General features: G+C 42.6%; 12 protein-coding genes across 13 annotated transcripts; 10 read left to right on the top strand and 2 right to left on the bottom strand.

Annotated features, from left to right (window-relative positions):
* Window positions 1–6,532: 6,532 nt before the first annotated feature.
* Window positions 6,533–85,423, top strand: LOC139298094 (latent-transforming growth factor beta-binding protein 2-like). Its single transcript, XM_070920959.1, has 41 exons — window positions 6,533–6,996; window positions 9,845–9,918; window positions 20,510–20,780; window positions 37,910–38,178; window positions 39,164–39,352; window positions 42,244–42,450; window positions 43,452–43,735; window positions 44,903–45,005; window positions 52,898–52,972; window positions 56,737–56,859; window positions 56,968–57,132; window positions 58,631–59,032; window positions 59,846–59,865; window positions 60,111–60,147; window positions 60,620–60,691; window positions 61,544–61,669; window positions 62,118–62,246; window positions 62,462–62,581; window positions 62,875–62,994; window positions 65,288–65,407; window positions 65,589–65,711; window positions 65,825–65,950; window positions 66,066–66,191; window positions 66,393–66,518; window positions 66,653–66,778; window positions 67,299–67,424; window positions 68,385–68,510; window positions 68,785–68,904; window positions 69,064–69,189; window positions 70,963–71,085; window positions 71,754–71,882; window positions 77,409–77,537; window positions 78,466–78,600; window positions 79,624–79,830; window positions 79,978–80,070; window positions 80,447–80,575; window positions 80,940–81,077; window positions 81,941–82,114; window positions 82,231–82,509; window positions 83,097–83,246; window positions 85,248–85,423. Exons 1-41 carry the CDS (start codon window positions 6,536–6,538, stop codon window positions 85,421–85,423), a joined length of 6,354 nt encoding a protein of 2,117 aa, XP_070777060.1. The 5' UTR covers window positions 6,533–6,535.
* Window positions 85,424–89,422: 3,999 nt separating this feature from the next.
* pomt2 (protein-O-mannosyltransferase 2) lies at window positions 89,423–95,928 on the top strand. Its single transcript, XM_070920627.1, has 21 exons — window positions 89,423–89,733; window positions 89,817–89,901; window positions 89,995–90,099; window positions 90,248–90,356; window positions 90,667–90,775; window positions 91,259–91,418; window positions 91,506–91,612; window positions 91,722–91,804; window positions 91,998–92,107; window positions 92,213–92,279; window positions 92,369–92,429; window positions 92,534–92,612; window positions 92,779–92,930; window positions 93,009–93,100; window positions 93,196–93,272; window positions 93,358–93,429; window positions 93,521–93,580; window positions 93,658–93,763; window positions 93,870–94,010; window positions 94,756–94,867; window positions 95,240–95,928. The coding sequence occupies exons 1-21, from the start codon at window positions 89,423–89,425 to the stop codon at window positions 95,343–95,345; spliced, it is 2,304 nt and encodes a 767-aa protein (XP_070776728.1). The 3' UTR covers window positions 95,346–95,928.
* An 874-nt stretch (window positions 95,929–96,802) lies between these two features.
* Window positions 96,803–108,322, top strand: lin52 (lin-52 DREAM MuvB core complex component). Its single transcript, XM_070920601.1, has 6 exons — window positions 96,803–96,821; window positions 98,824–98,898; window positions 98,996–99,033; window positions 99,167–99,233; window positions 99,409–99,492; window positions 107,952–108,322. Exons 1-6 carry the CDS (start codon window positions 96,803–96,805, stop codon window positions 108,005–108,007), a joined length of 339 nt encoding a protein of 112 aa, XP_070776702.1. The 3' UTR covers window positions 108,008–108,322.
* Window positions 108,323–113,078: 4,756 nt separating this feature from the next.
* On the top strand, window positions 113,079–118,238 carry vsx2 (visual system homeobox 2). The gene is made up of 5 exons (XM_070920805.1): window positions 113,079–113,502; window positions 113,912–113,996; window positions 114,401–114,524; window positions 117,309–117,489; window positions 117,859–118,238. Exons 1-5 carry the CDS (start codon window positions 113,079–113,081, stop codon window positions 118,236–118,238), a joined length of 1,194 nt encoding a protein of 397 aa, XP_070776906.1.
* A 9,662-nt stretch (window positions 118,239–127,900) lies between these two features.
* On the bottom strand, window positions 127,901–134,620 carry LOC139297845 (synapse differentiation-inducing gene protein 1-like). The gene is made up of 4 exons (XM_070920655.1): window positions 134,585–134,620; window positions 132,325–132,816; window positions 129,469–129,606; window positions 127,901–128,770 (listed from the first exon to the last, which is right to left on the bottom strand). Exons 2-4 carry the CDS (start codon window positions 132,748–132,750, stop codon window positions 128,612–128,614), a joined length of 723 nt encoding a protein of 240 aa, XP_070776756.1. The 5' UTR covers window positions 132,751–132,816; window positions 134,585–134,620; the 3' UTR covers window positions 127,901–128,611.
* A 16,512-nt stretch (window positions 134,621–151,132) lies between these two features.
* Window positions 151,133–167,327, bottom strand: LOC139297320 (RAS guanyl-releasing protein 1-like). Its single transcript, XM_070919940.1, has 17 exons — window positions 167,142–167,327; window positions 166,345–166,520; window positions 161,487–161,592; window positions 159,958–160,020; window positions 159,739–159,870; window positions 158,761–158,914; window positions 158,456–158,629; window positions 157,509–157,625; window positions 157,144–157,422; window positions 155,940–156,020; window positions 155,194–155,298; window positions 154,943–155,052; window positions 154,345–154,489; window positions 154,150–154,186; window positions 153,625–153,756; window positions 152,577–152,896; window positions 151,133–152,480 (listed from the first exon to the last, which is right to left on the bottom strand). Exons 1-17 carry the CDS (start codon window positions 167,276–167,278, stop codon window positions 152,346–152,348), a joined length of 2,403 nt encoding a protein of 800 aa, XP_070776041.1. The 5' UTR covers window positions 167,279–167,327; the 3' UTR covers window positions 151,133–152,345.
* A 3,323-nt stretch (window positions 167,328–170,650) lies between these two features.
* On the top strand, window positions 170,651–173,912 carry exd1 (exonuclease 3'-5' domain containing 1). The gene is made up of 11 exons (XM_070919941.1): window positions 170,651–170,780; window positions 170,866–170,934; window positions 171,023–171,056; window positions 171,143–171,219; window positions 171,340–171,413; window positions 171,554–171,640; window positions 171,754–171,858; window positions 171,947–172,027; window positions 172,150–172,293; window positions 172,392–172,583; window positions 172,904–173,912. Exons 1-11 carry the CDS (start codon window positions 170,651–170,653, stop codon window positions 173,612–173,614), a joined length of 1,704 nt encoding a protein of 567 aa, XP_070776042.1. The 3' UTR covers window positions 173,615–173,912.
* Window positions 173,913–195,509: 21,597 nt separating this feature from the next.
* Window positions 195,510–202,019, top strand: LOC139297377 (delta-like protein 4). Its single transcript, XM_070920015.1, has 11 exons — window positions 195,510–195,563; window positions 195,662–195,913; window positions 196,440–196,497; window positions 196,991–197,254; window positions 198,077–198,137; window positions 198,518–198,648; window positions 198,737–198,906; window positions 199,168–199,387; window positions 199,489–200,230; window positions 200,401–200,509; window positions 200,627–202,019. The coding sequence occupies exons 1-11, from the start codon at window positions 195,510–195,512 to the stop codon at window positions 200,630–200,632; spliced, it is 2,067 nt and encodes a 688-aa protein (XP_070776116.1). The 3' UTR covers window positions 200,633–202,019.
* A 1,166-nt stretch (window positions 202,020–203,185) lies between these two features.
* On the top strand, window positions 203,186–204,997 carry LOC139297885 (glutathione-specific gamma-glutamylcyclotransferase 1-like). The gene is made up of 3 exons (XM_070920695.1): window positions 203,186–203,434; window positions 203,670–203,705; window positions 204,186–204,997. The coding sequence occupies exons 1-3, from the start codon at window positions 203,264–203,266 to the stop codon at window positions 204,603–204,605; spliced, it is 627 nt and encodes a 208-aa protein (XP_070776796.1). The 5' UTR covers window positions 203,186–203,263; the 3' UTR covers window positions 204,606–204,997.
* Window positions 204,998–216,801: 11,804 nt separating this feature from the next.
* Window positions 216,802–217,690, top strand: LOC139297691 (rho-related GTP-binding protein RhoV-like). Its single transcript, XM_070920465.1, has 3 exons — window positions 216,802–216,967; window positions 217,045–217,103; window positions 217,189–217,690. Exons 1-3 carry the CDS (start codon window positions 216,802–216,804, stop codon window positions 217,636–217,638), a joined length of 675 nt encoding a protein of 224 aa, XP_070776566.1. The 3' UTR covers window positions 217,639–217,690.
* Window positions 217,691–219,758: 2,068 nt separating this feature from the next.
* LOC139297593 (zinc finger FYVE domain-containing protein 1-like) lies at window positions 219,759–226,509 on the top strand. Of its 2 annotated transcripts, none has more exons than XM_070920339.1 (11): window positions 219,759–220,322; window positions 220,449–220,953; window positions 221,937–222,151; window positions 222,302–222,408; window positions 222,499–222,607; window positions 222,732–222,829; window positions 223,089–223,164; window positions 223,309–223,479; window positions 223,701–223,881; window positions 223,984–224,097; window positions 226,174–226,509. In XM_070920339.1, the coding sequence occupies exons 1-11, from the start codon at window positions 219,819–219,821 to the stop codon at window positions 226,404–226,406; spliced, it is 2,313 nt and encodes a 770-aa protein (XP_070776440.1). In that variant the 5' UTR covers window positions 219,759–219,818; the 3' UTR covers window positions 226,407–226,509. The 2 variants fall into 2 exon arrangements, with proteins under 2 accessions (XP_070776440.1, XP_070776439.1); XM_070920338.1 differs by having other exon boundaries at window positions 223,047–223,164.
* A 2,479-nt stretch (window positions 226,510–228,988) lies between these two features.
* LOC139297985 (zinc finger protein DPF3-like) lies at window positions 228,989–243,917 on the top strand. The gene is made up of 10 exons (XM_070920803.1): window positions 228,989–229,020; window positions 235,706–235,866; window positions 236,692–236,799; window positions 239,176–239,303; window positions 240,211–240,306; window positions 240,570–240,630; window positions 241,456–241,497; window positions 242,110–242,250; window positions 243,485–243,598; window positions 243,710–243,917. The coding sequence occupies exons 1-10, from the start codon at window positions 228,989–228,991 to the stop codon at window positions 243,868–243,870; spliced, it is 1,044 nt and encodes a 347-aa protein (XP_070776904.1). The 3' UTR covers window positions 243,871–243,917.
* Window positions 243,918–245,735: the final 1,818 nt, after the last annotated feature.

Below are 245,735 nucleotides of genomic sequence, written 5' to 3'. Positions count from 1 at the left end.
TCCTTTATCCTGTGTGCGGTCTGTTGAGTGGGCGCCTTTGGGGTAAAACACTTTTTTTTTTCAGTGTCAGACAATCACAGTTTCTGTGCCACTACTGTTTGTTCTACAAACCCTTATGTAATTTTGTGGGTCGAGTAGACAAACAAGAAGATTCAAAACTTCCACTCCCACAAAACTTCCAAGAGTGAATCATGCCAGACAGTGTTGCAAATACACTAAGATTTTAAGGCAAATGTTTGGGGCACTTGAAAAATATGTTTTATTGTGAGTAGAATATAACACTTTCTGTGCAAGTGTAAACAGTAATTGTACAGGTCATTTTTTAAAGATCTGCATGACACTCATTAAATTTAGATTTAAAAAGGAGAAATACATCCAATGTAGCCTGTCAACCTGGTGACAAATTGAATTTGTTTTACAATATGACCAGAGAGGCTTCAGTAAATCCCTTCGCTCTTTACATTTCTGAAAATTACACACACCGGACTTAGATGGTTAACTACCGGAAAGTCATTGGCAGTTTGGTGCCAGACAGTTGGCATGAACTCCGAGTCGCCTGTCTCACCTTTGCCCCAATTTCCAAAATATCCCCTCTAATATTGCCTCTGCATCATTCATGTTGTCTGTTATGAAACTGTGTTGAATAGAGCCATCAGTTAGTACTTCTGGGAGATAAGTGTGTGGAGCAGTTTTTTTCTTCTGTGGTGGTGGTGGTGGTGGGGGGGTAATTGAAGCAGATATCCATTTCTATCCTCCTGGTAAAGCTGCTAATGTGGAAAATGCTTGACCTTGATTTTCCATGGTCGGTTCATGGAGACACCGTGAAACAACGTGAATGGGGACTGAAGCTGCAAGGCACGCGGCCATCTATCACCCCTTCAGTACAAATAGCAGCTGAGGCGGTCCAGCGGGCCTAGTGGCCAGGTCACAGCCAGGAGGACCAGGAGGAGGCGAGCCTATGGGGCGCGGGCCAACAGCTAGAGAGGCACGCTAAACCGAGAGTGAGGGGCCAGGAAAATTGAAAGGGGAGGGGGGGAGAGGGGAGAGAAAAATGGGGAGAAGGAGGAAGAAAGCTCCGAGTGAAAAGCCAGGATGATCTATCACACACATTAACCCCTCCCTCTGCTTTTTCTTTTGTCAATTGTTCTAAGAGCCAAAGAAAACATGACGACTAAATACTCAGAATCTACAAGAATGCATGTCACAGAGGGCACAGTCTCATTCCCCCACTCATTTAGACATTACTGCCAGTGCTGATTTATGCTGTGATTGATTTCATGTGATTTTGAATGTTTTAAGCTACATCTGGCTAATGACTAGACGGCCCCCACATCTTTGGAAAATGTATGTTTTCTGGAAAGTTATGGCAAGTTCTTGTTTGACCTAATTGGCTGCCAGCATGATCCACCCTTTGAATGGGCTCCAGTGGCATTTATCATGCAGTAGTGTGACATCATTCTGTGTATTGTTCGTAGGAGACACTTCTAAATCAAACTTCAAGAGACAGAAGGACTACACCACAAAATTCAAGGCTGAAGTTGAGGATTTAGAAAACATTTACAGAATTTAGCAGTAGATTTTCTATCTGACAACTGAAAACATTAGCTGGTGCGTATTTCAACAGCCCACCAAGGCTGCCATCGATGAAACAGTTTGAATGTGATAAAACTAGAACCATAAATTGTAACAAATCCACAGGAATCTTCCTCTTTCTGTGTTTCTGTCTGAACCAACTGCTTTGGTCCAACAAATTTCACTTTCAGTTAGATGAGGCAGAGAAATGTACCATCGTGATCAGATTTCTTGATTATAATGTAATGCAGCTTTCTGGATCACATTTCAAATAGCAGAGATGGTTCTGTCAGCAAACGGACCCTGATACCACGTAACCAAAGAGAACTGTTTTACTTTTTACATATTTAGCCCCTAGATGGAAGCAGGAGGGCAGCATCTGCCTCTCTGTCTATCTTTTGTAAAATTCCTGTCTCAGGAACCAGCGTCCACTCAAATATTCAGGGAGCAGAGCTATTCAGGGCATCAGCTCTGTGGGGGTTCATGTGCCAGTGGATAACTGGAGTGGTTGCCCTGCCCTTGTACACTACATAGTTTATTACACACACAAATCTGTCCTCCGAGCCCCTGCTGACTAACCCTAAACATTAGAAACAAGACAAGGAAGCATCTGAGCTCTACCCATAAAACATTCAGCCCCCATCAAGTCAGGCAGAAAAGTATCGTTTCGACCTTGTTTTAAACCTCCCAGAACCATGCTGATAATATCACTGACTCACACGGTAAATCAACAAAACCTAAAATATAAGAAGATGAATCTAGTCTTTTTTGTTTCTCCAGAATGACCTCTGACATGAGGCTTAACTTCATTTGATGCAGTTGGCACCCAGTTGGTTATTTTACTGCTAGCAGGCCAACCATATCACAGACTTTGCTGTAATATATGATGTATAATGATTGCTGTACCAAAACCAAAACCGTTGTCCTCTGGTGAAACTTTTCAGAGGGTGCAAAAGGGTAATTGAAAATAAAAAAAGGGAAGCACTTAATCTAATCTTTGTCACAGTTCTCTTGCAGATTTCTTTTAGCGCTGACATCCCAGGCAGCTTAAAGCCTTTGTTAACTTAACAACTCACACCCATAAATGAATGAGCCGATCATTCAGCCGTGAAGTAATGCAGGGTGGATGTATTGCCAGTGCTATGACATGCATCAGAAACATAGCCAATGGCGCTAAAGTCTGTCTGACTTTAACATGTTTCTGGATCACTCCACTGTTTGAAGGCATACATGGAGTGGATAATTCTTCCCTTTGTCCTCACTAATAACAATGCTGTGCAAGGCTTGAATGTACAGTATGGCTCTGAAGTACACACACATACAATTCTCAGTTTTTTCAAGCCAGCACCCGTATAAAAAAGAAAACAAGTATGAATGTCATGAAAGGCGAAGTGGAAGTGCCTGTCTTAAATAACGCCCATGTGACCTACTTCTATTACCCAGCTGACAGCACCTCATTCATACAAGCTGGGAAAGACCCTGTAGTCCTTGGCCTAAGCACATTACATTTATCCTGCTCTATCTTCGACTGTTTCCTCTTGTTGCGTGAATGCCTGTTTTATGTACACTGCTCAATCTGTTTCAAAGCACGATGGAGGTCTTCTGTAGTCTTGCTTCCAAGGAAAAGCTGTCATGTTCAATGAAAAAAAACTACATTAATAAAGCACATAATTTCAGCTTTTACGAAGCATTTCTCTGCCAAACGAACCTCCCTGTTCCACGTTTTCCCCCAGGTCCTCACTGCTGCCCACTCTGAACAATGTCGGTATTATGTTAGCTCCTGGGCAAAGAGGAAGGAGAGCTGAGGGCTTTGATACAAATGGCAAAAGGTAGCTGACGAAGAGATTGACGTTCCTTGTTGGTGCTCTCCATTGAAAGCCATCACAGAGACCGATTCACATGGATCACTTAAAATTCTGGAGACCAGGCTAAGAATACACTGTTGATACTTGCTTATAATGAGAGTCCTACATTCTGGGTGTAATGATACTGTTTGGCTTTCTAATGGGTACACTTGAACTGTGACCCTCCTCTCGCTCAACAGTGACGAGGCTGTCACTTTCAACTAAATGGATGCAAATGTGTGTCTCTTGGGATGTTCATGCTGACAGGTAGGCCTATACATGTAGAGCTCCCATTGATAGAATTCATTAGAAGGCATCAAAACCATCTAGGAAATGGAGCAATTAAAAGCCTAAGTAGCCTGGAGACAAATCAAAATCCACTTTGAGCTTCCTTCGTCAAACACGCACATGGATACAACTTGTTTGCATCTGTGCAATTACAAGACTTGGATATTGTTATTGTTACTATGACCCTGTGCTTTGTAAGAAACTGCACAGTGTAATGCAGTTATATTTCTGCTCTGCATTTGAAAGATGATAGGAGTGGCTTGGTTGTCATGCCAGAGTTTTCAAAGGACCCTTTGTGTAGAACCGTCGGTCATAGCCAGAGACATCCTCCTGGTATTTATTCTCGAGTTCCTCCAGATGCTGCAAATTGTATCAAATTGGGCCACATTAAGGCCCACATGGATGGCTGCTCCACAGATCTTCAGTGATTCCCAACCAGGGGTATTGGACCCCAGGGGGTAGTCTTCTGCAGTTGCCAAGCGGTACATGAAAGATTGTTGAGTACCTCAACTAATTGATTTAAAAATACATCCACATATTAAATCAGCTGTAACACCTGAACACTATGTGTTGAGTTTGAGAGTGTGAAAACTAATTAGTAAGTGAGCAGATAGTTCTAAACAGTTAGTAAAACTAATGAAAAACAGTTAAAATAGTTAGCTACAAGTATTAAACAGTAGAAGTAATGGGTCAATGGTAACAATAGATAGCTAAATGGATTAACAGTTGAAATAGTTAACTAAAACTAAAGTTGAAATAGCTAAAAGTAATGGTTAAACACTTGAAATAGTCAGCTCGCTAACAATTATGGATAAACACTTGAAATATCTAAAGTGAATAAGCAGTGAAGTCGTTAGCTAAAAGTAATGGATAAACACTTAAAATAGTCAGCTAGCTATTATAATGGATGAACACTTGGCTAATTATCGGCCTCAGTGAACTGTTGAAATAATTAGCTAAAAGTAGTGGGTATATAGTTAAAATAGCTAAATGTATGGATAAATGGTTGAAATAGATTTTTTAATGTAATTAATAGTTAAAAGGTTGCTGCCACTGCTCTACACACAACATGAGTCTTATTACATGATCCAGAAAAAGATTGACAATCTTGTGCAGCAATAGTTGACTGCAGCCAGGTCACTGAGTAGATAGCACCTCATGGATTTGTCTGTGCATGCACCTCGTCACCTTCAAGGATGTTGGGGTCAGCTGGCCATGATCTACGACATCGACACCAGCCAGGCAACACGCCTGGGGGTGGAGTGAGACTGTTGACAGTCATAAGACAAATGCAGCCTCCTTCTCTAATTAGATTTTGTCATGGGTTGCAAGATGAGCTGTAATCAGCTGTGGCGCTCAGCCTAAGTCTCCACACAGACATGACGTTTCCTTGGAGATCCGAGAAGAGAGAGGACACCTCTGTCTCTTCAAAGTGGTCATTCAGTAACCGTTTTAAAAAAGGTTTTCCTTGTAAAAATTCCCTATTGAGAGGTTTGTATATCTTAGCTATGGTGGGAAGGAGAATGAACGGGTAGACTACTGGTCTTCCTCTCCGCTGCTGTGTGTTTTGGATGGCAGTCCTGTGAGTGGTAATGGTGCTCGGGGACCACTCATGAGAGAGACAGGCGTGCATCTTTGTGGGTTGAATGAGAGGAGGGGAGCCAGCTCTCTTTGGGTTGTTTAAGATCTCATGGGAGAAGAGAAATGTGTTGTTTCCAGACACTCAGAGGGAAAGTGATGATGCAGCATGGATGAGAGGGGGAGATGAATGGGATCTGTTACATAACCTGACCAGTTTTCCAAGATTTCAGAGTTTGAACTGTGAGCTTCCCATACCTTTTTACTGCTAAATCAAAGCATGTCTGCACGCCCAGAAATTGCCGGGATGCACGTTTTACATGGTGTAATCTATAAAAGTTGAACTTCAGCATTGTAAACTGAATTCAAAGTGCTTTACACTTTGCCATGGCACTGTAATAAGATGAAATAATTAGCTTACACTTCATTAATTAAAACCATCATAAAATATACTGCATTCACTTCACTAACCCAGCAATCTGTGCTGTTGCGTCTTAAAGAAAAACATCTGGTTTCTAAGTTATGATATTGTTGTAGCCTCTGTCAATTCAAGTCAATTCAAATCTAAGTGGAAGGTAACGATTAACGCAGCTGCATTCATGATCATTCCCATAGTCCTGTTCAAAGGAATCACAGTAAAAGACACACAGTAACATGATGTAACTTGGCAGAGAAAGTGCGTGTGGGCACATGGACCGAGCGGTGCCGTGAGTGAAGCAACAATACACCCGACAAGGGGGAGTTTCTTCTTGCAAAGCGCATGCAATCCCTGCAAAAAAAAATCCCAGTGACTTCAGATCCAAGGAGGTGGTGATATTCATGGGAGCACGATTCAAACTCTCTCACTTGGAGTAGGAGTATACAGCTTCAGCAGCCCTGGAGCCAGCGTGCTGCTCTCTTTGCGCCTCTTTTCTTGTCTGACATAAACTAAAACAGATGGATTAATGGTTGCTTAAAATAACTTTTTTTGTTTTCAGCATTGGAAGAGAGAAAAGCTTTAGAGTTTCTCACTTTGGACTCCAGTTAGGTGCTGATTTGACAACCTGAAGACATTCTGTGCAAAGTCTTACCTGGGCATTATGAAGAGGTATCCAGGCTTTTTTCATTCTTGGGAGAGGATGCAGTCTTGCTGAACTCGTGTAGTCTACTCGCGGATTTTTTTTTTTTATTTGCTCATATTTTAGTGGCTCTCGACAAAACTGTAACGCGATCTGTCCTTTTACGCGGTAGTTTCAAAACTTTGCATTTCCAAAATGGACCGTGCAGGATTTGCTCTTTTAATGGTTTTGACTGTTGCACTGGTGCGAACTGGTGACAGTCAAAAGGACACAACAGGTGGGAGGAAAGAGGGTGCAGGGGCAGGCCGGGCGGTCTGGGACCAGCAGCAGTCCCGGGTGAGGAGTCAAGGTCACTCGCCAAGGGGACCAGAGGACGGTGCATCCTCCGGACCACCCGGTGAACCTTCTCCTGGGACGAGCCACTCAAGTACTCTGGTCCGCCTGCCCAGGGGCTCATCGCCCCAAGGGGATGGCAGGCACATATCCACAGCAGGACCGGTTCCTGCCGCAGTCGCCTCCCGGGAAGACCTCGTCTCGGCGCCGCGGGATGGTGCGCTGCGAACAGCCAGACACCCGGCCAGCCAGCAGCACAGAACCAAAGTGAACCGCAGGCAGAGCAGCAAGCCCAGCTCTGCCAGCACAAGGAGACTTGTTGGGTAAGAATGACAGCCAAGTGCTCTACAGTTCACTATAACAATGTTTTACTTTGCTTTGTCAAGCTGTTCAAGCCACTCAAGTTCACTATATGAGCAGTACTTTTTAAGGAATGTGTGTGACCTATTTTACTGTACATGAGTCCATGTGGTTTACTGTAAAGTGGTGGTGGCCCACTTCAGCAGAATCTCTGTTCCTGTAAGGCAAACCAAGTGATGATGTAACATAAACCCACAGAAAATGGTTACAAAGTGTTGCTCCATATCAAGACAAAGCTGCTTGGATGTAGTGCATGAAGCATCCAGTCATCCAGTAGGTGAAAGAGCTCTACTCCACCTAAATATGAATTACTGTAATATATGTATTTTGTCATCAGGGTCATGGCAGGACATGGAATAATAGCTGAGGTTAAACACTGTGCTGATTACTGGGCTGATAGTGGACGCTCATAATGAACAGCAAATGTATATGAATGTGTGAACTGCATTTGAACTGTTTTGAGACTAATGCAACACTGCATTATCACCATTTCCTCCCATTACTTCACATTACAGTATGTTTAAATCGTAGTAGGAGAGTGGCTGCAGACTACTTCAATGTGCGTGCCCCAGTTTTGTGCTATCGCCTGTGGCCATGTATTGTAGTGCCTCAACCCGAGTCTTGGCTGGTGAACATTCGCAAATTCACTTGGTGATCAGAAACACCTGTTTCTCCGATGGCCCTCTCTCAATGCTGCAAATCCCAATTTTTTTCTCTCTGTTAAACTCCAAACAGGACGATGGGTTGTTTCCATATTAAAGCCCTTTTCTTTTTGTTAAATGAACCCATCCAGTCCTGTTTGTTCCATAGGGACAAAGCATGATACACACTGGAGGGGAGAGTGTTTACATAATAATCAGAGGGGGATTTGAATGGCTCACCTTGGGTCACAGACAGTGAGATATAAATGAAATATCTCTTTTTGTGTGTCATAACAGGACCTCTTGTCTTTAGGAAATTGATTATTTATATGGCCAGTTTATGGGGAACGCTTTACAAGCAATAGGAGGATTCAGCCAATTGGTTTGCCATCTGTAGGCATACATATACTGTGTACTCACCTGCCTTAAGAATAAACCATGGTAAAACCCAAGAGGAAAAGGATTAATTGGCTATACATTTCAGTTCATGCCATGGTTCGCCCCCTCGCCCACCTGCTAGCTATTGATACTTCTTCTGTTAAGATGGCTTTGTGGTGCAGGACCCTGAAAACTAACACTCACCATTTAACACCCAAAATAAATGACGTTTTCCTGTACTTCTATCTGCATCTGTCCACAGAATAAACGTGTTAATATCCCCTAATCCATCACACCTTAAACACGGCATTTCTCATTGTATCTGTCAGCCAGACACTTGCACTGATGCATGGTTGAATTGAGGTGCTGTCTATCTAAAGCAGTGCATAAAGAAAATAGCTGCCTGTAGTATTAGATCCAACATGCTTTATTGCAGCGCGGGGCGAACGCCTTGCTTGACATTGCCAAGAAAACATATTCCAGTGTCGAATGAATGGGGTTCTTTGAGTTTTAAAGGAGCATAAAGGCATGTGTTACATAACTCTGCGGGAACATTACCTTATAGTAGTCTGCGCAGTGATTTTAACGCTTTTGATTCATTACCTTCAGATGAATCATCCCCTGCTTGTTAGAGAAAGTGTTTTCATGACACATTTCCTCTTGGAATTCCCACTCAGTGTACTCATTTACCGTCCCCCGCGGCACTGGCAGCGCTGGGTTCACTTAACTCTACATTCATGTTGACTCAGTATGACTCCCCTTCTGTTTTCAATGCACCTGTCAAGACGTTTGACTGATCCAGATAGCTCAGTGGTGAAATAATACTCCACCGCCTCATGTTGGGGTTTAAATAAAAATATAACTAGGTGTGAACATGGTGTTATCCATATTTTAACCTGGGGCATGATCCTAATTGTGTTGTATAAAGTTCTCCATTACATACATACTGTATATCCCTTGATGGAATTTGAGCGTGATGACTGATGTCTTTGGCACAGGCCTGGCCTGATGTGTTTGATTTATGACAAAGCTAAGCCTGCCAGAGGGCCCAAACAACTGCATGTTATCCCTGTGACGCCTCAGTAACACTCGCAGTATCTAATGAGTGCAATCCGACTGAGGTCAGTGAGTCAATTCCCGTTATCTTCTCAAATCACCATGAGTCAGACATCCACTTACTGTAATATCTTGTGAAAAGATGATGGGGCACAGATCCCTGCCAGAGCGTTGACTGTTGCCCTGAAGTTGCTCTTGCGGTCTGGTGCCTTTTCATCTATCTCGCTGCAGAAATTGGCCTGCGCTGCAAGTGCGGATTAAAGAGTGCAAAAAATCCAGTTATAACTGTTTAAAACTTGTCATCTCTCATTTGCTCAGTGATTTATAGAAGATGCAGGGTGCTTTTCATGTCCCGTGTGTCTCGCATAATCCTTTCAAGGCTCAGATAACTCTGTATTTGTTTTCACTTTGGACTCTCCTATAACAGAGAGAGGGACTTGTGGGTCCACATTCAGATAGAGTTGCGTGACTTGCCCTGAAATTTTTATCGAATAAAATGCAATTATAGCGTAGTCTCTGAGGTGTTCATATCAATGGTCCAGCCACATCAGAATGATCTGAAACTATGACAGTCTTCGCAGTCAGATCAGTTTGTCATGCAAAGGTTTGAGGCCTTCCACGCTCACTGTTATTGCTCTATGGATTTGAAGGGGCCCTCTATATGAATGTATGCTTGAAACAGCACCGTCAGTGTCTAATTTCACCCTGGTTTCTCTATATGTCTTCCTTTGTTCAGGCCTAATGTCTGTGGAGGTCAACAGTGCTGCTCAGGTTGGGCTTTGGCACCAGGAACCAATCGCTGCATAAAACGTAAGTAAAAAACTTGATTGTCCTATGTACATTTTAAATATGTGTAGTTTGCCTGAAGACTCTTTCATTCAGCTACTAAAGACAACAATTTTATTCTTTGCATATATGTTTATGAAGTCTTGAAGCGGCATACAAGTACGCTGACATGCTTTATGTATATTAGAGCTTTCTGAACTAGTAAACTTCGCAGACAGAGAGGCTTTACAATCTTACGCACACAGACTGAAAAATAACACAGTAAATGGCTACTAATGACTATCCTGTCAAGTGGAATTGCCCTATTAAAGTTTTCCTAGGGTGTTATGGCCCCCATGGTCATGTTCATCATGTGGTGTGTGCTTTTTCTTTTCATGTAAGATCCTTGCATGGAAATTACCACCACTTAGCACTTGGCCCTCTCTTTGACACAGGGCCTTAATTATGGGTGGAACTGCTTCTTCTTTTATTTGACCACAGCAGTATTGGATATCCCAAACTGCCAGATAATTAAAAGTGGAATAGAAGACACTGTTGTGTGAATGAATAATACGCCACTTCTTTAAATGTAATATTGACAAAACCATTGTGTTACACATTGTTAAGAGAAACTAGGTTGGTATGTCAGAGTCTTATCCTTGACCTATACTTGACAAGGGGCCCAGTTCAATACAGAAGTGGCTGCAGCTTACACCAGGATTACTCTTTGCATGTTTAGATTTCACGTTTATGACCACCATTGTTTGCTGCAGACTGAAATAGCAGGTTGGAATTGGAGCTTTTTTAAGGAGAGTTATCTTTAAATTTTAAGTGTGAAGTAAAACCCATATGGCAGCTGGCATTTTTTCACTAACATGGTAACTTGTCTTTTGCTTTCTCTGCTTCTATCTATCTATACTTCCTTTTGACTTGTTTACTCTTTTCTCAGTTTCTTCTCGGCTAATTATATCCCTCACACACACACACAGGCACACACACTTAACACACATTTCAGCCAGTCGATTACACAACAAGCTGATTGGCCCCAGCAGCCTCCTAATTAGATCTCCTTCCCTCCTGCCCATGCAGTGCAAAGCCTCCTTCCATTTTTTCTCAAGTCCCAGCTAAAGGCACACTTACCAAGGTGTAAATTACATCTAACATGGAGCTGCAGTTACCCAAATTAAATAGGTAAATACTTTGAATCTGCCAAAAAGTAACAGGTCCAGTCTAACGCGCCTGTGTTAAACAAGGCGGTGCATCTGAGCAGGCCAGGGGTCTGTCCAACCATCTGGACCCTCTTACAGCTTGGCCCTCACCCAGGTCTGACTGGAGGCTATGCTATCATCAGCTGAGTGAAGCCCCACGGCCGGCAAGGTGCCAACACAAAGGCCCCAGACTGGAGCTGGGACTGGAAGCCCCCACGTAGAAGACCTCCGTGGAGGAAAACAGGCTCAGGCTATCTTTATTCCGTCCCCGCCTGAGACCCAGGCTGCTTTATTAGGAGATGGCAGCATGAGAAAACATGTTCACAGTAGGGGAAAGAAAAGGAACAAACCTGTTGGCTGGAAGCATAAGTAAAAACATATCGTGGCTGGGAGGTGTAATTCTCGCTGAAGGGATTGAAGTAATGTCTAATATTAAAAGTGTCAGCTGCAGGCTTCACCCGCGAGGCTGGATTGGGTGTCTAAAGTTATGGCTTCCTAACAATACCTCCTTGTTCAATTGGGTTGAGCTCAGAGCAAATATATGACAGGAATTGGATCACTAGTTGTCCAGGGAGTGCGCCTACATGTCTTTAGAAAAGTGTTTATAAAACGGTCTACGTCTGGGTCTCCGTGGGTCTGGTTGGAGATTGTTGTCTGGCTCCCTGAACACTCGGTCCTGGCAGGTTTGGTGCTGACTGTCACTGTTTTCGGCTTCAGGATGGATGGTTAGCAGACTTGTTTGTGTATTAAAGCGAATTCCATGTGCTGAAAATAGCCGGTGTTTTGTGAAGCAAAGCTTTGATCCATTAAGAAGAACAGAACATTGCATTTCCACTGCTGCATCATGTTTATTTCTCCTCTAGTTAAGTTTACCGCTGTAATTAGAGATCAAACTTCATAGGTTTTTATGACTGAGCTTTTACCTAACCAATATTGATTTTATTAATGGTGGCTAAGAACCAAAGGTGTGTGTGTGTGTTGTGTTTGGCTGGTAAAGTGTGGCCAGGTGTAAGCTTGGCTATGCTTCCATCTGTTTACTTGCAAGCTGGATCGAAGCTCCCGTCGAGATGAATGCAGCATCTTGTTTTTTTAGGTCAGCACTTAAGCTTATTCCCCACTGTGTTGAGATTCACATCTGTTCATCAAAAAGTATTGTTGCAAAGATGAAGAGCAGAGGGAGGCCATATTGTAGCCTCGCCCAGTCACAGCCCAGCAGTAGTTCCCACTGAGTTATAATACGAGACTGTCTGTCAGCTGCATTACTTTAACTGTTAACACTGTCTTGACACAAAAACTGATTAAATGTTTTTGCAGAACACTGCATGTTGGTCCAAACAATGTCTAAAGTGTCTTCAGCCTCAATGCAAATCCCTATAAAAATCTTCTACTGGTTTTCATGGAATCTAATAGCACTTTAAAATGCTTCACCAACAGATCAGCAACATCATTCATAAAATACGCCAGTAATAGTAAGCCGTGGGAATGTTGTACACCTGACAGTAATTACCAAAAAGGGAAAACAGCAAGCTGGTTCAGTAAAAATTTGTACCATTAGTTTGTGTTGGGAATTGCCACAGAAATCTGTTTACAAAATAGTAAGCTACTTAGCTGCGGAATTAGGATGAAAGTTTGAATTGCAGGCAAGTTTTAGGATAAATACAGCAACTGTCAATGAGATCTTGTAATCAGTGTAGAATTACTGTTTTGAAGTTTTGGTTTACATTTACATTTCTTGGAAAAAAAAACAATCAAAGCAAGAACTCAGTATTAGCAGAGAACAGATTTTATCTGTTCTCCTTCACTCTTAACTTTGCACCTTTAAGTTGGCTTTCACTCCCAGTGGTTAAATTGGGCCGGGGCTGTCCATGTCATCAGTAGACGCTTAGCTTTGCCCATCTTCAACAATGTATGTGTTTTTACACTTTTCTCTAATTCAAACAATGACTTAAACACGTTTCCGTCGCAGCTGGAGAGGGCATAGGCCTAAATGAGGGAACATCAGAACTTTCATGGCGTTTCCCTTTTTTCTGTCAGTGGTTTTCCTTAAAAGCTACGTAGCACATCGGCGACCTCAGTCACTTGTCAGTCAGTCAGACAGCACAGAAACAGGTCAGAAACTGACCTTTATATTAAACTAGCTGGCAAGCTTTAGTTTGAGTTAAACTGAAATCATGGCGAGGTAATGCAGGTAGCTAGTTTGACCATTTCCTAGCAATAACATTAATGAATGAAAAGGAACCCCTGCTCATACCTGGCTTGGATAGGCTACTAGGACGCACACAGTCTGAGTCCTACTAGTTTTGCTTTGAGCTAAATGCTAACATCGGCATGCTCACAATGACAATGTTAACATGCTGATGTTTAGCAGGTGTAGTGTTTACCATGTTCATGATGTAAGTGTAGCATGTGAGTATGCTAACATTTGCTAATTAGCACTAAAATTACAGCTGAGACTGCAGGAGTGTTGTTAGTTTTGCAGGTATTTGGTCATAAACAGAGTATTGGACAAATTGAACATTTGACCTGATGGTGGTGCTAGATGAAAAGTTAAGGGATCACAAAAGTGATTATAATTCATCCTGATGGGGACATGAAGGTCTGTACCAAATTTCAGTCCATCCAATAGTTATGTCACACAAGGAATGCTAGATATTGGCATAGCTCATACTGGCAGGGTCACTATGCATCAGAGTTATGTTGTGTTGCTCTGGCTTCTCTAGTTGACATGGCTGTTTTAGTAATTGGATTAATGGCATGGTTTACCACACACAGAGTAAATGTATGGGACAGTACAGAGTACTTCAGACCGGGCAACGCTGGAGAAAGACTCCCTGCAGCACAGACAGGAACTGGCTTTACATTTAACTTGAGCTCATAGTGCTCCCTAAAGTGCAGGCTTTCAGATTCTGCCGCGGAATTCATTTCACCACACTATACATCACAATATTTTGGCGAAAGCATGCGCTACATATGGCAACATGCTGCAAGTATAGCCAACAGTGAGAGCACGACCCTCCGAAAAAAGCACACAGATGGCCCTTGATTTAAACCTGTTGCTGTCTTAGAGACTGGAGATAAACGGTGCATCATTCACGTGCAGGAATAAAGTTGTTTTCAGTCTCTTAAGCAGTTGGTGATTGACAGAGTGAAAGGCGGTAGAGAGGAGTTTCTTTTTGATTGCCTTCCAGCTTTCTTTGGCCTGCTGTGCCGCTCAGGGCCCCATCCCAACCCTGAAATAACTCCTCATGCAGAAAGTCTCTCTCTCTCTCTCTCTTGCTTACCTCTCCCATCACAAGGTAACTTTCCCTCTCTTTCCACACAAAAATATATAGCATGTAGCATGTTTCCCTAATTCCATCATGTCTGCAGTGTAGTCTGAGTAGGATTAAAGCCCTCCAGTGTTGAGAGAGCAATCTAAGTCATGTTAAGAGCTCGCCTCAGCTGTTCACCATGAGATATTCACTTATGTCAAAGCTGTCACAATGTGGGTTTTATGTGAACTGAATCAATGAAATGATGTATTAAATCCACCCTTTTTATGTTATTTCTTGAATCATTTATCACAATTGCTCTTTAGATTTAAATCTGATCTTGTGTGTGAAACTCATTTAATGCTCTACTTTTGCTACAACATGTGTTAAGCAGCTGGTGAAGTATGACGGACATACACGTGTGAGCGTTTTCTGACCTCCAAAACAAGTACCCAAAAATGCAGGTTCACCATCTTTACCTAATAGATACAAGCCGTCTCAGTTTGCTTTTTGTTAACCTCCCTGACACACAACAGAATATCCACATACACTGAAGCCAAGTAAGATTTGTCCTCTGTATTCAGATAAAAACTCAGGCTTCAAGAAGTTGGCTCAAAGGAGGCAGTGATATTTGCTCTTATCTACACTGGTCACATGTATCTGTTTTTAATGGTAGAAAAGAGATTTATTGTGCATAACAAGCTGCACTGTTCAGGGTTTATGGCATGTACACTTCATAGGATAGTATATGACATGCAGCTAGAGGTCATGAGTGAAGCACATGATGCAGTGTGCATCATGACCCACTGAGTGACCAGGACACCAATAGCACAGCTAAATGCATTAGTTTAGTTACTGTAGATATGAGTTAGTATCCTGTGGAAAATGTGCAGTTTTTAATATACAGCATAGAGTTTACTTCTCAGTTTATTAGGATTGAATAGATACATTTTATGACGAACAAGAGTAATATCTCACTAACTAAATCATACTTTAGCCATTATTCTGCAGCATTGAGCATTTGTTTTCCCAAAGATTGAAAAAAAAGAGACCTAACAGTAATGGGAACCAAGCCTCATGAGCAGCATCCTGTTTTACAAGGACAGGAGAAGGTTTTTAAAATGCTGGTGTTTCTGGTGACGTCATTGAAGTGACACAGACAGCCACAGAGCCCTCCACAGCTTTATGCGTCGTGTGTAGATTTGTGGGGGTTGCACAGTTCACAGTTCAGAGGCTCAACACTCCCTTGGCAGCCCTGTAGAGAGTTATGGCCCATTAGACAGATCCTGTACTCAATACACACCCCATCATCCAAAAACCCATCATTAACATAGACACTGGACAGCTCGTTCTCAGCTTGTCTCCCCAAACCAGGAGTGCTGCTTTCTCCACTCCAGCTGGTGTGTCTGTTTGTAGGTTGCAATTGGGTCCTGTTTTGGCCTCCTGCGCCACATGTTTTTCTAATTGCTACCACAGACAAAAAATGTGGTGAAAATGAGGTACTACTCAGCGTCTGGACCTAGACGTCTTCCTTCTTTTTTTGTTTATTTGCACGTCTTTGATCAGGATCATACGGAAATAATGAAATGAGAGAAGTAGAGCAGACTTGGCTGCGTGAAGCTGAAAACTATTCTTCCCTAACCCTATGTTTGCTTCTCTTTTTTAAGTACACGTGCTCGCGCAGATCTCTCAGCAGTAAGCCTAAGCTTGATTGACACTCACAAAGCAACATTAACAACAAGCGCCCCTCTCCTTAAGTCACACACACGCTCGCTGAGGCCGCAGTGTTGTTAGGGCAGCCTGTGGCCGACCATATATCAGAGCACCCTCCTGCTTAAAGACCATATGGAAGTTGTTGGGATGTGATCCCTCAGGAGGAATGGGGTTTTGTGGCTTTTTGGTGAACACCACGTCTCACAGAGTCAGCTTTACAAGTTGCGGGCACACGCCCCCAGATCCAGATATCCTCCACAGAGCGCCCTAGCATGTGGCTCATTAGAAGCTGAATGTGGGAGTTTGAGGGGTGCGGTGGGGGCACGATATAGCGTGGCTAAAAGTAATGTACACAGTGTCATGGGTCAACTATAGGTTAACAAAATCCTCTCACAGAGCTGAGGTGGGTTAGGAGAATAAAAGCTCCAACTACTGTATTGGTAAAAACCCTCACTGTGATTGAAAAATGTGCATCTACTGCATGACAGAGGCACCTTAATCTGGTGAAATATTACCCTCGTAAGATTTACCACGAAGAGACAGTGAAGGATCAGTCAAACTGTGTCAGGCTCCCTCCCTTCTGGTCCTGATTAGAACAATAGAGAAGTTTGATTCTGAACTTTAGACGGTACGGTAACAGCAGTTTGGTTGTAGACAGCAAAGTTAGCGTTTGGCAAGCCTGAAATGATAGCACTTGCACTGGCAACCATGTGGAAATCACATGTTGTAAAGAGCTTAACACTCACTTGAAATGATTAGCATTGAGAGGCAATTGTATTAACTGCTCAATAGACCAATTCTTACTTCGTCAGTGGATAGTGAGTCCGGATGAGAGGCGAATTTTTAAGCTTGTCTCTCCCGGCTGCCTCCCACAATCTTACACTTGACCTATTTCATGAGGTCTGTCAGGATCTGTGGTGACTCCTAAAGAGAGGCTCCTACTGTCATCACAGGAGGTTTACCAGACTACGTATTCAGTCACAAGATTTTTACACTTGTCAATGATGTCCTATACAGTCAGAAGTCTAGTCAAAGTTGCAGCAATTTGTAGAACCTGTTTTCAAACCTTTACCCTCTTCACAAACATTGCATCCACGTGTATGTGTATATACACACACGTTGACACTGTTATTATGACTAGAATAGATTCAGAAATGCCCACACTGCAACAGCCAACCAGAGGTAAGTTGCTGCAACCATAATTTCTAATGCCATTTTGTCTTTCATTCTTATTTCCCAACTTCCTGTCTCTCGGTTACAGGGTTTGAAAGGGTCTTTAGTCAAGCCTTTTGACATATTCTACTAAATTCTAATCTCTGGAGCAGCTCCCAGCCTCTAAATCTCATAATGGCGCATAATGCGCTCAGCCTGTAGAGAGTCCTTCAGTCCATGAAAGATTATTGTGATTATGCTTTCATTACCAATATTATTTTCAAAAATGTCAAGTTACCTCTGGTATCACTGGTGACCTGTGCCAAGCGAGGAGATTTCTCTACATGTTTAAGTTATGTCAGATATTGGTTTCAGATTGCCCCTTGCTGAATAAGAGGACTGCAAAGATTTGATGGGTTGTGTTACTCCGAGTCAGAGAGAGGGGAAGGTGAATCTCTGGTGGATTGTAATGGACTGGAAACGAGCTCTGAGTTGGAAATGAGAGTCATGAGGGCAATTTTCCCTAGATATACAGGCACATGCAAACCTAAGCTTCTAACAGTTAAATGTAACCCACTAGAGAAATGATGAACAACACTTACCTCAATAAAGATCCCGGGGTACAGAATTACTGTGTGATTTTTTCAAATCCAACAAAGAGCTTTGACAGTAGAAATAAATTATATAGGTTTATAGTGTATATTATTATAAAAGTGGTTGTTTAACCTGCAAGAGAATACTATTTGTAGAATGATGGATACTTGCATTAACCATAGCCATCAGGCACTTTTTAGAGGTGTGACTCAGGCAGTAAAGACCTTAAAGAGAGAGAGACACACACACAAAGAGACACAAAGACCTCAGACTCACTTAAATATGACGCTGAAGACATTTTAGCTAAGCCTAAAGAAAAGGCTGTTTCTATATTGATAATGTGTTTTATTACTAATTCGTCTGAAGCAGCACGTTTGTTTGGAAGGTTCAAAGCTGCCAACAGCAGTCTAATGGTCTCCTCTTTTCAGATGACTGGGTCTGGACACAATCTCCCAAAACTTGGCCAGTCCGTCTTGGTCATAATTAAGGTTGAAGTGGCAATGCCAGGAATGTTTGCCATTTCTCCTCTTTTATTTCCGATGGATTCTCATTTTATTATTACTCTCGCAAAGTAATAATTGCTGCACATATTTGTGAAATGGATGGAATGTGAGGCAATTAGTTTTAATGATGTGCAAGACAAATCTGCATGACAGCAATTACTGCGACAATGTGTTCAACAGCCCAGAGGCAGGGCCCAGAGACAACACAGACAGCCAGCGACAAGAGTATGCCGCGGCCACGCAACAGGCTTCATGTGGGGCACATGTCAGCAGGCCCGGAGTCCCTGACCTGTCACTCTATTGTCAGCACAGGTGACATGTTTGTCTGGTGTCAATTCAGCGCCTCACAGCTGAAAACGGCTCACACATCACACGGTTGAACACATATGCGGTCGTAAGCCAGCCGTGAACCTCCATTTATTGGGTTATTTTTCTGCCCGGTGGAGTTTCTTGTTTCAATTCAAACGGTTTATTTGTAGAATGCAGTTTCACACATTACCGAGTTCTCCCCCTGCAGCATAATGTCACTGGAATCTGTGGCCCATTTGATCCACCGCTTCATCCCCAAACTTGAGGTTAAACAGACTCCGGACAAGGCGGTGGCACCCAGCCAGCCCGTACTTTACTTAGATGATGTATTTAACTCCTTGCCAAACAGAGCTCCGGCAATTCCTATTTTATCCCATGATGGAAAATTCGGATCACATACCAAGTTCTACAAATCCACAACCACATTTCTCTAAATGTGTATGCTTCATCAAAAAAAGGGGCTACATTTTCCTCAGAGTAGTTAAAACGAAATGCTTGGGTGAATTAGTTGGTCTAAATAAAATTTGCTTCATCATAAAGCAGAAGAGAGTGGTGATTGTCTGATATTTAATCCTCAATTTGTTCGATTTTCTCATCATACCACAGGCTGATGATGTGTAAAGAAGTGGTCTTTCAATTAGCTTGCATCATGATCTGAGAAAACTAAAATACAGAACTTGACTTGGCTTTCTTTGTGGGGATACAGTTGTTACACAGCACTGTCACGTTTCCTTCTGTCACTTCGGCTTTGAGCTCATGTCATCGGGAAAGGCATTTTCGGGGTCCAGTGTGCTTTCACTCAAGACTAAAAGAAATATAAAGTGGCCCCAGAGTCTGAGCAGTATCGCAATAACAGGAAGCGTGCAGCAGGTAGAGCGCTGTTCGCACCCAGTGGGGCCCTTTTTCGACTGCCAGCACTCCTCACTGCCAAGAGCTGTGGCAGCGTTCCTGCCTGCGATCTGTCAGTGTCCACAGCATCTGTGTCAATAGCATTCCATAGCCCTGTTGACAGAGCGCCGCTGTTTGCTTTAGCCACCACAGACCAGTGGCCTGATTTACTGTTTGAGGACAATGTCATAAATCCTCAAGTGCCGTCTACTACATACATTTGTGTCACAAGATCGAGAGCTCGTTTACTTTAAATTGCGTGCCACAGGTCTTTCAGTGCTTCAAATATTTGGGGTGTGATAGGAGGATGTGGGGGTGGACTGGTTGAGTGACACAGATTATTTTTCCATGACCATGAAATGACCTCCGTGCTGTGTATTTGCAGACTGTTGATAAATATTTTGCACACATTCATCTTTCGAGTACAGTAAGCCCCTTCAGATTTCATTTGTTTTTCAAATAAAAGACACAGCTCTACAGGCCATTTCTTTGATGAAGTGTCAGCTATTTGCAGTTGGCCTTCAGTAACCAGTTTTTCCCATTCGCTCATTTTTTTATGACCCCTTACTTTTATTACCTTTTTAAGCTGCCTGTGTTACAGTGGAAGCACACACTGGATTGTAGATCACTGACCAGAGATATATTTATGAAATCACTCCTCCGTATAGAAATGCCGGCGGCACTAAACTGAGCCATGAACCGGCAGTATAGGCTTCACCTCAGCTAGAAATTGGATAAGGATTTAATGTAAGTGATCATATACATTTAGACTAAACAGGGCAGTTAAAGACTCAAGAGAAATTGAACATGACAGCCCCTCCAGGCTGTCTGGTGAACAAAAAGGACAGAAAGGGTTGAGAAGTGAAACTAATGGCCTCTTGATTGAATCAATTTAAAGTGAGCCCCGGTGTTGAGATCAGGGAAAGCCATTTCTGCTACTGCTCCTTCATACAAGGGGGGGCACATGCTCTAACATGACCTGCTGAAAACTTGATCTCCATCTGTGCTCTCTCTTCAGCTGACTGCCAGCCCCCCTGCCAGAACCGTGGCTCCTGCAGCCGGCCACATACCTGTGTGTGTCGCTCAGGCTTCCAGGGGCCCCGCTGTGAGGAGGTGGCTCCGGAGCAGGTGTACATCCGCGACAGAGGCACCCTGAGGCGCGTTCAACCCGGGACCAACCCTTTCCAGAAAGACCAACCACGGAGAAGGCCCTCAGAAAGGCAGGCCATCGATACCACCAAGGTCCAGACCCCACGACCTGCGATCACCAGACAGCCTGTCCACGCTGTGTAAGTGATACAGCTGTGCTTCCCTACCTCTTCTTATTATAGCCTGAAAGAGCCTCACCGCTTTGCTAGATAAGGACGGGTCAAAAAATGACATTTTAAGAGAAGTCTTCCATCAACTCTAAATCATGGTCAGGTCACAAAAGTGTTGACATACTGCAGGTACTACTTGTGCTATCACACTAGCAAGTAAGGAACATAGTAGCTAGTGTCAGTCACAATAGCTTCTTTCTATTTTCTCAATATTGTGCCATTTACTCCCCTCTGGCATTTGCTCTCATGATTGTACAGTATTTCATTTAAAAAAGACATATTGTAGGGTGAGGGTAAGAAAAGCTCTCAGAGCTAGCTAGCTTGTCTGTAAATTACAGCTAGTGTTAAAAGGTCACACAGTTTATTTAAAAGATGCATTGGTACCATCAGCTCTTGTTTCATAACATTTCCTGTTTTGCAGGTCAGTTATACTGCGAGAAAGGGGGGTTAAATATAAGTGAATGGAGCAAAACATCTAAGCTACAATAGCTTCCTTTATTTTAGACTCTCTGACGCACTTTGCTCAAACGTCAGTACTGCTATTTGCCAATGTCACAAATTTGCATGTCTAAGTTGAACTTGATGTGAAAAATTAACTTAAGAATTAACTGCTGTGAATGAATCCACAGGTGGCAGTCATGCCATTGACATGAATTGATTTTGCCATGCTGAATTGACCGGGCCTTTATACTTTTGGAGCAGCATAAACGATTCTTTAATCAACTTTTAAATTTTGGTTTTGAGCACGTCATAACTCCTGAAAATGATGTGATACTAGAACTTCTAACATGAACAGGGCTTATATCTCCTGATTCACAATGTTACTCCTGTTTACAGAGAGAGATTTTAGTCTGTGTTTTGTCACTGAGAGATATTTGTTTTAGCTACCATTACTGTCATACAAGAAAACAAGTTGATACACTACACTATTAGAAATCATTTAAACGCTCTTGAACAAACAGTAGTTCATTACACTCGTGTTCAATGCTGGTTGTGTTTATCGTTGCAATAAATCAAACCAGATGAATGGGTTCATATGTTAAATCTTTAATACACACAAAGTAAAACAAATGCTAAGCAAAGCAAGTTAGCATTTGCTGCCATGCTTGAAAAAGTATTAAAGTAAATCTGCAAAATGTAGGAAAATATAACCTGATTTAGCAGACAGAAGTATTAACCCATGCTATTTGCTATGAAAATAGAGCAGGAAGATTATATTTTCTTTAGGCTCTGACCATTTCAGTTTGTACTTTGATTTATTGGAATAACTGTGACTATAATGTGTCCAACTAATAATTGCTCAGATGAAGGCCTCTTTCAGTGCATTCAGCAAAGTCTCCAAAGACTGCTAATCAGACAGGCCTAATAGTTTCTTGGCTTAAACGTCTGACTGTTTTAGTTCCAATCTTGTTGGAAATCGCTTTTTTTCTTGAATCTTGATTAATCACTTCACCATGGCTAGAACCATATTCTTGATCAAGGATGTTGAAAGGGAGTAATTGTCTCCGGGAATATTTTGATGGATTGTTATTGCTTACAGGTTCAGACTTATCTTGTCAAATTGTGCTCCATTTTGGACTCAGGCCCGGTGCTTTTCTAATCCGCTCACAGTCGGATTAAGTGCCATAATTTGTTTGGGCACTGAGGTCATCATTCACTTTTTAGCCAGTTTGTCATCTGGGTAATTTCTCTCCACCAAACCGCTTAAACATTCTCAATTACATCTGACATTTATGGTGCTCCTCATGCTAATTGTGAGGGTCTTTTGTCATTTTGTACTTTTGCTGGTGTTATGGAATTACGCTGGCTGAGCCATCCACATGTTTGTGGTAGCTCAATGAAACTTTACTAAATGTTTTGGCAGAAGGTTCATAAAAGAGTTTTAATACATCCTCCTTCCCAAAACGATTATCCCAGAGTCACATCGTAAATCTTCTCATCAATACAAGAGCTCTGAAGACTGCACAGTTGCTATGCATATGTTGTCTTTGTTCCTCACTCACAGGACATTTTTGCGTCCTGAGTCACAGATCCGAGACAAATAGAAAGAGACGAGGCTGCAGGATCAACATTGTAAGAAGCAGACGTTGTTCCTGAGTCACAAGTGCCCGTACTATGACTGTGTCCACCGTTTATATTTCTGCTGAAGCTGACTAACTGTTCCTAAGAGGTGCTTTTCAGTTCAAGATGAGCCATTTCCTTCTGCTGGAGTACACATTTTCCAAGCATGCAGCTCAGACTAGTCCAGATATTAGTTGTTCTAACCAACTGATTTTTCAGAAATTTGCAGAACAGAATAAAAAGCTTCTGCCAAAATTGTTGAATGTCTTCATTTCAACATCAGTCGAAGAATGATTTGAATATTTGACTTGGTAGTTCCAGGAAGCTATTTGAGCGCTTGTGTAATTCGCATTTAAAGCTCAGCCCTCGTGAACTGCAAATGTTCTGCATTCTCTCGGCCCAGAATGATCTTTTAGGGGTGGAACAGTGTTCCCCCTGGAGAAGTGGTGGATGCAAGTCTTGGTTTCATATATCAGGCTGAGGTTCCACTGTTTGCAAAGCCAGGAAAGCACGAGCAATGTGAGGTCACATAGAGTGAGAGTCAGATAGAGAGACGACACCAGTGCCAAAGCTCAATTAAGTAGTAAGAAGAGGAGCGGGGAGGACAGGCGCTCGGCCTCAGATAGATCATGTTGGTCTTGCCCCCACTTATAAACTGAGGGAGAAAAGGCCGTCCTGTACATGCAGTCTCCTTTCATTTTTCTCTACTAGAGAAGGTGTGAGGTACTATATATGTCTTTCTTGGAGCAGACTTGGCTTGTTATGTCAGCAGCACCCTGTTACTGACCTGGCCTGTCAAGTGGCGCCAAGAACAAGAAATAGTGCAGAGAAGGAACGAGACAGACAAGGAGGGAGAGAACAAAAACAATGATAATAAGACAAAACATCAATTTGAGAGAGATAAAATGATTCATTCATCTGAACAAGGTAAAGTGACTGCTTAGTTTTAATTCCAGGATAGTCTAAAGTCAGTTGGATTTCTGCTTTCCAGACCTGCTGCTTGGCCTTCCTCTTCACTGTCCAGTCAGCTCTGGTTCACAGTTGTGAAACCTCACTGTGTGCACATGTCAGCAGGCGGCAGACGGGGAAAGTGTAGTGTCTGCGGTCGATTTCTAAGAGGTTTGTCAACATCTCAGTGAAGATGATGCTTAATTCAATTTTTCCGCAGGCCAGCACCTCAAACTTGTGTGGCTTGACGCACAGCTTTTTTGATTGAGCAACCAGAAGAGGTTTTGTGGTCTGGTTACTCAGTTGGAAGTGTTTTTACCAAGCTATTCACTCAATAACCAAATAAAGAGGATTTCAACTTTTTCCTGCTGTCTCCATGGTTACCAGCAAATTAATTGCTGTGTTAACATTTGATTGAAGTAGCTGACTTCTCTTTGGCATGGCGGTGGTTTTAAACATGGTGAGCAACAATGTTGTGCATTATATCACCTGGTCTTGTAGTAGCCATATTTCTTGGCACTTACCCAAAGACGTACCAAAATAATTCAGGACTCTTTAGGATTTAAAGTGCCTTACCAAAATGTGGATGAGCACATCAGAGTCTAAGATTAAGATGCGCTGATGGTATATGTTCTGTCCTAACAAATCTTTTGAAGGATTTCTCATCCCTATCGGCCAGTTGAACTGGAATTTCTCTCAGTCAAAATCTATTGACGACTGACGTGTCGTCAGTCCTTTGTGGGCACAGCTGCCTTCTGAAATGTTATTTTAGAGAATAAATTGTTTCTCGAGAAGTCCTACTGAATGAATCCAGCACATCTATGAGTGACAGCCTAGAATAAAAGTCTTGTTGGGATGGACAAAACATATGAGGAGCCTTCTGTTTAGTGGGAGTCTGGGACATGGGGATACAACTCCATACCCCACTCCCTCTTCTTGTATTCATGTCTCCAGTCTTCCTCCTCTCCTCTGACCATTTCAACTGTGTCCCAAATGCCCCAGCTGCCTGTTCTGAGGGATTAAAACGGTAAAAGTTAATAGAGGTACATCCTATATGCAGCTGGCAAACAAATAACTGTTTCGTCCTCTAACCTGTCCTGTCTTTGCTGTGGAGCAAATGAGTTTCACTGTGAACCAGCGTTTCCTGTGAGCGCTGTGCTCAGAAGCAGTGAAAGGCTTGTCCCTGTCAGCAGGAGATCCTGTAGATCACAGCTAGTCTGTCGGCTCCCAGTATGAAGGTCAGGGCCAGTGGTGAACACTCCTGGCTAAGCTGGGACTGTGATAACGCACAGAGGACATATTCAGCACCTCCTATGAGTCCTTCAAACCAACTCCCAACCCCCCCACCATTCTCTGACATCAGTCCTCTGCAGGAAACAGAGCAGGGCAGAGCAGGATGTGTGTGCAGCATGCAGGTCATCCCTCCAAAGGTCATCTCTCTCTCTGGTCTCTGTTACATAATCAGGACAGCTGGCAGCAGCTACCTGGATCACAGAGCTGTACAGTGATACTACAGTTCAAGTTGTCATGGTTTTTGTACTAGAATTTAAACAGACTGTAGATTTGAGAACTAGATCATATACTGCATTCGTCTACACTACCACGATGATGAACCATGTGTTCATCACTGCTTCACTAAGTTTTTGATGCATCAAAAACTGCAACTGCATCATTCGAACAAACCAATCTAAACTGCCCCACAGTGTGATGATACAACTGGAAACTGGTAATGATATTCAGTGTTCTACCTTTTCTTACAACAGCTCTGTGTCAAAAAACACAGCCTCATTCATTTCAATGAGGTCACTGTGTTGCCAGAGCAGAGGTGCCAAACCAGGGGGCTGTGACCAAAAAACACTCATCTCACTGGTACTTGAAACAACAACCCCGCCAACACATCCCCTTGTGTCTAACTCTAACGCAGTGCTGTTTTCGGACTGAACGGCCAGTAACCCAGCATCTGAATTAGGAGAGGGGTGACAATACTACACTGTGGTGGATCTTAGATAATGCTACAGTCATGTCCATGAACCTCAAACCATCTGTTTCATTAGAGGTTGTTGTGGAGCTCTGGAACCGAATGACTAATTATATATTTAATGTGATTTTGACAACACAATGCAATTTGATGTACAATACAATATAATATACAAAACAATATACAATACGATCTGATAATGTACGATATGATACAAGAAGATACAATACGCTACAAAACTTGTTGATACATTAAATCAATCAATTCAATCACAGCGGGCCGCAGACTCAATTAAGTGCCACAGTAATCCCTTGCCTCATGTTGACTTCAATAAAAATAAGCAGTGAATTTACACAGAATTTAAATTTGGAGAAAAGAGAGCTCTCGAATAGGTTGTCTGGTCAGTATCAGCAGATTGAGTTGAGGTATTGACACACAAGAGAGAGTGTTGGATCAGTGTATCCCTATTTATCACCACTGGTTCGTCATTTCAAATGTTTCAAATTTAAATTTCAACGCATCAATGTCTTGGCCTATTACGTAAAGTAATTGCTCTGTACAATTTTGCAAAGTGCAATTTGCTTCAGGGATGATTACAAATTTGGTCACACCCAGTAACATATTGAGATGTTGAAGAAAAACAAAAACACCCAGTAACATGGAGCAGAGCAGAATGCATATAGCTTTCTCTGCATTAACTGTTATGCTTATATCAGCCCCACCGTTTGCCTGGTGACTAATAGGGCTGGCGGTTATGTGGCTTGTTGACTCAAGGCTTTGCACATAGCCACACAGCCGTTTCTCAGAGGAAACTGTGGTCATAGTGGGAGTTCTCCATGTTAATCATGGATCACTGGTTGCTTTCACTCCCACTCCAGACAAACCACACCACCAGCGCTGACGGGAGCCACTGTCAAAATCCCCGGGGTGACCTCAGCACCTGTATAGAAATATTGCTTTACTATCGTCACCAATGTTCTTGCTAGTAATGATCACTGAAGAATCTGAGGTATCAAGTGTAACACAATCGCAGAGCTTGAATAAAATATGATCATAAACGTTGAAAGGCGGGAGTGGAAATTCGCTCAACAAGTTTCTCATTACTCAGTTGAGAGGATAATAAATTAAAAGAGTAGCCCAAATCCCACAGTAGCTTTCCATCTCATAATACTCTTGATGCCTTCGACTTTGATCAGATATGTGTGTTCTTAAGACTGAAATATCTAAACATTCAGCCTGGGAAAGTTTTCCTACTGTACCACCTGGCAGTCTGCTTTGCTACTCAAAAGCGGACGTGTCCAGAATCATCCTCTTGTCTCCCTTCTCGGACGCTGCCAAAACAGAGGAGGCCTGCAGACGGGGAGTCGGGCTGAAGCAGAGTAGAGGGGTAAAGTGCAGGGTAATTCCTGAATAGGGCTCTATCTCGCTTCTAAACCAGGCATATGACAGTGTGTCTAGAGCTGTGATTTGTGTCTGTACGTGGGCAGACTGGGAATGAACTTGAACGGGGTCAGGTTGACTGGATTTCTGCCTGTGGATTGCAGGCATGTTTCTGCCGGTTCTACAAACTTTACCTTTGCCCTCACACTGGTCCCTGGTGAGCTTTTTCACTTGTGATATAAATGGGACAGGGCTTTCCGGAGCATGGCTGGACATCCTTTGCCATGGTTTTGTGTTGTTTGGGGGGACATTGTGTACCTCTGCTACTGTGGGTTTAACTTCAACAAAGTGCAGACTCAGCTGTGAAGGCTACCCTGTCCTCAGGTGAACTCTGTAGATGCTACAAAAGGCAAGGAGATGTGGAATTTTGCATAACATATGATGGTAGAAAATGAACCGAGATGGATTCAGCATATGTTGTTAGACTTTTTAACAAGTGTGTCTAAATGTACTGTAGATTTTTGAATTTGAGGAAGCTTAACACGCAGCGATGTTGACCGAGCCAGGCCAGGAAGAGTTGGTGTGTTTCTTTCTACAAACAGAGCCAAACGAGTCCCATGAGTGTTTGGCTTCCTGCTAGGCCAGAGGGAACAAAGGACCATAGAGAACTCAGCACTCAGCGTGGGACAGATATGTCTTTCTCTCTCTCCATCCCAACTCTCCAAAGCCCCATCCGAAAACACACTCTCTGAGCCGCAGTGCCAGCGAGCTCGGCGTCCGCAGCCAAATCCTTCTCATCAAGCAGGCCTGTGCAGATGCAGCTGTCGGAGGGACAAATACTGCGGCAGTTATAGGAAGAGGGGCGCCTATCCCAGAATGCACTCCAGCCTCCAGCTCTGGAGCTGAGGCAGATGGAGACAGCATCAATCAGGCTCATCTCCCAGATATGGGGCATGGTGTTGAAAGCATGAATTAGCAGTATGGCTGTGCATGGAACCACTTAATCCAGGATGTAGGGTTCCTGTGGGGCCGAACGGTGGAGAAGACCTCCACACATACACATCCAACATGCTCAAGTCCCACACAACATGAATTTCTTCTTCCACATCCAGACGTCAAAACTCAACTGTGTTGGCTTTCCTCATGTCTGCATCTTTCCCTCGTGTTCTCTGAGAACCTCTGGTAAAGTTTTCATTGCTATTTAAAACCAATGTTACAGGCCGCTTCAAAGATTCCCTCAATCACGTCTCTTTTTGGAAACCCTCTTTGGCTTATTGTCAGAGCAGCCTGACATATGACACTGACCAGTGTAGGCACAGGCTCAGTCAGCACTTTGTAATGGCTCTTCCTGCTGACCTGTCTTGTGGCATTTTACTAAGTGAATGATCAGAGCAACTACAATAAACTGTAGAGTATTGAATAGCCTCTCAGCTCACCATGTCTCCAGGCATTTTGATTCTGGCCCCTGAACCACAGCAACCACACTGCTTTGCTTCCATCCAGAATCAGGCCTTTCTGAGATTTCTCAGAGCTTGAAAAACCCCACTTTAAGAATGCTGAGGTGAAAACAGACAGATTGGCACTGCTACTGGCCCCCTGGAGATAAAAAGAGAACTGTTTATTTCACAGCTTTTGGCCTGTGATTGAGTAGATGGTGGTAGTCATATGTTTTGATCATGTTGTATCTGAAAACCTCAATGAGGTCGAATTTACAGAAAATCTATTTTCATGCAGGCAGTGGGGGAAGTTATACCTATAAAATTAAGTGGAACTTCATCTCTTCATTTGTCTGTGTAGCACTTTGATGGGTCCAAGTAATAGTCTTTGCTAAATAAATTTTGCTGCTTTCAATTCTGTGCTAGGCCCAGTTGTTGCTCTAATATAAGCCTCATCCCCTGGGGCAGGAAAAAAAGCTTTCTGAATCAATCCAACCCCACTGTAATTCATTTCACCCAGGGTCTGGCTGCTACTAGCGGGATTCCTGGAAGGCCGTCCAGACAGAGCGAACATGATTTAATCCAGCCTCTGTGGCTGGTGCGATAAGCCCTCAGACACACCCAGATTTTCACAAGGGGAAATATTCTGCCAGGACCCACAATTATCCAAGTCATAATGACTAGAGATGTTATCAAAGAGAGACTGGGCCTTAATTGCTCACTGATGTTTGGCCTTACAGTGCATCCGGAAAGTATTCACAGCGCTTCACTTTTTCCACATTTTGTTATGTTGCAGCCTTATACCAAAATGGATTAAATTCATTTTTTTCCTCAAAATTCTACACACAACACCCCATAATGACAACGTGAAAAAAGTTTTTTGGAGATTTTTGCAAATTTATTAAAAATAAAAAACCTGAGAAATCACATGTACATAAGTATTCACAGCCTTTGCTCAATACTTTGTTGATGCACCTTTGGCAGCAATTACAGCCTCAAGTCTTTTTGAATATGATGCCACAAGCTTGGCACACCTATCTTTGGGCAGTTTCACCCATTCCTCTTTGCAGCACCTCTCAAGCTCCATCAGGTTGGATGGGAAGCGTCGGTGCACAGCCATTTTCAGATCTCTCCAGAGATGTTCAATCGGATTCAAGTCTGGGCTCTGGCTGGGCCACTCAAGGACATTCACAGAGTTGTCCTGAAGCCACTCCTTTGATATCTTGGCTGTGTGCTTAGGGTCGTTGTCCTGCTGAAAGATAAACCGTCGCCCCAGTCTGAGGTCAAGAGCGCTCTGGAGCAGGTTTTCATCCAGGATGTCTCTGTACTTTGCTGCATTCATCTTTCCCTCTATCCCGACTAGTCTCCCAGTTCCTGCCGCTGAAAAACATCCCCACAGCATGATGCTGCCACCACCATGCTTCACTGTAGGGATGGTATTGGCCTGGTGATGAGCGGTGCCTGGTTTCCTCCAAACGTGACGCCTGGCATTCACACTAAAGAGTTCAATCTTTGTCTCATCAGACCAGAGAATTTTGTTTCTCATGGTCTGAGAGTCCTTCAGGTGCCTTTTGGCAAACTCCAGGCGGGCTGCTATGTGCCTTTTACTAAGGAGTGGCTTCCGTCTGGCCACTCTACCATACAGGCCTGATTGGTGGATTGCTGCAGAGATGGTTGTCCTTCTGGAAGGTTCTCCTCTCTCCACAGAGGAACTCTGGAGCTCTGACAGAGTGACCATCGGGTTCTTGGTCACCTCCCTGACTAAGGCCCTTCTCCCCCGATTACTCAGTTTAGATGGCCGGCCAGCTCTAGGAAGAGTCCTGGTGGTTCCGAACTTCTTCCACTTACGGATGATGGAGGCCACTGTGCTCATTGGGACCTTCAAAGCAGCAGAAATTTTTCTGTAACCTTCCCCAGATTTGTGCCTCGAGACAATCCTGTCTCGGAGGTCTACAGACAATTCCTTTGACTTCATGCTTGGTTTGTGCTCTGACATGCACTGTCAACTGTGGGACCTTATATAGACAGGTGTGTGCCTTTCCAAATCATGTCCAATCAACTGAATTTACCACAGGTGGACTCCAATTAAGCTGCAGAAACATCTCAAGGATGATCAGTGGAAACAGGATGCACCTGAGCTCAATTTTGAGCTTCATGGCAAAGGCTGTGAATACTTATGTACATGTGATTTCTTAGTTTTTTATTTTTAATAAATTTGCAAAAATTTCAAAAAAACTTTTTTCGCATTGTCATTATGGGGTGTTGTGTGTAGAATTTTGAGGAAAAAAATTTATTTAATCCATTTTGGAATAAGGGTGTAACATAACAAAATGTGGAAAAAGTGAAGCGCCGTGAATACTTTCCGGATGCACTGTATGCGGCCACGTATATGAGAAGAACTTGTCCTTGTTTCAGGAGAAAGGAGCTTATCGTTAAAGAGCTGCACATGTTTCTGTGACTAGGTGTTTTCCTGTTATTCCTAGTTTATAGTATGGGACACATTGGACTACTGGCACTACTGGCAATGTTAAATTGCATTTCCATTGAGCCTTCAGTCAAAATTTCATCACTTTGTACTTTTTTTTGTAGTCTGACTATTCACCGAGCACCAAGAAATGACATTATTCACTCATTATCCATATCCAAGAATAAAATCTGTTGTTTGTTGTCTGTTTGCCCAGACATATTCTTTTGATTTCACACATTCATTGCTGATTTTTTGGTGCAGATTGGTAGCTAACCTTATAGTGACTTTTTAAAAATCATTTTTTATCTTATCACCACTGATGTGTACATAGTTTGATTTGAGCAAGTAAATTAGATATTTTACTATAAGGCACATTTCTCCTCATGACTAATCCGTGGCAGGAAGCAAATATATATAATGCAATCTCTTTAAAGGAATACTGCAACGTTTTGGGAAATTCCCTTATTTGCTTTCTTTCCGAGAGTTAGATGAGAAGATTGATACAGCTCTCATGTTTGTATGGTAAATATGAAGCTGGAGCCACCAGCCAGTTATCTTAGCTTAGCATAAAGACTGGAAAAAGGGGGAAAACAGCCAGCCTAGCAGCTCTAAAGCTCACTTATTAGCATGTTATATCTTGTTTGTTTAATCTGTACATAGAAACAAAGTGTCAAAACTTCAGTTGACTGTATTATAAGGAGTTGTGTGCTGGACTATTTCTTGGCTGCAACCAGTTTCCAGGAAGTCCCAGCTCCTGGCCCATAATCTCTTGTAAAATCACAACATGTCATTTTCACACATTTTCACAGTTTTTTTATTGATTAACTAAACAAGGTGTAAGATGTGAATTAGTAAGCTTTAGAGATCCTAGTAGGCAGATTTTGTTACCTTTGGAAAGGGCTAGCTCTTTTCCCCTGCTTCCAGTCTTTATGCTAAGCTAAGCTATCTGGCTATAGCGTCACATTTACCGTACAGACATGAGAGTGGTATCAATCTTCTCATCTAACTATCAGAAATAGAATAAGTGTATTTTCTGAAATGTCTATTCATTTAAAACAACATCAACATCAAGAGGTTTTCAGTTCAGAGTTTTAACGCTGTAATGTGAACTTGACGTGCAAGTTTCAGGATAATCTTGCACAACAAGCTGTGAGAATAGCCAGTGGAGGTTAAAACATTTACTACCAGAGATTAAACATTCACAAACAGCTGTAATTTAGGGTAAGACTTTAATATGACAGAGGCTGGTGTTGAGCTATTTTTGAATTTCCAATGAACACAAACTTTACCACCATGCCATTGCATGAACTTGTTGCTATGAGGGACACACAACAACAGTGTAATGAAAATGCCCTTGGAGAAGGATATTATATTTATTGGTGCATGCTAAGGTTCAAACCTCAGGGTTTTATTGAAAGAAACACACAGGGGCCTCAGCGGTGAATGATGAATGGATGAGGGTGTTCTGCATAAAGCCAGAGGAATGAGATGTGTGACCACAGTGGGGTTTGACCACTGGTGGTACAGATGGTTTGGTGCACTGACTTGGTGGGTAAGAGAGGATTCATTATTTCTCAGCCTGCAGAGACTTCTTTCACCTCCTTAAATACGCCAAGGCTGTTAAGACAGACCAAATTCTGAATTAAACTCCCCCCCTCTTTGCCTGTGGGCCCTGAAAGCTAGATCAAACAGGTTAAAACAACCCCATCCTCTTAAAGTACCAACAAAATATCCAATTAGTAACTAATTTCTTATCAAATATCAGATAAAAAGGCTGACTTTTTGCTAAATCAAATTCTGAAGCAAACAAGTCATCCTTGGAACGAGAATCCAAGCCAACCTATGATAGTATCTTTACTGCTAATCTGGAATGTTTTCTCTCTTCGTAGCTACATCGTAGTTAATGTCTTGGACGTCACAGAGATTCATGACACTGTTGGGCTTTGAATAGCAAAACATGAACAAGAGTCAAGTGTGTATGTCTTTGCTAATGTTCTTGAATAACACCTCCTGGGACTAGTTTCAACAGTCTGCGCTCTCCTTTCTCGTCTGCATGCTTTAGTCTGTGAAATGTGGAGCACCATCTGTTGTTGAGCTTTTTGCTGAAAAACATCTCTCTCCTGACATTCTCCAATTTAAAATCTAGAGCAGAAAGATTCATTATCTCTGTCCATTCGGAGGTGTCTCCCAGTTTAATAGTGAATCCTCTGAAAAATATTGTGTTTTTGAGAAAGCCATTGGGCTGCATGGCTGCAAACCATATCTTGTAACAATTGCTTTGCCACCTGGTAGGGAACACTTTACTTTGGAATAGGACCAATATGCTTTGTTGCAAAAACTGTCTGTTCATACACCTCACACAGTGCTCCTCCCTCTTTGACTGCAAAAGCGCATGTCCCAAATACACTCATAAATCTTCTCTTCCTTTGTTGCCAACAGTGTTTGCAGCGGTGGAGCAGTACAAGGTTTTCATTGTTTCAGCTGCTGTTTGTACAGTTTTTTAGATTTCTGCTGCCCCCCCCCCCCAGTTAGACTGATGATCTGCATGTCCGAGTGCAAGCTTTGAAATGAACAATAGTCTTTAACACTTTGTCTGAATGAGATGAATGTGTGTAAACTTTGATTTACACTTGGTCTTTGATGACCGTCATTTACTTTCCCATTCACCAAGTAGCCTTCAAATTGCCCTAATTATGTGCTGTTCTTATGTAATAAGGGTTTTTGGCTGACGCTCCGTGTTGGAAAGAGGTAAATGGAACCATTAAACATTTTGTTTAAATAAAAAGAATAATGACTCGATTTTCCTCAGCAGGATAGAGCGACTCTTGTGTTGATTGGTCGTAAACCTACTGATGGTTCCAGAGGTTTGCTACTCGTCACTCTGGAGGTCATGTCCAGTCCAACACAAAGAGAACTGAGACGGGACAAAGGGACAAAGCTGGGAGCTATCGGGTTGTGCGGTGTGACCCAGACTGGGATGCTCATGCCAGACACTTCTGCCTGCTGTCAGACTGTCTTGTTTAGACAGTCTGCTCAAAGCCAAATGGCTCCATCCAACTACCAGACGAGCTCTTCATATCAGTCTATTTTCAGCATTAGCTGCCATAAGCCAACAATCCAAGCCATTAGATGTGGGCTTGGACTTTGGTATTCTCAAACAAATCAAAATGAAAAATGAGCTATGCCACGGTAGACTTGTGCTGAGCTTCAAGTGCTGAGAGGCCCGGTGAAAAACCATTTATTGTCACAATCCTTTACCTCTTGCCACCCTAAGCCCAGAAGAACGAGGTTCTCTGTCTGAAATATCATAGTTGTAACTGACAAATAGGCTTTATTTCATATGGAGGTTTATAGAGAGAGAAGATAATGAACGCACCTCAGAGACTGAACTGTTATTGAATGAATCAGCTGTGGCCCATACGTTACTATGCAGCGCTTCACATAAACACTGTTCTGGCCTCGTCATACAGAGCAGGCTACGGAGATGGTTTAAGATGTAAACAATTCCTGAGGATCTGGGTCAATGCATGTATGTGTGTGTGAATGTTTGGAGTGAAGCGGAAGATCAGATATGTCCAGATTATCCCTGTCTATCTAAGAGGTTCCTGTTTCCCAGTGGGCAACTTTCAGAAACAACACAATCACCACTGGGATGATGGGAAGTGGTGTTTTCCAAGCCCCCACTAAAGGGCTTTCCTGGCACTTAAACAAAGCCACCTAACTGAATTTCTCCACGTAATCCTCCCCTCCCCCTAACACGCTCTCATCAAAACTTCAAAGTACACCTAGCATTGTACTTGGCGGTGTAATTCACCAACGTGGTTTATGTACAGCCTCAGCAGAAGCTCGGAGATCAGAGGGTTTGTAGCCTCTTTGACTATCCTCCAGTTCTTGGTCCTGGCTTGTGTTTTCACAGTGTTTGACTGTGTGCTGTTTGCGCTCCAGAACTGCCTCCTCTCCAACTCATCTGGGTCAAGAGGCGCGGCTGGAACTGCCATTCATGCTGCCTGTCATGCCTTCAAGAGAGCTAATATTCACATGCCGTAATGCCGCGATGAGTTCAAAGATATGTAGCAACTGAGTGCCAAAATAATACTTTTGCAATGCATTGGAAGCTTTACAGTTGTTTCATGCACAGTGTGGATTCTTGGCCATCACTGTGATTTGTAATTTCCTCATGAGGTCTAGGTCCAATTGCTTTCCGTACATGTGAGATGAATGATGGTGAGTGAAAATGGACAGCACCAATGGCTTTATGTCTTGGTTGGAGGCCTCCTTTGTTATCAGTTACAAACTTTGATCAAGTGTTTGGACTGAGATATATCAGTGTATAAGAGTTGATTGTTTCTCTTTGAATGTAATTATCAAGCAAATGTTCTGAACATGAAATAATACATGTACTAAACCCAGTCAAGCCTCACTCTGTATGCAAGTGAGTCTCCCTAATGTAATCAAAGTGTCTAAATAATAAAACATGATTTGGCCTCATGATTTCAACATCACGTGTCTCCATAATGCTTTTTCTTTGGCCATTGTTAAATATGGAGCAAGAGCCAGGAGGTGATAGGCTTAGCATAAAGACTGGAGGCAGGGGAAAAGGCTAGCCTGGCTTCCTCCAAAGTAAAAAAATATGCCTGCAAACACATCCAAAGCTTACAACTTACAACTTTTAAATATATAAGCTTTCAGTTAGCAGTGAACAGCATCAGGACTCAGAACTTTTATGAAAGACACATTTTGTAAATTCATTATATTTTTACATTTTTATTTGACTCATTTCTCATTTCTTTATACCATATGCTCATTCAGCAGCTCTCTTATCAGCGCCATTGGTGATTTAATTAAAACTGTATGGCCATCATTTGATACGCTAAACATTTTTTCCATCTGTCTGTTCAAACCATGTTCCATGTAATCTTGGCAGAGGTCTTCAAAATTGCTTTCAAGTCACCCAGAACAAGGCGGGGGAATGGTTCCTCCTTGGATTGCTGGGGCCTTGAAGTTCCTAATGATGACATCAAACATTCAGAGTGAGTCGTGCTTGCTCTGGCTGCCCCCCCACCTCCACTGATCTGCAGGCAGAGAGGGCAGCAGTGAGCTCATGCTGGGAGGAAGTCACTTTGCCATTGAAAGTGAGAGAGACAGACAGAGCAACATCTGGCTAAGCCTACGAAGTGAGGCAGGATGCTTGCAGGCCAGGTGTCACTGTTAGTGATGGAAAAACCCAATCATGATTTGGAGTGGACGGTGTAGCTGGGTTAGCCACCTCCTGTAAGTTCTTACTACCTTGACACTATCACCTCTTGTTTCCTTGTGTTACATCCTATCCCCGGGACCCGCCCTGGAGATTCAGGATCTGGGTCAGCAGCTGTCGGCTATAGGTGCTGCCTGAAAAGGTGACGTGAGAGACCATTATCAAATGTTTGTCTCCCTTTTCCTCTTCTCATTTAGTGTCCTTTTCCCGTTGGCAGCAGGAATGTGGTTTTGTACTCTGAATAAAGGGACATGCATAGGCTTGTGCAACATCTAGCACAGCTGGGACAGGGTGTGTGTGTGTGTGTGTGTGTGTGTGTGTGTGTGTGTGTGTGTGTGTTTTGCAAGTGTGTGTACATGTATGCATTTTTGTGTAACATGCACATGTGTATTTATTTGCCCAATTATCGTTGTGTGTCTGTGGGTCGACAGAGCTGATTCAGTGTGTAAATATGTGGTGTCGACGACTAAAAACCCCATGTAATGAATGTTAATGTATGTATATCCTCATTTTTAGGGTGTGATTACAGCCAACAATTACCTTACAGGGCCACAGGTGTGCTTTGTAGAAATGTTCTTCTGATCTACCCGGTATGGTTCATCTTTGTCTTGCTCTGCTGACTGTCTGTCAGGGCAGATCAGTGGGATCCAGATGTTTTTTGCTGGGCTGACTCCCAGCACTCCCCAAGCTTTCCTAGACCCCCAGAGCCAAGGTAGGCCTGTCTGTCTGTCTGAGAGGCACGCGCCTCCCCCAGGTCGCTCACATGAGCTCAGCTTCCAGGTCGTGCAACACAGGCTCAGTAATTGACCCAAATCAAATGCTCACCGGTAAAAAACGTGCCCCTCGCAGCCCTGGTCGAGCTTTGTTCTTCGACCCTAGTTTTAATACTTCCTCCAGCCCGGTGCAACACTCAGGATGTTGCTCCCTGGTTGGCCACAGTCAGACAGAACAGGGAGTTCATAATCTAGTCAAGCAGACACAATGGGTGATGGAAAGGTTTTGTAGTCCTGATGGAAAGATCTAATGTGTCTAATCACACACTTTGCTCTGAGCAAAACAGACCAGCCACACACACACACACACACACACACACACACACACAGACACACACACAAACTGGGACTTTTCTGAGTTTTATTTCTTTTGGTTGCCTGATACTTTATTTTTTGTTAATCAGTGATGAAAAATGTTCTCTTGCGAAATCTCTTTAATGTCAAACAGAATCTTTCATTAATTAGCGAGGGTCATGGCTCTCTGACTTACAGCAGATGTTAGCTGAGAAACCCTATGTGCTTAAAAAATTATATGGTATTATTAATTTAATTAAAACAAAATTATTTCCAAATCATTGTGTCTCATCTATAAAATCAATTAAGCAATGCTATGACCTCAGACAGCATGTTTTTCTCTTAGGAATATTATTTTCTGTTGCACACACTGACCATGCTTAAATGGATTTCACGGTGATGCACATACGTTGCTGATGGGTGTATCTTTGTGAATGTGTGTATGTGTGGGACATTAGCTTTTGTCTGAGGTCATATGTTTATGGTCTTGTGATGATGTGATTGACAGGACCCAAGTGAGACGGGGACCCCCTGACTCCTCCCCTCAGCAGACCGGGACCTCCCGCACTGTGAAACGTTATCCATCATCTTCTGGGCCTATTACCTCCAACGCTCTACCCAGTGGCAACGGCTACGCTAATGGCCACGGAGCTAATGAGCACAGGAACTGGCATGGACACAGAAACGGGCACAGCAACGTGCACTCCTTTAACACTCACAGGCCTACTGGTGACAGCCAGCTACACGGCCAGTTCAACAATGCTTTATTACCAGCAGGTAAGAACAGAAAAGTAAGCATATCTATTGCTAACTGTGAAATGAATATCATAAAACTTGGATCTGTTGTCACTTGACCCGCATATTTAACATTTCCACTCTCCCGAGCCACGTCAAAACAAACACGGCTCAATTCACAGAGGCTAGGACACATACATACACATATGGGGTGTCGTCGTTAAATGGAACATTAGCCACAAGAAAAAGTTGGCAGCTTCCCAGGCTGCACTTTCCTTCTCCCACTGTCCACACATAACCCACCCCCTCTGTGGTCTGCATCACACCAGACAGACAGACGTTTGATATCAAAGCCGCATACAGTGTGTGAGCATGTGTGTGTGTGTGTGCTCTGCTGGTCCCCAATCTGCCGGAGAGGAGTACGAGCAGCGTGTGTGTCCTTGTGTGTTTGCATAGTTACATGCTTTGATATCTTTGGGAATCTTCACTGTCACCTCTCTGACATGACAGGCACTGAACCTTGGCGCCTCTACCCACAACAAAAAGAAATGTGATCTTGTCTTTCCTAATTTCTACTCACCCTTCACTACTTCATCCTCCTCTGATCCACCATCCAGCACACACAGCTGTCTGCTGTTCAAGCTTCTCTTGTTTTTAAGCCTGTACCAGAGCAACGGCTGTTGAACAGCTTCCCACCATTACACAACGTTCACTTGCACTCACGCTCTCTTTGTCTCCTTCACACATACACACATCCAAAACACCTTCTCCCAAAGATAAAGGGCTTGGAGGCTAGCCCGATACCTAATAGTATTCTCTCCCTCATTTGCTGGCCTGTGGCACATCGCTCATTCAGCTGCAGCGTGCCACTGGCTAGCCGTCAGCACACACCCTCGCGCACTTATAAAACTCCCTTTGCCCAGACGGGGAGTGTGTCACAGTGAGGCTGAAGGAGGAAGGATGCAGCTCGTCTCCAGCCTGTCTCTGCTGCTGCTCCTTCTCACCCAGGTGTGTGTGTGTTTTCCAGGGGCCAACCTCACCTCCAACCTGGACCGCATCAAGATCGTCTTCACACCCATGCTGTGCCGTAGGGTGTGCAGTGGCGGGCGCTGCTACAACAGCTGTGAGAAGGGAGACATCACCACAGTCTACAGCGAGAACTCGCACCAGCAGCAGCAGCAGCAGCAGCAGCCAAAGAACCAGGGCTTCCGACTCTGTGAGTGACATCTCTGGGCCAGCTGATTATCATTCACCCTTCTTGTCTGCTTCTCATCCTTTCTGCTGCTTCTTCTTTTCACTCCTCTTCTCCTCTCTCTCACTGTCTCTCTTGCTTACTTTCTGATTCTCACACACTTCCCATGTGTCTCCATCCTACTTTCTCATTCCTTTTTTATGTGGTGAGCTTGACAAAATGGGTTCCCAGTGGCATGCTGTCTGTTCTGAATACCAGGCTCAGAGAGGAGGCAGAGTGGTGGAGATGAAAGCTGAGGGTTACGCTAAAAACTCTCCCTGTCAAAGAGAAAGAGAGACAGGGAAAGCGGGAGAGACGGGGGTAGACCAGATTAAAAGCGGGCTCTGTAAAAGGGGGCTAATCTCCCCTTGCACACACACACACACACACACACACACACACACACACACACGTGGAGCTGGTGGTCCCACGCTCCCAGCACTTAGCCCCATCTTTCTGCGGTTTACACCTCGCGATTGGCCCTGGCGTTAACCATTTAACGTGCTCCCTGGGAGAGCAGGGACGAATGAAAGAGGAGAGGGAGAGGCAGAAAGAGAGAAAGAGTAGCAGCATGAACAGGATTTTATAGGGATTACATTAAACCTTCCATTTATCCGGGGGGCTTTGCTTCAAATTCACACAGGAGTGTCCATGGGAAGGGTGGGAGCGGTCAATGCCAAGGGAGGGTCGTACCCCCGCATGTTTCTTAGTTTTCTCATCAGTTTTAAGGGTCTAGCTGAGGCTCAGACTAATTACTACTTGTGGATTAGAGGGTGCACATACCACACACATACACATAGTCCTCTCCAGTCGCAACTCACATAAATACAAACTCAAACAGGCACACAAACATGCAACAAACCCTCACCTAAGTACTCTAGGCTCTTTGGGGAGGACCAAGCTGACTTATGAATATATAAACAGGTTGATGTTGCAGATTTATGTGCCCATTAATGGGGCTTTGGAACATGGCGTAGATACTCCAAACACTTCAGCGTCCTGGCAGAGGCCTTCCACAAGATTACATTCCTGGCACCTCCGCTTTTTCCTGAGCAGCAGTTTGTTTTTATGCCCCATTTTTTAATTCTCTATAAGTCTCCCTTCATTATGTAAAAGCATGTGTTAAAGAGTGTGTTAAAAAGAGATTGCTTTTCATTTAGGCTCTCGCATCCTGTTATTGCTTGGGTGTGCGTGTTCGTCGAGGAATGTCAAGTGGACAGCAAACAGTTATCTCATGCTGTTGTTATGTTCCTTGCACGGTGCAGTAAAATCTAGCTGGATAATTACAACAGGCTCCCTTGATACGCACCCTGTGTACAGCACTTACATTAAAGCCTGATATTAGATTGGGTAGAAGTCTGTTTATTGAGTGAGAAGTGTGTGCGTATGTGTGTTGTTAAATGGACAGACAGATAGGCAGACAGGGAGCGTGGGGTGCAGAGTCGACAGTAGGTTGTTGTCTAAGAATAGTTCCTGCCCCATGCTGGTGTGGGACTGGCCTGACACAGACCAGCGCAGACCTGCATCGCACATTGAGAGGATTTAATAGCCTCCTTGAGCTGATAATTTAGCCAGCATGTCTAATCACAGGGGGCCTTCCTGTGTGTGGGGACACCAACACTGGACCTGGTCTCTCTGTCTGTCTTTCCACATCTTTGTTTTGTCTTCATTCTCTCCATTACTGTCTCTTTTCTGTTTTCAATCTAGTCTATTCACATTCTCCTCTCCTAATCCCTTTCATTCCCTGTTACTCTTCTGTTCTTATTCCATCCCTCCCTCTCTTCCTCCTCCAGTCTCGCTGTTGTTAATGCTATGTGACAGGGGGCTCATTCCCTACATGCCATCGAGACTGTCCAGCGTCTCTCTGTTGCCTGTTTGCACCCTGTTAGTGTGTTACTGTCTGTCTCAATGAGACCGAGAGGATGCAGCTCACAGCATGTTTCCATCACTCGTGTCCTCTTTCATCTCGTAGTATGTGGGCCAACTGTATCTCAAACTGTCTTGTAAAGCAGTCCTAATATTTGAGGTGTGTGGTACTGCTGAGCCGGGAAAGTGCAGTGCTTCGCTTTTTCATCCTTTGTGCCCCAAAATGGTTCGTTTCTTATTCGTCACGGTTGGATGGAGTTTTTTCATTTGATAGTCTTTGATGTTTTGAGTTAGGTGAGGTCAGGTCAGAACGAATCTGTAGATGGGAGCAGGCTCAGGTATGTAGGGTGCTGGGCTGGCACCCATCCCTTAAGCCAAAAGATAAGGCCAATGAAAGGGCTGTGAAAGCAGTACTGTCAAACACCATCTGGCCAGTGCCGACCTTTCCTCTTTTTCTCTCTTCCATTAACTATAAATCAAACTGTAGGCTGAGCACGTTTTGGGATTCAATTTACTTACGTGGTTAAGAGCTAGTTGCCCTCCTTTGAAATGAAAAAAACAAGATTGGATGGCTTTGGAAAGCCAGCGAGGCAAGCGTTCCATACAGATATCCACGCACTTGTTATTTTTCCTGAATTATTACTGGATGAATCATCACTCATCGCCCCGAACAGGAGTATGTAATTACTGAACATGCCAATGAAGGAGGTGCAGCGTGAGGGGCTCTGCCTTCAGGACAATGTTGAAATGTGGAATTAGGTGTCTGGTAGTGCCAAAGCAGAGAACAGCATGACCATTGCTAACCGTTTGCAAACAAAGCCTGTCCACATGAAGCCTCAGCACATGCACTTCCTATTAGGACTACCCCTTCTGTTCCTTATTACCGGATCCTTGTGTATGAGGATGCATAAATCTGTTCAATTAAATGTGACGCTAATGAATCTCTCCCTTCTAATAACCTCTTCATCTTTTTCTCTTTAAATCTGTTTCTCTCTTCTTCCTCCCTGCAGTCTTCTGTCAGATACCCTGTCTTAATGGAGGCCGATGCATCGGCAGGGACCTGTGCTGGTGTCCATCAAACTCAACAGGGAAGTTTTGCCACCTGCCAGTCCCGCCCCCCGCCAGACCCACCCCTCACAGCCACAAGGACGCCAGCCACCATAGACCAAAATCTCCCTCCCACTCCATGTACACTCTCCCACTGTCCAATCAGCAAGGTAATCCCCCAACACTGTGGCAAAGGCTGCTCTTTGATTTTGAACCCTGTTTACCGTGTGGTACTCTGCCTTTGCTGGCCAGCAGCAACGGATGACTCAGTGGAAGTCCTCATATTGTTCAAACAACAATGCTGCTTTTATCAAACAGAAGTGGATATTAGAAACAGAGCAAGGCATCATAATGAAGTTATAAGAAAGGATCTAAAAGATGTGCTCACTTTCCATTTCTATATCTGATATAATTTTTTATTTCCTTCTCGCGTCTGGCTCAGCATCTCGCTCTGTTTAACAGTAAGTAGAAGCAGAAGCTTTGTCTTCTATAATTTAAATTCCACTCAGAAATCTTCCATCCTCCTCCATTTTGAAGTAAATTACACGAATAATCATAGTTAAATGACATGAGTCCAATGTCTGTATTGTCATGTCAAAACAAAGGAATTATCCTTCCTGTCCATATGCTTTATATACGCACAGAGGCAATTTCATGTCCTGGACTCTTGATAAGGTCTACTTCTTTTCCTTGGACTCTCCCTGCCGTCTGTCTGAGAGACTATGATTTATGAGAGCGGGTCAGGATTCTGGGAAAAAACCCTGGCACTCACTGAAGATAGATGCTTCCCCTCTGTCAGAAGGACAAAAGAGCTCATTCTCCACATTGCAACATCTTCTCAAATCCTCGACAAATCTGTTTTTGGTCTTTAAGATGACTTGATTTAAACCAGAGAATCCGAAACTCTTTGTGTTGTTGTTTTGTAGTATCTTAATAGTGTCTTCACAGCCGGGAATTCCCCAATGTAGGTCTCATAACTTGGTGATGAAGCAAGCTAAGTGTGTGTTGAACAAGTTTGTGCAGGATGTTAGCTGATAGCTCGCAAACTGCACTATGTATATACAGCTTTTATCCCTTGGCTGAGGATGCTTCCACTTAAATTATTCAAAAGATTTGAAACTATAAACTATCTGCTATATTGTATAAACTGTGTGAGTCTCTCCTTTTCCAGTGTCTCTCCACCCATCCTTGGTGAACGTCCACATTCAGCACCCTCCAGAGGCCGAAGTCCACATCCACCAAGTAGCTCGGGTCCAGCCGGGGCAGAGATCGGCCACCACAGAGGGGGCTCACTCTGTCCAGCAGCGCTCCCAGCCTGGGAATGGACATGAACCCACCCATGAGCATAACAGCAGGCACCCACACACCAGTGGGAATGGCCACGGCCACGCCAGACCGCACAACCGTCAGAACGGACATGTGGGAAGATGCTTTCAGGAAACAGTCGATGGACAGGTATTGTGTCAAGTCATTAAAACACACTATGTACGCTGTCATCACTAGCTGATGTAAGCCACCTGGCGTATCCTAGCCCATCAGAGGTGTTGAAACCAGTGGGAGAAAGTGTTCCCATCCCATCACCTTCTCTGATACCTGCTGCCTCAAACAGGAAGTGGGCCTGTGGCTATGATTTATGTCATGTCCAGGATTTATGAGCTCTGACCACACTCTTCATCCCATGTTCCACCAGTTCCCCCAGCATAGGCATGTTATGAGTTAGGATGCGTTCAGAGGACAAAGGTTAAGCTTGAAATTTAGCCCATATACTCCTCTTTGTGGTTCCAAGGGGAAGACTTTCATGGCCTGTATAGCACCATGGATACAGTATGGCACGTACCGCAAACTGACTGTACTTTGCATCGTCAGGATAATGTATGGATGTCACAACAGACATATATCGAAGGGAAAATAAGTCAGGAAAGGGAAGGACTTAAGTGGCAGTGCGTGATCTTGGCTAATCTGAGGGTACTGCAATACTGCATCTGTTTGCTTGGCTGTGACAAGGCGTTCTTAGCCTTTAGGCAACAAACCAATGATCAGTTGTGTTTGTCAGCATTATTCATAGAATAAGTTTGTTTGTGCTGAACTGCAGTTCCCAATTTCTCTACTCTGGTTTCATAGAGATCTTGAAATTAAACCTTCCAGTCACAGTGATTTTTCAGAACCCAAACAGCACTGTCTCAGAAAAGGAGCGTACAAAAGCTCTAGCCTGTAGTTTTCCTTCCTCTCCTGCCAGGATGCCAGTGTGGTGTTCTCCAGAAGAATGTCCTCTCTGTTGCCTCTTTAGTTTCATAAATCTCTATTGGCCAAAAATCCAATAAGTAAGGTCTGATAGGAATCTCTCTTCACAATTAGCCAAGTGCTTTAATGAGGCATGCCAGGAGGTTCATAGTTGATCTTGTGTTTATGTCCTCCTTCAACTAACTGGTCTCATATGTGTCTGATTTGCTCTCTGTCCTTGCAGATAGGTATGCACGCACACTCTGACACAAACACACTTACAAATTCTTGCCATTGCCAACGCACACACATTTGCACGCAAAGAAGCACGCATGCACAAACATGTAACACTCATTCTCAAAACTTGTTCCTTAGATTTAACACAGATGTGTGTTGTTGCAGTGTGGAAAGCCTCTGCCAGGCCTAACCAAACAGGATGATTGCTGTGGAAGTGTGGGCGCCTCCTGGGGTCTAAACAAGTGCCAAAAGTGTCCAACCAAACCAGGTAAGCCCTCCTGACTTAAGCCATCAGATCTGAGAATTTTTTTGTTCCGCTCTGTTCCATTACATACTTAAATCTAATCTATCTCTAATCTGGTCTAATTCTGTTGGTATTATTTTCTGTTGTGCTATTGGTATGTTGATCTCTTGGTATTGTTGAACTGTTATTCACGTTGGTTCAAAACAGCAAGACGCAGCTGGGCTCTACTTTCATAGTGCTGTATGTTAAGGTGTTTTGTCAGTGTTATATGTTCAAGAAGCAGTTGTTTATGCTCGGTGGATTTTTACAGCATTAATCACAGTATTTACAACAATACTGATGACTGATGATGATTAGCAGATAGCAATCTTCATTACACTCCTAAACTGTGCTGTGTGACTCGCCCATGCACCCAGTTGAAATAATTAAGCTGTTTTGGCTTCCATAAAACCAAAAAGCAAATGAAAACACATTTAGCGTGAAGATGAGAGCCTGGCAGGAGTGCCACCCACCCTGCGGGCAGAATGAGCCAACGTGGCCTTGAAAGAGTGAGGAAATGAACAGCCGCAGTTCAGCTGCTTCCTTACCAGAGCTGCGGTAGGTTTGAGAAACAGCAGCAGGGTGGTTGTCCGGTGGCAGGCAGGGTGGGTGGTGACACCCTTCACTGTAGGTGGAGACTTTCACTCAGCCTGACAGCTCTGTATGTTTTTTGCGGGGCATGGTTATGTCCCTGCGCTGGTGCAGGACTTGCCCTTAAGGCTTCATGGGAAGTAGCTTTCGTGGCACACAGGGACACTCAGTTAGGTCCCGGCACTCTTGCATACAATCATGTTACGGCCATGCCTGCAGAATTGGCTGTCAAAAGTCCTCGTACCCTGTTTAATGTCAGACCGGACCTTAATCAGAAGCAGACATCATCCCTCTCTGTCTCCTCCATCTATCATAGATGCCGATCCATTCCTTTCTCTCAAACTCTCTATCTCCCTCGGCATGCCAGATTCCCGCTCTTCCTAAATCCCCGGCACGATCTCTTTTGGCTCCCAGATGTTTTCCTCTGCTCCCTCCTTTGAAGTTTGGGGGAGAAGCGAAGTGAATACCCCATTCGTTCATATTTTTGGATGTTTTGGGGGGCAGCACACTGTAGGCCTGGGTCCCAGGTCACACGCAGGCAGGGGATAGAGAGAATGAAAGAGAGGAAAAATTAAGTCAAAATGAAGTCATGTACTATGTCCCAGAAGTCTTGGAGGGAACTTTAATAAGAGAAATGCTTTGAATTCTTCCAGAGTGTTATTGTTCTCAGTTTAGACACTTGGCTCGATCTTTCAGCTGCATTCTTCCCTTACTGGCTGAGACGTACGCTTTCTTACGTGTTGACAGGAATGATATACAACCTGGAGACAACAGCCCCTGAAAAATGATGCAGTTCTTTTTCATTTCATGGTGAATGGGTCAGTTGTCATCTTGCAGTGTGGGGGAAAAGTCATATAGCTTTATAAGAGTCTCCTGTGTCTCTTGTTGAGTATGTGATAATGATGTCATGAAAGCCCAGTTTGTATTTTTGGGGTGTAATGCTACCATTGGTCAGTTTATAGCTGGTTACAGAATGCACTGTTGACTGAGAGCAAGCATTGCTACTTCATTTGTTTTATGGCATTTATAGATGATGCCAACATGACCACACTTTGATGGCTACAGTTTGCAGACAGGGTTTTTAGTAAGTCTTTGCTTCCTTATAGGCCTTCACATCACTGCCAGTATATTTGCATCAGCCACACTCGATGCAGCAAATCGTTCAGTATCAACTGATAATAATAATAATGATACAGACTCATAATCTATTGCTGTTGTTGCAGCCAGAAGTCTGTGAATATATATGCATGTCAACACAACTGACGGCATTATATAGCTGGGTATTATTTATTAGTATACACCAAGGACTTTATGTCACTGTTGTGGCAATAAGGGAGGCGATTAAGTATGTGTATGTGAAGGAGGGCTGACGTTATGGAGGCATGAATGCCAGCGTGTCCCATCTCAGTGGGAGACGAAGCCTTTAAAAGTCACATGCTGAGGATTCCTGGGTGGTAATGAGATCCAGATCAACCAGAACAGGCTGCAGTCAGCTCCATCCCTCTGGTTCTGATGATGAGGTGGAGTGAAAAAAAACCCTGCACTACCACTGCACTCTGTTTGAATTTCAAACTGGCTCAGTCTAGGAGTGTAGTTTCGAACTAACAGAGACTGATCTAAAGGTGGGCCTCAAGTATCAGGGCTAACTGGTGACTTGTCGAGTCAAGTGTGAATTTGGGTGCACAAGTCCGATAAGAAGCACATGGCAGAATCTGAGAGGAGGTTTATCCTTGAAAAGCAAAGAGCTAGGATAGTGTTCTTCATGCAGCTCTGGGGATGACTTTAGGATACATTCAAGTGACAAGTAATCTGAGGTTCCCTAAACCAACTGAAGGCCATTTGCTGTGGCCTGGGTCTGACCCATATTGTGCTGTTGGCATGATTCTGTATAACTGTGCTGGCAGCCCCTCCCTCACTGCGAGTTTCACAGCTAATGGAATTCCACAAGCCGTTTGTCTCTCCATCTGTCATTGCTGGGCAGCTTCCTTCTCTGTGACGCTCCCTGTCTGCGATGCTGGGAGGCTTCCCAGGGAGCCAGATCAGACATCTCCAGAGCCTAAAGTAACCACCACACCCACAGGAGCCTTGGCTTCCTCCAACTATGCCTCCCTGGGTCATCGAGGTCATCATGATGTCACTGCCCTAGCGCTGTCTGCCTGTTTAGCCCCTCCCTCCTCCTCTCTGTGTCTCTCTGTAATGAGGACACTATTCTTCATGAGGTTTCGATCAATAAAGTCAGATGAGGCAAAGGAGGAGGGGGCCTACAGAGCGCCACGACTTCCAGATCTTCCCACATGAGCTCATCCCTCCCAAATCTCCCATCTATACCCCAGACATTTAATCTGACATCCATCGAGGGGCCAAAGCCTGCGCTTATTGGTTTTTATTAGCGCTGATCAAACATGAACACTTGTTAATGACCAACAAAAACCAGAGATACATTGACTTTGCCTCAGAAGGCAGTGAGAGAACAGATGCATTGGAACAGCTCCACGGCAGCTTCTCATGGTGATTAGATAGAGATGTCACATATCTTTGACAGCATTTGATTCATTGATGTTGACTTAGTGTTATCCCTTCACAACTAAAATGATGGAATCTATTAGCCGGGCAGCAGTGTGGCTAATCAGTGCTGAGCAGACCTAACCGCTACGAGAAACCAATCCCAGTTGGAGGCAGATGGATGTGAAGTTTGTGTTGCATTTCTTAATTGGATACAAGCTAAGCTAAGCTATTTTTTTTATTGGGAATGTACCGTGGCATGCCGTCTTTTGGAACTAGCCCAGGTGGTTAATATTCCACAGTGAATTGGAGATTATAGAGGAATGTGGGTCTGGTTTAACTGTGTGTTTGATGCGGGTTACATTGCCATCAACATCTTGGAGAAGGGCGTTAAGCTAAATTGTCAAACTACAAACAGAGATGTAAAATGCATACTTTCATGAAGAGAAACAATGAACAGTATGTCTTGAATAAAGATTTAATGTTGCAGAAAAATAAAATAATCTCTTCATCAAAGCCTTTGTTGCTGCCTCACATTTGCCCTGGGGTGGTAGTGTTGAAGACTGTTAATGATTGAGCAAATATCTCGTAGCTTTTACATGGATTTGTGTGTATGTCTGCATCAGCAGGAGGATGGTGATATTATTCCCATGTGTCCTAATTGATTAGCCTTTGCCTCACCAGCAGGGACACATCATTTACAGGGCATGTGATATGGACCGTGCCAGAATGGCAAATGTGGCTCGTGCCAAGGAGACATTCTGTTTTGAAAGCAAATGACTTCCCTTTAGGCTGTTTGCTCCAATCAAGCATTGGCTCAAAGGCCAAGAAGAGATGGCTTTGCCATCTTAGACTCAAAAGACCTGAAACCCTCCATGGTGATTAAAGAGCTCTGTTTGCTCCTGGTTTTCTCTCAGCGGCACCAGTTTGTCCCGTGGCGGCATGTCAGAAAGTAAATTGCTGGAAAGGGTCCTGAGGAGGGCTTGGCTTTGGTATTGGTTGTTTTCCTATAGAGTGGCCCCCAATGGAGTGGAAAGGAAGACTGTCTCCTGTTCCCGTCCAGTGGATGGCATCAATCCCTCCTCTGTCCTGTCTCCCACGCGTTCTCAGGTTTTCCAACCAGTTAAGTGGAGAAGCCCAACGCTGAGGTTACCTCCCAGGCAGGTCCCTGGGAAAGCTGGTGAAGGGCTCTGAGCCCTGTGATTGATGGACCAGACCTCTCAATCGTGTTAGAAGAACAGCCCCCGGGCCGGGTGGTCTGCGGAGTGATTGTACCAAATTAGCAATTAAAGATTTCTGTACAGCTGAGGAACCCGTCTGACTCTAAACTCTCTCCGTTCTCAGCCTCCTGCCTCCTTCTCTCTTTACTTTCTCTCTCATTTTGCATAAGCTGTCCTTTCATTTGAATACCCTCGGCAGGCCCCTGCATGGAGCAAATTTTACCCTTGTTGAAAAGAAACTTGAGGGATTCATTCAAATTTAATTTGGGACAACACCACCAATCAAGAAGCTCCAAGGAATTTGCATTACACTTTCAGGTCAGGGAATTCGAGCAAATATTATTGAACAGTTGCCAGTGGAATGCACAACACAACTGAATGGAGATGGACAATAAATTAGTAAGGGGTGACAAAGTCTTTTGTTGAACAGGGCTAAATGGATAGACAACAATTGGAAGTTTCTGTCTGTACCCTCAGTGGATACAGACTGGTCTGGGTCTACAGTCTTTGTAACCAAGGGTGACACTAATGATGCGCAGCTTGAACTCACTCTTGCAAGCCACTGCCTGTGTTACTCTGTTTTCTACACAAATGACTGTAGAAACAAGCATGAGAGCGGACACATCATTAAATCCTCCGAGGATACCGCAATTCTTATATATTGTTAAATAATGAAAATGAAACGTCCAAGTTGTCACTGACACTTAGTCCTGGAGCTTATCATCCTTTCTTGAGGTGAATGTTCAGAAGACTTGGTTCTGATTTGTTGGTACAGTAGCTTAGGATTCAGGCACAAGACGTAACTACAGTGATTTATCAAACCGTGCTCCAACATTACATGAATTAATCAAACAGCCAAGACTCTCTGTGTGTTATAATAAATGCATCCTACAGAAGGCAATCAGTATTTAGGAGGGCTGTTCAGCAGCTGGTTTTTAAACCTTACAGCAAACAAATTGCCCTTAGGGAACAATAAAGATCTGCTGGACTGAACTCTGATAACAAGCAGTTTTATGTCCAGGACGCACATGCGGAAATGTTGAGTACAGTCTACCAAATTAGATTCTATGTGCACATAAAGTTTTATGAACATCTACTGCAAATGTGTCAGGAATATGTGGAAACATGCCAACTTTACATCAATGTTTAATGTCTGTACGCTACTTCTTACATAATTAGATTTTACAGCCGCTCAAGACTTCTGCAGCATCTCAATCTTTTCTCTCAAGCCATTTTAAGAAATGAGCTGTCTCTCAGATTCATGTTGAAGTTGTTACTGACTGCAGAGGTCCTCACCTCCCTGCTAATAAGCTTTATTGAGACACCCGGACCTCCCCCACTGGGCTTCCCTTGGCATGTGCGCCCTGCTGTCACTCAGGCCAGACTTTCCCTGATCCCAGCGCTGCAGGAGGGCGTGCCCACCGCCCTACCACAACAGCTCATTACTCAGAAACTTTGAAAGGGGGATTAGGAGGGTGCGGAGGAAGATGAGGAGGTGGGCAGACAGGAACAGGGGCGTCGCTTTGACACAGTTCCCCCCTTTTCCCGTTGCCCCTTCATGCTGACCCACTTCTGCTTTGTCAACCCTCAGGTACATTGACCCTGCCTGGTCCACTGGGTCACAGCAGGACCAAAACATAACTCAGCTTCCAGGACCGCGTTCCCAGAAAGCCTCCATGTGGCACACATTCCAGTCACTCCTGGGAAAATGACACAAACTCGTGACTGATTGCTGGGTTTTGTATTGATGTTAGATGTTTACAGGATTGCTGTGTTGCTACCCTGTAGACAGCTGAGAAAGTCTTGTTTTCTGCCCACTGGGTTTGGAACTTCAACAGTACGAAATTCTTTGCACTTCTTTCCAACTTTGGAAATGAATGACTGAGCTTGTAAAACATTCTAATGTCTGGTGGCAGAGGTGGCTGAAGAGGACCAATGGGTTACAGAGATGTGATCTTGTCTGGTCCTGCTTGCCCACAGTCAGGCTCAGATAGCCCTGGTTTTCTGGAGCTTTGGTCACAAACACAGTGCAACTTTTCTCCCTTTTCCCAGAACAGTCTGCCAGGGGAAGAGATGGGTTTTCTTCACTGGCAAAGCTGTGACTGTAGTTTCTTGCATGCGTCACCTCTGCTTTCAACCCTTCGCCGCTGTGGCAGCAAGTTCAAAGCAATGCTGTACTTTGGTAAAATATTATGTTTTCTGGCCATGATGAAAGATCAAAGATTGTCATCACTGTCATTTGTTCCTATTTTCTGTGAGTGCGAAATCTTGGATACCTTGATTTCTCCTTTTTACTCTCACTGGATGATGATCCAAGTAAAAATGAATGCTGCATTCTGCCATTATATGTCCTGTTTCATATTTTGGGAAAGTAAAATGCCTGTTCATGAATTTGAAAAGCCCACTTGAGCTGAGGCATAAACTTTCTTTTAATCTTGGCAGAAAAAACATTGTTCCTGTGTGTTTATGTGCTAAAAGTGCAAAACAGAATCATGGCTGTCATGATGATGAAACAATATAAATCAAGGTTCGACCGTCATTGCTTTAAGCCGTCGGATTTATGACTGCAATATGTGTGGACTGTAATAGTGAGAAACAATTCCGTCATGCTAACAAGCATGTCATTATTCTTACAGCTTTCCTCGCCCAAACACCCATTTTTTCCCTCCAAAATCAGAAGTTGGATCATCTCCTTTCAACATACATATGAGGCAAAATTCTTCATCTCAGTTTATGTCATGGAAAGATCTGCTACTTATAATCACCCTGTCTCTGTTTAGAAACCTATAGAACCTTGTACGCACTAGCTCTTTCTCTCGCTGAAACACACAGAACAGACACTTTGCCATATGATAGTCACATTGACCTCTGTACATTTAATGGAGCATGCTGGGGCTTGACTGGGTGCCGAATGAGTAATGACATAATGTTTTCTGGTCTTTGTCATTATGGCTGCTCTGGGGCATCAACAGACACACCGTGTTATTTACTGCAGCACTTCTGTGAACCTCTAATGTACTCACCTGAAGCACTCACCATACGATTTTTTATTGCTCTAAGTTTTGGAACAATCACCTTCGTGTGAGCCGTACATTAATCGTCATTCCGAGTATGCACAGTTAAAGTATTAGTCTCTTGTTTAAGTGGATTTGCACTGTGGTTGATGATAAAGGTCAGGGCTGTCACATAGGCTTCCTCAACATATTTATGATGTAAGCACTTCCTTCGTCTGTCCCCAGGGTCTGAGGAGCGTTATAGGTAATATGATTAGAAATGACGTCGAGTGTTATCGTTACATTCTGCTGGATGGCAGTGATGTCTTATAAATGTGGTTGATGGGGATCCATTTCCATACACTCACTCTAGCGTCCCACGAGGCCCAGCTGTGGGTCCCCCCATTTTTCCTCCTGCCAAGATGCTCACATCTGTAAGTTATATGGTCCCCTCCTAAAGCTGCGATCCTCTTCTCCCTCTGCGATGAATGCAATGCTTTGTGGCAGAGAGGCACGGCACTGTAAGATCATTTTGCCCTTTTAAAGCTGTGCTTTCTCTTTTTGTTTGCAGCATATGCAGTGATTGCAAATGGACAAGTGGAGTGTTCCAAAGGTTTTAAAAGGATGAATCTCACACACTGTCAAGGTAAGCTATGAAATGTGTTGAAGAATGTGTATGTAGTCATGTTATCATATGATTTAAGCCACTGCATATTTTAATAGGTAGCTTGCCCATAACAAAAACATAGCTTATATTAAATAAAATGGCATGGATGTGGTAAAAACTTACTGCCCATATGTTTCCATGCTTACATGGACCCCTGGAGACCTCTATAAAAGTAGTCCCTGCTGAACGTCTGGCCCCTATGGGAACCAGGTCAAGACTACAATTAGCCTTGGTCCAGGGTCAGAGTTCAGCAGCCAATAAGCACCTGGAGCTGCTGTTTTAATTGGTCGTTGGGGTTCTGAGTGGAGACTGGTACGGCAGCCTGCGATTATGGTAAATGTGGCTCTCTGAGTATTTGGAAGGGAGCTTTAGTTGCAGACCTGTACAGCCATCTGCATGTAAAAAGAAACACAGCTTGTTCCTGAGCACACTCTGTATTTTGCAGCATCCCAGAGGTGTTTAGTGTCTTCATGTAACCACCCACAGTGTCAGCTCTGTCGACCGTCTTCCACTAGATAACTCAGACTATTTATATTTGTTGGTGGTGTTAGTATACGGCACCAGAATTAATCGACGTGAACAAATAAACCTCGGCTGAAAGACACAGGAAGAAAGCACGGCTTAATCTGTGAACAATGCAACTGATGCTGACACTTTCAATAACAAAATGTAGCTTTGGTGACAGCCTACTTGAGCTGTGTCAATGACTTGATTAATGGTGTCATAATCCAAAGAGCAACGCTTACTGAAGCCTATGGAGTGCAACAACATAACGGTCCAAATGGAAAGCTTTGACTACATCTAAAACAGGCCTCTGGTTCAGCAAGTTCAACATGTTTTCTGATCTGCACTGTTCTCTTGGCCTGTTGATATTTTCAGGTAATGATTGAGCTGGGAAACATATTTTGATAAAACAAAGACCTGTGGACAAGGACACACTTATTTTCCAACAGCGTGTCAACTAGCCAACAACTGTGGAAATGTATCTTTCTATTATTCATGCTTTTCGTTTGTGATTGTTTCAAGATGTTCCTCCCTTTTAGTTGCTCATTTCTGGAGTTCCAAAAAAGCAAAGCTGACAGTTACCCACAACATTTACTGGAGTGCTTTAAAGTCTCAGTCCCGTTCAGCTGCTGCTCCATTCCCAAAACATTATTTCTAATTTCAGGTCTCGCAGCAACCGCCAAGGAGGCAAAAACCTGCTTTTTCTGGGATTTTGTCATTACTATCAGGATGGTGTCCAACTTGCCAAACCAGGGCTCCTCGTCTGAGCTATTTGCAGTGTATTTTACTGGAACAGAGCAGAGCTTGTCTCATATTCAGTAACACGCATGATTTACCACTCTTCCTTTGTACAATGACCCTTGCGGTCAGTGACGTCCACGCTACGATAAGACCCCTCATCAGAGCCACACGCTGCCCTCTGACTTCAGAGACGATTCCTTGTCTTCAGAAGCTGCTTCTCAGAAACTAGGTCAGCTGGATTGGCAATTTGTTACTGTACTTGTTATATGAAAAGCACACATAGATGCATGTGCAGTCTCTCTTGTGTGTGGTAAAGTGGTGCCGAGAGAAGGTCATGTTACTTATACACCACTTCAAAGAAGAGATGATAGAGGTCTTACGTAACTCTTTTGACATTTTGGATAAAGTTACACACGATCAATTTTAAAACACTGACATTTGACATTTATCATGTTGAATACTGCCTGGGTCAACAGGTTGAGACCTCGATATATTAGGTTATACAGTAGGAATTTGTCTGTTTAAACTTACATTTCCCAGTACTGCCTGTTTTGGCTGTATTTTGAGAATGCTCATTCCCTCTATTCACAGTTTTCTAAATGGATGCCTTTTTGGCCCCATAAGTTATGTCTGGTTTGAGACTTCCAAAGTAGTCATAAGGTACTCCCTTTAGCCATAACAGCCAATGCATATTAAGAGAGTAATGCCTCCAATTTCCTTTACAGTGTCCATAAATAATTCCGCAGGTGTTTATGTGAATCTTGCTTTTTCCAGAAGGTAACAGCAGTCAAGGTCAAGTGAGGTCGCAGCAGACTGGATGACCCTTAATGCAGAGTTTGGACCATTTTTGGATGTATTGCAGTCGTCAATATGTATCATCAGACAATAAAAACAACTGTGATAAAAGATGGAAACTTCTTACCAAAAGGACTATTTGTCAATGAAAGCAACCAAGCATAGATTCAAAATAGATGTCGAGATTAGTGCTGGTCATGACAGGTTGTCATGGAAGTCAGTTTCAATCCCGATCAACCCACCAGCAGACTGTAACAATAGCACTAATCTGGGACTCAACCGAACCATGGATTAAAGACCCCATGTGATGAAGGCTGAGCCCAACGCTGACCTGAACTCTGACCAGATAGCATGCTGCTTAAACTAAACCCAAGTCCCCACAGCACTTGCGTACAGAATATTGTTGTTCCTAGCTCTTTAGAGCGTGAATATCAGCACAGGCAGGCATGACATCTGTGGTCTGCTTCATTGTCTCCACAGCATGTGCCTCGTCCTTACTCATCCAAACAGGTTGCTTTTGCTAACAGAGACACAGGCTTGTTTACATTGTCATGACATCAAGGCTGGAGGCTTTGTTCATTGTAAGGGCAGCTTTAGCTTTAGAACTAGTTCCTCCTGAGAGAGGTAGAAAAGTGCAAAGAAAAATGGGCAACAGAGATAGAAAAGAAGAAACAACAACAAACAAGAAAAAGAACATTGAGGCATTCCCTGGATTTGCTTCAGTCCACAGAATTTATCAGCCTCAATCCCATATACACTCACTTTTTCCAGCAGGAAGCAAAACAACAAAACAAGAGCAGATTAATTAGAATTGGGAAAATCGGTGGTGGCAGGCTGTCGGGTTCTAGTCGTCAAAGCAATGGGAAAAGACCTAATGATGTACTCTTTGTTTAACACGGTAGAACAACAAACTTTGCCTGGTCCCAATGTGATCGCATGACTAAGCGCCTGAAATATGTCCCCCTATGCTCCTGGCTGGCACATTAACTGGCTAGCTTGCCTCCATTTGGCTTAGTGGCTCAGGAACTGTTGGAGCTGTAAGCAAACTCCACTGGCCACTGCATCACTTCAGCACATGGTTCAGGCCAGACAGAGGGGGAAAAAAGACCACTTTATGACTTGCACTCATTGACGTAAGCTAAGGATGCTGTGATCTTATTGGATACCATAAAGGAAAGATGCTTAGGAGTATAATAATCTAAAACATTCTTCTATTTCCTCTGCGTCTGCTTGACGATCCAGATTCCAAAGTCAAGGTTACCACAGAATATCTTGCAGTCAGAAGGAAACATGATTGAGTGTATTCTGGTTTACAGTGGTCAAATTTATTGTGCATGTTTCCCTCATGTCATCACTCCTCTTTGCTTTCATACAATTGTGAAACCTGAAAGTTTCCATATTTCATCACCTTCTGGCAGCTGGTGATTCTGACTACATGATCCATTGCAATATTTTGTCACCTTTCAAGGTGTAAATGATTTCTAAAGCCTTACATCATCCCTGCTGGGCTGCAAGCATGGAAGCTCTGTATACTCAATGTGAAATGCAGTACACCGAATCTGATATTGCTTGTTGTACCAAGTTTGGTTGAGGGGTTCATTGGGAGTTCAAAACGAGGGAGATCTTGTCAGAGGAAAAACACCATATTTCCATAATCACAATGTACTAGATACTCCATGACTGACGTACCGCATATTTCACAGACATCAATGAGTGCCTGTTGCCTGGGATCTGTAAGAATGCCGAATGCCTCAACACCAAAGGAAGCTACAGGTGCATGTGTAAACCAGGCTTCATGTTAGACGCTGCCAGGAGCCACTGTGTCTGTAAGTATTGTTGCTTTTTCTTTGACTCATAACACATCATTTAAGGCCGTGGCCATTTTCTCGTGCATTGCATTGGAATATGATGGACATATTGACTTCTCTCCCCAGCGGACAAGGCTGTCTCTGACCAGAGGGCCTTCTGCTACCGATCGGTGTCAGCAGGCGCATGCTCCCTGCCGCTTGCTCAACACATCACCAAGCAGATCTGCTGCTGCAGCAGAGTGGGCAAGGCTTGGGGCCCTGGGTGTGATCGCTGCCCTTTGCCGGGTTCAGGTAGAGCCACCAAAAGTTACACTGCTGCTGCATGCGTCTCGAATTCTCCTCACCTCCTACACTGTTTAAATTCAAGACTTCTCTTCGTCCACCTTCCATTTCTGGTTTTACTGTACTTGCTGAAAAGGGATTTGCTTTGCTTAAACGCTTTTGCAGATATAAAATGTCATATGTAATCTTATGCAAGGGCTAGCAATGGTAGTGAAAGCACAGACAAAGATTATTTACCACTCAGTCACCATTCTGCTCTTCGCCAGGTTTGTAAAGCAGTTCAAAATAACCAAATGTGTTTGGAGTGGAAAAGGACCAAAAACATAACAGTTTTCATATTTTGGAGGCTACATAATAGTGGGAGTCAGTCCTGTGTTATCACTCCAATCCTCAGAGAGAAACCCCGCTAATAGACCGGCAAAGCTTCACAGCAGAAATAAATAGTTTGGCCAAGTGAAACATGGGAAGTAGTTGTCATCTTTTTTTTTTTTTCATACCGATCTAATCTTCAAAGTCTCTGAGAGAAACAGGCTGGTTTTATAGAGTGTCTGTACTGGCCAGTGATTCATGGGGATTGTCATAGATCAGATATCACAGACACAGACCTCCATGGTGCTGCGCAACCAGGACCGACACAGTACACAGACACACAACCTCTGATTATTTCGGATGCTGGCTTTTGTATGGCCTGACAAGCTGTTAGAGCCATGTTCTGAACAAAGCGGCCAGGACCATTACTTGTGATTTGGTAACAGGAGCCCGTTGACTTTCATTCCATATTTACTCCACTTCCTCTGATGTGGCTCCTGATCATATATAGCCCCACTTCCCTCCACTTTAAATTCATCATTCAGTAGCCTATCATATCCACGTTTCCTGCATTTACACAAGCATTTACAGCGACCACATATCTGTCATTACCCGTATCTCTATTCCAGACCCTTTTGGCGTAGAGTTGCTGGTTTCAGGTCAGGTAGGGGACACAGCGCTTCTCACTTGTAATGGATTCACCATCGCTGAGGTTTGTTGGGCTCCAGCACAAAGAGGTGCAGTCTCCCCTCCTATTATCTAGCCAGCCAATCCCCCATTAGCCTCTCACTCACACGCCTCTACACCAAAGAGTTCAAAGGTCAGTCAGTATTACATGATCCTCTACTTCCCCCACTGGCATGGCTGTGTCTGTTTGAGTGTGCAGATATCCCCCAATCTGTCCAAATCCCCTCGCTGGTCGCCCTCTGTGACAGCTGCCACTGGCCCGCCATTAGCTAGTTCCTGCAGCAATAGCCGAAACTCGACCTCTTCATTCTCAGCACATAGTAAAGCACAGCATGCTCAACGTAACAGTATTACACGGATGGCTTATGGTATTGCTAGTATCAGACAGAAATATCAGCCACAATCACACTCTGGCAGCGTTTTGTGTTAGCTTTAGGGGCCTGAGAGCAGGATGCAGAGGTGATGTTTTCTATGGCTCATTGTTTGCTGCTATGTGTTGCCTACCCTGCAGACCATTTCAAGGAGATCTGCCCAGCTGGTCACGGATATACCTACTCGCGCTCTGATGTGCAGATTTCTCTCAGACAGCTGGGTGAAGATGACCTGCAAAGCACAGGAGTGTCGTGGGAGGAGCAGAGCCCAACGTACCCTCAGCCTCCATCCTCCCAGCCCTCACTACCACTGCCTGGGAGGCCACAACACCCCAGCTACCCACAGACGCCACAAGTACCCCAATATCCTGAGTACCCTGAGACGCCACAAGCACCCCAATACCCTGAGTACCCTGAGACGCCACAAGCACCCCAATACCCTGAGTACCCTGAGACACCACAATCACCCCGGTACCCTCTGACGCCCCAGCAGCCTCTCCATCCCTCTCACCCAGCCAGAGAGACACCTGAACAGCCGGAAGGTGAGAATAAAATGTTTCATAAATTAAATTGACTTTGAGGTTGGTAAATGTTTAGCTTGAATGGTAAAGAGATGAATATGTTGTACATATTATGCACTTAGGCCTTGGAGTTATCCAAACGTGGTGTTCCCTTAACCACTTGCATATTTTTACCACAACCCATGGCACAAACAATGCAGGACAACTGAGTGATACAAAGTAGGATCTAATTTTCTATTGTTCTATATGCGTTTTTTTTGTGAGAATCCAAACATCAACAGGATGTTTTGATTTCCATAGATAAATGCTTGATCCAACATCGAGCATATTCTGTAGAAGTACTCATGTCTCCCATCCATCAAAGTGAAACCCCTTCACTGCAGCGCACACAAGTAATCCACATTGGCCATATATCTAAATCCTCAGGATTTTCTGTAAATGTATCTTCCTGATTTAATGCTTGTGAGATACTTTATTGGCAAAGCTATGATGTCTTGATTTATATGAGGAGACAATTCTGTAAATATTTGGGGATTTTTGTCTTCATTATCAGAGATATCTATTTCCTTGTCTCTCTTTGCATTGTTCCTTGTCCAGTAGTCCTCACTACTTTTCTGATACAACTCTCTCTGTCTGGCTTAGAGGATAAATGTGCCGTAAGCTTTGTTTTATTAGAAATAAAGACCTCCAAAGCTGCAAGTCAAGTGCCTGAGGAGATTGTTGTTGTTGTTGTTGTGTGTGCTGTGTATAGTCTGTAATGGTACTTGTTAATGCGAACAGAATGTCAACTTTTGCTACTGATAAACTTTTTCTCTTCTTTCTGTCTTGTGGCAGATGTGGAAATTCTGAGCCTGGTAAGTTCTCCCTCCCTGACAACCTCTTGGCACATACTTTTGAAATGTTTACCTCGATATGCTCCAGCTATCTCAGCTGGAGGGTTTGTTATGATTATATAACTTATTCAGACCACATTTTGGTGGATACACACACCTAATTAGCACTGACTATGACGACAAAAGCAGACATACAGTATGAACAGGAATATGGTGATGAAATGCAACCAAAATCTTTGACAAGTAATATTTTGCTTGTTTTCTAGCCAGCTGTTGTGACTGACTCACCACTGAAATATCCAGGTATTTGTTTCTTGGCTTTACTCACTCTTATACAACTCTACTTGTTCACCATCAACAAGTGCCTCAACGCTGTCATTGTGGTTTGGTTTAGCATCTCTAAGCTCGGGGGCCGATAGTAGTTTCAATCAGACACAGACACGTGATGCATTTTCTATGAATTGCTCTTTCCTGCGCAGCGGGTCTCAATCCTCTGCGCTGCCCTCATGCCAGTGAAAACATTGACATTAAAGTCTGAAGGTTGACTATGTTCAATGAGTCTACTTGATTTATTTTGGTCATTGCACTGTTTTTAGCCCAGAGAAAAGAGTAGATCATTTTTATATAGCTGGCCAGTGAGTGACAGCTGAGGCAGTAGTGGTTGGGAAAACAAGCAGTTCCTCGTTTAGGCTGTAGAGAATGAGGACTTACTATGTGTCACAGTGTTAGTGGTTCACTGTGTTTGCACTCACCCAGTCTTGATCCCTCTTCACAGAGACTTCTCCAGACTCCTCCATCATCAGCCAGAGGCCAGATTCAAAGCACACAACCCGCACAGACTCCACAGGTTAAACATACGTTAGAATGTCTTAAACACTGGATACATATCTAAAATCACTAATGCCTTATTGACAGGTGAGTATGGAGCTGTAGGATCAGCATGCACAAGGGCAGCATGGAGCTCAACTCTTCATTTTTTATGCTCTCAGTCAACTGCTGGCAGACAGCAGCCCATCTCATGAGACATTTTTTAAGGCTTACCCAGAGTTAAGCCGAGGAGAGCTTGTATGCTTTTATTTGACCCCTTTTCTCAGAGCCAATTTGGCTTGAAGATGCCGTGCTGCACAGAGGGCGAGGAACCAAGAAAGAGTGTGCCTCATGGAAGGGGAAGCTGAGCAAACAGAGGCCAGATTTGTGAAAAATGGAGGAAGAGTGGAAGACAGGGTTAAAGTGTGTTTGGGTGACAGAGAGAGCGAGAGGAAGAGCGGTAGGGGGAGATAAAGGAAGTGAGGAGAATTTACAGTAATCCTGTAGAGAAATTCATACTGTAGTGAGGTTTTCTCTCCTTAACCAGACACAGGGGCCCAGTACAGTGTCTCTGTTTTACCATAGTCCATTTGGACGGAAAAAGAGAGGAACAACACTAATGTCAGGCTCTACTGTGCATGACCTGTTTCTCGCCGACCCTCTTTGTAAGAGCTCCATACCACCTGTTAGAACACTACAGTGCTATAAAACCTGTCCTCTCATCCAAGACCCCACCTATAAAACAGCAAGATGGGTTCCCATGGAGAGCAACATGTGTTAGTGGAATGCAGTTGTTTTTTTTAGTGTCTGTAATGTTATGTAACCTTAGGTCAATAATACTTCTGTCTGTTTCCTTAGTAATGACTGTGCACATCTCTGTGGCTTTTCGTAGGTATTGACAAGTGTGCCACCACGCCCGCCATATGTGGCCGTGGGAAATGTATTCCCGTGCAGACTGGCTACACCTGCCAGTGCGAGCAAGGATTCAAGCTCAGTGCGCTGCAGACCAACTGCATTGGTAAGCATTGATGGGAGAGAGAGAGAGGGAGGCGGAGTATGAGACGGGGGGAGGGGCACACAAACACACACATGCCGACACCCGAGGCCCCCCGCGGCTCTGTCTATCATCATCCCTGTGCGAGCAAGTCCTCAACACCAAACATTACACGGCACAGAAGCCTTGAGAAATGAAGCGAGCCAAAATGAAAGGGATCCGTTTGTTTATGTTGACCTGTTCCGTGATGCCTGACAACAGCGTACAGGCCATCCAAAGATCTGCCAGGGTGCTGTGATCCCTTACCTCACGGTGAAGGCCTTGGCCGCAGCCTCCGCTCTGCCTCGGCTGGGCTGAGGACCATCACTGACGAATGCTTGGAAAGTGGACAGTCTCTTCTGGTGAAATGGAACTGCAATGTAATGTAATGCATTCGATCTCTTTGACTTTCTTGCTCTGTCGCCCGTTGCAGATGTGAATGAGTGTGACGAGGACCCATGTGAAGGGAAGGGTCGCTGTATAAACAACTATGGCTCCTATACCTGTCAGTGCCACAGCGGCTACAGCCAGGTGATCACCCAGAACAGGAAGTTCTGTCAAGGTGAGACACAACCCAAATGACAGCAGGAGACATAATGTTTCCAGTGGATGAAAGCCACCACAGACTGCTGTTAGCTTGCTGACTCTCTGTTAGAGCACCGCAAGTTCTTGTCTGTCAACACCGTTCATTTAAAAAGCATCCTGCCCTAATTAAAGCTGTGGAACACAATAGTCACTTTCTTTTCCGTTCTCCTTGGTTTTCATTCAAACTGGCAGACATTAATGAGTGCAGTATGCCCAACAAGTGCCAGAATGGCAACTGCGTCAACACAGAAGGATCTTACACCTGTGAATGCAACAGTGGCTACGCCAAGTCCTGGAGAGGCCTATGTGAAGGTGACACGCACGCACAAGCGCCTACGCACTCATAATCAAATTCACGTAACAGCACAATCCTAGCCAGACCTATTTGTTTGCTGCCATGAGTTAATGTGTAGCCGGTAACAAAACACGTGTATTTTCCTCTAGTCGAAGCCAGGAAGAAAACTAAGCTCACTTCGTGACAGAAGTGTGTTTGTATATATTAGCATTTGTGACCTAACACCCTCTTTCTTCCATGCATGTGCACATTGTTTTAGCAACAAATAATTCAAATGATTATTTTCATGTCCCACCTTCTCCCCGAGCAGATGTAGATGAGTGCAGAGATCCCGGCTCCTGTCCCAATGGTGTCTGCATCAACACTCTCGGCTCCTTCCAGTGCCAGGGTTGCGGCCCGGGGTTCAGGCCTGTCGATGAAAGATGTGTGGGTAAGGCAACCCCACACCCCGTCATAGGAGCAGCACCACCACCTCTGCCCGAACTCCAAAGGGTGTTTCTGACCGCTGCATGGAAATAAACTGGGTTTCCCCTCTGTAAAAGCTTCCTGTGTTAGGTAACATTTACGTAGACAAAGCTGCTGCTCCCGGTTGGCATCACCAAAAATAACCAAGGCAGCATGGCAACAAGTCGTGCCGTTAAGGACTTTCTGACAGCTTATGATGCAGTACAGTTCGCTAAATAGCACAAGCTGAATTAGTTTCACTGAATTGCGTTTTTTTTTGTTGACATGCTGACTGCTGAAGTGCACGGAAATTATATAAAATAAATTGCGTTTTATACTTCTAAAGACTTTATATTGGATGTTTTATGTCCACTACTGGGCCCCCACACGACAGCCCAAAACCACAGTGATGATGGCTGCGTTGCGTGGGCCGTGCACAACCCTCCGCCCCTCTCTCTCCATTCAGTGTTTCCACGTATGATATATCAACTCCTCCACCCAGCAGCCTCTGCATATCCCTAATATTGTTTAAACACAGTCACTGTGTTATTGCTGATCTTTCGATATCACTGGCCCCCGTAAAAAGATTGTTTATAATACTTCAATTTGGGAGAGTCCAAATATTTTCTCTTGGCCACAGCCTTGAACAAACAGCATATTATTGTTGGAGAACTCCGGCCACTGTATAGTCGGGCCCAGCGGAGGCCGGCGAGGCGTTATTGCCACTGCTGGGCTAGGTGAGAGGACCGAGTCACAGGAGATGCATGAGAAGGTCCAAGGGTCAATTCCCCACTGCGAAGAGACACCACAAGCAAACAAATTCTCTCACTCACCCATAGTGTTGTCTGTGGTCCACTGTAAAACTCTTCCTGCGGATTACCAGATTTGAACACACAAATGGCCAACAAACTACATTTGGTGTGTGTTGTTTTTAAGCTAGCAGCTCCCAACCTGAAAGTGGCCCTGTTACATAAGAGCCTGACTTGTGTTACTTACCACATCCCCTCTCTGTGACCTTGCACCCCTCTAATTTGTTTGGAAACCGAAGCTCCTGGAGTGAGTATTCCAGAAATGTGAAAAGCTGAAAGACCGAATGAGGATGGAAAATATGGAAATGTGTATAAATAGTAGCTGAGAGGAACCCTGCAAATGAGGTATAACACTGGAGGTAAATATTTTCGCTCTGAACATCCGCCCAGGCAGCGCTAACAGGCCTGCAGTATACGTCTGGCGCTGTGGGAGTCACATAAAACAGGCAACATGAGCGCAGGGTTTCCAGCATTTGCTTCAGTCAATTGACGGTAGCACAGTGGTTTGGGCCCAATTGGCCGAATCGTGGATAAGCCTAATTGCTGGTGTGATAGAGAAAACAGCTCCATTCCCTTGTCAGGGCTTATCGCGGAGGCCTGAGAGATGCCTGATGATTGCAGAAACAAAGCAACGGGCCACACTGACAGACGTCTGGCAGTGCCCACAGCCAGGCAAACAAAACCCAGTGTGTGACTCTCTCGCAGTGTTTTCACTGTGTGAGCTCTCTGTTTTGGCATCTCTATCACCTCTCAGTCGCGTCCTCTCTCCACCTCCTTTGCAGACAAATACTTTTCCTTCCTCTCCCCCCTTTCCCTTTCCTCTGTTAATGTCTCTTTCTCTGTCTCTTGCACTGGCACAATAAGACTTCACTTCAGACTTTCTCCTCCTACACCTTCGCCTAACCTGAAAAACTGCCATTGTTAACACTTGATAAATTCCACTATAAAACATTATTTCTGCGTGAGGTTTTCCACAAACATAATTCCTGGGTAAACTGTTCTGACTCATGAAATGGAAAAGACAGCTACTGCTGCAAATAGTAAAAGGCCTTCATGAATGAGATTTGGGTCTGTGCACTGATGTACTTTAATGGCTGCTGATTTTGCACTCTAATTGCACTGTAATCGTTTCCCCTTTACTTATTTTGTATACGTCTTTATTTTCTGTATCTTATTGTTATTTCCTGCTGCAGTGGCCCAATTTCACTTTGCATCTTATATTTTATCTTGTGTTAAAGGGTCGCTACAACCAAATTACAAAAATCGGCGGTATTGGCGTGGCAGCAGAAATCTCAGAGTTGGATGTTTTAAATAAAAATGAATTTGCATGTCTAGATAACACTAGAAGTAGAGTGAGTGAGACTTTTAATTTGGCTGAACTGACTCTTTACTCACACATTGTATTTGTGGATGAAAGCTGAAATCCTTCTCACATATGTCGTGTCCTGACCTGAACTCTTCCGTCCTCAGATGTAAACGAGTGCTTGAACCAAACTGTGTGCGGTCCTGGTAGGTGTGTCAACACAGAGGGCTCCTATAGGTGCAACTGTTTCCAAGGATACAAGCTCTCACCGGACAACGTTTGCCAAGGTAACTGTCAGTCAGGAAGCCAGTCAGACATATCAAAGTAACAGCTTTGTGAATAGTTCTCCGCAGTGCTACTACAGAAGCCTCGTGGCACCACTGAAGGTTTATGAAAAGGCTACAAAGGGTTAGTGGTTGTCTTTATTTTCTGAGGCCCCCTCTTTTCTCTTCTGTATCTCCCCTCCAGATGTGGACGAGTGTGTGCTCCCAGGAGTCTGTCTCCACGGCCGCTGTGTCAATCTGGACGGCACCCACAAATGCACCTGTAACCATGGTTACCAAGTCACCTCAGACAATAAAGCCTGTGAAGGTCTGCAAAGGATTATCCAGAGCTGTTGGGTGTAACTCATCACTGCATACTTCTCAGCTGGTGGAGCTCTCTCGACAGCAGAATAATGTCTGCAAATTATTTATTTTTGTTAGATGTCAACGAGTGTGCAACTGGTAATGTGTGCCCCGCGGGAATTTGCATCAACGCCGCGGGTTCCTACGATTGCCAGAACTGCAGGCCTGGGTTTGGACCATCTGCTGATGGACTGAGATGTGAAGGTGTGAAATCGGCTTTCTAATGATTTACAGTAAACTGCAGTTTTTCTGACAAACACTGGTAGATATTGATGATTTGTCTGCCCAGCTGTAGTGAATTTGGTATTTTTGTTTCCAGATGTGGATGAGTGTGCCCAGGGTGACTTGTGTCTTGGTGGGGTGTGTGCCAACACGGAGGGATCCTACACCTGTACCAGATGTAAGGCTGGCTACAGGGTGTCTCAAGACCGGCAGAGGTGTGAAGGTAAATTCAATCTCCAGCTGTGCTCCTCATTCAGTGAAAACCATTAGCACAGTTACTACTGTTGAAGACTTACTCAACACATCTGGGCAGTTTGTCAACTCACCATTAAAACTCCTTTGCTGTGCGACTGAATTCCCTCTGCATATTATTCAGTATTTATAGGGATGTCTATGCGTGTCTGTGCTGGTGTGTTTCTTCCAGATGTTGATGAGTGCCAGTCCCTGTCTACCTGTGCCAACGGGATCTGTCTAAACTCGGAAGGCTCTTACACCTGTGAGAACTGCCCTACAGGGTACAGAGTATCATATGACGGGGAGCTCTGTGAAGGTTGGTTTATTCAATACCACTCATCTAAATGAACTCCTGCATAACACCATATGTATATTGAATTTAGCCTGTAGTGGTTCTTGCCTTTTATCGTGAATTTGCAGTGAATATCTAACAGTCTGTGTTGTTTTCAGATATTGATGAGTGTGCGCTGTCCACTACGTGCCCCCAGGGAACATGTACAAACACAGAAGGTTCCTTCACATGTATCATCTGTCAACCTGGTTTCAGAGTCTCTGAGGATGGACAACAGTGCGATGGTGAGGCTTTTGGCTGTGTTTGTGAGTGCAGGAATGTGCTTTTGTTATGTTTGTATACTTGAGCACAGGTGTGCGTAGCTTCCTCTTCTATTCAAACATGCCGGGCCTTGCCTTAATACCCAACAAAGTCGCGGTTAAGGGTGAATGTGCCAGCTGGTTCGGGTTGTATGTAAACAGCATCAGGTGTGACAGCTTTGACCCCAAAGCCTCATCATCTGAGCTCAAAATCCCAGAATACTCCTTCTAGACATCACATCATGGCTGGATCGTAAACCCCTCCGCCTCTGGCACCGCTCATCTGATCCTTGCTCAACACAATGAGACACCAGCCCTCAAATAGAACAAAATGATGTCAGGTGAATGTCCTGCAGATAGCTCAGCTAAAAAGATAGAGGTGTCGACATTTGTAATTCCCGGTTCCAGTGATTATCGATCTAACTGATTACAACTGGCGGGCTTTATTTATTTGAAGCCAGAGATGGTAATCTGTGCTATGATGTGTCCATGTATTTGTGTCCAGATGTGGATGAGTGCTTGGTGGCTAACACGTGCCCGGGCCAGCTGTGCCTGAACACCCCAGGATCCTACACTTGCAGGAGCTGTGGAGCCGGCCTGCAACTGTCTGAGGATGGTTACGGCTGTGAGGGTAAAACTACTTCTGTGTTTACCTGCCTGCTTAGAACAGTTTGAACCGTCATCATGGTAAACATTAGGCCAATTTTACAGTGGACTGCAGCGAAAAAGGAATGTATTAGACCCAGAGCATGATTACAGAAAATCTTTACAGTGCTCAGTAATTTGTCATGACATGATTTATGAGATCAATGCAGTGAAACGGCTGCTTTGACGAATCCGGGGAGGTTAGATCTGTCATGACTTCATGGGAAGCAGAAAAGGAATGATTATTTAAATGGATTCAAACATGGCCTCAGTTAGTCATATATGCTGTGCTGTGTTTTTGAATGGAAGTGTGGGTCTAGCCCAAGAGGAAGATCCCCCACTGATATGTGTCTTTGCACTGGGAACGAGTTTTACAAAACAAGCCAAGGTCCAAGTCGGCCTCTGATAGGATTTTAATGGATGTCTCTGATGCCATGGAAAATATTAAGGGCTTAATTTGAAATGAAGTCAACCACTCCCCTGTCTTCCACGTACTGCAGCGAGCTCTCGCCCTGCTGAACTCGCTCTGTTCACCCAAAGGCAAAATTGAGCCGTCTCAATCACTTAACAATGGCCCACACTATTTTCTCCGTAAGAAATACAATCTGTACTGGCTCCAGGAATTTCCAATGATCACATAACAGCGAGCCAGGGACTGTTTGTAGATACAGTAATTATACGCCACCTGTAATAGCTTGCTGTTTTGGATTCGATGACCGTCCCGCATACTTATCTTTCCACCCTTTTTAATAAAACACTGTCAGTGCGGTCTAATAAAGAGGGCTTTGCTTACTGTATGTTCGGCAGTATGTTAGGCTGAGTCAGCCATTAAGCATTTTCTAACTGATAAGACAGTGAGCGATCAAAAAGTGGACTCTTTCGAGGTCCCTTTGCTTAAGATGATAACCTATAGCTAACCTTTTCTTCTTCTGCTGCTGCCTCTTAGATGTTGACGAGTGCCAGGCCCCAGGTGCGTGCCCCATGGGTGTTTGCACCAACACAGAGGGCTCCTTCTCCTGCATGGCCTGTGACCCAGGCTTCACGGTGGCACCCAGCGGGCTCTCATGTGAAGGTACCGTACAGTGGGTGGCTCACTGTGGTCACTAAAATTTATGATTCCTGCGCAATCGTTTTCATCTGTTCCAGCGCAGTATGACCTACTATAATAAGAGTAAGTCATTACTTGCTGATGTAGATGATGCATGTCTTTTCTGACATGCTCACTGCGGTCTGGAAGCTGTTAGTCCAAAATGACAAAACTTGGGAAAAAAAGTGAGACCCAGTGATTTACAGCTGGTGTCAATGTGTCATACTGATGACGTTTGTGTATGTGTGTGTCAATGCAGATGTGAATGAATGTGAGGACAACAGCCTGTGTCTGGGAGGCCAGTGCACCAACCTCATCGGCTCCTATAGCTGCTCCTGCCCCGTTGGTCTGGAGCTGGTGGATGAGTCGTCCTGCAGAGGTATACACACACACACACACACACACACACACACACACACACACACTCTGGGTCATCTGACACATAAAATATACCATTAGTGGTTAGCCGTTTCTCGTGGCTTACCTCATGTTGGCATCTTGACACAGCTGTGTGTGTGTGTATATTTCTGTGTGACAGATATCAATGAGTGTTTAACCATCGTGGGGATCTGCGGAGAAGGAGACTGTCTGAACACTGAGGGCTCCTACACGTGCATCTGTCCTGACGGATATACCACAATCGATGGAAGGACCGGCTGCCAAGGTACAGTAACACACTGCTGCAAGAGCACTAATAGCCATGGGAAATTATTTTTCAGAGGATTTTATGGGTTTTGTGTAATTGGGTGAGGCAGAGTCAAAACTTGAGAAAAAGTTGGTAATAATGTAATAATGGTTTTAGCCCATATTGCTCAAGTCATTTTACAGTAACCTTGTTGGCTTGCAGAAGTTTCTTCAGTCAGTGCAGGCAGGCTGACAGACAGCATCCACACCATACTGTCCTGGGTGCTGAGACCAGGCCTGGGCCTCCTGGCATGGGTGCTCAGGCCAGCCTGTCTGTGTAATGGGCCATGGCCTCATCAACTGTCTCAGCTCACTCGCTCTCCGCTCGGACATCAGTTTGATGTTATTCCAGTCGCACCCAGTGACCCACTGGTCATAGCGATGGGAAAAAAAAATTGCCTGATCGCCAGCTAAGGAAGGCTTTTGTTTTCAACAAACTGGAGCATTTGCTTTCAAAATACATGAAATAACTCTGGCTAGGATGTCAGAATTGGATCAGTGTTGTTTCTGGTGTGTCCTGCAAGTGCAGTAAGAGGTGAGGTTAAGTAAACGGCAGGTTGTCTGGCAGTGAAGTATCCTTTCGTGATGTGAAGCAGGTAGGTTTGGGTCTCTGGGTCCAGGCCCCTGCAAGATGCTGGCATGGGCAAGTTTAACTTACAGTAGAGGACCAGGGTCAGTCCCCGAAAAGGGGCATTCTTCCACTGAGGCTTTGGCCTTGGAGTACCTTAGATATCATCCACAGACTGCAGGTACTTTTGGCTGCCCGCCACAACAAATACTGGGCTCTAATTATCCTATAAATCAGCAGTTGTCGTATATTTTCATGCAGCCTGCCATTGTGTGTACAGTGCTGACACAATGAAAGCCAGACCCCTCTGACATGAGCCCATGAGCCTGCAGGGGGAAGTGAAGGGAGGATGAAGGTATGTGAGTTTATGGGAATGAAAGATGGATTTTGTCAGGTGAGGCCAAAATGATACTTGGCCTTGACCAGACCAGTCTTTCAGCAAAAACAGAACATACCAAATAAAAGACTGACATCAGACTGAAACATATCTAAATTTAATCCAAATCAACAGGTTGTGCCATGGCCTCGCTGTGCCTTTCAATACGGGCTTTGAAGTCCTTGAATGAACTCCAAAACTATCCAGTCACAGCATATTTATGTGTTTACTTATAGTCTGAAGCCTTCTGTCTATTGTTTTTTTTATTCTCCCTATCTTTGCAAATGGGTGTTTACGTTGTCGTCTCTGAAAGATTCATCTGATTATCAAAGGTTGGAAAAGGAAGACGGGCTTTTCCCCAGCAATGATTTTCCCCCTGCTTTCTTGCCCCCCCCCCTGTCACCCCAGGTCCAAGTACCTTACAAGTTATGTTGTAATGCTGCAATTATCCACCAATCTACAGCTAATCAAGCATGTCGCATTCATTATAACTTTTTACGAGGGAAATGTTCTCAGCCTGTAAAGCTGAGGTAGATGTTTTTTTTCTCCTTTGTTTCCTGTTTGCCAGTATACTGTTAAGCGCTCCAAATGGCCAATGCATCTTGTGCTCAGACAAGCGCCTGATTACACATTCTTTTGGTGATACTTATGAAAAGGAGTGGTGTTCCCTGTGGACTTAATGAAGACAGAGGATGTATGGGGATATTTAGTGATAATCAATATGTAACAAATCTTGACCCACCCTTTCTCCAATTATCTCTCTTAATTTGTCTGCCTTTGCTTTTCTTCTCATCTTCTCTCTGCCTCAGATGTGGATGAGTGCCGCAAAGACAATGTGTGCATCCGGGGCCAGTGTCTCAACACTGACGGCTCTTTCTTGTGCTTGTGTGAGGCTGGCTTCAAGTTCAATGCTGACACAGCTGACTGTGAAGGTAAGGCAGAAATAAAAGTCCCTTGTGATGTCCTATTGTGTATGTCTCAGTGATTATTGACCCCAAACTCAGCCCTGAGCTTTCTGCTCTCTGAGTAAACCAACATGTCAGCATTAGCTGTTTGATCGTCACGCTACATTTAGGCTTAAGCGTACCCGGTATAGCATAGTTGGCTATGATTGATTATCTATAGCCAGTGAGGACTGGGCTCCAGTGAAAGTGTCCAAGCCTGGCTTAGAGGCTTTCCTCCTTGGTCTCAGGACTGAGGGGTGCCTGGATTACATGGCTGGAGCCCTGAACTTGCTCTCCCCTAAGGGAAGTATGAATGACCCCATTGTGAGCAGGAGGTGTTTCTCCCTCTGGAACGTCTCCCTTTAGCTCCTTCACAAGTTCTTTGGTTGCTGTGATAATATTGTTCTTGGCCATTCCTGTTGCCTGCTGCGTTTACTGAGGACAGCTACACCACAGGCCTCCTGGCCGACTCCTGCTGCACAGCCATTACACTGGAAGCAGAGGAGCAGTGGCGGGAATATGAGTGTGTGTGCGGGAGTGCGTGTATCCGTGTTAGTGTCTGATTGCACATGTGGTTGCGTTTGTGCCTCTGTTTGTCAGTTACTAACCAACATCTGTCTCTCTCTCTCTCTCTCTCGCTCTCTTTCACTGTGCAGACCAGAATGAGTGCAAGGAGTTTGGAAGCTCAGTGTGTGGTACCTGGCGCTGCGAGAACACCATCGGCTCCTATCGGTGCTTCATGGGCTGCCAGCCTGGCCTCGAGGGAGAAGACGCCACAGACTGCGGTGAGTGGTCAAACCGCTTATAGTTAAAAAGACTAGCACACACAATTATGTTAAGAAAAAACAGGCGCATTTTAGGCTCACTGTAGGCTGAAGCAAAAGACGTGTGCATTGTATGGACCTATCTATTTTCGTACCGTAATTCAATCCATTTACCATTTTGGCTTTAGTTAAAGATAGGAGAGAGCGTAACCTCACATCAACTCACACACTCTTCAGGACTCTCCCTCCGTGCATCGATAATGATATCTGTTTGGCGTGCAGACACAAAGAGGCTGATGCGAATCAAAAGATATCAGGTACTCGAGGTCTTCCTGTGCAGGAGGCCATGGGGGAGATGAGGAGAAGTGGCCCCTGAAATTGGGGCACTTTAGAAAGAGGAGTGCACTGTCATTGGAGGCGGTGTGTGAGGCCAGCGGCTGATAGCGGTCTTCTCCTCCGGACAACGGAGCTAATGGAGTGCCTCTGGCAGAGACACAAGGTGGAACCTGATCACCGCTGTTCTTCTTTTGAGAGGGGATGGGATTGTCCGGCCCTTATCCCCACTCCCCACCCCCCTATGGAGGGGCCTGGTCACCTGGGTTGACTGGCTAGGTCTGTACTTATGCTACATCTGGGCCCACTGCTGGCCAACAACAACGGACACATGTCCATGACCTCCAGAATACATGAAGCCTTCTGTGTTTACTGGCAGGATTAGGCACCTGGGGCTCGAGATATTAATGTGGCTTGTTGCACAACGATTTGGGTTTATCACTCTTTATTTTGTAGCGCAGTATTGCTTGTCTTTGTTGCTTTTACAGCACCATAAAACAACAAGTCTGGTTTATGAGGACTGCGAGAGACAAAAACAAAAGGCCAAATATTTTCCTCGTATTAAGACAGAATCCAAACAGTCACCGGAGAGTGACAGGCGGAGAGGGGAAAGCAGTCTGAGAGCATCAGAATGGAATGATGTCTTGGACTGCAGATGGAAGCTGTGGGTGTTTGCGGGTGATTGAGTGTGTGTATGTGAGCACGAGTGTGTGTGTGCATGTGGTTAACTGTGGGTTTTTGCATCCTCGCTTGTGTGTTTGTGTTAGAGAAAGAGAACCAGAGACTGTAACCGTGGTGGTGATGCACTCGGATTGCGGTGCGGCTTCACATATTCTCATGACCCGGAGTTTTTATTGGACTATCAACAGATGGAGATCAGGGGAGAATATGCCGCTCGCAGTGCTGATCAGTGACAGATCAGACCTCCGCCCCCTCCATCACCCTGATCCCGGCTACGTGTGGCTGCCTCCTCGCTGCACTTTATGACGTTGTGTGTCTGGCACCAGCTGAAGAGTGCAGAGGGCCTGTAGTCTGATAAGGGCAGATTGAAACCAGCTGCTCACCTCCGCTCCTTCAAAACACTACTAAGCAGCTCATATAGGTTCAAATCAGTGTACTGCTCACTGGTGGGTGATTTAAATACACAAAGACTTCCACTGCCATGTTATATGCTAGAAGTTACACATTTTCTTACCTGACATGTCCTGTAGACTCTTTTGGTGGGACCTGATAAAAAACCTTCACATTGCCCCCCTATGGTGCCACAAAACTCCCACTTTAACTTCATCTGAACGGGTGCCCAGTTATGACCGCGTCTGACCATCTCTCCCCTGTTGCTATGTTGTGACGCCAGCTGTTCGTGTTTTCGCTAGACCCCACAACAAACACTCGCACAGCCCTACATTGACTCACAGCCCCAGTTTGAGAACCAAGCCCTGTCACCCTCAGAAGTCCAGCACTACACACAATAGTGGCTTGTTTCACCTCACGTTGGGAAGTTGTGGGAGATGCTGCCGTCACCCCAATAAAAGTCCAGGCAGGGAGCTCAATTACTCTGGGGCATTTTTGTCTGCTTGTAAAAATCATCAAATATTTAAGAAGAGGCCAGACGCTGTAATTTGCCGTTTCTGTTAGGGGCGTTGTTTTATTTTTACTCACTGGCCTTCGGAGGGGCAGCGGTTGTCTTTGGCTCTGCTCGCAGCACTCATTTAGATTCAGAGGCCATAATACAAAAGGGAAAAACAGGGTTTTTTCCGCAGCATCGCGTCAGCTGCAACTGTGCTGTGAGCGCTGCACTCTGCCATGATGCTGTACGCAGTGCTCCTTTGGGCATGTGAAAAAGGCAGTGTGTGTGTGTGTGTGTGTAGCTGCAGGTCATTGTTTTTTAGCTTTAATTCACCATCATGCTCATAAATTCCCTCAAGCTACGCCTTGTCTTTAATAAGGCTTGCCCAAGGGCGGAAATTGTCTGTGGTCACACTCTTGCCAACCTCCCACCCCTTTAAACGTATAGAAATCTAAAGACTTTACCATGTGTGTGTGTGTGTGTGTGAGTGTGGTTGCTCATACTGTTGTGCAGATGTGAGATGATGATTTTTCTTAGAAGTACACACATGATATGACCTCCATTGTAGTTAACCCCAAGACGCGTTGTAGATGTAATGTCAGATAAAGCGCACAAACATGCCTCCCTTAAAAACAAATACCTCACCTCATCCTTGCCCCGTCGCGTGTGAAATAACCTCTGCATATGGGTCCAATCAGACGAGGGGTTGCCCAGAGAATATGGGAGAAGTGTGGGCTGCGGGGGGGTGAGCCAACAGTCACTGATGCCTATATTCTTGTTGCCTGCCACCATGTGCTCCAGATTAACACATGGCAGAGAGACCCACGCTTAACACTCCCTCCTTAACCCCCCCAAATCACTGCATCACAGGATCCAGGAAGCAGGTCCTCCTGGGTGAGACCATCAGGATAGGTGCCTATTGGGCCGGGTCGCCCCTTAACCTCAACTCCCCCTCATCTCAACTGAACCCCTCGCCCTCCTCCCTGCCTCAGTTCTTCCCTGCGAGCAATTTACAGCTCTGCATGTGTCTTGACGTAACCGATTATTACATGGAAAGACAAAGAAAGGCAACACCGCGTCCTGCTGGTGTGAGACCAGCTCTTGGTGGAGTTATCTCATTTTGTATTGTTCATTTTTTCCCCCCACAAACCATTAGCAAGCCGACTCTCTGCGTGGATGACAGATGGCTAAATGGCCGGTCAAGTAATGCTGCCACTCAAACACAACACAGAAAAACAAAGGCCATTAAAATTGTTTAGGTCTGGATGTTCTCATTTCTCCCCGGGATGATACTTTGATTGCATCTCATCACAACATGTGGTTTGCAACAGATTTTGTTCCATGTTACACATGAATGAAAAGCTGCCTGCAGACGCTGATTATTTCATATATTAGCTGAGAGCTTTCATCGCCTCCTTCCCAGACCTCCCAGCTGGCGACCGCTGTCATTCCAGCATTCCAAACTCTACTTAAGCTCTTCACACTTGAGGAAATGTTCCTCAAACTCTGATACACAATACTTTTCACCTTACTCTGAGAATCCTCTTCATTGAGCTGTGGGAATATTTTTCCCGAAAATATATTATATAATGCGTGTAATATCTTACAGTATCCAAAAAACTTCACCACTTCTACACCAGTTTGGCATCTCAATCCACAGCTGCAAAATGCAAATCCAGTGGGTTGGCGGTTTTCAGTATGTGTCCATCCATTCTCCCTTTATCATCTTGCAGCCATTTGAGCCCACAAGTCTATTCTAGCAATTTAGGTCCTTTCCAGCATTTCCTGTGAAAGGTTTTACAAACAACAAAGACAATTTTTGTCTTTTGCAGTTTTTATTAGCTTGTGGGATTCCCTGTCTCTGACCCCAGAGGCATGTCAGGGAAGTGGCCAAGTCAGGACAGGAACACTGACAGAGGACTTGTCCCCCTGCAAGCCTGAGAAAGTAGTTGTCTGTGTCGGAGGGGAAGACGGGACCCTGGCCAAGCACTCTGTTCAATCAAATGGCTTGTGGCTTCTCTGGCCCACTTTCTTCCTTTCTTCAGTTGATACAGCCTTTATGAGCTCTCAGAGGCTAAATAAAAGTGCTTTAGACAATATGCAAATGACAGTGCTTTTCACTCCATAAATCAGTTTGTTTTAAACATCTGAAGTGCCACTGGACTTGACTTTGTGTCCTAAGTGATGTTATGAGCAGACTAATCCAAAATGATCTTTACAAGCAGGAGACTGTTTAGTGGAACTGATCAAAATGTAATTTAAATATTCAAGTAGTTGTGACTTTATGGTCTTACTGTATTTCTAAAAGGTATCATCACTCCAGTGGAGTTTCTGTTAGTCATGGAAACGTTGATAGGAACGGTCGAGGGTTGTTAAGCAACAGTCAAAAAAAAAATTGAATCATGCTTACAACAAAACAGACTTAGTGGAGTGTCCTCTGATTTCATCAGTGCACAGTTCATATCAAATTATCAAATAACAGGCCTGGCTGTCATCATGTTCCCAACTTAATGACTTGCAGAAAATATTAAAGCATTGACTTTTATCTCTGACTGAGGAATCTTTGCTGACTTTGTTTTTTTTAAAATTTATTTCTAAACTGAAAAGAACAAGATGTGGTTTCTAGCACGAGCTTTTGAACAAATTTCTCATAAACATATCTTCAAAAGATGCTTAACCAGACCAAGATTGACCTGAAAAACTGTCACAAGACTTGCTAACTTGTCAAAATACAGTTAGGTTGACACACCAGTAGGAAGCCAAACTGACCAGAGAACACATTCATGCGACTAAAGTGTGATCATTAAACTCTCTGATTTGTTTTTTGAACAATTATAATCAGACTTGCCCTCCAGCAGTATCAGTCATTGGCCTCTCTGCTATACTCGAGACGCCAAGGAATACTAAATCATGTATGCAAGAAATTGCTAACAAATGTTGCCTTTAAACAGCGAGTGGTAGGAATCAGCACTGCTGTTACAGTGTTAACAGCCTCAATGTCCACGTCTCTCTCACACACACTGACATATAGCACACAGTCACCCCACTGGTCTTATCAAACTTGTTTTATGATTTATTGCCATGCAAACAACCGAGAATCTTTTGATAGTACCATTTTAGCTTCAAAGGAGATTTACAGCTAAAAAGAAGGTTTTAACATTGATTAGGATTGAAGCAACTCCTGTAAAAAAAATCTCTTCATGCCAAACCTGAACTCTCTGTTGTCTTTCTCCAAATGCTGCATGCTGGCTGCATGCCGTAAACTCCTCCGTCTCTTACATTTTGCCAACATCCCAGTGACCTAACTGTCGCTTCTCACTCCACTAACACAACCAAAGAACATTCACTTGCTGTTTTGCAGACCCACTCTGCACTCAATTTCATTGCTGTGATGCAGAGAGAAAGCATCTTAATTTACAAACACCAGAGTTTGAAAACCCTCTTAATGAATTGTCTAATCTGTACACTGTCTCTGACATGTTATGATGGCAGTGATTTCTGTTGTTATTGTAAGGTCAAAATGGTAGCGACGTTTATTTTGGAAAAGCAGGGCTGTGTTTACTGAGGCAGTTTGAGAGTCTATTGTGCAGAGCGACACTGTAAATATTAATGTTGCGCTCACCTCTCTGTGTGCTCTTGCCTTGCAGATATTGATGAGTGTGTCAATGAAACCATCTGCGGGAACCACGGCTTCTGCGAGAACACAGACGGCTCCTTCCGCTGCCAGTGTGACCAGGGCTACACCAACCCGCCAGGAGATCTGAGCAAATGTGTTGGTTTGTACCTGCTCTTCTATAGATATTCATTTAATATTACTGCTTAAAGCATAAGTGTGTTGATGTGTTTTTCTGAAAATCCTATGAAAGACCAAAGCCATCAGTGAATCGATCCTATTAGAAAATATTGTTTCTTTAGCCAAAGCCTGATGTAAGTTATTCCTCTGTGCCATAGAGCTCCATTGCTGTTCAAAAATCATTAGAAACACATCAATGAGCCTTCATTAAGATGAACATGGGCACTGTAGTTTATTTTGAGTCAATCCCACACACAGCACACCATCCTGCTGCTGTATATACTCAAAAGAGCACCAAATGTGTATAAATATGCGTCTGAAAATAGTCCCCAATGACTGCTCTATTTACATCTGTTTGATTAATGTTTGCTAAAAACTACAGTGCCCAGCTGCTTGAGGAAATTATTGAACCCTTTTTGAAAATGAATGTATATGATTGTGACACATTTTTATTCTTATTAGATTTACATCTTCATTAGGATCCAATAGGCTTGGGCCTGAAAGCCATAGATAAAGTAGGAAGGTTGGAAAGTATTGAGAGATGCACTAATATGTTGTGAAAAACATAGAATACTGTTTGGTCACTTTTATTGAGCAAATTTGAACAACTTTCAGCGTTTTGTATATATAGAGATGAACTGACTGATGAAGTGTCTCCTCTTCATGGAGAATGATTCATCACACAAATTTAGTATACAAAGAAATACAGAATCAATTGGGAATCAATGAATCCAAAGAAATGTATGTATCTATAATGAACTTGTGGATGATTTCTTTCTGTCAACTAATATGTCTCTTCCTATAACGAGATGATATAGACGATTTTACGTGACCTTGCCATGACCTTGTTGAGCGCATGCCTGTGCGTACGTGCCCGATCCTCCACCGACCTCCTCTCCCGTCTTTCTCAGATGTGAACGAGTGCGAGATGAGCCTGGCGCTGTGCGGGGAGGCCCTGTGTGAGAACTTTGACGGAAGCTTCCTGTGCATCTGCCCCAACGACAATGAGGAATTTGATCCCATCACCAGCCAGTGCCGCTCCCTGGGTAATAGAGCAGGAATAGCACTCACAATGACACACAGGACTTAATTCTCCATCCCATCATTGGGAGACGGAGTTTTCCCTGATTTAATGAGCCGTCTCTCATTATCCAAACAGCAAGGGTGACGAGGTGGACATGACTTACTCCATGTCTCTTAGAGTATCTTTTGACCTGGCTGTTTCCATGTGTTTTATGGGCTAGGGTTATGGTTGGGTGGGTTGCCTACAAAAATGTGTATTAGCCTAATCCCTTGAATGAATGATGAAGTAACTCCTCCAGCAGAGCCAAATAAATACCCTGAGGGCCTAGTTACTACAAACCCATTTCCTCACCAAGACAAACAGGGATAAGGTGTAGCTATTGGCCATTAACGCTAAAGACACATTGCTCTCTTCCGTGCTAAAATTATCTTTAAGTGCAGAGGTTACAGATATGTAAGGGGTTGCAATTTCAGAATGACAGAAAAGGCCTTTTGAGTTATGGAAATACCATCACATCTCCAGCTTGATAGGCGTATGTGTACACGAATTGGGCGTATTTACATTATTAAGCGGCGCACCCTCAGCGGGGATGTTTTTTCTTCTGCCTGGGCACTAAACCCCAGCTATGCCTTTGTGTACCTTTTTGCCACATTCCGCTGTTTGCTTTTGACGTGTGTTAATCAATCATGTGAGAGTGAATGGTGTGTTGACTCACATGCCAGTGTTTCCATTTGGCTAAGCCGGCAGCTTAACGGTGAAATGCCTGAGCCCATGCCTTTGGACAAATGAGCAGGCTCAGCAGTGGCAGGCGAGGGTAATGCACTACCTGCTGGAGGATGAAGGGCCACTTGGCGCTGGTACAGTGTCGGACCTACAGTAACTTTATGTACTGGGAGATCCCTTCTGAATAAGGAGATTTGAGTTTAAGCAGTTCTATCAGTGAGCGTTTGCCTTCCTGTAGTACCAGATCCTTACCACCTCCACAGGTGCCTTTCTGTAACCAACCATGACCTCTGACCTCCCTGCTTTCTTTGTTCATCTACAGCTGACAGTGACCCAAAACCTGCTGCCCCAGTCCCACCGTCCGCTCCCTCAGCCCAGGAGAGGAAAGAGTGCTACTATAACCTGAATGACGCCAACTTCTGCGACAACGTCTTGTCTCGCAACACCACCAAGCAGGAGTGCTGCTGCACGGTGGGGGCAGGCTGGGGGGACAACTGCGAGATCCACGCCTGTCCTGTCCCAGGAAGAGGTACAAGAGGCTGAAAATCTGTAGTGACACTTCCATCAGAATAAAGTGGACTAAGATTATTCAGTGCATGTTATGATATGTGGTTGCCATTTTTTAGTCTTTTTTGCATCTTGTCTTTCACTAATGAAGCCAATTTTTATTTTCCAGATGATTATAACCAGTTGTGCCCTCATGGCAGCGGATTATTACCCCTGCCTGTTTCCTCTACTCAAAGTCTGGGAGAACAGCGCGCATACATAGGTACTCTCTCTCTCCTACATACTTATTTTATTGATATACCTGAGCTTTTATAGCTTCCCTTCATACAAAACTTTACATTGGCACAGAAAGGTGCAATGTCAGCCTGTTTTATTTCCACCTGCATAAACTTTTAAAGCCAGATAGACAGACATAATCCCTCGCCACATTTACGAGGCTGTCTCCACAGCTAGCCCAGGCTTAATGGGGTACCTGCCTGCATACCTGACTAATCACTTCAACCACAGTGTCTCCTGACAGCTTCTCACAAGAGAAGTGAATGACGGTTCAAGCAGGGAAACAGTGTTGGGATTTTGACTGTTGTTACTTTCCATCTCACTTATGTAATACCAAGGTGTGAATCTCTCTCTCCCCTCAGATGCAAACGAGTGTGAGATGTTTGGATCAGACATTTGTAAGAATGGACAGTGTTCTAATCTCTTTTCTACCTATACCTGCTACTGCCGCTCTGGCTTCTACTATGACAACATCCGGCTACAGTGTGTGGGTAAGAAATGATGTCTATTTTAGATGTATCTAACATTTGAAAACATCCATATAGCAATAACAGATAAAGACCACATTTTCCATAAACCTCATTGCTTTCAGTCTACATTTTGATTTTGCACTGCATCCATCCAGCATCCTCCACCAGAATGCAACTCCAGCAATCCACCATTTTATACAGAAAATCTGATTCAGTGGCAAACGATCAACAATATATTGTAAAGATCCTCAGAGGCTGCCGATCTTCTAATCTCATTTATCCTCCAGTTTGACTAATGATGATTAAAAGGCCGGATGCTGCTCCTTAATGATTTTAACCACATTTCTTCATATTGGAATGCCTGTCTTTGTAAATGTGTTTTCAGATTATGATGAGTGTGGATTTGGAAATGCCTGTGAGGATGGAGCCTGTGTGAACACGGCCGGGTCTTTCAACTGCTTCTGCAGTCCTCCCTTAGTCCTGGACAGCACGCGCCGCCGCTGCATTGGCCTCAACACCACAGGTTTTACATTTTAAATTGAAATGTCAAGTTTCACAGTACTAGTATTAATGCTTGTATTAATCAGGTAGTGCTTAACAAAGAGCAGACCTGAAAAAAGGGAGCTGAAACGATGAATCAATTATTAGATTAGTTGTTTGAATAGGCAACAGTTTTGATAACCGAGTAATTTGAATCAGTTTTTAAGAAAACGTATTAATATTCTTTTGTTCTAGCTTCTGAAATGTGAGGATTTGTTGCTTTTCTCAGAGCAACATTGTAAATGTAATATTGTTTGTGTACTGGACCAACTATTCATATACCTATAAATATAATTATATAAATGTCCTCTGGAAATTTGTAATGGGCATTATTTACTATTTTCAGGTGCTTTATAGATCAAACAATTAATTGATTAATCAAGAAAGTAATCTGCTGATTAATCAATAATGAAAATAATAAAAATCTGACTGGAAATTTGTTTTCATAATCTGCACATGTTCCTGTCTCACAAGAAAAGCATACAAACACATGAAACAAATATGGTGGACATATGGACATAACAACAGGAACAACAAGGAATGCTCTGAGTTTATGGATATCAGCGGTGTGTTGGTCAAAACTGAGTTTATTGTCTTTGATGAGATATTTGATGATGTCAGCCTGTTCAGCTGTTAATGTGGATGGAGGTGGGGGTTCAGTCCCGTCCTTAGAGCTGCACACATGCAGTTTTCAGTGCAGTGGACGATTGTAATGGACAGTTTTGATGCGTTCCCTTTCCTTTTCACTACCACAGGATGAGATTTAGGTCATGTAGACAGCTGTGTCTTAAGTTCATGCTATTTCTTTTTGTCTCTTAGTGAACCCCTCCTTATTCTCTCTCCCAGAAACTATAGAGCCTGATCACGACGTGCACATGGATATTTGCTGGCAGCGTCTGGAGAGGGACAACATGTGTTTAGAACCCCTCCAGGGACGCAGAACAACATACACTGAATGCTGCTGCCTGTACGGCATCGCCTGGAGTGAACAGTGTGCCTTCTGTCCCAGGAGAGACTCTGGTGAGAAGCAGGATGCACATCAGACACACTGTTTCATAATTCCTGTCTTCACATTAACACATAAACTGTCATTAATATCTGAAATGTAAGTCTGCCCTGTGTGCTGCTGTATTCAGAGGACTACGCAATAATGTGCAACCTGCCTCGGAGAGGAGGTTCAGACAGTCTGCGAGAGCGGCCAGGATATGAGTATGGTCTTGAGGGGCCAGAGGATCCTGTGGAGCCTTTTGCTCCTCCATACTTTGACAGTTATGGCAACCCTGCGGGACCCTATGACGTACCCGAGAGCGTTCCTCTCTTCAACGACAATGACTACAGCGTTCAACAGCCACCTGTCCGTGTTGCCGTTCCACGACCACGAGAGCACCAGCCACGACCAGTGGATTCCTATGCTGGTGGGTACATCCATCCTTCTTAGACCAGGACACTTTCATCCCAAATAAGTTGATAGGTTGGAGCATTTGTGTATAATAATAAACAGGCTACTATATGCTACAATGCGATACAAATTACAAAAAAACACCAATATTTGTTCCCAAAAGACTCCTCGTAGCTGACCAGTGATGGGCAAAGGCATCAAACTCGTCAATAACATGAGCATAATGGAAAATTGCGACATTAAAAGTACAATCTTACGTTTATTTAAGCAATACTATATAAGTATTACCTCTACCTTAATGTGGCTATAATCAATATTTGTATAATAACAATGTGTCAATGACAAGAGATATGCTAAAAAAAGAAAGGTGGGTGAACAAAAAAAGGTCCATTAACGGACAGATTTACCCTCCGCTGACTGAACTGGTTAAGTACTGCACGTGAAGTTCTTACATGAGGATTTAAGGCGGCATAGAGTTGAGGTTGTATATATACTGACCTCTGACCTCCTTGCAGAATGTTCCAAAGAGATCAACGTTCTTTTTTAATAATAACAGCAGCACAAGATGTGTTTTTTTTTTTACATATTTCTGTGTCCAATCAGAGCGCTACGATGGCTTTGAGGGTCTCCGAGCAGAGGAATGTGGAATCCTGAACGGGTGTGAAAACGGCCGCTGCGTTCGCGTGCGAGAAGGTTACACCTGCGACTGCTTCGACGGTTACGAATTTGACCTGAACAAGATGGCCTGCATAGGTGAGTTCTTTTCTCTGCATCTTTTTTGTCTTTCTCAACAGACCACCCACATTTAGACTCATGTGTTCCAAGTGAAAATGTTCAGGGACTTCCTAGAATCAATTGGAAATCAATCACAATTTAATCTGGTTTCAAAATGTGGTGTTGAATCTTGAAATCAAACCACAGTGAACTCTCCCTGCAGGTCTAAGCCTTCTGGAGCCAGGTCTTGGATTAATTTCAGTGAGGTAACTCTTAATGTAGTATATCATCAGGCTCAAGGAGAAGCTTTGAATTTAACAACCTTGCATTAAACTATATTTTATGGGAAACTAATGAAAGCAGTGCACTCCTCAAAACCACTGCGTGTTACCCTTTGGTCTGAAATCCCCTAGTCACACACTGCCAAGAGTAAGGAGGCCTTGAATCTTAGCCACTTGGTGTATTACATGAGATATTATATCTTTTAAGTGTACTTTGTTTGTTTTGTAAGGAAGTGAGACTGTTTTGTTGTAATGAAATGCTATGATTACAGTATTCTGTCTGCGTATGAGCTTATCAGCTCCAAGGTCAGACGTTTTCCCAAGGAAAGTGATTGTATTCCAGCAAACATGTGGAAACATGTGGGAGCTGTGCAACTCGTGCCATGCCTCCTTTTATAAATATCACCACTAGCGATTCCCCAGCAGAACATGACATAAACAGAAGGAGGGTCATTTGAGAGTGACTGCTATGAAATGATAATCAGACCTCCCGCACTGAAGAAGGGAAGAAAAATCAGTTGAAGGCCAAAAGGAAACATAATCCAATGCATTGTTAATTTTACCATCACTCTGAGCAGTTCAGCGCTCGGGATGGCCGGGAATTCAAGTTCAGATCCTGTCCAGCCGACACGCAACATGACGGCATGTTTGATTGAAGATATACAAGATGAGATATTATGCAACGTGTCACTGGTGTTGAGAGAAAACCTTGTACCTCCAATTGTGAACTTTTGTGGAACAAATTAAAACACATTTGTTTATTGCTCACACGATTGCATAAGGTTTTCAACAGTCTTCCCTCCAGGTCCATTTAGAAGCAGTTCACATGGTCTTTATCAGTACATGGAGTTTGCCCAGTTGTCATGGAATTGTATAGGCGCGCAACTAACGACTAATTTCATAATCAATGAATCTGGTGTTTATTTTCTCGATTCATCGTTTGGTCAAATCAGATGTCTTGTTTTGTCCGACCAACAGTTGAAAACCCCAAAATATTAAATTTACTATAATATAAATTATAATATATAATATGAATTACTATAACGTAAGACGAAGACAAGCAGCAATTATTGAGAAGCTGGAACCAGAGAATGTTTGGAATAATTGCTTGAAAAATGACTTAAAAGATTAATGGATTATCAAAATAGTTGCCAATTAATTCTCCATTGGGCAACTAATCGATTAATCGATTAATCATTGAAGCTCTAGAATTGTATGTTCAAATTTCCATTTTTTTCTGAGCACTTCCATGTTAGTTTCACAGTTGAATTTTAAAGTCATCTGCTGATGAAGTTTCATGGGATATGACAGAAAGCTCCAGAACAGCTACTAAATGAACTATGACGTGAGGTTGTTTTGTCAGCTGATGTTTCCAAGGTCAAGAATGAACTTTTAAAAAGGCAGGGAGGAAGGGAGGGAGGGAGGGAGGGAGAGGCAGAAAGAAGGGGGAGGAAGGAAGATAGGGAGGGAGGGAGAGAGAGAGAGAAGGAAGGAAGGAAAGGAAGAAAGGAGGGAGGGAGGAAGAAGAGGAAGGGGGGAGAAAGGAGGGAGGCAATGAAGGAAGGAAGGGAAAAAAGGGAAGGAAAGGAATAAAGGAAGGATGGAGGAAGAAAGGCAGAAAGGAAGAGAAGTGAACTCAGAAGTATGAATGACTTTAGCATTCCAGTGTCAGCCACTCAGCAGCAGATGTGGCGCAGGCAGCTGTTTGAGCTGTGAAATCTCCCCGCTGACTAACTTGTCACGTCTCTTCCTCCTGCAGACATAAACGAGTGTGAGGACATCAGCGACAAGGTGCCCTTGTGTCAGAACGGGCGGTGCACCAACACAGAGGGATCCTACAAGTGCACCTGTTTGCAGGGCTTCGTGGCCTCCGCCAAGCCACACGAGTGCATCCCAGCGATCCCAGAGTCCGGGCTCGGGGAGACAGGAAACTAAGACAGTGACTGCTGGAGCGTTGGCTTTTCCTGCTCCCTCAAAGATCCCCTTACACCCCCTTTGCCCTCTCCCCCCAAGGGCCTGGCACTAAACCTCCAACAGTAACGCTGAGACGTCCAAACTCGTTTCCCTACATACAAACACAAACACACACAAAAGCACACACACATGTTCAGATCCCCCTCACACACACTCAAGAGGACCAGGAATTGTGCAGTGAATGTATTACATGGGATTTAGTATTCACCAGATATCCATTTGCCTTAAAGGGATTTTGTGGACTGATCTTTTTTTATTCAGTGACCCCAGGCAATTTGATATGCAGATATATTTTCCACATTATTTTCTCTGTCACTTTTTTTTTTGTTGTGTTATTTATTTCATTTAGATGACGGGCCTCTGCAAACTAAGAAAGCAACCTATTTCAGAGGGCAAACTTGATTCCTCTTGTTTTATTTGCCTCAGCAATTGACCTCAGAAACAGTGTGGGGAGATAACAAATCAGCCACTCGTAAATCAGCTCGTGCTTCACCAGTAATATCTCACTCAGTCACTGTAATTAGGGTCGACCTGGGACTAAATGGATGCCAGGGCTGACAAACATCAGAAATTCAAAGAGAGAACTTCTTCCCACAACTGCCTTTCTCTTCTTCAAGATTACCTATGAGCTGAAGTTGAAGAATCTCTGGACCAAGAACACAGCCAAACTCACACATCAGAAACTTCAGCCTTCAGGTGGACCTGGAAAGACTGTAGATGTATATGATGATCTATGTAATGTTTCGAAAAAGGTGCAATAGGTATGACCTGCCTCCCTCTGTTTGACACTACAATATTACAATTTAATACCAGCAGTGAAGTAGAAAAATAAGACTCTGAGTTGCTGATCCCGATTTATTTTTTCTTTTTAACAATATTAACTTGTTTTGTACTTCTGTAAAAACTATATGACTTATTGAAGTTTGATTCTAGGTTTCTAGCCAAATTAACTAACTTCTGAAACTACAGAAGGCAAGTTAGTTGACATTATCCACAAATATCACTGCCTAAAGTGAAACATTGGTTTTAAGTACCAGCGTCACACATTCAAAAAGGTTTTAACATTCAACCGCAACGCAATTGGATCCCAGATCAGACCATTCCCATGTGTGCATCTCTGAATGCATGTAAAGACAAAGGCTTCGTTGGAGAGGTTTGGTATATTTTGTACAGATCTAGTACTATGTATTATTTTTGTTACATATTCTCTTAATGCATTATAGCACAACCAATATTTTTGTTTGACATAAAGCATAAAGTGTAAGGAAAAATCTGGCATTATAGCTTTGTAGATTTATACATGTCTGTAAAAAATGTTTTTTAAAGCATATCTTTTTATGTATGAGGAGAGTGGCTGACACTGTACCAGAGGAACTGTGTGTATACCCTGCCCTGTGGAGCAGACAATGAAATATATTTTTTTGGAAGTGGCAGCACTGTTCTCATCACAGACATTTTCATTACAAAGACAATGCTTTTGAAATGCAAGCACCAACTTCTGTGCGTCACAACTTTATGGCTGAATATTAGTAATTGTGAACATTATTTCTTTTAGTCTCTGTTGGATCCTTATGTCATGGATGTATTGTAGACAGTATCGGCCTGCTCATTTGGTTTCTGAAATCCCACTCATACCTTTTTCTTCTTCTATATTCAGGTTTGACAGAATAATGGCATTATTTGTCTAATGGACTGAACTCCTCTCAAGAAATCTCAGCAGCACAGAAACATAAAAGCTTAATTCTAATTTTGGAGGATGACTAAAGTTGATGACTTACACATGCATTCATAACCCATAAACTTGCAGTTGTACAAATGTTTCCACTTGATGTCCACTGTACTTTACTGTGCTGTTCAAGTCATGGCCTGAACCTGACCGGACGTCTAATATTTAGGTCAAAGTTGGAATATTTAAAGCCTTTCAAAACCGCAAATAACTTGAGATAAATGTCTTGTTGTATAGCTGTGGTCATTGGAAATAACATGCTCATTCATTTTGTTTACCTCTTGACTGTAATCACTATCAGTCATCAAAATAAAAACATAAAAAATATCAAATGTCTTCGATCATTTACTTTGACAAATGGCACCCAACACACCTTGCCTTTTGTATACTCACATAGTCAATTGCTGCCATGGAGGTTTGTTATTTGTATTAAAGCAAGAGCAGTGTGTTTGTTAGTTGTAGTATGTAGTATAGTATGACTACTAATGATAATAAATAAACATTAGACATTATATATACTTAAGAATTGTCACCACCAAATGTACTTTAAGCTATCAAAAGTATGTATATGTAGAAAGAGCCCTTTCAGAGTGTTATATTAGTAAATACTACTTTTTAGACTATTGAAATATTTTGACACAACAGCGAGTAAGCAGCATTTCAATTTTATGTTATAAAATTATACCCAATGTATGTACTGTTGGGTAGTTTAATCTGCCACAATGCAACATTTTATGCAAACTCATCATTTGTTTTGAGTGTAAAATCTTAATCTGAAAAGTAGCTGTATTAAATGTATTGCAGTAAAGAGTGCAATATTTTCCTCTGAAATGTTGTGAAGTAGAAGCATTATTTAGCAGAAGAGAGGAATACTTAAAGGGTACTTCAAAATTGTACTTGTAGTACTTGTGCAAATGCACTTTTTTTCTTACCACTGGTGTTTGTATAAACACAGAGACTTGATATCCTCCAGAGTCTGGTCTATAAATAAGTCAGAACTGGGGACCGGAAATGCCCGTTGTATTAACAAAATCTTACATTAATGACATTTTTTTAAAGAAGAAAGAAAGAAAAAGAAAATATGATTAAAATGATTCATTATACTGTATCTCCCTCTAGTGGCTAAGTAGAACTGCACATCACAGACTCTGCTTTTCCAGCTCTACCATAACTTTCATCCCATTGGTTAACTGGGGAACGAGGAGGACCAAGGTACGTTTTAACCGTTTGTTTTTTTTTGATGCATTTGACACAGACAGTTGAAACCGGCTATTTTTTCGTTTTTTAAATTTTTGACAAAAAACAAATAACACAAATTGAGCTCGATTTCTTGTTTTCTGTTCTTACTGACAAAACTAATTTACTAGTCAATGTTTTTCATTGGGGCCTTCAGCGCTCCCTTGCTTCTGATTGGCTAGTATGCTCTGTCAATTATGTTTGCTCTGTACTCTTCAAAATAAAGGTTCTACCTCTTTGCCTTTACACAGTGCAGTGTCTATATATATACATATATATATATATATATATATATATATATATATATGTATTTATATATATATACATACGGCCTGTTTCTGGTTTCAGTCTGTGTCAAATGCATCCAAAAAACAAACGGTTAAAACGTACCTTGGTCGTGTAGATGTTCCTGAGGAATTCTGGGAAATTGTGTTCATCATGCAATACCATCCTCACATAAATAATACAGTGGAATACACCTCCCAGAATCCACTTCGCTTGATACGTGTTTCATTGACTCGAGCTACAACCTCTCGTGCTGTCGCTGTGTTGCTAATGTGAATCTTTGAATAACAAAACGGTAATTTGAGGCAATAGAGACCGTTAGCACGTTGTTAGCTGTTGTTGTTGCCGCTGTTTGACGGGTGGATACTTGGTTAGAAAGTAGCAAGTTAGGATAAGTATGTTATCGATTAAACTGTCTGAATAGCATGGCGATAATAACAACAAAACAACAAATATTATGTCTGATAATTAGTTGAGGTGTGACATTCACTGTCAATATTTTGACATGTAACAATATTGAGAACCGTTACCTGATCCTCCAGTATTAAATCTTGTCGATATCTATGCTAAATGTAGTTATTTGTCATAAACAGCTCAGCTATACATCATCTAGATATCACTCTAGCTATTTTTATCATATGACAAACGTTAGGTATTAGCCGTACCTGGCTTCGAAGGGGGTCTGGTTATTTTATTACAGGTTTTATTTCCTAATGGCAAATGAAGAATGCATTACACAACGGAACAAAACAGGGGACACTTCATCTCTACGAAACAGGAAAAACTTTCCCGCCTCAGAAAAGACCTTCCAAACCCCATCCACTCCTTTGTCAAAGGACAAAAACTGCCAAACTGCTGCACACTTGTCAGAAAGTGACACCCAGTCCTCAAATGGGACATCTGCTCAGTTTTCCACCAGAGGAAATCTCAGTAATAAGCCCCCAAGCAGAGTGCTGCTGATGCTGGTGGTGGGGCTGTCTTTCTCTACCCGCCTCTACAAGATAGCAGAGCCCCCTCATGTGTGGTGAGTCCCATGAGTGCATGCATGTAGATTTTGTGCATCTGAAAGTGCCGTTTTGTACACAATGACTTGTTTTGGTGTTTCAGCTGGGATGAGACACACTTTGGAAAGATGGGAAGCTACTACATCAACAGGACCTTCTTTTTTGACGTCCATCCTCCTCTTGGAAAAGTGAGACGGCAGATTATCCCTTCTGTGTAGGCTCGAGTGTCCTCAGGGAAACCTCTTTAGTATGAGTATTGACCTTTTTTTACTCTGTTTCAGATGCTGATAGGTCTCGCCGGCTACATGACCGGTTACGATGGCACCTTTCCTTTCATAAAGCCTGGAGATAAATATGAACACCACAACTACTGGGGGATGAGAGGGGTATGCCGCTTTTCCACACTGGAAAACCTGCTCTTTTCTTAATGATTAACAATGCAATGTGAATAGACACATATGGTTTTGTCACAACTTTAAAAGGACAATGCATATTAAAGCTGCTGATGTGTCTGTCCTGCCTCTTGCCCTGCAGTTTTGTGCTGTTTTGGGCTCCTTTCTGCCAGTCTTTGCCTACCTCATAGTGCTGGAGTTGTCTCGCTCTCACACTGCTGCTCTCATCACTGCCACCCTGCTCATATTTGGTGAGTAATCATCTAATTGTTTAAAAGGGTGGCACAGTTCAAAAACATGTTTAAGTTGCAATACACTAACTACTCTGTCTTCCAATGTCCAATGGAACCTGCACATAACATTTGGGGAGTAGAGAAACGTCTTTGTCTAAAGTGACTTTTAAGTCGTTGTCATTTCATTTTATGTCTCTTTTGCTGATCTTACAGCAGGAACATCTATTTAAATGTCAAATCATTCAGTGCATTGAAAGCTCTAGCAGCATGCATGTATCCTGTTGTGATAAGGAGAATGAATTTGTGATTAATTTCACCCTCCTTACAGACACTGGCTGTATCACCATTTCCCAGTACATCCTGTTAGACCCTATACTCATGTTCTTCATCATGGCCGCAGTGCTGAGCATGGTCAAGTTCAACCAGCAGAGATACAGGTAAGACACCAATAGAACTTTTATTTTGCTTTTTCTATCCTGTCCTTTGCAATGTAGTGCTGAAACTATTAGTTAATGGAGGACTATTTTGATAATCATTTCAATCAGTTAATCATCAATGAATCCTCTTTTTTTCAGGTAAAAATGCTACACATTCGCTGGTTGCAGCTTCTCATATATGATGACTTCCTTATTTCCTATTTTACACCATTGTAAATTGATTACTGCTGATTTTTGTTGCTTTGGACTCTGGTATGTTGTGATAGAAAATCTGTCTTTATTTTGGAGATTCTATTGACCAAATGATAAACTTATTACCAGAAAAACAGGCGTAAAGCAGCACCAGGCTATCTTACAACAAGAACAAATCTTGTTTGCTCATAATGTTTAATAGGTGGTACACAGGCGTAATATGCAACATAGTCATTTTTCATAAAGCAGTAAATAGACATTTGTTTGGTCTTTGCTTGCTGTTGTTTTCAGGCCTTTTACTGCCTCCTGGTGGCTGTGGCTGGTACTGACTGGTGTAAACCTTGCCGGGGCTTTGGGGGTGAAGTTTGTGGGTCTGTTTGTCATCCTGCTGGTGGGACTGAACACAGCCTGGGACCTCTGGAGACTTTTGGGAGACCTGAGCCTCTCACTGGTAAACAGCAGCATATTCTTAATGGTACTGGTAACTGATAGTGCTGATGAGTAATGGAAGAGGTCTGGCCTTATTTTCTGGCTCTAGGTGGAATTTGCAAAGCACCTTCTGGCTCGGGTGGTCGGACTCATCCTGCTTCCACTCCTCCTCTACGTTACAATATTTGCCGTCCACTTTGTTGTGTTGAACAAAAGGTGCGTCCTATTGTTATATTACAGACACAGTGTGATTACTGCCCATCTCACACAATACTGCGTGATGACATCTACTACACTGTTTGGGTAATCACTTTTCTCTCACCAGTGGACCAGGAGATGGTTTCTTCAGTTCGGCCTTTCAGTCCCGTCTGATCGGGAACAATCTACACAATGCATCAATGCCTGAGTGTGAGTCCCAAAGACATATGAACACGTGACGCTGCAGCTGTATCTGTAACATATCAGGGTTTCACTATTAGGGCTTATTGTTCTTTTTTTATGCTCAGTTCTATGTTTACATGATGTTTCTAAAAACATTTTTCATTCAATGTAATTGTGCCTTGTGTTTGTGTATGTGTAATAGTTTGCTCTTGTGATGCAGACCTGGCATATGGCTCCACCATTACAGTGAAAAACCTCCGTATTGCTGGAGGCTATTTGCACTCCCATTGGCACTTATACCCAGAGGGAGCGGGAGCAAGGCAGCAACAGGTCAGGCCACAGGTTCAAGTGTGAAACATTCTCAAACATAATTAAATATGCTAATATCTGTTCTGCTAATGTCATTTATTCTAAAAAATATCGTTTTCCTTACAGGTGACGGCCTATCTCCACAAGGACTACAACAACTTGTGGCTTGTTCACAGACAGGATGTTAATGAATGTGAGAAGATTGGGTTGATTTACTGTTTAGAAATACAAATAGTAATGTATGAGCCTTATTGTTGATCTCTATTCTTTATCTCTGTTAAGCTCAATCTGGGACACCAGATCTGGTTCGTCATGGTGACATCATTCGACTGGAGCACATAGAGTAAGTATCGTGACTCTGCAGAGCAGTGAAATGAAAAACATATTTTTTAATGATTCAATGTCATCCCAATCCAAAAATTAAGTATTTTTTCCTGGTCCTTTCAGAACAACCCGTAACCTGCACAGTCACCTCCATGAGGCCCCTATGACCAAGAAACACTTCCAGGTTACAGGCTATGGCATTGTGAGTCGGCCCAGAATGCGAAGCTGCACTAAAAAGAAGTTTCCATTGCATTTTGGAGATGCCAAACTGTTAATCTCCTTATTCAGCATCAATAACATATTCGATTCTGATGGCATGTCTTTATGTATTTGTATGTCCCCAAGATTAAAACACATTTTGTTCTTAGAATGGCATGGGTGACACCAATGACCTATGGCAGGTGGAGGTGTGTGGAGGTCGGAAGGGTGACCTGGTGAAGGTGTTGCGTAGCAAAGTCCGCTTTCTGCACCGAGCTACCGGTTGTGTGCTTTACTCGTCTGGCAAGACTCTCCCAAAGTGGTAAAACTTGTCTTCTCTTCCTTTACTTTTCATTATGTGTACGGACAGTCAAAAAGCATAAGTTTTGTTTCTGTTCAGGGGCTGGGAACAGGTGGAGGTGACCTGTAGTCCCTACTTGAAGGAGACTCCAAGCTCTCAGTGGAACATTGAAGATCATATCAATCCCAAATGTACGTTAAACACAGTCGTTCCTGCGTTTTTGTCTATACTTCATGATGTTGAACACTAACCAACATGTTACTTTTCCTCTTGTATGTTCTGGCAGTGCCCAACATTAGTTTGTCTGTGCTGAAGCCCCATTTTCTGGAGATCTTACTGGAGTCCCACATTGTCATGATAAGAGTAAGACACAATGAGAAAAGATGATAATCCATCTGTGCTTAAATGTGTTTTTGTCAGGTTTCTACATAATGTAATGTCTTTTTAGGGTAACAGTGGCTTGAAACCCAAAGACAATGAGATGAACTCAAAACCCTGGCATTGGCCCATCAACTATCAGGTGAATTGAACGATCTACAGTATAAAGTGTATTTTTGTAAAATTCAAGTTAAATATTTAACTACAAATGTTGTTGGTTTGTTTCTGTAAAGGGACTGAGGTTTTCTGGAGTGAATGACACAGAGTATCGTGTTTACCTGCTGGGGAACCCTGTAAGTCTGCCTTAAGCTTGATTCATTTTTGCTGTCTGACCGACGCACATTAATGCCCTGGCCCTGCCCGTTTTCAGGTAGTCTGGTGGATGAACCTGGCCAGTTTGGGATTGTATCTTATAATGGTGGCAGTGGCGTCTATAGCCCTCCAAAGAGGTTTGTCAATGGGTCAAAAAAGAATAGGTAAGATAAAAACATGTTTGTGCTCACAGATCATGGTTGCAGCAGCAGCAGTAAAACAGTGATTTAAACATAAGATAAATGCTCTGTACTCCACTCTGTCTGTCAGACCATTCGCTTGTGCTTAAGAGAGAAGGAGGACTGCTACTCCTCGGTTGGCTGCTGCACTATGCACCTTTTTATACCATGGGCCGTGTCCTCTACTACCACCACTACTTCCCTGCAATGCTCTTCAGCAGCATGCTAACAGGTACCAAAACCCACTGCATTTCAGCTACTTCCATTATATAGTCCAGATGTTTTCATGTAGATTGACTACATGAAGTGAAAGGCAGCTAAAGATTCCCACATTTTGTGTCAAAATTCATAACTAATTCAAATATGAGCACATAGACATGATACACATATTAAATTAGATGACATGTGTGACATGAATAAACATCCATAAATCTGCAAAGAAATCATAGAAAAAAGACTTTCCTTTTAACTCCAGAACTTGCCTGAGAATCATCAGGGTTTTAAGTCTTCTGTTGTTTCAAAGTAACCTAGTGATAGTTGTCTCTACATCCAACACTGCAAACAGGAAATGCTAATAGCTGATTCGACACACTTTTAATGGTACTAATCTGCCAAAATGTTAACAAATATAGGCTAAACAAAACAAGGCTCGGGTTGTTGCCCACAGCTCACTTACTCAATGGCAACATTATACTACCAGTTTACAAAGCATTGTGGGAACTGTAGTTCCGAATCCTAGAGCATGATTATCCCCAAATCGTAGTAAGACAAAGAATAATAATAGGAGTGACAAAATCCATTGATATTAACACACAATATATTTTCTTATATTAGACTAAACTGGGTTGTTGGAGGGGCACAGTTTCCTCAGTTTTGTCTAATGGGGGCCCACAGTGTCAGACTTTGAAAACCCCCAATATCGACGAAGCAGCATGTTCACAGTGTTCTGGTTAAAGCTTTCTGTTTGTTTTTCACAGGAATTACATTAGACATTCTGTTGAAAAGTGCTGACCTGCTACTCCGACCACCATATTCTGATTGGCTGCAGAGAGCCGGGCAGATGGTACTTCTGTTTACTGTTCTTTACAGGTGAGATGACTGGCTGGGTAATTATTGCGAAGGAACATGTTATTGTAGTTCATTCTTACACTGTCATAAACAGTATATCATCAGAGTGTGATGTCTGTTGTATTTAATGAAGTTTCTTGTGATTATTCATCCATTTTTTATACCCACTTTCTCTTGATGCTCCCGAAATGATTGATGATCCAAAAGACCTCAAAAACATTTCTGCACTTCTTCAATCTGCTGTGTGTTGACGTCTAGAGGAAGAGAGTGTTTTATTGATATTAAAGTAATAGTTTGACATTTTGGGAAATACGCTTATTTGCTTTCTTAACTTTCTTGGCAAGAATGCTCCTTTGACTTTGTATAAATCATTTTATTCATTCTGTCTGTTAGTTTCTACCTGTTCCATCCACTCTCCTATGGCATGACGGGTCCTCTGGCACACGAGCCGGGCAGCGCCATGGCTGGCCTGAAGTGGATGGACACCTGGGAGTTCTAGTCAGCGTTGTCACTAATGATGTGATGTACAACAACTGTTCTGAATATGAGGGACTTAAATCAACCGTGTGTCTCACTGACGTATGGTCTCACAGGGTTTACACAAAAAGCTAATTTCCATAAGGTACCGACTGTACACACTACTATAGAATCTCTACCTGTATTTATGTGTCTCAACATTTCTAAGGATGCGCTCTGAGACAGACCTGAATCAGTACAATGTGATAGCCAGAGTGCTGTAAAGTATTTGAGAATACAGATCTAGACACGAATCATCACCAAGCTGCCTTAACTCACGCCACATCTTACATACGTATATGTGTGCTCTGTATGTTACAATAATAAGCTATAGTGCCTGAAAGAAACTAGTGAGAGTAATTCTGAAATGTTCAAATGCTGCACCGTCCTGTTTGTCAGTTTTAAATAAAACACTTTTTTGTTACAGAGTTATCAAAGTTATCAGAGACTGTATTTTTGTTTCTCATGTCTTGATCTTAGTGCCCGGTATTTTTGTATTTGTGCTGTCTAGTACTGGCTTCTGTTTTTACATAATAAGACTACTGACTCTCAGTGCCATATGTACATCTCGGTATGATCAATAAACCATGATATTCTTGTAGTCGGTTCTTGCATCAGTATTTCATCTTAATTTTGTTTAAACAAAATTTAAGTTTTCACCTTGGACCACGATTTGAGCTTGAAACAGACAGAAACAGCTTCAAGAAACCTTTTTATATTTTTGGTAGGAGAGCCTAGATTAAACATCTCTCAAGTGTTCTGGTCAAGATAGGCAGATATAATGAGTTACAGACAAACAGCATGAGATAGGTACAGGTAAAAATACGATTATCAGTGATCCTTAATTTAGTTGGGACTGTTCTGTTAGTTCAGGTGTGGTAATCTAGAGATTAATACCATGAAACTTGACTCCATGAAAATGGAATAACTTCCATAGGGAATTTGGATTTTTCAGTGTCAGTTATTCACAACTTAAGGTCCTGTTTCCTACCACAGCGGGAAGAGCAGAGGCAAAAAGTGAACACATTACTTTCAGTCACTTTTAATAAAACCACCAGAAAGTGTAAATTTCTGCTTATAGTCTGATTCTGCCTGAGACTCTACTACATTATTTATAAATAGGGAATGTATGTATTCCCCATAGAAAATAAAAACCTAAGTTATTCACTTGCTTCAAAAGATGAATATGAAAGTATAATAAATTGCTTGACACGCAGCTGTATTAACATATTCATGTAGCCAAAGGAGGCGGTTATGCTGTGAATGTTAATGTACATAATGTATTTTAATACCTCCGGTTTCACCTTGATGCTGCATTGTACGCTCTGACAATAAACCAGTGGGCCGCCTGGTGGCCAGCTTGTGAAGTACATCGCTACACGTCTACTAAGAGGACGGCTGCTGCCATTGGTTGTCGATTGTCACGTGTTTATTCTGAAGATGGCGTCTCCAAATGGAGGTAAATTCTAATTCCTTACCCTGCTATGCTGTGCATAAATTGTAAATTTAACATGTTTAAGGACGTTTAATCGTTAGCGACTGGTATGCTGTCTTACACGAACATCCCGGGACGACAGGACACACATGTTAGCGTTGTATTTTTACTGTTTGGAGATGTTTTTGTCGTTGGCTAAATCCTTCACTAGCCCCATAGTTGTATCCGTTCAATGTATACAGAGAAACACAGTAACGTTAGACAGCTTGAACCCATCAAACAGCTTGACCCACAGAGCTAAAACTGGAGTAGCTGCTAGCTATAAACACAGCTATCTTCAGAGGCCTGCTGCTGTACTATATACAGGCTAAATAATATGGAATCAAATAAAGGTCATTAATATTTTGAGCTTGTGAAATGATGTTTACAAATAATTTCACACCTGCAGTTGTTTATCACCTTTTGTGTGAATGTGGAAAATAAATTGTATGCACGTATCTGAATGTTTGAATGTTTTGCAGCTGTAGAAATATTTTGTGTATGTGTGAAAAAGTTTTGTGCACACAGATATAATTTGCACATGTGTAAAAAGTTTTGTAGCTGTGGAACTATTTTGTGTACGTGTACGTAAAATTTGTGCAGGAATAATTTCAACAGTGAGGTTTCGCAAAGTCTGAGAGACGGACACCCAAATTTCCTATCTGTGAATGCGACGGTGAAGTAACAAGCTACAAGCTGCGAGTTACAAGTACGAATTTTGACCCTGTTTTTACGCCGAACTGACTAGCCGGATGACCGGATGTAAACCTTGAACTCAGGTGTGACGATAGGCGAGACAAGCGGCCCCCGTCGGCCAATCAGACTAGTCAGTGCGCAACGTTCTGATTGGCTAGTTATTACACATTCACACATTCAGATATGTGCATTCAATTTTTTCACATACACACAAAAGGTGATCTACAACTGCAGGCTGTGAAATTATTTGTGAACATCATTTTACAACCTCAAAATATTAATGACCCTTATTTGATTCCATAAAATAACATCTAGTTATATTATAGGTAACAGTTACAGTGTTTTGTTTGTTTTGTTGTGGATTTGACTGTCGGTAGTCTTTTGATTTGCTTGCTTATAACTTTACTGTTATTACTGCAGACTGTCTACTCATGCTGGATTTTTTGTACATTTTTACAGTAAAGCACTCTTATAGTGTACTCTATATGACTTGTACCGGGTTGTCCCCATGCCCTTGTTAAACTGCAGTTGTCTAACGTTAACCATGTTGACTAACTGAAATATATAAAATATTCATATATGAAGACATATTGTTAAATTTACAATTTATAAAGTATGTATGTGAACATATAACTATTTATTAATTTTGTCTTCCATGATGATGGCCACTTTCAAGTTTTGTATAAGCATGTTTATGTGCTACCATATACTGTGGCTAAGTTTTACATAGAGTACATGACATAACTTACAAAACATGTATGAATATTGAAGCACGTCCAAAATGTCATGTTGTTGGCATTTTTCGTGTCCACTCAAACACAAAAACATCGAATGTTATGTTTATCTACTGTATAACTCCCGGATGTTTTCTTAGTAAAAGGCTGCTGCTCTACATTCACTTTTTTTCTTGACTGATGTGATAGACTACGCAATATTAATGGAATTTTCTATGACTTGTCTGCTTTATTTTTGGGGTGCATGACTGAAACAGTTAGATCTTGTTTATTATAGACTACAGGACAGATAAGTAACATGTTAAGTAAAAGGCTAGTTATATTGGTTTAACCCTAGCAGTCTCATTTTGATATTTTCTTCTTAATTCCTCCAGTTTTGTTGTATAGGTATACATGCAACAAGAAATATACACAGTCACTTTGGGGAAAACCAACAACAACTGTTCATTTCTGCACACACTTTTATCCTTTCTGAAACTCCCCCATTACAAATATGCAATTTATGCATTTTCCATAGAAAATGTTAAATAACAAAAATGCTTTTTGTGTCGTTACAGGTGACGATTTTGAGTCCTCTTTGCTGAGTTTTGAGAAGTTGGACAGAGCCTCGCCAGACCTGTGGCCAGAGCAGTGTAAGTCATACATTCCCCCTGCTCTTGTGTAATTATTCACTATGGAATTATGTTTTATGTTGTTATAATCTTGTTTATCCTGTGATCTCTCATGCAGTGCCCGGAGTTGCAGAATTTGCTGCATCTTGTAAAAATGTGAGTTAGATTCGCTCGTTTTGATTTACAAAGTAGATAATTAAATAGGCTTGACATGCTGTGATATATGGGCCTGATCTATGAATCTTTTATGAGTTGTCTACTGAGACCTTTGTTGTGTCTTACATCACAGACCATCACAAACTCGCCCCCCAAGTGGATGGCTGAGCTAGAAAGTGAGGACATTGAAATGTTGAAAGGTGAGTGTTGATGTTTTGTCACTGTTTCTGTGTACTGGCAACAGTTGGTGTTAAACACGAAGACTGTGGACAGAAATAGTCTTAAATGTAATCCTGTCAAATGGGATAACATTCTGCTGAAACTAGTTTCATGTAGCTAATAGCTTTCGTTATGTGTGCTGTTGTCCTTCTGCAGAGCTGGGTAGTCTGACCACAGCCAACCTGATGGAGAAGGTCAAAGGACTTCAGAACCTCGCTTACCAGCTGGGCTTAGAGGAGTGTAAGTACATGAACAACACAAACCATACAATGTGCAGTACACAGACAGTATTTGTAAAAGATAGGGCTGTTGATCCAACCGTAAAAAGGTGTCTTGATGTTAAAATCTTTTAATGTTAAAATGTTTGCTGCCTTTTCTGCTAAAACATGACAAATTTTAGACATGCACATGATGTGAAGTTAACCACAAGCCGCCTAGTTAGTCACATGTTACCACTAGATGGTGCTCATAGCCTTTCTGTATCAAGCCAGCTGATTCAACTGCGTCCTTGTGTGCTTTCACATTCAAAACCCAAACAGGCGCACTGCATGTAGGCTTATGTGTTTTCATCCAAAGACAGAATGGATAATGTAGAAATTGGAACTTTGCCATTTGAAATCAACTCTGTTCCTGTCAAACATGCAGAAATAAGTTTGCTTTGAGGTCTTAATTTAGGTCAAATAATGGATTTAGGTCAATCTTGTTGAATTGGAAAAGGTAAGAAACAAGGGCATGCCCACAAGAGCCCTGCACAACAAGTGCTCAAGCATTTGATGGATGCAAAATCTAGTTTTTAATCCATTCCCCACTGCCTCCATTGTCATAATCCTTGTGGAGTGTGGATTAGAGAGCTGTAGCTAAGTGCTCATATTTCCCGAAGAGAAAAATGGGTATTTATTTTTCCAGTGAAAAAACACACAAGCATTGAAGAATTGTGGTATAGCCCCCCTCTTACTGAAATGGAATATATAAATAAATGGACATTGTTTTTTTTCCAAATCAGTGAAATTCAACCAACATGTGCAAAGTGGTCTGATGAAGACAGTGAGTTGAAATGTTGCACTGTGACCTGCTTGTAATGAGCACACTGCCTTCTAAAACTCCATAAAGACAGCCTGTACTTGTAGATCAAATTATGCCCAACATAATTTGAAAAGGCTTTGATGAAATTTGAGAGATGGATAAGGTGAAACTTTCTAATTATCTAAAGTGATGATCAGATTTATAGGGAAGGGAGATGACTCTGGAGTGAATGAAATGTTTACAATTTGCTGCAATGGTTTAATGCACACATATCTAAATAGACTTACTACAGGAATCACAAAAAGTACCAGATAAGAGTAACTGCATATTAACAGGCTATATATTGTGGAGCAGTCGCAAATTCATTTTGTTGAAAAAGTGTCTAATCTCCGTGACTTCCCGAAACCCGGAGAAGCATGTAATCTGGCTGGCATAAAGCTGTTAGCTGTCACAGGTGCGGTCTGCAGGCTTTGCAATCATGTCATGTACCTTGGGATGACGGGATACAATGATGGTTATTATTGGTATCGGAGCAGCCCTGTAATGGGTGCCTGTTTAATGCTCTCTGGTTTAATTTTCTCCTTTTCCTGGCTGTCAGGGGAGGCCTTGTAAATCTCAGCTACTTTTTCATCATGTTTGTGCACTCTTCAGTACCCGTAAACGAGACTCCGCAGAGGCACAGCAGAGCGAGGGCAGGGGACAGGATTTACTGCCCCTCCCCCTTCAACATGTGGACCATTAAAGAGGAAGCTGGTTAATGGGCAGAGCACAATCAAGCAGTGAAAACTCACCCACCCCACTGCAGTGAGAAAGGGGACCTGGGCCTAACATTATTACAAGAACACCATTCCCCTTATGCCTAGTAGCAGTATTAAAGTTGGTTTCTGCTTGCAAGTTGTGCACTGTGCACATACTGCTGAATACTCATGTTTGTACATATGTATTAACATGGATGTGAAGGGGAGATGTAACACACTCTTAATCCCTCCACCCCTGGCCCTCCTCCCACCAGCACCCCCTATAATGGCTGTGTGACGCTGGCCCAGTCTGGTCCCTGAGGGGCTTGACGCGTGTCTCTTCCTCAGGCCCCAGCTGTTACTCCACCCCATGATGAATGCCCCTGTCGTGGGCCGCTGAGCGCGGGCATCAAGCCCTGCGTCTCTGGGGAAAGCTGAGGACTCTGATAAGTGCTGTTATTGGAGGTAATTGAAAGCTGAGTGTTCCTTTGGGATGCACTGGAGGGCCTGGGATACTGAGCACCAAACTGCTGGAGTTGGTGATGGTGCTCCGTCACACTTGTGGGCTCAAGGCTACTGAATACCATTTAACACTTTTCCGTCCAAGACATATTGTTAAATAGGAAATGTTTCTACTGCAGACTCTACTCGTTATTTTAGATTTTTCTCTTACAGAAAACAAACAGAAAAATGTGTCTGACAGGTAGACTGCAGTGTTTGTAGGGCTGAGTAACATTTTTTGAGTTAATTCTGATAATGTGATTATATGTCCAGGGTGGTGCTTTTAGGAGATATTGACACATAGTCTCTGTGGGCCAGCTTCCAAAATGTCAGTATTTACTTGAGTGTCTGTGATGCTCCCGGTTGTCACAGTGGTGAAGTCTGAAGTCCACCACTGAGGTGGAAATGAAATAACACACGTTGTAGTCAAACATAAACAAAGGTCCTCAAATCAAGCTTAAAGAGGAAATAAAGCAGTGTTAGAAATTCTAATTTCTTGTGGTGGGTGGGTGACTTCATGAGCTGATAACAGTGAGGAAGCTGCCACTCGCCAATGGTAATCTTACTAAAATACTTACTAAAGACATATACCTTTTCAAAAATCTTAACTGGATTTTGCCACCTTGAGTGGTACCAAAGCCTTGTCTGGGCCATGGACTAACATGTGAATTTTCTTTGTTCTTTTCACCCAGATATATAAAAAAAAAATCAAACACAGTAGAAAGAAAAATAGTCAGTTAATTTTAAAGCCCAGGAAAAGACAACATGCAGGTGATATCGCAATGATCAAAACTTTGATATGTAAGTAAAAGAGCGTCCCTCAGTGTGTTCTGGGTGTAGGACCACCTGTTGTCTCTCAGAGCACCTCTCGTCAGCCGTGATGCCACCTGGTGTAGACCCAGGCTGACCCCTGTTGCGTCCGCCTGTGTGAAGGTGAGACTGAAGGTCTCTCTCCCCTTACAGCTCCTAATGGGGCCCCACATTCACCACCACCACCACCACCTCCTCTTCCCCACCCTTAGGATCAATCTCCGGCCTATTAGAAGCATGCCGCTGCTGAATATGATTGCATTCAGCGGGCCCCACTGGTACTTATGTGCCTCCATCAATCCATCAGGCGGGCTGACCGCGGGGCGGGCGGTTATGAAGTGCCTGAGCTGACAGCCGCTGAATGAGGAACGGGGGAAGCCTCCCCACCACCGCCGCCACTATCTTTCCTCCTCCTCCTCACCTCTACTACTCCTACTTTGCTCGTCTTTTCACCTCTCCCTTGTTTCTCCATGGGCTCATATTTGTGATGAATGGCAGCGTTGTGGTGCGTCTCTTTGAAGGTGACAACAAGGATCAAGGATGGTCCAGCTTTAATATTCAATAACCTCGGGCCGTGGTTACTTCTCTCAAACCGGCTCCCATAGAAATATCTTTTTTAATTATTGATCGTGCTGTTTAATAATAGTGCTGCTTATACATTGATGGTCTATTGTTCTGCTAATTTTTAGCAGTCCCACTCATGTTTTGCAACAGGATGACGTGAGTGCCTCCTTCCTCGGTGTGGCAGGTTGCAGCTGTGTCTGATAGAGCCTGTCCATATCTTAAGCAGGATCAGTGTCGGAGCTGTGTGAAAGCAGAGGCAGGCAGAGCTTAACACACACACACACGCACATTCACACACCGCAACTCAGTTCTGCCTGCCTGCCGCCTCCCTGAGCAGATCGGAAATGACACCTCATTTCCATAAAGGCATTAGGAATTCATTGGATTTTCTTTCCCAGCTAATCATAGTGCGGGTGTAAAACCTTTTAGGCTTTTTAATGAATGATTTTTGACTGATTGCCTATTAATAAGGACACCTCTTGAACAGGCAGAGGCTGGGGCAGGGGTTGGGAGGTGCAGATGTGTTTGTTTTGGTGTGTGGATGTGTGTGTCAGCCAGGCGAAAATGCATTGGAGAAGGAGGAGGGGAGAGGAAGGAGAGGAGGGGTGGGCCCTCTCGGTTGGGACATAAAGAGGAACCAGTGGCTCCCCTGGGAAATCACAGCTCGTGTCTGCATCTTAAATATCCCTGTGAAGTATCAATAAGTGGGTAATTGAATTTTGAACACAAACATGAGCGTCATGTGTATGTGTTGCAAGACGGGGGTGATGAGGCGGGGGGTGTAGGCAGAGTGTGTGTGCCTCCGAGTGTTTCTTTGCTTGTGTGTTTGCGTGTTTCATCTCCTCTGTGTCTCCCTTGTCCCCGGAGAGGAGGGCGGTGAAAGAGGATGTTAAATCCATTAAATAAAGCTTACAGGCCGTAATAGCTGAGCAGCGCTCGGAGATGGGCAGTGAGGGTCAGATAAGTCCCCTTAACTCTTAATGAAAGTGAATCGGGGCAGTCAGGGCCGGGGTCCAGGACTCTAGTTAACCCAGGTGGTCATCGGTCTTTGGCGCTAACAGGGGTCCAGCGGCTCACCGGGAGCGTGCCATCGAGAGAGGCAGGCGGGGGTGGGTGGGGGGGTTGGTGGGGGGTGAAGTGATGATTACTCTCATTTTATACACAGGGGAGCCGTGGTGGGGGCTGGGAGTGGGCTGTGACAATGACACCCAGATCACTCACCGTAAACGAGGGGAAAGTAAGATGTTACACCACTGCGGTTCCTCTGCATTTACATTCGAGCCACCTGGGATTCTCCAAATGAAAATGATTTGCCAGTGCAGAACAGAAAATCGCAGAAACATTTGGGCTGCACCACAGACACAGATCCTACAGTGTAGTTTGCACTTGCTGTTTCATTTTGGGGGAAAAGGGCAACATTTTAAATAGCCTCAGGGCATATTTAGCTGTTTGCAGATATAGGTTAATCTCCATTGTTACGATGTACCTAAGCAGCAGTAATCAGGCCCAGATCTACAGCCAGAGGATTACTGGACTGGTGTGGCTCCTCTGTTATCTGCTCCATATGGGCCTCTTTGCCAACATGTCCTCATTCTGATGGCTAAGCTCTGTTTGTTTGCATATTGTTTCTATTTATGGATGAAAATGGTTTTGAATTGCTGAGATGAAAATGGATTTGAGTCAAACAATGTAGAATATCTAAAATGATTATAGACAGGCTGACGTGGCTGTGTTAAACTAAACTACTGGTAGACTGTGATGGAATCTCAGACCAGTTCGGGCTAAATGATAATTAGATAGCAACAAATCAACAGGGCGAGGAGATGGCCCACAGAATCCATAAGGTGTCATTTAGTATGGATGGCAGTCGTAACAAGATGCTGATTAACTTAGTGCAAAATTAGTAATTGACCTTTCTAATCAACTAAACAAATCTCTAAGTCCCCCTAATCAGTATTGATCTCCCCTGTAGTATGACAAAGCCTGTGTGAGTGTGTGTGTGTGTGTGTGGGTGTAGGTGAGAGTGTGTGGGCGTGTGCCTTTGAGGCTGTCTAACTTCATCTGTTTACATACATCTTGCAATCACTTGTGGCAAAAATAACTTCTTTATGAATCATTTGTTAAATGAAATAACTTGTCGAAAGAAATCACAGTTAAACATTTTAATTGCAATCAACCTTTTATCATCACGGTTTTCATTTTTGGCATAGGCCTTTTTCATAAAAGACGTTTTAAAATGTCACATGGAAATAATAAAATGAATGAAAGCTGAATTCCATTTAGCTGCTCCAGTTTCTGGGTCCTGTTATTGCGTGCACTACCAAATGAGAATTAATGCATGTTTCCATCCACTACCATTATGCAAATATTGGGCGCATCGAGATAAACAGTTGGTTGCAATAATTCTCAAGTCGGGTGCCATTAAACCAGAAGAAGAGGGCGCTATGAGATGACATAATTAACAGGAATTGTCAAACATCAAACAAACGAAAATAAAATAAAAATGACATTTATGTATGTTTGATTTTGCTTTTGTTGATACACAAACTCAGCCAGGCGTAGAAACTTGTTTTACAATTTCCCCCCATGTATTTTTCTGCGCAAATTGAAAATGCAGACTTAAATGCACTCGTGATTTACTGGGACACCAGGGATGGAAGAGAGCCATTGTTTGTTCTTATTAGTAACACTTGTGCTTTTCTTACTATGACATGTGATAAAGTCCCACTATGTATGCCTTTAGATAGAAGTCATCTTGCGTTGCATTCTTCCCAGCCTTTCATATATTTCATATACTGTAATAACTTGCTGAGCCCACCTTCACCTTGCCAATCACAACACTTTTTATAAAAAAGAGATCATAGATTGATTTGCGTTTAATGGGGTCTTTAATGTGATGATATCAATGATATTTCTCTCTGAGAAGTGGGAGGCTGAACTGAACCGTAATTAATGAGACGCTCAGTGGGGCGAGGGGTCTCAGGAGGAGTGGCACAGCCATCCTTGATCTGTTTCACAGTTTGGGCTCATCAAGAGATGGAGAAAGCGATAACAAGAGAGAGAAGCATGGTGCCTTCTAAAAATCCTAAATATTAACAGCTACCCTTTACAGCTCCTAGTGTACATGCTCCTAATAAGAAAGTGACATCAACGCCCTTGCAGCTTTAGGTCATCTCAATGTAATTGCTTTCCCTCGCCTGATTTTGATGGCCTCATTTCAATCTTAAGCACCCTATGCATGTCCAGGGGTCCCCTGATGACTTTGTTTAGGGTGATTTGAAGAGACAGCAAAGTGCAAAATGAATCCATCCCATTCCAATTAGCATCATCTTTAACCTAATGAGGGACACCTCAAGGTGACGTGGCCCCCACGCCCAAATGCACCATTATCATTCCACACCAGGCAACTCATCTAAATTACTAACTGGCCAGGCTTTTTCATTAGCTGCCGTGTGCAGGGGAGGCGGGGCACCTTCACACCGGCACTCAGGCAGACAGCAGCCAGTCGAGATCCTGATCGCATCATGCAGGCATCATGAAGGTGGATGACTTTCTGCTGAATGCACATTTGAAATCTGAGCTGCTCTGTAGTCTTTGTGTGCTACAAGGTTAGTTAGAAACTGAACAGAGGCTCTGAGGAAAACTGCAGTGAAGTCAAGAGCAAAGAGTAATTACTGTACCTGGATGGTGCCTCTCCAGGGTTTATGACTATGATGCTGTAGGAAAGTCCCTACAGTTTCCATAGAGACACAAGGGTTTGTCTTCGACAGAAAAGCCTCAGCAAAGGTTGCTCTCCCAGTGAAGACCAGTTTCACAAAGGGCCTTCAGCAGGGACAGTTCTGTTGTAAGATCCACTTGATCCCTCCCAGACATCTTGGTGTGTCGGGCCTTTAACAATTTTAACAATGTGTTTTACTTCATCACAGATGTCACTGGAACTCCACAGGGATTTGGGAAAATGTCTGCACTCAATACCATAATGTAAATTATGTAATTGTAACATCGGAAAATAATTCTTGATACTTTCGTTTATTGGTGTTAGTGATATGGTCTCTGAGAAATAGAAATTATAGCATTTTGTTGTAATGCAAAATCAAAGACTATATCTAGTATCACCTCATGTATATACATTATCAGCTATATCTCCAACCTCAAGCATCAGCTTCCAGAGGAGGCAAAATACTAGAAAAAGGAAGAAACGAAACCGCTCTGGACAGGACAGGACAGAGTATTACCTGAAGTAGTGATTCCCAAGCTTTTAGACTTGCGTCCTTTTTAAAGTGAAGCAAAAATGTCTAATTCTTCCCAAATACGTTTTAGCACAATACCATATGTATTAACCCATGAGTGATTTTCCCTCTTACGTTTCCAGAAGTTATCCAGAATTTTAAGAAAAGATAAAAAATGATTGTAGAAAAGATTGAAAAATGTGTAGCAGAGTACGTTTTGCATTATTTCCTATCCCATTAAACATGGTTGGAAACACTGATCTCAAGGGGTAATTGTTATAACATGAATTTACTGCTTAGTCTTTGTAACTGCTTAGATGAATATTGCTTTTTTGCCTTAAAAGTGATTCCCCTATTCTTAATTTGCAAGTCATTTGTCACTGATTGTAACCATGGCCATATTCCGTAATCACACGTTGAGGTTAATAGAGACATTTTGTTTCTATTCTCTCTCATCTTGGTGAATTGCACACACACTTTCATCCATGTGTAGGTCTGAATGCTTGTACCTCACAACATTGAGACAGCAATCAAGCAAATCACAAGACTCTTTGGGAGCTAGTCTCTATTTAATGTTGTTTTCCATGTCCTGAATGAACAGATGTTTGTATAAATTACCTCCCAGTGTGACACTGCAGATACTGAATACATGCTTTGCATTACTAAACAACACACAAGTGCTCAGAGCTGCAGGCAAATGTTGTGTAAGGCTGGGGTGTTTTTTTTTTTTTGTTTTGTTTTTCTTCTGATTTTAAGATTGTTGGAAGGGTGTAAAGCAAACCTGTACAATGGTTCATCTTGTATATATATGATGTTGTTTCGTCTCTTTTTCCAGCCAGAGAAATGACCAGGGGGAAGTTTCTGAACATCTTGGAGAGGCCCAAGAAGTGACGTTTTGGGATTTTTTTTTTGCAAGCAACAGGAAATTTTGGACTGCAAGGTGAATCTGATCTATGCGTTTACCAATATGCTCTGAACATGTACAGACCTTCACGACAAAGTTCAAAGACTTTGCACAAACCTTAAAACCGTAAAACAATGGGAGCAAAATGCTCTCCGAGGTCTTCTTTCCAAACTCTGTGCACCTGTTGTCCTCCCACATATATACGCCTTTACATTTCTGTAAACTTCAAATGATTTATTACTTTCTCTGTAGCTTGTAGGCCTGCTTTGATTAAATGTCCCCTATTTATTCTTATTTCTATTTTAAACATGATTTAATTTTTTTTTTTTGCAATTTGTTGAGTTGTATAATAAAGTTTTAAAACGAAAAGGTGATTGCCTTTTATTTAAAGCCCTCTTGAGTTAGCAGTAAGTTTGCAGCCAAAGCGAGTTAGCTTTGGTGATGCAACAGTTTGTAGAGACTTTTAATCAGGACAATAACTTCATGCCTCTCATTCCAACATGAGTGCAGCACCTCTCCGGCTGTGCACATGTAAGGAGCTCCGACATGAGAGTGCTTTCCCGGCTACCAGGGCATGTTTTCCCTTTAATGAGCATTGGAAGCAGGGTCTCCTACACAAAACATTGCGTAAAAATAATATTGCTCATTGTCATCGCCGTTAATGAGAGTTGACATAATTACTAGGACCATTTCTTTTCTAATTAGCACACTTCGGCCTTGTCGGAGCTAGCGGCCAGGCAAAAAGAGAATCAGACAGGCATGCCGAATGGGAAACAAAAAGAAGTCCATCCGCCATAATTAGGTAAGACAATGCCTCGGACTGTTCTCGGCTGGAGATGTCGCTGGGGCTCAGGCCGCTCACTCCCAACAAGTTACACTTCTCCCCAGGCCGCTAATAAGCCCCTAATCGTCTTTCCGATTCACACGGACAGAGGCCGCCATTGCCTCCGTGGCTTCACCCCCTGCCTCTCACGCGGACCCTGGTTCACCCCTGCCGGAAAAATATGGATTATTTAAGAAAGTGCATTATTACTAAGTAGAATGGATGAACAACAGCTAACCTGGCAACCCAAATGTCGTATAGGTTGTAAAAACATTATTTACAACTTAGCAGGGTTGGAGGAAGTATTCAGATCCTTATGTGAGTAAAAGTACCACAATGAAAAAAAAGTACTCGTTCTGCAGGAAAATGGACCTTGTTATAGAATTGTATATTATAAGCGATTACTGTTTGATTATTACTAATGCAAGTTACATTTTACTGGTCGAGGTAGTAATAAGCTAGTTTTAACTTTTGTATACGCTGTTGGGTAGTTAAATCTATAATAGTATATTTTATAAGAAGATCTGTTTTGTATGTAAATTCTTAATTTAGTAGTAACTTGGTAGTAGTAGTAACTAGCTGTCAAATAAATCTAGTGGAATAAACCTCTTAAATGTAGTGGAGTACGAGTATAAAGTATTAAACATGACATTAAGCAGTACAAGTACCTCAAAGTTGTATTTAATGTAGCCAACTTGGCCTTCCTTATTAAAAAGTATCACAGTCGCAAGTTGTAAGTTGTTGTAACCATTAAATCCTGGAGGTGACCCTGCTGTCACTGGGGCTGGTTGCATGTGGACACTTGTTGATGCTGACTGATGAACATTCAGTCTGCTGAGCGTTGACGTGGTAAGCGACCTGACATCCTCAATATGTTGCACGCACCGGTGGCTGTCACCCGCAGCCAAACAGCCTCTTCAAGAAACGGGTCAGTTCCCGCAGTGCTGGTCATCCATATGGGGGGGGGGGGGGGGGGGACCAGAGCTCCTCCATCCATCCATCCATCCGCAGTGCGTTGCCTTGACCTCACATAGCCTCCGTGCCCCGACCAACGTCAATCCGATGTGCCCTGAGTCCTTAAATTAGCTGTCAATTAGTGCAAATTAATCAACTCCTCGCCTAATTAAGCAATGCCGACGGGCAGCTACCAAACATGCCATTGTGGAGGAGCCATGAGAAAGCTGCGGGGCTTGCAAACTCTTTCTGTACAGGAGAGGGGAGGGGAGGAGGGGTGGGCATCGCATCACATCACGCCCTGCAAGTGCTTTGGGAGAGCAGAAGCTCTGGCTGTGCTTTAGTTTTTCCCCTGACTCGGCTCTACATGTGTGCTGTCATCAAGTTGCCCCCCCCCCCTTTCAACACTGAGGATGCAGCTTGATTCAGCACTGAACCAGCAGCGTCCTGCACAAGAGGTTTCTACCCTCATTCTTGAGGGTAGAAATCTGCTTACAGGCTGTTAGTCTTGGAAAGCAGATGGAGAGGTTTGCACCACTGTGATCAACTTAATAAAACAGAGATATGAACGCACCAGTAAATATGAAGACCATATATGGGATGAATATGAATAGTTTAGAAAGGATTCTGGTGTGACCTTCCTGCAAAGAAAAACCTTTGTGCTTATTCATGATCACAAATGCATTTCGAGCTTTACCAGACTCATCAGCAGGATATGATATTCATTATAGTGGGCGGCTTTTGACCTGCTGCAGTCAGACGAACACCCGTTTGAAGGTGACAGACGGGGTGCGTTTATCGCTGTTTATTCATATCTGGGCTGTCAAGGTTTCTAAAGGTTTGAGGACACTTTGTTCCTAATTCTTGCATTTGGCCTAAAAGAAATGCCACAACAGAAAGAGGAGGAGTGAAGGGAGCAGAGAGAGGATATGGGGTTGGGGTTGGGGTTGGGGGGAGGGGGGGGGGGGTACAGATAAACAAAAAAATTCCCAACAGCTGTTTGCTTTTTAATCTGCAGCCGTCAGATCCTGCAGGTCTTTGATGGGCAACCCAATCTACACGAATGACTGAACTAAATCTTCCCTTAATCTAGAGCCTTATTAGACTGCAGCCGCTCTCCTGCATGTAAATCAGCACGCAGCCATTTTCATAGGAGATGGATTATTAAAAGCCATAGAGAGATGGGACGTGTATCACAGTCAACAAACAAACAAAAAGAAGCCCGGGTGGACTGCAGCGGCAGCAGCAGCGGTGATGATGGAGTGAGAGGCAGCAGTAACTTGCCTGTAATTGACGGGTCATCCTGACTCACCCTTCCATGTGAATAAATGACTCGTTCCCAGCAGGCAGAAGTGTCATTAGCATATCCTAATAACATTGATTTCTTCATTAATAGAATTCCCACTAAATAGGCCCTAATTAGTTTGGCCAGCCACTGGCCAGCCACTAATTGCAGCAGCAATATTTTTCTCCTTCTTAATCAGCAGCTCATTTCACACAGTTTGGTGTAAAATATGACTTCTCCAGGCGGATCTGTCCTCCGCGTGCCTAAAGTCTCAGTCATTATTCATGTGGTTTTACGTTACGTCAGTCATGTTGTGCATTGTGGAGATGCACGCAACAGTTCTCTCCAGTTGCGTGGCCCATGGTGCCCCAGCGTCTCCTTCCTTTGCTCTGTAATTCACATGATACGCATGTCTTTATTTTTGCTTTTACTTGAGAGTTTCCTTCATTGCCTTATTCCATTATTATTATTGCATTATCACTTTGATGACGCAAGCAATGTGCCATACTGCACGCTTACACAAAATGGGCCAATCCTTATTTTGTTCTGATTGATTTCCAAACCAATTCATGCCCATGTGATAAACACTAAAATGACAGCATAAGCAAACAGGAAAACCACAAATATGTCAAAATTAGCTTCATGATAGTGAAGAGTTTTCTTTCTTTTAACCTTCAGCACTCTCATTATCTGATTGGCACTGAAACACCAAGAAGACATGATGGACTTGGTTTGCATATTTAATATTCTTAGAATAAATAAGGTTATTAGAATAATCACATGACCCCAAATAAGCATATGTTTGCCCTTTTTTTCTGATATTATGTCATGTGAACCAAATTCATATTTCTTTAAAATTAGGCGTACATGCAAAGACTGATGCCAACTAAAAATGCAAATACAAAAAATCCTCTGATTGTGTTGAAAATATCAATAACGCAGCATGTTTCATCAACTTCCTGACACCAAAATGTTCCATGTTGTAGCCTGAATGACTTATATACCAGCCATAATTAGCCATTATTCAGTGTTCAGGTGAGTTTTAATTAGTGAAGGTTGCATGCCTACTACTAGGCCTATTATTATTATTATTATTGTTATTGTTATTATTATTATTATTATACATAAGATAATATTTAATAAAAGGTCAGTTAATTACGTATTAGTATTACACTTGTGTCGCAAATTCTGTATCATTTTCCTCCGAGGAAATGTCCCTGTGATTTAATCTGCTCTGTAGCCTTCGCTGCTGCTGCTGTGGGATCAGCGCTGTGCAGGACCGTGCAGACCAGAGTGGGTCCATATCGTCCAGCTGTCGTTTTTGGGAGGGCCTTTTGATTTGCGTGTGATGAGTTTCCCCATAGCATCTGGAGATCAATTATCCACTCGTGTGAGCCAGTGGTTGAGAGATCATAGCTGACTGTGTGTGTGTGTGTGTGAACCATTCAGCGAAAGGCAATACATGCTGATTTATTCTTGGAGATTGAGGTAATTTTCTAAACCTACAGCATTTCAAAGGTAAGTAAGAGGAGTAAAATAGAAGATTTAATTAGGCCTGAGTTCCTCACTAAAAAAAAAATGATATGAGCTAAAAAATGATATAAGCAACGATATATCTGCAGTGAGTTTATAATGGCTTTAGCAGTGTATGGTGTTTCATTCATTCTCAGCCTTTCGCTTTTCTTTCTGCAGACTTGAAGTCATTTCTTTCCTTTCTTTCTGTAGCCGAAATCCCTTCCGCGTTTATCCATATAGTCCTGAGGAAAATGCAGATATGTATCCTAGAGGGCGTATGATGCATCCATGATCCACAGGAATCCTGAATCCTTGCAGCTGATTGGCTGCTGGGTCCTGCCTCTTGTTGGGATGGACCTGTTGGATAAAAGGACCATTTTCTAAAGGACTCTTGTGTGTTATACAGAGGATCATGCACTGGGGACCGTCCGCTAAGACGGTTTAATAAGAAATAGGCCTTTCAAGTAGCATCGAAGACATCATGACGGGGAAACAAGGCGCTGTGCTGTCGGAAAGTTTAAATCTGTCGGAGAAAACCTCTCTGGGCGCAAATGGAGGGAGTAACAGCCACGAGCCGAAGAGCACCGCGACCCATCCGCCGCCCAGGTGCACCGGCTTTGGCATCCAGGAGATACTGGGGCTGAACAAGGAGCCGTCCGCGGCCCAGAGGAGCCCGCTGGGCTCGCTGCCGGCCGGGACGCACCTGATCGCCGCCAGGTCCCTGCTGGGCCCCTCCGGCTTGGGTATGGGTGTCGGGATGGGATTAATCGGCCCTGGTGGAATTCCGTCCTTTTACAGCCAACCAGCTTTTTTGGAGACTGTGCTGTCGGACGCACAAGATGTTCACCTGCAGCCCCACAGCAGGTCCGCAGGGCCGCTGGACACCAGCCAGTCTGCCAGCTCAGGTGATCTGCGACCACTTAATAATTAGTGATACTACATATAACAGCTTGTTTGACTCTGTCATGTTTCCAACCTGGGCTAATGTGCATGTATTGCCTATTTTTCTTCATTTATTATTCTAATTTTTACACTGTAGGCTATTATTATTATTATTATTATTATTATTATTATTATTATTAGGCCTTTTATTGTTAATATTATTATTGTTATTGTTAGTATTGTTGTTGTTGTTATTATTATGCCTGCTGTGTGATTTTAAATGAAATAATTCAAATGTAATGGCCTAATAAAAATAGCAGTGCTGTGTCAGTGTCTACAGTTTGCATTTATTGTGACAACACCAAAATGCTCTTATAGATGTTGTTAAATTTAACTTATTTACTTTAACGCATTCATCTTGTGTTAATGCAGACTCCGAGGATTTATCTTCAAATGAACGAAAACTCTCTAAGTCATCAGTAAGTCAGAGCAAGAAACGCAAGAAAAGACGTCACCGGTTAGTGTTGATTTCTGGTTAATAATGGCTGATAATATTATTGTTTTTAGAAATGATCAATTCCACAGCACTTCACACGATGCAATGTAACTGTTCTTTTTGTATTATTTTTGTGGCCTTATTGATACAGACAATAAACTTGTCCAATTACCTAAGAATTTACTACATTTTACTATTACTGCTACATTTTTTACACCCATGCACATGGATAATACGATACTTAAAATTGGCAATTGTTTAGAAATGTGTTCAATGTTGTTTTTATTTTCTTTTTCATTAAAATCAGATTGGCCTACCTTTTAGTTTCAATCACGAAGAAAGCTTTCTGCGCACACAAAATGTATTCTGTTCAATATGTTTAATATGTTTAAACAAGTATTTAAAAAGATAACCCGTTTCCACAGGACCATATTCACCTCGTATCAGCTGGAGGAGCTGGAAAAGGCCTTTAATGAGGCGCACTACCCGGATGTTTATGCCCGAGAGATGTTGGCCATGAAGACAGAGCTACCTGAAGACAGGATACAGGTAAAGCTCTATGGCACCCTGTGATCTTATGAGAACAATAATAATAATGATTCGCCATTATTCAATCGAAAGTGTTTCCTTGTCGATGTTTGAACATGGACCATCCTGCTTATTGGAGTCCTGATTATTTTTTCGCATATTTTAATGGTACAAGGGATGTGTTTAATTTTGTTTTATTATATCGAGTCTATTAGATAAAGCCTTTATGCTTCACTTCAACTTAAAAATTAAGCTGTATTTTAAATGCCACAATTCGTAGATACACCATTCTGTTATAAGATGCTGCTTTATTCATTTTATTTGTGGCTGATTACGAATGGCAAAAACACTCAAATAGGTCAGTAAAATTATAAATAAAAATTAAGAAATTAAAAGCATATTGATCTAGGCTATATTTCTCTTTGAGATACTGTCTGCAAATATAGCCCATATAAAGAATGCCTGGCTAATCAAAGCCAAATAAAGACACTTGGCATAGTGTCTTATATTGCTAATTTCATTGTATTTAAAATATAATAATGTTTCACACATTACATTACATTTCTTTAGACTGACCCTGCACTTTGCAAAGCATTTGTAATAAGAAATAGTATCTTTAAAACAGAATCCTGAGATATTATTTCTGTATTTATGTAAGCCTAATTGGTTTGCGTGAATATTGTGATTGTTTGCCTTATGAATATGCACCTGTGCTCTTCCCATCAGTCTAATAACCTGCTGTAGTATTTGAGTTCCGCTGCCTCGCGCGCTGCTCTCGCGCTGTAGGGGGAGGCAGGCTGTAAATCGATCAGCGGTGCTCCCCTCCTGTCCGAACAAAGCATCATCGCCAGGATAGATCATCTCTCATCAGGCGCAGTTGGATGTGAAACAATTGTTCTCGCAGAAGGAGCCACTAACGACCTAATCAAGCTATCAAGGCGGAAGAAGATTGCAGTGTGACCTGGACCATCCATCTGCCGGGGCGCCTTTTAATCTCATTCTCATTACGGGCTGCAACAGTGCAGCCGCGGATAAATAATAAAAAGGAAATAAATAAATAAGCCCAGGCCTGCTCCAAGCCTAAATAAAATTAACACCCAATTTTCTCATTGAGTGTAATTAGTTAAATCAGACGAGCTCGGGAGGCTGGCTGCTGCTGCCGGAGAGACGCAGGGAGTTCAAATGAAATAACTACATTGAATTTATTAGCACGGGTCAATAGCGCTGCTCCCCCGAGTCCCGGTAGTTTAATTTCCCGTGATATTTGCCCGCCTGCCCGCCATCGATTGGGCCTGAAATTAACTTATTTTTCAATCAGCCTCGGCGTGCCCCAGGGTCACTCCTCTGCTGCTTCCACACTGGCTTTTCTTTTAAGGGGCAGAGAAGCAATTTCTCATAAAAAAAAAAGTATCTTGTATGAAATAAGGGTTATCATCAGAATTACCAGAAGCAGAGGAAGAAGAAGAAGAAGAAGAAGAAGAAGAAGAAGCTTGAAAACGATTTGATCGTTTTCAATTTAATATCTGTCCCCTCTCTTGAATCTGCCCCCCCCCCCCCCCCTCCCCTCACAGAGCCACCAGAGGTGCCCTAAGTAGAGTGTTTAACAATCCTGTGTTGTGCTATACAATCAATTTGGCCTCTCTCGGAGCTGACAGATAGCCTGCAGGGCCTTAAGCAGTTGTTGGCGGTGGCCTAGTGAAGTGTCTTGATGTGTCAAACCTATCTATAATGCCACCACTGGCAGCTGGAGATCAGCCCTGACAGCAGGCAGCGATCCCTCACACCTGTAGCCAGCAGGTTATGGGAAATCAATGGGCTGGATCCAAGCGGAGCAGTTGTTATCTTAGGTTACTCTTAGGTTACTTTGAATCACACCAGAGATTCACAAACGGGTCCTCTTTAAAATAGAAAATAGTTTTCTATGCACAAAGTACCACTTTCTAATAGGGCATCCTTTATAAAAGTGTTATAAGTGGTAACTAATGGCTTTATTGATGGTTAATAAATCATTTACGAAAGCTTTACAGGTCAGGTAGAAGCCTTTAATAACAGCGTTTGTGTTGCCAGGTTGTGAAAAATCCCTTTTGGTTTCTATTGATGCAGTTATATGTGTTAACAATGCATTACCTACATACTGAGGGGTATGTGCCGTCTAACAAGCCATCATGCTGTTATATTTGGTATTAACAGTAAATAAGCGATTGGACCTCATGAGCACTTACCTTCTGGAAGGTGGCTGCACAGGATATGAACCAAAATCCAAATAGAAAGGACAAAGAGCAGCCATGTGGATTTTTCACAACCCACCAACTCAACATTTTGTCTTATTAATAGCTTATACGTGATGTATAAAGCATTAGTAAATGATTTATTAATCATTAATAAAGCCAAAACCTCTTTGGGGCGCCAAATTAGAGAGTGGCACCCATAGTTACATCTTGCACGTAAGGAAATGCAAGTTTCAAGCTGCAGCTGGACTGTTTCAAACCCTTAAAAATCAATATGAATCCTAGAATTGACTCATTATCTACACTCTGCCAAGCTAAAAGTCCTCTGCCATCTCATCATTGTATTATCATCTAGTCTGTGCCATTACAGTTAAAAAGTTATGTTCTATCTCAGCCATTTTCCAAACTATGTTATTATTATAGATCCAAAAAAGCATCAAAAAGCTTAAGAGCATAAATGTTTTGTAGCCCTCACTGGCAAAAACTGCAACACTTGCATCTATAGGCAGAGGAGATACTGACTTGTTTGTCTGGCGGTGAGGCGTCCTGATAATAAGTGGGTGTTTTATCGTCACAGGTATGGTTTCAGAACCGCAGAGCCAAGTGGAGGAAGAGGGAGAAATGCTGGGGTCGTAGCACCGTGATGGCTGAGTACGGGCTGTATGGAGCCATGGTGAGACATTCAATCCCCCTGCCGGAGTCCATCCTCAAGTCTGCCAAGGATGGCATCATGGAGTCCTGCGCCCCCTGGCTGCTCGGTGAGGCTGATGTCTTACTGTTTCCACAAACATTCAGTATCATTCATGTTGGTGTAGAGACCATATTTATTAATAGTAATAGTATTGTCTATGTGGTTGTTCATCTAGTTATTCATGTGTAATCATTAAAGCGTTTCACTGCAATAGTGAAGGAGTGAAACTGTATGCAGGCACTGATGCCTTCCTCGCACAACTATGATAGATGCTCTAATTTGCTAAGCATGACCCTTTAAAGCAAAGGAACACCCTAAATAGAGAACATGGCCATACACTTTGCATTACATAAACTACTTTCATCCTCCACGCATTGCCATCATCCATTCAAACATTATATTCTAAACCGGAACTATTTTTGCTTGCTATTTTCAGTCCAAGATGGCTTACCAATCAACAGACGCTATTCTAAATCTGAATACCCGCAACTCTTTGCAGGGATGCACAAAAAGTCCACGGAGGCAGCAGCTCCCCCGCCAACGGGAAAGTGCGATGCGCCCCAGCAGCCGAGCTCTCAGAGGGCAGAGGAGGCTGAGGCGGAGGAGAAGAGGTCAGAAGGAAAGTCCACCATTTCTAAAGAGGAACTGAGAGAGAACAGCATTGCTGCACTCAGGGCCAAAGCACAGGAGCACAGTGCCAAAGTGCTGGGGACAGTTTCGCATGACAGACTGCTGGAGGGCAAACAGGAGAGACAGGCGGCCGAGGAGAAAGCCAGCGATCCCTTGAGTCCTGCGGAGGAGGAGAAAAGTCCGTAGAGACTATCTGCTCCTGGGGACTGTTTTGCTCGTGAGTGAATGCAGTGGGCTGGCTGCTGTCAGCATGTGTAGGGATCTTACCCAACATAACTCACTGTCCTGCAGGTCTCCATCCCTCATTGACTTCTCTCCACTGGCTGGCATCTGGACTTCTTGAAGAAGAAAACTCACTGGCTCTGCACAGAAGATGCAAATGCACTTTTTCTGATTTACTTCCAAACTTACAGTTGTTGTTGCTTACGCACAGTAGAGAAGACTTGACTGAGTGGGAGTAAAAGTGTTAAATATTGGTGTATATAGATCCCACAATTATATATAGAGCCAGATGAGTAAAATTGTATCCAGTATAACAGTGATAACACATTAATTAGGACTACCAATGACCAATGAGACTACATTTCATTCTTGGCATTCATTTTAATGTTGCTTGTACAGTTATTAAATGGTGACATTTGAAACATCCCACCGACAGTCCTCTTTTAAGAGAAAGAAAGTAATCGTTGTCCTATATCGCGCTGTATATAATTGATATATTAATCTCTCACTAAGGCACAATTTGAGATATGTTTTCTTGTAGTCTTTCAAATGTTTGTGTTTTCATTTTAAAATATGTATAACTCAAAATACAAAGCATAAAATAGAAATCAACTTTTATTAAATGTGGCTTTTTGGTGTCTATTTATTCTGCTTTCTTTTCAAACAAAGGGTCTAAATCTATTTATTTTAAAAAGAAAAAGAAAAGATTTCATTGTCCAACTCTTAAATGGTGAGAAGTTGTTGGAGTAGCTACTTGTTGTCACTTGATGCTCTGCTGGCTGGGGCTCATTAGGACCGAGTCCACAGCTGCATGCTTGGGTTAGCCCCTATAATCCGTCTCAGTCGAGAGCCTTCAATTTCAGATTAAACTAGGGGACCAGTTCTTTTGGGACAGAAGAAAGAGTGAAAGCACCCCCCAAGTAGGATGACCTCAAATCACTTTAATAGATGCTATTACCAGCCGACTCTCAAGCTGCTTCATCCTCTTATCCAAACACTCAGCCAAAGTCTAACAGCTTTAATTGTTGTCAATCTTCCAGGCAGTTCATAAAACGTTCTATCAGGCCACTTGAACGCAGCTTTGCAACACGTCTATGTGTCTGCATTAGCTGTAATCCATATCATATTTTACACTTCATCCTCAGTTAGCAAATGGGGCTTCCTAATGAGTTGAACAATTGAGTGCTACTCCAATTAAACAGAGAGCACTTTCAAAGGGCAAGGGACGACTATTATCAGTATGGTGCTGCATGTCTCGGCACTGAATGGCTCTCAGATTGGAACCATAATGTCACCGGATGGGGAAAAGGTTGCTAATTATATTGTTGACAGAGATAAGGAATACACGCAATAATTAATGATGGCTGGGAAATGGACTGGAGGGTGTTAGAGTAATACGAAATGTTGATGCAATGAGCCTGGGAATAACATAGAAGATGCTTGACCACGTCAACAGTGTAAGAAGCAAAGAGTGGTATACTTGAGATTTGAAGGGTGAATTTGTGATGGAGAGCTGCAACATTAACATTAACATAAAGGCAGAACAGTCTCCCTGAGCTGGCAGAGATGCAGTATCTTGTTCAGGGACACTTCAGCACAGTGTGCTCACTCATTACCTTGAACCTGACATCAATGGTTAAAGGCTTTCTTGATTCACCACTCTGCAGCAAAACTACATGTGCAATATGCATTTTCTAAGTCACCAAATGACAGAGATATCCAAAAGTGATTCTCAGTTTTTAGCCATGCCAGCGACACGGCTTTAGGGATGGCAATATCGGTCTGATGGTTGGCCTCACTTTGGTCCAGACAGAAATATCTCAACAACTATTGAATGGATTGCCATAAAGTTTTGTGCAAACATTCGTGTTTCCCTCAGGATGAATTATAATAACTTTGGTGATCCCTTAACTTTTCACATGGTGCCACCATCAGGTCTAAATTTGTGCAATACTTTGGTTTATGACGAAAGCTAATGACATTCCCATCAGCCTCGGCTGTAGTTTGTAGTTTAATTAGCAAACATGGCAAATATTATACCTGCTAAACATCAGCACGTTAGCATTGTTACTGTAAGCATGTTAACATGCATTTAGCCCAACAGAGCAGCTTGCTTGGCTCTTGGTCTGCTTTACTGTGGATTAGTCTCAGTTAGACCTGGGTTAGACTTGCCACTCAGCCTGACCCGAACCTGAGTTTTTTTGTTCCTCAACTACAACAAAACCTTGTTAAAACTTTGATAAAATTGATAATTGTAAAGGATGTTCTAGCAGCAATTTTTCCAAAAGTATCTTTAAGTTTGAATATTTTGGTTTAGTCTTTAATTTCAGGAGAATTAGACTCACAGTTTATGCAATAACAACATCACAAGAAATATGATTTTGCTCACCATCTTTTAAGGTGGAATTCTCAGGGAGCCCAATCATCGTTTGAGACTGCATGACTTTAATGATTTACAATAGGCCAAGCCCTCACCTCCACAGACCCTCAACGCAATTCAGTTATTGAGGCCAAGACATATGCAGAGCGAGGATTATTCCTCTAAAGTGCAAATCTATTTAATCCTCTGAGAGTGGAAGAGACGGTTATGATAGATCAGATTTGCTGAAGATCAAGCTGTTTACATTGGATATGAGGAGGTAATTCATAGTATCCCTTATGATGGACAGTCTGCTTGTGGAAGACCATCATAAGATCATCTCAATCCATGCAAAGTGAGATCAGGGGGAGGTTTATGGAAAGATTTCGACTAATGCAATATTAACATTCAATTTCCTTTTGAAAGGGGTAAGAGCAATATGATTTCATTGGTGAGATTAAGTCCATGCAGATCATTTTGGGAAGGCTCCTGACTCTGGTTGCGTGCCGAGCTGAGATGAAACACAAGATGTAGTTAGACTGAAGAGAACTGAAATGTAGTGTTGTTCTGCCCTCTGCTGCACAGACTTATCAGTACAACTGGCGCCTGATAGTATAGAGCTGGTGGTTATTCAAATTAATCCTAGATCTTCAATAAAATATAAAAAAAGAAATGAAGAGAACCTAATAGTAACTTCTCAGTTATAAATGGCTGCATTAATATAATAAATAATCTGCTCAAATTCCAAAATACATCCAGGAGTGAATGAACTGAACCCAAATGCTTTAACCAGAGTCTGGCGATATTGATTACTTAATCTCTTACAATCATAATCCAATGACCCTCAGGTTATTTTTTGAGGCCCTTTAATCCTCATTTTTGTCTCCCAATGTGTCTATGAGAATTAATTTGTTCAGTGTCTTTATAACTCACAGGGAGTTTGCCCACATGGCTGATTTCATTTAAGAGAGAAAATTAAACTATATCTAGTTGACAAAACAATCTCACAACAAGCTGTTCTGGAGCTTTTGATCGTATCACATGATCTTTCTCAGCAAGTTGAGTTTGTCCAGTTGTTATGGAATCGTAGAAATAGAAATGTTCAGCATTTTTTGTGCACTTTACAACTATCGCTACTACTTTACTATATACTAAAACAATTTCAATCCACTTCTCATCGCGCGCCTGCAACAGAAAGAGACTGAACCATGTTGAGTGACAACTCAGTTTTGAAGAAGTTCAAATCAATTTATACATGGAAAAACTGTAACAGCAGAAGAAGACTATGCGGTTGAAAAAGTCAGTAAACAGACCTTATTTTTTGTTTACTAAACTCTATATGTGCCCTGAATTCTTAATTATTTTTAAACTGCACATTTCAAAGTTGTCTTGACCGCACATGTAAATTAAGTATTTGCACATAAATACATTATATAAACACATACATACACATAGTGCCTACAGTACATGCATAGACTGTGTGTTCATTTGTTTTACAGTTTGTGTGTGCTTATGAGTATCTATATGTGTAAGAAGCTACAATATGTAGACTATAGTGTGTGTACTGTGTGTGTGTGTGTGTGTGTGTATAGTGTTTATTTACACTGCAAACAGCACATTCTTAAACATAAAGCATTTTTATACACAGATATACATGCAGTACATATATGTGTGCATGCATTTGCTGAAAGTGCTTAATTCATTAGGTTCATTCTGAGAGAACATTTGAGCTTGTTTGTCTTCATGTTTTTTAATGCAGGTAATCTAGAAATTAATGAATTAATAAAAATGTGGGTGTAGTGGAACGTTTTATCCACATGGTGGCAGTCTTGAGCTTCATTCAAAATCATAACCCATTTGTAAATTGGTGTACGCGTGAATTAAATTACAAGTTCACAATCACATCTTTCCTATAATACAGTCAGTATGTGAAAATCACATATCACACATCATATGCTGAAACATCATGTACATCTCGACATGGATTCATATCTGTCAGGCTGAAAAAAAGGGATATATCACAAGATTTTCAGCAGACATGGTCTGATATCTTGATCAATATTTGTCGTCTCTTGTCACCCCACTGGTGCTCTCAGTGATGAGGCTGTCTGCTGTTGGTTAATGGAGATGGGATTGATACAGCGACTAAATGATCTGTCCTGGCTGGGGGGTTGATTTCATCTCCAAGGTTGTTTTTTTTTTCTAAAGCCATCCTCGGTTGATCACACAGATTCGACCAGCTCTCTCTTTTACCCATCACTGGATAAGAAATCCCCATCTCGGTACTTCAAACTTGCTGACATCAGTATTCAGAGTCTGTGCAGGATGTTATCGCTTTATTTGTGTAATAACAATGCTAATTTAGCCCCACAAGCCTTTTGATTAAGCTGCTGATTGAAGTCTGCTGTTGATGTCTGGTGGCCTATTGAGCGCTACTCTATGCTTTCATTATGATAGATTAAAGTCTGACCACAGCAGGAAAAGAAACAAGGAAATGACATAATGGAAAGTAAACAGCATTTTATTCCACCCGCTGACCTGTTGGCATTTCCTTTATCATTACAACTGTAAACTCAAACAGTGAAATTAAACATCATTTGTCTTCATATTGGACATCTGGAATATTCAAGCCAAGCCCCAAAAAAAACATATTTTCTTTAAGATGTTGAATCTGAAATCTCCTTAAATGTCACAGTAGGATGATGGGAGTTCTGTGTCCCTGGATAACCTTCACTGTCTCAGCTTTATAGATCAAGACCCCTCTCTGTCACTGCCACCTTGTCCAGTAATGGACATCGGTTATCTCTTGAAGTTGGACTTGACTGCTGCTCTCAGAGAGATTTATGATGTGTGGCACTACACCAAGCAGCCGTCCACTGCAGCCGACCCTCACTGCTTGGTATTTTCAGCAGGCCATCTGTGGGCAGTTTCGGATGCCAGCTCCAGTCATATGGGGCAGATATAAACTGTGTTAGTCCCTGTTTCCTTGAATATTATCTTACCAGTCTTTATTTCTTCCTGCTTCATATTTCATGTCGCCGCCACCCCCTCCCTGTAAAGTGTCAGGTACTCTGGTTGCAATTAAAAACCATCACATATCCAGTAAGATGCTTCTGCTGGCACAAGATGGCAGTTTTTTGGAACGCTTAGAGCGAAAAAAAAAAAGGTCCAGTCTATACTTATCAAGAGAAGAGAAACATGAAAAGACAGACAGTGCTGCCTTGTTGCTCCAGAGTGATAAGTGAAGCCAGAAGACGAGGCTGTGAGGTCCTTATCAGTCCAGAGTGTGTCCTGCCAAATGCAGGGCGCCACAGAGAGAGGCATGTTGCTGTGCGACAAAAGGTGTGAGGGCAGATAAGCATGTACGTGTGAAATGCTTCAAAGATGAGCTTGACTCTGATATTAAAGTGGGGTTTGAAAGGAAGAGAGGGAGAGAGAGAGGGGTTTACAGAAATGGATGCTGACATCTGCTGTGCTAAGAGATGCTGTAGGGATGTCTTCATTTCCTCATGCACACTGAAAGGTGCTAAAAACCTGCTGGGAATACAGATTTGTCCTGCATTCAAAATACCACTGGTTAAGTGAACGTACATAAGTATTATCATCTAAATGTACTTAAAGTAAGTAAGTAAGATCCAAGGGTCACATGATAAATCTGAGGGGTTTCCAGGTGATTAATGGGAGAGGAAAGAAGAAAAAAATAGGTCTTTTTGGTTAAATACAGAAAGTTTCACCTCTTTGGACCTCAAACAGTTATTTAAATGAAACCATCAGAAAAGTTTAGAGGGGTTATTAGTGACACTGCCAACACTAACAACTAGAGGGGTAAAGGGTCACAAACCAAAAAGGTTGGGCAATGTCAAATACATCTCGTGGAGTAAAAACTATTATTATTATTATTATTATTATTATTATTATTATTATTTCCTTCTGAAAAGTAGTGAAGTAGAAGTATAAAGTAGAATATTATGGATGTACTTAAAGGCAGAATGAGAGGGATTTGTCTTGCGGTTTGTAAACACAACATTCAATTTTGGATGTTTTTATGGTGTCCCACCCTCACACCCTGCTCGCTGTTATTGGCTGGGGGCTACACACCCACTACCCAAGGTTGACGCCCAGAAACATCTGAACACAGCAAAGAAAATACAGGCAGAGCCAAAAACCATACCACTTTAAATTCCACCATAAATTCAAAGGCATACATATTTTCCTTCAGTGTTATTAAAAGAAAACACTTTTGAGGGGCTGGAGCCTATCCCAGCATACACTGGGTGAGAGGAGGGGTACACCCTTGATGGGTCACCATTTCATTAAACTAATATGAGTCCTCATTAAAGTCAACACACTCACTGCAGTGAAAAAAGTCGTTATTTGGCTCTGAATGTGTTAGAATACCAGAATCTGAAACTTGCGGCGAGTTGAAATGCTGAGTTAGTATTATTATATGCTCATTACTCTTCATATCTGCATGTAAACTATTGAAATCTCAAAGGAGGCCAGACATGAGTTTAGTTCCATCCATTGCCAGAGACATCACTTGTGCTGCTGTTGACCTAGAAAGTGTCCCTGGAATAATCAAATATACATTAAATGTATCCGCCTGCGTGGAAAAGGATCTCTGGATGAACTTCAAACAGCATGGACGTGTCTGTAATCTACCAAATGAACTATGTGTTTCTGATTTCAGATCTGTCACACAATACAGAGCCAAGAGGTTTTCCCACTTTTACAAGATAACCACTATTTCCCCAGTAGCTTGATATTTCAGGACACACTCCTCCTTCACATCCTCCCATTGTGCTGTTGGGTGGTGAGTTGAAAATGTGTCTGCTGAATCTTATTTTCGAGTATTACACTTCAACAATGATAGATTTCAAGTATTTTTCTTCTACAAAATGTCAGTAAAACAAAAGGATACAATTTCTACATTCACAGCTTTTTTCCCTTTTTTTAACTGTAATTGTTGCAACCCTACTCTAAATAAATCCTCTTTTGCAGAGGCATGACTGAAGATTTTGTTTATGCGTCTATTGTCCATGAGCAGAGAGTGGTGACAGGTATTTCATCAAAGCAACGACAAGAATCTGAAAATGCCTTTCAGTCGCATGAACAGTCGAGAGCATCATGCTCCTTATTAATGTTGCACTCAGTAATGTCTTTTTGTCTTTCCAGTCCCTTTCAGTTTCTTATCCATTTGGTTTCAGCCCATTCATCATTGTTTTTCCTCTTCAAGTGAGTTTCTCACTTTAGTTCTGTGTGCAAGACCCATTCATTTTCTTTTTTTTTGTAATTTGCAAGATGTGACAGGTCGGGCTATGACTTTGTCAAACTTGACAAAAACTGACTTTTGGTTAATTTTAGATGCAAGAATTATATTTAGAAACACAGTGCAGACTAATACTCATTTTAAAACAAAGGCCTGTGTTTCTTACAGTAATACCCACACTAAAACTGTGCTAACATATGTAATGAAATATTTGAAGAAGTTTGGATTCAACCTGCTGCTCTCCTCTTGGAAAGTTTTTATTCACGTGGGGGTGGATGACTAATAAAATCAGTTTGCTTCTGGTGGTCTGAGCTAGCTATGGATGCCGTGAGTGAGTGAGTGAGCAGGCGTGGGTGAAGCTTCCTATCTATTGAGGGAGAGAAAACACATGCAGCGCTGCACTCGCTCGCAGAGTGAGCCCACTTCAGCACCCCATACAGCTCCCATTGATGAGAGCGGCACTTTTCGCCCCCGTCTCCCCCATAGAGCCACATTTCATGCATTAGAGACTTGCTTCATGAGAACCTGCAAAAGAGAAAAACGAACAAATATAGGAGAGGTCAGGCCGTGCAAGCGTTCCTGTAAGACTAGCTTACCTTGCCATCTGCTCAATTTATCCTGGCGCAGTGAATGATAAGGTATATAGGTGTAGTGCAAGTTGAACCTGAAGGGCCACTGAGTGGTTTAGGATGCTATTGCTCTGGAGGCTAATGTTCTGATTGGATGGCAGGTGGGGCAAGAGAGCGGGACGTGCATGATGGTCGTTCCAAGTCCTGGAGGGGAATAAAGTGCTGCTCTCATTTCGTTCTGACATTCTGACTTTAGAAAGCAGGCATTGTTCCTGACACTCACAGCGCTCTGGCAGCTAAAGTCACCTCGAGGCTAGACAGTGAGTGATGCCAAAAGACGGTGGAGAGCCATGCCAGTTACAGCGGAGGCCTGTGCCTGCAATAGCAAATAGTCAATATAACGCTCCGTGATCGACAATACGCTCTGACAGGCTTCTCTAACCACACAATCCATGTCTTGTTCAGTGGTTCTCAACCTTTGCTGTCTGATGTACCCCGACAGCCCACCTGAGCTCAATTACCCCTTCATCGACCCCAGCCATCATGTTCCAAATGTTCTCGCTGGAAACTGGATGTTATCTAACACTAACACTAACTACATAACAGAGGATATTGTTACAGTAATACAATAATATCTGCATGATTATTACTTCAGCTCTGCAAACAGAAACGGAAAATTATGCATTTGTCGGTGGTATGAGGTAGGCGGTTTTGAATACAGCCTGTGTGTGTGTGTGTGTGTGTGTGTGTGTGTGTGTGTGTGGGCGTGGCTTCCCCCCGGCCCTCTCCTGATTGCTACATTCAACTCACCTTTTACCATCTGCGCACTTGCCAGCCATCAGCTCATCAACTCAACAGCTTATCAGCTCCGGTTGTTTCACCTACAGTGGTCCTGTCAGTCTCGGCCGCTCAGTTTTTTCATTCTGACTTCTTCTCGTGTTTTTTTAGTGTGCTCAACTTACTGTGTTTCCCTGTGCTCCTGGCATCACCACTTCCCAGTTACCTGCCTGCCACACCCAGGAGTGTTTCCACCCTCCGCGTCCTCTTCCACAAGAAGTTTTCAATAAACTTTTTGCTCAACTCCAACCTGTGTCTACACTTGGGTCCAACCTCACTGATCGTAACAATTACTTGGCAAACTGTTTCTCTGCTCGCTTGCTGTCGAGTTTTTACACACTCTCATGCAACACATGGTGTTAATGTGTTAACTTCACTGGGCATCAGCATCACACCAATAATCATATTTTGCTGGTTTGTGGATATTTAAAAAAAAATCTAATCTTATTTTATATGTTTTTGTTGGTTCAGTTGATTAGTTGGCAACTGAAGAAGTGTCTCCTGGGCTAAAAGTCTAAGAAACTCCACTCAAAGACACAGTGAAAGAGAGGATGAGAGACAAGGCAGAGGATATGTCATTATTCATGCCAAAAGTATTTATTGACTAAATTTACAGTACACAATAAACACAAATAACCCTCTTGACCACTGCTCAGCAACTTTGTGTACACTGTGACAATCACCTTTGTTCTCTTTCAATTAAAGGTCCACTTCTCTCTGTTTTACAGACTGGATCAATTTCCGGTATATTCCTTGAATAAACAATCTCATAAAAACCCACCGGGCTGACTGTTTTTCCAAGAAATTAATTTACAAAGTGGACAATACACAATCAGCAATAGTACTGACAGAGAATACATCTACTATAAAGGTAAAATAAAACTGCTGTCAAGGACTAATGTGGTAAAAGGTAGGTAGTTCTTTACTGCTATGAGCTCAGTTTTTGTCTAACATTTAAGTACTGCACAGTCTTTGTGGAAGAGTAGTCATCTTTCTCAGTGCTGTCTTTTCTTCTTCTTGTGGTGGAATACCTTGGTGGGAGTGTTGTATCCCAGAAATAAAGATTCAGTCCGGATCAATATGCAGTCCAAATAATACTCCATCCACACATCTTGATTTTTCTTGTGTTCTCTCTCTTTCTGGTTTTCTCTTCACATAGCTTCTTTTCACAGACAGCCAGGCAGCAACCCAGGCACACGCCTTCAGGAGAGATGAAGAGATCTGTTCAACCTAGTCTTTTTCCCTTCCTCCCATCTTGCCTCCTCTTTCTCTCCATCTCCCCCCAAGCAAAGCAGTCCCAGTGCTATACGTGTCCAGGCTTGGACAGGTAGGCTATGAGGGCCACAACCACCCCCACATACATCCCCGTTCCAATGGTGATGGCAAGCGCAGCCAGGAATAGGGCTCTTCTGGAGCTCATTCCTGCTCTGGAGAAGTCTCCCTTAGCGATGGCCTTACCAGTCTGACAAAACAAAAGCAGAGAGTGAAATGAGCCGTTGTGTTACTCATCAGGACCGAGTGTATGAGTAGGTGTTAAGCCACTGTTAAAAGAGAGAAAACAAGAAATGCTCTCGGGGAGCCATTAGTTACCATGGCAATTAGGTCATTATCCCTCTGACAGTGACAAATGTGTTGTTTTGGTGTTTTGGTTTCCTATCAAAAAATGAGCCTGGCCTTTATGTATTCTTCTGACGCATTATTTTCTGCTCCGGTCTAATTGTCTCTGCAATTACTGTGGAAGATGTTGCAAAACCACTAAGATGTGCTGTGCTTTGTTTGAGGTTGCAGGGCGTGGGCCAAATCTTTTTGGACCAGAAAGATGCTGACATTAGACGAACTTAAGGTGTTGCTATAATTACAAATGAGGTCTCAACGATGGATACAACAACTTAAAATGTATTTGCAGTGCACTGCTCACACAGAACATACTGTGGAACAAAACCTCAATGTTAATGGTTTTCTAAAGCGAATGCAGAGGACTGTCAAGCGAGACAAACCTGCTGAATTTATGTAGTCAATCATCTGAAACAACTGCGAGGAGGGTCACAGGGTGGAAAATGGGCTGTGGTAGCAGTTGTCTGAGTGCTTGTGCCCACTGACCTTAAATAGAATGCAGTGTAGTCAGAGTTAATGACAGGCTTGAGGTCTTTGGGCCTTTACCTTGTGAGAGTAGTAAAAGGCAACGATGCCCAAGGGCCAGAAGCAGCAGAGCATGGAGAAGATGGCGAGGCCCAGGTAGTCCCGAGGGGGCAGCACGATGAAGTTGTCCTCACTCTCACTGTCACTGGAGCTGTCACTCTGGAAGACAGCAGGTTGATGAAGAATAATCAGACGTCAGAAAAGGAAAGGATGATGCACTTTTTTACACGACTGCTAAGTACAATTTGTGAGACAAACAAAATGAGACAAAAGGTGAGCGCAGTGATCTTGAGATTGACGCCCAAACGATAATGGAGTGTGGTTGACGTGTAGCTAGTCAGGTGTACTTTGGACGTCTTCACAGTGATGTAGCTTGACAACTCGTGCCCCCCCAGGCCAGCGTATCTGCCTTTGCTCCACCACCACCCAGGACAGGATGTGCTCAGCCAGCCAGAAAGGATTTGGTGCCTCTGTCAGCACCCATGAGCGGCCTGACAGATAACACAGGATTAACGGATTGTTCCATCATTGCGCGGTGACAGGGAAAACAGCAAGAAGACAGTGTCATTTATGTGCTAAATTGCTTCTACAGCATGAGAGACCTCCACCATCTCTCGTCAATACACCCGGCGTGTACAACAAGCTCCCAATACTGTGCCTCAATACTCAAACTCAGGGCCACAAGGGCTGAACGCGCTAATGAATGATAGATTTGAATGCAACTCAGACTACATTGGGACATCGTTCTTGCAGTGAGGACAGCAATGTGATTGCATGGGTGACCTTTAAGAGGACGTCGCCTTACTTCTCTCAGCTGTCCCAGAGACGGAGTGGATGTTTGTCTAAATAAAAAGCCCCCATAAGGAGCAGATTTCATTTGGTAGTCTTGCTGCCTGCAGGGATCAATCAAAGCGGGGAAAAGGAAGGAAGAAAAAGAGAAATCAATATGTAAGGCAGGAACGGAACCAACCATTTTAGAGGTAATTAAAGAACAGTCAGGGAGGCGGGCAAAGAAGAAAGGAACCATACTAGGGTGCTGACGACCACATTTCTAAGCATGTTGTGCACAATTTCCTCTTTTAGATTCTAATCTGATCTACATTTAACAACCCACAGAATGTAGTGTAATTATCTTGGATGATTTTGAGTGCGATTCTGTGTAGAAACCTTATTTAGATGTTTTGGGGGAAGTGGAGGACAGCAGCACTGCACTATCCAAACAGTTTCCAAACGGCTACCGCCAAGAAAAGATTATGAAGCTCCCTGTTATCTGCTTTATGAATACTGTCCACCTGGACAGCCGGGTGTGATCCATCAACACGGCAGCTGGTCATAACCACATAATCTGACATCACATGAATAAACCGGCGGGAACAAACAGCAGTAATCTCCTTCTATCTTTGTAGCAAGTCCTGATAACAGTTCTGAGTGACTGGTGCATTCAGTCCGACTGACACTGAGTCCGGCCGGCTGGGGACACACTCCCAGTCTGGTCGGATGCCAGTATAACTGATGGCGCTCCACAGAAGCACAGTGCCTTTAACAACCCTGTCGCAACTATCTCTGAGGCCTCGTTAGAGTCTGGAGGGCACAGTCGACTTCACAGCAGGGCACACACAGACCCCTGTACATAGTGGCATCATCCACATGCTCTTGTTGCTTTGTTACCTGTGATTTATTTTGTCTCTGTCACACAGAAAGTAGTTGTGGAATTACTATTTTACTATTCTCTCCCTTTTATTTTTAGCCTCCATCGCTGTGAATGTCCTCTAAATGACTTGACTCTTATGCATCAACACACATCTGGCACTGTTTGTGTGTGTTTTTTATGATTCACAAAACACATGAATCTTAGCACTGAGGCGCACACACACATATGGACAGACAGGGAGGAAAATTAAAGAAACGCAGGTGCTGAGAAAAAAGGTCTCATATTCCAGCAGGAAACTCAACTTCCATCTGAGCACTGTTCATCAGATTCATTTGCTCTTTGGAATTGACATGGAATAACTTTAGCTCCAGGCTCACCTGCTCTGACAGCCATGCATCAACAGAGCCCCGCTTAATACCCTCACAGCACGGCATAACTTATGGCATTAATGGAAGTCGCTGCCATGTCTCTATCTATCTGCCAGGCCTCCAAGTGACAAGAGCTGGCGCGATCATCAGCCCAGTTAGGTTGCAATTCTTCTTCCACTGCCATCTCAGAGCCCTGGGTATTTCACAAGCGTCCCTGGATGAAATTAGATTTTTACCACTTCTGAAAAAGACTTTGCTCTTTTGCTGTCACGGTTATCTTTTGGAAAGGGGAGTTTGTAGCCCTAAAAGAACAATAGCCTGGGTAGATAAACTCAGATGTGTCATTTTCTTACAATGCAATTATAAAACAAAAGCGGTACAATTACCCTGCACTAGATTTGAAAGACTCGAGTAAATTGACCATTTAGAGAACATAGTGAGAAATTAGCCTGAATCACACCGGCAGTCTATTAAAATGAAATTGTGAAATAATATGCATCACTGTACACGCCATGACTCACTTTGTGCTGAAAGATGGCCCTGACGGTTACGAGTAAGTGTTGAAACGCCTTTAATTTCATATAGCAACTCAATATTCTAATTACTCAGTCAAACACTGCCAAAAGGCTCTTACTTGCATCAATTTTCTCTTTAACGTGTGTAGTCACAGTAATTATTCCCAGCGTGTAGCAGGAGTGAGAGGTATAACTGTTTCTACATTTACACCATCAGGCTACAATTGAAATATATACTGCTTGTAGAGGCCTAGTATTTCCCACACAAAATACCACTAAAGCACTGCAAACTGCCATGTATGCAGAAGACTTAGTCATATTTTCCTTTGGTGTGACCTCTGACCTCATACTCAGGACACTGCTCCTCCTCCACCTCATATGACACCGTCTGGATCTTCACATCCTTCTCTCCTTGTGTGCTGTCCAGAAGGCTTTCTGTGGGAACTCCATCCAACACAGTGTCCTTACTCTCTGTGAAAGTGGTCTCAAAGCTCTCGCTCTTGGAGTCCTTGCTGTGGAGACTCACGTCATCCTTGTACAGGATGAAGTTGGGCCTGTAGAAGGCCTCCACAGCTAGATGCAGTGACGTGGCATCCAGGAACTGTTGAGTCTTGTGCTTGCCATTAGTCTCAGTGTAGTAGTAGCCGATGAGGTTGTCCTGGTAAGGCTGGCTTGGGTAGTCACACTGGTAACCCTGGTAATCGTTGTGCACCACGTGTCTGCTGGTTTTGTCAAGCAGGGGGTTCTGGAGCTCACTGAGGCTCTCCATGATGGCAGGTTCAAACGTCTAGTGGATCAGAGGATGAAGTCCAGAGAAGATTTGGCAGTCTGGTAGCTGGAAATACAAGTCAAGTCACAGTCACAATTAAATTGGATTAATAAAAAGAAATAAATAACAAGCAGTTCAGTTAAATCATGGCACATCCCTGGGAAGAAACAGTTCATCTATAGGTGCAGCGTAGCTATCCGGTCAGATGATCTGGTGATCTAGGACATGAATTCAGCGCAGGATATACTGCATCTTGTCTGGCAATCAGCATTCCTCTCGCAATCTCTCACCAGTCTGCGCCATAAAATCACCATCTGCTGTATGTTCAGCTGTTGCATTTCACACCCCCAGATTCATAAAAACATGTAGGGAAAAAAATATCCTCCACATGTAACGGCTGCCGATATTGAAAAGCAGGGAAAGTGTGGCAGGTGCTGCTGTATTTCACACTGCATACTGATTACTTTGACTGGTCTTCCCAACTCCTGCTGAATGTTTCCAAATGCAGCTGACGAGTGGGACAAATGAGCAGTTAAAAAAATAGTGGTTTATGAAAAACAACAACAACAACAACAACACAGTAACACTGTCAGGAGAGGCCATCACTAAGGCAACAAGTCCACCAATGAGAGGCTGCGTGATCTGAGCATGTCCAGCTTTGAGTAAGCAAATGCACTGATTGTTTTGCAAGTCCAGCACCGATGGTCAGTCCCTTTTGGCCAACAAAGACCTCATCCATCAAATTAATCCATTTTCTTATGATGAAATGAGGTACTAGCCATGTAGGCAGCTGCGTCACATTTGTAAAAACAATGTAGGTAATTTCTTGCTTTTTTGTTGAAAGTAGTGAAGAATGAGCCACAGGGTGGAAATACACAAGACAATTTAGAGATTTAGATTGATATATGAGGTTTGGGAAGTGACTGAGTTGCACAGACCTGGACACGAACATACAGGGGCTGGGCGAAATAACACGAATGCCCAAAAATACATTGCCATCATTTGCAACATTACAATCTACAGCCTCAAGACTTGTGTCAATGCCTCTGACGCAGTCTCAACAAAATAGAAACCCTCACAAAGCTGATACTTATTGCAGCGTGCTGTATTTGTTTGCATTATATCACCTACACATGCAATGATTTCCTGGTCCTGTTGATCCACAGCAGACCCCTTGGCTTCTGTGACCCCTACAGAACAAAAGCTTGCGCAGTCACAGTTGGTTTCAGAGCTGTAGAGCTGCTGGAGAAGCATGAATAATGTGGGCCGGTGGCTGAATCTGAGCCCACACACCCAAGACTCAAGGCTCAATATCTTCAGTACCGTGTCCTGCGGTCTCCAATCTCACATGCTTCTGAGGCTGAGCCACTCTCCAGATAACAGGGAATTCCATTACACACTACATTAGACAACAAAAACCACATCCCACACCCACAAATAATTCATCTGACAGCTGGAGATGTGCACTTATAGTACATGTGAGCGTGTGCTTGGACTCCACAATCATTAATGATCATGAGAACGTACTCTACTTTCTCTCTCTGTTTTTTTTTGTCTATTTACTAGTTTCTTCATATATGTCTGTCTCCCTCCCTCTGTCTCTCTCTCTCTAAAATACATAATCTTCATTATTTTGATGACATCACTCCTTTTTTACCTCACATAAAATTGCAATTACTTAATTTATGCAGCTGATCATGGGGGAAATCATATTTTTTTCACCCTCTTGCTGTTTTGCATTATAGAGAGATCTCATATCTACTAGAGTATCTAATAATAGGCTGAGAATATTTTTGGATAGTGGTAACTAAACATCTCCGGAAAACCATCTTACCTGTGGTGGAAAATCCTCCCGCAGCTTCGTTCAGCATCGTTCCTCGGCGCAACTGAGTCGCTGGAGACGGACGGACCCAACCTCTCTACTTCACATGATCAGTTTTGGGAAAGCTGCCATCGTCGCGCAACGTATGGCCATCCGTTTGAATGGAAGTTATTCCGTGTGTGAGAGAGTGGACTTCGCTCGCTGAAGAGCTCTGCCCGCCATGGCACCGCCGCTGCGTCTGACAGGTAAGATTTTACGCACAGTATCACACTGAGCTCCGGCTCCAAAACAACTCCGGCGGAGGCTGAGCTGACTCCAGCCAACTGATTGGCTGCGTAAGGCGCGCTGTAAACTCTGATAGCGATCACGGATTTGACATTACCAAACTCTACTTGGCTTGCCTGGGCGTCTTCCTCCAGCCCAGTGTCTCATGTGCTGGCTGGAGTTTACGCCCCCCCCCCAAAGAGGTGCTATTTTGCCTGGTTGCATAAGCCGGGACCTGAGAAAGCCACTGTTTTCAGATCTCATGAGCCAGCATCCACTCTTTGCAGACTCAGATTTGTGTCCTGAAATAATTTGATTTCACAATTTACTTGTATGCTGTTAAAGTGTTATTCTTCCCCACTCAGAACGCCCACTAAATGTGGAAAATACACAGCACAAAAACTTCATTTCATCAACATCATTTTTCCAAAGCTCTCCTTCTGCTACATGAATTTTAGGATTCCCCTTCTTCACATAGTTTCAGCTTTTTATTCTTTGCTTCAGAAAATGTGACAATTTACCTTAATTTCCTCCTCGAACATAATTTTCTTGTCCCCTGCAATGGGCTCTGAATTGGTTCCAAATATAGCTCAGGAATAAGCTACTATTAAATTCATTGCACATTTATATTTGATTAATATTTCAGACAAATCCCATGCATTTATCATGAGCCTGCCAATTTGTTTGTGCCTTTAACCCCACTCTGCTAAGCTGCTTATGATTCCATGCCACAATTTATCATTGTAAACACTGTTTACATAACATTAATATAAATGTGTTTCCCATGCAAGCAAATGGGTGACATAATAGATTCCACAGAGCAAAACTAAGCCTCATTTATTTTGATGCCACCGGAGAATAATAATGACATAACTACAGTATTTACAGGGTCTGTGCTTCAGACTCATGTAAAAACACGCTGAAAACAGTGCCTATCAGAGCCTGTAATGCTATGCCAAGAACTAAAAGACTGATATACAGCCGCTGAACACTGGACACATATCTTATTCAGAAGGAGCACTCTGTTCCACAGGCTCATAAAAATGTCTGGAGTTAATAATGTGCAAGCCCAGGCTCTGTCACTTTCACTGGGAGATGCATTAAGGTGCTGATGGACACTTTATGGGGGAAACATGGGGCTGCATTTATAAGACATGGGCACACACGAGCTGCGTCTCTCTCAGAGTCACCTTGTGTTCACACACACGGTGACGACGTGGCATAACAGCCCCCACCACCACCACCGTGATGGATACCTCTCCCTCAGGAGATGAGTGTATTAGAAGAGGAAGTGAGGAGGGACCAGAACCTGCAACCATTTATCCACTATTCCTCTTTCCTTCTTCACTGCAGGATTCAGGGGAACATTTCCTAATGAAGATCTGTGTCAAAGCGGCACTGGGAGATCCACAGTCCAACACATCCAAACCTAAAATGTTGCACCATGAAGGCAACACCAGTATATAGCTCAGTGTTGCCACATTAAGCATAGTTTATGAGAAGAGAAGATTTCTCCCTGGACCCACTTTTACCAGCTTTTTCAGTAGATGGACTGTGAATATTTATGGTCCTCACTGTGCCCCTTTCTTCTGCTCCATTTTCCACTCTATATTTAGGCACTGTGTCACTACATAGCAGATGCACTATTTGTCAAGCATTTTTTTCCTCTCTTGTAATTTCAAGAAACAAAACGGATATTAGAGCTGAATATGCAGGTATTGGTGTGCTGTGGATTGACACAGAGCAACACTAAAGCAGAAAAATGTTCCTACGGTTACCTCTTATTGGCCCTTTCCTCCACCTCTGTTTGATATCGCAGCCAACTCTTGACACCGTGAACTTTCCTAAGGCCCATTAACCAGCTTTAATCATTTAAACACTTTTGGGAATTAATCAGCCTAATCCGATTGGCAGAGAAAGTATCAAACCACTTAATTTGATCTGGCCTAGCCAGCTTTTGCGAAGAAAAGGGGGGGATTTAAGCAGCTTTTCCCAAATGGCCGTTCTGTGCATTATTTCCGGTTTGATTAAACACTTTAACAAAGCGTATGCCAACAGAGCACCTCTGACCACTGAACCAGCCCATGGGACTGATGAAAAAGAGCAAAAATACACATTTAAATCTGTCTTGGTACTTAGTAGCTCACTTTTGCAGCATCATTTAGACATATTTGTGTATTTACAGAACAAATATTGTATCTGTTTCACTCTTTTCATATCAAAAAGCATCAGCCAATTCTTATATTTATGTTTATTTTCATAAAATAAACTATTTTCTGCTGTTGGAGTTCATTGCAGACATCAGGTGCTGCATGAGAACCTCATCCATTTGGCCAAAGAGGTCAGTTGCAGAAAACAGTGGGACTTCAATCCCTGCAGCGCCGAGGTTCAGGTGCAAGAGCAGGAGGAGGTTCGGCATATGGGAAGGTTTTTGGCAGGAACAGAGGCTGGAGCTCCTTCCAGACCTGGAGGCATGCTGCAAGCCTCCGACTTAAAATCCACAGCAGAACGGAAAGCCACAGATAAACACTGCCTCATATACACCACCTAACTCAGGGTACAATGAGCTGGCCAGGAAGGGTATGACGGCGTCACATCCTGTTATGGGCAGAGAGAGTAACGTAAATTAGAGTTGGTGATGAATGAGATAGTAGGTAGGTGGGGGAATAAATAACAGATCCAGCTGAACCCCTTCAGGCAGTGGACGTTTCTTCTAAAGGAGCAAATTGAGCTTAAGAGCCGACAAGCACAACAAAAGCTCTTTCATAAAGCTCAGTTTGTTTACCATGAAATGCTGCTATCAGGCTCCCACAGAATTAATTTCAGAGAGCCGTGTAACAGAACTTCTCTTTAGTTATTTGTTAAGGTCTGATAGTAAAGCCAGGCAGTCTGCAAGGCATTAAAGCGAATGGATTTATTGCCCTCTTACATCCAGAGAAAATGAAAATGAGTTTGACTCCAACAGTAGGTTGTCATAATATAAAACATAATAGTCGGTGAATGCCAACATTATGAGAAGCAATTCCATTTAAGTGTTAGAAAGTTGCACAGTATGTGACTTTTTCAAGGTCTTTCGACAAATGTCCAATCAGATTATTAACAGCATGTGTCTGGAAGTTGGCCCATGTCTGTGTGCCAGTGCAGGCAGAATGGATGTGCAGAGAGTCCCGAGGGACCGGCAGAGGCTTTTTTCCAACACACAAATGCAATATGTGTCGAATTAGCTGAAAGCGCTCCATCAGGAGGTGGAGAGGTCGGAGTTTGTCACCCACGGTTTCAGACAGAAGCACCACTTTGTAGCTCTACCCTTCACCTATAGGCACACATCCTGTTAGCAGTGCATAAAAAATGCAAAGTGTGCAACTTGGGAGAGATCCGGTCTGGAACCGCAGTAGTTAATGTCTATCATAATTGGACTTCCTCCCTCTGAAGGAAAGTGAGCGAGGACAGTGGGGAGCTTCTCCTCTTCACAGATCGCTGGCAGTGGTACAGTAGCCGGCCGCTCCACTCTAGAGAGACGCTGTGTGCAGATTAATGGCATCCTCCGTGGCGAGATTTGAAAACTTCCATTAATGGAACACCAATGATAATTTATTTGGACAGCTGAGCTGCTTCTCTGTGAATAATGAAGTGGCCTCGGGATCATTAATATGATGGATTCCCTCTAATGTAGTGATGCTGTGCCAGAAGTCTTAGCTTTCAAAAAAGAAAAAAAAAGAAAAAATATAATAGCTGTGTACATTGTTTGCATGTGTCTTTCTTTAAGGGGATTAAAGATGTTTTAAAGAAATAATTCCTCAGAGAATTACCATTGGAAACTTTAGTGCTAATGAACAACACGTCAATCCTTGTGTTTGCAGGTATACCAGGTGATGAGTCAGCCAGGCATGACAGTCCGCTGTTTGACTTGCAGGGATATGCTTTTATTCATAGTCTTTCTCATCAGCCCAATAAGAAGAATTAACAATTAACTGTGCCCAACCCTGCCAGAGCTGCTGTCCCTGGTGTGCCACAGGACCAGTCTGCATATGTTATGCATACGAGCTCTCTGCTTTAGGATTTTCCATTAAACCTATTAGACCATCTATTAAACAGCAGAGGATTTAGCGTTATGTCTTCAGTATGCTTCTGTGCAAAACAGAGCTCAGACGAAGCCAAATTTCCCCTGTCTGTCGGTGGTTGTGGAAGTGTGCTATAAATAGGTGATCATATAGAAGCCGCTGCAGGTTAAGCAGAGGAGCTCGCTGAAGGCCGAGGTGAGTCATAGCCCTGTCTCGTTGCATCATGTCAGTTACCTGGCGTCTGCACCTGTCACTGCACCCCCTACCACCACCTCAAAACCACTGACTCGCACACATAAACAAGAGCCTGCTGGAAAGTGCGTCACTGCACTCTTCTATACAAATATTTACCCCAATTTATTAAAGCAGCTGTTGTATTATATATTTTTATGATTACAATAGGTGGATTTCCATCTGTTTTTTATGCTTGGCTGAGGTGGAAAAGTTTGTGTATCAATAAAAGCAAAATGTGACAAAGTGCAATGAACTTAATGAATAAATCATAAAAATAGCAGCAGATGAAAACATCAGGTTTGTGTGGAGCGATGAGAAGACTGTGACGTTCCTTATAGTAAAACATAATTGCTGTCTGACGTTTCATGGCGTTTTCTACATTGTTTTTTATGCATTTTTCCCCCCCTGCTTCCTTTGCATCTGATTGGCTTGTAGTTGTTGCCTCCATTGGTTAGGTTGGTTAAGGTTAGGTTTAGGGTGGGGTTAGGGTTAATGTTGGCCAATCAGAGGCAGGGTAGGGGAAGAGTAGGGGCGGGACTTGATGCAACAGTTTTTTTTTTTATTTTGTTGAAATTTGCACTATATTTGGATGAAAACCTAGCTAATAAATGAAATTACTGTACAGTGTAATGTGAAAGGAGTCGCTCTTAATGACAAATCCATAGTGAATTATCGGCTCTGCAGTTCCCCTCAGTGCTGGAGAGTGTTTTAACATCTTTCAGCTAATTGTTTTGGTTTTATGACCCACAACTTTACTGTTTTGGTTTACTCTCATAGAGTCATTTTATGTTACAGGCAGCTGTTTTCAGCAAAGAAGCTAGAAAGCCCACTTTATGCTGACTTTGTCAGCGGCAGCAGACAAAGTTAGCGACAAGCTGGGGAACATAGTGGAGCATTTAGCTGTTTAAGAGCCTAATATTTCTTTCTGGAGTTAGTGGAGAGCTAAAACAGAGCTAAAAAAAAGTAAAATATTGCACCTACATTCATCAGGTGGACACAAACCTGACTCCAAATGAACGTGAATGCTGCTCCGTGTCTGCTGCATGTGTAAATGGACAGGTGTTAGCCACAACAACATTATTTGTCAGTTTTGTGTTCACAGCTTGTTTCTACCGCCTAGTAGCCAAAAGATCAGTTCCTGCAGGTTTAAGTAGACCGTGACCTTACCAAAGCTGTTTGAAAAGTTTAAACCCAGTGGGAACATTTTCTGCTGAAGCTAATATTGCTTTGCCTTGGCTTTAACTGTAGTTATAGCTAGCTTAGCTCCCCAGCCCTATTGCAGTGCCGGCACTTGTGAGGAAGATTGTGGTTTATTTACGAAGGTCTGATGCCTTTGTGCATTTAGCTGGTCCAGAAATTATTTATCAATGTATTCCAGTTTATGTCATGCATAAAATCATGTGGTACTTTGTGAACAATAAAACTAAAGTGCTGATATAAAGATTGTAATTGACTGAATAATCTTCTGCAGTGTGTTTGAAAACCACATTCTGCCGAAACAAAAAGAACTAATTATTTAATTTCATGAAGCTTGCATTATGTATGCGCCGTGAAACTCCCTGCCTGCTTCTCCCTCTGATTTGAATCAATAGCCCCACGTTCCCTAATGTTCTCCTTTAATGTTTTACTCTGAGCTGTAATTTCAGGTGGGTTTATTATCTGAACCTTGGCAGGCTGCCGTTTGGGCCCTTATTTAAAAAGCTATTTTCAGTGCACACTGTCACAGTGGCTGATGGTGTGACTAATAAACAATATAAGAGACCATGGGATTCCTATGGGTGCCAAAAGGTCAGGAAGGACTACATGTTAGTGTGTGCCATTCTGCCTCTCATTTTCAAAAGCCTCTAATGGGCCCACAGGAGATGCAAGTCTTCCACAGTGAAGGACCAATCTGGACATAATCACATCCTGCCAGAAAGCTATGATGCTCTGCCACACGATCGTTTTCTGTGTCAATGGCAGCTCACAACCGCTCCATAGGATATGTGTTGACTTGGACAGCCTTTCAAGAGAATCAATGCTCACGTGTAATCCCTGGGAGAGGAGTAATCGTCAGGATCTTAGATGAAGAAAGATGAATTTCTGTAACTGCTCATCCATTCGAGAGCTCTAGTCCAAGGCTCTTTAAATGACCACTCTGCTCTGCCATATTAGTTTGATCATCTATCTCTGGACGGCTCTCTGCTGCAATAGAGTGATCCTCTGAAAAGCAATGCAGCAGGAGAGGATGTGGCTCATATTTGTCATCCCAACATGGTCATGATCTTTCATGGCAGGAATAAGAAGAATAATGAGCCAGTTAATGTAAAGCCATGAAACAGGCAGAAAGATCAACACGACATTGACACCAAGTGAGAAAATATGTAAGACTAATAATGGAAACTTCTGCATCAGGCTGATCTGACTATGGATGGTACTTGACAACATGTCTGCACTATAATTGACATCGCTTTCCCTTGTTAGGCTGAATTATAGATGCTTCGCTATACATAATTCATCTGAGATGCAGTATTTGTGGATTTTCTTTTTTCTGAGTTCAAGGCTGGAGTTGTCACAGCCACTGTCACTGTGTCAGTTGTTTATTCTCGTCATCAAGCGAGAAACAGAGGCTATCTGCAGGATGTAATGAGAACATCACAACCACAAGTGGAGCAATCAGAGCACGCCAGACCACAGAGGAGGTGTTGCTTTTGTTGTTTTCCATCTTTGTCTGGATTATAAACTGAACATTCATGCATGTGAATGAATACATGCACACAAAATTGGCCTCTGCACCCAATAAACAGATTTATAAGGTTCATGAAAAACTAACTGTGACTCCGGAGATGCTGGACACTGAAGTTGAGTCAGTTTAACACTGGGGACTGCTGGAAGTATACATATTTTATTGGCATATCCATATTTTATTGAAGTGCTCATTACGTTGAGTGATGGCTCGGATGGAGATTTAATCAGGTTCTTTTTAATCTCTCATTCATTTCATAATGACCTATTTCTCACTTGACATTGAGTCAGAGGTGGACATGCTATTTTACTGTGGCTGTCGCTGAGGAATTCCACATGGATTTCCGCTTTGCAAGCTGGAAATAAAAAACAAATGAGAGATAAAGATGTTTTTATTGATAGGACTGACAGACTGCCTTGATCCAGAATCACAAGTTGTCTTAGTCGGATCATGTTTTTCTTTAATTTGCTGAATCAATATTGTAGCACTAATTTAATTAGATCCTTATAACTTATATCATCTGTTTAATGGCATATTATTTAAGATTACAAGAGTCTGCGGCCATGCTAGCAGCTCTGTGAGGCTGTTATTTAGCTGTACTTATTTGAGCTAAATAAGTACCAAAGTTATTACAATTTGTCTTGGGGGACATGAATGTGTGCACCAAATTTCATGGCAATCCATCCAATAGTTGTCGAGACTTTCATTCAAAAGCACAAATATCAACCCCATAGTGGCACTAGAGGAAAGTAATTACGCTTCATCATCCGGGAGCCATGAATGTCTGTACAAACTTTTGTGCACATCCATCCAAATGTTGAGATATTTCACTGCACATAACTGAAAACTTAGACCTGCTAGTAGCACTAGAAGAAAACTCGGGGGATCACTAAAGACATCGGGTTTCATCCTCTATGCACCATGAATATTTGTACCAAATTTCATGGCAATTCATACAATAGTCTTTGAGATATTTCAGTTTGGACTGTGGCAGACCGATTGACAGACCGACACTGGCATCCATATAAACATATAAATAGGAGGTTAAAATTAGTTTACAAGTAAACCTCCACTTCATCTCTGTACAAAACATCTATCTTAATGAGTGACTTGTACAGCCAATATAACATGGCCTGGTGCTGTATTTACACTGCATGTGCTATAAAGAGATTAGCACGAGTTAAACATTACATAACTGAAAGTATCAGCATAACAAATAGAGTAGCTTCCTCCTACAAGGTGTGCGTGTGGTACTCTGTATAAGGGGTGATCGTTTCTTAAAATAGGTTGACAATGTGACACCTAAGGCAACCATGGTTACCAAGTGTGAGGTAGAAGAAAGGGGGGTGAGAGGGTGAGCCTGTAGAGGAAACATATGGGTTATCTGGGTTAGTACAGCTTATTCACTAGAGATGCTTCCACTGTTATGTCTGGGCATTTTCATATATTTTCTGTAGACATAGTATGTGGTATATAAGGTGTATGAGTGTGTGCAAATGTCCAACTTTAAAGCAATAAACCTGTGCAGATTGTTACAGCAGGAAGTGCTCATATTAAAATTAAAGCTACTAAATGGCTCCGTTCCATGTTAAGGCTCCTGTAACTGCAGGCTCGCTCGCCAAGTTACGTTGGCAAGCAAATATGTGAGAAACAGGATATCACAGAGACACTCGTGTAGGGAAGAGACACATTTTCAACGGAAGTGTTTGGTTTATATTTTTTTTGACAAATTTGCTTTGGTAAAATAGGATGAAAAAAATATCTATTTTTTTGTGCAAAAATATCAAATGACTTTGCAAGTAGAGAAGTACATGCTCTTACCAAAGTAGACATGACTGATATGATTTTTGCTAGATTTTCACAAATAGTACTGTCCATATGTGTGTTCACACCACTAACCAAACACCACCAGATCTCACACCAATAATATGAGATGACAAATAAGAGCATTATCTGTTTACAGTAGATTATCACCAGTTACTATCAGTTGTTTTAGACACCTCAAATGGTAATAACTTAGTTAGAAACAGTATTAAAAAGTAAATTATCTACATATGAGAGCTATGTAATGATATAATGCATGTAGTTTGAAAGTGACTAGCCAGCGTTGGCTACAGAATCCTTCAAATGATGCTCTGAACTGTGGCAGCTGCATTGTGACCTTGTTTCTGCTCATTATTTCTGTTGTTTCTTATCTCCCTGTCCACTTCCCACTCTAATTGTATATGTAAAGAACTCTTGCAAGTAATTGCAACACTTCTCACACTGCTCAAGTCCAAAGCATGCAGGCCAGGCAAGAAGAATAAGTGGAGAGAAATGTGCTCGTTGCCATGTGTTCCCACATATCTTTAGTCATCAAAATACCCACCACTTCAGGAGTCAACGTGGTCTGTCCCTCAGTTTGTAAAGCATGTTGCACCAACTGCCAATTCCACTGGGATGTTTGTGGGTTTCTGAGGTTTTCTGAAATGAAGAGCTGTGGCTGCACAGGTCTGAGCTGTCTACTCACATTATCTGTGGGCTTCCTCCTCTCAAGCAGTCGGCAAGGCACAGGGAAGGTCAGGAGTCAGTCGTATCTCAGGACTTTGTGGGTCGATTTAAAGATTAAACCGTCTCCCTGTCTCTGTAGTCGTTACCTCGCTGCAGCAATCTCACATAAATGACTAATGAGCAGTACAGGTATGTCTCGGTGTTGTCTGTTGATCAAATCTACTCCAATTTGAACCATCAAAAAAACAAAAGAGGACCATCTTTCACTTCTCATTATCCTGTTCTGAAGGAAGTGGCAACAATGCTAATGGTCACTCTCCAGGGACGCCCACAGGGAGGAAAGCATCAAATCACATTAATGTGAACAGTTGGCTGCTCCCCGTGGGTTGGCTGCTCACAGATGGTGGAGAGTTGTGTGTGATGTGTTTAACTTCTCTCAAGTTGACCCAAATTAACTTACGCCCATCACACTACTGACTCCAGGGATCAGCAAGGTGATCCTTGATGAGTACAGTGAGAAATAATGATCGGAGGTAAGTCTACAAATAAAACAGGAGTCATGCCCTATTGTTGATTCAAAGCAATTACAATACAGAAGGTGAATGACCAGTGTCTATTAGAAAATATATTTTTTTGTTAAAACCTTTTATATCCAACTAGTTTGACATCTTGGGAAATACACTGAGATATAACATGTTAATTAGTCAGACAGAGCCAGACAAGTTGTTTCCCCCATTTCCAGTCTTTATGCTAAGCTAAGCTAACCATCTCCTGGCTGTAGCATCATATTTACCATACAGATATGAAAGTGGTATTGATCTTGTCATCTAACTCTCGTCGAGAAGGTGAACATTACATTTCCCAAAATGTCAAACTATTCCAAGATACAAGTCCCCTGTGATCTCCTGAACAGGAAGTATTACACACAGTGAGTTTGACAGTAACGCAGAGGAATGTTTCATTCATGTACCTCATTGAGAGAATTTAATAAGCTGTCAGTACAATTCAGCCCCCACTAAACATACCATAGTTCTTAGAAATCTCTAGACAAGTCTCCCTCTGTTTGCTCTATCTGCTGTTCCAAGGCCAAGTGTTAAAATAAAAGCAGCTGGTTTTTGAACAGAGATGGTGCCGAATTACAATCTTTGTTTTTTTTTTCATCATGCAGTGACAGTGCAGCTTCCTCTTTTCCACTTTTTCCTCCTGGAGATGTGACCTTCAAAGAGAATATTGAGTAGATATAGGGAAGGAATCATAGAGCCATCTCTACTTCTGACCTTCAAGTGATGTATTGCCACTAAGCAGTAAGTGATATCTATGGTTTTGTGCCGTTATGATGTGCCAAGTACATATGTCACTGTATCTTCAAGGCATTTTAGGTAGACTGTGCTGTACACACGGACATGTCCCTATATCTAGGATCATTGGAGAAAGCAACAGAGGGTCCAACAGCAACCAGCAGACTCTTAAACAGCCTGCTGGCCTTCATTAAAGTCCTGTGGCTATTTCAGCCAGCCATGATGGAGAGGTGTGGGACTGATGGCGTGAGTAAATGGACAGTCTCACACTCTCTCTCTCTGTTATTGCTGCAACAAACAACTTTACATAGATGCACTGCTGAGGCAAACTGAAGCTCCATTTAGCAAATTATCTCAACTCTAGCACAGTGATTGCGTTTCAGAAGCCCCGAAATTTGAGCATGATTCAGTTTGATTGTAGCATTAACGCACTATGCACTAGAAGTGAATATCACAAGCTGAGTGAGGTTCCTGGGTCGAAAATGTTAAATCAAAAGCCGGGAAATATTGGCCTACTCTAAACTGGGGCCTAATTAGAGAGTTAGTCCATCAGGGAGACATAACAAAATATGATACACAGCTCGCTGCCAGTGGGTGTCCTTTCTCTAATAGTATAGTGTTACATCTAATTTGTATTTTCACTTTTTATAAAGACACATTCAGTGGACATGCAGCAGTTATTGCAGATAACAGATCCATTTTATGTGCTATCACTCTGTGCACGATGTATTAATGTAAAAAAAAAAATCCCACATTGCCCCAGTTATTAAATTTGTCCTCACAGTTTTTATTTTCTGTCTACTTGTGTGAAATCCACAATGAATCTGCTCCTGCTGGAATGCACATATTGGAGCAAACTATGATTGTTTGGAGATACACTGTGCAAATATACTGTCTACAGGCTGGCGTATGTAAATGAGGTGCAGCAGCTGTAGAGGTCTAGCCTCAAGGAAAGCAATAAAGTCCTACCAGAACAAGAGGAATATGAGAAGAGAAATTAATTTAAAGTTAATGTTCTCTGTTTTATTGTACCTCGTGTGACTTGGCAATAAGTGAAATAGAAAATCTACAAGCTTGTACATAATTTTATTGTAATGCAAAAGTCAACAAAGACACATTGCCATGAACAAGTTGTTAGCCATGCAAGCGGAATGGCTCTGGGACGGCAGTGTCAGTCCAGCACTTTGGTCCTGACTGAAATGTCTCAATAATTATGGGATGGATTGCGATGAAATTCCATGCAGATATTCATGCTCCCCACAGGATGAATCCTGCTGACTTAGGTGATCCCCTGATTTTTCATATAGCCGTCATCAGGTCAAAAACTTAATTTGACCAATATTTTGGTTTGTGACTATCTGCAAAACTAATGACATTCCCTGCTGTTCTTTGTGTTTAGTGCTTATTAGCAAATGTTATCATGCTAGAATATGCTAAACTTGTGAACCAACTACACATTATACCTGCTAAACATCAGCATGCTAGCATTGTCACTGTGAGCATGTTAGCATGCTGGCATTAGCATTTAACTGAAGTACAGCCTCACAGAGATGCTAGTGTGGCTGTAGATCTCTAAGTTTAAAGCAGCTATAATCTACATTTATAAAAGAACAAAGTATCAAATGACAACGTGAAAACAATGTGACAATATGTGAAAGGTGTTACTCATAGTGATGAACCTACAGAGAATTATCACCTGAATGTGCAGCTCCCTTTGGCTTTACGGAGCTTTATAGTGAGTTTCAGATCATTGTTCAGCTGTCCAGAAACTAAGGTCACTGTTTAGTTTCACTCTCACCGCTCGCATATGGTTGTTTTCAGCCACAGCAGCAGCAAAAAACTCTGAAAACCAACTGGACGCTACCTGCCCAGCAACAAATGGCAAACAGACAAAGTCAGGGACTAGCTGGCGAGCATAGTGGAGCATTTTGCAGCTAGACCCAGATATTTCCTTCAAGAGTTGGTAGAGACCAAAAACAGAGCTAAAAGAGAGTGAATATTGGAATTACATTTGTCAGGTGGGCAGAAACACAACTCCAAATTAATAATAATGTCGCTCTGTACTGAAGTTATCGCAGGTTTAATTTGTGTTTTTTTTTCTTTTTACGTTCTCCATTATATTTTCTTCAGTTCTTATACTTGAACCAAAAGTAACAACACTTAAACTGTTTTGTCGCACCTCAACATAAAAGTAAAATAGAGTAATGTAATAAATAAAATGAGTTTTATAGTATATCAAGTCATTATATAGGATCCTGCACACGCAGATGGTACAAAAACAAGCTGTCCACCATAACACCATGGCCATTTCTGATTTTAGTGATCTGTACTGCATGCTCTGTCTCTGTGTTAGTGTAAGCAGCAGACTATGGTTCCTATCAGGTGAGTGGGAGTCCAACTGCGTCCCACTGCTCGGTGGAAACAGAAGGAGATGTTGAGTTTGAACGCTTCGGATACAGACCGGCTCAGACGAGAGCTTGATTTGCTCTGTGTTGCTCACCTTCATAAGGAAATCTCACAGGGGGAATCTCACTCTCCTCCTACTTCCTCCGCTCCTCACTCTATATCTGTTCCTTTGCTGCAATGCTTTGCTTCACATTCCTTGATCTTGGCAATGTGTTGTTTCAGAAGGTTCTGCTGATTGTTGAAGGTGCTCTGGTTGCTGCATCTGCTCTTCTCTCTCTCCATTTTTCTTCTTTTTCTCACCCGCCTGCTTCCTTTTTTCATCACTAAACCTTCCTCTTCTGCAGCCTGTCTTTGCAGTATGTGTTCTGTTATATACCACATAGCCTTCTGTTCTTGGCATGAGTGAGTACTTTACATCAAATGCCTTGTAATTTGGCAGCTTCCCGATGTACAAGTTCTTAGCTTATACCACTAAATACATGAAGCAAGATTTAGATATTCTAACAATCTGCTCTTCACTTCATATCAACTGTGTTCCAATAAGATACATTTATTTCAGTGCAATTGCAACATTTAGAACTGGTTTTCTGTTTATTCTGCCACCATTTTCCACCAAACTACACCTAGAGGAGCAATAACAGGGAACGAAAATCAATCATAAATCATTCTGACAGCAGCACTGGTGAACTGTGTATTAACATAAATCTCACATTACCTGAAACAACATGTTAACTCCAAGCTGTATCCTGTTTCTTTTCTCATGATGTGTATTATTTATACTGTGACTAACAGGTCACAGGAACAAGCAGTCTAACTGTGACAGCGCGCACAAAACAACCTAAATTACGGATGTGTTTTTGCCTTTTTTAAATGCATCATCCTGCGAGTGTCGTTAAGTATGCTCCTTTGTATCCAGCCAAAATACTGTATATGCCTGTGCCAAACCCAATGGGGAGCCATTACTACAGCAAGAGAAGTTGCATTGTCTGGTATGCCAACAAGAGAAATACTGTGAAGCCACTTCATTGGATGTAAAATCCTGCACCCATAGATTGCTTTATGTGTACACACAGCCTCATTCAGAGCCAGAAATGCAAACTGATGTTTCTTTGTGGGTACTTTCACAGTCAACAGTGTTACCTACAAATTCATTCCCCTCGTATCAGCTCCAGGCTTTGCCTCTTCTCTCTCTATTCTGCGTTTACCAGAAGCTGATAAGTGGATTTAGTCTGTATTACAAAACTAAAATTACATGATTGTTCAAGGCCAAAAAGGGACACAGCTGAGCGACGGTGTTTCTCCTGGCAAACTCCTGTACAGCCCTCCTCTTGTTACACTCCTCCGCTATCATCAAGGTTAATTAAAAATTTCACCATGGCTTCACGCAATTTTCACCACCTCCAGAAAATTTCAGTAAAATGTGTCTTTTTCCTCCACCTCTGCTGCAGTTTCTCTCTTTCTGCTCTTCCACAAGGGTCCTTTGGCCATCATTAGAAGTTAATGAACTCAGTTTAATAATCAAGGGAATTAGTGGAGTTGAGTTTGGCGGTGTCTGCTGTATCCTACAGGCATTGTGGTGGTGGCTCTTCCTCGTGTTTGAAACGCCTGTGTGTTAAACGTGTTGTGTTCTCATTGTGTTCTCTATGTCCCACACTCTGCTATCAGGGGGACATAATGGGATGTTCCACATCTCTCCCTAATTAGTTTCGGAGTGTGTTCATTAGACTTTAGCAGATTTAGTTAACTTATGGGTATCTCACAATGGCCCAATTCCCCCAAGTACACTGATGTCTGGGTGATAAATCATCTCTGTCTGCCTACTGTAATTACGCAGACTTTTGAAGTGTCATATTTTGCTCTCAATGTATGGAGAGTTATGCACTGTATCAGTTAGCCTACATATGCCTTGCAATTTCCTTCAGGCTTAAATGCACCACAATTAATTATGTTTACATTCTGTGTTGGATTTGTAAATGTTTAAAAATTGTAGATTTTAGACTGATATATTTATCTTTAGGATGACTACTTCAACATGTAAGGCCACATACAGTTCTCCTTTCAAGCTTGTGTTACAACCTTGATGGAGAAAAGCAGCCTTTTCTGGGGGCACTGCCCCTCGAGTTTAACACATGTTCTCTCTGTCTCTTTCTCTCAGCCAGCCATGATATTGGAAATTATTCAGCATTAGTGTGCATGGAGCCTGGTAGACTTGCAGCTGGGTGTCACATTCAAATAGAAGTAAATTAGCTGTCACCGAGGCTGGGCTTGGGAGCTGCTGCTATGCCTCAGAGACTATCCCTTTTCACTGGGTCTCTGCTCACTGCCAAGTCAATGCAAGGTAACAAGTCATTATAGCTGCAAGAAATGAAGAAGTACAATATAATTTGAGTCAAATGGCTTTCTTTATCTGAGGATGAATTGCAGCTGTAGAAATGCACACAGTGAATCCCAGCACCAAGAATATGGCAGCGTAAAATCACCTGCAGTTTGCAGTATTGCCTGAAGAAAGCTGAAGGATTAGGTACTTGGTTTGAATCTCTGCGTCTCCGGCAGCAGACAGTTGCCCTCTCATTATCTACAGGCCAACGTTAACTGTGGAGCTGGACTCATTACCAGCAGCAAAGCCCAAGGGACAGGGCAGATTGGCACAGTCTCCAGACAACAGGGTGACACAGCCTGTCTTTAAAGTTTTATGTCTCACAAATCCATCATTCCACCTTTTTATAGATATATACAGTTGTTGCTGATGTCGACTCTTAACTGCAGGTCTATCTTAGTTTTTTTTTGTTTTTTTTTATGAAACTCTTCCTCATCATTAAACTAAGAAGATATTTTTAAATGTTTTTTTTAAACACGTTAACCACAACCTATTAAGAGACAATTATCTGATTGTGATGTTTTTTGTGCTTTAATTTGACAGAAATAGTCTGTGTTAAAAGCAAAGCTAATTAGAGTGCTACATTTATAATAAAAGTCCCCGAGATCCTATAAACTAAAGCCAATTATCATCAGCAAGAAGCTGAAGAAATAATATGAGGCTTTAGTGACCCCCAGTGGTCAGACTGAGTAACAAGAGCACTGATTATATATCGAATGTACAGTATTTATTATAATAAGTGAACAATACTGAGAAAAAGGATGCACCTTGACTTAATTAAGATGGCACTGTGTATACTTTGTATTTACAGCACATTACACACATTACAAACACATGTCTCCCATCCACAGCACAACACTGCTCCAATGGACCACATGATAACACAATGACGTGGCTGCACAATAAAAATAAAAAGTATCAATATGATGCCAACACACACAAGCATAAATAATTCACTGAAAGTACCAGTAAACTGTACAAAATGTCCATTTAAGTCACTCTCTCTATGAACTGTGTAGTGTTTGAGACAATAAATATTAACAGAAGCACTGATCGTGTGCATTGACGTGAACAGCGACAATGATGCAGAGCAACAACAGTTCTGTACAACTTCCATTCTGCTGCTGTAATCACAGCGCCCTTGTCGGTAATAATAATGATAATAATGCACCTGCAAATACACAATAAACTTCTGACTTTTGAAAACTGTTTTGCTGCGTACATTTTACGGCAGCCTCTGATTTCCATTTTATGTTTAACATAAATACCTAGCCTCATTATTGATCAGGAACTGATCAAACACATTCTGCTCTGTTTTCACTCTAAAATACTGCACTCCTTCATTCAGTAATTGTGTATGTTTATATATATGTTATATACTTTTAACACAGGAAACTCCATTCCACCTACTCTTAATGATTCACTACATAAAGTGAGTAATGCTCATTGCGATGACTTTCACTTTTCTGTGAACACTACAAATATAGTAAAGGGGCTCCTTCTGCTCACTCAAAACATCTTTAAATACACCACTGCAGCCTTTTTTAGCCTTTTTACTGTAATTTCTGTACAATATAATGTAGCTGCTTTCAAAAACAATCCATACACATCTCATAAATTCCCATGACCTCATTACTGGTGACATAATGATTGGCTTTTTTTAATTAACTGTGTACCATTAGCATTAAAACACTGGCTATGTGCATTGTATCCCACTTTACAGATGATGCCAAATTGCCTGGGTCTCGTTATACTGATAAACTACTTGCATTGTTCATGAGCAATAAGTTAAACATTGGATCCAGTTTTATACATGCTGCCATACGGGGGCAGCACCAGTCTCCTGGGAGGAGGTCCAGTGTGTGTGTGTGTGTGTGTGCGTGTGTGTGTGTGTGTGTGCGCGTGTGTGTGTGTGTGTCTAGGAGGAGGAGTCCTCCTCCACAGGGTGGAGAGCGTGCCTCTTCAGCAGTGTCTTTAGTATCTCTACCTCCCGCTCTGCCTCCTTCAGCTTCCTACGTAGTGTCTCATTGGCTTTCTGGAGCTTCTGGTTGTCCTGAGAAAGACACAGAAGATTCGTATGACATACAGTAACTGTGGTGCATTTAAGTTCTGCGCATTTGTTAGAAGGAAACGTGGTCCTGACACTCACTGATTCCAGAGATTCATAGGCAGGTTTGCTCTCCTCCTCAGGCTCCTTAGGCACAACTGACGCTCTGTTTTCCCACTTGGCACAGTGTCGCTGTTTTCTCTGGGGCACCGGGCTGGGGCACGAGGTGAGGGTGGGTGCTGCTGGGACCAGCAGAGAAGGCTGAACGCGGCTGGCCTCAGGGGCTGCAGAGGAAAGCTGGGGTCCCTCTGTCTGGGTGCCACTATGGACCTTCCGAGGCCTAGAATGGGAGGTGACCGGGGAGTCTGGGCTCCAGTCTTTGCTGTCATCTGGCGGGTAGGGGAAAGGACACTCTTCTGAACCTGGAGAGTGGGGCATTACTTGTAATTATTTCAAGTGACACAAATGGAAAATGCTAATTGTTAATCACGATGGACTTGACTTGACACTTATCACAAACAGGTCTTAGAGGAGAATAAGACCACACGACCACAAAACAAAGTGAATCAATTCAGTACGTAATGAAACAAACCAAATAAACCATATGACAAAGCAGCACGTCATGAAGACTCATTTGAAGAGGGGCTGTGTTAATATAGCCCCCGTGTTTTTAAGAAGTGTCCTGTTGAAGGTTCTTCTGTTTTGAATATGGCAGCTTTCTCACAGCAGGAGGGTTCAGTATTACTGTAAGTGAAACACTTCCTACTGACAGCTGGAGGGAAATCACCCTGACAAACGACCCTGCGCTCTACAGTTACTTTCTTTGAGCTGCAGAAAACTGAAGTGAAATCATATAAGTTCTGACTTTTACTGTTTTTCTGTACAGTGTGGCGGGCCGTGATTACAGGAAACAACGCTGCTTGGTTGACAAACACCTGCCTTAGAAAGTCTCTGCCACCAGAGGGCACATGTCATAGGGACTGCCATGTTACATGCATGTTGTAGTCTTCATACTTCAGGTGAGAGAGTGCAGCTGGGGGAACTTGTGTAAGAGGAAAAAATGTGTTATGACTGTGTGATGAATAATACTCTATGTGTGTCAATGGGACTATGTCTATGCTGGTGATGAACTCCCATCACCGAAACCCACCCTCTGAAGTGCCCATGGTGACAGGCGTGGAGCTCGGTGTCGGACTGTCGATGGCGTTGGTCATTTTGTTGTTCTTCTTGCATTCAAACGCCACCTGGTCCTTGCACAGCTTGTGACAGTTCATCCCGCAGTCTGAGCAAAAATGCACAACATGTCAGAACAGGAACTAGCGTTAGCTTGACATCAACAAACTGACTTTTACTGACTTCTCTTTGAACACTATCTGTTCTGCAAATGCAACTCTCACAGTTTTGCATGCTTACTGTCAGGCAAACAAATAGCTCTCAGATCTTTTGAGGGACGGGGGAGGGGGAAAAACTGTGGTTCTGGCTGCAGCTTTTTTTCATGTGCTGCAAGGTTCAGCTAGCTGTGTGCAACACAGAAAACCACACTACACCTTCTTAAGATAGCTTCACTTTACCTGCTCCCCACAAGACGCTGTGTGTACCTCTCCTCATTTTTAAGCATGATACTCACATTGGACAGACATGCATAAAGCTGCACAAGACAGAGTGCAATAAGTACCTTTGCATCTGTAGCCTTGCTTGATGACACCCCACAACTGTGAAGAAGAATATGGATAGAAAACATCACTCAATATCAACAAGCAAAAGCAAAACTAAAAACAATATATATTGTTATAATTTGTAGACCATGGCAGTAAAGCAGTTTCTATATTTAATCATACAACTTCATCCTTGAGTTTGTGTGGTGACTTACAAATCCTGAGCAGTTGTCACAGAAGGTAGGTTTCATGTAAGTGGTCTCCTGGAAGTTGTGGACAAAGCCAAGACCCAGTTTGGAGCAGATGACACTGGCCCGCATGAAATAGGCTGTGATCTCCTCTCTGCTGACGAGGCCCTCCCTGGACAACCACAGCAACACAAATACAGCATTATTTAACAGAGGAAATAGAACTGTGAACAATACACTATACATGGGCAAGACATTTTCAGGTTCTAACTTCATACTTTAACGTTTGGTAATGTCTGACCTGATGTATTTATGACTGCACCCACTCCTCTGCCCCATGTGTTAAACACGATACCACTTTGTCATTGTGTAACGTGAAAACAGTGTTGTGAACACATGTTAAGGTTCTAATGAGAAATCACATGCTTCTTCTGTGGGTTGTGAGTATCATGTACCACTGGATGTGCATGAGAAATAAAACAGTGAATGTTGTGGTGGGGGTTATGGTTAGTTCTGCAGCTATTTTATGTTTCCTGTTGCTACACTCATCACTACAAATACCCCTTTTTCTTCCTCTCTTCTGAAGTCACAAATTGAGTGAGTGTGAGATCTGTCAAACACTCACTTCTCTTTGTCCATGACACAGAAGGAAAAAGGAAAGCTAGCAGCAATTTTCTCAAACTCCCCTTGAGAAATGAAACCGTTCTCGTCGTGATCGTAGTTCTTAAACACGGACTGCGAAAGACAAGAAACAAACACCATTGTTGCTCAGCTATTAGTGAACAATAGCTGCAAGAGCAGGCTGTCAAAATGGCAGCATCCAGAACAGTTAAAATAAATGATTATGGTTATATAACAGCATTGCTGAGTACTTACGTCCACCATTCTCTGCACATGTTTGCTGATGGTTCGGGGGTCGGGTTTAGGAGCAACTCCTGAGGCCCAGTCCACAACCACTGGAGGTCTAGAGGGAGTGGCTGGCTGATAGAAAAGGAACCAGTCATTAAAAAAAACAAAACAGGCAGATAAAGGTGTAAAATATTATCTGCACAATTATATTTCACTAAATATATGCACAACCTGCTCTTCAGAAGCAGAAGCAACACTGTCGACTAGCTATTAAAGAGCTGAGTAACGCGTAGAAGGACATTTAAGTATTTCGACATTTTGGGAAATACGCTTATTCACTTTCTTGCAGAGAGTTAAATGGGAAGATTGATACAACTCTCATGTCTGTAAATATGTAGCTGGAGCCAGCAGCTTAAACTAAACAGCGAGTCTGGCTCTGTCCAAAGGTGAAAACGACACTTCAGTTTTTGTACGAATTAAACAAATGAGATAGTAAATGTTAATTAGTGAGCTTTAGATGTGCTGGTAGGTGGAATTTGTTACTTTCAGACAGAGCCAGGCTTACCGTTTCCCCGTTTACAATCATTGTCCTAAGCTAAGCTAACCGGCTACTTTAGCTTCATATTTAGCATACAGACATGAGAGTGGTATCAATGTCCTTATCTAAATCTCAGCAAGAAAGTGAATGATATTTCTCAAAATGTCCAACTATTGCCTTAAAGCCAGCTGCTAAACAGTTGCTAACTTAAAGTGTCTGTGCGTCTATCACTCACAGGTGCTTTACAGTTCTTGGGTTCCCTGGCGTAAGACAGTTCATAGATCTCATCCTCAGAATAGTAAAGGTCCAAGGACAGCTGCAGGGAAGGAGAGAACACGTGTCAGCACATGGGAGGTAAACAGAAAGAGATAGAGCTCTCTGTATATCTAGATGTTTCTCCTTGAAACATGTTTTGATGAGGGCAAAATTAGGTCACAGGGTAACTATTATCTCTTCATGGGCATTCTGTCGTTCAAGTACGATTAAAGCACCTCACAGATAGCACAACAATACATCAATCTGAACTCACTCTCATTCACACTCGGTTCGTCACCCACACACTCATAGATCATAGACTCTCATCACACCCACACAAGCGTGGACGATCCACATGCTCATTTGCATCTGTGCTTGCGTTCAATACAATCCAGTGAATCACATGAAGCTACATAACAATTTAAGAAAGAATCCAAACGAGAGATCTTAACTCAAACATAGAGGAGGATATATGAGAAAACATAATGGCTGATGCCGGGTGGTCAGCCAGAGATTCAGTCGGCAAATTTACACACTACAGAACTATACACAGGTATTATTATAGACCAGTTAAACTTCAAAGAATGGGACTCATGGATGATAATTACTGTTGGAGGAGGTGTTGAAAAGAAGCAGGTACTTTTCTTGATTGCTGTGGGATTGTTCTGTTGTTTCTCCTTTCTGGAAACAAGTAGTCAAAAGTATTGGAGAGTGATCGCATAAACCATTGCAGAATCTCCCCAGTTGCACTTATTAGGAGGCTGGTCTCTCCTACCACCAGGTGTATCCGAACAAAAGTTTGGACTGGCATTGGCAGGTTTTATTGCCGCTTTTAGGATTGCTCTCCGTCACTTGAGGAGTCAGACAAATCCTGTTTTTGATGAATAGTTAAGATTAATGATGACACCTGCCTCTTTTGAATCTTTAATTGCAAGGACTAATAATTGCCAAGGGATGTTTTATGAAGTCTGGTCTGGTTTCTCCTTTTTTTTATTGGTGTAGCTTCTTTTATTTAGGTTATAGTTACAGTTAACTACTATATGTGCCCAATTTAGTTTGTTTTGTTACCTGTTCTTCATTGATTTACTGTAATATGTTGTCTGTGTTGCATTATGTGTTTATCTATTGGGAAACTCAATAAGAAACATGAATGAAAAAAAGAATCTAAATGCAAAGTTCCCTACCGTCAAGAGATGGACCAGGTCCTTGTTAGCGTCCAATCTGGGAGGGATCTGCTGGAGCTGGATCAGCTCGTTAATGTGGCTGTAGAGTGCTTGAAGCTTCTGGACATTCACCTTGTTGTTGTCCTCCACATAGTCAGACATGGCCTCATTGACTGAAATCAGGTCTTTGAGGTGGACACCCAGGATGGGGATTTTAAAACCTGTGCACCTGTTGTAAGCTTGTCTGTAGTTGTCATAGTTCCTGCAGGAGGACAGCAGGTCTGTCATCTCGTTCAGTACCTGGGGAGTGAATAGACTTTTTTTACAATGACTAATGTGAGGATGTTTTGGCTCTATTATCAGCAGGATCTTATAATGTCATTTACCTTGGTGACCTCACTGGGTACATGTGAGGTGGTGTCCTTCAGTCTGGAGATTGAGCTATGACACAGTCCTCCCACCACCGCCATTAGTGTGTTGTAATTGTGCATAAGATGTAGACTCTGGTGGACGCACACAAAAAGAAGCACACATATCAGTCCATCCACGCACACACATATAAACACGCACAATTAAACTTGTTCCAGGTAGCCCTGGTTATATAATCCACAACACTGCAGTTACATAAGCCACTTATATTGTTGGCTTTTTCTTACTGTGCTCTGATATCTCACTCTTTTTTGGAAGTGCTCTTCTCTTTTCAGTTCTCTAATTCATGCTGTCACTGGAGCATTATTGTGTGAAATTCGTTTTCCACACCCGTGGGTTTTGAGGTTGACAGCAGTGAGCAGCAGCAGACTGGTGCATTAGTGTTACAGTGCAAGAGGTCCTCCAGAATACAAGCCTGCCTAACGGTTCCCTGAAGCCAGCGCATCACTTCTCAGCAGGCCGCATGTGGCTTCACATTGGAGAGGTTTAAAGAACCGAGGTCTGATCAGCGACTACACTCACGAGTCATCTCTCAATTTCCCACTTCCACAAACTCCTCAGTGTCTAAGTGTGTTCCTCTTGATGACTCCATTAGCTTGCATTCAGTTAATATTTTTCTATTGGTAAAATCTTTGGATACGCTAAAAGCCTGCAGCAGAGCTCTTGACAATCATTACCAGCTCTCTGTGAACACGCATTATGCAACTGCCAATTACGTGACATCTATAGTGTTGTACAGAGTAGTGACAATAGGCTGTCATTAGTTAGATAAGGTGTGTGAACAATAGCACGTAGATGCAAGCAAAGAGGAAATGTGTCAAACAGAGGTTCCATTTTTATGTTTTTTGCTAAACCTGGAACAGAAAATGTGAGAGTGGTAGTGAGGGGTTGATTAAACCACTACCTGGGCCACGTGGATAAACTTGGTGAAAACCTCAGCTCTCAGCTGAGCCGTCGGCCTGCTCAGCACCATCAGCTGAACCCACTGGGATATACCATTACACAGGGCGATGGAACGCTCCATGACCGGGATGTCTTTCATGCAGCAGCTGCGAATGTAATTCTGATAGTCTACAAACTGGGAGAGAGAGAGCAGAGAGACGAGCATAAAGTGCTGCACGGAAACGGCAAGGCATTTCCCCCCCGGGGAGGAAACACCCAAAACCCGCTTTATAGTTCACAGAGATACGTATCAAGTAAATTGCTCACTGATATCCTGCAGAAGGACTTGAATTCCAGGTAGGTGAGATGCTCAGCCAGCTCAATGGGCTCCAGGTGATCAAAAAGAAGAGACACCTTCCTCTTTTTACTGCTGTTAGCTTTGATCTTCTGGCTGGCCTTCCACGACCAGTCCCGCTCATTTCTAGAACACACCATGGAACAAAACATGACCACGTTCACAGTCAGCAAAGGTTAAGTGATAGCATGAAATTGGAAAATTACAGTTTTAGACGTTACGGTGTCAATCAGTACAGACTCGCATTGATGTGGCCAGACATTGCTCATTATTTTAAATTGAAAACAAGATGCAAACACTTCCACACACTGAATTACATGTCAATTTCACATTTATATTACATTGTCCTTTTGATATAATGGTTCAGCCATAAATTGTACAGTTTGGATTTGAATAGGGCTGAAATGATTGGTCGATTGACGGAAAATTAATTGGCAACAACTTTGATAATTGTTTAAATGTTTCCATTTAAATCATTTTTTAACCAAAATTTCATTTTAACAATGTAGTGGTTACAACTTCTCAAATGTGAATATTTGCTGGTTGTTATTTGAAGACGTTGCCTTGGACTCTGGGAAATTGTGATGGGCATTTTATAGATCAATTGATTAATTGAGAAAATGAACGGGCAGACTAATCAATTCTGAAAATTATTGTTAGCTGCAGCCCAAGATTTGAATATGTCACTTAATACTAAGTAGTCAAGTGTGACATTTATTAACTTTAATGATGCACTGGAACAAGAAGACACAAATGTACTGTATATGTGATGTCAAATGTTTGCTCTAACTTTGAAGCCACATTAGCTGCTTCAAAGTTACGCTGTTCACAGTTCAAAGTCTGTATTCTTGATCGTGACTGATTTCAGTATCTTCCATGACTGAACAAACAACTGAGAGTCGTGTAGGCCTAATGTCTCAGTTGCCAGCTGGTCGGAGATTGACACTTACATCCATTTGGTCTCTAGAAGAGAGCAAAGATGCTCCTGTCCCTGCTCTCTGATCAGCTCCCGGAACTGGTCCAGGCTGTCTGACAAGCTGTGGTGCAACCGGAACATCATCCAGAATTCCTGGATCCAATGCCTGGAGGTCAGAGATGATGGCGTGTGACTGATACAGAACATACAATTACAGTTAGACTCTTAAAATGAGGCAGCGTGTTAAACTGACCTGATGAAGTAGCATATCCTCTGGCACTCTGCCGGCTGCTCATTGTCCAGTGCTAGTTTAAATGTAAGGGCTTTGGTTAAGGAACTGAGGTTGACTGATCGTGGTTATCATGAGTATAGTGTAGTTTTATTGTCTGAAAGTTAAAGCTGGGATTCACATCTGGAGTCAACACTTTTGTTTAGGTGAAAACAGCCTGTCAGTGAATCTGCTGATCTTCGGCATCGTTCAGGACAGGTTGTGTTGTGTTATGAGTAAATAATGAACATATGGTTGGTTCGACTGCAGAGTTTCTGAGCAAACAGCTCATTAATAAAACCTACAGCAACAAAACAAAAAGGCAAACAGAAGTGGCATTTGGTAATGTGGGAGGAGGCGACTGCATGAAGCAAAACTCTGATGAGCATCACTGAATCATTCTGGCATACAGGAGTTAGCGAATAACAAAATGTACAAACAAAACACAATCAGTGCCTCATATACTGCAGAGCAAATGTTGATTAATGTGCAGTGCTTACTGATAGGACTATAAAAGATGTTTCAATCAATGTCTTGTAATTTTTCATTATTATGGTGGCTCTGCCCTCAATTTTGCACATGCTGACCACAAAAACACTGCGCTATCCATTTATGTACAGTACACACAAAAGCATTTCCTTATTATAAGAAGCAGCTTCTATACACAGACTGACACTATAGCTCTGAACTGGCACATAAAAAGGCTAATTGCGTCATGGGAGCAGAAGAACTGCCCACGCAATCCCAAGGCCAGACTGGGATGAAGGCTGTTAATGGCCCCTGTGTCTCGTCCCTGATCCTAACCCACACACTGAATTTATTTGATGTATCCTTTTGGGTCTTCGGCTCAGAACAAGAGGGTTAAAAATAGCAGAGGGGCATTCGGCTTTGCGCGCTCTGACGTGGGTCCGTGTGAGCGGGGGCCTCTTTAAGCAAAAGAGGGTCTGTGTTTATATATAGTTGAAGAGGACTTGTATGTGAAAGAGACAGAAGTAATTAACACCTGAAACCCCAAGGCTGCTCGCCGGGCTAGTAGGCTCCTCTGAGAGGTTTTGTGACGCCACTGCTGTTTCCTGAATGGAAGCCTAGATTACAAGTCACGAGACGCTACAAAAAAAACTGGCTTTTTTTCTAAGTGTGAAGTGGAGAAAATGAAAGAGATGGAATCAAACATTTTGAAAGAGACCAAATGCACGATGGTAACAGGCTCCCTGTTACTGAGTGAATGGGCCCAGAGTGAAAGAAATTTACACAGGCAGAGATGTAAAATGTCGACAGCAACTGACAGCAGGAGTAAACACGAACTGCCACTTGCCTATCACATTTTACACTGACAGCTACAGGCTGCATTGTAAGCCAAGTACAAGCTTGATTGCCCGTTGCTGTTGACAACCACGGGAAAGCAGCACGCAGCACAGCAGAGCCATTGATCTGATCCCATGTTACATTTGGTGCATCATCTGGCTGCGTTGAGATGGCGGTTACAGCTTCATGTCAGGTGTGTTGAAGGATATAGAGCGATGAGTTTGTCCAGCAGATCACTGGAGGAGATGAGGAGACGGTGCATGGTCAGGCTAATGTTCAACAGGTGGCTGCTCCCACATACACAACCGTCCGAGTCTGCAAGACAACATGCACACACTTGAGTTTAATGCTACAAAGTGGAGAAAAAATGTGTCACCCCCTTAAGATAAAAGTTTCATCAGTGATTTCCCTTGCAGGTGGTATCTGCTAGGTTTAAAAAACAAAAACAGAATCAGTGGCGTCTGACATCGTGTGTGTATAACTTTACTTTGCATCCCTCATTGTTCTGCTGTCACAAAGTAAGCCAGTTTAAAATGGGGTTCAAGAGCTCCTGCATATGGTCGAAATTCTATTCTATTGTTGGCATTCTATATCTTTCTTACTGTCAACAATTCCCATGAACAAAACTAAACCAACCACGTTTTAGGCCATCTGTCATACTTTCCGACTTCCCTATCCTGTCTCCTCCAGCCCCAAGAGCTCCTTGGTTCATAATGAAGATGTACATTTTTAATTTTTCCCAGATATATACTTTGATTTTCACAAAGAAAAGGAAATAATTACAAAAGAATATAACTAAAACAGCTGGGCACTGTAGTATTTAGCAAACATTACTCAAACAGGATTAAATAGTGCTTTTGTCTGGGACTATTTTCATCTGTGGATTAATATTTGCTTCTCTAGTGAGTATTTTCAGCAGCAAGACGGTGTACAGTATGTGGGGCTGACTCAAAATAAACTACAGCGCCCATTTTCATCACAATGAAGGAACATGTCACCCAGTGTGTTGTGGCTCACTGATTTGTTTTTTGACAACAATGTAGGTCTATGTTACAGAGGAATAAGCTATATCAGGGTTTGGCACTGGCAATGTTTGTTATTAGGATAAAAACATTGGTGGTTTTGGTCTTTTCATGGGATTTGATAATCAGAAAAAGAAAAAATATAAAACATCACAGCCTTATCCTTTAATTACTATTTTTGGGGTGGATTTCGATGATGGACGGACCACACTTTGCAAATTAACCAATGGATGTAGTGCCTCATAGATTATTCGAGATTATTCCTTTGATTACAAAATATATTTTATTCAATTTTGCACGGGGTTGAGGACAGGTACAGACAGACATAACTGTTCTCTTACTTACCATAGATACAGTATGTCCAACTGATAACACATACACTGTAACACATTTCGTCATACTATCCACAGACCACGTTTCTGAAGACCTGTCTCTTCCTCTGATTGTCTGAACCTCTGAGGCTTGCTTGTCTCACTACCTTTTTCGCTTCCTTTTTCCTTGCATATATATCTCACTTCCTCTCTTTGTGACCAGACCACCTTTCCTTATCTTGGTTATCTGACGCTACGCTACAACTGACATCTTGAGACCCAAAGACAGAGAAACTTTCTTGTCAGCCACTTTAAAAAATGAGACGACATGTGCGCAAAATATTACCTAACGCCACAATGCCAGATCTGACCTATAATTGCAGAAAACGCATTTAAGCGAAGCAACACACCACTTATCTTCTGTGAAACTTAAAACCACTGCTTCATGCAGTGAATTAGTGGTTGACACACAGAAGAAGATAATTCAATTGCATATTTGAAAATATTATTTATTTATCATAGGACATTTAAGGCTGTTTACATCTTCCTCCCACATTCTGTAGAGAATGAACACATTGTGCTGAAAATTTGAAGTCTCAAGCTCAGTATTGTTTCCCTTTATGCTTTACCAGTATCTTGACACCTTCAAGGACATGAGGCGTCTGTGGACCCACATTTAAACCATATCACCTTGGAAATACCTCGGGCACCATGGCAACATGTTTTTCTAATCTTTGTTATCTGTAAGCAACTCACCACTCCAGCCGCAGCTGACTAATCCAGCCCTCATATCCTGCATTGGGCGTTTCTGTTTGTAACACACAGGCACTACCAGCTAAACCCAGCGAATGTCAATGACCTCACCAGTCAAGTCAATAAGAGACAAGTGAAACAACGTCTAGTATCCAAAATGACATGGCTGGTAAAGCTTTGATGCAGTTAAGTCATATGTATATAAAGCAAAGCCCACTTCTTCTTTTTGACATTTGTGCCAAACTCAGCCTGAAATTAGCAATTTGCACTCATGTTTTAGTTCACAATCTGGTAACAATTGTGTGTGAATCAGCCAAAGTCAGACCTATGGCAAATGCACAATAGGAAGTCATGACTCTCCATCAGGTAAACAATTGCTCCATCCTTTTTTTCACAACTTTCCAACCACTAACCCTCCCTGTGCAAGGTTAATTGCAAGAGGAAATCCCCTCTGGACTGTCTGTTCCTGACTGGAAAATTAGGAAAGCTGCTGCCCGCTACACTGGAACTGTATGATACTGTGTGGTGATAAACACTGCAGAGGGCACGCAGCGCCTAGCCCACTTATCTTAGACATTCATCTGCCGCTGCAAACCCGCGTGTCGCTTTTCCTTGTTTTGACAGAGCCTATCAGACTGGATGGCCTCTTTGTTTTAGAGGAATCCAAGTGAGATGCAGGGTGATGTTTATCTCTCTGTACTCTGAACAACTTTTCCATAATAATCAGGACACACTGTCACTTTATGGGCTATGTTTAAATGTATACTTGAAAGCAGGGATTTCCAGTCGGGGGCACTCATGGAGTACCTCTGCAGTTGCCAGGGTGTACATCGAAAGATTGCGGAGTAGCTTGACTAATTTTATAAAATAGAAATTCATGATTTGATTTTTTTTTTTTAAATACCTGGACACCACATGACTATGAGTGCCTATAAACTAGTTAGCAAGCCAGCAAAGAAGTTTCCTTCAAGTTTAAATAGTTAGCTAAAAGCAGTGGATAAATGGTAAAAATAGATGGATACATTATTAATGCTAACAGTGATGGATAAACAGTTTCAATAGTTAGCTAACAGTAATGGATAAATAAAATAGCTAAAAGTAATGGATAGCAGTTGAAATAGTTAGACTATAGTAATGGATAATATGGTTTAAATAGCTAAAAAGGAACAGCTGAAATAGTTAGCTATAAGTAATGATTAAATGGTTGAAACGTCCAGCTCATTCACTTCGGCAGACAGTTCAATTGTATGAATAAAATATTGAAACATCCATTATTATATACACTTTTATATAATTAATAGTTAAATAATATCCAATCAATTCAAATTAACATATTTGGAACATGATGGGAGGTGTCTACGAAGGGGTACTTGAGTTCATCTGACACGCCTGTAGGGGTTCATTTGACAGAAAGTAGGGAGCCACTGCTTTAGAGGTTGAGGTTTTCTTCATAGCCAATAGAAACTTTACGTTCTCACATCGTTTGATGTCTTATATATTTTGTAAATGGTATCTAATAAGAAATGTATATCTGTATGCATGCAAATTAATTGTAGCCTGTATATAAAAACAAAATATATATGAATTAGGTCCACACTGGGCATGTTCAGAGCGTGTGGCACAGCCCCGAGCAGTGTGGTCTAGAGAGAGTGATGATGTCAACTGCCATTGATCCACACCTCATAGTGCTCTGCATTTCAAAGGCCGGTCAGCATCTGAGGACCACTGTTAGGGGAGCTGACCTTTCGGCTCAGCCAGGCTTGAAGCTGCCAACAGGTAATCCTTCAAATAGCTCTTACGTGCACCCTCACATTTGAAAAGGTGGCAGGACTCGTGGCCCTTAGGGGTTCGCCTGTGATGTGGGCCAGGAGGAGCAGGACTGTGCTCCATTTTATCAGGAGAAGCTGTTCAAGGAAAGCCCCAGTCATAACACACTGTCCTCAGTGAGATAGCATCTTGAGCATGGGCGTATGGATCTCATATTTTGCACAGTGAAACTGAATTTACTTTTTAGGCATGTGTTCAGAGCCCTGCATGAATATGTACTACAGGGTTCCTTAACTCTTCTTCTGCTTAATTCTGTTTCCTTCGTGAATCTGAAACGAGCAGCCGGCTGTCATTACTGCCCAGTTCTTCCTTTCCACTAATAAATGGAGTTATGGGATGTCATTTTATGTGCAGCCTATTGTAACACCTCTCCATTGCTCTTGCTCCATTCGTGTAACCAGGCAACGGCAATTTGAAAGCTTGTCTCTTCAGAGACGCAATCACTATAACTCTGAGAGCACTCCAGACAACTGGATGAAGCCAATGAACTTTGCTTGATTGATCAAAGTACAGCCTACTCAATCACTGCTGTTCTTTTTTCATGTAAAAAACCCTCTCTATATATCTTGCATACAGTAAAATATTAATATTGATACATTAATCGACAAATGCAGTGCAGCCTGCGCTTGCAGAAACATACAAAATTAGAACATTAGCAATCAAAGAATACTATTTTCCTCAACACGAAGCAAAGAAAACAAAAGAAAACAAACAAAATCAGACTGACCAGCATCAATAGGAACGATTTCACCTTCAAAACATAAAATCATACATTAAACAAAAATTAATTCAGCCGTGTTAAGAAAATCCATTTCACTTTCAAAAGCATTCCACTCTTTTTCTTTAGAGGCCTGCCCAAACTTGTTGGAGATATGCAGCAAAATCCCAGGAAAGGTGGAGGGAAAAACAGAGACTTCTGGGAAACTACAACAGTGTGTGACCTCACTTAAACTAAGGTTCAGTTTTTCCTGTGTTTGGGCTTGTCATCTTATTGTTTCTACTGCACAAAAGCATCAAACTAAAACATAAATATCCGAAGATTTGAAAGATTTCAGTGTTACACAGAAACCAGAAACACCTGCTGCACACTTCACTGCAGTGTTCCACCTGGTCTAAGTCAACACCAGTGCCAAGGCAGGCCAGCAAGGACTCACCGAAGGACTGCAGACAGGCCTGGATGAGCTCCTCCCAGCTTGCCCCCTTGGTGAGGTGTCCCAGGGACATCATGGATTTACCCGGGGCGGTTTGGGCCGGGCTGGGCTTGTGGAACCTGTGAGGGCGGCCAGGGGGAGAAACTCTAGACCTGGAGCTGTATCCTGGAGTCACCCTCCTTGAGAAACACCAACAGAAGAAGAGTGAGTGGGAGGAGGGCTTGTTGTCATGAAAATGTGCCTTTCTCTACATGTGTATGAGGATGTAGGTTATGCGTATATGTACATGTGTTTCGTACCCTCATCTTATGAGACCACATATTATTACACATGAGTATGTGTAAGTGTCACAAAACACTGGAGCCATTGTTTAAACTTTAAAAAAAAAACCTGGGATTTTGCTATTCATTGTTCTCATTTCCTTCCTTTAACTTGGGGAAATACCGGTAGATTGCGGACATCCAGTTTGAAACTGTTGAGTGACCGGTCAACAAGAAGGAATGTGTTCGAAACACACGCGGTTTGAGCGCAGCAGGTCAGAAAGTAACAACAACAACTCAGATTAAAGAACATGTTAACCTTGTGCGCGTTTGTGCGCAAAATAGTTGGGTGGCCTCAAGTCACTTTTACGCAGCGTTTAGGCGCAAATGAAGACACGCCTGTTCATTTACCACTAATAACAACAAGGAACACATCTCTGGTAGCTCAAATAATCAACTGTTGAATAAGTACGCACGTTCTCGCCGAAACCACACCAGATCACTCTTCAACAAAACAATGACAAAGATTATCCGACTTACGCATCGTCCTTTCCCTTTTCGTCCGACGCTACACTTTCGTTTTGGTTGCTTTCTTTTGATTGGCATCCCATGGCGAGGTACTGGGCGACGAGCGGCTGAACGAGGCTGTCCATCTGTGTCCTCCTCGATGGGAGCATTTCATCGCTCTGCTCGGCTATGTGCGCCTCCGCGGTCTCGGCAGCATTGTGCTGACTCGTCAATGAACGTTACACAATTAAGAGTCACACAGCTCGTCTGTGAGTGGGCGGCCGTGGTGCCGGGCTTGTCACTCACACAGGGTGGGCTCCGCACCTCACCAGTCCTTACTGCTCCCGAGGAGAGGTTTAAACAGGCTTATCACACGTTTATACTTGACAACTTTAATCAAAGAGGTACTTTGGTCGCTGAAGTCTCTCTTATGGGGAAGAGCCAGCAAAATGAGAAGCAGTTAATACATTTTTACTGTCATCTCAACTCATTTGTAATAATCTAAAACTAATTTGATCCTAGATTTCAGTCTCCACACCTGCACGTTTCTGCTGCCCCATATCAAATCATATTCAGCAAAAACTCATTAGATTCACACAAAACCAGGGGTCCATGTCTCTTGGGGGTCCTTGACACAAGTACATTTTGGAAAATCTGTGGGAGGTGATCACTCTTGTAGTTTACTTTAACTTCTTGTTTGTTCAGTTTGCAGAACAGGAAAAGGGTGGACCTTCCTCTAAAGATAACAGCAGGTTCCACTATGGCTTATATTTGGGGGGGTTATTGTACCATACTGTAGGTGGTCCAGAGAGGATGTTTCCTGAAGCCTTTCAACTGCTTAAAGAAGTTTACTGAGTCTTATCACATGTATCCGGGTGGGGAACCGAGCTCTGTGATAAGGGATTCTTGTAGACATTATGGCAATGAAGAAAAGCTCAGTGAGTTAGTCAACATTTGATTGCTAAAGTGACACTCAAGGGCCATACAAAGATTGATTTAAGGGATTTTAACATCAGAACATTTTAATATTATCATGACTTAAAAACTACATCTGGTGTGTTTAGACATCTGTCTTCAAAGAATGAATGCAAACACACCAGATTTAGCTCAGTTCTCATCTGCAAATTGCTGTAATAGACAATGAGAAAACCCTTACGTATGACATAACTGCAAACGCAATTAATCACAGCTTTTCATTGACCATAAAACACCCAATTTAAGTAATGTTGATAAATAAAGCTCTGAAGCTTTGCATTTGCCTTTTGTCACCTGACTTTAAGTGAGTATAAGCTCAGGAGGAGCAATACACACCATAGGACAAATAATATAAGGCACATACAGTCTGTGATTGAATCTGAAACAGCTCTGTGCCTCCTGCACCCCAGAGCGGCCCTCCCTTTGATTAGGTGCCTCCCTGTGCGCTGTCCACAGATGAACAGTAGTTTGAGTTCATGTGTTTCCACAGGCAGAGTGAAGTCATGAGAACCTGTGTATTAACAGCTGGCTACTTCTGATAAGATAGCTTGTCTGCACCCTTTTTTTGTGTCACTACTGTTATCAGACCAGCCAGTAGAGCCTTAAGGCTGCCCCTATGTGGCCAGCGAAATCTGATTTCATTTTTGTTTTGTCATGACATTGAGCCCAATACCGAAATGCACTGCTTAAATAAAAATAAATAACAATTGCCACATTTTGTGCAACTTTACCTGTGGCCATTGCCTCCTAGTGAGTCTCCACCCAACCTTGGTCCAATAACAAACACATACTGATTAGGACAATTGAAAGATAAAAGTCTACCTTCTATTACAGGAGTGACTTGATTCAATGTATTCCAGTCCTGTTAAGCTCATCTCACTGCACCACTGCTTCTAACATTATACCATAGATTTGGGTGGATCATGTTTCTACTTCTGCTTATGATTATGCACTCTGAATGACCCTATGCAAAGTTAGCAATGTACATGTTTCCTTAGGAAGTTAAAATCACTCGATAAGTGACCGATGGCAAACAAATGTCAAATGTTTAAAAGAAAGAATAGTTTTGGGTTTCATGGCAGAAATCACCAATGTTTTCATGTATGTCACTATTGGTCTTATCTTATCTTGTTATTATCTTTATTTGCATTTTGTATTATAAAGATAAAATAGCAGATGTGTTTTCTCTGCATACCTGGATACAGAACATTTAAAGATGATCAGGTACCAGTTCCGACATTAGCCCTGTGGCCAGATGCAAAATATGCAGCATGGCCAATTAGTCGTCAGCCAGTCACCGCTGCTACTGGCAGTATGGTGATTTATGTCTTTAGGGTGTAAGTAAAAAGGGCAGTGAAGGATTTCTTGATAAATGATCAAGATCTAATTCAAGCATATTCAAAGGATGTACTGTAGGCCAACACAGTGTACACAGACACGTGTATGCTTGACAAATGGTCACATGCTCACACTTTGTAATGTGGGTGGAAATATATGGCTGGTTTTATGTGTCTTTATCAGACTGAAAATTGTCAATTTCGAAGAATCAAACTCAGGTCAAAAGATTGAAAGACCTGGAACTAACAGCAATTTGCTCAATACTTGATCACCCCCTGGTGGATATTTTTAGTAATCTACTGACCACCTGGGAGCATACTTGTTTGCTACAAGATGAAATGGATCACAAAAGTGTTGAAGTGTTGTATTAATGTGTGAGCAGTACTTACTGTAAGAGCTCTGCCTGCTCCTGCTGTTGTTCCACCACCACAGATTCCACACCGAGTTTTTTGGAAATGTGGGAACAGATCTGAGCAGTACTCTTCTGTAAAACAAAAATGCTTGAATGAGTCTGTAAACCTTCTTTTGTATTTTTCTACTTATTTGACAACATGTTCATTTTTAGCTTGATGTGCCCATGATTTTAACACGCTAACGCACATGTTTGTTGACGTGGCCTGACTTAACACAACCCTGAATACAGTTTGAAACACACAAACCCTATTTGGATTTCAACTCAAATCAGTCGATATTAAAAACCTAATAACAGTTATAGATTAACATCAAACGTAATTTTGATCCTGATGCACCGCATACACTTCCGCTCTTTTTTATTCCAGTGGGGGGCGTCAAAGTCGGACATTTTGAAATTATTCACATACTAGTTTTACACAAAACAAATATGCTGTTGCGCAGTTTGTGTAGCGGGAAGTAAATAGTTAATCATATGCATAAAGTTTTATTCTAATCTTATATATTGCATTTTAAATTAATGTAATACTTTTATTTGGCTAGTTTTGATCTGTTAGCCGGGGACGTGTAAATCGTTAAAATTAACGAGGAGCTGTTGAACGCAACATTAACGTTGTTGATTTGCACGTCATGTTGCTATGCTAACGTTCTGACAAGTAGTATAGCTACTAGTTACCTGTAGGTTAAATGAAAAGTTGTCTGGGCCTAGCTAGTCTTTGCTGCCGCTAACAGAAAAGCGTTGACCGGCAGACATTACCAAGCTAGCAGGTTCACTGTGTTTAATTACTTGAAACAACTCATAACTACGTGACTTCAAAATGGTTGTGGACGACATCCAGCTCCTGAATGTCCTTAAGGGAAAACGCATCAAACTGACCCTCAAGACTTCATCTTACCTTGGCGTCGTTCAACGCATCAATCCCAACAAAACGTTGATTTTGGCGGACGGTTAGAAAGTGTCCATCGAGTATCCATCTTTTTGCATACACTATTCGTAGCTAAAGTAAATATTAACTTATGTGTATTGTTCCAGTTGTTGGCGCCAGTAATGGCTGTAAGTATCCTGGCTCAAAAATGTTCTTCGGACATGAGATTCTAAATGGTGAGTTTATTCATGACAAGTTATATCTGAAAAAGTAGAAGTTTTGATATCTGACAGGACGTTTTTGTATAATTTAATTTAATAACAGTGGAGTTTACCAATGAAGCAAACACTGACAGTGGGTAAGTAATCAACAAACGCAAACAATGCGTCACTGTTGGTGACTCTTGACTTGGCCATGAACCAGAACATGCAATGTGTTGCACAGAAATATTCATGACCACAGACTCGAAGATCACTTGAATGTGGAACAGTTTCAGCCGTACAGGAAGACAATCACATTGGGTAGGTATGATAAAAGTATGGAAAATTTGTTTTGTTTTTTTCTCTAAAGCTGTTCATACTTAAAATGAATGTCTTCCAAATGTAAATCATTAATCACTATTGAGAGGATCATATTTGTAGATGATGATGAAGATGAAGAGGAGTATATCAACTTTGTAGTCATTGATGACTTTCATGAGAAGTTTGGACCTGCTGTAAGTTCCTTTTTATATGCTCTTGACATATATTTTTCAGTATGCAAATGTATGTGGACAGTGTATACTGGTGGAGACGTGTCTTTACTGAGACCTGTCGTCTTAAAAACTCTATAATATCTTGAGTTCCCATCCTTCAGGTGATGCACCTCAAGAAGCAGCATGTGATTGGTGTGGGAGCTGATGGAGTCGAGGTCTTTAAGCATGGGAGACTGTGTTGGCTCCAGGTGAGATATTCTGAACTCCTTCCTGCTGGCCTTTGCTCCTTTCTTTTTTTATTTTCCTTCATCACAAGAATGAAAAAAGAAAACATATAAAACTTTTGTCGTTATTCATCTAGATTGCCACTAAAAACAAAGTGTACCTGTTTGATATCCTGTTACTCGGTGCCCGGGCCTTTAAGAATGGCCTCTCCATGATCCTGGAAAATAAGAACATACTGAAGGTGAGCTGTGTAAACAGACTAGAAATACTGTCCAGTCTCAGTGATGATTATTGCCATAACATCTGAGTTGATTGTACATTTGGTATAGGTCATTCATGACTGCAGAGCCCTTGCTGGATGTCTGATTGCTCAGTTTGGAGTAAAGCTAACCAAGGTCTTTGATACACAGGTACATGTAAAGTATGTACAGTGGCCTACTTTAAAACACTCACGTTGTGTGCATCACATGTGGCTTTTATGTCTGTTTGTTTGCTTGAGCTTACCTCTGCTTTTCTTTCTGCATGTGTTAAGGTGGCAGATGTCATGTGCTTCTACTCAGAAATGGGAGGTTTTCTTCCAGACAGAGTCAGTACTCTGCAGGAGGTGGTGAGTCTCCATCTCAAGGTGCCCTCTTCCCAGCTCCTATCCCTTCAGATGAAGTCACAGCTCACAAAGGTGTCGCACACAGTCTCATCCAAGATGGTTTTATTTAGTTGTATCTGTGTGTGCTGTAATCACTGGTGTGTGTTTTTTTTTTTTTTTTTTTTTTACAGGAAGAGAGGGTGATATGGCAAAAGCGGCCCTGTCCTGTACCCCTGCTTAAGGTGATGGCTTTGTCAGTGATCCACCTTCAGCCTCTCAGACTGGTGCTGCTGGATACTCTCATGACGGACTACATGGCCCTGGTGGATTCATACCTTAACAGCAGCCACTACGAACCTGATGAATTGGAGCATGTGAACATGGTGGGCAATTCATAAATGAGCAGTTTAAAAAAAAAAAAAAAAAAATGTTTTACAATTTTTACTCCACCTGCAAATCATAGTCATAATGGCACAATGCGCACATTTTTCCAGGGTGTATAGTCATCAGTCTTAGATTGCCTATTGTAATGTACATATGGACGTGTGAGTATTGTTTCAAGAAGAAAAAATGGAACCTATTCTTAAAGTATATTCATTGGTAATTGTTGGTTAGTGCCTCAGTATTTGATAAACTATTACACATAGTTTAGAAGCATACAGGTAAGCAGGTAAACAAACAGTCTGCCTGTTTGCATCTTCAGGAGAGTGTGTTGGAGTTGCCCTCTGAGCTCAGGCAGCTGGAGAAAATGTGTCGTGAGCGGCAGGAGTGGGCTATGAACCACTACCCTGTCACAGAGCAGGGTCTGATGGCTCGCTTCAACCCCCGATGTCAGTCGCCATCCCAGACCTCACCTACACCAGAGGAGCATATCCAGACTTCCTTTGAACCCGCAACTGTGGAATCACCTTCCTCAACACCAGCAGACCTTCTTCACAAACCACCCACGACGAGCCCTCCGAGAATCCCCAGTGTTTTGTCTGTGGATGACCCAGCAGCCCAGGCTTCAGTCCCAGCCTCTGTGTCAGATCTCAGGAAGCAAATGTCTGTTAACAGTCCCCTGTCTCCAGGTGTAGGCAGAGGGAGCACAGCGGCACCGATGGACACAATGGGCAGAGGAAGGCCCTTTGGGAAAGAGCAGTCATCAGTCTTGGCCCTACCTGCTATAGGAAGAGGCTTCCTTCTCCAGATGTCACAAGCTCAGATCTCCAGAGAGCGCATTGGAGGCATTGAAACTCCTGGTAGGGTTGGGATGGCTCCATCATTCCCCAACCCCACAGTGATGCCCCAGCCTGGCCCCGGTGCTGATGACCTGCCAAAGGACACTTCTGGCTTGAGAGAAGACTATTTTCCTCAGACACCCCAGTACCTCTTGTCTTCACTCAGGCAGTCATTCAGGTCTTTCAGATGTTAAAGAAGTGTTACAACGCCATAAAAGGATGTGTCTCACTAAGGTTTGCTGTTCCATTGTTTGTGACTTCCTAGTGTGACCAGCAGATGGCAGTAAATGTTCTGTTTTGTGCAAAGGTTTTTTTGATTTGTTTGAAAAAGATTTTGTTCTTTGGACGTTGCATGCCAGTTTAAGTAAATATATTTCTATTGTTTGTGACAAAACATATCAGTCTGTTCCTTTATTCTTATTGCATTTCACAAGTGTGTTGACTCTAGATCCTTCTTAAATTAGTTTTGATCGAGTGGTAATTGATTGCACTCTTACAACATCTATATAAAAAGTATAATATTAAAAAATTCAAGTGTTTATAATTGTTTGATTGTTTTTATTGTGCAAAATGTGTTCTGATTGAATGTTACAATGCCTCAAAGTGCCAAGAAATACTAGCATTGACTTCAAACTACAACCAAAAACAGCTCCACATGCCCATGAAACCATAATGTGCTAAGCTTAGCGTGATTGGTTGCTGGTACAGCTTGGCTTTCTGTGTTGTTAACTGATTCTGAAAAGCAGAGACAGGCATTGATGGGTCTGCTGTTAATTGAACAAAAACATTGCTAGCTGACACTTCTTTTGATTACTGATGACCAAAAGAAAAAAACAAACATTAGACTTGGCGCAGGCTGAACAGTGATGCTGACTCTCTGCAGCTTCAGTCATTGCTGCAGTTGTAGATATACACGATCACAGGTGGCCAACACCTGCCACGTCCTACAAAAGCAGATCTTATCCATCTAATTTGCTGCTGGAGGTGCCATGCAGACTTTGCAGAGAGGCACTGCACAGCCATTTTTGCCTGGATCATCAAAGGTTGGTGCCTGGGATCAAAACAAGGCATGGACACAACAGCAGGGCATTGCTGCAGCCTGCAGCGCAAATGGGCCCCCGTATTAATCACATCGTATTGGTATGGTTATCTACATGCAGAGGCTTGGGCCCTTTCCAGAGCTTTCTAATTGAAAGCATGAAACAGATAAAGTAGGATTTTAATTAACTGGGAGGCAGCCCGGCACAAAGCCTTGCATCTCTCTTAGCAACCAGCTCCTCCTCAGCTTCTGCTAAACACAAGCAGGGTGGATCCTGCCCATATGCCTCCTTTAACCCTTTCAAATGCGGTTGTTGCTCAATCTGTATGTGGGTGGGTTCAGCAGGGAACAAAAGGTTTACCACATCACCTTAAAGCTGATTCACTTGACGTTGTCTTTGAGCTGCTGCACTCAAATCTTCCAAAAGTGAATTTCCTGTGTCACAACTTTAAATGCAGAGTGCATTGACTTGCTTTGTGTGTACTTATTTTTAGGATTCATTACACACACATCCTGTATGGCTACAGATTGGGAGTTTATTTTATACATCTGTGTCACTCAACAGTGAAGTTGTGGGGGGTTGTGTCTTGTGTGCGTGTGTGTGTGTGTGTGTGTGTGGGGGGGGGGGGGGGGGTATACAGGTCTCTGTGGGGCTGTGGAGGACAGGCTCCTGTCATTGACAACCAGATTGGGGCTCTTATTTTAGAGGACCTTGCATTTCCTCTCCGTCACAATAATGCCTTATGTGCAGCGCTTCCTGTTTCTCAGGCCTGGGAGGAAGGAACAGGGCGCTTGTCACACGGTAGTCACCACTTCCTCCCTCCCTCCCTCCCTCCCCCTGCTCCCAAACTTCAGACAGTGTTGTGTCCTTCGGAGGGGAAAGATGACTGCACCTTCAGCATCACAGCAGGATGCTGCCGAGCTATTTTTAGACTCAAGTCGGAAAGGTAGCGCACAGACATAAACACAAACTTTAGGATGTCCAGCTGTGTTGATTTAGCATCCGAAAATGGAGGTTCAACTGTGTGAGGCCGATAATTGTTTTGACTGAGTAGAGGGACTCGGGAGGCCTGCTGTTTGCTGAAGGTGTAATTTAAATAGGTGACCCATAAACACAACAAAACACACTACTACACACAAAACTACAGATATTTTGCTTAATCAGAGGTGTTATTTCTGTGCTATTCAACCACACAGTATCAACAGGCAACAAAGGGACCCGGACACGTGCCAGACTGAATAATTGATCACCTATGCTTGTGGCGCCCTTCTGACAGCATCCAAAACAAAGGTATTGTGCCCCCCCCATATTCCACCGCCTTATTTACTTTCCACCATATTACTGTCATACTGCAGGGGCTCCAGTTACCCAACAACACCAAGGCGACAAGGTATTCAGAACTGGCCAATGCTCCTAGGCAACCATCCCTCCTCTTGATGTGTAAGGCTACAGATTTGTTCATAATTAATAGGCTTTTGTTAATTATTAAGAACGGAGGGATAATTTACCAAAAACACTCCCTTTAAATGGCAGCTTGTTAGAACTGTCATGTTGTTTGCTGGTTTGCACTCCTAAGCATGTCATTAAAATTCGTCGTTGAGTTTGCTGACTTAAGTGCACGCTCAGATCACGGTGCATTTCTCTGTTAATGCCCGACACACAGTTTGGACCACTGGGCTGTCAATAATCGGATTGTTTGTGAGCTTTTTAAATTTGCACTCGTGATTGAGTCCCGCCACATAGACGTTTCTCAGCTGATTACTGGCCTCATTTCATCTGGGAGCTGCTTTAGCCTTAGGTGGCTGACTTTGGCCAGAAGCGACCCATTTGATTGGCTTGTTGAAAGAACTTGATCTGTCGGTCTTACCTGAGTAATGTGGCAACAAAGAGACAGATTGATAGGCAGTATTCAGCAGTTCACAACTGTGGCACAACAAATTAGACACATGTCAACAAAATAATCTCAATTTCATTATTCATGTAACCACATGTAATCCCTTTGTATTCATGGGGCTGGGAGGAGTATAATCAGATATCAGGTTCCACTATGACACTGAACTATATCCCTGCCGCCAATCTTCCATCTGTTAGGAAAAACCCATTGTTGAATCCTGCTCATCCCCCCTCCACCACCACCACCTCTTTCTTTCTCTCACGTTACAAAATGACCCTCTTTTGCTCTCCCCTGGTCATATTCAACGGGAGAATGAATATTTAACGTGAGAAAGGCTGACCTGTCCAGATGGCCCCTCAAGTACAGCAAAAATGAGAACAAAACACAGCATCAATATTTCAGCCAGCCTCACTAGCGGCATGGATGTATCCCTGCAGTCAGAAAAGCCAACTCAGGAAGACCCCTCAATATGCACGCATTCATTCAAACACCCGCATGCACAGATGCAGGCGCACAATATGCATCTTTATGAACTGCTGCGCCATGTTTACTCAGGCAAAATGGAGCATTGGGACCTTAAGGGCCTCTCCAAAGGAACCAGCCATATTGTGACCTTCAGCTGGGACAGATGAGCTCAGATAGAGGATGAGTGACAGATGAGGGTGCAGATGAGAATGTGTTTAATGCAGAGAGAGTTTGTACCATGGCATGCGACAAAAGTCCGATGCTGAATTGGAAGCCATTCATGTTGCAGGTAGTTCTTCAGCCACCAGAATACTCTAATACACCAGCTCTTTGTAGAGAAAAAGTTTGTCCTTTCAACCATCATCTTAGCTCGGGGGGAGAGGCCAGCTGCACAGCAGGATTTAACCACAGAAAGTCTTCATCACATCAGAAGAGCAGCTGAACTCTTCTGAGCATTTTGGCCGTCACTTAACCAACCACAGAGTAACTGGCCTGGCCACAGTCCCCGGGGCTCAGTGACTGCGACATGTGTCAATGGCAAGCATGCAAGTTAACGATGCAAGCCCCCCAACAAGCCTGTAATGTGCAGAAATAATGCTTTTTTATTTTGATAAAATGAGAGATTTAAAATTGTTGTAAATATGATAACTTTGGACAAAATGTAGCTGTGATTAATCTTCTGCAACATCAAGCAAAAACTGTCCTCCAGATCTCCTTGCATCGTTGGCTTTTAGAGATTTTCAGGCTTTGCTTGATTGAGAAAGGCCACTGTTGGTCAAAGGAAAAGGTGTTTATTCACCAGAAATTCTGGTAATTAGTTATTAGAATATTGGCAACCCCCTCAGCTACAAATGTCTTTGATTAAAAAGATGGGAGATTAGCTTTTGGCAAGTTTGTCATAATTAAAGCCTGTATTGTGTAAGGTGTGTGTGTGTGCATGCACAGATGAGGGGGTAGTTGTAGCCACAGGGAGGGCCTGGGAGAAGAAGGGGTGGAGGGGGCTCCCTGTGGCTGGCTGAATTAGTGCCCGCTGGTTTGGCCTGGCAGCTGCACTCTGAGCCTGGCGTACTGACAGCCTGGCACTGTGGCGCTGTGTTGTCAGGGCCAAGCAGCAGACAGCTAGGGAGGCGGTAACGCCGTGCCCACCAAACACAAACTCTTTCACCATAGCAGGCTTTGTCTTCCAACCAGCTTGCCATACTTGCGCTACTTGTTGTGGCAATATCATTGGATTAGTATGAGATTAAGTTAGGTAATTAAAAAGGGAAAATTACATTCATGTCATCAGGGAAAATGTAAATGCCATCCTGAGCCTGTTATGACATTTAGTCGTAATGAAAAATGACCATTATGGATTTTCTTTAAGCAGCGTTTGGTTGCAAAACAGTCAGGTGTCACATTCACTGTGCTGGCCTTGTCACGTCATTGGCTGAAGTAAAGGCCATGTCTGTATGATTCACTTAAGTGAAATTCAATTTCATTTAAACTGCTTTGTCAAGAGTGCTCCATAGAAGGCCTAAATGTTAAATTAAAATTCACATGAAACAAAATTTAACATGAATATTGTGCTTCCATAGGAACGCAAACTCAACTTTTGGCACATTTACTGTGTATTGTTTAACTATCTTGAATGTAAGGTTGCATGCTTATGAAGACAGATAATTAAATTAATAGCTGTCATTTCCAGTGCTATATCTTCAGCTATTTCATCACCATTGTAGTGACATAATGAAAGTGTCATTGTGTATCTGCTGCAGGCTGCTGAAGGTGTTTATTGGGTCTTTGACCACCCTTGTGTAGAGGGTGTCACTGGTGGGATTTGGGGAGATTCTGGGCCTGGATGGACCTGCCAGGGCCGGCTGGGCCTGCCTTGGCCCAGATGCAGAGGCTTCTGTCCAGGCATGGCACTGGGATATCTGTGGGGCCCAAGCATACCAGCTGCTATCTCCATGTCACAGACAGCTGGATCTGAATATTCATATAAAGTGCAGATTAATGTGTGCTTGTTTGGCCCCACATGGTGGGCCGGCGAACAGGCCAAAGCCCGAAACTGCCCAAAGAAGTCATAGGTGGAATGGAAAACTCCCACAATCCCTGAAGTTAACCTCTGTCTGAGAGAGAAGGACAGGATAAAGGGGAGCGATGTGGGGTGAGTCCCATAAAAGACGTGGATCCATCAGATCCATACTGCAACAAAACAATGAGTTGTTTACCATCTATACGATCCAAAAATAGATTTTAGCTGCTGTGGCATGCTGGCTCATTAATTGTGTTTATATTGTGGCCCTTTTTATGTCTCGCTGTGGGAGGACCGGAGAGCAGCTGTCCAACTTTTCTACCAGTGGCTACTCCTGTGGCTGTAATGCCTCAGCTCGCGCTCAGTCCAACTTCTCATTTGGTTGAGGCCATTCATCTCACGCCAGTAGGAGCAAACTCACACATTCACATTCAAAGCAATGGCCACCGTCCACAGCCGTGGCTTGATCAACCTTGGCCTCCTTTGAGATGTGTTTTGGAGGGAGTTTTTGGTGGGTGTTTGGTCAAATAATCTGCTGGCGGACGGCAATAGAATCTGTGAATGTGTATTAGTGAGTGTTTTGAGACTGGAGTTCTATAAAATGAGCAGATGGTCTTTACTTCCACGCCTGAATAAGTGGAGTGAACCAGTGAGCACACAGAGAGAGATTTGTGGGTAAACTGTTTTACCTCCCCTTTCTTTGTGTTGTAATGGGGAAGGCAAAATGGTTGCTAACTGCTGACGGACAATGGCTCGGCCCTAATGAGAGCAAAGTGTTTTGGTGCTGCTGGTATAATAAGGATGAAGTGGGGCAGCTAATTATTGCAACCGTCTGAAGGTATCAGAGCAGGACGAGCCTTTATTTTATTTCCAACATAACACAATACAGTTGGAGCTATTGTCCAGTATTTACCAAAAGTGTGCATTCAAGTAATTTTGTAAATGTGTCTTTCAATCACCAGATGTCAGATATTTGAACCATATGTATGAGGGAAGTTGTACCTTGTTAAGCAAACGGAAAGAGAAAGGAGTACCTTATCACTACAGTGAGCAGTCTACTGCATGTTAATCCATCACAGGATAGTAAAACCACAAGATGACTGGGTGTATAGTTTATTTGCTCAGGCAGGTGTGCTCCAGCCCTTATCTGCTGCCTGGTCCCTCGCTGACCCTGAGAACCTGTTGGGCCAACACAACACAAGCTGTAAACCCCACAGTTTGATTCTTACTGGTGAGGATCTTCTTGGCAGCCATGTTTGTCTGGGGGGTGTAATTTATGGAGGAAATGGTGTGCGGGTGTTCCTTTCCCATTCTACCCAGTGTCCTTCACTTCTCTATTTGTCCAGTGTCTTAAATTGTTAGTATACTCAATTAACAAACATGCTTTCAATACAACCGCCATTTTACTTTGCCAGTCATAGATCATTTGAATGAGTTTTCCAGAAAAAAACTTCATTTTGTTTTCCATCTGTGATGCATTACATCATTCTTCTGTAATCGTTCTGTGATGATAGCTGATAACGAGCTGGATTTTGCTTCCAGGACATGATTGACTATTGGTAGATTACAGAGCGGATTATATAATTGGATAAACAGTGCACACTCTCCTCATCAACAACAAGCTTGTAGTGATTGCTGTACAGATGCCCAGGCAGAATCCAACTGGATGGTGCAGTGTGGATGCAACACATAAACAGCTCATTTATGAACAAAAGGGGGCCATCTAACTGAGTGTAGAGTCATGGGAGAGACTGACTTTGTAGACAACAAAGCAAAATAAAATTTTATACAGCATGATATTCTGCAAAAACTGGCACTGAAATGTGACAGTTAATGTATAAAAGTGTATTTTTTTACTGTGTGAAAACAGCCATTGACGTTGGTGTAAGAGCATGGGACAACATTTAGCAAGAGGGGGAAACTTTTCTCTTTTTTAAATCAAATTATCGAACTAGTTCAAGTTGACTTCCTCCATGAGAAGTTAGGGCTTTCTAGACTCTAGAGGTCTCTTTTTTAATTCTCTCTTACGTATAAAGAAAAAACTTTATATTGTGTAAATAAAGATAAGAGCCACATGCTATTTCATCTTTTGAAATTTATGGTTGCAGAGTGTGGGTGTAACAGAGCTCACAGAGCCCTAAAAGGAGACATTTTTGCAAAGGCTTACAGTTTCCCATCAAGCCTGTGCCTTTGCTCTCTGTGGCAGCACAGCCGGAGCACTTTCCCGTCATTATGAGGGCTCCAGAGGAAAAAGAAGGAAAATGGTTTCCAGGTTTTACTTGGGTGAGATAAGGTGGGGGCTCGGCTGCAGGTAGCTCCGTCAACTGTGGAGCGACACTGGGCTGTGGGAAACCAGCACACAGCAGTGGTGGGTGAAATAAAAGCTTTTCCCTGCTTCATCCTGCACATATGAACACGCGTGAGCACACATTTACTGTGCTTTGGACTAACTGAACTTATTTCACTACTAAGATTATCAATCGTACATCAATCTTTCATGCATTATTCTCAGGTTGTCAACCAGAAGCAGCCATTAGAACAATGAGCATTGTGATGTCTGACAGTGACAAACCCCTGCAATTCTCTGAGTTACACCGGGGATGACACCCATATGGGCGGGAAATGGGTGTAGATTAGGAAGGGAAATGACACAATTTCCAACTTTAATTGTGTAACAGACAAAACGACAGCAGGGGTCCTGAGTTTCAGTAAGTTTCATGTCAGCTGGTTTTAATGGCAACATCACTAAATTTAAAGTTTCCAAAGTGCTGTTTTCTTTTCTCTTTCTCTTTCTTTTACTGTTTGGTGTTTTCATGCTAAATAATAAAGATAAATGTATGTCAAAAGTGTACCATAGTTAAGATGATCACATCAAATGAATTATACACTTTGAGAAAGTTTTGTATTTAACACTCCACGTATAAACTTCAATTCAGCATACTCAGCAGGCAAGGAGGGTGCTCGAGCAGGACTCCCACATTGTCCCCTGTCCTGAGGACTTTGTCTTTTGTCTGAGGAGGAGCCACGTTGTCTACAGAGGGTCCCATTCTCCTTTGTGCCCTGATAGGTTTACCAGCAGCAGCATGGAATAAGGAGACACTCTCTCCCATAGGACAAACAGGAACCAGCCTGAATGTGGCCCGATGCTTATCTGTTTCTCCCACGGCTACTGTCTGTGCTTTGGAAAGTGAATGCCACTAATGCTATTTTGACGGTCCTTCAAGTCAGATTTTTCTTGAGTCTGCACAGCAAGAAAAAAAATTAATAGTTTGCCATTTTGGGAAATATGCTTTTTTGTTGTTTTTTTACAGAAGGTTAGATGAGAAGATTTGTACCACTATCATGTCTGTACGGTAAATATGAAGCTGAGAGCTTAGCTTAGCACAGACTGCAAGAAAAAGATTGGAAACAGCTAGCCTGGCTCTTTCCAAAGGCGACAAAATCCGCCAAGCAGGACCTCTCAAATCCACTAACTAGCACATTATGACTCACCTGTGTAAACCGTACAAAGATTACTACAGAGGCAGGCTTGCAGTTACCCCATTTCCAGTCTTTATGCTAAGCTAAACTAATTGGCTGCTGGCTCTAGCTATTTATTTACCATACACATGAGAGTGGTATCAATCTCCTCATCTAACGCAAGTAAGCAAAACTCTGAACAAAATGTTAGCTTAGCTTAGCTTAGCACAAAGACTGGAAACAGGGGGAACAGCTAACCTGCTGGTTCTGTACTCTCTGTACTCTTTTTTTCTGTTTTTGTGGATTAAACAAACAAGATACCACATGTTAGTTATAGGCAGCCTCAGAGGTTAGGCGGATTTGGTGACCTTTGGACAGAGCTAGGCTAACTGTTTCCCCTGGTCCCAGTCTTTGTGCTAGGCTAACAGGCTGATGGCTGTAACATCAGCTTTATATTTAGCATACAGACAGAGTTGTATTGATCTCATTTAATTCTTTACAAGAAAGCGTATAAGCGTATTTTCCCGTTCTTTTAACCTAAGAACAAACAATAGATGAAATGTAGTAAAAATGTCAAAACGACATGTTAATATAATTCATTAACATCCTTCGCAGTGTGTTCTCTATCTAGATTTTGTATCTGCAGTGCTGCTGATATCTGGCCAAATATGAGGCTTGCAGAACATCAACCTCACACACTTGGGATATCCAAAGAACTCCAGCCAAGCTAGCAGTCCGGTTCCTTTTGAATCTGTTTGTCTCTCCAACAGACACACCTGCAACCAAAGAGGAAGAGAGACACAACACATGTTTGTTGGGCTTCCAGTTTTATCCAGCATCACACAAAACATCACCAGCTTTAATGCTGTCATCCTGCCATCTCCCCCTGCTGAGTACCGGTTGCCATGGTAACAGTTTTTTTAAGGAGATTGATGATGGGACAAAATAGGCCTGGCAGGAGGGAGCAGAGTGTGACCATCTCCTGCCATCAAGATCAACATGGGACATTCCAGCTTTAACAGTAAGAGTTAGGTTTGTCTGGACTGCCTCCGCACACTGTGGAGAAGAAATAAGGGGATTTAGACAACTTCCATATATAAAAGATCACCATTTTTAGGTTATTTTTTATGGCATTTTTTGCTTTTACTTGACAGACGAGAGTGAAAGGGATCATGGGAGAGGGTCTCAAACTGAGGATGTTGTGGTTAAATGGTATGTGTTGATCGCTAGCCAAACAGGACAAGCCTCTCCAAGATTTAATCAAAATTAAGAGAGGTTACAAATAAAATGCTGCCAAGAAAAATAACAATGAAAACTGAAGTGGATTAGAAATGAGCACTGGATCCAGAACACAGTATGTCAGTTGTTCTGGTGATGAGCTTCAATTCGAACAATGTACTGTTTTTCGTTCCCTAAGGGTTCCTTTTTGCTGATAAGGGAATCAAGAGATGCCGAGCTAAACAAATGCACAGTCATTCCAAATGAGGCATGCAGTATTTGTTCCTGTACTAAACTGGAAACACTCCTGTGATACATTGTGGCATAATTTAAAGCAAACATGCTTAGCTTTGCATAAACAATCAAAGCCGGAGAACAATCCACTCTCCTATAAGGGAGGAACTTCCTTCTGATTTCCCCTACACTTGCAGGAATATTGTTATTTTACAGTTGGGGGGAAGTTGTTTTCGTACTGAATCGCAGTCATTTTTCACGCTCCTGATGACTGCCAGGGTCCCTTTTCCCTTGCCTTGCAACATTTCCTTATCAAAGCAATTTTGTAAAATGGTTACTTGTTTGGCTTTGTATCAAAAGCCGTGCGAGGTTGTGTGTGTGTGTGTATCTCAATGGTTGTGTGCTTAGTTGGTTCCCAGCATAGTTCATCCTGGCATGAGGTAGCAGGGAGCAAACCCAGCTGCAAACTGGGCCTCATGCGTGACCTGCCCCCGCTGTCCAGGGGGGAATGACTACAGGCATAGTTTGGGGTGGGGGGGTTCCCATGTCACAGCTAAGGGCATGCTGATGTTGCAGGCATACTTTACAGCATGTTTTTATTTTTGCTCCTCTGACAAGCCTCTTGACTCTTCAGAGACCTTTAATTTCTGATCCCACTCTGCTCACTGTCAATCTTTGCATCCCCGGGGGTCATTCCAGTCCATGGGAACATTGGTTGTGACAGTAGGATTCCCTTAAGGGGATGGTACAGGGTAAGATCTTGACAGAAAATCACGGCGAGGCCAGAAAAGGCATAGTTTCGCAGTTCAAAAATTCTCTGCTGCAGCCAAACTGAGGCAGTTTGAGGTTGCAGGGTGGTATTTCGCCTGCGGCTCCCTGTAAGGACAGGCCATGTGCTCCTTTCCGGGAGACCTAGGGAGTAGAAGGATGCGTCACCTCTCCCTGGAATAGGTCACTGCTTGAGGGACCTTGATGATATAGGTGAGAGCGTGAGGGCTGATTAAGGGCCAGGATGTGCGTGAGACATCCTCTGATGTTCAGGAATTCCCTCATTAAAGAGGGTCATGCTGATGGTCAGTGGGAATCGGCTTGCGGAATAAACAGGGGTGGTTCCTACAGCAATTTCAAATAAACACACGTTTCACTTTGTCAACGTGGAAGTGGTTGTCACAAATATGAACATTTCTTAAATGTAGCATTTCCTTTGTGTGCGTACTTCTCTTCACATTGCAGGGAAAAATACCAATATGTCCGTTTGCTTGAAGTAAATGTATAATTTAGCCCATACACTCTAATCCATCCATACATATAACAACCTCTCACTGCAGCTTGTCACATAAAGTGATAAATATAGAAACGCCATAGAATTGAAATAGTGTCAAGCCTTCTAAGTAAAGCGTAAAATTAGAAAATTTCTTCCAGTTAGCTGATAGTTAAGTGTTCTGGATAATATGTTATTTTAATAGACTGAATTGCAGCAATTAGAGAAACCAATAACATATCTGTTCAGTGTTTGGTTCAGTGCAGGGGCCACATCACGGCCCTGATTTTGTTGTTGTTTTTTTCCCTTTCCTGACACCCCCCCCCCCCCCCCCCACACACACACACACACACACACACACACAAACACACACCCCTCTCATGTCTGACAAATCGTTTCCAGCTAATTTACGATGGTCAAACTGTGGGAGAACAATACCCCGTGGACGTAATGCGGCGCAAGCTCTACCACATGTCCCAGAGAAGAGCGAGGTGCTCGCAGGAAGCACTCGCTGAGATAACAAGATAGTAAGGAAAGCAGGGCCACTGAAAGGCCATGCAGACGACTGCAGAGAGAAGGAGGGCACACTGACTAAAATGTCCATGGAGAGAGGGGTTCACTTTAAGCTGACCATTTAAACTGAGCATCAATATTGTACATTGTTTTGTTTGTACATATTGTCCTCAATCTGTTCTGCACATATCTTTTGGTCATGAGAATGTCCTGCAAAAAAGGATGTTATAGTCTTTGGTAGAACATACTGCTTTACTGAGTCACAACTGGTGATGATTGAGATATGAAATTATGGATATCTCACATGACTCACTTGGCTGACCATCACAGTCTGTGACGTCCGACCGGCTAAAGCCTTGCCAGGACAAATAGATCTCCACCAACATGATGCGGCAGCTAGGCTACGACCCCTGCATTCAAGCAGGGAGCCCCTGCCGTACGGGTGCATGTATACGCGCTCTCTCTGCCACACACACACACACACACACACACACACACACACAAACACAATGCTCAGCCCTGCCTCCTGGTGAGAATAAACATTTGATAAAACTGTTTAGATGCGCATCTGCAGAGGTTGATTATATGTATTTAGCCCAGATAATCATTTCTGGATCTCATGTGCACTATAATTACAGACAGCACCTGTGCCTGGCCCACCTGCAGTCATTACCACACATGCCAAGCAGCAATTTAACCATAATTATATCAACAGGGGAAAAAGGAAACATTCAGCAGCAGTACAACTCAATAACTTTACTATTAAAAATGCTGCTGCGTTTTCATCATGAGAGGAAAAGCACTGTCTCAGTAGGATTCCTGGAATAATGAGCTACCAGAAACCGCTGCCTGAAAACATTTAAAAACCCTGACCCCCCAGGCAGATCAGAGTTTAAATCTTGCCAGCTGGGTTACTGTTAAGCAATACAGGTGACATGGAGGACAACAGGATCAAGGTTATCAGTCAGGCTAATTGATGAGCCTACTTGTTTTCACGGAGCCCAAGTATAGGCATGAGGAGGAAAAGGAAAGCAGTCTCTTCAAGGCTGCCATGTTTGTGCTGTGAGGACATCGGTGAGGGGTCCAGCAGAGCTTTGAGTTTTCAGCTCATTAAACCGATCCCTCCGTTTGCAGGTGAGCTCCAGGGTGGTGAAGGGTAAGTTTCTCCTCTTATACAGTCTGGTGTGAAAGGAGAAATAGGGAAGTGGCAAGCCCTCGTAAGATCAATGAATGTGGTGGAAAAAGGAGTGGCCCGGGGCAGCCAATAGTGGCCGGGCCACAGGGAGCAGCAGAGAGATAACGTAAACAAGGAAACCACCTGATGTGAGCGGGGTCAGATAAATGCTCAGCCCTCCGCACAGGCAGGTGCTTCCTGAGTGCTGCTCTCTCAATCAGTTGAGCCTTGCTGCCCTGCTTGCTTGCTTTCCTCAATCTGTTTCTGTTTTCTCAATCTTCCCTAAAAGTATAATTCATTGCATGATAGCGAGGTCTAAGATCAACAATAATCACACTGGAGCCAAGAGCAAACATTCAGGCACAGTAAAAAGCATTGAGATTCACTGAAGTGGTGACAATCATACAGGCAGTAAAGATAAGACCAGCTTTCTGTTTGTCACCAGGACAGCAGACAGTAATGGTGAGCATGCTTTGCAGGGGTCTGTGTCTGCAGATAAAGGACCTTTACCTCTGAAAGGGACATTCAGGTGAATTCTGGAGATTGCAGAGACAATCTGTGTGTTTCCAGCTACAGATGCACAACCTGCATAGACTGAGAATACCTCTTCAAATCCAAACTCACCTCTCCCACTGCTTCTTTTCCCCTCTCTTTCTCTCTTTTTCGCTTTGCTGGTTGGTCTGGGATTGTTTTGTGCTGTCCAATGAGGAAGGAAGTCGGTGTGAGAAAGTGGCTGTTTTTTTGGGACCAACAGGAATTGGCCTCATCACAAGCGGTTCCTTTTTTTGCTGCTGGAACAATGCACTGGCGTCACACCCCTCGACTGGACCTCGGCATTTCACATGGAAAAATGTTCCCAGAATTCCGCTCCCAGGCTCAGGGTAAGGCCGAGGATGGGGTGAGGGTGAGAGGGCGGGAGGTGGAGGGCGGATGGTAATGGCTGTTAGTGGAGCGGGTGACACGAAGTGACCAGTGGACACATACCACTACCAAAACCAGCAAAAGTGAAGTACCACTTCCAAATCATGGCATGTCAACAAAAGCAAAAAAAAAATCTTTATACTTTCAATGCAAACCCTTGAAAGTAGCAGAGTCATTACTGAAGTCCTCATATTAAAATCTCTTCATGGTCCATCACACTGCAGTATCAAATTCTAGTTTTAGCTTCTCAATGCAACCCCACAACGTAAAATCACGATCACTTCCATAATATCGCAAACATTTTCCTCCATTAATGACGCCACGCTTTAGCAGACCTGACATGTAGCGTCAAGCCTTGAGTCTGACCACACAGATAAAAGGCTCAGTGGATAGTTCTGTGTGACATGAGGTCAGCTGAATGCTCCTCAAAATTAACAAACGATTCTTTTTTACTGATTCTTTTGCGAGTTGGATAGGTACCTGGTCTGCAATGGCACATACTGCCTCCAGGAAATAGCCATATACTCGCACTCTAAAGTCTGACATGACGAAATCTCTAGCCCTCAACCTACTCAGCTTTTATATGTTACTAATCTAACTGCCAGTGATATAAATGTTAACATTTACAATATTAAATAGTGTTACAAACTCAATCAAGCAACTATTCCTGCTGCCTGCGGACTTTGGTTTGGTTGATAGTTAAGACAACTTTTAGTGCCTGTTAGTGTGAATAATTGTTTTTCATATCGATTGAAATACTTTTTTTTTACTGTCATGACACAGCATACATAGGAGTTGCTAGATTTTTGTTTATTTACTGGAAAAATGATACATATGTGGTAGCATCAATTCAATTATTACAGTAAGTAAAGTAATCATCATGAATCACTTCATGATTTCATGTTATCATCTTTATGGAGCTTACAGCTCAATATTGTGGGAGGATAATGAAATGCGATATCTGCATATCGTGTTAGTGTGCCCTGCACTCCCTGAAAGTTGTGCAACACTCAGTATTCTCTCTCTCAGTGCTTAATAAACACATGACTCTATATGTAATATGGTTAGCATCACAGTGTTGCACTGCACTGATTGTTTGCTCTGGTCCTACAGCATAGAGCTGCAAGATAAACAAATTACCCCTGCTAAAATGTGCAAGGTCTGTCCTCATAATATCAGTATCATTCATCACCCTGGCTAATAAATCATCATGGAGTGTATGAGAACACAAACTCCGAACAGAAAGATTAATTTGCATGGTACAGCTAACTATTCATCTAAATCCATTAGAAGTGCTCCAGCTTTGAAAGAAAACATCAAAAATCCATATGTGTGCATCTCGGAGCCGCATAACGGGCATCGTTATGCCACTACGCCATTGGACGGCAATGAGGAATCACTCCTCTTACACATTGGTTTTCCACAGTTCCACATTTCCTCATAAGGAAGAAAACTGTTCTTTTAAATCTGAGCACTGCGCAGTGTGATGCATTTTTGAAATGAGGGAATATTAAAAGTATGACATTTCTCTTATGAGTTTGGTCTGAAGAACACAGAGTTCTTGAGACATGTCAAGTATTGGACAGAGACATGAAAATTGTCTATGAGAGCCAAGTAAGAGGGGTAAGAACTGGGGCAATTTGGGACTCACAGGGTCAAGTTGGAACAACACTTCTCGGCCATTAGGCCTGGCAGTGAGGGGGCTCCCCCTGGGCTTCGGGCCGACCTCAGAAATCTGGCTGAAAGCATCACTGTTGCAGAACATATTCATCACTGTAGACATGAAGCCCTTCTACACAATCTCATCAGTGAATCCTCAATGAGCCTTTACTAGACAAACAGGCTGCACCCAGACTCCTCACCACCAGGCTCCTACTAAGAGAATTAATCACACGACATCCAGTCAGCCCACTTGTGCGAGGCTGGGTAAGCATGGACAGAGTCAACCATGGCGTGAAGCCCACTCGCTCATTGGCCACAGGAACACAGACCGGCTGTGGAAACGTATACATCTTCCATCTGTACGGTACACTGCTGTTAACATCACGGCCAGGCCTTAAGTTTTTTGGTCGGGTAACAATCACTCCACACAAAAGGATTTGCATCTGTTGTTTGTCCTGCAGAGTGGAGATGGGTTTGTGTGTATGTACACAGTGAGCAGTTATGAGGTCAACTAAAGTTCAGCAAGCTAAATGGAATCCAAGCAAAAGGTCACATTTCACTCTCACCGCTGAACGCTCCTGGTGACCCTTGGCAGGACAAAGACAAGGCCTCGTACAGGCATAGAAAATGACCCTCGCAGTCTCTTAGCCTCTCACCTTCAAAGACACACATCCTCATGCTTTACCCTAAAACATAACACTCCCACAGAACAAATTCCCAAGAATCTCTGTTCTTGAAATCGGAAGCAAAGGTAGGAAACTGCTCCTGCATAGACCCAATGGGAAAAGGACAAATAGGAATTCCAAATCGTCAAAGGAAAAAACATTGGACCCTCCGAAAATACTTCTAGATCCGTCTGCATAAACAATAATACAGTGCTGTATACTGTAGAGGTCATGTGCCCCTGGTCAGGAAGTGCAGGAAGAGAAGCAGATTAGAGATCATTAAGTCTCTGGATAATTAAACCAGAATCACAGGCTCTTATCGCACCAAATCAAAGCATCTAACAGCGTGGCATGCCGAGGTGAAATTACGAGATGCTAATCACACTGATGGTGTTCAGTGATTATGTTGAATTTCCCCTACGGTGACATTGAGGCCAAAAATCCTTGCAACTTTGAAGATTAATATTGGCTATTACTTTGATGAAAATTTCCCCTGATTCACAAAGCCGGGCAACTTCAATAAAAGACAATTAATAGGGGCTATTTCAAACTCTGCCAGTGGCGCATCTGTGCTGCCAAACACCACATGAGGACACAGAGACACCCTGCCGTGCAGCACATAAAGGGAATGCACCTGTTCACACCTCACACTAACAGGTAGATTAGTGTGTGAATTGTGGGGCAGCGAGGGCCTGAGGGTTCACAGTCTCAGGCCGGTCTTCCTGATTGGCTAACTGGTGCGGTTTTAACAGCCCTCTTCACACCAGCACGGTCTTCCCTCTCCTCCATTTATCTCTTTCCTTTTCCTGCTGTGAGGTTTTGTCTTGCGTAAAAGCAATGATGCTTTGACTCTGGCGAGGGAGGATTTCCTCAAGGCTACAGTAGCTTCTTCCACTCACACACACACAATTAGCCTTGTAATCACTCAAGAACTGCTTGGACACAAAAACATGTTTGGCTTTCATGCGTTGTGTGCCTGGGAGTGTCCTTCACATATTTATTTTCTGTTCAAGTGCAGCAACAGGGCCATGATGGCAGAAAGATGCTATAAAATGGAAATGCATCTGCTAAAATGCAGCAGGATGTGACATCATGCGGCCAGAGTGACAGATGTGGTAATCCCTGTCCTTGCTGACACTCCATGCGTTAAAGGTGGAGCTGCTGTTAGGATCAATATCAAGTATTGAAGGGGTGGTTGGGTAATCACGCCCCCTGCCTGGTGAGAGGGAGGTATGTGCTGCAGTCTCTTGGCACGCTGGCACACAGACAGCTGTCACACACACGGCCTCAGAACACCCCGACCTGATTTACGCACTTCAACCTGAGCAGAGGCTTTTTTAAAAAGTGCATTGTTGAGCCGTAAATTACACCGCAGGCCTAAATGATGTCACGATGCTGCCATCCAACAGTCTTTTCAATAGCTTCACTCAGATGTAATGACGCCTATGTGCATCACAACATGGTGTCAGTGACCAGCAGTGTGTTGTTGGTTGCGTTGTAAGGGTAGAGGAGTGCGGACAAGGCTGTGTTTTGTCAACAGCAAAGCAAGAGGGTGGCTGGAAAGTTCCACAACAGAGCAGGGCTCTTATTAGACAGGGAACCCATAATGTCAGGGTCTCCAAATTCAGCCTCGTGTCAGCTGAAGGTTTGAAGGTTTAAACTGAGTGGAAGCAGACATCCATGGCGGTTTTTATACTAGGTAATTTATGACATTTGTTTAAAAGCTTTACAAACGCAGACGTCGATCAGAAATCACTTTTAGGTCCAAAAGTGACACATTTAATAATATTAATTCAATCTGTGTTTTATATCGCATAATTCAGAACACACAGACATCCTTGTGCTTTTAATCATCTGGCCATGTCAAAGCAATCTACTGCAGCCGACCACAGACATAAAGCTTTCTCCTTAACAGTGGGGAATTCAACATTTAATCCTTGGCTTAAGCCCATTAAACTTTTTCTGGAAATGCTCTTTACACCCTGGACCCCAATAATAATTTAGGCAGAAACAAATATCCCCCCAAAAAACAGACATACAGTATTTGTGTATCTGAAGGCACAAAGTTAATACAGGGCAGCATGGTGCTGTGAGAGAAGGAAACCACCCTTTGCCTTTCTAATTGCGGCAGCAGGTGATTACTCCTCCGAGGGCGACATGCTTAGATGCCTCAGATCCACTGGCAGCGCACATCAAAAGCCCCATTGATTGGCTGGACAGATTGGGGCGTAGAGATCAAATGCGCTGTAAAGAAGTGTTAAACTGCTGTGCATTAAACAGGGCGGATTTCTGGACTAAAAGGGGCCATCTGTTAGCACTGTAGCTAATTTCCTATTGCACTTGCCCAGACTGTTGAGACTGTTGGAACAGGGGCCAGAGCAGGTCCAAATCGGGCCGTGCAGCCCAGCGAAGCTATTGGGGCAGATGCAGAGGAGAACGTGGTCTGCCCAGTCTGAATGCATCTAAGGCGACGCACTATATAAAAAAAAAAAAACACACAGCACAATTTTTTCACACTGGTGACGGTATGTCTCTTTCACTCGTGTCATCAGGTTCACTGTTTAGTCACTGTCCAGTGCAAATTAACTGTAAACACATATTGGCATTTAGCACAAATGGCACGAGGACAATTTAATCAAAGAAGGTCTTTGATCCCTGCTATATTGATGAGGGTCACAATGATCTTCATGTGTTTTGGAAATAAATAAGTATCAACAGTATGTTGGTGTGACTGTAGACCAACGTTTTGAGTGGATGTGTTTTGGAGTCAGTTGCTTACATTTGAAAAAGATGAAATAGCACATCCCTGATTAGATTAAACGATTAGTATTTCGAGTAATGACATTTCAAACATCTTGTTAAAATCTATAACTTATGGACCATGTTGAGAAGGCAAGCGTTCCTGGGAACAAACATTTGTCTGCCAAAGAACCAAACAATTGCATCAGGCAGTTTCTCATAAATAGCAACTTGCCTAATAGGTCAGAGTCCAGAGGCACTTTCAAACCTCTTTATTTCCCAATCAAAATGTTATTTTTAGGGTTTGGATGCCAGCTGAAAAGCCATAGAACAATCAGAAGTCAGCTTTACAAAACACCATCACAAAGAAAAATGATGTCCTATACAAGGCTGAGATGGATCTGTGGTGGGCCGGTGTCTGTTTCCAAGGCTGTGTTTATTCTAGAGCAACACAGCAGAAAAGTGCCTGTTAGATTATTGTTTGCATTGGCCAAGAGTAAATAACCCATGCAGCTAAGATGTCTCATTATTCCAGGCCAGGCTCTCTGTCTAATTATATACACAGAAATAAAATAAAAAAGATGAAAATCAGGAGATTAATAGGTAAATATTAAGAAAGCCTGGTGAGTGCATCTTCATATCTGATCCGAGCCAGTGTTTTCCTTCATGCTGCAAGGAGTTCCAGTCCAAGCATCACTGCTTGTTTAGCACAGGCCAAAGCTTTACAAGGAGTTGTAACCTGAGCTACAGTTGGGGAACCTTAACCAGGGTCCATCAAATATTAAAGTGAATGGATGTTTTGACGTGTATGAAGGGAGGGCAGGAGCACCATTACACTGTATACTTCTCTCTACAAAAGAGATTGATAGGGCTCTAGAGTCCATGGCAGCCATATAAACTAGTGAGATGCCTCAAAGATAAGTGAATTAAAGTCATTTTTCCTACACAAAACAGAACAGGATTTAAGTACGGCACAGGGCTGCAGTGATCCTCCACAGGATCTGTGTGATTCAGTCAATGGTGGGAACGGCAAACGCTTCAATACAGCAGAGCTGTGAGATGTCCGGGCCTCTTAGTCACACTGCTCCAGACTCAATAGTCCATTGTCTCTGCCCTAAAGTGGAACCTCAAACCTATAAGTCAAAGGTGGGGGTTTAGAGATGAAGTCATCTCGGCAGGAGAGCCGTTCTGCCAGACACCTTCATGGCCAGGGAACAGTTCCTAAATCCTGTTCCCTCACTGTAAATCCTGCCGGACAAGTTGGCCTGCTGCAGGGGTGATAAAGGTAACAATGCCTGTGCCCAGCATGAGTTTACATGAGATAAAAATGCATATGGCATTTGAATTTATTTGCTTAGCAACCTTTATATACTGCTTTGAGTTCATTTTTTCTTTCCCCTCTTGGAACAATTATTCAAACATTTGAAAGCAGGGGACAGTTTTTTCAACTGGCTCTCGTGGATGTTAGTTCAACAAACACTGTTCGGCTACACACAGGACACAATCTCGACTTTAATTTATACAAATGTGCTTTCAATTGAGGGCATTGTGAGTTATGATGTTAAATAAAGTGCAGGAACCGCTGGGTGCTTGGTCTTTTTTTTTAAAAAAGCATAATAAACAATAACTTCAAGTGAAATATAAAGTCTCTCTTCCTCTTCTTCTATCTGCAACACAGCATGTACACATGCACGTGCGTCTATCTTCAAATAAGCTTTCCAAAAGATACATTTAAAAAAATAAAACAATTAAGTCTGTTTATGGCACGTGGAACAGATGTGTAGATATTTCATAAGAGACACTGTGGCATTAACGTTGATTTCGAACCTGTACAGTCAGTCTGGTACGGCCCAATCTTTACTCATTTGCGCGCCAGATTTCTTGTGAAACGCGGGTTCCCAGCTGATTTATGAGTGAAGCAGAGTGTTTGCAATAAGAATCCATTATCACACAGCTGCGGGGGCTATCTCCCGCTCCGTCCTCACTATCTATAATAAACACAAGCAACAAGAGGTCACAAACGTAAAAAGGGACACGGGGCGTCCAGGCGCGTAAAGACACAAACAATCAGTGATCCCTGGTTTTCTATTGCTTACTGTTCTTAGTCTCTGGCAGCCAACAGTGAATTTACTGACCTTGTCAACCTGTACGTTTATAATGAATTATTTTACCTTAATTTGTTTTTGCAGTGTACTGTATTTAGGTTTGAGGGATGAACAATCTGCATCTTCTTCTTCTACAAAGCGTAAAAAAGGCGATTTATTTTTGGACCAGGTGAGGCAAAGACCTCCTCATGAGAGGGACTGATGATGGTGTTCCGAGCAGAAAGAAGGTGGAGAGGAGAGTCGGAGTGGGCGGTGTTTAGTGACTGACAGTGTCTGTAATGGCACTACACTGCGGTATATAAACTGGGAGGGACGTCAGACACCCTTCACTGGGAGTCACTATGCGCTGATGCTCCGCCACATGCCCGCATCACCGTTGGCAGCACGAGCCTCGCATCAGCACAGCAAACTCAAACATCATCTGACCGGCACGATGGATGGGCAACATAAAGACCGCAGACAGACTCACTTGTGGATATTGACGTTACTGATATTTGTCTAACCTCTAGCACTGGATAACTCGGTCTTTTTCAACTTCTTCTTCTTCTTCTTCTTCTGGATACGGGCTGTGGAGCTGGATCTCGTCCTACAGCTTTTGGAAGAAGGATTATTTTATTTATTCTGATCACTTTATTTCGTTTTCGCCATCACCACTTGGAATAGGAGCGTTTTGTTGGAGGAGAAACTGATTTTTTAAGGATACGCACATCAAACTCTAAAGAATGGCCGTTTGGTTCACCTCTATCCTCGCAATAGTTATAACATTATTTACTCAGGTAGCATGTTTTTTTTAATCTTTGCAAATTAGGAAATCATTATTTCTAGAAAACAAAGTTGCATTATTTTGTTGTGCTCACTTTTCGTATCCTTTTAGGTTCTGGGATCAGGTGTGTTCGAGATAGATCTCCATCACTTTCAGAATACTAAAGGTTTGCTGGCAAATGGACTTGGTTGCAGCATGACTGGCTGCAGGACTTATTTCAGGGTTTGTTTGAAGAATTTCCAGACCGTGGTGTCTCCTGGAAACTGCATATTTGGCAAAGTCACCACACCTGTTCTGGGCACCGACTCCTTCAGCATCCAGCAGGACGCCAGGCTGCGTCTGCCGCTCAACTGCACCTGGCCGGTAAGAGCACCTGTCCTGCCGTGCGGACTCACGGCGTCACTTACTTTTATGTTGAAACCAACCAAATGTGTACACACCAAACTTATTAGGATTTTCGCTTGATTTAGTAATCAATTATATCCGAATAATCAGACTTTCTCCCAGTGATAAAAAATGTCATTTGAAAAAATATTTTTGGAGAAAATCATCAATCGCTTATTTTACTATTTTATAGTTCACCTTAAATAAACGCACCACGATTTACTGCCCTATTAATTATTTGAATTCCATAGCAATGTCATATGCATGCCATTAAAGCCAAACATTGTAGATCAGATGTTAAGTGGTTTACTGAATCAATGTCTTGCAACTATGAAAGCATTCGTTCTCATATATTTTCATCTTAGTTCTTAATTTCTAGCGAATTAAAGTGAAATGTAATTATTTTATGTAAATGTATTTCGGCTAAATACAGTAGCTAACTAAATATGCCTTTTACATATTTTCATGTTTTTGGTGACTTTTATTTCCTAATGTGTCTCCACAGGGTGCTTTCTCATTAGTTATTGAAGCCTGGTATTCTCCTGCAGCGGACCTGCCTGGAGGTGAGCAGCCCGCCACTAGAGGGAGACATGCCATGTGTAGCCCAGATGATTTATTACCACTCTGTCACACGTTTTCATCAATAACCCTCACTCAGTGCGCCGGCAAATGCATCTGGCGTTTGCAGCGTCGTGGCTCCGTGTTTGTTATAGGATGCCTCATGAGTCACACGACACTTCTTTAGAATCAAACCTCTCCAACACAATTGCACTTCCCTTGTTTTATTTTGGCACGCATGGGAAAGTGTACACAGCCTTAAGTGAGAACACCGTGCCAGAAAATCCACAATGACAGCCTTTTCCTGGATTTTACACCTTTTTTGTTGGGTCCCTCATAACAGGGGAATAATAGCCACATGTGAAAGGAAGAGGACATTTCAGTATTACAGATTGTGTATTGTCACACATTGATTTATCAACTTCACCAGAAACTATTATGTACTAATAGTAAATGTTTCTGCTTTAAACGCATGTCTATATGTTCTGTTCTTCACAGACACCACCAACCCTGAATTCTTGATTAGTTACTTTGCCATCCAAAGACAGTTGGGAATAGGGCATGAGTGGTCCCCGGATGTGCAGAGCGGGACGCAGACGGAGCTAAGGTACTCATACCGGTTCATCTGCAATGACAATTACTACGGGGACACTTGTTCCAAAATATGCGCACCGAGAGACGACCATTTTGGCCACTACACCTGCAAGCCTGACGGGCAAATAGCCTGTCTGCCGGGATGGAAGGGAGAATACTGCCAAGAACGTAAGCAAGAGTAAAGACACCATATAGACACTTTTTCCTTTGTTTGTGATAAAAGGTCACAAGACAGATTTTAGACAGGAAGTTGGCCTAAAAGTCTTCAGGCCGTGACGTAGTTTGCAGGAGATAATGTGTTGCTGAAAGCCGCCTGTATAGAGGAACAAAAGGGCTTTTTTTAGGCTAAAATTTGTGGGTACCTTTTGTTTTATTCGTCCGCGAAGCAATGTTCCTAAATCTTAAACTAAACTGCAAAGTGACATATTGTACATTTCAGAGCTGTAATGTCTAAGTTAGCAGTTACATGACCACAGGTGTGTGTGTGTGTGAGGCAGCCGGAGAGAGAGGAGCTGTTCAGGTGAAATTGGAGGACAGAGGCCCACTTGGTGCACTTTCTCTCCGGGCGCGTGCGGTTTTAATCCAGGGCGGTGGTCGCCCAGCAGCGCGCGCCGGGGTTAATCGCGGCATTATCGCCCGCCACGCGCTGCTAAATTGCGGGTTCTATTGTTGAGGCGGTGTAGGACAGCAGCTGCAAACGGGGCTCGAACTGCCCACCGATAACAATGGGGCAGCTGTCCTGCTTCTTTTTTTTCTTCTTTTTTTTGAGAACAAGCATCTGCTCCGCTCTAACCAGCCGTTTAACACCATAAAACCACGAGAAACCAATGTAACGTGCAGCACTTGTTATCCATTGAAATGGTCAGGTAGTAGGTTTTACTGTGCCATGAAAACATTTGAAGGCGATGAAAGTCTTAACAGCTTGTTATATAAGTGCCAAATTAAAAAAGCTTGAGCTTTAAATACCCCTATCTTGTTGTTTTTTTACAGCAATCTGTCTCGAAGGGTGCAATGAAAAGAATGGAAACTGTACATCACCTGGAGAGTGCAAGTGAGTATTCACTTACTCCTATGTTTATTGCCTAGGCTAATCATAATCATCTAATTAAATGTCAATTTCTGTTCATTGGCATCAGGGGATCCACAAACTGCTGAAATACAATGATAAACATTTACAATGACAGAAATAACGCCTTCATTAAGAGCAGATGAACCATTAAACAATCCATTAGTATTTAATTATATAACAAAAGGGTAACACTGGATGTGTCTGTTTCAAATCATCTCTATGAGTATTAAAGCTACGACATAGTGGATGAAAAAGAGTACAGTGTGTAAATAATGTATTTTTTCTCTCTGTCATGAGTGTGCTAAAGAGGCGATGTCAGGGGGCAGAACATGAGTGTTCATTTGTGTTTCATGTGCGAGCAGATGCAGAGAGGGCTGGCAGGGACTCTTCTGTGATGTGTGTAAACTCCACCCATCCTGTAAACATGGTACCTGCAAAGAGCCGTGGCAGTGCACCTGCAAGGAAGGCTGGGGGGGCATCTTTTGTGACCAAGGTGTGTAGCTGCCTCAAGCAAAATAAGCAAACTGAATGAAATGGTAACGCGGTGGATTAAAAGAACGTTTGCACCCATTTGTTTACAGATCTGAACTACTGCACCCACCACAAACCCTGTGGCAATGGGGCCACGTGTTTGAACACGGGCCAGGGCAGCTACACCTGCACCTGCCTGCCGGGCTTCTCCGGGGTTAACTGTGACTTGGAGGTCAGGGAGTGTGACAGCCAGCCCTGTCGCAACGGAGGCCACTGCCTGGTGAGTCCGGAAGTCTCTCTCTCTCCTTTCCCACAACACAGGCTTTCCTGTTTTTGTTTTTGCCTCAGTCTATCTGCTAGTCCAGGAGGATGCTATCGATTGTCAAGTGAGTGGATGACCCAGTTCACAGAGTGTGGACTGTAAATAGAATTCAAACTAAGGAGAATGGGGTTCGTTGGGGCAGTTGTGAACAGGATACGACAAAAGAAAACATCTGACAGGGAGCTTTTTGATTTGAACTTTATATCTTTTCCCCTGCAGGACTCTGAGAATGGCTATAGGTGTGCGTGCCCACAGGGGTTTGAAGGGACACACTGTGAACACAGGACGCTGACCTGTGCGGACACACCCTGCTTTCATGGTGGCAAGTGCAGAGAGAGGGATAACGGGCACAGTTACGTATGCGAGTGTCCAGCAGGCTACACAGGACTTAACTGTGAGAAGAAAGTGGATAAATGTACCTCACTGCAATGTGCCAATGGTAACACATCATTCTCTCTACACAGTTCTTCCTATTCTGCATGTTTGTGTTAGAAACAATCTGAAACACTAGGGTCTATAATGTTGTTTTGTTTTGCATAGGTGGGCATTGTGTGATCCACGGCAACCTCCGCCTGTGCAGCTGTCGCTCGGGCTTCACAGGTTTGCGCTGTGAGATCAACATCAACGAGTGTGCCAGGAACCCCTGCGCAAACGGCTCCACCTGCATAGACCGCATCAACGATTACACCTGCACCTGCCCCCCAGGGCACACAGGCCGCCACTGCGAGAAGCCGACAGACCACTGTGCTTCTCAACCTTGCCTGAACGGCGGCACCTGCACCATTGGAGCAAAAGGCCAGCCCATCTGCATCTGCCCTGCCCAGTACGGCGGCCATCAGTGCCAGTCCAACGACGTGCCTTTGCCCAACACCCCCAGCCCCAACATAGGCTGGAAGTCCAATGACAAGTTGAGCTTGGCGGCCATCAGCTTGGGAGTAGGTCTGGTGGCCGTTCTGGTGCTTTTCTGCATGGTAGTGGTGGTAGTACGTCACGTCAAGAGGCAGAGAAACAAGGAGCGGGACTCAGAGACCATGAACAACCTCTCCAAGGGTAACTTTCAGAAAGAGAACCTCATCTCTACTCTGGAGCTCAAGAACAACAATAAAAAGATCGACTTGGAAGTGGACTGTCCCAAGGAAAAGTCCAATCACAAACACGTCAACCACTACCACCTGGACTATAAAACCTCCACGGGGTACAAGGACGAACTGTCCCTTTTGGACAAAGATGAAAACTGTGAAAAGACAATAGAAGAAAAAAAGCATTTGAGTAGAACGTACAGGTAAGTGCACATGAAAGGGTTGAATGGTTGTGTTTTTGTCACTGTGTAGTGTTGCAGGCGTTGACAAGTCATCATTTTATCCCACAAAAACGTGAATATGTTGATTAGAAGTTCAGGCCATTGATTGTTTTTGTGCTCAATAACTGACTTGACGTATCTTCACTCCACAGCGAGAGGCCAGAGTGTAGAATATCAACAATATGTTCTTCCAGAGATTCAATGTACCAGTCTGTCTTTGTAATAGCAGAAGAGAAAAACGAATGCATCATTGCAACTGAGGTAAGTCCTTTCATTTCATATCAATCTGTTTTCTTGTTTCTTTATAGCACGACCTTCTGTTATTTCAGGTGTTACATTCCCTGCTGAAGTAGTCATTGAGCTTTTCCTCTTTTCCAGGTATAATAAATAGAAGATATTATTCACTGTCAACTGTGGATTTCTTGTGGACTGTTTACAAGTGTGGAGAGAATGGGATTTATTTAAACGCAAGTTGCTGCTCTTGAAAACTTGACAACTGGATGGAGCCGGTGTGCTCTTCTGATTCAACAAAACTAAAGCTACTAATCTTTGTGAGAATGTAAAGACTGAAAAGACAGCGGGAAATAATGAGCAAATCTGACTTGTGGATGCTCCTTGTCTGCTCTGGCCAAGTGCATCCAAGGGCTTCGGGCCAAGGTGTTTATGCCTACACGTTGATTAGAAGAAGAGGACTATCTTGATGCAGTAATCAGCAATCAACAAATCAACTTACTGCCAACAAGCCTGTGGAATGATCCATTTTATTTTGTGGCCTGCAATGCGCTATGCAAACAAAAAAATCTGCATTGTGCTGAATCAAAAAGGGACAAAAACTACTGAAAACGGTTCATTTTTGAAGGATGTGTAGGGTTATCAGTTTTTTGTAAATCGAATCCTTTTTTTTTATTGAAGAATGTATGCAGCCTAGATCACAAAGCCTTATCTATGTGTTTAAGAAAAAACGTTGTGCCCCGCCTTGTCTTGATTCCTTTGCACAGCTAAATGGAGGTAAAGATCAAAAGATGCAATACGCTGTAGCTCCATGCAGGGAAACTCATGATAAGGCCTTGTTTTACCTTATGCAAGCTCACCCTTAAATAAAGACAAAGAAATACATGAAGTGACTATCGTACCAAGGACGCCTTCAAAGGAAATTACTGAACCAATAATGTTATTTTGTAAGATTAGTATTTCATTAGTAATTTAAGAGTATGACACACTGATCTTCCTCTTTCTGTTTTATAAGATTATTTTGTATATACTGTATATTTATATGTCGAGATTAGAAGTATGAATTGTACATCTGTTTTTAAGTTGACGCCCAGAAAAGGTGAATTTATTTTTTAAAGTGTCGTTGGTGTTTTGTTGTACTATTTGTTTTGTTATAAAAAAGAAACAATGAATACATATCTGGTACACTGTTTGTTTGTTGGTCGTCAATGGTTGGAGTGTACATGTGGTCAAATAGAGATCCTAATTTAAATGTTGGAATCATCTAGAAACTTAATGTGTGTGTCGGCTGGTGTGGAAGTGGCTTCATTGTCTATAGATACAGTCATATATTTGGCCTGGTAGCATTTCTAATGGTTCCATGTCTATGTCCATGATGTCTGTGTCAGTGTGATGTGAAATCAATGTGCTAGCAATCATTCAGTGGACAGTGTTGTAATTGGCAGCAATGTAAGGAATTACTCAAACAAAAAGATATATATTTAAAAAAACAAACATCTGTATGTGAAAATAAAGAATCCTTGTGGTCTTTCTACAGTAACTGCTTCTCTGAACTGCTACTGTATCTCTAGACATCATATCACTGAGGAACAAAGCACTGGAGGCTAGATATGATCTCTGATGATAAGTTATCTCTTATGGCTCTGGCTGTATGCTTAAGGGGGGGGGGGGGGGGGGGTTGAGGGACATGTGAGGGACAAAACTCAGCATATGCTTGTGTCAACAAGAGAATCTGCATATGTCCTTTCACTACTGGAGCGTGAGCAGGGGCCCCGCAGCTCATGAGGCAGAGGACCATAACAACCCTGCAAAATGTCTCTTTGAACATGAGCCGTTCATTCACCTGAACTTCTGCAGTTAATATTAAAGCATCAGCTTTAAGTTTCAAGAATGGAGCAATGTCTTTTACTACCACTTGAGGGCAGTAAGCTTTATCTTAAGTTGGGAGAAAAGTATTTCTTCCACTTTCACATGTAAGCTCATCAAATATCACACACAGTTAAGTGACAGGCAGAGGACAAATGATCCCAAGCAAGTCATTCACAAGTGATCGGCCTGTCTGGGCACAATAGTGTGCTAGACAAACCTCAGCAGAACACAGACACTTAATGAGCTTAAGGGAGCACATGTATAACAGTCCCAGCTATTTATGGGTAATGTGATTACCTGCTGGACTGTCACTGACTGTTTGACACTCAAGGGTACAGCGGTGCTCTCACAATTTATGAAAAGGAATAAAATTGTAGTAAAAATACAGGTTTATATGTCTCTGACCATGATGTGAAGAAAAATTCAAATGAAAGGAGAGTTTTGTGAAATAATTCTGTATAGTTTTTTTTTTTTTTACCAGATCTTCAGTTTAGTTGAACCACAATGAATGATACAATATTAACTGGTTAACGGCGATGTGAAGTGATACGACTAAAATGACCCTGATTGGTTTATCCGTTAGCTCAGCCCGCCCCTGCTGTGATCTAATTGGTCGAGAGCGTCTCGCTCTGATGCGATGAACAACAAATACACGTGTTTGTACATCAGGATAAAACGGACAGTATCCACACATTCAAACGGTGTATTTTTGATGGCATCGGTCAGAATAACAGACTCGACGTTTCTTCCTACAAGACTGTGTTAAGATTTAAGATTGTTTCTACCTTCAGCACTTCGTTATAGCGACAGTCGGATGTACTGGAATGTATAGGACAATAGTAGCAGCTGCTTGTTGACAGCAGTAGCGACATAAACGACCTCGTCTCGTTTTTAAAACACAGCCAGGCGATTACAATGAAACCTCAGGACATTATCAAAGAAAAGAGCAGCCTGTGGATATTTGGATATGGCTCCTTAGTGTGGAAACCTGATTTTGCCTTCAAGAGGAGCAAAATCGGCTGCATTAAAGGGTACAAAAGGCGCTTCTGGCATGGAGATGATTTTTATCGAGGGGACAAGGAAAAGGTGAGATTTGTAGCAACACTTGCCTCTAACACATTCATCTCCTATTATACTGTATTGTTCTCCAAGTTGTTAAAATATTTCCTGATGGCTTTAAGACGATTTTAGTTGTTTATTTGTTAATTTCTTCTGTTTATGATGTGTGTTGTTGTTGTTTTTTTGAAGTATAAAAATGCTTGTTGTAGTGTGATGTGCTGAGTAGTCATGTCCTCACTGTGCGTGTCCTTGCTGTCCACAGCCTGGCAGAGTGGTCACACTAGTGGAGGATCAGGAGGTAAGTGTCCTTTTTTTGGAAGCTCCCAGTCTATTTTGATAGAGCATACAGCGTGCTGTAGTGAATTGGCTTTCTATGTGGGAAATGTTATTTGAATCAGTGGTGTTTACTTGTCGAGCCAGTTTTTAAATGTGCCACTTTGCAACACCCACAAAGAATACCTACCGCATGGTCTTGTACAATATTTGTTTAAACTATTACATCCAGTGAGCTGTAGGTCACGAAACATTTATATAAAGCTAAAAAAGTACTATAAGTAAGACTCAATAGGGTCAGAATCTCAGAAATGTATCCATGAGACTGTCCCTGTCTCATTTCTCTCTTTTACAACTGTGAATGTTCACTAAATCAAGATCAAACTTGCCTTTGGTGTTGGCATAATACTCAAATGAAGTCTTTCATATGTTGTACTTGACATTTATAACAATTACATGCGGTATTTGTTCTACCATTAACATTCAAACTGTGTTTTCCCCACAGGCTTGCACATGGGGTGTGGCATACGAGGTGGCTGACTCACAGATTGAAGAGTCCCTTCAATACCTGAACATGAGAGAGGTGGTGTTGGGTGGTTACATAACAGAGATGGTGGAGTTCGTCCCTAAAGAGAAGGGCCAGGCTCCTCTATTGACTGTCGTCTACATCGCTACTTCTGACAACCCCATGTACCTCGGCCCGGCCTCGGACATGGAGATTGCTGCCCAGATTGCCGTCTGCAGGGGCAACACGGGCCACAATATCGAATATCTGGTCCGCCTGGCAGAGTTCATGAGGCTCTACTGTCCCGAGGTAGAGGATGAGCACCTCTTCTCCATTGAGGCGGCCGTTCTGAACACTTTCCATGACTTTGGAGGGATCAAACCCCCAGACCAAAAACCCCTACTGCTGAGAGCTACATAAAAGACTACATATGTAGAACATGTTAATGTCTTTATGTTGGGTGAAAGGGAAATGTGTTTTTGGGTATTTGGTGCTTGAAAGACGGATACCTGATTTTGGTGTCAAGGAAAATGTAACAGTGGTGACATTTTTAGTGGCTAACTATTCTTAGGTAGCAACATAACCTCTCAGACTTGTCCCATGTTCCTCAACTCTCCGCATTTTGACATTCTCACTTTACATTTTTCAACTGTGAAGACAGAGAATTTAAAATATGTAGGTAATACAGCGGTTACTGTTTACAAATTCCAGACGCACGTGATGCTTTCAAAAATTCACACCAAGAGATGGCATCTCTTTTTGAATACATAATGTCTTACACCTTTGTTGTAAAAGGTGTCTCAGAAGCAATTGTACGCTGTGTTTATTTTTGAAATGTATTTTAATAAAAACATGATAAAGTGTATAAAGTAAATGGTGTTATTGTTGCTCTCCCGTGCGCTCACATGCTGTTATTTATGTTAGCGGTTGAATGCTTGCCTCATGCTTCCACATCACGTGGCCGAGGAATGTACAGCTGTAACCTCTGGCTTGCAGGAAATGCTGATTTTTCCTCAGAGCGCTGTTAACTGCACAGGTCAAGCAGCTTCTAGACATCTTTTGTGCATTTACACTGTATTGTCTACTTGTATTTAATCTAAAGAGTTGTTTATTCTGGGTGCTCTGTGGACCTCAGAGCTGCTCTGTGCAGTGCTTGCAACATAATTTAATGGAAAAAATACGTCACAACCAGCAGGCTTTAAAAACATTTTCTTTCACAGTGTCAGCATTGTGAGGGTCTCCAACCTCTTAAACTCTGCCAGGCACAGTGGTAGTCTTTTAAAATTCCTTGTGCAGCCAAGCATTCCTCAAACACATAAAACTTTACCATAAAATCTGCTTCAGATCCCAGAGAAGTATATCAGGGTGAATTACCTGCACAAACATCTAGAATATTGCTTTACAAGTAATGGTATAAAGCCATACATTAAGATATTTAAATATTTCACTCAGGGGACATTTTATGGAAAAATCAAACATGAATCATGCAGCGCTTGTCCAGTGTGATGTCCAGTGGTGCTGGTGTTTGTAGAAATCTGTGTATTAGAGTGCACACAGTCAGCTATAGAGGAAACCACACATACCATGGAAGACTGCTCTTACAGTATGAACAGAGTGTACAGGGGCTAAGCTGGGAGGTGGGGGTGCAGATAGGGTTTCTTTCCCTGTCTGAGCTATGATCACGTTACCATAACATGTGCACATGCCACATGTCAGACTTTTTGAAAAAAAAAAAAAAAAGTAGCCCATGGATAAGCGAGCCCACATTTTAAGCTGCATATTTCTGTGGAACACTGTTCTACTTTCCTAGAAATCAGCCCCAAAACTAGGTCAAAGGTTTGAGCTGTGAGACAGAGCACAGGAACATAGAGTTCAGTGAGAGCTCACATGTGCAGGACACAAACTGTAGAAAGACGTGGACAGAAAGTCTCCTGATATGGACAGATCATGATAACCTGTAGTTGCGTAACTAAATGACTGTGTCCAGTGGATGTCCTATTACAGGAAAGAATGATAAAATTGATTTATGGAACAACTGTTTGTGGCTCCGGCTGTTGCTGAATGACCTCTGAAAAACAGCTTACTACTCAGAGCAAAGCACACCAGGTTCCCTGCGCTGTCTGAGACACAGTGTGTTGTTTTCAATGAAACGAAGGAGATCATCCAGACAGACAGCGATGAGTCAACAACACGAATAGTTGTGGTAACATGTTTTAGAACATCCAGTGCACAACAAAATATCTGATGACTTAGTGAATTGGGTGTACTCTCTGCCTCCCAGTCCAAACCAAGTGTTTTTGTTTCTCTTCCTGAAATACCAGTCAAGTTATTCATTCTAATAATACTGCTTGATGTTCTGTTCTTCATACTAACAATACCAAAGCTCATTATCTCCACCCATAGATATTGGTACAAAAACATAAATATGCATGTATTTACCTATTTGCAATGAAAGCTCAATGCTGCATTAGAGCATTATGATTTACAACTCACTCTGGCACCTCTCATTAGAGACATAACAATAAAGATAAGTCAATCAATAAATGCCCCTTACCACACTGTTAGGGCTCCTTGGAGAGGTGCAGAGGGAAGCAGAGGGAACATGAAACCCTGGGGTCACCAAGTTAGAGGATACATACTCACCAAGAGAGGTGCAAAACATGTCCATATGTCTGACTTTGTGCATCCGCAGTGAATATACTATGAAACCACATAAGAGCTCATAAAAAAAGCTTTTTCTATTGACATAAAATTAAAATTCACAATACATACATAGGTCCACTGTGCTCCTTATGCACTTTGAGCCCATAATCAATATTAATACCCTTCCTGAGGTCACATACTCGCCAGGAAAAGATGTCAGTCATTATCTTCCGAACAGAAGAACACACACAATACCGCAAAGTGGAGATAGAGGTCATGTCCCAGAACAGTGGTCACACATCCCCAAAAACCTTAGTCCTACTGGTGCATTTTGGAGCCTCCACCTGCATGCTAATGTGCACCTTGTCTGAACCCTGACCCGTGACCTTGGCTTGGTCAGTGCAGGGCTGAAGGTCACCCTGGAAGTGTGTTAAAGAGGAAGTGATTGGGCCGCTAATGGAGTCCATCCACTTTAGAGCCCTAGCCCTCTTATATTGGGAGAGTCACCTCACCCCTCTTTAGGCTCTGGCCAGAGGACATGAGTGCTGTGTGGTCATGGAGGCTTCACATCACAAGAGGAACACCGACCATTAAAAGAAGGCACAAACAAAGGCTAATGATTTGGCAATAAACCACATGCCGTCTTTCAGCCCTCTATCAATCAACGCAACAAAAACTGAAACTAATGTTCCACATGTTTTATATATTTTAGTAAAACAGCAGTTTCCCAAATGCTTAGATCAGAAGACTGAAATTGGTTTGTGGCTTGGGCATGAGCTGCGGCTCCTCTTGTTCACACTCATCCATCATTGTACAATGATAAACACCCTTTTTTAATCCATTCATCATCGCCAGTAGTTAATGTGAAAATTGTTTCTTCTCATCCAAACAGAACATGACTCACGCCCGCTGGATCTTTTAATCCAATCTGTTTGGAGCAGGACTGGAGACTGAACCAGGCTTGACAAAATTAAAGGCCCAGCCAGAGAGCTGCCTCCTGCTTCATTAGCCTGCTCTATCCCTGAGGAATGGCACTTTAGCTGCTCTTAATTTCATTTCTCTAATCTCTTTTATACTCACACCCACCGCAGATGCCTGCGCCTGGCCGAGGGCTGTCAGGCCCTGAGGGGAAATGGCTCTGTGAGATCACCTGTGAGTGAGCGTTTCATCTGTTTTAACTCGAAACAACACCAAGTACTTTGAAACTGAACACATTCTTTGTTGTACTGTATGATGTACAAACATGAACTGAGCCCTTGTTGCCCTGATGATAAATTATGAACAACTAAGTACCATGTAGCGTACCATAATTAACAGTAATAAAGAGGGAATATATAGTTTCATGTGATCAAGTTTGCTATTTTTTGTTTGTGTGTTTGGTAAAGGATCCACATGGTCAAAAGTTACAGCAAGATGCGTTCTTGAAAAGGTGGGAAAACACCATATTTTTTGTCTCCACAGCTCTTTGAGGCTGTACTTGGGCTAAGTGCTAACGGATTTTTAGCAGGTATAATGTTTACCATGTTCGCCATCTTAGTTGTGTTAGCATGCTTACATTTGCTAATGAGCACTAAACAGTCCATCGCGTAGTTGTCCGGACATTTCACTTTGAACCAGAAATGTCAACTGGCTAACCAGCAAGACCTCAGGATACATCATCTGAAAACCACTACATGTCCATTTTACACTTTTTTTCCTACTGATTACAAGCAAACAAGATATAATGTGTTTATTCGTGAGCTTTAAAGCTGCTAGTAAGTGGGATTTGTTACCTTTGTACAGAGCCAGGCTGACGTTAGCTATCTTCCTGTTTCCAGTCGTTGTGCTCAGCTGAGCTGGCTGTAGCTTCATTTGCAGTACAGATATGAGGCACTCTGCAATGAAATCAAATCAAATAAGTACTTGCTTATTTCTCAAAATGTCAAACTATTTCTTTAAATTGGCTTTCTCAGATGCTGTGGTGGACAAATTAGTGGCAGCTTCCTGAGCCAGTATGTAGCATTCATCAATGAAATTTGTAAAATGCTGGTTTTGTCACAATAGAGCTGGAAAGTTTCCCAGGGGTTTATTGTGTTTTTGTTTCAGTTTTACTGTGTATGACCCATAACACTAGATCAAACGTTTTATTAAAATCATCATTGAGCTGACAATGATATTAAGGGGATGTGTATATGCTTCCTGGTCTGCTTTGCAGGAATGCCAGGAAACATCTGAGTCCAAGTCAGTAAAGCAATGCAAACCTCTTTCACTTCTACAGATGGCTAATGAGCATCTGCAGGTGCAAAGGTCTGAGTGTGTCGTTCAGTGTAGTCCTGCTTCGCCTTGGCAGCATGCATATCAGCGACCGCTGTAGTTATCACACGTTGTGAAGCCAAACAAACCTCTTGTGGTGTTAACTTTGTGAAAGCAGAACAATCGGGTGAAGCAGGTGGGGGGGGGGGGGGGGGGGGGGGGTTCAGTGGCATCTAGTGCCAAGTGCACTGCCACAGTGACATTTGGCAAACAACCACTCACAACTGAGGATGTGGCCTGTTTTTTCCCCCCAGCGACATTTTGAAGTTTGTTAATTCTTCATCTCCTAAATCAGTCAGCTTATTTTTTTTTCTTATATATATATTAGCCAAAATAGAAAAAACATACCCTAGCAGAACAGCCACATTCAGAGAAGGGAATGATGGTGAGAGATGGAGTGTGTAGTAATCACAGAGGGTGCAGAAAAGGACAGGTGCTTGTTTTGGTAAAAACAACACACTGTGTTTGCATAGCAACCTGTGCCACAGAATGATTGGGCAACTCAAAGATGTCTTTAACATATTGTATGCTCTGCTCACTGAATGACGCTACCGTTCTCTCTGGATGTCAACACATGCCAAAAATGAAACGATTGCACAACATTTGAGACAGTAGAACTAGTTTGAGACATAGGCAGCTGCTAAATGTAGACACTGAACGCAAGAGAACAACCAGGACGTCAAGAAACTGTATTATGAAAATTATTATTATGAATTTATTATGAATCTTTCTTTCCTTAACTTTGGTCATTTAAGACTTATTTAAAGGTGTACATGCCTCAACATTTGCCTTCCATTTGATAGATTATAACACAATTAATTTCACTTGAAGACGGATGTAATCTTTGTGGAAAAAAAGGGAAAATGGAAATGCCTCTGTCTTGGTGGGATAAGACCTTTAGCGGAAGTAATACAGATGGGGGATGAGGCTCTGGCGACCCCTGTTGGCACACACAAGCTGTATTTGAACACTTGTTGGACTTTCTTACCTACTGCTTGACTTTGACATTTGCTTTTAAAGATGGCCCTGACATTATGAGGCCTCGGAGCTCTCAGGTACTCTGACTCACTTTCTTAGCCTGAATCAAAAGGCCCTGGGGGTTTCCTGCCATTTTTCTCTGGAGTGTTTTCTCTCAAAGAACAGGAAAGGCAGCTCTGTTTCCCACACACTCGCAGAGGTTTGATATCAATGCCATTTTACTGTGTGACCACTACAGCACACAATCGAGCAGCTGCAGAGTCATTGTGAGAGTCTCGGAGGCTTTGTGCTGCAATATCACACTAAACTAATGATGCTGGTTTGTATTCTTTAGAGGGAATAGTGTCTCTGCAACATTATGATTACAGACTCTAGCTGCTTGTGATGTCTTTTAGCACCAATGCAATGACAAGGCACTGATTTAACACATTTAGACAATCACATCAACATAACCATGAAGGCGTCGAGCGACATAAAAAAGCTCCATACACTTTTTTCAGTGTTTCACTTTGAGTCTGAGTCAAATGTTTCCTAAGTGTGTAATGACAAGTAATGATGCTTTGTGTTTGTTTGGAAAGTTTTATCCCTTTGAAAAGATCCTGTTCTCATGTTAATCAGCCAATTGCAGCACAGTTTCCTGTTTAAATAGATTCTAATCGGGCTCTGCAAGAACATATGCTGCTGTGTGGACTGATGTGGAGCCAATCGAAACTAAAATAAGAAGAAAACACAGATGCTTCAAAGGCCAAATGGGGAGACCCCTGGTGATATTGTTATCAGTTCCCTGTAATGCATCAGATCAAACATTCAGACGTTGAGGGACTGATGTGGATTTTATTTGTATGTGGAATCATCAACTTGAATAGCTTCTAAAGGAAACGTCTTTAGTTCTTGTAACGTCTTCAATAGCGTCACGCATCTAGCCTTTCACTGAAACTGTAACTGCCCTCTTGATTGAAACAGAATGGGTAATAAATCAAATGACAAAAGAGAATCTGTGCCATCGCACGTGACCCACAAATGTAAGGTTTCCACTTGACCTAAATCTAGGTGTGTAATGACAACATGGAACATGGCAACATACCATATTATTACAGATATGCACAGACGCATAGGTGCAGGGCCAGAACCAGGTGACACACCAATATAATATGAGGAAATCCACACTGTGGTTCCCCAGCTTGGTGAAAAACACACCTGTTAGAGAGGAATACCTACAATTATCTTTTTTTTTGAGGAAATTACAGCTTTGTGAGACAACTAAAATATTTCCTATCCTTTTTGTGTTTTATTGTTGTTTTATATTTTTGTTAAAGGAAAGCTTTGACATTTTGAGAAATATGCTTTCTTGCTGGGAGCTAGATGAAAAGATTGACGTACGGTAACTATGAACTGTACTGTACGGTAAATATGAAGCTACTGTGAGTAGCCGGTTAGTTTAGCTTAGCACAGAGACTGGAAACAGGGGGAAACAGCTAGCCTGACTTTAAAAAATCCATGTACCAACATCTATAAAGCTCACAAATGAGCACCTTATATCCGTTTGTTTAATAAAAGGAAGTGATTGCGCACTGCCAAAGAATAGTCTGGCATATAACCCTCCTGTAAAACCACAATGTGTCCTTTTTACACTTAATTTGACAAAAAGATACGATATGTATCTCTCGTTTGCATGGACTGTACCATATGCTGCTACATGACTTTTAAAGCCACTGAAAACATGGTTTCAAATCTCAAGTGTTTATCTATAAAATTTAATGCAAACAAACCCATGACACATTTATGACACATTTATTTATTTAAATACATGAGCAACAGTCACCAATCAGATCAACTGAAGGATACTGAACTGTTTTGGAGCAGTGCTACCACATATCTCACGAGGCACAGAGGACAGACCCCCTGTGATGCTCTCTGGAGGGTAAAGTGGGATTAGTCCGCTGCTCCTGGACCCCTGCCAGGGTTTAATGGAGCAGGAGTAACTAAATTGACAGGGATGCTTGCTGGCCAACAAAAGCCCCAAAACACTTAGGCTTTACTTAAAAATTGGGACATGCTGATTTACCCTAAGCTGGTTCAGATCCAAATGATACTATGCTGGTTATAACATTAATTCAGATTAACTGCAAAGGCACTGATCCAACAAAAAAAAGGCATGACATGTACTCACAGACACCGTTTATGCTTTCCTGCAATATCTGGCTACAAGTCAAGAATGTGAACCACAGGGGTCAGCTAGGAGGTAGGGCCGGGGTTGAAGAGATCCACAGAGATCTAAATTCCCAGGAATCACTTGGTGCAGTGACCAGAATTTGAGTTAACCTGGGAAGGAGGCTGTATCCTGTTGCTAATAAACTGGAGAGGTCCATGGTATGACTCTCTCATGGAGCAGAAACCTCTTCTCTCTGGACAACATGAGGACAAAGTTTTTAGCCCCAGATCGAATTACATTTTCCCATCAGCTTCACCTGTACTTGTGTCTGTTTAGTGCTAATTAGCGAATATTAGCATGCTAAACTGAGATGGTGAACATGGTAAATATTTATAGCTTTGTTATTGTGAGCATGTTTTTACTGATCATTTACGAGAGCTACAGCCTCTCAGAGCTGCTAGCATGGCTATAGACTCTCAGTGTTGTGTTTGCTCTTATGCAATGTATTTGAGCTACAAGCCTCTAAAGTGTGAAACTTGTTTGGGTTAGTTGCCTGTTTAATGTGGAGCGATTTAGCAGCAAGAAACTGCAAGTCATCAATGAACACAGAACAAGGTAATCCATCACAGTCTATGTTTTGTGCCAAATTCAAGCCAGCAGGTCAGGACCTTTGACATCAGTCTGCAAACAGTATCACAGAGATTATGTTGAATACACGGTATGTATATGATGTGTCAGTGTGTCCCATTCGTGACCCTAAAGTCACACCTAGGAACTAAAGAAGGAGAGGGAAAGTATTTCCATTATGTGAGGTTTCAGGGCGATGGAAGCACCCATCCTGCTCTAATCCTCACCACTTAAGAGCCTTGGCAATATCTACTTAAAGAGACATTATGCAGGAAATGTTATGCAAATGGCTTGTTTATCACTTCATCTCCGTGTCAGCCACTTGTTTTGTGCCCCGTCTACAGTGTGCCGTGCTGATCTCTGGCTTAGGGAGGAGCATAATCTTTTAACACCTATATGGCAGATTTTTCTATTGTTGTCAGATTTGATATGCAACATGGAACTTGAGTCAGTTACTGTGTTTACTTTTTAACAACCAGAGTAATTAAGTTCATCTTATTGTATACATTTGTAAAAAGGTAAAATTCACAGGAGTCAGACAGTCAACACGAGTGGAATGAATTTTGAAGTGTGCTGTGTGTTTGTTGGAGGCTCTCTCTAAGCTGCACACATTGAGAGACCCTTACTAAGCAGATTACCTCTATAAATCTATGTCAGATACATTTCTGCATGTCTAGTCATGCAAAGAGAGAGAGAGAGCGTGAGAATGCAGACACAAAACATGTTTACAGTATCAGATAAGCATCTCAATTGCCTATCTCTAGGCACTGAGCGCTGCTGACATCTGCTGCACAAGTTAAGGTACATGCAAACCTTGCAAACACAATTTGCATGTAGTTGCAGGGTGCCTGTATTTCATTTGCTGCATTGAAGAGCAGTTTACTGGTCGATCCACGATGATAAAAGTGGAAGGAAAGTTACAGGAAAAAGAATCGTTGGATGTAGAGATATTTAAAGAGCATTTCCTGTGTTGGACATTTACCTTGGATTAAGGAACAGCATTGTGACTCACAGCTGCCAGAGGTGTAGCATGGGAGCCGAGCTGGCAACGTGATGTGTGTTGGGGCAGGGGGGGGTGGGGGGACCAGATGTTGTCCTCCTACCATGGGGAATAAACTCTATCACTCACACCGCAGGTGGTGGGAAAAAGGGGGAGAGAAAGGGAGAAGAGAACGACTGAGTGAGAAACAACGGCAAACAGGAAGCAGAGACCTTACAACACAATGCTCCCAGAGTTTCCTGCAGGCTCAGACAGATAAGGAACAACACTTTGTTTAAAGCTGTATTTTCACCCCCAAACATTTCCCGATCACTTAAACCACATCTTACTATGCTCGTACAATTCTAATGCACTCCAGCTGTGTGTGTGCTGCACGAGTCATTGCTCCTCTGCATTGGCCAGGGTGCATCCACAGTGCACATTCCAAGTGATCATTATTTTTTAATAAGGAATAAATATTATTATTAGTGGTAGTAGTAGTAGTAGTTTTGCAGCATAATCTGCAAGTGAATGTTTAACATAGTGGAACTGTGAGGATTTTAGTTTCAGTAAACAAAGCATATTATTTTCTGTGCATTTATGAACCCAGTTACCCTGAAAAAGACAGGATGAAACATGGCACATGAAGTTTCTGCTATAAACTGCAGCTGGTGACAGTTGAACAATACCCCGTCAGCTGTGCCCTTTACCCTTTTACATGAGAGAATAAAGCTGCCACTGAGTGCCTTCAAATGAATTGGATTTATAGATTGAAAACAAATGAACAATACGACAAGATGGTGGCAAGCAAGTGTGTGAAAATTCAAAATGTCGGCGATACCAAAGTTACTGAGATATGATGTTTAGAGAGTATTGGATCCTGAAAGCTGCTAGCTAACTATGAAATTAAAAACAGATCTTTTGTGAAACATGATAGGCTAAACATCTGTCCCATCTGAAAACCAAAAATACTGAGGCCACTGCACATTATAAGTTCATTATGTTGTTTTTGGCTTCATACAGCCCTGTTTTAGACCATATTTTAAAAACATCATTACATATTTAATATATAAATATTTTTAAAAATACATACAAATCTGGCTAGCACTACTCAGCAGAGCTCTAGCCAAAACAACAGTAATGAAGATTGTGATGAACATGAGGACTATGGCTTCAGAGAAACTCCACTCTCTAGTGACTCAGGGAAACTGAGCTTGTAGAAATGGAATCTGAATCAGATGAAGTCTCTACATTAACAGAAGATCTAGCATCTTGGGCCATAAGCACAAAGCAGACCCACAGATCTTTGAATGAGCTGCTGTGCATACTTAATAAACATTAGCATGATCTGCCTCAAGATGCTCACACGCTGCTTTACACTCCACATTAAATTAAGAGCCTCAACAAGTGTGACGGGATATATATTTATTTTGGACTGGAGTGACATTCACAGTGTGCCATCTCTTGTCGCTCTCTTTTGTGGGAGTACAAAACCCAAACCAGTGGAGGACTACTTGGTACAGGAAATGACAACTCTTCAGGAACGTGGTGTTAGTCATCAGGGGGCAATGTTGACAATTAAATTCCTTTCTGCGTGATGCTCAAGCAAGAACATTTGTAAAATATATCAAAGGACACAATGCTCACCAGGGTTGTGAGCGCTGTGAGTCTCTGGCCAAACGAGTGGATGGTAGGAGTGGGAGGAGTAGGAGTTTTCTCCAATGTTTTTGTGTATGTTCATTTTCTAATATGTGGATATTTGGTTTGAATTTATGTGTGGATTTATTTTTCAGATAATTGAAATAGTTTTTTATATATTTCATATTTATATAAATTATACATTTTCAAATAAAAAACTTAAAAGATACTATAATAGTAACAATAATGTAGTCTATGTTGTCATTGAAGACTAGACGTCTATTAAACTTTCACTTTTCAACCTTGAATAACGTTAATCTAAACTACACGTCTACAGGTAAATAGCCGTATAATAGACAGCTATTAAAGCAGGCTTTAATAATTATAATACATCCATGGTTGTAGTCTGCTCACCAGCACCTGAAACCAGCTTGGGAGACGAGACACTCAAGAAGAAATTGAAAGCAGCATCTGGATGAAGCGTGAAGGCGGACACCGAAATACAACAGCCGATGCTGGAGCAACATCTCCCTCTGTGGACCAATATCGGTATGACACCCAATTATTGAGGACACTCGGGAGCTGAACGACAGACTGAGACACGGAGAAGCAAAGATAGAAGGACGTTTAACTCGACAGGTGCCTGAAAATAACGTTTTCCAACGCCATAAAAAGACAACGCCATTATATTAATGAGATACGCTTATAAAGACTATGCTTTAATGTTTCAATACAGTAGGAGTTGTCAACATGAGGCTATGGTAGATGGCACTTTAAAATACACAAAACAAAAGTGTGTATAGTTTATGTTAGATGTGTATTAGGTGTATTTGAATCTATCAACGGACAATCTCATTATTATTTCGGAAAGGTAAGAATTCCTGAATAAAAGAAATCTCAAATTGACTAATTCAAACGGCCTTACAAGTCAGAAGTTGCCATCTAAATATTGCCCAACTACGTTAATTATAGTACTTTCTCGTGGTGCTGCAGTAATGAATTAAAGTATATCCCTTGTTGCGGTACCTTCTTTATCGTGAGGCATTCAAGGTCAAATCAGATGATTTTTACCAGCGGTCAGGCCGGTCTTGGTGGGAGTGACTATGTTAATCTGCATCAAACGGAAACAGACAGTGTTGGCGCATCACTCAGCTGATTGGGCGCCTTTGTTCTTTCAAATCGAGGTGTCCTCCTGCCTTTATTGGCACCAACGGGCCCCTGGGGGAGAGGACATCTTTTACAGTATTGCTGCACTCCTCCATGGACTTTCAGGCTTCTGGGATAATGGAGTAACAATCTGAGGAAAGATGGCACAGGCCTGTCTGAGACATGACAAACCAAACAGACTGAGGGAAGAACTGAGCTGCATGCTGGTTGGTGATGGAGCCGTGGGGAAGACGAGCATGATCATCAGTTACATCTTCAATGGATACAACAGCGAGTACAGACAAACAGCTTTTGATGTTTTCACCGGTGAGTGAAGGTTATTCTTTAAAGGTTAATGGCTGCTTGACCCAGCAATAAAATGTTTATTTCTACTTAACTTGCAGGTTTGGTTCATGTGAATGGAATTCCAACTCGTATCAAACTGATAGATACTGCTGGACAGGTAGATATTCCACACCACATTATCATTTCTTTAGTTAGTTAGTTCGTCCTTTGCTCCTCATCTCTCATTATATTTGATCTGACAGGAGGAGTTCGGCCATCTTCGCTCCCTGTGCTATGCCCATGTGGACGTCTTCGTCCTCTGCTTCAGCCTGGTCAACCCTGTCTCCTTTGACAACGTCACCTCCAAATGGATCCCACAGATCCGTGCTGGCAACCCGACCTCTCCCATCATTCTGGTTGGGACACAGTCGGACCTTCGCCACAATGCGGACGTCCTTATTCATCTGGACCAGCGGAGCGCCAAACCAGTGCCCTTCAGCCGGGCCAGGAGGCTGGCACACAGGATCAGAGCTCATGACTACATGGAGTGTTCAGCTCTGACGCAACACAACCTCAAAGATGTGTTTGACTGTGCTGTATTCGCCGCCATCAAGCACAAGCACAAGGGCACAAGATCTAAAAAGCTCAGCCCCCTTAAACGTTTTAAGACTTTTTGTGATTTTGGATGGAGGAAAATCTTCAGACTCATCTGATGGTGGAATCAAAGAGTGGATTGAATGTACTCAGCTTGGTGGACACGGCCTGTTTGGGGATTTTTAGGACAATATGTCCATTTATATCAAAACATGTCTCTGCAGGATGTGGACTGTTCACTCAAACAACATAACATTTTGCTGTTTTTATCTTGTCCTTCCTTGTTTTCATGTTTCATTTGTTGCTGTTGTTCATATTTGTGTGTGTGTTAGTTTTGTAATAAATGCACTACAGTGTAACACATATTTAATTGCCAGTTGCTGTATTTTCTTTGAATCAGTGTTTTAAGTATTGCTTTACTTAATACATCTGAAAACAAAGGGACTGTAGATCCTACAGTGGAAGGTAATGTCAGTGGAGAAATGGAGGGAAAACACAAAGTGCCATTTGGGACAAATGGTCACCTGCTGATGCTTTGAAGTGCTGCTTTACAAGACAAAAGCCATTTAAATCCATCCTCTGTTTGAAAGCGTATACTGAGGCATGTTTCCAACAATTACTTTTAAAACACCCACCCACATGGCATTTTCTTTGGTGAAACGATGATCAAAGATGCATTCTTAATTACAGTTAACAAACCAAACGATTGTGATATCAAAAGAAACTATCACAAAAGATGATATTTGTATTGCGACATTTGGAGCAGTTTTGATACACCAGCTCAGACCAAGTTCTTATCATTTTACATTGTCCGTATCTTATTCATTTGTATGCATTATCAAATAGCCAAAAAAAAACAAAAAGAAAAAGATCACTAAGCTCCTACAAATAACATGCATAATCTGCAAAGTAATCTTAAATACAGTGCGGTGCTTCTTCCTTTGATCTTGTGGTATTTTACTGTGCTTCTGGTTAGCAAAAGTCCAAGAGGTTAAGCTGGTTTGAGTCCCTAACCTGCCTACAGGGAAGACTGGGTGTGAAAAATGTTCCACTTCCTCTCCTTCAACAATTATTTACATGTAAGACACCTAAACCCTGCAGCTCTGCAGTCAACACTTATACAACTATGTTTTATAAGATGTGATAATTTATAAAGTTAAATTATTTGAGTTAAAAAAAAAGCTGGATTTTGTGAGCACATGAAAACATTTCTAAAGTTGCACAGAAATTGCAGACTCTCTCTCAGCTGGTCTTGTAGAACTACATTTCCCATCATGCAACCGCGCTTTTACCCTCCTCTGACCCTGTGACTGAAAATAATCTGATCAGCTGATCTGACCTGGCAACAAAATAACGTAGCTAGAGAAATCTGCCAGGGAGGGGGCTGAAGAACAAAACAATGACACTGCTCGGAAGGATCCAAATACAGTAACACTTTTTTTAAAGACTTTTTGAACGCAATCGCGCGGATTTCCTTCCCGTTTTAAAGTAAAAGAGTCCGCGGATATCCGAGCTTTTTGACATCGACTGGCTGTTGTTTTGTTGATATGTTGTTACAGCTCAGTTGACAGACTGGAGGCTAGCTGCTTGTTAGGACGGGCTATGAACTGTTAGCCGCAAATTACAGTTTTTCTTTGGAAAAAGTTGAAACTGCACGTCGAAACCAGCGAGCTGTAAACTACGTATTGCTGCTTTTGTTGCCAAATTATCCACCGAGTTTGCCAGCGAGCTATTGAGGGTCAGTTTGCTAGCTAGCCTGTTGTTAGCATCAACATTTGCACATTCATCTTTTCAGGGAGAGTTTCATTGTCTCGGTGGGTACAAGCTATCTCCATATGTTGTCTGTATTATTTTAGTTTTATTCGCCAACATTAGATATATTTCATGTAATGCTGCTGCTAAGTGCTCACTTTAATACACGAACAAGCTAACTGTTAGTGGTAAAAAGATATCAGGTGTTACTCAAGGAGACGGCTGTTTCTGCTTCATTGCCTCACTCCTATTTGCTCTAAATTACATCATTAAAACCGTTTTAAGTGTTTGAAATTCATGCTGCGAATAATTTGACAAATTGTATTATTGTTGAGACTTTGTTGTTACAGCCAGTGGATCACCAGCCCCTTTACCATGCAGCTGTTTTAAGTTGATTTAGTCATTGTATTTGGTCTTTTCAGTTGTCAGTATTAACTTACCGCCTGTTGTACATTTTTCATTGAGTGCTATTTGGAATTGCTGGTGCTGTTGTCAAAGGTGTTCCTCTAAGCACTGCTCTGTATTCAAGTACACCTTGTAAGAAACGATGAGTGGGCATGGCTCATCTTCAGAAAAGGGAGTCAATACTAGCCTAATATGTCAAGAGAGTTATGCCTGTGGTGGCTCCGAGGAGGCTGCGTTTGAGTGTAATGAATGCAAAAGTTTGCAGTGTGTTCGCTGTGAGCTCGAGCTCCACAATCAGGAGCGCCTGAAGAACCATGAGCGGGTTCAGATAGGTCCCGGGCATGTCCCTTACTGTGACACCTGTAAAGGAGGGAATGGAGACAAACGCCATAGATCTGTGGTCCGCTGCCAGAACTGCAAAGTTAACTTGTGCCAAGACTGTCAGAAACGCACCCACAGTGGTGGCAACAAGAAGAAACACCAGCTCACATCTTATCCTCCGCCGCCCAAACCTGCAGAGCCCAACTCTGTCCCGACATCTGTCCCGCCCGCCATCCAAATAGCCGATGAGACCAAATCTCACAGAGCAAAACTTCTGGAGAAGGTTTCCAGCTTTCTCTTGGTTGATGAGAACGAAGAAATGCAGGTGAGAGGAGCGAAAGTGACACTTGTCATTGAATCAAAATACCCAAAAGTCCAGATTGTTTTCTTAGACCCTACAATTTGTTGTTTAAATAACACACTTTCACATCAAACTCTTGTTTCTCTGAAGGTAAAAGATGAAACTTCATTTGTAAAGAGCCTGAGCTGCGAGCCTGACCAGCTGCTGAAGGTGGTGTCTATCTTTGGCAACACAGGAGAGGGCAAATCTCACACCCTGAACCACACGTTCTTCATGGGCAGAGAGGTGTTCAAGACTTCTCCCACACAAGAGTCCTGTACGGTGGGCGTGTGGGCGGCGTTTGACCCCATCCGTAAAGTAGTGGTCATTGATACAGAGGGGCTGCTTGGGAACAGTTCCAAGCAGGGCCAGAGAACCCGTCTCCTGCTCAAGGTCCTCGCCATCTCTGACCTCATCATTTACCGCACCCATGCCGACCGTCTCCATGATGACCTCTTCAAGTTCCTCGGGGACGCCTCGGATGCTTACTTGAAGCATTTCACCAAGGAACTGAAGGCCACCACGGCCCGCTGTGGCCTGGATGTCCCACTGTCCACCTTGGGCCCTGCGGTGGTCATCTTCCATGAAACAGTGCACACTAAATTGCTTGGTTCAGGTAAAATATCTCAACACTAGTAATGGGTGGAGGGTATATACTGTGCCTGTTACACATTTAATAGTCAAAGCTTTAAATATAATTTTACTTTGTGACTGTAACACCGTCAATGTAGGTCGGCAGCACTGAAGGGGTTGGGAGGTGTTGCTGTTAAAGTAAACGAAGGGTTAAGCACTGCAGATAATTACAGGTTTAGCAAATATTAGCCTTGTCTTTCTTTCTTCTACATCACATTCCAACACTACTTTTTGGACTAAAACGAAAACCGTGCATACTGTGTGTACACTTGTAAGACAAGTTTTTGCATGTTTTGGTCCAGTTGCTACCGTTCATACTTAAACATTACTGTCAACCTTTTTCCAATGCATGCAATTCACTACCATTTAGATGTGTCTTCCATAACTTCAAAGTAGCTACTGGTTTCTATTCTTTTTTGCAAGGGTATAAAAATCAACTTGCAATTTGCTTTTGGTTAGACAAGCCCCCATAGTGAGCATCATGCCTGCTTTACTGTCAGATTTCCGTTATCGCTGCCCATTGCCATGCAGCAATAAAATAAATGAAGGAAGGGAAAAACCTGATAGTAAGTGTGGTGCATTACATCACCCATTTAAGTTGCAAGTCTGTGAGTTGTGTTTCACATTATAGAAATGTATGAACATTAATCACTGCTTATGAGGGAGAAACACATTCAAAACGGGGTAGGCCTTTTTAAAGGACACGTGATTTGTAGTGAATGTGCTAAAACATGAAGGGAGACTGGTATGAGCCTCCAATGACTGATAATGACTGGTGGCTGATGCTGAACATTCTTGACACGTTAATATTTCATGAACAGTCTTTTTTTTCTCTCACTTATCATAATGGATACAATGAAGCACAGTACTGTGTTGTATCCGATGCACTGAGAGACAACTGCTAATAGATCTACAGTATGTTCTGATTACGCTCTCAGTTAACTTCCCACCTGTGTCTTGTTTTAGATAAGTCATCTGAGTCAGTAGATCGGCTGTTGTCGGAGCGCTTCAAGAAGCTTTCCCGTTTCCCAGAGGCCTTCAGCTCGGTCCAGTACTGGGGCACGCAGACTCTCAGCCCCCCTACTGACTTCCGTGGCCTGCAGAATAAACTTGAGCAGCTCCTGGATAACAACGCCACCCGTTCCCCACGCACCCCTGTGGTCATCTTCAAAGCCCTGCAGGTAGGGCTGAACTGATACTCTGGATAAACTGGTTACTAGATTCAGATAAAGATGATTTAAGCTTATAAGTTTCATGTTACTGTTAGGAGGTGCAACACTTCATTTTGTCTGGCTCTTGCTAACTTCTACCTGTCCTTGATTTGTCTACAGGCATTGAGTGAGCGCTTTAATGGGGAAATTGCAGGTGAGCTTGTCGCCCACAGCTGCTTCTTTCCTGATGAGTACTTCACCTGCTCCAGCCTGTGCCTCAGTTGTGGGTCAGTACCTTCCTGCCTTTATTATAATCTCTCCTTCAGTCATTTGCTTCTCAGATTGTTAAACATTCTGATGTGTTACCTTTATCCCAGATCTGGCTGCAAGAACAGCATGAACCACTTAGGAGAAGGAATGTGCCACGAGGCAAAGCATCGTTGTCGTTATTCTGTTCAGTATGATAATCGCATTTACACCTGTAAGGTAAGCACGGTGGCTCACCTGTGTAGAACTGAGCTTTCTCTCTATACCACTGACTTTGTATTTACACTTGATCCATAACTGATGAGTTTAACATTAAGGTCATTGTTTTGGTGCATTGCTTTAGGCTTGCTATGAAGGGGGAAAGGAAGTGATAGTTGTCCCTAAGACGTCAGCTTCCTCAGACTCTCCATGGATGGGCCTCGCCAAATATGCCTGGTCTGGGTGAGTTGCAGCTGAATGACCTGCTGGGTTATGCGTAACTTAAGTTACCTTTACAGAGCCTAATTTTAGCACTTGTGTTCCAGACACTGGCCTAAAATAAAATGTTTCTCTTTACATAAACCTACATGTTCCAAATAATACCTAAAATACAAACATATTTACATTTATATTTTCACAGAGACTGAGTTGTACATTTCTGTATCTACTGTATGTTCAGGTACGTTATTGAATGTCCCACCTGTGGTGTGATCTATCGGAGCCGCCAATACTGGTATGGGAACCAGGACCCTGTGGATACAGTTGTCCGCACTGAGATTGAGCATGTATGGCCAGGGGTAAGAGAAACAAGCCATTTCATTTATTCATCTGATGTAGATTGTGTTTCCATAATTATCTGTAATCATGCAGAGCTACAATTGTGGCTAAAAGTAACCATTTATGATCTACTTATGTAGTAAAAACCTGTCTGCTTTTTGCAGTCGGATGGCTTTTTAAAGGACAATAGCAATGCAGCTCAGCGTCTCCTGGATGGAGTCAACCTAGTGGCCCAGTCTGTGTCAGAGCTCAGTGTCAAGCCTGCCAAGGCCGTCACCTCTTGGCTGACAGATCAGATCGCCCCAGCCTACTGGAAACCCAACTCCCTCATCTTGGTGAGTGACACACACAGCCCCACCCTCTGCCACCCGCCACCAACAGCCAAGTCAACACTTTCACGTCCAGAGGGATGTTTACTGTCTTTGGTGTTCTGTGCCTATTACACAATCTATGTTTGCAGGTCACAAGATAAAACTCAGATAGACTCCGATTGCGTCCTCTCCCCTCTAGCTCTTGGTCAATAACAACTTCTGTTGTTTTTTCTCTCTTGTACAAGGTGTGCCATAAGTGTCATACAGTCTTCCAGGACAACGACACCAAACATCACTGCCGTGCCTGTGGGGAGGGCTTCTGCGACGGCTGCTCTTCCAAAGCTGCGCCCGTCCCCGAGAGAGGCTGGGGTCTTGCCCCTGTCAGAGTCTGTGACGTCTGCTTCGAGCAGAGAGCTTCATATGCAGGTACACACACTTCTACTAATGTCAAATGTTTGTGTGTGTGTTATGTAGCCATTTAACATTTCAGTTGAGCTTGGCTTCAGCAAAGATATTTTCTTTATGCAGAGCTGCTTGAGGCAGAGCTTGACGAGGAAGAAGGTGGAACCCTCGCCAGGAAGGTTGGAGAAGCAGTGACCAACACCATAGGGGTTGTGGTCACTGCTATTGACATCCCACTTGGTGAGTGTTGCCCTAAACAAAACCTAAAGAGGATTGTTGTGTAACAGGTAGAAATGACCCAGTAAATGTGAGTGAATGGATACAATGCCCTCTGGTGGCAGAGGCGTAATGTGCTTATTAACAGAAAGAAAGAAAAGTAGTGCGGTCTTGTTTCTAGTTGGAACTCTTATATATGTTAGATGTCTGACCCTCAAAGCCTCCCCTATAAGGAATATGGGATGCCCCAATGGCCTAGTTGTAATACAGCCTGTACAATTACCAAAAGCTCACATGTCTCAGCCCACTCACTGTAAAACATTTAAATGTCACAGGTCAAGGATACAACTAATCTATCAAATGACTGTGCCTTGGAAAAATAGTGTGAATCCAAACAGGGCCACTGACTCCCAACCTGCATAGTGTGTTCTACTGATTCAACATTATGTATTATTGAGAGACTCAGATGTGTGATTGAAATCATGTGTTTCATTAAGCAGATCTTCAAATACTGAATTTTCATTTGTCTGTAACTTGTTACTCTTGCCAGCCATAAATGTTAATAGACCACAAAATGAAAATCCTCCTACACACACACACACACACACACACACACACACACACACACACACACACTGGCTACAGAACACCTAAATCTGCCTTTGACAATCTCTTAGTGCTTCATGTTGAAGTGCTCTGCTACCTAGTGTTTAACACAGACTTTCAGCTCTTATACATATTGATTAGTCTTGGGTCACTTTCACACTCTCTGCACTGACGTCTAGAATGCACTTTTTGCGCCAATTTCTGTCATGATGATCCAAAATGTGTTTTAGATTGGGAAAACTGGCTCTGCTGCATGGGAAGAGATTGCAAAGTGTTAATTGATAAATGCTGTACTCTTTCAAATACACACCACAAATCATAGCCCTTATTTTCCCTTCTGGTTGATGTTTCACGCATTTCTTAATCATATTTGGAAAACCTCAAACAATTTGTTTAATCCAAATAATAAGTAGCATGATTATTACTGTTTTTAGGCTGCTGCATAAGCCAACTGTAGACTCATATTTACTGGTAAAGGGCATAGATAAATATGTTTTTGATCACCTGATATCCTGCTAAAAACTTCTCCATATCCATCACCAACCCAAAAATACCTCAGAGCAGGGCGCACTCCAATCACAACAAAATTAGCCTCCTTATTTCCACATCCAAATCTAGTTTCCATGTTTCCATGGATACCCCAACCAAGACAGCTAAGGACTTCGTTTTACTTGATGTTACAGTGCACTTTAAACAGTAGTGAGGACAAATAAGCATGGATAAAGCTAAAGTAAAGCAATGGTAACTGAGAATTGCAAGTGTTTTGATATCAACAGCAGAGGTAGAAGTCACTGATGCAAGTCTACCATTTTAAATAGAGTAAGTGAATGCAAATGAATTTAGGTACTGCAGCATTAAACCGTAGTTCGTCAGCAGGGATGGGAGGTATAATGGAAGTGGCTCATTGAGCTAAATTAAAGGAATAGCTCAACATTTTGGGAAATACACATTTTAGGAGGGGGTTATGTGCTGGACTATTTCTTTGCTGGAAGCAGTTGCCAGGCAACCAGCGGACACTCTGGGAAGTCATTGCTACTTGCCAGGAAAAAAGTCCTGGACATAACCCCCATATAACCACAACTTGACGTTTTTACACTTAAATTTTAGTGCACATTAACAAGATATAGCCTTCTAATTAGTGAGCTTCAGTGGTGCTAGTAGGCAGAATTTGTAGCCTTTGGACAGGGACAGATCCTGTTTTCAGCAGGATATTAGGTTATCTAAAACATATTCATCCATGCCCTTTACCAGTAACTATATTGTAGGACTGCAGTGTCCTTTGAACAGAGCCAGGCTGGCGGTTTTCCTCTGTTTCCAGTTTTATGCAAGCTAATCTAACAGACATGTGAGTGTCATTGATCTCCTCCGCAAGAAAGCAAATAAGTGTGTTTCCCAAAATGTTGAACATTTCCTTTAAATGTCCACACTATAATGTTTAAAGTGACTAACTAATATGTGCTTGTGTACGTGTGTTTATTTGTGTGTGCCCTGTAGGCTTAGTGAAAGACGCAGCCCGTCCTGCCTACTGGGTGCCTGACCAGGACATCCTGTCCTGCCACAACTGCCAGCGCGAGTTCACTGCCAAGCTGTCCAAGCACCACTGCCGCGCCTGTGGCCAAGGAGTGTGCGACGACTGCTCCCCAGAGCGCCGGCCGGTTCCTTCGCGGGGCTGGGACCACCCCGTGCGCGTGTGCACCGGCTGCAACCAGAAACCCGGAGAACTTTAACAGGGACGGCCTTCCTTCCTCAGAGTACTGGAGAGAACCACTCACTCACTCAGCTCGCAGTCTGTCACTGCTTTACCTCTGTTACTCTAATGGTTCTGTCTTGTGTCTGTGGAAAGGAAGTTTTTAGGCATATATATTTCTCTCTATATATATATATAGGACATTTAGCAGATTTGGGATTTCAGAGTTCCTGTGGCCTTTGTAGAACAGCCAGAACATGTGAGTTACTGCATTTCCACTCAGATTATTCACAGAGTGAATATTTTGATTCTTATTGACACAAATCCCTAATTTTACGTTAAATAAGGCTGTTGAGCTATTTTTCTACTATCAGAAAATATAAAAAAAATGTATCATTTAAAGGATATTAGTTAGCTGAGAACCCTGTGGGGTTGGTGTGATTAGTCTCCAGCAATTCTTATTATTGAGCATTGTTTCTCTGATGTCGTATGTGTAATGGCAAGGAGATATTTTATATCCGTGCAGGTATAACTGCAGGTTCCATTGCATGCTGTATTGCAACATTTTAGTTTTTTGCACTAAGCCTTTTTCAGCTGTTATAGGCTGTTGCTTACCATGGCCAAAATCCAGGTATCCAGATGATCAAGTGGTCTGTCCCAAACTGAGCTGAAGTCTGCCACAGTAGGTCTAGATTGTGGATATCTGGTGTGCCAAAAATCATTCAGGTCACTGTGTCTGTGCTGGTATAATGTTTATATTTTATCACGTAATTTGTGGTTGTATGAAGACATAGAACTATGTTAGAGGAGTGTACATTTGAAATGTTGAAAATTATTTATGTATTGAAAATAAAAAAAACAAAGTTATTAGCGCTCTGGCATGCATGACAGTCTGAGAAATCCATGGCCTTTCACTCGTTCAGAGGATGATCTCTGAATAAACCTCACTATCTCTTTTACCAAGCGGCATTTTAGCGTACACGTTATATAATGTATGTATTTCATGTTCAAATTTGTTTTCTTGACACCTTGATTTTTGTTTTCTAAATATTTACAGTTGCTGCCTGCTTGGTTGGACGGATATTGTTTTGCCAAACTGAAGAATATCCTAATTTGTCTTCAAACCAGTTTTACAAATGACATTCATGCCTCCAGGTCTGACAGGATAAGGACTCCTGACAAAGGTCAACACATTTTTGTTCTGTTTCAGCTCTTCACAGCTTCTTTATCTGTTATTTTACATCCGTTATTGAAAGATATTATGTATTTTCTTTTCTAGTTTTTGTTTGACATTAGTTACTGTATGGATATTCATATACTTTGTAGTGCCTGTATGTGAACCACCCTCTGTCCCCATGTTGTTTTTGTCTTTATTTTTTTGTTTAGTCTTTCAACATTACACATAAAAATTGATGCTCAAATGTGGCAATGATGAGATATTGAACCATATTTAGTGACTGAGAGCTTTAACTTGCATCATTGCTAGTTTTGACTTGTTGAGTAATGAGAACGTTACATCTGGATGTCATATAAAGCACAAGGTGATGCCTTTAACACGTATGCTTGTATTTTGTTGTTCAAATTTAGAAAAAAAAGGGTCTTTGTCTATTGTAAGCTTTGTAGATAAAGTTAATTCTCCCTTTGCTCCTAATGTGGATCTTTTTGGTTCTGATGTCTGATGAGAAGATGTTGTGTCTGCCTCGTCTCTAAATAGATTTATCTGTCTGAATGTTGCATCACAAACACACCCTCTGTGATGATAATATTGCACAGTATAAAATAGGAAACACATCATGGCAGGTTCATTCCCATGCAAAATGTGTGTAGTCTTGCTTCAGATATCCTTCGAGGTGTTTGAGCGACGCACTTTGTGACGTCCAGTTTTTTCGATTAGGTTGGGTGCTATCGTCAACACTTCTCACCTACACACTACAAACCAAGCAGGAATGATTGATACATTTAAAACTGTCTGAAACTAACGTGGAATTGATGATACGTGGATACTTGCTAAACTGATGGAAGACATAAGATTAAAGTTGCATCAGCTCTCGTCTGTCAAAAACACAATCTTGATTTGCCTTCATGTCTTTACTGTGTGTGTGTTTGTGTGTTTAAGTCTCCCTGTGTCAAACCACTTACTGTACTGTATGTGGGAGGAGTAGATCGTGTGCATGCCTGTGTATTATGAGCCCTGCTTCCATTCCTCTCCAACACTGCAGCTTCAGTTAAAGTGAGGGGAAATTATTTGCTTGGTGCTTATTGATGATGATGATGAATGATTTATAATTATTTTAATAAATAATTAAACCCAAGCTTCCATGTTGATATTCTGTGCCACTTGCACTGCATGGTTTCAGAGCGCCAGGAGGGAATTGCACTTGATATGTATCCAAGCTCCAGTAAGGGTCTCTTTAAAAGTGCTGTTATTCAGTTGTGTACAATATAAATACAAGGGAAAACCCTTTAAAATAATTTTGACAGTTTACCCCCATAAAGCCACGCCCCACCCGCGTATGCTGCAGATGTATTGGTCCACGAATTCACCCCGAGCTCTGATTGGTCGACTCCCGTAGGTTTCCCTCAGAACTGCAAGACGCCGATATTGCGTTACATTGTAGCAAAATGGCGGCTGTCATTCAGAATCCACTAAAAGCGTAAGTATTTTAGACATTTAGGAAATTGTGAATAATTACTTTTGTTGCCAACTTGTACGTTAAAACTGGCTGCTCGTGCATGTGATTCCCAGCCGTGTGCATATGACAGGTTAAGCTGTCCAAATTCATTTTGTGTACTTCTTGCATGGCAAAGTAGCCTCGTATAGTTCTTTTATTCCACAAGGTTTTTAACATTTAGTGTTAAACATGTGCGTAAGGCTGCCTGACATTTTGACCGCACTAGAGGAGCCTCTCCTCCACACGGTTGTGCATTCAACGCAAGAGAGTGTCGTCTTTCCTTCCTGGGCTATAAATTTATTAGAAAACTGTCGACAACGTGCCTTTGCGCCGCTCCGAATAATTAAAAGCCGATTTTCTTCGTGCTCGGTTGGGCACAGCAGTGGAATATCATCTGACATTCCGAAAGTCGTTTATAGTTGGTGTGAATTGTCGACATGTCAACTTTGGCTCCTCCGAGCGCAGACGTGGTCAGGACCCGGTAAAGCAAAGGGAGGAGGCATTTTGTATTTGCATGCTTGCTGGCGAAATCGACAAAAGTGACAGCAATTTTAGTCCGCCGTTGGTAATATACTGTCACGCTGTGCTGAAATAGCCTGTGCAATAGTCATTTTTATCCCTCAACTTAAAGGAAATGCTCCACCTTTTTCCTTTGTTCTTCTGTATTGTTTCACCAATTCCACTGGTTAACATATTACTGTAAGTTAGACACAATTAGCCTCCTGCTAGGCTACTTGACATTTAATCTTTTAAACTATGTAATAATTTGGCATTTCTTGACACGCACGTTCAGTTGGACGTGACAGAAGCGTCCAGCCGGCTGTATTGACGTGTTATCTCCATCATGGCTCTCTGGGACTGTGGAGGTAGAGCAGGCGCTCCACTGTGCCTTTAAGTGGAGGAGTGCTGGAGATTAGCTTGGTCCAGGATCCTGGGCCCATCTGTCAGAGAGATGCTCCGACAGAGAGGAAGTGTTGGGCACAAGCAGGAGAACCATCTGCTCCTCCATAGAGGTACCCTGGCACCTCCGTGGACCGCGAGCACAAGGGGTGGACCACACAACACCTCGCACATCACCCACGCTGTTGTCATTGTTATTGTGACGTTGTTGCTACACCCAGGAAAGGGTGCACAATGATGTTTTTGACAACTGAATGTCCACTTCAAACTGTATTTTCCCCATGGAACATTGACATGTTCTGCTTTGCATGAGTCCAGTTTGGAGACTCGTTACCTCCTAATAATTTAATTTGACTGATTACAGAAGTGTCAGAGGCATTTAGCATGTCAACCCCGACCTGCACACTCATTGCATGATGCTCTGGATGGTAGCCAATTGCAAAATTTCTGTTGAATCTGTATTAATGCAGTAGTCGACTGAGCGTGCTTGCACTTTTCATGCAGTGCCCTGAGTCCCACGGGGAATTGCCCAATACAATACACAGCCACCTGAGCAGCTCAGTGAAGCTGCACTTGATGTTAAAGTGCTCAATGTAAATGTTGCTCCTCCCATTCTCCCATCACACATCTTTTTTCATAACACCGGGATTATTATTGGAAAGTACATTTCATTATTACCTTTGTTGGACTATTTCCCTCTCTTGTGTCCCAACAAGCCTGAGTGTGCGTCTGCTGTCAAGATGCCGTTTCATCTCGGAGATGTTTTAGCATTCAGATGTGGAATGTCTCCTTGCTATAAACTGTGCTTAATGAAGTGTTTCAATGTGCTATAATTAGCCTCTGTCTTGGGTTTCTGACTTCATTTCACACGTTTGTCAGATTATAATTAGTCACACTTGACACTAATTGGATGTCGCTCCCGTGGACCAGTTTGACCTTTTTTTGTAATAAGATGATTCACTTTAGGGAAATGAGATGCTGGTTTGACTTTGTTCTAGAGATGTGGCGGATGAAGCAGCAGCAGCGTGCAAGCCTGTGCACGTCTGTATGAGGTCTGTCCCTCCTGTGAGCTTGGGAGGAGAGTAATCTCCAGAATCTGCTGATTAAAATGGAGTCTGGAATATTTGATTAATAAAGAAGCTCATAAAGCTGCTCATTAAAATTTTAGCCACAGCTGGAGTTTTCTGTGGGTCGGACACTTCCTCCAGCCACAGCTCTCCTGACATTACATCGGCGAGATCCTTCCCCCATTCGTCAGCTACCTTGTCATCGGCGTTGAGTAGACTTTGAGTGAGTCAGGCCTGCTGTTTATTGGCACTGCAGTGTGGAGGTGTATGGTCTGGTTTTACTCCTGCCCTCACCCAGACTGTGTTGTTCTGATTGGTGTAATCAGAGGTTGTTGCCAGGATGCAGTCACTGTGTAGGCCCTCCTCCTCCTCCTCCTCCTCCTCCTCCTCCTCCTCTCTTGTTTTGTGGTGGCTCTAGCTTCCTGTGAAGGAGCAGTGCACCTGCAAATTCGAGAAACCTCCAGAACAGAGCCGAAGAGACTGAAGTTGTGTGTTTTAGATCAAATTTTTTTATACTCACTTACTTTTCAGTCAGTCAGATCTCTTGAGTGCTGGACCATTTTGGAGTAGACGCCGGGGTTTTGTCGTGACTACAGATCACTTTGCCTCTGTGAGCTGCTCTCCTGCAAACTGTAGTTTGTCGGCAGATATTGAAAATGAGTGTTGACACATGCTCACATTACGGACGCAGCCATGTGACATGGCAAACCGTTGACAGGAACATGCTGATAGCGGAGGCCCCACTGGCCACAAGATTTGCTTTTGTTCCTCGCCCTCATGCACACACTCACCTTCTCTACTCAACTGGAAGATATTGAGGATGTCTAGCACGGTTTTAAGCTATGTTTCTAGTTCAGTTTGACAATTTTACCACTTTTAGACTTTAAAAGATAATTCTGTTTTAGTACAACGTGGGTTTTACTTTTGTAGTTTTTCAGGGAAACTACAACTACTTTGTTTCAGTTTTGGTTGAAACTGGATTCACAAAAATAATTGCTGAGATCCAGAGACACGGGGAAAGCACTATAAAAAGTCCAATGATGTTAGAAATCAAGCAATCAGACGGTTTGTACACAGTTTAGCCAGATTATCTAAACCAGTGTTTCCCAACCCCTCAAGGAGTTGCAAGATAAATTTGAGATGATTTAAGACAAGAGAGCAGCAGAAAAATATACATTTTGTTCGACGGATATACATGTTCAACAGATTTTGTTTTCAGATTTCCATCAGATGTTTGCTTTTTTTCTTTTAAATTGCTGGGTAATTTTACTTCTTGTGGAAAATTATACGCATGCCACCAGTAGACATTGTTTTGTTTGAAGGGGTCACAAGCCAAAAAGGTTGGGAACCACTGATCTAAACCACTTTATATGGATGTAAAACTGAAAGTGAATACACTTGAAATGTTGGTAATAATGCCTCATTGCACAGGAAACTATTTGTGCGCACATTTATGGCAAGTATGGTAGGTCAGAGTGAACCAGGAAGCTGGTCTGTAAACTGTGGCGGATGTTTACAACAGACGGTTTGAGTAATAACTTCACTGTTTGCCTTTGTTTTCTCTTGGTTTAAAATCTGTAAGATCGTGTTTTTTGCCCCATCTGACTTCTTTTAGTAATGTTGCTCAATTCCCAAATCCCAGCAATTACTTTGGTGAGTACAAAGTTATCATAATTGGTAAGAATGGTGGCCAAAACTATAAAAATAAGACCCATGTTGTAATAAACTGGAATCATTCTTAAATCACTTCAGTGTCTTCAGTTTCAAAGGACAGTGGAAAAACAGAAACATGTGCCTCAAACCAGACAAGAGGGGAAACGTAGTGAGTGCTGGCGTAGGGGTGGTGTGTGTGTGTGTCTGTGTGTGTCTGTGTGTGTCAGTGTGTGTCAGTGTGTGTGTGTGTGTGTGTGTCAGTGTGACTCTCCCTTCCCTCCTGTGTCGTTGGTGGTGTGGGTCTTGTCACTCATTACAAGTGTCAGAAAGATCTCTCACCTAAGCCAGTGCACCTGCTGCTCGGGGCGGCGGGACCCTGATGGAGAGCTTGTCGTTGCACAGACAGCCGGCACCCACCAGAAGACTTTCGCCACTTATTTGTTCTCTCTCACTCCCCTCTACCTTTCACTTGAGACAGATGAGCATCCTCTCTTGGCTTGTTCAACTGGAGTAATCTCAGGAGTTTCTTGGCTCTCCGCGGTGCGTACCCTTCGAGCACACGCTCGTAGATGACTGCAGGGAACATTTACAGCTGGCCTGCTTTTAGTAAACTGATATGTCACACTGTGTCCCCTTAGAGCTGTATGTTTATCAATGAATGGCAGTGAAGCAAATGGGCTAGTTTGGCGGGGATTTATTGTTGGATACGATACACTCGGCCCACATATGGTATAAATCTGAGAAATGCAATTTATACATATTATTACACAGGTGTGTGTTATTATTTTTTATGAGCCAAATGGTTTTCCTTGTGGAAATCCTTGATCAAGCTACTGGTGAAGATGTTAAACCTCTGAACTAGTGTGTTCAGCTTTGTGGCCAATCTGTTTTGAGTATATTCCTGTGTGATTCCTCTTGTAAAAATTCCTGCATCTGAAAGGGTGAGAAAGTGCCGGTACATGCCAGAAGTTGGTGTTTTCTTGGCTTTGTATGTACTAATTAACAGTAAGACATCTTTACAAGGCAGAGGATAGTAGTGTTATGAATATTACTATTGTTATCACCTTGTGAGTTGTGTGTGTGTGTGTGTGTGTGTGTGTGTGTGTGTGTGTGTGTGTGTGTGTGTGTGTGTGTGTGTGTGTGTGTGTGTGTGTGTGTGTGTGTCATCATAGTAAAATGTGGTCCTGTACACCGACTGTAGCGGGAACTACCACAGAAGTGGTTTTGAGTAACAGGTGTTTATGTCTGTGGACAGATTTTGTCAATGTGATAGCGTCACAACCGTGCAAGATGCAGTCATGAAACTTTACAGGTGTGGAGTTGAGATCAAAATGAAGGCCGAGTTTGAAGATGGGTGTGGTCTGAGAAATGGCTCCGGATGTAAGGGAGGGGGAGGGAGCCTCTGGCCCACATTTGCATTAAGTCGTGGATCACTGTATCCCAGTATGTTAGTATGTGGGTGTGGTCCGACCCATGACTACTGAGTACTCATGCAATAATGTAGTAATGACTACTGAGTACTCATGCAATAATGTAGTAATGACTACTGAGTACTCATGGATCAGAATGTCAACATGTTGATGGGCGTCACGGCTTGTGTGATCCCATCTCAAGATGGTCTCTAGTTTTATGATCACTACACACGGAAGCAAAGTTCCATAGTTACTAATGATGATCTGCTTGTTAGCTTTTAACCTTCTTTCTCACCGTCATGCCTCTTTGATTTTTCTCTTCCCCTCGTCTTTCTCTTTCTCACACCCGCCGCCTCCCTGCACTCGCTCTGTACCTGTGACTGTTTACTCTTCTCACACTGACATGAAGCCTCTCTTTCCCAGAAGTCTCTCTCACACACTGTGGCTTTGTCTGAACCGCAGAGCAAGTGGGCTTTGTGCGGGACGGCATTCCTAACGCTGCTGTTCGTTTGCTGGACGTCGTCTCATCAAGGGGTAGAGACAGAGAGAGGGAGAGAGAGAGCAGGATCTGAAAGACGCTGACAAATCAGGCTCCCACCTCCTCCACCTCTAGTTTAAGATTCCAGGCTCGACTTGCAGCCCGCAGCTCATTAGTTTCACTTCAAAATGGCCGTCTTCCTAATGTTGTAATTGAGAACACGTGGAGGAACTTCGTTATGCGGATGTGGAAATGTTCATACCAGAAGAATCAGTAGCTATTATTTGCCCTGTTGAACCTGTGATATAACAGCAGACTGTGGAAATCGCGTACAAAGTACCTTGCTGTGATTTCAGAGTTGCAGCATTTACCTCCATCTTTGATATAGTCAAATTAGAACCTGCCCTTGTGCTAGGCACTCTGCTGAGATTAATTAAGTAGGCTAATTACCATACCAGGCGTGTGGCAGCGATTGAGGGCTTGAATGTGAAATATCCTCCCCCATTTCACTCTGAATATTAACATTGAAACCCTGAGGGACTGCCAAAATCTCAGTGGCGCTAAGAAAAGTGGAACTAAAGTGAGTCTTAGCTGCTTGCTGATCGGATGACTGACTTCATATCAGACCCCAAATGCTATGTTGTTGTGACAATCAACGCCACCGTAGCTCACAGCCCATCTCGAATCAGATCAGACAAAGAGCCCACAGAGGTAATAATATGTTTAACTTCAGGAGTGGGAGCAACAAAGTCGTTGCATTGTTTATTTTCTTTCCACAAATTCTTCCCGATGGCAAGCTGGAAGAGGAGAGAGGAGCTCAGCTGCCAGTTCGATACTTACAGTGAACAGCGCTGTTTAGAAGTTTGAGCTAACGTTAACAGCTTTATGTGGGCTGAGGAGAGTTTCTAAGGGATGTGCATACAAATCTTGTAGCTGCTTCAGCTTTCTGATTTAATGATCTGTAGCCAGCAAAGCAACAGGCTATTATCAAGGCATTCATACATGATAAAAAGGCAAATCTCCATATCAGAGATTCTGCACATATGATTTTATTATGGTTATCCTTCAAACCAGCTGCCACATCAGTGACTCCGCTGTGTCAACCACATCATCCAGTGTCACTGACCTATGCTGCTGATGTTACCCCCCCCCCGCAGGTTGGGCGACCAGTTCTATAAGGATGCCATTGAGCAGTGCCGCAGCTACAATGCCCGTCTGTGTGCTGAACGCAGCGTCCGCCTGCCATTCCTGGACTCGCAAACTGGCGTGGCCCAGAACAACTGCTACATCTGGATGGAACGACATCAGCGCAGTCCCGGTGGGCCAACGCACACACACATGTAAAAATTATGTCTGCGTCTACATTATCTAAAGCTATCAACTAGGGATTTAAACATTGATGATTGCTTTTTTTGTTTAAGCGATCAATCATTTAGTAATAAAATAAATAAAATGCCCTCACAATTTTAACACCGCTCAAGGAGAAATCTTCAAACTGCTTATTGTGTTTAAAAACTGAAACCCAAGAGATATTCAGTTTTAAAATTATATTTAAAAAAAAAAAAAGGAAAGCAGCTAAAATTTGGCTCTGGGGATGTCAGTGTTGGTCAGTCAGTTGGTTGGTCGGCTGGTCCACCACTTCGGTCCAGACTAGATGTGATCTGTACAACTAATTGATGGTTTGCCATGAAATTTGGCGAATACATTCATGTCCCCCTCAAAATAGATTTTAGACATTTTAGTGATCCCTTAACTTTTAATAAAATACCTGCAAAATAAATCCGTGTAGTGCTAAATTTTAGCATTGTCACCATGAGCATGTTAGCATGCTGGTGTTAGCATTTAGCTCAAACAATTGCTGTGGCTTTAAGTACAGCCTCACAGAGCTGCTAGCATGACTGTCTTGTTTTCTATTGATGACTTAAACAGTTACTTGATAATGAGAATTGTTGCTGTTTTGATTTTCTATCAATCAACTAGTCATTTCGGAGCTACTCGTTAATGTTTTGAGCGGCCTCAATGTGTTAATCTCAGTAATGCCAAAATAATTAAATTTAAGGGTTATGTAAATCTCAATAAATATAATCAGTGTAACAATTTGACTCAAAGATCCTCTTGTTGGCATGGTTGTGTTATTGTACAGGGATCGCAGCCGGGCAGATGTACACATACCCCGCCCGCTGCTGGAGAAAGAAGAGACGGCTGCACAACGCCACCGATCCCCGCCTGGGCATCTACGGTCTCCAGCTTGGTAAGATCCTGCAGCCTCTTCTCCTCAAACCACCTGCCCGTCGCTTTCTGCTCCTGTCAGTTTCTCCTCCTGCTCAGCCGTCCCTGCCCCCCCCTGTCTCCAACCCACCTCCACCACCTCCTTCAGCTCATGTGATTACTGGTGATGATCTGGAATAATCTGGCTAAAAGCATATCACTCTGTCTCAGCGCACTGAGCAGAACAGGCTGCCAGTCATTTTTCAGAGGATGAAATGTGGTGGTGTTCACCCCGGCTGGTAAACTTATTTTGTGAGAAGTAGAACATGTAATTAGATTTACCGCTGCTGGGAGCAGCGAGACACTGAAGACAGTATTTAATAAATGTTATGGAATGGAGTTTGACCTTCTCTGGCTGCCACTTGAAAACAGCTCACTCAACACATTTACCCTCTCCTCTATATTCTCCCTCTATCTTATTTTCTCCTTACTGCCTCCCTTGCTGATTGGTTTTGTCTCTTTCTCTCTGGCAGCTCTTTCATCTCTCCATCTCTCCCCATAGCCTGCCATGCAGTCTGTGTGTGTTTTTGTAGCCAGTCTTCCTGAGCTCAAGTAACTGGTCCATTCTGTGCCCAAGGCTTGCATACCCACAGGGATGTTACGCTACCGTCAGTAATGAACATGACAAAAGAGAGAATCTTACACGGGAACATTGTTACGTCTTTCACTTTCTAGTAGTTTCTATAAAAGGCTGTGAGAAATCCATTGTGTTTTGATTGAAATCTCCATGATCCTGATGCTTTATTTCAAATTGAATTTGTGCATTGCACGGTGGAAGGACAAATGTTTTGGAAGTTGAGAAAGTAAGAAAGAGGGAGGGGGCCTGGAACGAGAAAGCAAGATGGAGTGATAGCATGTGAACCAAGCCTTTGTTTCCCAAACACATCCCATTGTAGCCTATTGTTTTCCTCTGAGCTCGCGCTCAGTAAGACCCCGCCACCACCACCCTGCTGTCCCTTCCCTTCGCCAGCAACAGTGAATTGTATGTGCTGTCTGCCAGTGCCCAGCGGAGGGGAAACATACCCTGATTTAACCTGGCGTATCTTATACAGAGCACGTTGTGCAGCTGGCCAGAGGTGGCCAGCACAGGGCAACAGCCAGTGTCTGTCTCGCTGCCTCGGCAGGCTGTCTAACTGATGGTGTGCTAGTGACTGGGGCTGCATGCAGAATCAGCTCCGTGCTGCAGGCTGCTGCCGGCGCTATTTTTAGCCCCCCAGCTCCCATGGGTTGGGAGGGAGGGGAGGAGGGGGGGTCTGTCTCGTCGCGGAGAGTTGAAAGTCAACGTGTGCAGACACAATGGTGAGGGGCTGCCGCTGCATGGTGGAGGGGCCCATTTTAGAGGAGCGTGTTGTATCTGCTTCTCACGCCTACCTCCTGTATCTGCCTCTTACCTATGCAGTCTTCGGTTGCTTCAGCACTTCATGTTCAATATTCTGTAAAAGTCTTTCTAGTGGGCGCAGCGGTAGATGAAGGTCTCAAAGAAAACTGGAGTCAGGGGGCTTTGAAGTGTGTCCTCTTTTCAAACATCCACAAAGCAACGGGATGACCATGAAGCTGTCTGTGTGGAAGAGATTGTGTAAATAAGATTTGCAGATCCGACTGACTGCCAAAGCTTTTGTTTGTTCTGCTTTGTCTGCTCAACCTGCTTGCCTCCTACACTGTTTGTTTAGATCTTCAGCTCACTGTAGGAGGAGATATGTGCATGATGTGTTCAGGTTAGAGTGATAAGCCACTTAACTACATTTTACCTCAGAGATTCCTGTGGACAAAGTCAGCCTAATGTCTGCATAGAGCAGCTTTATTAGAGACAATGTATTGTCTTTCAGAACGAAAACATGTACGTTCTTTCAGTAATGTAGTGCTGTGAAAATGGTTGTGATGACACATTCTATTGCAAAAAAAAAAAAGATGACAGCCGCCATAACAAACAAATGCTCTAGCAATTTGCCACATGCTTTTATTAGTGTGAGTGGAAGAGAAGAGAGTAATGGAAATGTGCTGATAGAAAGCTGCTCACAGACGTCAGAGATTGTAGCACTGATGGTTCTCGTCACAATTACAGTTCTTGATGGTGATGCCGGGGGAAAAAACAGCACATGCTAACGTACTGCAGTTCATTCATCATTAGCAATATACAGGTTCCATTGCCTCAATTATACAACTATTATATAAAAAAGAAAGTTGTGTGTGTGTATATATATATATATATATATATATATATATTTTTTTTTTTTTTTTTTTCTTTTTTTTTCTTCCCCAAAGTGAACAATAGACATGTGTTTGCATGGCATTAAAATATAAACACTGAGCTGGTATTTTGATGATTCATCATGCGTTGCCTGTTTTTGTCTTTGTGCAGACGGTGGTCTCATGTCCAAGGACACTTTGCCCACCCAGAGCACCACGCTGGAGGCTCTGCTTCGAGGAGAGGGTCTAGACAAGAGGAACAACTCTAAGAACGATGAGGAGAGTCTGCTGGAGATCCAGGTGATTTCAGTCAGAAAGGTTGTCTGAAGCACTCACTGTGTGTGTGTGTGTGTGTGTGTGTGTGTTGGTCTGGTTAAGAGCGTTAGCCAATCGTTTAAAATGTAAATGTTCAGCGATATCACTCAAATGATTGAGGGCCCTGGCACTGAGAGTGAAGTGTTGCGCCCCAACTGGTTGTCAAGGCAACTTGCCAAGTTTTTCCAGCTGACCTGCAGGGCTCGTTAGCTGACTGCTGTCTCACCGAGCAGTATTTTGGACAAGTGGACTGCTTCGACTTCAAATTCACAAATCTTTGGTTTAGGTACTTTGAAAATGCTGAAATTTTACTCTTAAAAGCTGTACCACCCCTGTTATTAAGTTAAGTTTTTCTTTGCCCATGGTGGAAAATTGAATTAATAAGTAATGCCCACAGAATATGATTTTAAAAATAGGAAAAATACAAAACTTCAATTTAAACTCAGCAGCTGTTAGAGCAAAGCATTGCTGGTCTCTGTTGTTGAAAGTCAAAAGCAGTCATATCTCAAAATCACACATTCCACCAGATACATGTGGACACATGAAGGGAAGGACAGACAGGAAGAGAGGGCTTGGAGAATAATGGCTCATTCCTCCTCTCGAGACAAACAGCACATTTTTATAAATTCATGCTCCTGGTGCTAAACAAAGTGTTTCCAGTCCATACAGTACCTGTATGATCTGTAAGCATTTCAACATGAAATAGACATTTATACAGAAACAGAACATACACTACACCTGTCAACCAGATTGTGTTGAGAACTGAAAAAACGATTTTTCTTTCTTCTCTGTTGTTGCTGCTCGGTGTTGGGTTCTTTTTCAGCAAGCTGGTACTTAAATCAGAGCTGAGTATTGAAATGGTCTTTTCTCTTTCTGTCTCTTTCTGTCTCAGAGGGTTTTGGAGGCAGATGCAGCAGAAGACGCTTTCAACAATGATGACGACTACGAGGTGGACACTCCCAAGAGGAGACATCGGGGCAAAGGAAGAGTAAGTGCCTACATGGACACCGGTTGTCATGTACTCAAGTTTACTGCAAGTTTCTAGAAGTTTAAGAAAAATTGGATTATCAGCCACTTTCTTTCTAAAACATAAACATTAGCTTGGTCACATTAAACTCGGTGTGATTTGTTTTGCATAGGTAGTGGCTGTATTATACATGCTGCAGCTTATGTGTGCATGTTATATGTTATATGTGCCGTGGCCACAGATTTTATTCCAGATAGTCACAGTATCTCCATGTTTCTCCTCAGGGTCGGGGTTCAGGCCGCAGGAGGACAGATGTGGACGACGACAAGCCATACGTCTGTGACAGTAAGTTGAGATTCATTCTGAAATGGTGTCATATCCTTTTAATTGGTGCTGAGTTTGCATCATGGTTTCTGCATTATCTGCTGATTTCTCAGCCGTTTATTGAGCCTTTTTTATTATAATATAAATAAAGTGTAATATGTACTGATCTAAAAAAATTTATCACAATATATATTTTGTACTTTTATCCATAATGTGTTATACCACACCTCTTGATTGCCTTCACTGATCAATTGAGTTGGACAATATATGCAACAGCCCATTATTATATGCAAGACTACTTGTTTACCCAATTCATAGAACACCATATTACTGTCATATTACATAGTACTATCTTAGACCTAATTAATCATTTCATTGTATTAATGTCCTTCAGGTCCTTTAATTGGATCTAACAGGAAGTTTTTTGTCCAAAATACTAAAAACAAGGGAAAAGTACAAGATCAGTGTTTAATCATTTTGGGAAATCTTTGCTCAATAACCTGTTAATAAATGAGGCCCATAGTCTGACTTGCTTTATACTGCACATGTGTAGAATATCCACAGGTCAAGAAGTTATTCCAGAAATAGCATCGGGGCTTCTGTTGTCAGAAAGTCAACCCACTGTAACTCAATCACCAACACAGTGTTTTTGAGATGGAACCACAGGTTGAAACGAGCTGAACTGGTGTCACTGTAGCCTCAAGTATTCCTGTACATGCAAGTTGCATGTGGAAACTGCAAGTAGGGCGCATTGGATTTTACTCTTTACTCCACTCTTCCTGGAAGACACATACTCATGCTGTTTTCTCTTTCCCTCCTCTTTGCTTTGTGTCGTCTCTGTTTCAGACAGATACAAACAAAAGCAGAACTCAAAATCCTCGACCTCAGGTACCTTGATCTGTTGACTCTTTTTGACAGTACCTTTTCAGGATATTTGTTTTGATAGAGTTTTGAGTAGTTATGTTGCAAGTGCTGTGATTATTGATTTAGCCACTGTATTATCTTTTCTCAAGCTGAAAAGAGCCATCTGTGCTGTGAAACAGAGACATGGTCATTATGTTGTCTGTGTTTGTGTTTTATTTGACTGACTATTGTAATCAGATCCTAAAATACTTACTTTTTTCCCTTTTGGAGTCAGAAGTAGAATAGTTACCTCCATTGAACGTCACAAGTCTATTGTTTATCTTTCTGTGATTTATGAGATTGTCATTCTCTTTGTTTTTTCTGCTAATTCAAGAACTGCCTGTAGATATTTTTTATTATGTTGCTTTATAACTTCCAAGCATTCGCAGCTCACCAGACACTGAGTGGGTGTTTGACTTTTTGCTTTGTGAAGGTCTCATTACAATCAAAGCATATTGAGGCCTTTATTCTAAACACAAGTGGTCAGACAAGGAACAAAATCCTGCATTTAAAAATGGTGTTTCGCAAGCACTATTTTTAGATACTGAAATGTAACCAGTCATAGTAGTGGGACTGAACGTCAGCCCTCTGTCGCAGTCTGTGCGAAGCGCTACAGGAACCGTACGGGACTGAGCTACCACTACACCCATTCCCACCTGGCAGAGGAGAACAGAGCCGGGGAGAGAAGCTCGGTGGCGTCCAGATCCCCCTCTGCACAACAGACTGACAGACACAAACGTAAGAAGTCAAAGCGCCTCTAATATATCATAATGTTTGGTTTCCTCAAATAATCCATCCCTTTCCATTACATACTATATGTATGTCTGTCCCGTTAGATTGCTCCGCTCCAATGCTGTGCTGACTGTATTGAAAAATGTCATATACAAAAAGTTGGCTCTGAATTTAAAGTTCCTTGATTACAGTTTTTTTTTTTTTTTTTTTAAATCATAGTTTTATTATTTGTTTTGCCTTTTCATAGATAGGCCACAGTGGAGATGAGGATGCAAAAGCTGCACACTCGTAACTCCAATGTGGTATTTTAACTAAGATTGACATTTTAGCAAACAGCCTCTTTCAGTATAAAATACAACAGTCACCTGACTGGAATCCAATGAAGGCAATGATACCTAAAACATGTCCACATGCACAAACCAGAAGAATACAGGACAGTCAAAATAGAAAACATTCAAATTAGAGAAAGAATACATAAAATACATAATTCTATATCTCACAAATAATGCTTCAATTCAATAGTAAGGTTCAAATAAAGGAAGTGAAATTGATTCTAAACATAGTGTAGTGGGAAAATACAACACATCCCTTCTACACCCTGAAGAGTTTATTTTAGGTCACAGGTATTTGCTGTGGTGCCCTTTGACCCTAGCAAAGGACCATAGCCTTCTCTACGTGTTCTCACTGGTGTATTTTCAGCAGTCCATAATTATCATTTATTGTGGCCTTGTTCCCTACAAGGTGATGACTGTCAAAGAGAGTGACGTATGTCTTACTAGTGTTCACATTCTTTGCTGTACATGCTGTATAAAAGCAGACCAATCTGAGATGCAGTACTGTCAGCCGGGCAGGAGCAATTGAGTTGCTGTCGGGGCCGTCCGTCTGCAGACGTGAATAAACCAGAAGAACTACTCCCTTGTTGCCAGTCTTCTGTTTTTCCTAAAATTCCCACAACACATAGTTTAAATCACTGTGAAAAATACCTAGACAGTGACATGGTATGACATGGTACGTGTCTTAGCCACAAAGCCAGCCTGGCCAGCCACCAGGTGCCCCCATCATTTTATTTCAACATCTCGTGTGGCTGATGGGATTATTTGTTAAATGAAAAAAATGTAAAACTTTAGTTTGCAGAAAGGACAGAGTTTATATTGAGCAAACTAAGGTACAATAGGGGCAATACAAGAGTATTGTATTGAAAAGGTCTGACCTTTTCTTTATTTTTTTTTTCCCCTTGTAGGTCCAAAGGGTCCAGGTGGGACCAGCATTCCCAACAACTACTGTAATAAATGCCAGGGCTCGAACAAGAAAACGGGTAAATCGGGGTCTCCCTACTCAGCCTGCCGATGCAAAAGTGAGTTCATATACACCAAAGTACAACATACTAAACTGTTTTTTTAAAGTGTGTGGATGGGTACTTATAACTGTGCACTGACTCCGTTCCTCCTCCTGTCCTGTGTGCCAGCTGACTGCAAAGAAGAGAAGGAAGATGGGACTTTTACTGGAGCAGAGGAGCTGTTCGGCACCACCTCGGAGAGCGACACATCCACCTTCCACGGCTTTGAGGACGACGAGCTGGAGGAGCCCGCCACAAACAGCAACGGAATATCCAACCGACACAGATAGAGAGAACCTTTTAGATTTAAAGAGACAACTTTTTTAATATGGATTAACCTCTGGCAAAAATCTGCTGCTTCTTTTTCAATGTTTTTTGTTTGCAGAAAGCACAAAGTGATAATTTCAGGACAGAAATGCAAGTGGTATTTTATCTACTGAACATTGTTGAATAATTTATGAACACCTTTTTTATATATTACTATATATATTAACTTTTAAGGCAATGAACAATGTCAGTGTTTCTTGACAAGTGACTTGGTCTCCATGCAAAACAGAAGATGTTTTTGGAGTGTTTTTTTGTTTTTTTTTCTCCCCCTCACTGGAGCAGAAGGAGCATAAACATTATGAACAAATAACACTGGAGAAATTAGGACAATTGAAACATTTAAAGGCATAAATGTTTGGGAGATGGTTGAATGTCATTGCAGACCCATACTTGAGCTACTGGATGTTTTTGAATCAGTAGTCGCTGTGACTATGAAGGTCTCCTCTTCTGCTCTAACTCTGGATTAAACTTGTATGAAAATGAAGGAACCAATGAAAGGACTGCTACAGGCACCTGGAAATGTTTGGATGAAGAAGCCTATAAATATAGTCTTTACAGATTAAGGGGACTAAATAAATGAAAGGTAAGCAACAGGGTTTTTTTTCTCGTTTAGAAACAAGACATTCTGCAGATGGTTGATGCTAATGAGTTATACTGGGTTACAAAACTAGTTTGATGAAATACTTTTGATGCAAGTGTAAATTTCTATTAGGACAAAATACATTGTTGTATTTTTATGGACAGTCAGATGGAGTGTAATTTGGCTTTGCAAATGAAAATCACTCAATCTCAATCTCTCTTTTTAAGATGCACAAATCATAGCAACAACAACAGGAATCTAACATAAGTGTAGTTTTTAGCCATGCTAGCAATGTCTGTTGGTCAATCCACCACTTTGGTCCAGACTAAATTATTTCAACAACTACAGGATAGATACAATTTTGTAAAGACATTCATGGTTTCCAGAGGATGAATCCTAAGGACTTATTGATCCTCTGACTTTTCCTCTAGCACCACCAACAGGTCACCTTTTCAATTTGTCCAATACTTTGGTTTATGACCAAATAGTTGCAAAACTAATGATGTTCCCATCAGCCTCAGCTGTACTTTGTCTTTAGTGCTAATTTGCTATTGTTAGCATACTAAGATGCTAAACTGGTGATGGTGAACATGGTAAACATACTTGCTAGATATGTTAGCATTGTCATTGTGATCATATTAGCATGCTGACTTAAGCGTTTAGCTCAAAGCACCTCTGCGTAAGTACAGCCTCACAGAGCCGCTAGCATGGCTGTAGACTCTTGTACAAACATAGCATGTGCGAGTCTAACTCATGTTGTCTGTGTTATATACTGTAGGAGCACTCAGCACATTGGCATGTGACCCAGCAGTGGGGGGGACCAGTGAAGAAGAGGATTTAACTCTGAAAAACTAATGAGCCTTCATGTCCCTCCTGATTTGGGCCTAAAATAACGGACTGAAATGGAAGAATAGACATTCACCACTTCTACAGGCCATGTGGCTTAATTGAGGCAACTGCTCCCTGGACGATATGTATCGATCCCTTCTGAACATTTGAAATGTGAGTAGATCCAGCTTCATTTCATCCTTTCTGCACTGTGCTGGAGCTCCACTGAACTATGGCAACACTAAAGGCCAGGCCTTTGGACCGTTTGTGCCCAACGGGTGCATCTGGGGCCCCCTGCGGCCCAGCCTGCCCACTCCTTCTCTGTGACTGTGTCTGCTGTGTGATCCGATGTGACACTAAGACGTCATTATCCTCATCACTGTGCCAGCCTGCCGCTCTGCACTGGAAACCAGCTCTGAC

The sequence above is a fragment of the Enoplosus armatus genome, chromosome 15 (genome assembly GCF_043641665.1).
Source record: "Enoplosus armatus isolate fEnoArm2 chromosome 15, fEnoArm2.hap1, whole genome shotgun sequence".
Taxonomy (NCBI): domain Eukaryota; kingdom Metazoa; phylum Chordata; class Actinopteri; order Centrarchiformes; family Enoplosidae; genus Enoplosus; species Enoplosus armatus.
This window is presented reverse-complemented; position numbering and strand designations above follow the sequence as displayed.

Bases quoted from the DNA above. Each gene is read 5' to 3' on its own strand.
- LOC139298094 (XM_070920959.1), top strand. From the start codon at position 6,536: ATGGACCGTGCAGGATTTGCTCTTTTAATGGTTTTGACTGTTGCACTG. The intron at 45,006-52,897 runs GTAAGCCCTCCT...TTTTGTTTGCAG, and splicing joins AAAGTGTCCAACCAAACCAG to CATATGCAGTGATTGCAAAT. The intron at 69,190-70,962 runs GTACAGTAACAC...TCTCTGCCTCAG, and splicing joins TGGAAGGACCGGCTGCCAAG to ATGTGGATGAGTGCCGCAAA.
- LOC139297691 (XM_070920465.1), top strand. From the start codon at position 216,802: ATGGCACAGGCCTGTCTGAGACATGACAAACCAAACAGACTGAGGGAA. The intron at 216,968-217,044 runs GTGAGTGAAGGT...CTTAACTTGCAG, and splicing joins AGCTTTTGATGTTTTCACCG to GTTTGGTTCATGTGAATGGA. The intron at 217,104-217,188 runs GTAGATATTCCA...TTGATCTGACAG, and splicing joins TGATAGATACTGCTGGACAG to GAGGAGTTCGGCCATCTTCG.
- LOC139297320 (XM_070919940.1), bottom strand. From the start codon at position 167,278: ATGCTCCCATCGAGGAGGACACAGATGGACAGCCTCGTTCAGCCGCTC. The intron at 155,299-155,939 runs GTGAGTGATAGA...CTTTTCTATCAG, and splicing joins CCAAGAACTGTAAAGCACCT to CCAGCCACTCCCTCTAGACC. The intron at 152,897-153,624 runs GTGGGTTTCGGT...CCCACTCTCCAG, and splicing joins CACCATGGGCACTTCAGAGG to GTTCAGAAGAGTGTCCTTTC.
- LOC139297885 (XM_070920695.1), top strand. From the start codon at position 203,264: ATGAAACCTCAGGACATTATCAAAGAAAAGAGCAGCCTGTGGATATTT. The intron at 203,435-203,669 runs GTGAGATTTGTA...TGCTGTCCACAG, and splicing joins ATCGAGGGGACAAGGAAAAG to CCTGGCAGAGTGGTCACACT. The intron at 203,706-204,185 runs GTAAGTGTCCTT...TTTTCCCCACAG, and splicing joins CACTAGTGGAGGATCAGGAG to GCTTGCACATGGGGTGTGGC.
- pomt2 (XM_070920627.1), top strand. From the start codon at position 89,423: ATGGCAAATGAAGAATGCATTACACAACGGAACAAAACAGGGGACACT. The intron at 92,613-92,778 runs GTGAGTCGGCCC...TTTTGTTCTTAG, and splicing joins AGGTTACAGGCTATGGCATT to AATGGCATGGGTGACACCAA. The intron at 93,101-93,195 runs GTACGTTAAACA...ATGTTCTGGCAG, and splicing joins AGATCATATCAATCCCAAAT to TGCCCAACATTAGTTTGTCT.
- LOC139297593 (XM_070920338.1), top strand. From the start codon at position 219,819: ATGAGTGGGCATGGCTCATCTTCAGAAAAGGGAGTCAATACTAGCCTA. The intron at 222,409-222,498 runs GTCAGTACCTTC...CCTTTATCCCAG, and splicing joins AGCCTGTGCCTCAGTTGTGG to ATCTGGCTGCAAGAACAGCA. The intron at 223,165-223,308 runs GTAAGAGAAACA...TGCTTTTTGCAG, and splicing joins TTGAGCATGTATGGCCAGGG to TCGGATGGCTTTTTAAAGGA.
- exd1 (XM_070919941.1), top strand. From the start codon at position 170,651: ATGGTTGTGGACGACATCCAGCTCCTGAATGTCCTTAAGGGAAAACGC. The intron at 170,935-171,022 runs GTGAGTTTATTC...ATTTAATAACAG, and splicing joins CGGACATGAGATTCTAAATG to TGGAGTTTACCAATGAAGCA. The intron at 172,294-172,391 runs GTGTCGCACACA...TTTTTTTTACAG, and splicing joins TGAAGTCACAGCTCACAAAG to GAAGAGAGGGTGATATGGCA.
- LOC139297985 (XM_070920803.1), top strand. From the start codon at position 228,989: ATGGCGGCTGTCATTCAGAATCCACTAAAAGC. The intron at 235,867-236,691 runs GTGGGCCAACGC...GTTATTGTACAG, and splicing joins ACGACATCAGCGCAGTCCCG to GGATCGCAGCCGGGCAGATG. The intron at 241,498-242,109 runs GTACCTTGATCT...CCTCTGTCGCAG, and splicing joins CTCAAAATCCTCGACCTCAG to TCTGTGCGAAGCGCTACAGG.
- vsx2 (XM_070920805.1), top strand. From the start codon at position 113,079: ATGACGGGGAAACAAGGCGCTGTGCTGTCGGAAAGTTTAAATCTGTCG. The intron at 113,503-113,911 runs GTGATCTGCGAC...GTGTTAATGCAG, and splicing joins CAGCCAGTCTGCCAGCTCAG to ACTCCGAGGATTTATCTTCA. The intron at 113,997-114,400 runs GTTAGTGTTGAT...CCGTTTCCACAG, and splicing joins CGCAAGAAAAGACGTCACCG to GACCATATTCACCTCGTATC.
- LOC139297377 (XM_070920015.1), top strand. From the start codon at position 195,510: ATGGCCGTTTGGTTCACCTCTATCCTCGCAATAGTTATAACATTATTT. The intron at 196,498-196,990 runs GTGAGCAGCCCG...TGTTCTTCACAG, and splicing joins TGCAGCGGACCTGCCTGGAG to ACACCACCAACCCTGAATTC. The intron at 198,907-199,167 runs GTGAGTCCGGAA...TTTCCCCTGCAG, and splicing joins GCAACGGAGGCCACTGCCTG to GACTCTGAGAATGGCTATAG.
- lin52 (XM_070920601.1), top strand. The intron at 98,899-98,995 runs GTAAGTCATACA...TCTCTCATGCAG, and splicing joins AGACCTGTGGCCAGAGCAGT to TGCCCGGAGTTGCAGAATTT. The intron at 99,493-107,951 runs GTAAGTACATGA...CTCTTTTTCCAG, and splicing joins CCAGCTGGGCTTAGAGGAGT to CCAGAGAAATGACCAGGGGG.
- LOC139297845 (XM_070920655.1), bottom strand. From the start codon at position 132,750: ATGGAGAGCCTCAGTGAGCTCCAGAACCCCCTGCTTGACAAAACCAGC. The intron at 129,607-132,324 runs GTCAGAGGTCAC...GCTGTCTTCCAG, and splicing joins AGCAGTGTCCTGAGTATGAG to AGTGACAGCTCCAGTGACAG. The intron at 128,771-129,468 runs GTAAAGGCCCAA...TTGTTTTGTCAG, and splicing joins CCTTTTACTACTCTCACAAG to ACTGGTAAGGCCATCGCTAA.